Genomic DNA, 244,872 nt, shown 5'->3' with positions numbered 1-244,872 from the left:
TATATATATATATATATATATATATATATATATATTTTTTTTTTTTTTTTTTTTTTTTATTATTATTATTATTATTTTTTTTTATATATATATTTTTACTATTTATACTATTTAGGCTATGACACATAAATTCAGCCATTTTTCTCCAAAAAATACTTAAAATGTAATTTCCTCAACAGAATGCCCTTAAACAAATCAAATGAGATGTGGTGACAAATGTTTGTGATTTTCAGAAAAGCTGACAAAATCCAGAATTCTTGTGTGATGCCTCTATGTGCTGGTTTTATACCAGTAAAATATTGATTATAATATCAAGAACACTAAGCAATTACATTACATTACACTACATATCAATTTTCTTTCAGTTCCATTTAGTCAAGTAGGCTTTTTTGAAACTCAGGCCACATGATTATGTGATGATGTCTTAATTTTTTCCTCATGACTAAGTGAAAAGAGACAGTGCCGTGCGTGATTTAGAGGCTTCAAGAGACAAAAAGCTCAACAAATGTGTCACTCTACCTGTAACTGATACAGCATGCATCTTTAATAGAGGTCTTGTCTATGTAACAGAGAACAAATCCTGTATTCACACCTCATGCTTCTGTTCAATGACAACAGTGTCCCATCCTAAATGATACAGTGACACAAAATACTACTATTAATATTACACTATTGCAGCACGAATGGAATTTATATTATTCAGTGGACCATTTAGGTCCTCGAGTGCCATTAGGCCCACACAAAGGCCTATATCCTATTAAATATATGCTACTCTATTAATTATTATCTTAATTAAGATAGCCTAGTATTATATCTGATAAACAAGTCAAAGATTTCAGGCCTACATGTAGACAAACATTTTCATACTGGCCTACAAGAATAATCAGATTTTGTGTGATTAATAAGCAGCAAATTTTTTTTTTAAAAATGCAGCAATTCACATTTTTCATAGCATATAGGTCTAAGTAATCGATTTTTGCCTGTAAACTGTGCAGGAGAGGACTCAAATATTTTATGTTTTATTGCTAACTTTTGGCCAGTATGTTGGTCTGAAATAAGAAATGATAATTATTGAGAAATAAATAATTATAATCGATTAGTTTAATTTTTTTTCTTTTCGACAAACCTCCTGTCGAGAAGAATCTGCTGTTACCAATTGCACACTAGCTGATCAGCTGACAGCTAGCCGAGTAACAAGCGGAGGTAAGCCGGAAGTGTCTTTCAAGCAAATAATATTGAACAATTTACTGAAAAATGCACGAATAATAGCCGTGTATTTCAACCACACTTGATTTTCAAACATACTTGAGTTTGTATGTGTTTTTTTAGTCTTCTGGGACGAGCTTGTTTCCGACCACTGAATTTATTCGTGTGATGTAAAACAATGTGCTTAGTTATGAACAGATATTTTGCATCCATATTTTCTGTATTTATCTAACGAGAATTTCTGGGTACATCACGACGGCAGAGTTATTTGACGTGCTTATCCATATATTACAGTCTCAGTCCATCTCTGCAGAACCTATGGCTGTGTCTCAAAACCTAGGGAGCTGCCCTACTAGACAGCATTCATAATAGTTATGTCTGTATCTGTCGTCTATGCTGTAAATCCATTATTTGTTTGTCTGTCTGTCTTCTGAATACAGGCTAAGATGAGGAAAAACAAAGGGAAAACCAATACAATTGAAAAGGAGTTTGTGTTTGAGTTTAAGGCAGGAAAACATCACTGTGTCCTCAAAGTGCCACTTCAGTTCCCACTCAGAGAAAATGTCAGTGATCTTCATGGGCGGATCATGCTGCTTCATAAAATCCCCTGTTTTGTAGAAAATGGTAATGTATTAACATTTATTTGAGCATGTATCAGATTCAATCCTCAGTTTATCAACACATTATTTTCAAATCGTGAATATGAATTACTGTGTAAACCCTCTAACGCTTCTGCTTTGATTTTAGACTTGAAAAACAGACTCGTTAGTTTCATAGAGAGGGAAATGTTAGCGGATTACGACCGTGAAGCAGAGGCAGCCTTGCAGAGACTCACTACTGGAGAGGTTGACGTCAACAAACTTACAAATATATGGGCCAAGGCCTATTCTGAGGTAAGAGCACAGTCTCAATCTAATAATTAAATTATTTCGGTATTATTTCATTCCTTCTACATCTACACCAGCACCACTTTAGCTTTTAATTCTAAATCAATTTCCCTTTATTAAGTATATGTCAAGTCACTTTTATTTACATTATGCTTTACACAATACAGGTTGTTTCAAAGCAGCTTCACATTAGTAAATCAGGTCAATTTTGAATCGAATTCAATTTAATCTGTTTAACAGCTCTACAGATGTTAATAGTGGCATTATATTTCAGCTTTAATTTAGTATGATGATTCAATTTCAAATCATTGTTTCAATGTTGCAAAGTTCATTAATTATTAATCAAGTTATGATAAGCAGCTCAACAGAAGGCAATAGTGCCATTACTCAATTCAATTCTGTTAAATGTTTATTCAGTTAAGTTTAATAACAGTGTGTATGTTGCAAAGTTAGTGTCATAGATAGAGATGCACCAGCAGAAAATTCAGGTTGTGCTTGCCGAAAACCGAAGCCGATAAATAAATAATAACCAATTAACTAATCTAATTAATGTAATAATCAACACTCAACTAGCTAAAACTGAGTTGTACAAACATTTAAATTACAGTTTTTTATTAACAGAATTTTTCTAGTTAAGTTTGTTGGTGAAATAAACCTTTAAACGACAATAAACTGTAATAACTTGTTTTCATGACAGATTTATTAAAACATACAATAAATAGGCTAATGAAGTCTTCACTAACAGGTTAAGTAAAAACTGAACACAGTCAAAACATGCAATCAGAGAAGTGATATGGAACTGTAATGCGGTCAAGACCTGCCTGGAACTACTTTAGCCGCGCGTTTCCCTGAAAATAATTGCATAGCTTAGAGCGTTCATCAACCAATCAGATTCAAGCATTCAACTGCCCTCTAGTATAAATGTCTATTTCGGTCACTGATTTCGATCCTCCAAATCCATTTCGGACTGAAACCGAAAATAGCTACTGAAAGTTGTTGTTTTTTCCGGAAAGACATTTTGCCAGCTGAACAATTGTTATGTTTTTTACACAACAGTACAATGCATTAAACGCACTGTAATTCTATCCCTTACAATCTCATTTCCATTCCAGTCAAAAATTAATTATGGCGCTATGCTGATTAAGGTCCATTACTCAGCTCAATTATTTCATCCGATAGCATCAATGCAGTTAAATCAATTGAATTACTCAATATCAGTCGTCTTTTAATTTGCTAATTTGTCTTTTAAACCAATAAATCACACTGGCTCTGCCCACACAAATAATTCCTTTGAAACAGAATATCTGTCCTATTTCCACATTTAAGAAGGTCAGCCCGACCATCTGCATTAGCACTTCAAAGTATTGCAGTTTAAATTCTGCTTCCACTTGCTCCAGCAAACTTATAAAAAGAAAGCAGAATCCGCCCCCTCCCTTTTCTATGAAGCGCTGATGGCTCACAGCTATGCACACAGGATAACCATTAACATTTTACAGCAGCCATACACAAATACACATGGATGCTCTCCAATCTATTTCAAGCCCATCAAATGGCCTTTTAACGACCACCTGGTTGTTTGTGTAAAAAGATTCTTATGGTTTTATTTATAGCGGTTAATTAAGCTTCCAGGTCTTTCTCCATATACAAAATATGTAGGAAAAAGTTCATCTAATGTATAAAAATAGGTTACACAACCTATTCTTTTATTTAGAAAAAAATATGAACTATAAATATTAATAAAAACATCAAGATTTAAAGACCCCCGTGGTAAAAAAAAATTGAGTTTTTAATGTTGTTTGTATGTCTATGGGGTGTTTTTACTATGCTTTAAGACAAACCATGTGCAAATTCATAAGTCAACTCCATTGCAGCTGAGTATTTTCTCCTTAAAACTGCAATATAGACAATATAGCAATATAGCGGTTGAATTATGTATATGATGTATATTACGATGTTATGATGAACTATATGTCTTTCTCCACTGACGTTCTATGGTGTTCAAAGCGTTTCTGACTCAAAGCTGTCTGACTCTGCGAACGGGAACATGGTTTATGTAACATATTAGCAACACATTATTAGCTCTTTGAGAACGTAGTCAAGCCAAAGGCTAATCATATCAATTACCGTTGTAGAGAGCGATACATAACACGCATTACCATTCTGATACATCGACTTTTGTTGACGAGCCTGTATAGTTCACTCTTCTGAATCAGTTTTTGGTATAAACATTGATGGCTAAATTAAACCAATATTTCCACTCGCCACTGTGTAGCATTTATTACAGTTGATCGAGTGGATCAGGAAGTCCGAGCTGGTGTGATTGAGTGGAGACAGGGACAAATTTTCATGGCTCAGCATATACGTAATGAATCATGGGTGTAGAGTTACATTCAAGCTATTTTAAGGCATGACAATATTATTTTCACAAATTTTGATTATCTAAGATCAGTTTTAATGGATACAATTATTGACTGCAGGGGGACTTTAAAACAACAACAATCAAAAGCATTTAGGGAAATCAATTTATGTAGTTCCAGTAGGTGACTAGTTGGTACAGAACAAGTAGTCAGCAAGTCGATTACTCTTGTGCCACCCTGGTAAGTGTGTCTGTTCTGTATCATTTCTGTGTGTAGACTACACTGGAACATGCCCGTCCTGAAGAACCCAGCTGGGACGAGGATTTTGCGAGTGTCTATCATGAACTGATCCACTCTCCAGCCTCAGAGACCCTTCTCAACCTGGAACACAATTACTTTGTCAGTGTCTCTGAGCTCATCAGCGAGAGAGACATGGAGCTCAAGAAACTTCAGGAGAGGTTTGTGTGGGAGTTTGCAGCGAGATGGAATTCTGTTTTATGAGGCAAAATGCCAGGGAGTGCAATTTGGATAATGAGCTCTGAACGTAAATGCAGAATGTCTCCATATTCAGTCAAAAATAAGTAGTTTTGTTTAATTGCATAATAGGGCAGATGGAGTACTTTATTTGTGTACTTTTTTTTTTTAAAGATAATGATTATATTAATTGTTTGAACAGAAAACCTGTGACTGAAATGCAAGTCAACATTTGGACACAACTTTATTCTTTATTATGACTTTTTTTTTACATACATATGAAACTATTATTTCTTTTTAATATATGCACTACCATTTAAAGTTGTGGTGTTAGATTTGTTTGTTTTTAAAAATAAATCTCTTATGCTTGCCATGGCTATATTTATTTGTTTAAAAATTTATAAAAAATATTTATTTATTCCTGTGATGCAAAGCTGAATTCTCAGTTCTCAGTACAATTGTATATAAATATAATAATACATATACACACACACATATATATATATATATATATATATATATATATATATATATATATATATATATAACACTTACTTTTATGTTGATGTGATTAATCGTGATTAATCGATTTGTCAGCTATATATATATCTTCATAAGAAACATGTCCAAAAGTCCAAAACTCCTACTATGAAATAGATGAAATATTACAATTTGTCTTTACAGACAGGCTGTTGAGATGAATAAAGTCATGCAGGAGCTGGGAAAGAGTTTGTGTGACCAGGATGTGAATACCGTGGCTGCCCAACACTTTGATGCACAGCAAGTAAGACCAAACTGTCAGTCAGATTGAAACAAACTATAATAATGCAAAACATATGAATGACTCCAGATTCTTCTGTTTGGTGTTTTTGTGATGGGAAGGTGCTAGAGAACAAGTGGGCCAGTGAACTGAAGCATGTCACAGGCATCCAGAAACACGAGTACCAGGAATGGGTGATGAAGCTTCACCGGGACCTACAGAACCCCAACAACAGCACAATAAAGTGAGTGAAAGAGAAAGATGTAACGATAATGATGGCATTAAGATTATGAATCCTTGCCGAGGTGATCAATGATTGTGTCAGGTGGTGAAGTGAATAGTAGTAGAAATCAGACACAGAGAAACTGAAAGCTGCCCATGTGCGAGTAACATCCTCAAAGAGATTCTTCTGGTTCTGATTTAGGAAATTCTGCCTTAGACATTTCATTCACTTGACTGTGAATGTTTTTAACACCACATTAGATGCGGTTTCAGTTCGAACTGATTCTTACTGCATCCCCGCTTTGACACATTGACACCGTCTAGCACATGAGTGAATAGTGTTACACTTGAGCCAACGGCAAAACAACTGTATTTATCATTGTGATTGATGGACGGCGAGGAACTTTAGAAGTTGAGCTTGTTATTTGTGTTTCAGCGAGGAGATCAAGGTGCAGCCCGGTCAGCTGGGGGAGGCAGGGGAAGCGGGGGCTCGGCTCTTCGAGGAGCAGCGACAGCTGGAGGAGAGCTTCACCATCCACTTAGGTATGGCGTTTCCTTGGAAACATTGGGCGCTACAAAACTGCACATAAAAATACCCACATACAACAAACCAGCGCGGGGATTTACGCCCACTTCCAATGTGTTTTCAGTCTGCCTCTCAAGGTCATTATTAACAACGTTTTGATCATATGTAGTGGACATGTTCAATTAATGTTTGACCAGAAAGGGTCCAAATGCATTTTGTCTCGATTTAAAACTTCTTTTTGTGAAATGTTTTGCTTGCAATATTCTTTGCCTTTATGTTTGATAATTTAGTATCTAAATATAATGACATTGATGCACATTCATGCATTTTTAGTTGTGATTTAACCAAATATTTTTCGGGCCATTCTACATAAGGATGCACCCATTTTAAAATTCTGGGCAAGAACGTAATCTAATAATTGAAATGTAAATTCATGGCATTCAAATGAAAAGTAATTTTAAATAAGTGTTTTATAGAGTTATAAAGTCAAATTGTGTTGTGAGATATAGCTAACTTTCTCGCCATTGAGTTTATATCTCAGAATTCTGTGTATATAACTCGCAATTGCGAGAAAAAAGTCCTTTATATCTTGCAATTCGAACTTTATAACTCGCAATTGTGAATTTATATCTCACAATTCTGACTTTATAACTCGCAGTTCCAAGAAAAAACATCAGATTTGTGATCATATTTGAGATAAAAAGTCGCAATTACCTTTTTTAATTTTTTATTCTGGGGTGGAAACAAGCTTCCATAGACTTTAGATGCCACAACACTATAAAGTACAGTATAAAAATGGACATACATTTTGAGATTAGCTACAGATTACATGTAACAGTGTTATTAAAATATTAGTGTTAATAAATATTAACTAAAATGTTAACTAAGTGAGCATTAGAAGACATATCATATATCATAAATATTTGATATCGAACCAGTATACACTTCTGTTCAAAAGTTTGGATTCAGTAATTTATTTTTTAAAGAAATATAAATACTTTTATTTAGCAAGGATGCATTAAATTGATCAAAAGCGACAATAGAGACATTTATGATGTTTATTTCAAATAAATGCTGTTCTATTGCACTTTCTATTCATCAAAGAATCCTGAAAAAGGTTGTTGAAAACTGTTTTCAACATTGATACTAATAAGAAATGTTTCTTGAGCAGCAAATCAGCATATTAGAATGATTTCTGAAGGACCATGTGCCACTGACTAATGAAAATTCAGCTTTGCATCAGAAATAAATCGAATAAAAAGCAGTTATTTTCAATTGTAATAATATTTCACAGTATTACGTTTTTACTGTATTTTTTATCTAATAAATGCAGCCTTGGTGAGCATAAGAAATTTCTTTCAAAAACATAAAAAATCTTACCGACCCAAAACTTTTGAACAGTAGAGTATATCCAATATTAACCGCACATCAAAATATTTATTTTTAAATAAACAGATACAAAAATATTTTGCGTATATTTCTGTCTTTCAGGGGCTCAGCTGAAGACCATGCACAATCTCCGTCTGCTGCGATCTGATGTTCTGGACTTTTGTAAGCACCGTCGGCACAGCAGCAGTGGGGTGAAGTTACGGCGACTGCAAACTGCCCTCTCGCTCTACTCCACATCGCTCTGCGGCCTGGTGCTGCTGGTCGACAACAGAGTCAACTCGTACAGTGGCATCAAGAGAGGTATCATATCTAATTTGTAGCATTTCGTTGCAAAGATAAACAAAAGTCAAAATAAAAGACAACTAACATAATAACATCTTCAATTGTTCCTATGACCTCAGACTTTGCAACAGTGTCTAAGGAGTGCACAGACTTCCACTTCCCCAGATTGGATGAGCAGCTGGACATCATCCAGCAGGTGGTGCTGTACGCACGAGCTCAGCGCAGCAGCAAGCAGAGAGAGCAGCCCGGTGAGTGACACAACAACTGTGTGTGTGTGTGTTTGTGTCCGTCCAAAACCAGCACCTCTGCATTGCACCATCGCATATCCAACTTCATTCCCACCACGAGGAAGAGTTCAGTTTCATTCGACAGGGACTATGACAGGCTACAATGAAACTTGATACACATTTTTTTTCAAGATGCACAAATGTTTTGGCAGAAAGTGGAGTGCACTGGTACAGTTTAACTGTTTGTAATAACTGTTGCATATTTAATTACCACAGTGAAAGAGAACTCTTATTACCATGATAATATCTTTTTTTTGTTTTTTGCTTTTCGACTTTTGTTAAGTAATTTGCAGTGAATTTAAACCACTGAGATTCAAATTCTATTGTGTGGTAATTGGTACAATAAGAGACTTATTTTAAAAACATTAAAACATCTAAATTATTCCAAACTTTTGACCGGAATTTTATATACATACAGGGGTTGAAATTTTTATACATATACATTGTATACATATATACATTTCATCCCAAAATCAAAAGGAAATTACATTAAACATAAATGTATTTATTTATTTAAATTAAGCACATCATCCCAACCCAATTCACAGCAGCCTGCTTTTTTTTATTATTGAAATAAATATTTACTTTTTTGGTGCCTTTAGTGCGTTTTTTTATAGACATTTTTCTGCCTTATTTTTTTTTGTATATGAAAACTAAGCACATTTTCTCCCAAATTCAATTACTATCATGCAAATAAAAATTGTATATTATTTAAATTGTAAATTGTGTTTATACATTATTTTTATGTGTGATGATTAGAATGGAAAAAAATTGTTTAAATTTATGATAGTTACAAACTCAAAAGTGAAGCACAACATATTTGGATGCATTACACTAATACACATCTGATTTTGTTTTATAGAGATGACAAGAAATGGAGGAAGTGAAGACAAAAATAAGATCATAGATAGGAATTCCTCCAATATCCTCCCAGGTAATTTGAACATTTCCGTATGCTTTTAGCGCTTGGTTTGATTAGTCCTAACATGCTGTGGTTTTTCATAAGGTGAATTCTACATCTCTCGCCATTCCAACCTGTCTGAGGTTCATATTGTCTTCCACCTCTGTGTGGATGATAACGTGCGTTCGGGGAACATCACAGCGCGGGACCCGGCCATCATGGGCCTGAGGAACATCTTGAAGGTCTGCTGCACCCATGACATCACCACCATCACCATCCCACTGCTGCTGGTGCATGACATGTCTGAGGTAAGAGTAGATAGATGACATTTCACTTCATTAAAGAAAACATTTTTATTGCTGTACTATTTTGTAAACATTTACAAACAATGAGTTATGTTTACATTGTTACAATTCATGTCTGAATTCCTAAAAGTGTCCAAAGCCTGAACTTTTGAGCCGCTAGACACAATTTTGATTGGAACGTCTGTAAAAATTGTAGTTGAGGACTTAAATATCGTAGGGTGTTCAAAAACCCAACTGAGCCTCAACTTTTCTATTACTGGAATCTATAACAATCTACATTCTAAGTGTGTTCCAGAGCATTCTGCTGCCAACTACCATCATTAAGATGTTTTTGTGGGAATGTTGGAGGCTTTGGCCCTTTACATTGGCATCTAGTTCTAGAACATGCAAACAAGCAGCCAAACAAAACAAAACATTCCATTTTAACCACCTGCGTCACGCTACATATATCTGATATATTTGCTCTCAAGAAGCAAAAAGCATTTCTGTTCACTTGTGATTGGTGTTCCTATAATTCAGCATGCATTTGTTTTCCTTGAAAATGTTGCTTCATTGTGCACGCTTAATTACTGTAATTTATTAACAAGCCAAAGCATGTGATCTGGCTTGCATTGATGTGTGGAAAATGAAAAGGGCCATGTCCTATTATGCAAAAAATTATATTCTACTTAAAATATGAACACATAAATAAATAAAGAAATCATCATTTTGAATCCTAGAGTAAATTTAGGTTGTGATGGGAAATGCTTTGCAAAGTTTTCGAAGCAGTTTGAAACTGGTGGTGCCTGCTGGTAAAAACGGTGTAAATGCAATGAAAACCCATCCAAAACGTGCATAAACACACGTTTTACAATCCATTTGCAAATGTATCTATTAAATGCAATAAATCATTTAAAACCATTAAATATGAAGTGTCTGTATAATATAATATTTAATAAATTGTAGGGCTTGTTTTATGGAGAGCTTGGTTAATCAGGCCAATAAGAGACTTTTAACTTCAACTCTTCCTTATTATACAAATGTGTCATTAAAAATGTCTACAAATTCATAAAACTATGGTTCATGTGTTCACAGAGATCATTGCCCCCTAGCAGCGAACCATTGAAATTTCTAAATGTTTCGAAACAGTTATGACATAACGAAGCCTCGTTAACTAAAATCACGTGACTTTGAACGTTTGAAACATGTTGCGAATCACTGGTTCAAAACGAATGATTTGCAAGGGTTTTGAAGCTTCACAAAGCGCCAATCACTAAATTTAGGCATCACAACATTAAAAATGGATTTTTTTTTTGAGATGTAACTTAACTGTGAGTGAGCATAAGGTGACAGCAAAGGTAATTGACAATGTAAAAAAGAGGAATATGCATAAAATATTCAATATTAGGCAGTATATAACCAATGTTGACATATAATTTAAATAATGAACGATAACCAATGTGGTGCCGAGATTTTGTCCTGATTAAATTGAACTCTTTAACTTTAGGTTAAATTTTAACTTGGATGCTCAACCTCAAAACTTGTCATCTAATTTAGAAATAGTCTGTTTTGGATCAGGCCGTCTGGACTGACCAGAGGAGTTCTGGGTAAACGAAAGCCTCAATCACAACAGCCTCTCTGACCACAGGCCGATGTTGAGGAATGTTCAGTGTTCAGGAAATGTTTTTCATCTGAACAGGAACTGTGTGTTCTCCCAGCCAAAGGCCAAGGATGCTTATAAGGCTGAGGTCTTAAGCCCTTTTGGGACAGGATTCGTTTTTAGGACGTACATGTCTGTAATGTAATTGTTACTTTGGACTTCTATAATGTTTATCGTCGAATGTCTGTAGAAATCGACAAGATAAGTGCGACTATTGCATTCATATTGCTGTTACACAGAAATGTCTCATCACAAAATGATCTATAGTAAAATATTAAACGTGTGACATGAAAATGAAAGTGAAATTAATTTGAGATCTGAATAGTCCTTATGAGAAGTTGTTGTAGTTCTTCACTTTGTGGAAGTTTTTCTCTACAAAGAGTTGTTTGGTACTTTTGCATCCCGGTTAAATATTATCTCAGTCACTGATTTGATCCCTCTCTTCCTCCTCTTCTGTACAGGAGATGACCATTCCTTGGTGTCTGAAACGAGCTGAGCTGGTCTTCAAGTGTGTGAAAGGTGGGCATGCAAAGAGCACAAATGTAGAATGTGCAGAAACTGCCATTGATTATCATATTCTATCAATATCCTTTGTAAAATACTTTAGTTGAAAATATAACCATCCCGTTTAGTTGGTTGTGTAAGACCAGCCTTAATGTGGATATTTTTCCCTACTAGTAACAAATATCTCTATTATGTTTTTTTACATTTTCAACTTTCTTTAGTGTGTAATGTTGCTGTTTGAGCATGAAAAAGGTCTGCAAAGTTACAAAGCACAAAGTCCACTCCAAAGGGAGTTATTCTCTATATCAGTAAGCACTTGATTGTAGTCTTCAGTTTTCTTCTGGGAATGTACACGTCACAACATTCCTCATTTAAATAACTCCCGTAGAAGGCATATGAGTTGTGTTAGTAATGTGTTGAATGTTTTGGTTATGGTAAGGGGTGTGATATTTCTGAAACCCATTTGAAGTGGTTGACTAATCAAACACACTGGTCCAGCTGACCAATCAGAGCACATTGCGCTATTCGGAAGGATTGGCTTCATAGAGACAGGAACTAATCAGAGCGTTACTGACAGACTGGGAAGAGAGGTGCTGCAACAATATCAAATATCTGAAAAATAGTGTTTTTTGATCATTCAAGCTTGAAAAACTATTCCTGTAGACCCTTAAAAACAAAATAAACACTTTGTAAAAGAGCATAATATGGACTCTTTAATATACTATTTTTTAATAATATTTTGCAAGACATTACATTATTCTTTACATATTATTTGGGAAGAACATTTTCAAGTAATTTCCAAGGTCAACCCTTTAGAGGATAAAGCATATAACAAAACAAACAAATAAAAAAAATTAATTGTTTACTTTTGAGGGTCAATAAGAGTAGTATAATCAATCAATTTAGTAGAGTATTGTTGTTCATATTTACTTATCTTCTGTGTCAAATAAGAAGTCATTTTCTCCATTATCTCTACTTAAAACAATATGATAATGGTAAGAATGCAAATTGAGTCTTCTTTGCTTTTTTTATTTAGGTTTTATGATGGAAATGGCCTCCTGGGATGGAGGAATCTCACGGACTGTTCAGTTCCTTGTTCCACAGGTTAGTTTTAGCCTCATTGACAGTACAACAGTGTCTTTTTTTATCTAATAAGTGACTATTCAGGAAATTTACTGCCAGTAGAATAAATAAAGCATAATATACTAACTGTAATCTCAAACAATAGTGTCCATCGGTTGACAAATGCTTACAGGCTTAGTGGACTCTTCACATTCACAGCTGCCTGTTTTACTCTTTAACACCTTTTAAAATAACTCCTCTAAACTAAACCCTGTTGTCTAGATGCCGAACACACTGTATACTTACACTGTATATATGTGTACACTATCATTCAAAAATATGGGGTCTGTAAGATTTGTATGTTTTTGAAATTTATCAAAATACAGTAAAAACAGTAATATTGTGGAAAAATTAATATGTAAAATATGTTTTCTTTTTGAAAATATTGTAAAATGATCCGTCAGAAATCATTCTAATGATTTGCTGCTCAAGAAACATTGTGAAAGTCTAACTTTTGGTCAATTTAATGCAAAAAACATACTGACCCTAAGCCTTTTACTAAAGTCATTTACTAACAGTTACATTGTTTAGCAATTTATTAAAGAATGTGGCATCAATCTGTCTTTCTGATTGTCTTTTACCATCAGAGTATCTCAGAGGAGATGTTCTACCAGCTGAGCAACATGCTGCCTCAGATCTTCAGAGTCTCCTCGACGCTTACGCTAACGTCAAAACGCTAAACACACACAGCACACCTCAGCTGGTGTCTTGTCACTTTTAGGTTCTTAACTTTTAGAGACGTACAAACCGTAAGCTGTTTTGATACGCACTGTCATGTGATCAACACAATCCTGTCACAGGAGGCTTAGCTCCATGGCCTGATTATTTCAGTCATGAATTTTCCCTGGAATTCATAGATCTGTGCATTCCACATATCAGAGGGAAGAGGGCTGTGATTGCCGTTCACCTAATGCTGCATGGGGAAACGCCATGGGTAATGCCAAGACAAGCTGTGTGTTTGTGCTGCATTGCAGTCAACCACCTTTGGCCTCTTGTGTCATCATTCCTCTCCACAAACACAAGATGGCGCTTTATTCGGTAGCATTTACATGTAGTTTGAGGTAACCAAAGCTGCTGATTCCAAATGTCAAATGAAACCAACCTTCCAAGCAATCTAAGTGATTTACCATGTGTTTGTATATTAGGTGCCAGTTGTAAGCCCTGGCATGTGTGCAGTTATATTTGAACTGTGTAATCTTTGGAAAGTGGGGCATTTGAAAACAGTATCATCTGTTTTTTATTGTAAATCTTAACAGGACTCTAAAAAATATATACATACATAATATTAATCAGGTGAGCAGGAAAGATTTTTAGAGCCACAAAGAAAATCTACATATTAACTGTTTTCTGTTAAGTCTTTTGTTGAATTTCCCCTAATGAGGATATTACCATATGAAGTAGCAAAGTAGGGCTAATCTGAGGGTTAAAGCATTTGCATCCATATTAGCCTTTTGTCTGATACTACTGACGTGCTAATTATACGTTCATTGCTAAATGTAAATGCTTTGTAATTAAAGTACACTTCAATTAAACTCTGAAATTGACTATTTGATAATGCCAAAGTTGTATTAAAAATGTGTTGGTTTAGTTCAACTGCAGGTCTGCTTCCTTATTATTGTAATTAAATGGATCATTTACCCACCCTCATGTTGTTCCAAACCTGCGTGAGTTTCTTTCTTCTGTTGGACACAAAAGAAGATATTTTAATGAATGTTGCTAACCAGACAGTTGATGGTAGCCAATGATTTGTATAGTAGGAAAAAAGACTGGAAGTCAATGGCTACCATCAACTGTCTGGATACCAACATTCATTATAATATCTTCTTTTGTGTCCTACAGAAGAAAGAAACTCATGCAGGTTTGGAACAACATGAGGGTGAGTAAATGATGACAGAATTTAAATTTTTGGGTGAATTATCACTTAATATACTGGTATATACTTTTGTATACTTTCACATATGTGTATGTATGTATATGTGTGAAGTGTAGAAGTGTATATATTTATGTTCGTGTATATGTTTTTGGTCAACAGGGTTTCTTTCATTCTTGGCAAAAACAGTACAAATATGTTATCTTTTAATTTGATGTATGAATCAAACAGGTCACGGAAGGCCAACAAAAGTTCTAGACTGTTCTGCTGTCCCTGCCAAAGTGAACTCAATCAGTCTCTAATGGCCCAGCAGTCTCGCTGTCATTGGTGCTCAACTCAGAGAGCTTGTGCTAAGGAAATGTGTCACCAAACGTCTCACATTCTTAGTATCAGTTAGTGTCAGAATCTGGTCTCTGGTTACCCCTGTTTTGGGTAGGGGACAGAGGTGCATGCTCAGCAGCGGCCCCTCCAGCACAACCACCTCCCCCCTCTCGGCTTGCTGTTTTAACGGCCAGCTCTTTAGCCATCTGAGCCCTTATCATCCAACAACTGTGCCTGACAGAGCACTGTTTATTCAGCCAGGGTGAAACATTGAACGGCCTCCCCTGATGAACTGGCCTATCTATCCTGTTTGTGTGATGAGTGTGGGATGTGTTCATAGAGCTCATCATCTGCGCAGTGCACACTGTTTACATGTGTCGTCGATACATAAAAGTGTAGAAACTATAATTGGAAAGTTGATTCTCCTGGTGATTAAGATTTAAAAAGAAGCTGACGCTTAATTTAATAACAGTTTTCTGCAATGTATCATTTGAACACCATAAGCCAGGCCCAGACATTCCTCATGGGATCAGATAGTGGCACGGACTGTTCTGTTAAAGTTGGCATGGAAGTTGTGATATTCTTTCTTTCCTATTGTGACGTATATCCGAGTGACACGGCTTCTCGAACAAGACAGGACTTGATATTGTCCATCTGGAATTGATTGGATGATTGTGGTTAGCTCTTGCTGTGATCTCATGTGAATGACAGGTTGTTCGACCAGTAAACATTTTGATTTTAATTATTTTGATTAAAGATTACAAGAGCACATAAATTTGTATAAAATAATGATATGCACGGATAAATCATTTAGCCTATAATATATACTGCAATATTCCATAAAAAAATTCCATTTTGATGGTAACCCAAGTATGCCGGATGGATGGATGGATGGATAGATAGATATCAACTGTAATAGAAATTTTACTAAATTCATTTATAATAGAGACGTCGTTTTGTTTTAAAAGGTCACATTAAAAACTTGTTTTTCAGATGCAAATTCAGGCACTTCCATCTATATTAAGCCAAATAAGAAAATCAAGAACTTTTCCTTTAAAAAATAAAACGGTCCTTAAAAACCTAAAGAAAATCACTGATCAGACTAAAAATGAAGAAGAAACGGAAATTCCATGCACTTTTTTCTCTTCTTTGGTGGTTGACCTAAACTCAATAGGAGGATTTAACCCATCCTCTACACCTCCCGGGTCCGTGCATTGATTCAAGCCTTTCCCCGGATAATTTCAGCACGTCACTGAGTCCTTCCCACAAAGTTGGGAAACAGCGGAGCGTCCGTGAATGCGAGCGGACACACGAGAGCCGCGTCTGGAAGGTAAGACCAGCATATTCTGTTCTCTGTATAAGTGATTATATGCTATATTAAAGCTTTACTTTGTGTCATTGATGTGGTCGAGCTGAGAGAGGTTTCTAAATGAGTGATAAACGCAAGAAACTTGTTCATTGAATTAAAATGACTTCCGCTTCCTGCATGATAAGCTCGCGCCGCATAAAATCACTAGAGGAGAACAGCAAACATGTTTGTACCGTTATACAAACACGTGAGACGTAACTGTTAAGACTAGCGTTGTTCGCATGAGGTTGATATTTACTTCATTTTTTTCCGGTAATGTCCACAACATAAACAGTGGGTTTCTTCTTTAGAAGTTTAACGTATAAACCCTGACTCTTTAAACTCTCAAACTTCTTGTACTCTGCCTTTCCAATATTTTTGTATGGGGTCCCAAGTGCCATGGTGTTAAACGATTAAACGACTGTTAAACGATTAGAGTCGATTATCTTTTCCCCCCCAAATGAAGCATTTGGTGAGACCCCCGCTGTTTTGACACATGTCTGTGGGGGAGGCAAATACTTAAGTATTTTGAGACTTTGTTTAGTCTACCTCATGTTTTTGCTGTGTCTCAAAACATAGCTGACTGCCTGCATAGACAGCATTTTTGGCGTCATTTGGAATATACTGCATCTTATGCGCGTTCGGAGTCCCGCTTCATAAACGAATCTCCTGTGTGGCGTCTACCTTTTTCCTGAATTATAACTTACCGACTCTTTGAACCATGAACTGTCTCTTTCAACCACGTTCGACTCGCAGCCATCCTCGTTTACAACTCGCCGACTCACCGAACCGAAAACCGTCAATCCGACTCAAAATGATCCAGATTAGCCTACCAACCCTTTATTGCAATTGAAATAGACTTGGGAACGTTTTAAAGCATGTAATAAACTAAACAAACATGTAATTTAAAAGTCGATTATGTTATATTTTCAGATTCAGTTGTTCATTTTTTTTAACCGAATGAACTGAGGCTGCAAATTTGGTCACATTTCCATCCACCAGCACAGTTATTATGAGTCACTGCTGACAGCTAGACAATATTTATGGGGAGTCTAGACAAGTATTTATTTATAGCAGTCTCTCTTGACATTGTTCGCCTGAAATTTAATAAACAGAAAATGGCACATCTAAAAGCACATTGCTCAGTGGGAGGGTGGAGTGTGTCTCCACCGTTTCTTTTATACCAGACAGACAAACATAATACATTTAAGAAAGAGTTTCCCCCCACATTAAGTTTAGCTAAGCATGAAGATGCTTTAGGGCTTGAGATCCAGCACTCCACACCACATCTGCTACTTCCTTGAGAAATGTTCTTCACCCGAAATTCCCTTGCTAGACCAGCTGTACTACTCAGCGCGCCTAATACTACACAAGATCATGCAACCTGCAGAGCCTCTTAAGCTAGGCAAGGTGTTTTGCTTTCTTAATTACACATGCTCCTCTTTCAGCCGTCCAGACTGTATAAGCACCTTTACCACTTGGCATGTTATAGTAGATTTATAGTCGACACGTTTTGGTTGAAAATGCAATGGTGATCATCTGATTTATTTTAGTAATTTTTGGATAAAAAGAATCATTTGATAACTTTGCATAATAATAATAGTAATAATAATAATTATTATTATCATTTTATATTATTATTAATATTATTATTTATGCAGGTAATGACTGGAAGACTGAAAACTAGGCTAATTTTAATGAAATACTTTTTTTTTCAATGAAATTCTTCTTCTATATTTTTATTTAGATAATATTTTTTTATTTCATATTTTGAATTTTTAGGGGATTTTGTGATACTAAATTAGCCTATATGTATGTAGTAGTTATAATACATTTATTCACTTTTTGAGCATGGACCTGAAAATGAAATTCCCAACTTAAAATCTTGAATGCTTTGATGCAACAGACTGATTTTTTTTTTAAGACGACACTTGGCAGATTATTTCTCAAGTGAAAACGGTTTAAAGAAGTGAACTTGAAAAAGTTAAACAATTTTACTTTTATTGTTGTAAAAATACCATTTTCAAATTTTATTTTCCAAAACGAAATTGATGATATTTTCCTTTCCGAAAATCAAAGCCATAAATCTAAACAAGCAGTGCGCAATTTGAGGTTGATATCTCAAAAGATGAGATTTCAGTAAGATTTTCTTTGGGAGCAGTACCAAACGTTTCCAATAGATGAAATTAGTCTCCCATTCATTTCCAATGCAGTCATTTTTGACTGCAAACAATTCAAGTGTAACTATTTTTTTCAGGATCATTTAACCTTTTCGAATCATATCCATGATTTTTTTTGGTGTGTGTTCACACAGTATTCATTTATTTTTTTGCTCAAAAATTATCAAACAGCACCAGAGGGTTATTATTATGCATAGTTATTAATATAATGGCAGAGAGAGAGAGAGAGAGAGAGAGAGAGAGAGAGAATATGTATTCTATTTGGCCAGCCATGAGTTAAAAAAAAATTATATATATATAATAAAAATATATGTTTTTTTTTTTTTTTATAATATTTTTTTTAATTCATGGCTGGCCAAATAGACTGCTTTAGAAACAAGATTATTTGTTGAGCCTTTTGCATATTTGTCTGTCCTCAGTATACTTAGCCAGTATTAGTTACCCTGTTCCAGTTACCCATTATTGTCTCATTAGACAAGAAACGGTTGACATCTGGAATTTAAGTTGCTGTAACTCACCTATAGTAACTTGGTGGTACTCAAATTGTCGTTAAAAGACACAAAAAGCCTCCCTTTGCCTCAAGGTCAGTGTTTACACCGCTAACCTGTAATACTGAGCTATTGCCAGCTGGCTTAAGGTGAATGATGTCTCCACGTCTACACCAAAGGGCCAAGTTCGAAAGATTCGGATGGCTGCCAACCAGCTTTGGAAAGTCACCTTCCATCCTCTTGGCTTGGTCTATTCCTTTCAAGTTGTTCATTCCTTTAATGTTTGCTGGACTGGATTTCAGTAAATAATTGGAGGTGCCAACTAAGACCAGACTGAGCAAGTGATGTCTGCTTGAGTTGGAAAATGAAATATATACTCTGATTGATGTGGTGTATTCTTAGGACTACAAGACAATGGTGGTGAATGCAGATTTTGTGATGAAAACACATTGTATTGCTTGCCTGAGGCAGTGCGGTTCAAATGGTTTTATTTGCTCATAATCCTAAAATTGCCGACAAACCCATATGACCCATCTTGTGTAAAGAATCAAGAATGATTGAAAGGCCATTCATTCAGATTCATTCATATTTAGCTTTTTTTCAGTCATGGCACCCTCACACTTGTAGAATAAGATGACAAAAGTGATAGAGTATGTGAGAACACTGTGTTTCACTGCCGCAACTGGGGAGTTGCAGCCTTGTAGATGGGATATTTTTGGCATCCTTTAAAAAGATGCTGTTTGGTGTAGTCGCAACAACTGACAAGAAAGTATGACTACTTTTTTGTATGTCCTTGAACAAATTGCCTTAAAGATGATAGTAATGCTTGACATTGTTTTTCAGCAAAAGTGTGTGAATTTATATATAAATTCTGTTATTTGTGGCTTTTGTTTTGACTCTGCCAAAAATCCTCATTTATTAAGGCAATGCAATCTAGGTCTTTCCATTGTCTCAACTGTTTATGTCTTTGGTTATGAAGAAAAATTAGTCAAGGTTTGCAAACCTATCATCCTGAATGCTTTCCTAGGGCTTTTAAAAGCTGCATTTAAGGATTTGTCTGTAAGTTAGAACTGTTTAATGTGCCTCTGCCGCTCATCAGCAACGTGGCTGCTAGACATTCTGCATCTTAAACGTCCATTTTGTGTATAATTCAATTTAGAACCCTCTCAGAGTGTTTTCATGGAGACCTCATTACGGGTAGCAAAAAAAGCAACCACAAATTTGATGTCTGCAGTGGAGGCTCCAAAGCTAAGCTTTTTTTCTAATAGCAAGAAATACTTTCATGCAGAGTATCAGGTCAAAATCACAATGGTGTACATGGGGCCCTGAGGACAGGATAAATGAGACTTGTCTTGAAGCATTTTCCCAGAGTGATAATGCCAGATGTTGGTAGAGAAAAGCCACATTGACTGAAGTGTGGGAGAACAGCCTCGTATATAAACACGGATGCTTCGGTTGAATAAACAGATTCTGTATTTGCCAGGAAACCCCAAGTTACGAAAAAAGCAAGGGGATGAAATGAATGTTTATGATTTACTGTCCCTTCAAGTAAGTCAATGTCTGGGCGACAGTGAGAAATATGGGTTGGGGGAGAAGGTCTCTTTCATGTAGTGAAAAGGATAGAAGAAGACCTTTGATATTTGAGATGCACTGAACTCTTTGAAAGGATAAACTGTGATTTAAGTCAGTTTGGCCATGCGCTTTGATGATCATTTCAGCTTGGCTATTGTTGCGTCATAAATGTTTTTTTGGTGGAGCGTCTCTGGGTTTTGTTGATTCAGTGAATGTTTGAGAGCCTTATGTGTGTCTTTTTGAATGTACACATCCACACCCAAAGTTATATTCCAGTGCCTTTTCATCTGGAAATTCTACATGAAAAGAACTTTGCACTGTAAGTTCAGCTGTTTCCAAAACAATGACATTATCGTCTACAAGAATAGACCAGGTGAGTTTTAAGAGGTGTAGGCAGTAAAAAGTCAATCCCTGGTTATGGATGGGCACGTAAACATAGAAAGAGCTCCTGAATGATTGTAATTTCCCTGTGTTTCCAAATTACGTCTCCTGCATGACGGAATTTTCCACTTGGGAATGGCTGCAAGGCTGCGCCTGCTACTGTGGCACCATTTGTTCCATTCCCTGTTGAAACTTCATCTAATTTTGGGATTTTATGATTATACAAATTCTTTTTGAAATAGGAGGAGCAACAAACTTTGGTTAGGCTACTGTCTACAGCATCTTGAAAGGCTTAGGGTCTACTCAGTAGTACCTGTTTTACTGTGACTCATTTGGTGAATGTCTATATCCTTACATGACTCACATGGAACTTCAAATTATAGAGGTACTGACTATTGACCATGGTTACGTGGCTTTCTGGAATATTTCATTTTGATTGGCCAATCATTCTGTAGTCAGACTGATGGACAAATTACCAGTGACAAACAAGCGCAACCAGTGTAATTCTTAAATGATTATAGTGGGCCGGTTCAGCGCAATCATTGTAGCCTGAAGGATGAATCCCAAACAAATGACTCTAATGAGTCTGTTCTTTTTATCCAGTGTAGTCTGATTCCTGAACAAACGACTCTAGTGAGCTGGTTCTTTTTACTGAATCAAATACATACAACGATTTGTGTAGTCGGATATACAAACTAATTAATATAATGAGTCAGTTCTTTTTTATCAATGAAACGCATACAGCTTACAACTTAGAGAATTGAATTAGTGTAGTAGTTACTGATATGTATCCTTTAAATGTGCTAAAAGAATTGTTAATGAATCTGTTGAAGAAAGGGAACCAGACTTGTTCATTTCTTTGCTATTCCCATTCCTACTCTGTTTCTTTCTTTCCACATAATAAAATCATTTTAACTAAAATATTTTTTAGTTAGTTTTAGTTAGAAAGCATCCATATAATAACCAGGATAATGCAAGATAATCTCCTTCAGAGTGATTAAGGTGATACTGTTTTTTTTCCTGTATTTATCTGTATTTATCTGACTGTATTTATCCCTTACTTCTTTTACTCATACTTAATACCCAACAGATCGAATGATTCATAGTCATAAACAGTCCTGAGGGCTGTTTTCTCAAGAACAGGGAGTGCGTGTTGTCTTCCTAGAAAATTTCATCATTCCTTCTGCTAACATAATCACTATTTAATGAACCAAAGATAGATGTCAATAAACGTAGTCATTGCAATAAGGAGTGATCCATAGGGAGGAGTGTTGGCACTCAGCCAAAGATGTACAACAGACAATCCCAGTCACAGGTTTGCTTTAAGGTAACACTGATGACATTTTACATTTGTTTCATATACCATACCACAATAAGCTGTTCGTTGTAGCTACATTGATTGAACAAGACAGTATAATGTCGTTCTAAACTTGTATGACTTTCTTCTGTGAAAAATGTCTCAGTGTGTGTTTGTCTGTACAATGAATGTAAATGGGGTCCAAATTTGTTTTGGACTCAATTGACTTTCACTGTACATACAAAAGCAGTTAACATTCAAAGTGCGTTAGGGTACGGATTAGCATAAGGGTACGTTTTGGTGTTGAGGTAATGTTGGGGAGGGTTGTAGAAGATTTTGGCCTCGGGGTTGGGAGGTAGAGGTGTGAGAAAGGTCTGTCCTTATGTGCAGTTTAACCTGATCTGGGCCATTATTGCAGGGTTTTTTGGCTGGGAAATGAGATGAATAAGGGGGTAGGTGGGTGGGCTGGACAAGAGGAGGGTATAGAGAGAATAAAGTCCTGAGGTGGAACTGATATGAATCTGTTCTTTGTTTCATATCAGTGTTGGGCTGCTGTGCTGGGGGCCATGTTTAGTGTTGTTTGGGGCCTGAGATGACAGGATTTTGGTGTCTAAGAAGAGGATTTCTGCCCCTTGCAGGGGATTTTCCATCACACACAGGTCGGGGCAAAGAAGGGAGAATATAATTGGAGAATAAGGGTGAGAATTAGTTTAAAGGTTGCAGAAAGAATTGTGTACTGTTTGGTAAGGTTTCTGAATTTTTGTATGTCCAAAACACTTTCGTTATTCATATTGCCTTAGAGCAAATTGTGCATGCTGTGAGAGAAATGTGTGTAATCTGGCTGCTTTGAAAGTACAATGGCGATGAAGTCATGCTTTAGCTATACCTATGGAAGAATTCCAATGTTTGGTATTTGCTAAGGCCATGAATGTTGATGACACCTGCAATCAACTTCACATCTACATCAATACACAATTTAGCTAGTCTGACTAGTCTTCAGCTAGCGAATTTGAAGTCCTTCCTTTCCAGAACTTTCCGGTAATTTCATAGCACTCCATTAGAGAGGATCAGCGCTTGCATTTTTGTGTCTCTCAGGTCATCGGCAGCCCACATTCCTCTCTCTTTTGACCTGATAAGTGTCTTTCTGTATCAGATAGCTGAGCGCTCCTCTCCCGGGAGCTGCATAAAGCCTGAGTGTGAACAGCCTCTACAGATTGTGTGTCTGCACCTGAACCTGATACCATTGGGTGAGAAAGTGTGGGATCTTACAGTTCAGAGAAGACAACTTCTCGCTTTTGCAATGCATTGATAGCTGGGCGAAGTAGCAGTAAAATTATATCCCAATATTATCAACCATTTGATGATATTGAGTATATCTCTCTTATTATGTAGGCCTATTGATTTGTTCTAAAATGAATTGATTTAATTTTTTTCAGAAGAACCATTATTTCAGTGGATTCAAAGCGTTTTATTTAGAAAGTAAAAGTACAGTAAAAATCTATTTAAAAATAATCATGTGTGTTTTCTGCACTGTTTTCACTAAATGAACAAAAACAATTATACTTATTTTTTCTTTTATATGCATACATTTAATAATGAATAGAAATAAACAGTAATATTTACTTTTTTATTACATGAAAAATGCTTCCTGGGGACTGAACACTTTTGAGTTGACCAACATTGAATCAGATTTCAGAATTGATTATTTGAAATGGACTATTTGAAAGGAATCACGGAAGTGAATCATTGTGATATTCACATTGATACTTAATTTCATATCACCAGCAAATAGCTATACCATCACAATCATTTCTGTAATGTCTGTAAAACAAACAAATTTTTGAGTAATTAATTTACTGTTTTCTATTTCTTTTAGGGGTCAGGGTGTAACAGTTTTTGGTAAAAAATCAAACCAAACTGTTCCACACCCAAAGTTCGGCATGCACTTGCACCGCGGTTAATCTCAAATCTGACAAGGCGTCTATAATGAAAACAGAGAGTTCTGCAAATTAATGTTTCTGTCGATGGATGCGCTGTCCAATCAACTGTTAATATGTAAATCTATTTCTGACATAAAGGCCCAAGTATACTTAATTTTCCTCATTCTGCTCCATCTCATGCAAAGTTGAGCACGCAAGCTTTTCAAAGTATACTCTTTTGGCCATGAGCGCTGAAAGATGCTTTCTAGTGGACTTTGTTTTCAAGCGCTCAAGTTACTCGCATGTGGGCTGTTGTATGTGCACCCTCCTAATTACATAAATTGCATATTAAGTATTAATATTACTAAAGTTATGCTAGTTATAATTAAGTAACTAAACCTTGAGTATTTCGAACCGTTACACCCCTACCTTCTCATTTTAACAAATAACTACATTGCTGTAATATTTGATGTTTAATCTAGATGTTTTTCATAAAACAACTTGAGAAAAAACTGTCAAACTGCTCTGTGTCTTTGAGTGAAGGTTTATCATATGATCGGGCCGAGTGCCGAGGTCAGGGGTCGCTCTAACGGATGCTAGGAAAAGATTAATGCCTTCAGGTCATGCCATTGTCGTGTGATCTCAGTTAAGAGAAGAATTACGCCAAGACCGTCCCTACAATCGAGACCAGGATTCATCAAGGTGGAGTCCCAGACAATGTCCGAGACTTTAAGTCGACTGCTAAATAGCTTGTCTACGTGGAATGTTAATTGTGGGATTAGAGCTCCAGCGTCGCCTCGGTCTCATCTCACTTTCAGCCAAACCACTGTTGAACATCATCTGAGGTTTTTGGTTGGACGTCCACTGTTGCTTGTGGTTCTGATGTCACTCTGGAGAAATGTTCTCCTCAGCTTTAAGTTCAGACATTCGCGCTGTTGTTAAGAGTGTTTCTAAGACTCTTAAGAATTGATAAAAGCTTAACTGAAAGGGCTTGATTCTTCAGTATATCAAGTTACTAACATTGGCTCAATGTTCACAAAGCCTGTTTTGTATGGTAATAATGCCCTTCAGAGCCATTAAAGCTTATCTGCGGGGGCAGAGGGGGTTGCGGTATTGAATAGGTCTGGGATTGTGGTGTACGAGAGGAGCAATGGTGGTGTCAAAAGATCCTTAACCTGGTATGCAGTGCTCAAACCATTTCAGATCAGGTGGTTAGACCATGTTTACAAGAAACGTGCATTACGATGATCAGTAGACATGATGAAATGGTTTTGGAGATGTAAAAATGGGGCCATTATTCTGGCTGAATGACCCAGTGCCTTTGCTTAGCGTGATTCATGTCATGGTAAAGGCATGCCAGGTTTAAAGCAAACACATGTGGCTTTCATTTGACATATAATTTAAGGCACGTCAAACATGCTGCTAAATTCTATACGGTAGCTCCGCTTATAACTCCCAGCTTCCCCTGTGTCTCTGAACCATGATACCACTGGAACGATAACACTTTTAAAGCCCTTTGAGTGACACATCTCCTTGAATTGTCACTTTTCATTATGTCAAATTCTCCCCTTGGTAACAAGGGTCTGAAATTAACTCGAGTAACACAATCGTTCATGCTGTCCTTAGTTTGCATTGCTTAAAAGGAATGTTCCATGGCGAAGCCTAATGTTAATCACTAAAGCAAATAAACAGAGCTACAGGACTTTCCTGTAGTTCAAACAGTAAAGCGTTGGCGCTTGCAATGCCAAGGTCATCATGGGACCGATTCCCAGGGAAAGCAAGAACTGATAAGAAAGTAAATGTGTACCTTGAAATGCAATGTAAGTATCCAAAGGGATAAAAGCTTCTGCCAAATGCATAAATGTAAATGTAAATAACTTGGACCCGTTCCATTAAAATTTAAAGAAAATTCATTATTTTAAAGAACAATTGGTAAGACTTTACAATAAGGTTTCGTTTGTTAACATTGGCTAACTACATTACATAAATTGACAGTGTAAATTACATCTAAAGCATTTCTTCATCTTAGTAAATGTTAATTTCAACATTTTATTCAATGGACCTGAGCTAACATGAACTAACAATGTACACTTGTATTTTTTATTAACTAACATTACCAAAGATTAACAGATACCACAACAAATGTATTGCTTATTGCCAGTTTATATAACTTAAAGCATTAACTAATGTTAACTAATGGAACCTTATTGTCAAGTGTTACCGAAAATGTTTAAGTTAAAAATAGAAATGTGAAGCTCATATTTATGTTTTGGCTCTTGAATTAATTATTCAGTTAAAATAGTTAGTTTTGGATTTATATGTTGTCTAGATCATTCTTTTGAGCTGAAAAATACTTTTAAAGTAAATGTATCGCTATGCATTACCGACATAATTAGCCTACTGTGAAGTATGTGTCAGTAATTTGTTGGATAGTTACATCACGTGTCATATAAACGTGACCTGGTTTAACAGCTTTACATGGTCGTCGAAGTAGAATAATTGGATTTAGATGTACTCATACAAGGTCAGTAATAATGGTACACTGGCTTTTTTTAACAATATTGAATGACAAGTGACTGTCTTTTTCAGAGAGTCATTGAGTGATTTATTCAAAAACATTGATTAATTTACACGTGATGTATTTTTGAGGGAGTCATTGAATCAACTCAGCTAATTCATTCAAGATACCAATTCATTCAGGAAAACAATACCACTACTGTGCGGAACAAACAAGAACTATGTGCAGAACAATAGCGGAACAAACAAAATAACACAAATATTGTGCCTAAAATTCATGTTACTCAATTTCACCTTCCTTTTTAAATTTTTTATGAAACAATCTGACATTTTACTGTTTGTATCATTCCCCTTGTCTATGTTTACATGTTAGATTAGCAGTCTGCGTATTATTTGTAGGGATTTTTTTACCGACTTTCTGCAGGTTACATCGTTTTCCCTGCCATTCAACAAGTGTCTTTGAATCATTTGATAAACCTATTTGTTCAAAAGCACCGATCCATTCAGAACCAAAGTAAATGATGTCTTTGTGAGTGAGTCATTGAATCAAGCTGATTTATTCAAAACTGATTCAATTGGGAAAGAAACGCCGCTACTGTCGGCTACAACAATGCAAAGGATAACAAAATAACCTGCAAAATTGTATCAAAAATGTTTGTTGAATACAGAAACAGACTTAATTAAATAATGCTTAATGATGTCACAAATGCTGTTGGAGTTTAACTAGTTAAAAACAGACTATATCAGAGCTATAGGAGATGGTGGGATAATTCAACCCATCTACATCAGAAAAGTCAATTAACTACGACTACGGCAATAATGTGCCTCTCTTTTGTAATAAGTCCTCAATAAGGATGACCTTGAGGGCTAGAGGAGGGGGAAGTTGTAATGGGGTGGGTGAAAAGCAGGGGGTTGTCTAGTCATTGGGACAGCAGGGTGGAGGTCCTACAGAGATGGACTGGGATAGACCCCTGATGGGCTTCTTTCAGGACTGAAGGAATGGGTGTGAAATGGTTGCATCTGTGGAGCCCCATTTTGGCATATGCTTTGTGCTGAAGTATTGTGGTTGTTTTTTCTTTGACCATCCATTAATGGACCATATGATGAAATCGTTATAAGATATTTCACAAATTCACACAATCTTGAGCCATTAATGCAGAAATGGGCAGTTTTTGGTGGTGCAAGACATTTAGACTTCACTATATTTAGATTAAACATACTCTAATTAATCCTTGTTTATTTGAATGCTTAAAATAAGTCCACTATGAGGCATAATACAATAATGAAATACAGAATGCAAATTAAGTCTTTGTTATATATTTGGTTTGTTTTGGTCTCTTGACTATAGTCCTATTTAAAAACCTGTTTAATGAAGCTGTTTAATGCTAAAGGAACTTGTATATTTGAATCATTTCAGCAAACTTTCTTATAGATTCTTTAAATGGAGATGATATGCTTTCTGTTTGCCAATGTTGAGCAGATGGCTCACATGGATGGAGGAATGTAACACCAAATATGAATTTAGCACCTGGTTGTTTTTCATCCTCCTGAAAGGTGGCGGCTGCTCTGAGTGTTCTCACACATGTCTCATAATCAGATGGCAGGGTGACAGTCATCTTTCAGAACCAGAGACGGAAAACTCGCCGCCGCTCATGGTTTAATATCTGAGCTCAGGAAGAGCTTGATGCAATCTAGAGAGAGTCTCAGCACTTTAACCATTATCGAGAGCAATTTGGAAGCAAATCAAGTTACATGAAGTGCTTAGAGAGAAGTAAGTGATAGAATATTATCTGTTCTTGTTGAAATAATGTTTTTAGTCTTTTTTTCTAGTGCGCTTTGCCTCTTACTCAAGTTCTAACAACGTTCATTTGCATTTGAAAAGCAAATAGCTTCTTTCTACATGGTCAGAATGTGAAAAGCCTTGTTTGTTGGAAGTTTCTTGTCATTTTGAGAGAAGACGTCCTTCACCTGATTGACATGTCATGCCCAGGAGAGTTGTGGGAGGAAATTATATTCGGAGAGGGAGTGCGCTGGTGTTGTATTTCGTATAGGAGATGCTTTGTTTGTACATGTATGGAGAAGAACGCCGGGTTGTGGATGAAGTAGTTAATGTGTGGATGTAAATATTGTAGCTAGCTGATTTTATTATATAAATGAACAGCTTGGCATAAAAGAAAGGGTTGCAACTAATGATTATTTTGATAATCAACTAATCTAATTAGAAGGATTTATTGACTATTCAGATGATTAATGAAACAATGAATCAACAGCTTTTAATGTACTATTCAGTGTATGCCTTTTCTTCAGAGGTTGTGTGTTAAGTCAAGATTACAAGATGACGTATCCATCTTTTGAAAATACTTTTAATAAACCTATTAATAATTATGGCCAACCTACTTCAACAAAAAAAGTAACTTTTTCAAATATTATTTAAATATAATAAATATATATATACTTTTATATGTACTTATACTTTTATTTAAAATAGTGCTATCTTTATTATTGATGTAACTGTTTGATGGAAGCCCATTTCTGCCTAATCATGTTTTGGGAAATCATGTAAAAGCCATATAATTATGAAAGTCAAAAGTATGGCATACTAAGTTATAATTATGACGTAAAAGGTCAAATTTATGACACAAGTCAACATTGACAAAAAGTCAAAATATGACATAAAAAGTCAACATTGACAAATTCATAAGTCAAAATTATACAAAGTAATGACAAAAAGTCATAATTATGACTTTTTATATATCACTTAGTATTTCATAATTATGATTTACCATGACTGAACAGAAGTACAGTAACTTTCCAATAACGTATTGTCTATTATTACGTATTTTCACATAAATTGCTTATAGTATTTGACATTTTGAATGTAAATACATTTTGCCACTCCTATGTTTGGAAATCTCTATAGATTAGTTTTCTGAGTATTTAAATGAGTTTTCTGAGTATTTATATTTGTTTGCTGAGTATTTAGTTGAATAGATTTTTACCTGAATCCACGTGTCACGGCATGGACACCACTGTGAATTTGTTTTCTGTTACTACAAATTTAGTTTCATTACTTGTAAACTTCAGTTCAGACTCCTAGACTTGAATATTCAAGTCAACAACCATCACAGTGTGTCTCACTGGAATGTTCCAGAATAAGCATGAGTGACCTGCTGAAGAAAACAAACCCTGATATTAGTCATAAAAAATTCATAATTGCACACTCTCCCCCGGTGAACAAAAAGCAGCCACAGAGTAACGCTGTCAATGCTCGGTTCTCCACTGGAAGCAGTAAAAATCTGACTCATTAATGTTGCTTTTCATGAACAAAGGCTGCTAATTAGAGGTGGCAACTGCATTGAGGAGGCCCGGTCGAATCAGCCCTGAGTGAACGAGCTAATGACAGAGAGCGTAGGGAAGGCGGGCCTCAGACAGGGTGACCTTAGTGTGGCCTGAGGGTGAAGAATGGGGAGAAAAACCTCCGCAGGAATGTGTTTCATACTGTCCATCACACAAAGGGATCATGCACACCTTTTATTTAGTTTAAAAGATGCTTAAAATTCAGTAATATTGTCGATTTGATGACACTGGATGAGAACAAAAAGTGAACTGAATTGAGCTTAATGATGACACTATTGTCTTCTGTAGAGATGCTTATAGCTGAATCAAGTTTGTTTCATAATTGATGAATTTTGCAACATCAACACTGTTATTGAACTGAATTAAATCAACGCTGAACTGAAATATGACACTATTGTCTTCTGTAGAGCTGCTTATCTGAAATTTAACTTGTTTCATAATTGATGATATTTACACAGTTAATGAATGAACTGAATCAACAATGAACTGACTTGCGCTGAATAACGACAATAGAGCTGCTTATAGCAGAATTGAACTTGTTCCATAATTGAACTTTACTTTACACAGTTATTGAACTGAACTGAACTGAATCAACAATGAACTGACTTGTGCTGAATAACGACACTATTGTCTTCTGTAGAGCTGCATATAGCAGAATTTAAATTCTTTCATATTTGAACTTCACACAGTTATTGAACTGAACTGAATCAACATTGAAATGACTTTCGCCGAATAAGGACACTATTGTCTTCTGTAGAGTTGCTTATTGCAGAATTTTGCTTCATTTATTCTGTTTATTATTGTGACGCTGCTTTAAAACAATCTGTATTTTATGAAGTGATATATAAGTAAAGGTGACTTCACTCTTCCTTTCAGATCAAGAATGCTGAAGACACGATGGATCCCCAAGTTCATCTGAGCCCGTTGAGAGTCCGCATCTCTGCCCTCCCGCACCCCACGTGCCCATCTCGTCCCTGGGCACCCAACCCTGCGCCATTCTCCTTCTCCAGCAAGCTTCAGTAGACTTTTCACACCAACACACGGGAGAAAGGTAAACCCTTCCTGTGTAAATATGACTGGATGGAGGTCTCAGTGGCGTCTGGTCCTACTGAACTCGCTGACATGTGGCCTGGAGATCTGCGTGGCAGCTGGGATCACCTACGTGCCGCCTCTGCTGCTGGAAGCTGGCGTGGAGGAACAGTATATGACGATGGTTTTAGGTAAGGCTTCATCTTAACTGTGGAATGTCAATCCAATGTTTAAACCAAGGGCTACGCTGTAAACAGCAAGTCAAGGTTGTTTCCCATTAAGGAGTTGATCCTATAATGGGGGGTCATTATCATAATTACTGGCTAAATCACTCGCTGCCCCATCCAGGTGGTAATCAGGTGCTAATTGGAAGGCACCGGGCTGCAGGAAGAGGCCCAGAGGCTCCAGGGGTCAGCAGCTGTATGGAAGCTTGTATAGTTTTACTGCATCCTGTTAAAATTCTGTTGGACTTTCAGCAGATAATATAGTCATCATGGGCTGCCTCAGAGTCAGTCGAATGAGTTATTTAAATGCGCATATTTTCCATTTCTCCTAATTTGTTTTAGGGGTCTTGAGATGCATTTTCAAAAATGTCACTTTGGTAATCGATTGGAACCTTTAAAAAACAGGTAGATGAAGATCTACTCTTCAGTGGTCTTTATATATATATATATATATATATAAAAATATATATATATATATATATATATAAATAATAATTATTAGTTTAAATCTTTATACACTACCGTTCAAAAGTTTGGGTCAGAAAATATTTTTTTAAGAAACTGATACTTTTATTCAGCAAGGATGCATTAAATAGATCAAATGTGACTAAATACTTTATTCTGTGTATATACAGATTTTTTTTCTCTTTCTGAAAGAAATTAATACTTTTATTATCAAGGACGCATCAATTGGTCAAAAGTGAAAGTAAAGACATTTATAATGTTATACATTTCAAATAAATGCTGTTCTTTTGAACCAAAAAAATATTGGTTTCCAAAAATATTTAGAAAATCAGCATATTAGAATGATTTCTGAAGGATCATGTGACACTGAAGACTGCACCTGCCACCAAAGGATTACATTACATTTCTAAATAAATTAAACTAGATAACTGTTATCTTAACTTTTAATTAAATTAGATAACTGTCATATTAATTTGTAATAATATTTCACAATATTACAGATTTTACTGTATTTTTGATCAAATAAATGCATGTAATATATTAATTACACATATTTTGTATACATTTTTTTTATATATAATTTTTTTAGATGGCTTTTATGTACTACTAGGCCACGTCCCAGAACAATTTAATTTGTGTCAAGAGAATCATGTGTTTTTGTCCACTAGAGACAGTGTCCAGGATAAATCTGTTTTAATACAGCGAGGTGCGTGATTGTTTTTGTTCTTTTTGTCCTAGAACAACCAGACCTACAACTCTAAATATTTGGCCTCTGTGTTTGAGATTTTTCAGCGTGCCATATGCATTACAGATGCATTATTTTGTGCCCACAAATGGCTTCCACATGGCTTTTGCTGTAAATGAATCTCTCTCCAAGACTATTAGACTTGCAACCAAAACAGAAGGAAAGCAGTTCACAAACGTGCATGTGGTCACTTCACACCAGACGGACTGAAGATATTTGGTGTGTTAATACATACTCCACACCGCTCTCTTTGTCAACAGCTGCAGTGGAAAGCAAAGAAAGATCCTTTGTGCTCATTTCCATTCACAAGCTTTATAAACTCATAATGTCGTTGCCATTAAGTGCTTTCAAAACCACCAAAAGGCCATTGCTGCTCATTTGGAGAGATTTCAAGTGTGGTTGTATGTGATTCCAGAGGTTTTGCTGAACTGTTTGTTAACGAAATGGGTTTTGGAGGCATTTTATTAATTTTCCTGTTATGATGACCTGAGAAATACATGCCTTAGTCTGAGCTTTTTGGACCAGTTTGATGGTCATGTGTTCAGTTGTGTTGAGACCTCTTTTTGAACTAACAGTGCATTGAAGGTGTACATTTTTCTCTTGAAATTAAACCCATGACCTTGCTGCTGTGCTTTTCCATTTGAGCTATAATGACTACCGGTATAATGAATTGCACTGTGTAGTAGGCTATATAAAAGAGTAACATGATTAATTGTCTCAAACTGTCGCGAACAGCACAAAGGCACCTTTAAAAGGAAGCCCACTCGCCCTTCACTTTGGGAAAAACAGCATGTGTTGACTTACATGCGCTGTTGACCGACATTGTTAAATAAATCTTTTTATAGGCACTTTCCTTGGCTGTTCACTTCCATGGTTTCTCTTCGACAGTATTCCTCACATGGTTTGTCAATATCTGCTCAGTGCCTTAAAAAGTGGTTGCCTTAATAGTTTTAGGTGTAATAGTCCCCTCCTGCTTCCACTTTCCGGTTTAAATGGAAAAGTTCTCTTGCGGAAATGTGACGTATGTGAATTTCACTTATTTGCAAACGTTATAATTACTCACCATGACTCACCATAAAATTACACTGCCGTTCAAAAGTTTGAGGTTTTTTGAGGTGCAATTATGAAAAGATTATTATTATTTTTTTATTATTAACACTTTTTTCCACAAGAACACATCGTTAAATTGATCAAATGTGAAAGTAAATACATTTATAATGTTACAAAAGATTTCAATTTCAAATAAATGTTCTATTCATCAGAGAATCCTGAAAAAATGTATCATTGTTTCCACTAAAATATTAAGCTGCACAATGCTTTTCAACATTGAAAATAATAAGAAATGTTTCATGAGCAGAAAATCAGCATATTAGAATGATATGTTGACAAATTCAGCTTTGCATCAAATGAATAAATGACATTTATATTTAAAATAGAAACTAGGTCAATTAAGTTGTGATAACATTTCACAATATTACTGTTTTTAATAACTTTTAATATATATCAAATAAATGCAGCCTTGGTGAGTATAAGAGACTTCTTTCAAAAATCTTAAGAACTTTTGAACACTAGTGTATATAAGAATTTTAAAGTAGACTGTAAAAAAAGTCCATTTGGTGGCATTTTGGTGTCTGTACATTTTACACGTAACATACACATCATAAAATATACAAAACACCATACAGATTATAACAATAACAAAAATAGTAAGAAACAACTATTTAGGTATAAATAAGGGATAACCAAATGCAAACCCTCATGCGAAGACTTCTGGGAATGTCCTTTTAGTTTTTTCATGCATTATTCAAGTATGTGTTTTGTAAATTATAAGGTAATTTGAACTTAATTAAAACTGAATTTTAATTTACAGTAATAATTTTATTTAATGCATTGTCCTGTTAAATGTAATATAATTTGTCAATTAGTTCATTGGTTTTTACAGCATTTTTTAATTGCATTTTGAGCATGTTCAGGACATCTTTCCACTACGCACTTGAATAAAAATAGCTCCTGAAGATCTAGACATGAATCAAAATGGGAATCTGTGCCAAACCAGTGGACTGAGTCATCTTCTTTAATTAGAAAAGCTGTGGAGATGAGGGAGCTGGGCCAGAGATTGGTCACCTTAAACTACAGGCAGCTTTACAGCAGGCTTAAGACCAAGCCAAGAGATGAAGGAATGGAGGCCACAGCTGTGATTCTCCCGTGACTATTTCTCTTTTAGTTGAAGGCGAGAATATACAGGCAAATCAAAAAAAAAAAATTCAATGATTCCATAGAAGAACCTTTTTTTTTTAGTGTGAAGAACTTTTTAAAAATCTAAAGAAACTTTTTCCACTATAAAGAACCTTTTATGCATTGAAAAGGTTCCATGGATGTTAAATGTTCTTAATGGAACAATCAATGCCAATTAAGAACCTTTATTTTTAAGAGTGTAATGGAAAGAAAAGGCACAAATTGACTTTAAAGTTTTTTTTTATTCTACTTCATCTATTTTGCATCTGTAGATTTCAATTACAGTACATATCTTTCTCAAAAATGAGAGATTTTTCTCATGTACAGAGCCAGAAATCTCCAATTCAGTAGCACTTATACCAAACTTTTACAGTTGTATTCCTATGTACATTCTGAAGGTTTTTTTATTCCTAAAAACATGGTGAAAATGTATTTGGTTTTGAACCTGGTTTTATCCAATGTTCTGATTTCTGTTCTGGAAATGTTTGCAAATGAGTGCATATTTAATTAGATAATGCCTAGGTTGCATATTTAAACAACATTTCATGAACTTGTATAGCCATTATAAATATATATATAATCAATCAACTGGGGAAGTATGGTGATATCTGTTAGTTAATGTTTTACACTATTCTCCTGGGGTGTCTTGCCTTAATATTCATATGACATTTTTCTTAGGTATTGGACCTGTTCTGGGACTTCTCTTCATCCCCCTGATTGGCTCAGCCAGCGATCACTGCAACAGTAGCTACGGCCGGCGTCGACCCTTCATATGGCTGCTGTCGTTGGGTGTTCTCATTGCCCTTTTGATCATACCACATGCTGACGTGTTGGCCGCCAACCTGAGCTGGGGCAGCACCCGCCGCAACCAGGCTCTCCAGGTGGGCCTGCTCATCCTAGGCGTGGGCCTTTTAGACTTCTGCGGGCAGGTGTGCTTTACACCACTGGAGGCGTTACTCTCGGACCTCTACCGCGAACAGGACGACTGTGGACAGGCTTTCGCCATGTTCTCCTTTATGGTTAGCCTTGGAGGTTGCGTGGGTTACCTGCTACCCGCCCTGGACTGGAGCGGTGGGCTCCTGTCCTTCTACCTGGGAGGTCAGGCTGAGTGCTTGTTCTCCCTCCTCATCCTCATCTTCGTGGTCAGCGTATTAGTCACCATGAAAGTATCAGAGGAACCCTCGTCCACCATAGAACCGGCACCGTCGGAGCCTGGGCGGTGTTTTCCACGCTCGTGCTGCTATCTGTTTCAGTGTAAGCTACGGGTTCTAAAATCTGGCCCGCTCATGTGCCTGCTGAGGACTTGCTGGTCCATGACACCGGTCATTTATCGCAGCTACTGCCACGTGCCGCGCGTCATGCGACAGCTGTGTTTGGCGCAACTCTGCAGCTGGATGGGTGTCATGTCCTTCATGCTCTTCTACACAGATTTCGTCGGCGAGGGACTGTACGAAGGAGTTCCCAGCGCTGCTCCGGGAACCGCTCTCCGGCAGCGCTATGATGAAGGTGAGTAAGACTTAACCAACATAAAATCAAAATCGAACCTATTCTGCACATTTCTGGTCTTTACAGTGATTCATATTTTTCCACTAATGTCATTTAGCCAGGCTATTGTTCTAGTTTTTCAAAATTGCATTGTTGAGAGAAAATTACATTAAAAAATAATGTATAGCCTACCGTTAAATAAAATGAAACATTTACAAACATTATAAACACTATAAACATGTTTAAGATGGTAAAAAATAACTTTTTGTTTTGTCATAATGTTGCATTTTAAGCAGTTCATTACTTGATTCCCCAAGAGGTTGATTGATGATATTTATTTCAGATTGCTCTGTGACTCATGCGTCATACATTCCTACTCAAGAGGCGTTTCTGTTAATGTTAAGGGACATTAAATAATAATGCATAATAATGAACAGATCTTCAACTCATTTGACTGTCTGTCTATGGCCAAAAGGCTTTTTTTTTTTTAAGGAATCATTTTCACTGTCCATGAACTTGTTTTCCTGGTATTGGTGGTCTTTAATTTCCGTCTTCTAGTCAGATCGTCTGTCTCTAGACTGTGAACTTGTGTTCACCTCCACATGTGGCCTCCGTCAGCTTTGTGCTTAAGTTTCCAGCAATGTTCATAAACACGAATGCATGTCCTTAGCTAGTCAACAACGGGCTTACAAAATCTACACCCATCTGGATGGCTCCCACTGAGCTTTGACACCAGCAGAACGCTCCTTTAGCAAAACATTTTGACAGATGTGGTCAAGATCAGTATGCAAACAAATGAAGTCTGTCAGTGCAGTCGACCGCAAACTGTGTAACTGCACCATGCAACGAAAAATGTTTGAGATACTTGTTCAGTGAACATCTCGGCACCTCTGCAATTGTGTTTAAATGATGAATTCCTACTGTGAGGAAAGTTCCTGGCTTGTTTGAAGTACAACGCCAAAGCCTGCAAACACATGCCTTAGTCAACATCACTCGCAGGATGTATTCAAAGGAAGCATTCTCCATTATGCTCAAATGGTCAAAGCAAACCAAACCGTTTGAAATGACCTCATCTGTCAAATCCGCAAGGGCTGGGGAATGTTGTTTACCTGGACATGCATTTGTTCATCAAATTATGGTACACACACTGAATTTAAAGTATAATAAAGGTCAGTTAACAATATATGTAAGGAGTAATGATACACACTAACATTATTTTATAATTTATAATGATTACACACACACACACACACACACACACACACACACACACACACACACACCAGACATTCTACAGACAGTCACTGACTATAAGTAACTTATTCTACAAACTCTAACCTAACAGTCTACTAATACTCTGAGACATGTAGTTGCAAAGTTACTTCTAGTTGTACTTGTAGATTAGAATGTCTAAAGTGGACTATCGAAATATAGTACTACCAAAAACTGTAATTTTATTTTTTTTATTTTTTTGCACGCACACACTACACTTGTTTGGGGTCATTACATTTTTTCTTTAATGTTTTTGAAAGTAGTCTCTTAAGCTCACCAAGGCTGCATTTATTTTCATAAAAAAACGCAGTAAGAACACAGTAATATTGTGAAATATTATTACAATTTAAAATAATATATTTCTGTGATGGCAAAGCTGAAGTTTCAGCATCATTAATCCAGTCTTCAGTGTTACATGATCCTTCAGAAATCATTCTATAATATGCTGATTTGTTGAACAAATAACAGTTCAAGCATATTTATGCAGCATTATAAACAATTATTTGATTTTTGTACAATACTGCGATTCACCAGTTAGAATCAAGTGCTGATTCTGAATCAATACTATATTGAATCTAAATCAGAATTAAGTAGTTTCTATTGTGAAATTCTCTAATGTCACCTCTACAGGTATCCGTATGGGCAGCCTGGGCCTGTTCCTGCAGTGCGCTACCTCAACCTTCTTCTCGCTGGCCATGAGCAGGCTGGTGCGCCTCTTCGGGTCCAGGACGGTCTATCTGAGCAGCATGGTGTGTTTCACCCTCTCTGCTCTGGTCATCTGCTTGTCCAAGAGTGTGCTGTTGGTCACAGCTATGTCGGCCCTCACTGGCTTTGCCTATGCAACGCTGCAGACACTGCCTTACACGCTCACCTGCCACTACCACAAAGAGAAAGAGGTAGGCATTAAATGCTTTAATATATATATATATATATATATATATTCTCTCTTAGCTTGTATAGAAAATACATATTCTGTATATAGAGTCAAAATATTTTTGTATTTTTTTATATTATTAGAAAGGTCAGTTAGAATCCAGCTTGCAACATTTACTGATATAAAATTTTAACATCCATGTCAATTATAAAAACAGTACAAATATATTGTAAAATTTCTTACAAAAACACTGTGAGCACATATATACACTCACCTAAAGGATTATTAGGAACACCTGTTCAATTTCTCATTAATGCAATTATCTAATCAACCAATCACATGGCAGTTGCTTCAATGCATTTAGGGGTGTGGTCCTGGTCAAGACAATCTCCTGAACTCCAAACTGAATGTCAGAATGGGAAAGAAAGGTGATTTAAGCAATTTTGAGCGTGGCATGGTTGTTGGTCCCAGACGGGCCGGTCTGAGTTTTTCACAATCTGCTCAGTTACTGGGATTTTCACGCACAACCATTTCTAGGGTTTACAAAGAATGGTGTGAAAAGGGAAAAACATCCAGTATGCGGCAGTCCTGTGGGCGAAAATGCCTTGTTGATGCTAGAGGTCAGAGGAGAATGGGCCGACTGATTCAAGCTGATAGAAGAGCAACTTTGACTGAAATAACCACTCGTTACAACCGAGGTATGCAGCAAAGTATTTGTGAAGCCACAACACGCACAACCTTGAGGCGGATGGGCTACAACAGCAGAAGACCCCACCGGGTACCACTCATCTCCACTACAAATAGGAAAAAGAGGCTACAATTTGCACGAGCTCACCAAAATTGGACAGTTGAAGACTGGAAAAATGTTGCCTGGTCTGATGAGTCTCGATTTCTGTTGAGACATTCAGATGGTAGAGTCAGAATTTGGCGTAAACAGAATGAGAACATGGATCCATCATGCCTTGTTACCACTGTGCAGGCTGGTGGTGGTGGTGTAATGGTGTGGGGGGATGTTTTCTTGGCACACTTTAGGCCCCTTAGTGCCAATTGGGCATCGTTTAAATGCCACGGCCTACCTGGGCATTGTTTCTGACCATGTCCATCCCTTTATGACCACCATGTACCCATCCTCTGATGGCTACTTCCAGCAGGATAATGCACCATGTCACAAAGCTCGAATCATTTCAAATTGGTTTCTTGAACATGACAATGAGTTCACTGTACTAAAATGGCCCCCACAGTCACCAGATCTCAACCCAATAGAGCATCTTTGGAATGTGGTGGAACGGGAGCTTCGTGCCCTGGATGTGCATCCCACAAATCTCCATCAACTGCAAGATGCTATCCTATCAATATGGGCCAACATTTCTAAAGAATGCTTTCAGCACCTTGTTGAATCAATGCCACGTAGAATTAAGGCAGTTCTGAAGGCGAAAGGGGGTCAAACACAGTATTAGTATGGTGTTCCTAATAATCCTTTAGGTGAGTGTGTATATACACAGTACATAATAGGTCTTTAATATGAATATTAATACAAACAAAAATACACTGTAAAACTAAGACATTTTCCTTATCATTTATTGTCATCCTTGTATGGTGCCTATAAAATTACAAGAAGCCCTAAAATAAAAGCTAGATATATTTGTCACATATGTGATGTCTCTCTTGCTTCTCATCGCAGGTGTACATGCAAAACAGCAAAACCAAAAAAACGCACACAAATGGATTTACCATCACAAGGGACTCTGTTTGTCTGACACTAGACAATGGCCCTGGAGATCTCAACCACAAGAGTGGCATTTCCAACGGGCATGCTCCTTACAATAGAGATAAACCAGAGTATTACCCACCTCTGCACAATCAGAATGGTCTGGAATCAGAGGATTTTGAGAAACGTGGAGTGGGACTAGACTTTGCCATTCTGGACAGCACCTTCCTTCTGTCTCAGGTCTTCCCTACCCTCTTCATGGGCATGATCGTCCAGTTCACAGAGTCCGTCACCGCGTATATCGCCTCCTCTGCCATATTTGGTGCAATTGGCATCTATTTTGCCACCCACATCATCTTTGACCAAAATGACCTCAGAAGCTGAAGAAGCAGTAATCATGTGAGTCATTTCACAGTCGACCTTGTACCAAGCATCATCTTAAATGTTACTGACTAATCTACGGAGCCCCTAAAGGGACAGGGTGATTGGAGCAATGCTTAGCATTCTCACAAACGCACATTTGCATTTGTGTTTGTTCTCTAAATATTTTCGTTCGCTTACAAAACATTTGCGTTTTCTTGCAAAAGTATTGCATTCCCCCGAGAAACTTTGAGTTCAGTCGCAAATGGATTGTGTTCCCCTGAGAAACTTTGCATTATCTCGCAAAACATTTGTTTGCTTACAAAACATTTGCGTTCTCTCTCAAAATGACTGCATTCCCTCGAGAAACTTTGTGTTCTCTTGCAAAAGTATTGCGTTCTCCTGAGAAACTTTTCATTATCTCGCAAAACATTTGTGTTTGCTCAAAATATTTGCGTTCTCTCGCAAAACATTTGTGTTCGCTTGCTAAACATTTTCGTTCACTTGCAGAGGTTTGTGTTTGCTCACAAAATGATTTTGTTCGCCTGAGAAGCTTTGCGTTCGCTCGCAAAAGTTTGTTTGCTCACAAAATGGTTTCGTTCGCCCAAGAAGCTTTGCGTTCGCTCGCAAAACATTTTCGTTCACTCGCAGAAGTTTGTTTGCGCACAAAATGATTTTGTTCGCCTGAGAAGCTTTGCGTTCGCTCGGAAAACATTTGTTTGCTTGCTAAACATTTTCGTTCAGTTACAAAACATTTGCGTTTTCTTGCAAAAGTATTGTGTTTCCCTTTGGATTCGCTCTCAAAAAACACAAAGTTTCTCATGGGAACGCAATTCCTTTGTGTGAGAACAAGATAATGCAAAGTTTCTCAGAGGAACACCATACTTTTGCAAGAGAAATACAAAGTGTCTCTGGGGGAACGCAATACTTTCGTGAAAGGGACTTGTGGGAATGCAGTATTTTTGCGAGATAACTAAAAAACATTTCATGTCCTCTTAGGGCCTCCGTACCAGACCAACCTTAGATATGTTTTTGCTTTTTCTAATGCAAGTCCTTTGTATGTACTGACTGATCGTTATTTTTTTCATAGGTCATATTTGCTATGAGGATAAATTGTGCTTTTTCAGATCTCTATGGGACCAATGGACACATGGACTTGATGTAATTCCTGTTGTGTTTTAAAGACTTTTTGTAAAGAACTATTTTATTGTATATATATTTTTATATTGATAATATATACATATATTTATATCCCTATGGGAATTTTTATGCAACCTGTTTTGCCGAGGTCTGTATTTATGTAGTATTCTAACCTTGTTTGACTTGTTTGTCGAACAAATGTGGCTTATTTTTTTTTAACCTGAAATTTTGGTCAGTAACCAAGACTTACAATATATTCATGTATAAAATCTCAGTCTGGTGTTCAAAATGATAATCTGGGATACCTTTCTACAGGTGACTTTACACAGACCTAAGCTATTATGTGTTGCAAAGCATCATCAACTATATTAAAATGACATTTCTATGGTGTGACTGAGTTACGTAGGTTGCTTTTACAAAACTGTAACAGTTTCCTGTACTATTTAAGTTATTCATCATCTGTAGGTACACTCGCCGTTGGCCAGAGAGTGTGTATGTGGAGTCTTATTTGTGTGAGTGTAATGGGGTGTGACATTGTAAAAAGTGGTAAGATTCTCAGGATGGACGTGTCGTCCAGTTGAAAAATCATCTGTTCAAATACAGCACAATTAAATAATAAAAGAGGTACTGATATTTTAATTGCTGAGAATATGAGATTTTTTTTTTTTAATTCTGTATTATTTCATTTTGGGTGAACTATTTCTGTGGTGAATTCTCACATCTAATGCAGTAGGTCTTCATCATGATGATCTTCATCAAACTAATTCCATGAACAATTTTGTTTACTGGTAGGTTTCAGATGAGCATCAGCAGAAATCATATAAAAAAAAACAAAAAAAAAAACTACATCATAAATCTTTAGTTGCAAGTGTCTAGAAAGCCACCAAATTAAATATTTGTCATTTTAGAGAAAAAATAACGCACGCTCAAATTTTTTTCTGTCTGTTCCTGAATGGGTAAATGGTGTTTGGTTAATCTTATATGTAAACAGAGGATAAAACCTTCCAATTAAAAATATGGTAAACACATTTTGAGGCTGTAAATTAGTGCAGTGTCATGTTATAAAGTGGATGCGGTTTCAGCACTCAAGTGACATGATGCTGCCTCGTGCAACTACTTAACATTCTCTTTTGTTCCTTAAATTAGACTTCTGAAGTGTTTTGACAATTAATGCTGTAGATAAATGGGTCAGGATTTTGCATTGAAAAAACAAACTGCATTGAGCTTTATCATGGCATCCTTAGGGATTATTTCTGACTCAGTTTTAATTATGGTTTATTCATTACTTTATAGGCCAAGGCCCTAAATTCATAGAAATAATTATTTGTCTCTATTTAGAGATGATAAGCTTAACATCTTTAAAAAACAAATATAAAGAAGCAGGGATTTAGCAATGATACCATATACTCGTATGGTCTTCTTATCACTGTATTCTCCTTTTATTACATGATATTTCTAAATTAATGTTGATATTTCTGAAACTTTTTTTCCCTGTAAGGTTGATTTAAATTATAAACTAATATTAACATAACTTAATATAACTTAACATTTTGACTGATTTAGGTTAATTAAATTTGAGAAGTGTTGTGAGTCTTAAATATCATTAATCCCCGAGGAAATTAAAACAAATTGCCAATTACTTTCTTTAAAATAATCTTAAAGGTTATTAACAAATAGCATTTGTACCATGTGATATTGGTGCCTCATACTCTACAAAATGATTATGTGCTATACAGAATTATGCATAAATGATCAAAATGATAGTAATAAATAGCCTAATATAAAAAAAGTAAAAAAAAAAAAAAAAAAAAAAGACGACACTCACAGGGTGTAATTTCTTAAATAGGTTATTTGATTGCAACATTATTATACAGCGCCACCTGGTGGACACATACTGTCTTTTATTTTTGTCTACCTGCCAGGTGTAAAAATATCTATCTATCTATCTATCTATCTATCTATCTATCTATCTATCTATCTATCTATCTATCTATCTATCTATCTATCTATCTATCTATCTATCTATCAAGTGCTTAATTGGTCTACGTCAGCGATCAAAGGAGTTCAGCTCGCGCTCGGACGTGCGTTGCGTCCAACAACTAGCCTATGTGTTTTTACCCAGATTAATAAATCACGCGGGGGCATATTCAAAATATATCTTAGTGAAAGCTTCCTGAGCAAACAGCGCAGGAAGTGTTTTGCGAGATTGACATGGCCCCGCGGTGACAACTGGCCTGTTTTTACACCTTCCTTCTAAATAAGGAAGCGGCCCGTCGGGCATATCACCACAGGTCCAATTTGGGAGCTGCCAACGAAGCCCATCACGCACGCCCCATGTTCTCCCGCGAGCTCTCGCGCTCACTGTCCCCCCGGGGCCGCTCGCGTGGATCGACAGCGATTGGGTTCTCGCGTTCGAACTGACCCCCCGGTCGCGGTGAGGTCAGCGTGATGTCATCCTGAAGGTGAGTGATGTCATTCCGAAGATCTCCCAGGCAAGGTGAGCTTGCATTTTGGTGAGTGTGTGGTGCTCCCCATCCAGAGAGGTGAAACATGGTAATCATCATCTCCACCACCACCGCCACCAGCTCAAGCTCTGCCGCCCTGCTCTTCTCATCTACCGAGGGGCTTATTGTGTTACACGCGCGCAGCCCCGACCTGCCTTCCAAAAATAAGCCCCTGCCACCATGCCGAAAGAAGAAAAACAAGAGTGGTATTTTTAGGGGCATTAATTTTGACCACGTGCCCCGAGGGTAAACCGGATGGCCACTGCGCAAAGGTTCCTCATCAGTATGTGCGAGAGCAGCGGGCGCTGGACGTGGACTGCGGTTGTTCTGCTGGGCTTTCTGCTTGGGATCGTGTCCTCTTACCCCACCTCGAACAGGACTAATGCAACTCCACTGGAGAAAAGGTGGGAGACGCTCTTCTCCCGCTCCGTTTTGGGGATCTCGGTGGAGAAATCGGACCTGAACTGGGAGAGTGACTATTTGCTGGGCATTAAGAGAGTGCGGAGGCTGTACTGCAACGTGGGCATCGGGTTTCACCTGCAGGTCCTGCCAGGCGGAAAGATAAACGGTGTCCATAATGAGAACCCGTACAGTGAGTTGCATCCAGAAATGTCATGCATGACTCGTTATAGCAGGGATGCAGATGGATTGAATGAACAGCTCAATTATTCTTTTAGTTTCAGAATATAGACCTATATATGGGCTATAATAATATAAAATATATACAAAAATGTTATAATTATTATTATAAATTATATTATTTACTATATAAATGTATTATTTTAAATTATTATTATTATTATTTTTGCATGTGTCCTAAAGCAATGACATATCTGTTAAAATAAACCCCAGTGTCAATCACTGCCGAGTTTCCCGAGGCTCAAACATGACACGAATGCTTGGACGAATTTAGACGGCAACTAATTTTACACAGCGTCCATCTGCTTGTCGTAGCCTACATGCCAGAACTGCAGGGCTTTTTTTTCTTTTTTCTTTTCATGTCACTGTATAAAAAAATGAGCCAGCATGGGAGAAAATGCAGAACAAAGGCTTGTGCAGAACGCATCCCGCAGAATGAGTAAATGAGCTGCCGTGTGCCACATTGTCATGTATGTAGCCTAACACTGATGTCCTGTTCAATCAGGTCTCATTGAAATCTCAGCGGTAGAGAGAGGAGTGGTTACTCTATACGGGGTGAAAAGCGAGATGTTTGTCGCAATGAACAGCCGCGGAAGGTTATATGGAACGGTAGGTATGCCTGTCGTTTGATTTCATTGTATTTGTGCAGAGAACGCCACTTCAGTTTTACTGCGGTTTTAAATGGGTCAATGGCAAATAAGGATTCTGGTTTGTGGTGATAAAATTGCTGATCTTTTCACATTAGTGCCAAGTTCTTAGAATTAGTCGTTGTAGGCCTATGTCATATTCTGACACATTCTGATTCTTAAAAACAACAACAACAAAAAAAAAAACATTTATTTGTTTGTTCTGAAATGTCAAGTGGTTTAACCATTTAGTAAAAAGTAGCCTACCTAAATATTTTCCTGGCACCTTGGATACATGAAAACCATTTTGAAAATAATGATTGTGTTAGCAATCAGATAGGCCATAGAACAGCAAATAGGCCATCATAAATATCAGGACTATAGCATACTTCATTTGAGCTGAACAAAATTTGCCTTTCATTAAAGGTCAAAACACCACCCGAAATGTTTGACTCACAAAATATCAAATTATCGCCATCGGGTTGAATGGTTCTCGTTGCGAAACCGTGCCTATCCAGGTCAGTTGGCACGGTTACGGACGGTTTCTTTTTTAACCGTGCACTGTAAAAAAATGATATGATCAAAAAGTTATTACAACATATGTTTTACATTGCTTTAACTAATCAAAATAGCCTACGTTACGCTATTTTCAAGTTATAGGCTACAAGATTCAACTTGTTTTATAAGTCAGTTTAATTTAATTTAAATTGAAATGACTTAATCATTCAAATTGATTGTACTTAAAAATTGAAGGCAGCAACATTGGCGTTATGAAATCAGGATTAGAAGAATGTAGCTTATGTAACCTCTGTTACGCAAGAGCTGGAGACTGCGTGAAACGCGAGATGCTGTAGGTAAACTTTGGAGCCAGCGAGCGTGCCGCGGAGGACGACCACCTTGTAGAAAAGTAAAAGTTACCAGACATTTACTGACATTAAGTTACATTAATAATAGGCTACATACAGTAAATTGATATATTATAGGATTCGCTGACGAGAAAAGCGTGTAGAAATAGTTTTTTTAGGTCAATATTCTAGAAAAACATAATCCAACCATCAAACTGAAGGTTTTGTAATCTCACCGTGCCAAAACGTGTAACAAATGTAACAGTTCCTTACCGCGCTCAGAACGGTTTGGCCTAATGATTCAGAAGAGTGAAATAAAAAGCATTTTATTGTAGGCTATATTTGAAAAACTTGGATTTTCACGGAATTCAGATGGATTCAGACGAAAAAAAAGATCGTCACCTCATTGACCCAAATGCATGAATTTCCTCTCTGTTTTTGCCGTGTTTGATTCATTTGAAGTGTGCTCAAATATGAGCATCATTGCCTGGATGGAAATGGAATGTCATTTTTTTGTTTTGTTTTTTTGATTCCTCAGCTGTAGGCCTAGTTGATGATGCATTGAATACATTGGTTTGTCATTAATTTTTAATAACTGTTAGCTCATATGAGCCGTGGAGTGGACTCTGATGTTGTGCATGGCTTGAATGTAATTTTGACCTACTTTCAACTTGCATTACTTGGATGCCAGATCTCACCATGAGTAACACATTATATTTTGATGACAGAATCATCTAGAATCATTCATGGTCTTCTATTGTCAAAGTCAATGTTCACACACATTGCGTAAAAAAAAAAAAAAGAGAGAGAGAAAGAAAACAGAATAAGGATGGAACAAAGCTGTATTGTTGTAAGGCAGAAGTTATGTTTATTATTATTATTATTTTATATATGTATATAATTTATTTATATTTTTAACATTTTTATTTAATAGAACTCATGTCCTAGTGAAAATGGTTAATTAGCTTCAGTCTTTTTTTAACAAAAAATTGTGAACTTAAAGCTTTGTTTAGCATATACAGACTATGTTAAAGTCACTTAAAAGATTTAATCTGTTGGCACTTTCAGAGATCAGTTCAACAAACTGAAAACGTTTGCTTTCCTGATGTTCAGCTGACTGGCATCTCCATTAGAAAGCGCATGGGCCTTGAAAAATCAATCTAACCTTGAATTCACGTGTATGTTATGTGATGACTGTGAAAGTTTAAAAATTAATTCACATTGAGAAGTTTTGAAGCTTCTAAGAAAACTGGAAATGAGTTGCCTGGATTTTTAAAGCAAAGCTTTTGTCAGTTAGATCATTATTTATTTAAGATGAACCAGTGTTGCTCTGCACCTTACCCTAGTTAAATGTATATTGAGAGTATGTGATGGAGAAGTGGTGGGTGGGGCCTAGAAGGAGGATACCAAACTAACTATCTAATCCATACCATTTTTAGAGGGCCTTCCATGACGAGTGCAAGTTCAAGGAGACGCTGCTGCCCAACAATTACAACGCTTACGAGTCTTCCATTTACAAGGGATTTTATATTGCCCTCAGCAAACATGGCCGCTTGAAGCGAGGCTACAAGGCTTCCCCAGCAATGACTGTCACACATTTCCTCCCACGTTTATGAGCAAAACTGGCAATAACACAATAATTTGCACATGTTGGATGTTCTCGTAGGTAACCCAAACATGCTAAGAGGTGAACTGCAAAGAACTAAAATAACACTTACGGTATTTATTCTCATTGAAATAATAATAATATATGTATATTTCGGTAGCTTACTTTGTGTCTGAACTTTGTGTACATGCCATTCTTTGCTGCTTATGATTTCTATGAATATATGAGAGTCGAGGAGCTTTTTTTGCCCTCTCACTTTTTATGGGTGCTTGCCATAACTGGTGTAAACCATACCTGGCGTTGGACTAACATCCTCAGCTTTTAGAAGTGAAATGGATACTTTTTATTACCTCAAAGAGCCACGTCCGCATTGGAAAAATAAGGGAGGGAAAAATAAATATCAGTTTACTCTGATCTTCATCTGTTGCGCCATTTTACAAGAAAGATGAAAGCACTTATTTTTCTGTAGTTTACTCCTTTTTCATGATTAGGTGGTGCCTTAGCCTCTGCTATTTTGCCTCCTTTTGTGCATGCAAGAAAGAGGTTTTTGTTCCTTTTTTAGATCAATAACTAAAAACTGATTGCATATTGGGAGTTAAACTCAGAGAAGGCCATTTTACGCCTCATGTAAGGTCAGAATTTGACTGAAAGCCTGTGGACGGCTAGACCTGTACGGTTTGGTAATGCATAGAATTGCATTCATCTTGAATTATGTGGCACGATTATATGAAAGCATAGCTGTTGCTTAGTGATGAGAAAACCTCTCATTTTACTTATCAGATTAAATATGTGTTGATACTAGTCAGTGGTGTCTCTGTTTTACCTCTACAGTCAGTGATCTCCAGTGAGGGCTCATTCACCAACATGTTGACTGCATACTTGAACTCCTCCTTAAAAAAGTCTTTAGAATGTAAAAACCAATACAACCGTCTTAATCTGTTCGAGATAACATAATTTGCTCGTTACTTCATGTTTGAATACCAGGCATAGACCCAAACACCTGTGCACACTCTTAAATTCCCAAGTCAGTTGACTTTGTCTAGAGAATTTGGTCGCACTTGAAATTGAATTGAATGCCCCTGCCCTCACTTACAATGTCACCCCACTTCTTCTTTTTTTTTAGCTCTAGAATTAAATGAATAGCAAACTCCTTTAAATTCAAATAATGTTAAATTATTATTACACTGTTAAAAAAAATTATATGATCAATAAGTTATGACAACATGTTTTTACATTGCTTTAACTCATCAAAATAAGTTAAGCAATGTTCAACTTTTTTTTATAAGTAATACAAGATTCAACTATTTTTTAAGTTAGTTTAATATGACTTAAGTTGAAATATCCAAGTTGATTGTACTTAAAAAATTTAAGGCCGCAACTTTTTTTTTTTTTTTTTTTACAGTGTAGATTAAGAGAATCTTTTCATTTTCCATCTAGCTCCGACTCAGACTGCAATAATCAAGATCTGTTTATATCTTTACTACAATACCCTTTTATCTTTTCTGTCGCAGCTGCAATGTGCAGGAGAGAATAAAAGGTTTGGTAATCACTGCAGTACTACACATAAACCTTGCTTTCTCTCGCATTAATGCTTCTACTTGACATTTTGAGACATGTTAATGCTACAAAGGAGAAGGATGTTATTTTGAGCCAGGTACACTGATATTTACATTGTATGGAGTGTGTGTGAGACTTTTTCCTTAAAGTTATAGTTCACCCAAAAATGAAGATTTCTGACCCTTATGTCATTCCAAACCTGTGTGACATTCTTTCTTCTGTGGAACGTGAAAGAATATACTTTGAAGAATGTTTTTGTTCATACAATGAAAGTCAATGGGGTCCAAAATATTGTTTTGGACCCCATTGACTTTCAATGTAAAATTATGTTTCACAGGTTTGGAACAATATGAGGGTGAGTATAATCTTTCGGGGTGAACTAATCAAAACTGAAACAATATGGGTATGGTCATTTTTTTTGTGTGTGTGTGTTCTGGGTATAACGAGAGATTTTCAGCTGTGTTATGTTGATAATATGATCCATCTATATTAGTAATGGCAACTACAGATTTAAAATTCTTTGTACCCCAAAAATGGCATGCAATGTTATTGCTTTAATGAAACTGTCAAAATGACTGCTTTTTTATGTATGTGATGACTGATGTTAATTTATTGATATGTATCTTCACTGTACCCTGTCCTCTGTCACATTTCTGATCTCTTTATATTAGGTGAATAGAATTTTGCATGGTTTTTAATGCAAAATGTGGGACGGAAATGTTGTATCTAGAAGTTAGGCCCTCTAAACTAAGTGCTTATACAGAAACAGCTATTTCTCATGTAAGTTCCACCAGTTTCTTTGTACTGTACTTTGTCTCCAGCTTTGAAATGGCCCCATTTGCAGCTTGCGAGATGATTGTAAGGGGTAGTGCATGTGTGCGTGTCCTTGTACGTATGCAGCCTTTGTTTTTCCTCAGTTTTGTATTCCTGCACTGAGGGGCAGACCCCCTCCAAATTCCCCTCCTATTTTCTAACATATACCTCACCTTCTGCCTTAGTTCCAATTTGTTGAAATGATTGTACGATTTGTTGGAGACAACAAACTTTTTGCCAATCATTTTGTTCTCTGAAAAGAAAAATGTAAAAAAAAAGAAAAAAAAAGAGTAAGAATTCTAATATATTAAGAAAATGTTTCCTTTTATTTTTATACGTATGTGCTGTGCACAGCAGCCAACTGTATTACTGAAATGAAAATAAAAGGTTGTTTTTTAGCCTCTGTTTTTGCAGTATACTTTAATTGTGATTTAATAATTTGGCTTTATTTAGTCAGGTAAGCCTACAAGTTAGATTTAGTTTGAGTTATCAATAAAAAAGTGGATGGTATTTGTTGGGTTAGAGCCTCCTCATGTGGTCAAAATCCGAAATGCATGAGATTCTCAATTAATTGTGCTTTATTTTTACGTAAAATTACCATCCTGTGTATTTACAATTTTATTGCATATGCCTGTTTATGCACAGAATGAGCAAACAAATAAATAGTAAATAAATCAAATAACAAGGGTGAAGTCATCAAAATTGGGACACTTTTTGGTAAACTGTGTATTAAAAACATATCAATTTAATGGTGTGTGTGTGTGTGTGTGTGTGTGTGTGTGTGTGTGTGTGTGTGTGTGTGTGTGTGTGTGTGTGTGTTTAAAAATGATAAGAAACCATTTTTATTCTACAGCCGTTTTCAGGTAAATCGGGACAGTGCAATTGGTAAAGTGGGACACATTTTCATCTAGTAGTTTGTGCTTGGAAAATACAATTACTTATAAAAAAAAAAAAAAAAACGTACAATATCCTGTTGTATGTAAAAGAATAACTACCAAAATCAGACACATTAGCGGATTGTGTCAATGATGATGATGATGAAGTTTCATTCTCAGCTCTGGGTTCCTTTTTTTAAAAATAAAAGTTTTGGAACCAGTTGTTTTTGGTCTCAGAAAACAATTTAATTCCACTAGCTTTTGCATATTCAAAAGCTATTTTTGCACATCTCTGCGAAAGAAGCTTTAACATGTTTGCCAGTTCCATGGTTTTCTGACAGAGGCATGACTACATCCACTCACAACTCTTCACTCTTTTTTTAAAGGTGGATTTTGGAACACATCATGCCCTGGCCAAATACAAAGTCTTCCTGGCCTTCCTCAACTCTTACCCTGTACATATTGATTGCCCTTTTCATTCTTACTTCACCACTGATTATACCTCTCTTCTGTTTGGCTGACATGTTTTCCCATTTTTTTCCTTTCTGCCTAGCTTTAAGCCATTTTCTGAAAACAATTTCTCACATTAAGCAATGTATTATCTTTTTTTTTAATAGGATATCCCACTTTAGCTGAATGCTACTGTCCCATTTTATCTAACACGTCCAGGTAAATTGGGACAGTAACAAAACCTAATTAAAAAAATAGAACGAAGAAACTTGCACATCATTGCATAAAGTTTAATTATCACTTGAACATATAAAATAAAATGTATATTGTAGATTGAAATACTGTTTGTATTAGAATTTAAATTTAATGCATTTTTTTTTTAAAAAGTACCACACCAAAAAGCTTGTTTGTCCCATTTTAGCTGATGTCCCACTTTTGCTGGCTTCACCCAATAAGTAAAATATATTTAAAGGTCTCATTTGTTAACATTAACTAACATGAGCAATGCTTTTCAAGTATTTAGCCTTTTAACCTTTGTTAATGTTATCTAATAAAAATGTTTGTGTTAGTTCGCATTAACTAATGTTAACAGATACAACTTTTTATCTTAAAAAATGTATTAGTAAATGCTGAGATTTACATCAACTAAGATTAATAGGCTATTGCTGTAGAAGTATTGTTCATTGTTAATTAATGTTAACTAATGTAGCCATACGGAGTCCCTAAAGGGACATGGTGATGAAAAAACATGGTCCCTCTCGAAAACGTTTCGTTTACTCGTAAAACCTTTGCGTTCCCTCGCAAATGTTTTGCATTCCCCCCGAGAAACTTTGCATTCGCTCGCAAAGCTTTTGAGGCGAGCGCAAACATTTTGTGGTTTTTGGTTTTGTGAGCGATATAATGTTTTTCGGGGAAATGCAAATTGTTTGCGAGAAAACAAAAAAAAGCATTGAAATATTTTTTCCTCCCATCTCATATTATTTTCCCTCATATTCTTTACCTGGTGAAGAGAAAAAAATATGAGATGGAGGAAAAAAATATTTGTCAATGCTTTTACATTATCTCGCTAATGTTTGGCATTTCCCACGAGAAACTTTGCATTCCCTCGCAAAGAGCTCAAAAGGTTTTACGAGCGAACGCAATGTTTCCAGGGGGAACACAAGACATTTGCCAAAGAATGCAAAAGGATGGACCACCTTAGGGGCTCAGTAATATGGGCTATACTATGCAAATGTTTACTAATGAAGCCTTATTTGCAGTATAGCTATTTCAGACTTTTATAACTTAAAAGATGTTGTAAACATATGTAAAATTCCCAAATCAAACAACTTAATTTGGATACCCAGGGTCACTTGACAGTAAAATAATCCGGTTACAACTGCCAGTTGCATGTGCTCAACAGTAGCCTAAAGTTCTTAGTTGGCAAACATGACCTTTAAACTAATGTTCCCCCAGTTATATAAACCAGAAGTGAGATGCCTCACTGTATCCTGAGCTCTTGCCTGATCCAGACTGATCATGCACATGATTCATCTTCTCTGTCTGGCAGCTCTAAGCATCTGCACACTAATAACTTGTCATCCTATACAAAAGGAAACAATCCAAACAGATTTAAAATGTGAAAATATGAGAGATATGGAGGCCAAGATCAGCAGAAATTTCCTGATGATTAAATTTAGAAACAGGATGAGGAACGCTATTCATCAACAGTCAAAAGGTAAGTTTATTTTTTAAAATATTTTTTATACATATTTTTAATTTTAATAATATTATTGACACTCTTTTATTTTATAAAGGAGACATTTTACTGAAGAAAAGAAGCAAGGACTGCTTTTCAGTACTTGATATTAAAAATAATAATATAATGTGTTTGGATACAACCAAAAAGCCACATATTTCAGTAAGTATGAGTTTTTTAAAAATTTGTTTTTATCAATATTAATAAATACCTAATTTTACAGCTATTGATATTAGACATTTGCTATCATAATTACTATGTTATGGATTAATAAACATATATTTATTATGGCTAAAAACCCTAAATAACAAATAATAATAACAATAAATTCCAATACCAAATACTTTTAATTACAGTATTTCTTTTAATTAATAAGAATTGGTTAGAAATTAACACTTTTATTCAGCAAGGATGCATTAAATTGATCAAAAGTGACAGCGAAGATAATTTTTTCAAATAAATGCTATTCTTTTGAACTTTCTGTTCATCAAAGAATCCTGAAAAAAAAATTTTTTTAACCAATTACGTGTGTTATCCTCAGGTTGATGTCATTAATAAGGACTTCTTTAAAACAATTCAAAGAAAGCATTCCTATCAATCTAGACGGAGGAGTGATGCAATGATCAAGCTTTTTGGAGCTATAAGCCACACTGAGGCTGATAGGGCAGAATTACCTCTTTCTCTGCAATCAAACAACCATAAAACACATCTCAGGCAGAGGAGAAGCCAAAATATTGACCCATCTGATCCTTTGGGATTCGAGAATCCCAAGTCAAAAACCACCAATTATCGAAGACTTGATCGAGAGCACGAGCGCAGCAGTAATGTTTCTAAAGAGACCATCACTTCCTATGATGACCCTTTACACGTACTGCTTTCCAAGAGTCCAGTCAGTCCAAATTTACAAAAAGAAAAGAAAAATAAGCAAGTTGTACCATCTGATCCATTCTGAACAAATTAGGTTCCCTAACGGTTTTACAGCCTCATGCCAAATAACTACATGGGATGGTTCCCTTTTTGGATGATAGCCTACCTAAAATCAAACAATACACCGATCTGGAGAACTTCTGCAAATGGTTCCATGGAAACAAATAACCAGCAACTGATGCAATCCAGGGCCTCTTTTTCAGCTCAGTGAGTGAGGCTAGTTTAGGTCACTGCTTGTCAGTCCTTTCACCTTTTTAAGTCAGTTAAAATTTAAACTACTCTGCAATGCTGTGGCAATGATGTTGTTTTCATCAGAACTGTGCAAGAACCTTTTTCATTGATTGATGTAGGTAATATCATGAAATACTAAGAATCACGTGCAGTTGGCAACTATTTTCTATTATTCAACTATTGCAATTTGTTATATTTCATGTCGACAGTAGGGCTAAATATCATAGTTTCAAACATAAATGAGATGGTGCTGGCCACCTCTACTGAATTATTTATTGAAGAAGTATTGATATGTTTTTATTTATTACATTTTATATTGATGTTTTTAATCTAAATCGAAAAATGATCAAATTTCAGTTTATCAAATGTGAAAGAAATGTTTAAATTGTATGGTTTAGTTCAATAATACCCTTAAATTAAATCATCTTTGCAGGAAGTCTTAAGAAAGTTCTTACCAGGATTCATATTGATTAATTCATTTAGCAAAAATGTAAAAAATAAAATAAAATAAAAAGCATTCAAACAATAAAATTATTGGGTTACATTTTTTTGGTTCCTGTTCTTGTTAAAGTTTTATGTTATGACATGAGTGTCACAGATTTTCCCATTAAATTTAGTTTCTCACAAGTTTCCCAGCACATTATATAAAAACAATCATAGGTGTATGATACGTTTAAATTGTTTTTGTGAGGTACTGATACTTTTATATGTTTGAAACAAGATTTTCTAGATCTCAAGATTAATGGTGGATGATGATGATAATCGAGTACAATGACAATAAATATCAATATAAAGATTGTAACAGATGTTTAGTTTCATTGTGTCTGAGGGGCTGTTCACACACTAACTAAAAACTGAAAACTTTTTTTGTGTTTTGGCTGTTCATTTACACGACAACAGTGTTTTGGGGGCCTGAAAACACAGACTTTTGAAAACGGGTTTCAAAATGCAAGTTTTTGAAAACGACACTGTTATTCTCTCCGTGTAAACTTCAAAAAAAGAGGCAAAATTGTGAAAAATGACACATATTATGTGTTCATGTCTATTGGTGCATAGTTTTTCTTTACAGAGTGGCATAGCCAACTACTGTGGCCTGGCAGCATAATACAGCGTTTTTAGTCATTTTCGAGGATTCGTGTGAACGAATTCGTTGTTTTGACAACATTGTCGTCTGTACGTGAAAAGATTTTCTGTTTTTAGTATATCATTGTCATGTAAACCTGCTCTTAGTTTGGTTTTCCCTGTTCTTGTTTGCCTGATTTCTAGTTCCTTGTTTGTTTCCATTGTTTTTTAATTGAATACCTGTTCCATGCTCTGTTGATTATCTTTGTGTATTTAAGCCCTTGGTGTTCCTCAGTTCCTTGTCCTATGTCCATAAAACCTTATGGTTCTTGTTGTATATTAAAAGTTATTTGCTTGTTTGTTTTGTGTCACGCATCTCTCTTGGATTATCTACACACGCACCCCTTAACAGTTATGGGCCATTCTACAGAATTGGTTCAAAGTCAGAGTTGTAAACGTCTTGAAAAAAAGGTCTCTTTTTCCACAAATTTTGTATGTATGCAAATTGTATAATATCCAAGGTACACATTTCAAGTAATTGTAGTTAATTATCATATTGTAATTTCAGAAAGTTTTGGAATATTTTTCCTCTCCCCAAATTTGTCACTACCGAAACACAATAATACATAATTTAATAAGAAGGCTTATATTGACCTATTAATATTTTGTTTACATCAACCTTGTAAATATAATTTTTTGCTATTTTAAAAAAAAAGTTTTCACTGGTAAATCAATAACAATTACAATTTTAAAGTGTAATTTATGAGATTTGTTGTATTTTGAACCCAATCTTTCTTTGTAAAAGGCATTAATCAAAGTTAATCATACTGATTTCAAAGTTAAGGATTCATTAGTTTGAATATACATTGAACCAAACACTATAATAACATCTTAGTTGATAATTCAGTATACTTTATTTTAGACAAAACATGCATGTTTCGGTCGTGACAACACATTTTCGGTAGTGACAGTAATGTTTTGGTAGCGACCACATCACATTACAGAATTTTAACTCGCTTACTAAAACACTACTAAAACATACTAAGATACTAATGATTTGCATAACTGTAGTAAAATTTTGTTTATTTCCCCGAAATAAATGATTATGTGTTCCCTTTTGTCACTACCAAAATAATGATGGCGTGTTTCGGTCATTACTGTTTCGGTAGTGACAATTTAAGATACTTTTGAGCCTAGCTCAAAGATGATAACCAGCACAGTTCTGAACAGTTGTACACAAATATAAAAACTAAATTTCAAGGAATTACACCCAAAAAAGTTTGCTTAATTGAAGAAACAAGGTGTTTGGTAGTGACGTCCCTTAAAGTTACACACAGATTTTCAGACTTTTGAACACATTTCCCTCAAAATGATGGTACCCATCTACAATGAAAGAGAGGCTATGAGAGGGAGGGACACAGGAATATTTCCTGATCAAAAATGTAGGGGTGTGGTTAAAATCAATCTCTGCCAATGGACTAAAACACACACTGTTTCGGTAGTGACATGAAAATGCGGGACATATTTTTTTTACATAAAGTTTCATGATTTAGAAAAAATCTATATATATATATATTTTTTTTTTTTACTTTTTAAAAGAAACCAAAAAGATATTTAAAAAAAATAAATAAAAATAATATAGATATATTTAAATATCATTTTTACAAGTTGAAATTTAGGGGTTAGGGTTCGGGACAGCCACCTCCCAGTTGAAAGTACCCAATAAATGATGATTATATATATATTAAGCTTACTTATATTTTAAATATTATTGTGGGATTCAATAGATAATAGAAGGATCTTAGTAAACATTTAAAATTTAAATACTTAAATGCTTTTTAAATGTGTTTTTTGGTTGTCGGACAGCAGTTTCCACCAATTCTGTAGAATGGCCCATTTACTGACGATCTGTTATTAGACTGGTATCAGCTGGACTTGTTGATGTTTGTTTTTAGTGATTATGTAATTTTAAGAGGCAAGCAGTGCATATAACCAACAATTTATCTTTTCTTTTGTCAACAGATTTGGGTGCATGAGTTAATTCAAACCTTCACTCAACAAACACCTTAAAACAAGGTCAGAGTAGCTGAATATCTTCAATATTGACTGTTCTGTGCTGCTGAACATGTCAGGACACTCCGCAACTCTTATGCAAATATGAGGCACAGAATGCATATATAAAAATCTTGTGTTCTTGCATATCATTTTAAAAGTCTTTACACAAGAATAAATACACAAGCAATGCATGGTTTTGGGTTCAGTAATAACAGGTCACGACAGTCATCCTTCAAAGATGAAAACAGAAGTTCAATAACTTTGGTAGGAAGAAAATATTAGTAAGAAAATATTGCAGAATATTATAGCAACTACAGTGATTTCAATGAGAATTTAATATGCGTGCAGTTCGAATAAAAGAATATATTATGTCATTGAAGATTTCTTAAAAATGGTTAAAATAATCTCGCCCCATTCCCATGAACCAAATATTGTTTATCGTCTCGTCTGCCAAGTGTTTCATCATACCTCTAATAAAATATAATTTCCCAACAGCAAAATTGTGGCTATATATAAACACAACAACATAGATGTATGACATATTTATTTAGTTACATACACTTACATACACAAAAACACTCCCTTGCAGAAAAGTAATAATCTTCAAAAAACAATATTTAATACTGCCAGTGTCTGAATGGTATACAATATATGATTCATAAGTTATATTGTAAAATCAAATCAGATATTTGTAAAGGTTGTCTTTCTAAAAGTTGATATATCGCAAAATCCTGTATGATGAATCAGAGTAAAGTGCTTGAACTTTGACATGCAAACATTTTATTGCCTTTTCTATTCATATATTGTTGTTCTTAATCAGTCTTGATGTGATCTCTTCTGTTGATGAACACACATTTCATGTCTGAAAGTGCAAAACCCGCATTACTACTTTTCAAAGTGATAATAAAACGGCACATTCCGGTGTTCGGGCAGATGGAAAACCGTTGAGCTGGGTCTAAACAACGGCCCACGGGGCACTTTAGGTCCTCAAAAAAATGCCGCATCATTATGCTCATATAAGCCCCGTGGCCAACAACCAAGGCATGGACGGAAACATTCAAGACTCCGTCATCTGGGAGTCCTGCAGGAGCCCGATTGGTTTCATCTGATATGGATGTCTCATCTTGTACTTTGTCTTGATGGTCATTAGCTATTCGCTTGATCATAGCCTTGAGAAAATCCTTGATTCGCACCTTCACCTGAAAGGAATACAAGCATATAGTAAAGATAACTAAATACAATTTGCCTCATTTAACTCATTTAAAGACAGTAAACAGAAGTTTACGATGATAATCAGATTTGTTGTTTTTTCTTGAAAATGTGAAGAACTGGACACTAAATTTTTATTTATTTATTGATAATAATTCAAAATTCATTTTAAAATATGATATTAAATACATGGGACATAGGACATGGACTGTTATATTATATTAAATTAAAATATAAACTCCTGTTTTGTACAGAGTTGCCATTTAGAGTGGCTGTTTTCTTTCATCACAAACCAGCTATACTGAATATTATTTATTTTTTGACATGAGTGCCATTAATTTTACCTGCTCCATGGTTTCTCCCTCGGGTGGAGTGAACTCTGGTAAAGGCTGCCCGGCTGCTTTAGCCATGTTTTTCATTTCTATGACTCGACCTCCCTCAGCTATACCAAAACTCTGGAGAAAAAAGTGTTCTGAGATGCATATGAAAAGTTCCTCTGAAAAGACATACTCTGATCAGACATTTTACTTATATTATCAAGCAGTACTCTGTACTTACTCTCTCTTTAAGTGATAGATTTGCTACTAGTTCTATATCATTGCAGGTTCTGTTGTTCCTCACAATGATCTCTGCAGTCTGTAATTTTACACACAAAAAAAGTGATTATTCATCCTAACAAACGAATACACACAAGGAAAGTGATATTTGTAACCAGAAACCAATAGGACACACTAGTTAGACATGATTATAACTTCAGTGGGCATGTGCAATAACATTTGCAACAGTTGCATATTGCAAATTAACATATCTTGTCTGTTAACATATGGTTTGACTATTATTGATGGTTTCTTTATCATGTTCAAAATAGACTCTTATCCAGGGAAACAAGCATTTCCAGCTCAACTGACCCACATGAGCACTGAACAGAATAACCTAAAAAGAGTTTCTTTTATTTTGGGGAGAAGCATTTCCCTTTACCTGTGGCAAACGTGTATGTTCCTACTAGACTTGAACTATTATGTTTCTACTTACTTGCTTGGCACGTTTCATGTCACTGACAAACACATTTGTGAATTTCACATCCCTGAGGTACTGGCCAGCAGCCTCAGATTGCCGTATCCCAATTTCAGAAAGCGGTGAGTCTATTTTCTGACCTAAAAGCAAAGAAATTATAGATTTAGTTTGTGGAGCATGTGTTGAGATAAAAAAAATAAAAGTAATACTTAATGCCTGAAATAAATGCAGGGGTACTGATATGTATAACAGGTTTTCCCCCGTAAAAAAATACCTTGTAAAAGGCCATCTTTGTTGCACTGCGTCTCACCACTGGTAAACCAAAACAGTAATAGTGATCAATAAAAACTTTATTACTAACCAGCGCATGTCCATTTGTAACCAATCATTTTAATTCAAGAAAACTCTTAGTTGTAATTGTGACTAGAGGTGTTCCTAACTTCACACGTTTAGGCTGTAATGAAAAAGAAAGGGATTCTACAAAACCTCTTGCAATGAAGACAACAGACTATATAACTTAAATGTCTATTTAACATGGACAGTGAGGGTAGGACATTTTTTTGGTGTTTTTTAAAGAGTTACATCAAGTTTGCCTCTGACCTTTCACTGGAAGAGGTATTCTTATTGCCCTTTAAACATAAGTTACAACAGACAGGAGTAATATGATATGAGGAGCCCAGTAAAGTTTAAACTAAATTCCCACTAGCATAATTAAACTCTACTAAATGTCAGACAGCCCTCATGTATTAATACCGTTCTATAACGCCATGACGTTCAGATACAGAGCTATATTTAGAAATACTTCAGCAAAGTATAATTAAAATATCAGGTCACTTTAATTTACAGTTACTGAATCAATAATGCAGTAATTATCAGTTGGCAATGTAGAATGAATAGGTATAATGAGCAAATTTGTTTTCATTGAGCAAACAAGACAGAAAAGACAACTTACTGTCGGACTATCGTTAAACCAAAAGCGAGCATTGTTGCAGCTATTACGATACAGTTAACAGCGTCGTGAGGTTATAGATCTTCATCCATTGATCCCGGAGTCTGTTACGACCCTTGCGTTTTCAAAATATGCGCTGCTTTTGTGGGGAAAGCACCATAGACAGTAAAATAAAGGAAAGCACTGCCACTGACAGCGATTATCACCGTACTGAATTTAGCCGGAAGTTCGTACGCATGGCTGGTAGGTCCGACTCTATTTCCAAAATGTAGCCTAAGCATGCTATCCTTTTAAATTTTGTTTATAAGGGTGGTTATTGGAATTTAATTCATCCCAGTTAATTTTGATGTAGCTGAAACATTATTAAAATGTATTTATATTTCTTGGCTGAAATAATCGTTGCTTGTTTTAATAAAATGCTATTTGTTAAAACCAACTCTGTTGCGTAAGTTTGTTGATAAAGCTGTCATAGCTGTTTAAGTCATATACATATTTCCAGTGTCTTTCAGATTTGTTTAGCAGTTTAGTATGTACCAGCTCAACCGAATCCTTGAAAAGATCCGACTCAAAAGAACGATTCTTTAACGAATCGGACATCGCTCACCCCTGACTGAAGCTTGCAGTGACTCATTGGCGCCAGTAGCGCGTGGCGGGCTTTGAAATTTGATAACGTCTGTCTGTCACGGTTTTCTTTTGGACTGTATCTCATTTGGCATTACATTGACTCGACTTAGGTATTTTATTTTAATTATGATGTTTTTAAGCACTCACCAGCTGTTCCTCAGTAGTAAAATATAAACGTTTATAAACATTTTCACCACAGTACAGTAACGTTACTGAAATAAGAAGAGGAGGCGGAATACTTCTTTCATGGTAAGTTTATTGACCTTAGCATACAGCATGTCCTCTCCTTTAACTTCATTCATGCTCTCAATGACAAATTATTTGAGTTCAACAGAAATCCAAAGAATATCCACAGAGTTGCCAAGCCCTAATGACTTTACCCTATAATTCATCTCTTATAAATCAGCTGTAACAATTTCCAACGTATTTAAGTTATAATTATTTAGCAGATAATTATGTAAGGAAACATGGTTGAATATAAAAATTCAACCTGTTCAAATGTGTAATTTTCACCCAGTCTGTCTGATTATCCACACTCAACCTTTACAGTCATTCTCTACCAGGTTTTAACATGCTGGATAGATTCCCATTGTTATTTTCACCATTAACATTGCCAATAAAAGGTTAAGAATAACATAGGACCAACATAGCACCACACTCTTTAAAGCAGATATTTATTGAACAGAGGTTGTGCAACAGACATAACTGAGGTACATGATATGGTTATAGTGGAGGGAGGAGGCCTTTACTCGTTGTTGCTTATTTTATATTTACAGGTTTATATTCACTGAAATGGGCAGGGTACACAAGACATTGGCAGTCGTTTGTCACCTCCTCCATCCACTATTTCTGACGTCCAGGTGGGAGCCTTGTAAGCTTTCTATTCATCTACATTGAAATTCAACTGTATTTACTACATCAAACATATCATAACCTCTTCTATGTGCTGTCCTTTCCAGGTTCCCGAAAAAACTGTTGTGAGTTGTGTGAGGTAATGGAAAAAGTATTTATGTCCAGTAAACCTGAGGTATAGAGATACCATACTTACAGAATGTGACAGAGAAAGAAGAGGAGGAAAAGACTAAAAGGTAAAGACACATGCCTTTATAAGAGCACACTGTACAAAGAGCATTTCCAGTCGAATACTCATTTCATGTTCTTCTTTTACCCTCTACTTCTGTATTCTCAAAGTATTCTGTAAGCAGTAAAATAATTATAATACAATTGTTTATAAAATAGCAGCACACTGATGTGACATCACAACTATGTAATGTTATTTTTGTGTATAAGATGAAACAAACAAACAAAAAAATCATAGCTTTTTAGCAGCGGAAAAAACAATAATAACTCAATAACAATATTGACACTTGATTGATGTCTTCACACCCTTTCCATCTCATCACTTTGGAATACAGTATCATACCCCTTAATGAACGTAACTTAAGTCCATATTCAAAGTCAAACGACATAGCCACCCATACAATCTGTTAACAGTACTGTAATTCATTTTCAGAGCAGAGCTGGGAAAATATTAAGACAGACTAATTTAATACAATGAGATTGACAGGGGTTTTGGTGTGAGGATGGAGGAAACGTGACTTGTGAAACTTAAGCATCACTAAGAACTGTTTCTCGGCAAAGGAAACGTGCGAGTACACGCAGGCATCTCCTTTACACACAGAAAGACATGCACACAAACACACACGCATATGTAGACGGACACAAACCTAAGCTAGACTGCCCCTTTTCAAGGTAAGCTATGAAAATTCAGCATTGAAAGCCGTTTTGTGCTGATGATGCACCCTGTTTTTGGACACTGTGTAATGACTTTTGGAAGTTTTTTTTAAATCCCATGCCAGTTCAACCTTTGGAAGCAGCATATTTTGGATGGCTTGGTAGTGGATCTTATGCTTAAGCTCTGCAAAACAGGGTGAAAGTCTACATCAAACTCAAGGCACTATATAAAAAACATTTCTGCAATGGTGCAGTTGCACAAGTTAATCTTTTCAAATTTCAAGAAAACTGCCCTTGGAGCGTGCAAACCAACAAACAATTTATTTTCTTCCATTTTGATCTGTTTCCTGTCTTTTTGTTGTCTGGTTTTTGGTCTTTTTTTATTTTGTTAAATTAATTTGCCTTATTATTTTGTTGCTGTTGTCATACATTGGTTTCCAATGCTTTAACGCTATAATGAACCGAACATGCCATGATCAAAACATGGGAAACCAGCCCAAAAAAAAAAAAAAAAAAAAAAAGAAAGAAAGAAAAAAAGACCCCTTACTCATAACCATTTGTTATTCATGGCAAATACGCTCTCTAAACTGACACCGATGGAGTAACCTTCCCCAGTTATGAGCTGGCAGTATCAATGAAACTGGTTTAGATACTGGTCTGTAATTCAAACACGAGACAAAAAAAAAAAAAAAAACCTAAAGGACAAACAAATAAACTGACAAATAGATTAAAGATCTTAAATATTAGGTGATTTATGGAAACCATAATAGCTGTTGTTTCTCCTTTGGCCTCCTTTCCTGCTTCTCCTAACTTCATATCATCATCCTCATCTCAGCAGCATGCTTCGCACCTCAAACTAACCAAGCTTCATCATCATCATCATCATCATCCTCAATCATTCTTGCCTACACATTCCTTTACTGCTAATCAAATTTGCATGCACTTGTTTGCAAACAACTCCATGACTCATCTCTCAGTCCCTGGTTGGACCAAACACAAATCAGCCAAAGGCTCCTTCAACACACTCACAACAAAATACGTAATAACATAATAAACTGTATACAATACAACTGTAATATTTAGTGGGAGGTTGCCCCAAAGGACAACCTTACCCACAAATTTTAAAAACAACTCTTCTTGCCTTTAGAAGAAATGAGGGAGCGTAGCCGTCTCTGTCCGCTCCCTTTTCTTGCCTCCTCTTGTTCTGTGCACTGGGTTGGGCTCAGCCCTCAAGCAGTTTCCAGGCCAGTAAATAAAAGCATTTAATATAAGGCACTGATACAGGAGGCCCTCAAAGCATCGTGGAATCATTTGCTATCCCTGTCCAGACCATGTGCCTACAACTGAATCTGTCTCTATGACCAAACACTTGCAGATAGATGATTAAACAAAGCCCACATGACTCACACAAGAGTGCCTGATATAGGGTAACTTGTACACGCTTGCACATGAGCCAACATACACCACACGTAAATGCATGCACACAAGCAGCTTGACAAAAGCTTATTTGAAGTGTCTGTAACTTTAGCATCAAGAGACAATAACTTGCTTGTTTAACAGGAATAATAATAATAATCATATTAAAATTATATTAATAGTCTATTGTCGTGATATAAGCCCCTGTTGCCCTAGCAAAAGAGCCCTGCGTTCTTAGCATAAGACTTGTGTCTCACCGCTCCTTTTTAATCCCCCTTTTCTGGTCCTAATGCACTCTTAGTACACAGCCAAGTGAATGGGTGCGTTCATTCAGACTCATGGCACCTCAATGTGTGTTCAAGTTCAGGCATTCCAAAATGAACCAAAAAAAAAAAAAAAAAAAAAAAAAAAATCACAACAAAACAGGGAAAAAAAAAAACATAGCCCCACTTTTTGTACCCTTTCAAGCCAGTCTGATACAGTAGACTCTCTATTTTGAAAAGCCCTTTACGCTATCACTTTTGCATTAAATATCATATTATTATGTTTACACAATCAAAAGAGTTTGCAAAATACTACACGCTTCCCTTCTAAGAGTCTGAGGCACCGTAGAGCTTTTTGCATCATTATCAAATCATTTTAAAAATATCTATTTTTTGTATCTAAAATAGCTTAGATTTTATTTTTTAGTTTTTTTTGTCATTTACGGGAGTATTTTTTTTTTTTATTGGAAAATGAAGATAAAACTCTACAAAGACTAGCAAGCACTTTTTGTTGGGGTTGTTTGTTTTTTTGTCATTTTTGTTTTTTGTTGTTTTTTTCTTTTCTTGAAGACTGATCACAGCATTCCCGCAGCAAGCTCACAAGTTGATGTCTCGTACATCGGTTGGGGTGCTGGACTGGTCCTGGTCATCAAGTGCTTTGCTGCGCGGGCCACCCTGTTCCTGCTGCTGCTGTTTCTGCTGCTGCCGGCGACCCTCCCTTAGGTTATTCATCAACACTCTCTCAATCTGCTCCTGGCATTCCTTTAACACATCCTGCAATGCATCAGACACATAACGTTAGAAAAACAGGTCACTTAAATCGCTGCAATGTCTTTACTTATCCAGAATCTCTTCATTAGTAGTAGTGTTAAAGCAAATTCATACTCAGTTAATGGTTTAGGTCAAACAACAAGATTTAACCAAAATTCTATCCCAGATTTTTCTGTCTACACCAAATATGCATCTAAAACAATAGAAGTTGCCCTGCAAGCAGAGAAAAAAAGCTCTACCACAGTCTCCTATGTTAATTACATCTATATCCCATGGATAAAACAAGGTAGTGTTTCACTTGTTTTTTTTAATACCCTTTCATTTTCACAACAGCATGTAATGACCTAAGGGAATCTCACTTGAGTCCACCAGAGTCTTCTTCCTGCTCTGTATAACTAAGAACAAACTAATTTAAAAAAAAAATTTGTATAGATAAAATATGAGAAATGCTTAATGCAACCCTGTGGGTGGCTCCAAAGAGCATATGACATATTTAAAATGGCTTTCACACAGTGTCACCAAAATGAGCAATGATGCCCTCTAGTGCAACTAAATGGATACGGTGATCAAAGCTCTCCCTCCTATTTAGTGGGTATGTCTGAGACACAACAGGCATCTGTGGGAAGTTTGCTGTGAATGGCCCATGGGAAGGGCCTGTGGAGAATGTGTTGCTTGTGGAGAGGCTGCATTCCTTTGACATTTACTGCTAATTAAAAGCTGATGGGCCAAAGTCTGAAATTATGTTATGCATGGCTCCTGGGCCAGGCGAGTGTTTCTTGCCTGTAGAAGCAGTCTATCGTTTATCTTTTATTTATTTTTTATTATTGTTGAGGAATAGCTTAGTGTCTCTAGGTTGTTTTCTTTCATGTTGGATGACAATGCCACCATCCTTCTAGAGATCTCTCATTTCCCACCACGATGAGCCATTATTAGTCATGAAAAATAAATTCCTTCTAGTAAATTAACTAAAGCATAAAACATGTAAAGGAACTGCCTGTGTCTTACCACAAGAATGCCAGGCCCGACTTCTTAAAAGACCTTTCCCTGTGTGCTGGTCTTTATAGCTGCACAACCAAATTCATGCCAAGCCCCAAAGGCTTAATTCAGGCAACTCTAATAGCTTCAATGTGCGACTACTGATAAAACCAGGACTTGCTCTAGAAGAGCTTCTCAATGATTAGATCCAGAGGAGGGTGGCACTTGGTGAGCTGTAGGATGGATTGGGTGGTCCCTGCTTAATCCAACCTTGCCCTGATCAAGAACACCCTCTATCCCACCAGAGCATGGCTACGTTTGTCAAAGTCAAACAAATGAATAAAAATCGGTCGAAACCTCAAGAAAGATGGTCTACTGAAGAAACAGCAGTTATTGTGATGCCACTCAGTGTGTGCCATCTTAGACAGAAAAAGCCTAGAAGCATAAAGGGAAGACTTAAGTAGCCCAAAAAAAAAAAATTGGTGTCTGTTTTTTAATGGGAAGTGAAAGCAAGGATTGCCGGGTTCAGAGCAAGGCCATCACAGCATTGAGAAATGAAAGGGATTAAGATGTCCCAGAGGCCTAATGCAAGAGGCCAGGGGGCCTAACACATGATCTTATGTACCAAAAAAGCCTTGAAGTTCTTCTCTAAATAATTTGCAACTCTTCAGCTCCAAATAACATTTCGGTTGCAAATAACAAAGTCCTTATGACATTATGACTTTAGGCAAAGGAGCATTCTCAGCATACCAGACCCAAAGTTTCTAACATTTCACCTACTTTTAGAAACTGCGGTATCTCAAAAGAGTTTTTACTGTGCACTTTCTCTTCCTGATTAGTTTTTATAACTGCAGATCTTTAGCTTGTATAAAGCTATATTATAAGTATTCTAGAGGAGCACAAGGACACAAATTAATGCCTCAACATAAACAAATCAGTCAAGGCCTCATTTAAAAGAACTGATAACTCTGAGACCCTGGATGCCTACAACATCCCAAAGAGCATCATTTACTGTAGCTACACTAACAAACTACTAGTAACACCCAGTATCAGACAAATATTTAGTGTATTTGCTTCTTTCTTAGAGAGACCTTAGGGTGTTTGTGGAAACTTCAAGCCAATTTATCAGCCCTCTTGGTTTGGCATGCATGTGTGTACCTTACTGCTGCACAGAGTATGCTTCACCAGGTGTGTCTTCAGCTACACACACATTCCAAGGACGACTGGAAGAGGCTGGCTGCCCCTATCATATGTCTACTGGAAACTACAGGCACTGGACACCACAAATGTCAGCATGGTTCCTGGTTCCAGGCTGGCAGCATCGTTTGGCATTAGGTTGACTTTCCTTCATACTCTGTCTGACCGCTCACCTCCCAACCTCTGCCTCAATATGGAAGGTCCTCATACACTAAGGAAAGGTTTAGTACACAAAAATCTTGTTTATTGAAGACTAAGTTTTTCTACTTTACTTCTGCTATAGATATCTAGATAGGACCTCTAAGATTTTCTCAAAACAATAATGCAAAAACAATTCTAATGGGTAAAAAAGAAAAAGTTATTCGTCCCAAACAAATTCACTGCAGCTGTTTACCCCTTGTTGCAAGGTAACGGCAATGCAAGAGAAGGCAGCAAAATGCATTACGTTGCCCGTCTCACTTTTATACTTTTATATTTTGTTTCTAAAGAACGGGGGAGTCTATGTTTGCAGTGCGGCAGTCCCGCTTGTCAGGAAAGTGTGTTAGAACATATACAGACAGACAGTTTTACCGAATGATATGTCATTAATAGCCTTTCACTTCCATGATTGACTACAATTACATTCATATCAGCAACATACCGTACGGGAGTTCACATGAACCATACCCCACTAAAGTGGACTCAGGTTCAGTTTGTGGGTGCAAAACCAGAAGTGCTAGTATAAAAGCACTTTAAGATATAGCAGACATACCTGTAGCACTGCTAGCAATAACCCTTACACACATGATTCCATAATGTCACAATAAAGATACTGTTGCAGTAGCATATAAAAAAGTCAATTTGCATCCTTGGCAAGACAAACTGTTTAATTGCCTTCCTTTAAGGGACAATTCACCCAAACATTTTAATTCTGTCATCATTTGCTCACCTTCATGTCATTCCAAGCCTATATGTCTTTCTTCTGAGGAACACAAAAGAAGATATTTTGAAGAATGTTGGTAACCAAATTGTTTAGTAATTTTTTTGCAAATAATTTACCATTTACTTCCACTGGATAGATAAAAACACTGAGACGTTTCTCAAAATATCTTTTTTTATGTTCCACAGCAGAAAAAAATCATACAAGTTTGAGGGTCAGTAAATGATGAAAGAATGTTCATGTTTGGTGAACTATACCTTTAATTTTTCTTTAGGCTTTATAGCTCAGTGCGAGCAGGGTAGCGTGCATACACCCTACCTGCATGTTTTCAAAGGTATGGCTTGTTGGCATCCAGCAATGTGACGAGTTGTTCATGGAGCAGGCAGTTCATTCCTTCTGCCCTGGACCTCACACTCCTCAGACACTGAGCACCTTTACTGCTGTGGAGGACTATTTGTTTTTCCTCTGCTATGGTGCACGACTTCACACACCACATGCCGGGGCAGCAGTCATTCTACCAGCAGCAGTGCACTCTAGGGTATCTTGGGGAGTTGACCTCTTCAGGTCAGGACAGTAATTCAATGTGTTTCCTGGGTTATTCTCTTAATCCTAATTTTCTATTCTCTTTGGCTTTTACTTTCCCCCCTAAAGAGATAATAAAGGACCTAAAAGAAACTAAATGACCAGGAGGTGGTCCCTCGTGCGACAGTATGTGTGAATTTGTATGCAAGTCATTTGCATAAAGCCATAGTATCCCTGACACATTCCCCTAGCCCTGCGGATTCTCTCCTTACAGTCTCTCAGTCAGGGTCAATCCCATTTCATTTCCAGTAATTCAGTGGCTGAATGTGAAATTGAATTGGAGCTGGACCCAAGCCCATTGAGTAAATAGGGGAAATGCACAGCCTCCTCTTACAGTCCTACAGGCACAGCAACACTTATCCCACAGATTACCAATAGCGTTGCTATTGGTAAAAAACAAGGAATCTTCTTTCATGGTCGCTGTTGCTATTGGTAAAAAACAAGGAATCTTCTTATCATGGTCGCTGTTTTAAATTAGAAAGCATCCCTATATGATCACTCCACTTTAGAATATAAACAAACTGTGAGGTAATCTGTGTAGCACACTGGCCCGCATGTAAGTGCCATGTATCATGACTCATTAAAAGATGCATTAGTAAAATATATATGTCAAAGCAACAATACTCACAACTTCTGTGTTTGTGATCTTGGCGAGCAACTCTGTAAGGTTGTCTCCCCACAGTGAGCGGTTAGTGCTGTTGAGCTGCAGGCCACAGATAGCCGCTGCCACGCTGCCCGTTGCAATCATGGATGGAGGGGACATGGCAAAGTTGAAATCTGAGGGAAGAGCAGACCAGGCAAGATCGGTCAAACTTCATAAAAATGTACTTTATCACACTTATACAGTATTTTGAATAGTAATATCAGATATTATTAAATTGATACAAAAATAACCAAAATCATAAATACAGATAAACGAAGACCCTTTCCATTAGGTCTGTGCACAGTCCTTTGCTAATGACTGCAGCCCAGGATAATGAGGGTTCACTTGGCTTGAAAAGAATCTGAAAAGCACCCCACCCCCATCCCTCTCCTCCAGTCACCCTTTGCAGATCGGCCCCTTTTCTTCCAGCTCCTAAGTAAATCGTGTGCTCCCTGAAAAAAAAAAGCCCTATAGCCTTTGGAAAGGATGGAATAAAGAGCCACAGTCCCCCTGCCAATGCTCACTGCTGTAGGTCCTTTTTCCACGTGTGGTCACAGGCGTACATCTCAAAGACCAATAACCTTGTTAGCTTTCTCACTGTCATTCATAATGCAAATAAGACAGCTTGTGAACGGGCCTGAAACCCCAAAAGACGACTGACTGCAAGAAGGGGGAGAAAGAAAGAGGAAAAGAAAGAACCAAACAACTTAGGCTGTCTGCCCCCTGCCTCATTGATTTCCATCTTTCTTCTTTTTCTACGGCTCCCCCTCTCCCTATTTTCAGACTGTTTTTCAACACTTTTTTATTTCAGACACATACCCCTAAAGTTGAATAGCATACATGTCATTGTTGTTACAACAGCTCGAGATTTGTGTCAGCGTTGCTGCTATCTTTTGGCATATTGAGTGTGGCCACTGGTGGACGTGGGTCTAGTGAGCAAGAGAGTGTGGCCTCTTTGTCCGAAATCATCACCTCATCTCATCCAACTGAGAGATGCAACATCAAGTCCTCTCTGTGGATTCCAATTCAACCTGACAGCCGCACAAAAGATGGGTGTTGGGGGAGGGTGTTGTTGGGTTTTAGACAGCAGGGGCGGCTGAGGGGGGCACTAAGCATCATTCTTTAATCAGTGTCCAGACCTTCGTAAGGTTTTGGCAGAAGAAAAGACCCTCCTACCCACCTCATTCCCCCCATGCCATTCCTCTGATGCAGGGCCACCTCTGGGCTCACGGTCCCACACTCCCTGGCAGTCTTTGCATTACCATATTGCCATATTCAATTGCAAAGCAAACTGTGTGTGATGGCTCTGAGGGTGATTTTTCTTCCCCTTTCTTTTTAGGAAAAAAAATCAAAGCCCTGGGCCCTTTGATAACTGACGAGCATGCCTTCTTTGCCTTTTTAACATTCAAAGCAAGCCATTTTCTCATTTTGCGGCTCAGTGTTGACAAATAAATGAACTTATTATACACTCTTCCCTTTGTAGTTTTTGCTGGGCCAGACAAAAATGTATTAAAAGACAAGTTCTGGTCAAGCATAAGAAGACAAAAACCGCATTGCAACTCTTAGGTCTTTTGGGGCAGGGAGAAAAAACAATGGAAAATAGATGCCCACACACAGCCTGCGTGTGCTGAGTGGGTTGCAATCTGATTTTTCACACTCTAGACAAGACAAGTTTGTCGGGGTAACAAGAGTATGCGCGTGCTAGTGGCAGAGCTGGACGCTCTGGTTTGTGAGAGTGGTAAGGGAAGAATGGATGTATTCTGCACGCCTTCATTGATATTCATGCTGAGTATAAACAGTGTATGTAGCTGAGTGGTGACGCCTGTGATGGAAGGCTCCTAGTAAGCGGCGGCTGGCTGGCCTGGTATACCAGCCTCTCACCCCCTTCAATGGACCATTCTCCTGCCCTCGCCACACTGCATCCCCAGAACTGTGCCAACACAGCAAGCTCCTTGGTGGGTGCAATGTGCTGTGTACGCATTTAACTTGTAAATTAATTAAACGTCCGGAAAGTTGAGGAACGGCCAAAGAGACCGATGATTTGAGGGGCAATAAATCAAGTGCCAGGCTTTCATGCAGATGCAGAGGTTTGCCTTTACAGAAAGTCTCGTTTTAAGTCTCGTCATGTTCGACCTGCCTGATAAAGATCAAACGTAAATATGAATTGGGCATCACAGTGTAACGCTTAGATAAATGGTAAAGCATGTAAGTGAAGAACTTAAAGACAGAGTTACTAAAAGAGTAGACATGTACAGTAACAAATATTCAAATAAGCGTTAACTCATTGGCACTTTTTTGTAGCAGTTTTTAAACCTACAAAACAGAATTTAAAATGTTTTTTTTTTACTCTTAGCTATGTTGTGTCTCATTATGAGGCTTAAAGTAATTAGATATCTGCAGGTCATGTCTGGGACATTCGTGTATAACATTACTTCATAGAAATGTATTACATTATCTGTCTATTGGCTTTTTTTTTTTTTTAAATCTGTCACAAATCTTCAACAAAGTAAATTCATAATCAAAAGTGGCGTGTCGGTCTGCCCTGTCAAACCATAGTAAAACAGATTAATTAAAAACAGGAACACTCTTTGACTGTTAAAATCCTGTAACAACTTGTTTCAGTCTTGCTCCAGTGCTGAGTCTTTAGCAACAGCAGTCAGGCCGGTGTGGGAGGAAACAGAGCCTCTTGAATGAGAAATGACATGAATATGACGTTAAATAGAATTAATTAATCGTAGAATGAATTTTCAGCCCTACTGAACTCTCCACCATTCACTAGTTATTTATTTTTCCAAAGGGATTTCTCTGATAAGTAACCATCTGAAGAGTGGCAAGATGATCTCTACCTACAAAACATATCTGCTGCTAATATCATAGCATATGATAGTCTGTTATTATACATCTACAGACAATCTACGATGGAAAAATAAAGGGGGTGCTGGGTGTTTAACAGTAAAATGGGGTATAATCACGTTTAATGAGCTTGTTCCTGTGTAGGCCTTCGACAGACTGCCCTCCGGAGAAACGCTTTATCGTATGCTCCTTCTGCACTGACCCTTACATGCCTCTGCATATGAAATGGAGGGTTGTTCCTTTTGTCTCCTTTCTTGCGGTCTCTAGCCAAGCCTTCCAGCTATTTGCATATCTCTGAAAGGCCCCTCCATGTTATTAATTAATACTGAACTGGTCTACTCTGCCTGACCAAATCTCACAGAGTGCTCTAAACGGAACTGTTTTATCAAAAGCAAAGCACCATTAAAAATTAGCTGTCGTCTTTCCACACTCTTCTCTCCTTTCTCATTCAGATACAGGGGCCTTGATTTATGCATGTCTCAGAAAAGAGGGGGACGCTGAATTCTCTGCAAAGAAAGCAAACTGTACAGAGAAAAGAAAAGCAGCAGTCAGGGCATCTGCCCGGCAATTAAAATCTTTTGGACACCCCTCGAATCTCTGTTGTTAAACTAGTAACTAATTTGTGTATTGCTTAAAACAAGAGATTTAACAAAAGAGGTATGTTGCACTGCATCTGCAATTTTTCAGCATCTAAAAACCAAGTTATTTTGTTAAACCATTCATATTATCCCAGCTATCATCAATGCTCAACCTGCCAATTCAAACCAGTTTCTATGGATTCTGTTTATGCCAGAGCAGTTTCACAACAGATCTATATCTATTGCAAAAACCAACAGCAGAATCAAAAGCTCCATGTTTAAAAGACCAGCCAGATCCTCCTCCTATTCCCTCTCCCATCGTATGCCACTTTCCCAAAGTCAGAGTCACTCCTGAGGTTCATGGGGAGCTGAGCAACCCCAGGGAGGAAGAGAGAAGCCTGAGGGAACAAGGGTGGTGCACTGGATCCCATTACCGCCTATGGTGATGTTCAGTACAGGCTTGGCTGGGAGAACCAGCCCCACAAAGGCTCCTGATTATGGGAAAGTCGTCATGCCCTGGAGCATCTGGGAGGCGTGAGAAGAGGGGATAAGATATGAAAACATGACATGCTTCACTGTTTGGCTCGGCTGGAACAATACACTCCTCACGTTTTCTCACCCTCCTCTCATCTCTATGTTTGATCTCCTAAAGGTGGTCCACCTCTAAGAGCAGGAACAGCATAACCAATGGCTCAACAGCACACAGGAATGTCCTTAACTATACAACTGCCTTTTGAAGTGTCACTGCATTCAGGGTTAGCCACTGATATGCCCACCAAACATACCAGGCAAACACATAAGGCTTCCAGTGAAATTCTCTCCATTACACGTCGCTATTTCAGTCCACATAGTTTCTCATGAATGTAATGAGATGGCATCTGATAATTTGCCTGCAACAAGAACCTGAATAAAGTTGCCATAGATACTAAACCCACAGAAGTCGGCTTTAATTTCAAGTTTTGCGAGGAACAAACATGGATCTTGCAACACATCACTTATTGAAGTGATGATGCAAGGTATCAACACCAACTTGACTAGGCAGTGGATCTTTTGTCACTCATACTTAACACCCATGGAAGACACATACAAGTTGACACTCTACTAAGTTAATGTACAAATGCACGTTGAGAAGATTTAATTTGAAACGAGTGGGATGAGTTATATTGAGCACTGTACAAATTAGGAGTTAAAGATGCTTTGCGGCATTATTTATTTCTTAACATCCAACATCTACATTGAATACACTACCTGTTGCACAAAGGGCGATGAAAGTCTGCACATGTTTACGGATCAGGTCCAGCTTATCCTCAGGCAGTGGAAGTTTCCTCATAATGTGTTCAATAAAGTCATTGGGAGTGACAGCAGCCAGGTTCCACTTCAATTTGCCCAGGACAACCAGCTCCCATTCCTGTAAAAAGGTTTGAGGAAAGAAGCAAAATCACTATGGATCCAAACCTCAAGAATTGTGTGATCTGAATCCATTTGCAGTATTTGAGGTGTTAAGATATCAGTGTTTTTGCACATTCAACTGGAGTGACAAATTGCATCCTCAGTAGCTTCCTGTCAATATTTGTTTTCTTTTGATACACTAGACGTTGACAAGATCTAAATATCATTTTGTGAAGACACTGGATGTTGGGGTAACATTCTATATCAACCATTCAGACAAAAGGTGTAAAAAAAATGATTTACTAGAGATGAGGTACTTAATAGGTTTGTACTATAGACCTTATGCGCCAGAGAAACGTGCTCGCAGCCATCATTAGAATTTTGTCTTTGAACTTCAGTTTTTGCGGTAGCTTTATATATTTCCAAGGCATTGGTGAAGTGGATTTACTTATTGTAGAGTTAACTAAAGTTATCATGAGCATTGTAATGTTTTAAGTGGATGTCATAACATATGTCAGTAGACCAGGAAGATTTAAAAAATGAGCGGTTCATTCATAAATCTGTAAGATCTTACCTTCATGCTGTGGAAGTACAAACCGGAAGACAGAATACAACGAGCGCAACACTGAAAAGGGGCGGGGCTACATAAGGTCTATATGTTTATACATGAACTCCGCTGTTATACATTCAAATGTTGTTGCTATACATTTAAACCAGATCACACAAAATCTAGCCTCAGTACAGCTCTGGGACCTCCAGGACATGGTTTGGCCCTGGCTATGCAAAGCTACAAGTGGAAATCCTGAAAGCTAAAAGGCTGAATGCAGGCACACTTGAGTAGAAAAATGGGTCACTCAGATTGCCTAGTCACTTCACAGAGACTGTCCAGCATCAGGTACTTTCCTCCTTAGCATATAAACATTATTCTGAGTTTGTTTTATAGTGATCTGTCCAGTCAGAAGAGGCCGAAGTAGACATAGTTAAATATTGGACCTGTCATTAGTCCATTTGCAACCACAAACACACTCATAAAAACATTAATTTGTAGCCTAGTTGTATTTAAAAGGCTTGTAATTAGATTTAGCTGTAACCTCAATGGAAAAAACAAGGCTCAATTATGACCTTGAATGTGACTGTTCAACACTGCTGATGATACTATTTCGTCTTTTGGGGGCACTCTTGATGCATAACATGAACTTGCTTTGACCTAACTCACAATGACGAATGTAAACGTAAGATGCTCAGTCATTTGGTTTCAGTCAAGAAGATAGCATCCTTCAAATAACCACTCCCCCTTCCTATTTGAGCTGGGGTGAGTAACAGGGGACCAGATGACTAATTGGGGAAAACTTGCATTTGCTGGGACAGTCCTTATGACTGAGCACTCGCTCAAATGGAGGTGGTTTTCTCCACAAAAGAACCACATACACTTTATTCATGAGAAAGCCAAATATCATTGTCATTACATTCTGAGACATACAGTATAGCCTTTACAATTGCTATAAAGCACAGACAAAAGATTACGCTGAACTTATACCCCTGCAACAGCTTTCTTAGTGAGCAAGAACACAATGGCAACCATCCGCTGATGCATGATTTCTCCACTTCCTCTCTTTGCTGGATTTCACTGGTAAGTGACTCACCCAAAAGTACAAACATGTTCCTGTCTGTTCTCTCTTCAGGGGAGGTGCCTGATGTGAACATGAAGCCATGATGACATGTTGGAGCCACAGTCGCTCAAACCATTGACTCCTGGTACACCAAGAGGGGTATGATGGAATGTAAACTTTGAGCAGAGGCGTTCTCCAAAAGAAAACCAATTACACGCTAATATGAAAATGAGCCTCTGCGTTCTGTCACTTTGGATCTGTAAAGTTTGGGCAGCAAAAATATGCATGTTCATTTTGGTGTGTTGCTTTGTTCTTAAAGGGAAAGTTTACCTCAAAATGAAAATTATGTCATCAACACAATAAAAAGGTATTTGGAAGAAAGTCTGTAATTTTCATACAATGAATGTACATGGGGTCAAATCAATGTTTTGGAACCCATTCACTTCAACTGGACAAAAACAGCTGAAACATTCTTCAAAATATCTTATTTTGTGTTCTGTAGAAGAAAGAAAGTCATACAGGTTTGAAACGAAATGAGAGTGAGTAAATGATGACAGAATTTTCATTTTTTTGGTTACTGTACTAATTAAGTGCAGGGACAGTTCTGGCAACTATAGAAGGCTCAAAACTACATAATTATGTATTAGCAAACAATTGAGTACTGTATGTGTACATCTCCATCTTTGGTCATATTCTGAGCACACTATTGAACCTTTATGAGGCCATAAATGACCACAAACACCATATTTAACTTTAGGACAACATATTGTCTTCTGTGGCGATCAACTCAACAGTCCAGAGCCACCTCACCAGTGCACTGATGCCAGCCCTAAACTTCATGTGACACTCTTGCAACACAGCCTTGATGCAGGAACCCACTTCCTCCTTTTGGGCCCTCCAGTCGTACCTCCAGGCTGTCACTGCGGTTTTCATTTACAAGAACTTCTTGCTAGCTAACGAGGACAAAAATGTAAATGTGACTGTGACAGCTGATATTCAGTTTCCTGCATCTGTTGGACTTTGCAGACCAGCAGAAGCTCCACAACAACAACAAAATAACACTAGGCCAGGCTGAAGAGCAGCAATTTGCTGACAATTTATGAATAAATTAATTTTCTACCTTTGGCCTGAGCTACTAAAACACTGCCCATTTCCATCAGAAATACAATGCTGAATCAGTAAGAGCTGAGGAAAAACTCACAAAGTGCAGGTGTAACATCAAATGTTTTTTAATGCCACATTGTAGCCTACTGTTTTTTCCCCCTTGACACTGAGTAATGAGTGATTTAACAGCATATTTAGCTTTCATGTCTACAGTTTTTCCTCTAAATCAATAATTTACTCATATAGTTAACCTATGCAAATTGAAATGAGAAGAAGCTGAATGACGATATTCCAAAGATGAAAAGTTAGTCAATAGACTGTATCTCTTTGACAATTAAGGTGATGATACATGGGGCAACTTTTTGAGCAATGTTGCCGTCAACTGGCAACCAGGTGAGACACAGGGCCCATGACCGATCTAAAGTATTCAGATCGAAATTTGTAGCCCATTCTCAATGGGAAATTTCCCAAGCAACATCGCTCGGCAACATTGTTCAAAAAGTTGCCCCATGTATCATCACCTTAAGACTATATTCAAACAACTTATACCTAGCACAACAGTACCTCAGCCCTGATGTTGCTGTGGGTTGCATATTTGCCACTAGATGGCGTAATAGCCCTGTGATGCATGGAAACGGAATCAAATACCCTTTAGTTGATATTTGAATGTGGAGAACATCCATCAGACAGCAGAATATTCTGTCAAACATAACCTAGTCTTTGCTTTAGACTACTTTTAATTCTTATGTGGCTGATTTTTAAACATACACAATATGAAAAATAATTCCATCAAATATTACAGTGGGCTACATTCATTTTTAAATGAAAATTAAATAAGTGGGATGAATTAAAAAGATTTAGTGTAGGCTATAACAGCAGTATGCAATTCATATTTGGGGAAAATTGTGGAGAAAGTATGTAAACAATTATCTAGTAGATACAGATAGGTTAGTAGGTTTTTGGTATGCAAAGAGTTTATTTGGTGCTTACCAGCAGTTCCTGCGGTCTGATTGAGTTATCAGTATAGATGCACAGCTTCTCTGCAGTTAATGGACGCGTCTCTTTCAATTTAGACGCAAGAAACATGCACACTGCTCCGAGCAACTGCAAGTTACATTTTCTTGTTGGTACCACCGCTAAAAATCGGTCCAAGTAGTTCATAGCCAGTGGAAAAACTTCTTCCTCGCATTTCTGTTCCTCGCAGACCTGGAAAGGGCAGGGCATAACTTAATCAGTTCAGAGGAAAAGATGCACGTGGCGCAACAAAATTAGTCTAATTTATGACTCACATTGTCTATATATATATGTAAAATAATTATCAAGAAAAAACGAAATATGTCGTACTGTCCATCAGTGGCATAGATATGAGGTTGTAAATCGTTACGGTAACATTAGAGATTGATTCCAAAAAAACATGCAATTCCTGTCTTGTCGTGGTTATACATGTATAGGATGAAAAGGAGACTCAAACATCTTTGTCAATAGGCACACATTCCTTTGGTTCATTCAGTAAGAAATGAATTCAAATCACAATCACCCGAGCCAAAAAACACCCATGCTACACAGTACGGGATCTGTTTTTTTAATTCGTCATATTTTCATAAAATATTTAAAAATATAAATAAATTGTCTACGTCCACTATTCATACCTCTAAATATTCACCAACCCCTTTTACATCATTCCCGACAATTGACAAGATATTAAATCGATGTTTTATATGATAAAAACGAGATATTTGAAACGAAGCATGCGGTCTTAGATGAGTGCGTCACCATCGGACCGAAATATGTTTTTCAAAAATTTATATAAATTCTCCTGCTCAATTCACCTGAAAATTTAAGACATGAAAATAAAGCTAAGGTCCTCATCTAACGTTTCCAACACTCAAAGATAAGAAATATGAAAGATTCCGACAAAAAACGAACTTAATTCCAAGGCTATAGACTTCCATCAGCATGGGTTAAGAAGCAGCACGGCCCTCGCCCCTTCCGCAACCATATATTTCAAAAAATTGTACAAAATTATAGAAAAGTAATTCTCAATATATTCAACCATACTTATAAACCTTAGACGCTCATTTATCAAGTAATGCACATGTAAAGAGCTGTTATGATCATTTTGTTGCGATAAAGTTGTTGTGAAAGAAAAACCAACATGGCGATGGTTAAATGTAGCTCAGCGGCAAGCATTGAAGTGCATACGTGTGCATGGAAATATTTATCCTAAAAATAAATAAATAACATTAAGCACGATTCTGTCCACTGTGTTGACGGAACCAAAAACTTTAAGAAATATGCGCTTATGATCAGTGACATATGTCGATAAACCTCCATCCCCCTGCAAATCTTATCGTGAACTTGGTCCAAAATCAGCGCTTATGACTGCAATAAAATAAATAACCCGACAAAATCGGATCTCTCCTTTCGGAAATATTAAAGTAGCTCCTTTAGTTGCATTCCACAATGCTTAGGCTACATGACAGAATACAGGAGAAAACACTTTGCAAGACGTTTTGAAGATACGGCGTAAGCACGGAAATGATCGGATATATAGGCTACCAACCTCCAACATCCAAGTTGCCACCATCCTGCGCATGAAGGGCTGAATGTCTTTCTGAATGCATTTAAAATATGAACACTGGGGAAGAAACCTCTCTTCGATGGTCAACAAGCTCTGTAGTACCCTGTCATCATATAGAAGATTCGGGTCAGGACGGGCTCTTACAATGGTGTCCATTTCGAGACAAAGCAGTTCCATGATTGTTAAAGTCCTTTTCGATCGCGAATATGCCTACCAACAGTAAATTATAATGGTTGCGAAAGATCAAAAAGTGCAGAAAGGACTTTTCGGACACATAAAATCAGTTTACAAGGCTGTCCAGGTTAGTCCTGATCCCTTTGCAAACTTTTCCCCACTAGCCTCTTTCTCTACTCTGCTCTCTCGCTGCAACATTTGAGATCTGCAGATGTAAGTCTGTGACGCAAGCTTCGCAAGCTTCACAGCAGATCTTATTATTGGCCAGAGGCAGCATGCTCGGTCTTCCTCTTCTTTTCCTCCCCTCTTGCTCTTGTTATCATATAATCAATAGACTCCACAAGATGGACAGAAAGACAATATTGGCTGGTATTATGATTCATACAAGACGTTCATCCTTAGTTAACTCACTCATTCATACATACGCGACTATTTTAATGACGTTGGATAAACATTAACATAAACACACTGCACCCAAGGAAATAGACTACTCAACTTTAAACGGTATCTCGAAGTGTTCTAAAACGTCATTGATTTATTTCTTTTTTGCATGCTATCACATGATATGCATATCCTTGATCAATGATGTCAGGCAGAAATTTGCGCAAATTAAACCAATTAATGGTCAAAAACTTTTCTTTTTGACTTGAAGGACACCAAAACGTCACCTCGTCATCACAAAGTAGAAATAGAACTATCTTACATGAAGCAGCAACGCCTGTGGTCAAAGAGATAGCTTTCTAGGAAATGCAGCGAAAGCATGAAGCAACGCTCTCTGGTTAGAGATAGCAGCTGCAATGATAGTCTATTCTCTTGAGCTGCCAGTGTATTATATAAAGCATTAGCTATAGTCTCTATTTAGGACCGAAAAGCCAAGCCTCAAATGGAGATGTGAGCATTCCAAAATTGTGTTCTGCTATAACCTAGCCTACCTAACATGCAGGTGACGGATTTCAACAGCCCATAACGCACTCATTTAGAAAGTCATTTAAGTTGCAAATGAGACATAGCAGTTTAACGTTTCGTATAATAGGGGAATTACAATTAAATGGCGCTAATGTGTTTTCAAATACCTTAAAGAGAACATCTATAGTAAGTGAGTTATTGATCGAGGTGCATCTCGAGGTTCTCAAGCCTGTTAGTGATTCTGAAGAACTCAACAGACCGCAGCTATGTAGGCTACTTTTGCAACAGTTGCTTCGTTTCAACACATTTTAAATATGATAGGAAATGTCTCTTTAAAATCTTTTTTTCTCTCTCTCTCTCTCTCTCGCTGTAGATTGTTTCCCTCCCCTGTTAATTTGCATAGCCAATAGTTCTTCTGCGCGCTTTCGGATTGTTACTGGGCAGACTTTGTTTGAGAAGTTCACCTTCTAAAGCCCAGAAAGAACCTAATCTATTTTACCGATCACCTGATGAATGTTGCTGCTTCACAGAGTCTGCCGCACGCAGATGCCATGAATACATTTATACAAATCTACAGCATTTACAGCAATACAATCCGAGTGATGCTTTGAGATCTACCCATAGATCTATCAGATCTATATTCCATCAGATAAACTGATTCTGATAACAATTCATGCAGGGCAAATAAAGCAATACAATTTAAATAATATATAGGTCATAATTTTCAAAAGTTAGTCAGTCCATAAGTTTCTATTTTTTTATAACAGTAGACTTTAGCTTATTACCTGATCAAACGCAATAGGTAGGCTATTATAAATCTAAATGAACAGAGCAAGCAAACATGATGCATATCAGCAACAACATCAAATGTAGGTATAATTAAGCAATTTCAGTGACTTGAATGCTGAAACATGTAGTCATTTCATTTCCTTCTTAAAACATCCGCGTTCCTGATGTAAACTGCAGGGTTGCCCACAAGCACCCGACACGTGAAATTTCAGTAATGCAGGACATCATGAGTGGGTCTCATCGTTCCAAATGCCGCATTAATTGATTCAAACAATGAGGGCTACGAGACATTATAACATCAAAGATGCATCCTTTTTTATTGAAACAATATATAGCTTTCTTTTTCTATCGCACTGAGTGGTTATCATTCAAATGTTCTTTAATAAAACAATTAGACGTTACTCAAATTATCCGCATTAGAAAGCTTTAGATAAAAAAACGTTTTGTTTAAAACACATGAAATATTTTTCTTATTACCATGAAATATACATACATGTAGCCTACATTTAGATATTGTAAGTGTGCAACGTTTTGACTCATTAAGTGGTGTCTAATTCAAACCTTCATCTATAAATCAACGCTTATAGTTTGCTTTGAACTCATTTAAGACATTCAAACAGGCATTTATATTCAAATACGATATTTGATTCAAACATGCCTGTCTCTGTTGTTCACGCCTCTATATTCTAACCTGACCATGCTGTTTTTTCGCGGAATAATGACGTCACTCAAATGCTTCTCTACTGGGCTAAGCAGTTCATGCTATTTCCCGGATGCCTGCAATTAACGCGATATCCGTGAAGACACACCCAAAGAAAGTTTGCTAAACCATCCAAATATCATAGCTGATTAAACATTTAAGTTTTTCACACATTAACTTGAGTGTTTTCTTCCATGGAAACTCAAAGAGCTTAATGTTTGAGTCTCCATAAATCAAGGAAGCATGTATGTGTGGATAATAAGAAATTAATTTTAGGACAGAAATATTTGCTTATTTACAGTGGTCTTTTCATTTAAACTTATAAGATAACTCATGCATTTCAGCAATAATCTACTGCACTGTACAAACACTTCCTTGATGTGAAACTATTGTTGAAAAAAAAAAAGCCACAAATACTAAGAAATTATTCTAGTTTACTAAACATATATTTTTCTAGAAGAATATGTTAGCAAAACTGAATAATTAAAAAAAGCTATTTAAATGTATATTTCAGAAGAGAGATCTTCCAGTAAACATGTTTAAAACATGTTTGTTTTTTATTATCAGACACAAAATATTAAAACATAATCATGCTTACTAATGTTACAAATATAATTTTGGACTTTTGTATTGCATTACATTATTTACCAAATCATCCACAATCAGTTTTATTTCATTGCATTTTAAATTACAAACATTACTTTATTTAGAATATTGTTTAATTCACAATGAATTATATTTAATTGAGCAATTCAACTAGAGAGAGAACAATAATCAATAATCACAATTTTTAAGACTACAGATATTATCAAATTCCTGTAACATTCTCTGAACAAAATACATTTATTTCCAGTAGAATCAAGTTTTTGAATAAACAGGTGGCCGCACCCATCAGGCTTCAAACTGAAGTACATGCATTTAAAAAAATCACTAAGCAGAAAATGTCTTTACAATAATAGCAAATTACAATTGAATTCTTAGTCAAAAGGCAAGAGAGGAGATTAACAAAATAACAATTTTCTCACAGTTATAATGTCATGCTTGAGCAACAGCAGATGTCCTTACTGAATGAAAACATAAGCACTTAGCCATCCATCACAAAAAAAAATATTTGATATGCTTCATTAATTGACATAGTTTACAATTATTGTAAATGGCAACTGGTTGAAACTGTCATAGACAAATAACAAACAAAAACAAAAGGAGTGAATATCTTCATCTTTGGAGACAAAAAAGTACACAATTTACACAGAACCGAATTAAATTATCTTTTTTTTTTTTAAACAAACTATATGAGGACAAATATATCTATTTAATTGTCTGCACTAATCATTAATTTATCTTAATTCAAAATGCACAAGCACATGAAACTTGCATTCAGATACATTCAAATATTAATTCATTTTAAAAAAGTATTACTTATGGTTTTAAATGTTCTGAGGGGGGGAAATGAAAAGAGAGATATAATTATTATAGATTAGTTCTTTTTAATCACCAATTAATTTACATATAGTTTTAGACTTAAATGAACTGTATTGACCTGTAAAACATGAAATGTTTTATATTACACATTTATTGAGATGAGACAAATTCTTTAAAACCCACTTTAATCTCATTAAAAAGACAGGTCAGACAAACAAAGTCTTATTGTTGGACACCTGGAAATGTCTTTGTTTAGCCATGCAAATAAAGGTAAAAAGTGTCCAAAGGTGAAAGAGATGCAGAGGAATTAAGCATTTTTGACATGCTGGTGGGGACGTTGTAACACTGCTTCTCAATATTATCTTATTTACTAGCACGAACCCACAACAGGTGCATCAGATCTGAGGAAATAACTGTACTGAGCATAATCAAGTATAGCAGAAGTCACAAAATAGCATCAGGCTTATCTCCTAATTGAAAAAAAAAGAGACTTTCTTTGCTTTACTTAAAAAATGACTGGAGGAATCTATGTTATTTTTACCCCATCATCATTACAGACATCAAACGCCAACCTGGACAATGTGTTGACAGACATTTTCTTCAGACATAGTCTGTCTAGTCCAAAATGACAATGCAGATCCCTGCCAGCAGCATTCGTACACCCCGACCCCAGAATCCTCATATAAACACGATAGACATCTGTCAAAATGGGGGCTCAGCGTGCATTAAAACGCTGCATCTCACAAGTAAATATTACTGTGTCCAATATACCTCTAACAGGTAATGTCTTTTCCTTGTAACACACCAGCACATTTAATATTGGACAGCAGAGCCACTGCTGTCTTCCTCTCCTCTGTGCCTCTCATATCACAAGCCCTTGAGTTTGTCACTCACGCAACAGCTGCTGGCTGATACTTTACCATTCCAGTGCCCATTTTTTCTTTCTCCCTTCAAGCAAAGAACCCACAAAGAGAAACAAAAGCCTTGTTGGAGAATGCAAGGACATTTCGGGGGCAGGTTATGTCCCTCAAGTATTTGTCAGCACAAAAAAGGCCATTCCGACTTTGCATGGCTGACTCTTCCATTACTGGGAAAACATCCTGAGAAGTTCCACCTGGGAGCAAAGCATACTTCAGCTTTGTCAACAATGTAGCAGTCGAGATCAAACACCCTTTGAGCAGAAACACTCTATCTTGAAACCAACTTGAAACTAAATTTTCGAAATTTTGTGTTGTGCACAGACCTTTTCTATCAGCTAAAAACCACCTGCAAGCAAACTAGATTTCCTAATCCAAATGCAAGCCAAACACTTTCACTTTGCAGTTCTGTTAAGGTTCCTGTCATGTTCTCCTGTGATCCCACACTCACACCTGCACTGTACGCACAAGGTATGGCATCTTGAGGTGGGTTTGCACCTCGGTTGCTCTAGTCACCTATTTGTGTTCTTGGATAAGGACCTGTGGGTCCCCAGCAAAATCAGGTGGGGTTAAAGCATAGATGTGAGAGAGATCGTCTGCAAATTCTCACGTTCAACATGCTTCAGGTGTCACCTCATTTAGGGTGTTCTCAGTAATAGTACCAACCATATATAACTTAAAAAAAAAAAAACACTTCAGAACAATAAGTTAATACTTTAAATTAAAAACAAGTTAGCGTACCTAAAAATGTAAAAATAAATAAATAAATAACGGTTCTGTCATTATTTACTCACCCTAATATCATTACAAACCCGTTTGAAGGAAATTCACAAAAGAAGATATTCCGAAGACTGTGCTGATCGCTCTTTTCCATGCAATTACAATGAATGGGGGACTGAACATTTTAAGCTTCAAAAAGAACACAAAACCTAAGCACCATATAAAAGTGGTCCAAGTGTTCTGGAGTTTTATAAATATACGATATTATACATTTATCATTTTAATGGTGTTAATGAGAGAGGTAGCGATGTTCGATTGATGAATAAATGATTCTTTTAAATGCAATCTTTGCAATGAATCATTTGATTTGTTTCATAAACTCACTGACCCACTGATTCGGTTGCAACAGTTAACAGTTTACTTGAGGGGAAGATTATCAGTGAATAATTGCTTAAATTTTTATCTGTTGATCACATAAATCTGTTGTACAACTTTAAAAGATTTGTAATGTCATGCACAAATCATATGGACCGCTTTTTGGAGCCTTCAAGTGACTGTTTTAGTTCAACGGAGGTAAAAAAATAACAATACAGGTGAATAAATGATGGCATCATTTTCATTTTTGCGTGAACTACTCCTTTATTACCACTGAAGGATCTTAAAGGTTCAATGATAGGCCCCCATTCAGGGCTCCCCATCAGCAAGGGGCATTACAAATCAAATAGCCCTCCATCACGATTACCCTACCACACATGAATTCAGAGCATAGCACTTAAGTCAGGCTGCAATAATCTGATCCTTTTGGGAAATTCTAGTGTCAGGTGTAATTTACGATCCGTATCTTTCAAGTTCCCCCTGTCCTGCTGCTGGCGTCAAACCCCGGGAGCCACCGTGTATGCGTTTGAAACATGTGTCGCTTACTATCTCGCTCGCTGAAGCACACAAAGGTAAAGGGAAGCTTAACATCCTGGGAAAATCTCAAACTGAGTGAAATTACCTTGATCCAAAGATTCCTGCCGCATACCAGCTCGATGAACCCATAACACCACCACAGTAAAACAGCTGAGAGAGATAAAGGGCTGTACAGAGAACGATAGAGTAAAGTAAAAGAGAAAAGAAAAGAATGAAATACTGAAATAAAAATGCAAAGCTGACTACAAACTTTTCAAGCTTAACAAATCTTTTCAAGTATTGTGAACCACATTCTAGACCGGGTCCCCCAATACAGGAGCCATGAAGTGAAATGGTGATCCAGCAGCACCTCCCCACAGGACAGGCCCATGATTCTGTTTGGGTTTATTTAAGGAGTGTGGAGGTTGTTTTGGCTGGGATGCAATTGTGTGAACAATACTAGAGGGAACAATTCAGGGATTTGTGGAATTGCAGATTTAAATATCAGACACAACAGACACAGTACTGTCGGATGTTGCATTCTTTTAAGTTGGGGGAGTCTGAATATTCTGCGTTTCAATTATGCATTCTGGGCTTTATGATACTGGTTCACTGTACTATACTGTACAATACTGTTCACGCCTTGTTAACCTACAATGAACCAGAGTTCTGGACACACTTCTGAGGTGAACAGAAGACTTTATGAGAGGTTCTATGCCTCCATTTCCTAAAACTAAAGATAAATCTGGTCTGCTGAAGGTGTAATCAGTCCTAGAAATGATCTGCATGTAAAAGAGAGGAGAAAATTGAAATAATTAGAGAACATGTTTAGAATAACATAAACTTATGAAAAGAAAGAGTATATGCATATGCGGAGGGTGAACCAACTCCAGGAGATGCGCTTCCTCTTTAAAAACACATTTAAATAGAATGTAATGAAACCGTTTCAAAGCCGGCTCTGGTTTCAAGTTACGTGTCGCATAGCAACAACCTACACATCCCAGGATAAACGTTCCTGCAAAATCATGTTATTAAAGTGGCTATGTTCACAAACCGCTATAATTTGAACATAAAAGACATTTAAATAGAATGTAATGAAACCGTTTCAAAGCCGGCTCTGGTTTCAAGTTACGTGTCGCATCACTTTTAGAAAAAAGTTTTATTCAAATTCTGAACTGATTATATATCACCAAACTCCCAGCTGAAATTCAACCAGATTCGGGCCAAAACCAATTTGCTATCTGGGTAGAAAGCGCACAAAGATTGCTCCCTTTATAATCACTAAAAAGTTGTCACTCACCTCAATTCATTGCAATCACACAAAGTTCCGCTATAATCAATGAATCTGACTGCACATTGAATCTCTTATTTAACACAAGGTCTACACTTTGTTTGGTATGAGTTAACTGGTTACACTTTGTTTTTATAGTCCACTTTAGACATTCTACTAACTATAAGTAACTTTTCAACTACATCATTAGAGTGATCTAACTCTCATTAGAGTATTAGTAGGCTGTAGTAGACTGTTAGGTTAGGGTTAGGAGAATAAGTTGACTTGTAGTTGCCAAGTTACTTATAGTCAGTAGAATGTCTGTTGGGAGACCAACAAAATAAAGTGTTAGCAGATAATAAGCAGACAGTCTACTAATACTCTAATGACAGTTCGTTGACGTAGCTGCAAAGTTACTTATAGTTAGTAGAATGTCTAAAGTGGACTATAGAAATAAAGTGTTAACAGTCAACTTATAACGAGAGGATTTGCTAATCTGGCCTTTGTGCATTCTGACTTAGACACGTCTGATTGGCCATACGTTCAAGAAATCAACAGATATGTTTGTGATTGGCTACATTGCTCAATGCTGCAAAACACTTTTTTTTTTAAACCTTTGATGCTCTCAAGAGAGCAAACACCAAATCTGTTTCACCAATATGCTATAATTACAAAGAAAACTGATCCTAGACCAGCAGTTATGGGCAGCTTTTCCTTCTAAAGACCATCTTAGAGGGTAAAAACTTTGAACCTGCACAGTCCTGCACATGTACCCATTAACACATTTTTCTAAAAATGCATCCATAGTGTCCAAGTCTTATGATATTGGTACAGAATGTATTATATGGCAAGCACTAAGGCTTCCAAGATTTATTTTTATTTAAAATGCACACTAATAAAAGATAATGATCATGCATTGATAACATTAAATCTATTTAGTCAGACTATGGTAGACATTCATTAGGCAACCTCCAGCATATTATTTAAAATTGACAGCACACATGTGCCCATCTGCTAGATTTCAAAAATGTGTCATGGATAATTTTCCACTGAACAGAATGAAAATGATAAAAAAAAAAAAAAAAAAAAAAAAACAACTGAGAGCGAGTCAAACTGGGTTTTCAAGTCATTTAGAGAAATGCAAGTTTCTCTAGCAGAATGCACCTGTTCGCCGAGTGCCACTTATCTGAATTTATCTGCTCTATCATGACCTCAACATCTTGCTCCTGCAAGACAAAATGTGTGACTGCGAGTTTGTTAGCGAGAAATATTTTCTTATATATTCTCCCATTGTGGCGACCGGTGAGAATCTTGTGCTTAAAATAAGCACAACACACACAGACATAAACACACAATGTCTGAAAGCAGGACCGCAGGGCATAACTTTATCAGATCTGAGTGGTTCTATTCTGGCCTTAAACTGTTTGTTGTGTTTGGAGTGATTCCAAGTCATTTTAGATATTTATCAAATGATACCTCTATTCAAAGGGATTCGGCTCTTAATTTCCCCTTTCCGTTTCCTGAAAACATTCCCTACGTGTTGCTGAAAGCAGACGCCGATGTAGAGTGTGCTCACACCTGCTTACATTTCATAAAACTGGCTCTTCATAACTGAAATATTTATCAAATATAACATTCACCTTAACCTTCAGGCTCCACAATAGAAAATCAATAAAATGTACATAAAATAATACAATTAAAGAGAATGTCAAAAAATACATATGAAGAGTTCAGATGCAAAAGCCTCTAAGTGCCATCTGAAATTTTCTTCTAGAATGATCATTTTTATCAAGCTCGTATATTTAAGTTCAGTAATTTCACTTAAATGACAAATAATAGGTAATTTTCATTGCCAATTAAGTGAAATTACTGAACTTAAATATATGAGCTTGATAAAAATGATCATTCTAGAAGAAAATTTCAGATGGCACTTAGAGGCTTTTGCATCTGAACTCTTCATATATTTACTGTTTATTGTATTATTATATTCCATAAAGAAGAACATTCACAGTTTCAGAATTTATTTTAGGAAATCCTAAGGGTTTCCCTATGGGAAACTCAATAAAACCCTGATTTGTTACAAAAACATACGTGTATTTTTCCATTGAGAGCTACCTGCATGGTGGCATTATTATACACATAATGACCTTTTAATTTAATTTACTAGAGTAAATATAGGGATATACAGAGTGTATACAATCACGCCTCACTGCATGGTCATGCAACAAAAGAAGAACTTTCATTCACTATGTTTTTTTGTATATTTTGAGCATCTAGAGAACCCTGACCCACAAAATATAGTAAGAAATTACTAGTAAATTTCACAAAGAAATGGCAAGTAACACATTGAATTAAACATGAAATTTTGAAGAAAAACTGAATTTGTATTTTCTTGTAAAACCTACTCTAATAATCTCTTTTTCAACAACTTTTAAAAGTAATTTTTACAGTGAAATGCCTACGAGCAACCAACAATACAGCAACTTGGCGACCTCTTTTCTTCTCATACATGTTTTATATCAGTTTGGAACGTTTTTACTATATATTTACAATCATGTGTCAGGGCATGGTCATGTAACAAAACACCTGAATATTTCATGTCTTATTTTATATACTGTGTGTTAATAGAATCATCCCAAACTTTGTCACAGCAACAGAATCCGCATTATGCTGGTTTTAAAGTTAAACTTGAGAATGCAAAATCATGTTAAATTTAATACTTAAACTCCGACTGATAAAAATACACTGAAAACATCTTGATCCCTGTTTTTTCCCCATTTCTCTGCACATGGCCATGCTTACAGACATGCTTGCATAAAGCAGCAGAGGTAGACTCATTCTTAACTTTCTGCCCTGCTCCTGTCTACATTTAGGGTAGAGAAAGCCATTCATGATCCATTACCTCAGGAATTCCTCCACATAGTTGAAGAGCCAGTCCACATCACAGGCCGGCACTCACCTTTCAATCACTCCTCTGCCCTAATCACGTTAGCTCGTTCATAATCGCATTGCAATTACTGACAGGAGTGTGACCCTTGCTTTCTGCACTCCCAATCTAATACATGTGTTTCGCCAAAGACAGAGGGATGCTTTGTGTCAGAGAAACAGGGGGAAATGAGGGGGAAAAGGAAAGAAAACAACACTGACATGCTGTGTCATGCAAAGGCTATAAAAAGGGATGCAGCCTTTTTCCTGAATCATTCCGGAGTCGAGAGCACTATTTTTAGCGAGGCAGGGGAGTGTAAACAGCGCCCGTGGCTGGAACCAGACCTGAAATCTTCTCCCTAACAAGGGCTTCAGGAGTCCGAAGCCCCCATTTCTTACATCTTCCCCCTTCCTTTCTCTCATTCTCTCTCTTTCTTCCTTTCACCCCCACCCCCTTCATCTCTCTGCCTGTCTCTCCAGGAAGGTAATCTCCATTACCCTCCCTCCATGCTGATTCAGGATTCAGAACTGTCCACTTCAATCTAGGGCTGTGAATGCTAAGAGGCCATTCAATGTGAGAAGAGAAACTCTGCTGGGGACGTGGGATGGAAATGCCTCGCTCCCCCCGTTAATTTCTCTAGGGCTCGACTTCCACTCTCCAGAGCTTCCCAGCGTGTCAAGGGTCAGCCCCCCCCCCCCCCCAGACCTCCTGACTGATGGGTCAACCCCCCCTGACTTCCACAGAGCTCTCCATGAGAATGCCAGAAAAAGAGAATGGACAACAAGCTTCTAATGAACTGGGGAGGGACCAATCTGGACCCCAGTGCTTGGCCATAAAAGATGCCTTGGAGAGACCAAAAGACCTTTAAAGCGATGTCCCCATCCACACTGCTTAGCTTGAGCAGTTCAGGAAGTTTGCCGACAGTGAATAGAAGCAGTTATGAACAGACGAGCCATGGAGAAAGGCAGTGAGGTGACAGCAGTAAAGCTACCTCTGAATTCCTACGCAGGGCCTGGGAGCATGGGAACGCATTACGGGCTACGGCGGTCATGCCACCAGAGCTTGAATCGGTCGCCCTTAGACAAGCCTTCATCTGCACAATAGTAGAATTGAGTCTGGGGTCCATAAATGAGGTCAAATGGCGTGGTTCTTTAAACTCCTGTCACATGCTCCATCAAAACCATCATCTAGGTAATGTTGTTACATGTATCCAATTAGTGAAATGGAAACAGGGATAGTTACATCCCTGAGCTGACCCTGGGAGAAGCACGTAGACAAACAAGCACACAATGTTTTGGTAAGCTTCAAAGGGTGCCTAAATTCTTAATTGCATTAATAGGCATTTAACCCTCGTCACCAGTAGCATTTTTGATCATTTTCACAAAAGTTTCATGGCCCCCCAGAATATTTTGTTGTATGAATATCTGAACATATAAAATGAAAGAACAGACCTTCTGCTTTAAAACGATGATTTTCAGAACGATGATTAAAATATAGTTGGAGTAGATCGAGTCGATCAACACCCCAAAGCTTCACAGTCCTATACCTCGTCCTTGGTCAACATTTCATTCAGTAACATTAGGCTGTTTTGATTTATAATTTATATGCTGTTAAATGTAGATGATCGCGTTATTTTACATATGCTTAAATATGATATCACTGGTTTCTACTTCTTCTTCGCCTGTGTTTTGATCAGGATATTCAGTACTCTTTCAGAAGATGCCTAATAGCGCCCCCTACCGTATAACAGTGAAAACAAGGAAAGCCAGAAATTTCCGTGAATGGCGGGGAAAGAGTTAAAGAATGTTTTCAGTATTTTTTTGTCCACACAATGCAATTCAGTGGGGTCCAATGTAGTTTTTATTTGTGTTTCACAGAGAGAGAAAAAATCAGACACATTTGGAGCGATATGAGGGTGAATAAATGATGACAGGATTTTAATTTTTGGTTGAACTATCCTTTTAAGGACTCAAACAAATTGTGTATAAACCACATCCTAGGATGGTATCAGAAGGGCAATGTTGGTGGTAGCCGCAAGCATGTAGACCATCTTCATTGCCAAGCCGTAATTATACCCAATAACACCTTTAACACAAGCAGGCTGTTGTTGCCGTCTCTCAGGGTGTGAGGTCAAGCATTTCCTATGTCTATGAATGGTCGCCATCATTGGAATTGTCCTGCTGTGGCTGATGCCCTCCCCTCCACCATTCATTGAAGAGTCATATAAAGTTCGGCATCTCTTTTCCCCTCCCTTCTTCTCGCTTTAATAGACCCACGCTTGCGTATACAGTACATGCCATTCATTGAACTTTGAGTGGAGCTCCAAAACAGAAATAAAAGTGCAGGCACATGAGTGTTTCTCAGCTTGACCTTGAAACACAAAAATTAAAAAATTCACCTCAAATGCATTTCTGTTGTCGAGGAACCTAAACCTAAAAACCGTCAAATCAAGTCAAGTCAAGTCAAGTCAAGTTTATTTATATAGCGCTTTTCACAATACAGATTGTATCAAAGCAGCTTCACAGTATTAAATTAAAATAATACATCAATGTTTGTTTCTAGTGGAAAACGTCCACGTTTGGTAATGCTGATCAATAGTATTGTTGATTGATTAATTCAATTAAATATCCCCAAATATCCCCAACTGAGCAAGCCAAAGGCAAAAGTGGCAAGGAACCGAAAAACTCTATCAGGTGACCTAATGGAGAAAAAAAAACCTTGGGAGAACCCAGGCTCAGTCGGGGGCCAGTTCTCCTCTGGCGTTTATGAACTAGAGGTCGGATTTAACAGTAAGATTAAAAGTATTATATGAATGCCTGGCTGAAGAGATGCGTCTTTAATCTAGTTTTAAACTGGGAGAGCGAGTCTGAGCAACGAACAGTATCTGGAAGACTATTCCAGAGTTTTGGAGCTAAATACGAAAATGCTCTCCCTCCTTTGGTGGACCTACCTGTAGATATCCTAGGTATGACCAAAAGCCTCGAATTTAGTGATCTTAAAGAGCGCGATGGATTATAGGGCGATAGAAGATCCGTTAAATAGACTGGAGCTAAGCCGTTTAGGGCTTTATAAGTCAGTAGCAATACCTTGTAATTAATACGGAACTTTATAGGTAACCAATGTAGTGATGACAAAACTGGTGCTATATGATCATACTTTCCTGATCTAGTAAGAACTCTAGCGGCGGCATTTTGGACTAACTGTAGCTTGTTTATTAAGGATGCAGGACAACAGGCTAATAAAGCATTACAGTAATCTAGTCTCGAGGTCATGAATGCATGAACTAACTTTTCTGCATCAGAAACTCACAATAGGTCTGCTTAAAGGGACAGTTCACCCCAAAATTAAATAATTTACTCACCCTCATGACACTCCAAACCTGTATGACTTTCTTTATTCTGTGGAGCACAATAGAATATATTTTTTAAAATATTAAAATATTTTTGACCATACAGTGAAAGTCAATGGAGTCCAATGTTGTGTCATTGATGCACTACTTTCATCATATGGACAAAAAACTGCTCTTCAAAATATCTTTGAGGGTGAGTAAATGATGAGAGAATTTCCATTTTTGGGTGAACTTTCCCTTTAATCCTTGATGTCGTCAAACTCCCACCCCCCTTTTCCCACTTCAAGAACATGAGTGACTAGTTGAAACTGTGGTGTCAGGCATGGTGGGCTGGGGGAGTGTGAATCAGTAGTGTACCAACAGGTTTGGCTCCCACACCCTGTAGGAAAATAAATACTCCATAATGACTGCTTATTAAAACATGAAACGTGGGTATGACCGAAAGTGTGCATTCCATAGGAAATCCATAACAAGCAAATACATGTTCTCTCATCAGCCGTGACATTTCAAACACACGGGGGAGAGATTAACTACATATTTACAGTAGGTCAGTGGCCGCAATGAAAGATGGCAGAGTAAAAATGTCACTCCGAGCAAATTACCAGATTGTCATCTTCCTCGCAGGTCTGCGCGTAAACTATAACCTGGATCTGATTAATTGAAAAGCATAATATTAATAATAAGAAAGAATTGCAGACGGACGACAACAAGGACCAACAAGGACCAATAAAGAGACCATAAATATCACAATGACAAACATATCTTGTTCTAAGATGCATTTTTTAAATAAGCCTGATAAAAACGAATATGTAATTTAAAAGCATTCCACCAATGGTATACTCTAAGACAGCAGTGTTCATCTTTCTTTTAGGAAAGAAGAAAAGGCTTGTTAGCCCCCCTTGATAACCCCCTACACACACACACACACACACACACACACACTCGCCCACCCACTCACTGCTCAGACTCTGTCCAGGGCCCTGCAGTCTGCTGCGATATAGATTAGGTTTCAGCTCTGAACTTGCATTAGTGTTGCCAGAATGACAGGGGTGGAAATTTCGAAGAAAAGAAAGGACAAGAGGTAAAAAAAAAAAAACAGGAAGAAAGGGGTGTTTTAAATGCTGAGTAGAGGAGTTCGGTTATTATTGGAAAAAATCTAAGAGGTCATTCATGAGCCTGAGCCAAGCTATGAGGAAACTGCTCTCGTGTCTCAAACAGTTGGGGGACCTGGCCAAGTCCTACTTCAGCTGTTGTTCCAGGCCTTGCATTTATCACAGAGGCATTTCCCCCAGAAATCGAGAGACTCTCAGAGGCCAGGCAATTTGTCCCATGTCCTCTAAACCTCCAAAATTGCATGGAAAAGGACATTGTGTTAGAATTCCACAGTTTAAAACACCTAACAACAACAACCATAAAGCAAGACAAACAATGTGACAACACCTTTGTACCAAATCAACATCCTGAAGCAGATCATATGAAAACTTTACCTTTGGTGGAGTGAACCCTCAAGCTATTTCACATACTTTTTCCTGCCCCGCCCCCCTAATTCCTCACCTTTAAAAAAAATAAAAAAAGAACTTTGAGAGTGGGGGAGCTCTGTATTTGACATTTGAGGGGTTAATGATTATGAGAACAAAAAAAAAATGTCTTTCCAGGTTTCTGCCATCTGTCAGTTTTATGGACAGCCAAGAAGGAAATTGGGTCTTTGGGTTGTTTGGCCCTAGAATAATGAGCCACTGAAAATGATTGTTATAGATGACCCCTTAGCGCCGTCCTTATATGGATCAAATCCAGCTGCAATCGGCAAGCTTCAAACAATCAAGGATAAATCAATTGGATGTTATGAGGAGAGGGAGTGAGCTGGGAGCAAGGTAATGACATCCGCTGTGCTACGGAATGGAGGTGCTGGGAACGCTTTCCCGAGCCTTGTGTCGGCAACAAGGTTTTAAGCTACCTCGGCTGCCTGCACACGATTACCAGGGGAGGTGCTCGGCCCCCTTTCAGCACATGAGACTTGAGGAGCATGTATGTTTTGTGCCGTATGAGGATGTTCCTCAGACAAAGCAGTAGATAACATGGTGGGAAGCAAGTCTTGTAAGACACATTCCATGAGGAGTTATAATGTATAGGATGCACGGCGCCAAAGTTGCATTTATGTATGATGGAAAGTTACAAATAAAATACTCCTTGTCCTTGTCGTGTGTGGCATGGTTCAACTATAATTGCTGTAAAATAATAAAAGATACGATTATGACACACATCACACAGTTTAGGTTAGATTCTATTGGAATTTAATCAGTTTGGCCTGAAGCGCTGTTGCAAATCAATCCCCTGAGGTGTTCAGATATAGATTTCAATACATTCTCATGAAATCATTTGCAATAAGATTGGCATGTGCATTCATTCCAAAGCCATATGACACATCTCCTGTGAATCTTCTGATTGAATGAGCATGCCAAATACCACAGTCATGCTTTGGGAATTCTAGCAACCACCCTAAAAATATTTAGCTTCATTTAGACACTTGTTTTACTTCATGCTAGCTGTACATACATGCCCTGCAAGTACTGTCCGAAACTATTTATAGCCGCTGTGATGTTCTGCTGTATGTCAACACTTGTGACAACAGATGTTGCTGAGTGAAAGTGAAAGCTCATGGCCAGAGTTTTAAGTGACATCTGTGAGCCCTCCTGCTACATCATGCTAACACAGAGGCCCTTTGCCCTCGGACAGGAAGTGCGGGCTGCAGCCGCTGCATAGCGGGCGCTTCTCACAGCAGCCTGAGTTATGATGTGCCACCATCATCTGCCGTGTCCCAACAGCTGCCGGGACAGTTGTTGAGCAGTGGTGTTGTTGGCTATAACACAATTAAAATGGCCGGTAGGGCTCACTTTTCTGAAAGTTTGTGTGCAGGATTTAGCAAACCAGTTTTGGAGGTTTTGATGTTTATGACGTGATTTTTTTACACACACAATAGCATTAATGACAGCAGAAATAATGTGAAGATTACGCAGTAGGAAAGCTCTGCATCTGCCAAAGTCTTTTAGAGTATAGTCGAAAAGACCTTCACCCATTCCCGCCTCATTTCTCCTATCCAGCAGGAACTGGGGACAGAAGGAAAAGGGAGAAAGGGAGGTGGGCTGTGGAGGGGGCTGCTTAGCACAAAGAAGAAGCCTGGATTAAGTCATGAGCAGCAAACGACATAGGTTGGATTTTTAACGGGTGAGATCACATCCTCTTCCCTCAGTGGCTGAGAGACTCATCCTCAGTCGGACAGCCGAGTGTTCGGCATGCCAAACGGGACATCCATTACTGGGACAGCAGCATGCGCTAGCGCACATACATTAGAACGTGCATTCACACGTTAAAGTTAGCTACAGATTCAAATGCAAATGATCATGCAAAACATATAGAGTAGACTTCACACGCCACAAAGTTGCAATATATAGGAAATGCAGACATACTGTACAGCCATCAGTCAAATCTACAACACAAGCGCACGCCGGAACAGTCGGCACAAAGGGACAAGCAAGCAGAGTGTGTCTGAGCATGTGTGCGGGTAAGTAGCATGGGAGGGCCGCAAGGTTACATAACTGTGCTACAGCGGGGCCCCCTTGTTCTCTCCCATATGGGGGCACCAAAGGTTTTGCGAGACCCTAGTGTGGAGGGAGCTAGCACAAGCATTTGTTACAGCACTAGGAGAGACTATACATTTGATGTAAAACCAGATGGCAGATTTGTAGTCACAGTTCAGACCTTTGAAAGGCACAAAGCTCACGCCGCGCTTCCAAAACCAGTTTGGAAGTAGATCAGTTCAGCGCTCAAATTGACAAATGGAGGTGCTCGTTAACACCACACGAAGCTCCAGGTTAAAATGCTCCCTCCCTGCTGCAGTCGGAACTAACCTTGACCCTCCGACAGAGGAAAGAGGAGTAGAGAGGATACGACGCTTGAGATGGTGCACAGATGGAGATATTCTCTGCTTATGGTCTCGACACTATAAGGAAATCTAAGACAAGGGGAGAGGAAGAGAGAGAGAGAAGTAGAAAAAACGACCTCGGAGTGTTGTGGGAATTTTCCTCCCTTCCTAAAATATTTCCTGTATGTCTTCGGCCGGGTTGCCTGTTTTTTATCCCCCCCCCTCCAATTCTTTCTCTCCGCAGACTGCCTTTCACTTTGGGGGGCCCTCAGACCCCCTCAGCCGAGCGGGGAGCTTTCAGGGTACCCTGATGGATGCTAATGGGGGACTCTTTCAGATCATTTTACAGGGCTGGGCTTTGATCTGCCGACTGGCTTGCTCTCCACAGGCTGGATATCCAGAGAACATGCAAATCCCCCCCTTACACACACACACAAAAACACCTGTGAAAAAACTCCAAGAGCATGAGGGAAGAAAAGAAGAGCTGGCAGAAGAAAGACGAAAGTTCACGGACACGAAAGAAAAGAATGAGAATGAGACTCAGAAAAGACAAAGGAAAGAGCGGAGGGAGAGTATGTCAAAAAGGCAGGGACTGAGAAAGAAAAAGAGAGTGAGTGAGAGAGAGAGAGAGAGAGAGAGAGAGAGAGAGACGCTTTAGGGGGGAGGGTGGTGGTCAGAGCCTGAGGCGGATGTATCTGTGCTGTTGAGAATTAGGAAGGAAGAACTGGAAAAGAAAGTCCGGTGAGGGAACCTTGTCAGTAGCACGCAGCAGCCACACTTTGAATGGTGGTTAAGTGTGGGGACAGCTGGAGGCAGTTGATTGGCTAAGAGGCTATGGAACTCGTGCTTCCTGTGGCCAGCTGCTATACCCATGGCCCCAAGTGACAAGGGTTATAATTGATTACTATCTGGCAGTTCAGCAGAGTGTATAGAGTGCATAGAGCCGCTGAAGTACAGTACAGCTGGCTACACAGTAAAATGAAAGAAAAGTGTTTTTATCCTCGCTCTCTCTCAATCTTTCTCCTTTAGACCACTGTAGGCATGGCACAGCACGTGGTCTGACACCATCTAGCTTTCTAAACCTGTCTTCTGTCTTGTCCTTTTTCTGCAGTCGAAGCTTCAGAAACCCATTCTGTATCCGTCTTGAGAAGGAAATGGGCCCGCACGTGAAAGCAGACCCCTCAAAATACCTGACTTCAAAGCTATACATTTAGGTGTGCGGATTGCTTGCAGACATTGCACGCCAAACTAGAGCTGTTCCCCCACGTTGCTGGAGACCTTCCTGTGAGCCATGAGCTCAACCCTGTGAGCTCCATATTGGGAGGAAAGACATAAAGGGCTCTTGTGCGCCGGTGCCCGGCTCAGGTCCTAATTCACTTTATTAGTTTCATTGCTTTATTAGATTCCATGCAAAGGGAAAGAGGGAGAAGAAATTATGTACGTTTCTGAAATAAGAAGGATATTTTTGTAGCCTTTTGGAAACAGAAAGCTGAGCCTGATCAAAGCCTCCTGGAAGTCTGGGGTCAGATTGAGCTGCCATGCTTCAAAAAGGGAAGATAAGTATTTTCTATGGCTCTCAACCTTTTCTTTCTCCTCCTCCTCCTCCTCCTCCTCTCCACCCCTTTTAGGTTTAAGTCTATGATGTAATGTTTTGGGGTTCTTTAAAGGAAGGAAGGATGAAGGCTTCTCTCTTCAGCACCTCTTTGTACTAATGGAAAGCCCTCCTCAGGACACATCCGCCCCTATGGCCTCGTAGCATCCAGGGGGCAGGAAACGGCTCCAGCCAGATGAAAAAGAGGAAGTGTGAGAGGAGAATCCTTGTTGGACACGATCCACTCCGACGGAGCCTTCTCACTGTAACAGAGCCTGAATGGAGATGGGAAGAACTCTGGAGTCTGTCCATTAAACGCAGCAGACAGTGTTACCCGTTGTGTCACAGACATACTTGTTTCTTGTGCACTGAGCTTAGGTAATTTCTTTGGTTCTAGCCTCTTTACCAGAAAGAATGAGCAATTCAACAATGCATACAGCTAAAAGGTGCATGTGGTGTCACTCTCTGTGTTTCTTTATGACTACGGGTGACAGGATGGAGAATGTTCACCTCAGTGGAAACAAATTCTGAGTCACCTCTTTGAAACTGCGCTATGAGTATCAGTTTCACACCCCTAAATCAAACTTCTCACTGGCCCAAACTTACAAAAAAATTTTTTTCTAAAAATACTTTTAGAAATTTCAAGGTTCGTCTTTCTAGAAAACAAAAATTATATTTGAAAAAAATTGTTTTGTTTGACAAGAGTACGAAAAACAATACAGACAATCTTTATGCAAAAACTGAAAAATGTATTGTTTTATAATTGTGACCCCCACACTTTTGAGATCATATAGCATTGCCTAACTTTTCAAGTGCCACATTCATGAATATTAAAGAGTGAACAGTGAAAGAAAGGGAAAATTCATCCTTGTGATTTGTTCCTAAATCCCATGCTCCATTTCCATACAGTCTAATGACTGTACAGTGTGAATGGGCTGGAAAAAGGCCTTTCCTGGAAGAAAGCAGGGAGACGTAGCGAAGAGAGACTCATGATGACTACAGCATAAGCAGAAGCATCAAGACAGAGCCTCCACCTCGGCTTTGGGCCCAGACTCCCAGATGTGTGTCATCTTCTGGCTCCGACTGCAGCTGAAGGTAATTTTGCTGGAGAGGAACCAGGGAGGGAACACCCCGTTAAAGCTGAGCCCCACAGACACAGCAGACAGAGCAAAACTTCCTCCTTTCCTCAAAGACATTGTTGACACTGACTGGGACACTTCGTACCAGCAGAGGGAGAGGCATATGGATGGAGAGTTAGCGATGGATGATGTGATGACAACTGTGATCTCTCTTCAGACACCAACTCCTGTTCCCACACTACAATGGAATGCAAGACCATTACTAACTTCTCAAAACGCTTTCAAATGTGACGTAAAAATGAGGGAAGGAATAAGGACTAAGTTGACTTCTTTACATGTAGTTTTGCAGTCCACTGTCACATGCTTCACTGCACTGCTTTACTGTAGTCGGTGCATTGTTGTTTTGGTTTGTCTACGATTTTTCTTGTGAGTTATGGGCTTCTCTTGTGTCTGCTCTTAAGAGGCACCTAAAAATACCCAGTGAGGTAATGAGAAAGCCTCTGCACTATTTACATTTTGACGAGTTGGGCTTTCAGAACAGAGTCTGCTGAGAGAGGCGAATCTTTGAGATGACTGAGGGGGGAAATTGTGAAACGTTCTACATAGAATGGTACAGATGGCTGAGGCTGAGATAAAAGGGGCAGACATTAAGAAATGGAGAGAGGCCAAGGCAGAGCAGTCATTCGGTGAAACAGTCAAAAGGAAAGAAAAGAGAGAGCGAGAGAGGAAGGTGCGCAAGACAGGAAGACAGAGACAAACATGAGAGACAGAAGTCAAAAGAGACAGAGAGGATGAGAAAGACCATGGCTCTATATCTGAAAACTGAAAATATCCCCTCCTTTTCTGCTCTCGCTCATGAGTGCTGATGTGCATGAGAACTGGAAAGCAGAAAGAAAGATGGTGGCTGCGCAGTCTATACCAGTGCTTTCATCAACACCAAACTAGAGATGTGTTCCTATTAACTCATATTAGTTAATTTAGCATCCATATTGTTTTTTATGAACTGGTGCAGTTTGAGAAATACAGAATCTGAGATAAAAAAGCAAGAACGCTGAACAGTTGTGAAGTGCTGCATAAATCTACCTCTGTACAGAGTCTTTATATATATATATATGCACATGTTCCGCTACAACTCTCACTCACACAAATTGCAAAAACCTGAAACCCATTTTATTTTCTCTCCTTAAAAATGAATTGTTATGAATTTTATAGCAAAATCAAGTGCTGGTCGGGAATCACTGGTCTTCTTTCATCTGTTTGAGAATCAACAGAAAAGAAAGCGGAAAAACATGTAAAGTGGTAATGTCACCATCATTTTTTATAGCCTTTTATACAATGCAGATTGTTTGAAAGCGGCTTCACAATAATAAACAGGAAAATATCAATCAATGATGTAAACTTTACCAAATATGAGACAAATTTAAATTCTGCTGTAAAGCAGCTATACAGAAAACTATAGTGTCAATATTTAGCTCAGTTCGGTGTTGATTCAGTTCTGTTCAATATCTGTGTACAGTTCATCAACTATGAAATGAGTTCAGTTCAGCCTGTACTGTACTGTTTATAGGCATTCCAATTCAACAACAGTATCAAAATCTATGAAGTGGACTGTGAATCGATGCCAGTGTACAATAAGTGCTCCATAAGAGTGTTGACATGGAAGGCCATAAACTGAGAAAAGAGAGTGAGGCCAGATGAAAGCGGGCAGGGAGTGATGAACTGAGACAGAGCCAGTGGAAAAGAGAACTGTTAGGGCTTTCAGGTCTCCATCCCTCCGGACCATGACGCTATCTGGAGATGAGCCTGTGTGATGGTCTCTCATTCCAGCCTAATGGCCAGAGGCCTCCAGATAATGAACAGGATGGACAGACTTCCAAGCCTCCCTGGGTGTGCAAATTTATGAATGATTGGGATCACGGCAGAGGCACGTGGAAGGAAGTACCATGTTTGTCCTCGTATGCCTGTCCTCCTTTCCCTTGTGACAGCGTCAGTCAGTTCAGATTCAGATGAGCTCCTAATGTTTCACATTCATTGACACAACACACTTTCCTTTAAATTCCAACTGTGGGAATGCCAACAGCCAGGAACATGCTACTGAGGTCAAACAAAGTTAGATAAGGCAAAAATCGGAGTCATGGACTGGACTCTCTAGTCTAAACACAAAACCAAAAGAGAGAGAACAAGGACCAAATACGCTAAATTAAAATCGGCTTCCTATCAGGGCCTGCAAACGATCTTAACTGATTTTACTCAAAGCTGGAAACAATTTGCAGGGTCTTGGGTGAGTAAAGTAATAGTGTAATACGGGCCTGATTAAGCTATTAAAGAGCTAGAGAGTGGAGTTACGTTATGTTTGAATGGAAAGGGGCTGAACACAATGAAACATAGATAAGCGGCTATTCATAAAGCATGTACTTGTACACACACATTGGCAGATGAGCCTTAACTTGACACGTTGCAATACCTCTAGCTACAGATGATTCACATTCGAAATCATGTCAATCACTCCTGCTCCCTCCCACCCTAAAAATAAGAAAAGAGGAGAAATGTTTGGGTCTTATCTGCAGGAAATAGCGTTTGATGAAATTACACTCCTGGGCCAGAGCTTGAAAGTGATGGCCGGGCCCCTGCACTCATTATCGTGTCCCCTGACGCGCGGCCTGCCCTTGATCCTCGGCCGGACCCCACCAGGAACGCGGAAGGTAGACTGCGGAGGGCCAACTGAGCTGGGTGGGCTCGCTGCTTGGCCCTCGCTCTGGGACATGTTCAACTATCACTGTGGTATGTTGGTATGTACGCTGGTCCTTCTGTGCCCGTTGAGGGACCACAGGCCTGTCCTCAATGCTGAACAATCGCCACCCTGCCCAGAGGAGCTCATCTCAGGGAGATGATAGCTAGATCCTGGCCGTATTTCTAACTAATTTCTAGCTAAGAACTCATTTCTATACCCCATCCTTGACTTTACACAAAAAGACAAGTATTTGTGTTCTGTCATGTCACTTCAAATTCTTTTCTGATCTAACTATAGTTAAAACACTGGCGTTAGGGATGGGTGATACCATTATTTTCTTTTCAATCTGACACCAAGAACTATCAACTCTACTATCACTGCAATTAAAGCTACAATATGTAAGATTTTTGTAATAAAATCTCCAAAAATCACTTGCACAGTGTGATATATTTCCTAACAATATCCCAAAAGTTCCCAAAGATTTTTAATTTCAGAGAAATTCCAATTTTAAATAATGGCTTGTCCCTGTCCCACGCCCGTCAATGACGTAATATCCACGTTATCCCTGGTTTCCGCTCGTACTTCCATAGTAACCATGGCGACAGATGTGGACAACCGCGTTACGACTCGCACACGCTGTTGTTGTTTCATTCAAACATTATGGACTATGGCAAGCAGACTTTGGGACAAAAGGAGAACTAAAACAAGGATCAATATCAGCGTGGCGTTTTCGAGATGCCGAGAGCTCCACGTCCATGACAAACTTCAACTTGACAGAGTCGTAGATATGCACTCCTGTATGCACGCTCCTGCATGCACTTTATTAGACAGGTGAGCAAATGTACATAGAACAAATCAATGTTCCGTATTTTCCGGACTATAAGTCGCTCCGGAGTATAAGTCGCATCAGTCAAAAAATGCGTCATGAAGAGGAAAAAAACATATATAAGTCGCACTGGACTATAAGTCGCATTTATTCAGAAATTTATTTCACAAAATCCAAGACCAAGAACAGACATTTAATCTGGAAAGGCAAGTTATTCAACTACACAGTAGCACACAGAACAACAGGCTAAGTAGGTGTCCGGTATGTTAACGCACCCCACATTAACAGTTATTCAGCTACACAGTAGCATAAAGAACATATACCTGGGAGGCTGAATAGTCTAAATTAACATAAGCCAGCGAGTCCAACAAGCAAGTTACCAGTAAACAAGTTCACCAAGCTCCCGCGATCTCATTCCACAACACTGAATCCATTGAATTTTCTTCATCCTTGGTGTCGCTTCTGAACAACTCCGCCATAGAGCGCCCTCTCGCGGCTGTAGACGGTAATGTTTTCATCTCAGTCTGAATTAATTTTAATATATAAGTCGCACCTGACTATAAGTCGCAGGACCAGCCAAACTAAGGAAAATAGTGCGACTTATAGTCCGGAAAATACGTTTATATAGCTCAACATGATGAAATGTTAGAATATGATCAGTATGTTATTCTAATGTTGATCTAGCTTACTGCTAGTCTCATACAGATAAACTAACACATAGAAAAACATTATAACTTTCAACACACTCAAATGCAGTTTAGTGTGATAATGTAGACCAAGTGAAACAGCGCTGCATTACCTCACAAGTTTAATTCGTCAAATAAACTGACCTGTGTGAATAGGATTTCAGCACTTGCGGGTAGTTCGGTAGAATGAAATGTCCTTATTCCTTTATATCCGCGGGTCTCGTGTGTGGTGCTGATATCTGTCTCTTATTAGCAATCGCGACCTGCTTCATTCCACAGTCATGTTAAAAACATCAATGTATTCACTCATCCATAAACATTATTAGATCCTTCGGCATGACGGCAAGTTCCATAATTCTGCTTATGCGTCATCAACGTACGCCTTTGATATTGTAAGAGGTTAACGACCCCTAGCGGCGAAGAAAATTACATATTGTAGCTTTAATTAATTTGTTTGTTTGTTTATTTATTTATTTCAATAAAATGGTGATTACAGTATAGCCATTAACCATTAGATTTGAAAGTTATAAAACCTTTACTATTAGCTACGAGGTTGTTAAACGATCGTATTTGGTTCTGTTGAAGTTGTCAGCCAGCATCATTTCAACTTAGTTTTAAAATAATTGTGTTTAACAGCAGAATTCGTTGTGAAAACTACATTACCCATGATGCTGTGCAGAAAATTACACCAATCAGACAGTTGAAAAAGCAACAGTGTCAAAATAACCCTTTAGCTCCCCCCACTACCATGAAGCACTGTGAATGACGTAATCGAGTCGGTCTCCCTAAACTCTCAAATATTTCAATATATATATATATATATATATATATATATATATATATATATATATATATATATATATATATATATTGCAATAAACTTAAAATAATATACAGTATATATAAATTAGCAGTTTTAAATTTCTCCATAGTATTTAATTCGATTTTTCTTTTCAAAATGCATCAGGGGATTGTAGGTTTTTCCCTCACTAAAGCTGCTTCAAATCGAAGTTTGTAATGTTATGATTTACCTCATAGCTGGTTGGCTTGGTTTATGCTTACCCTAGTGAACAAAACAAATGCTAAGTATACTTGCAGCCAGACTAATTTAGTATACTTCAAGTGAATGTTAATGATTAGTTAACTTGAAGTGTGCTATTTTGAAACAAATTAATCTTGTACTAAGTTTATTTTAATTGTTAATTAAATTGTCGTAAAGCATAACTTTAAGTGTACTTAGTGTACGTACTTTTGTGTACTAAATTGGAACAACTTCAAGTAAACTTAGTATACTTTAAGTATATGTCTGTGTAGGGACTAATTACAAGCTTGATTAGTGATATTAAAGTGTACTTTATTTGTGTTACAAGTATATTACAAATTCATTACAAGTGTCTTCGAAACATACAAGCAATATACCATAAGTGTATATATATATATATATATATATATATATATATTTAAGATTTTTATTTTATTTTTATTTTTTGCCTTTTATTAGGATAGGACAGTAGACAGGAAGTGAGGTGGGAGAGAGAGAGAGGACGGGATCAGGAAAGGTCGGGTCTCCTAGAGCACAATGGCGATACATGTCGGCCGCACCATAAGTATATACTACAAATTGCACACTTTGTCTTCAATAAAAAAATGCACATTAATAGACAAATAATACTTAGCTATACTTTGTACAAAATACTATTGTATACTATAATGTATTTTGAAAGTATACTTTCAATGCATTGCTACAATGATCATTTCCAGCACACAGTTAAAATATACCTAAAATATATTTTTAATAAAGTGCAAATAAATACACTTTTGAAAAATAAACTAAAATAATTGTACTTTAGTATATTTTCTAAAAATATATTTTAGAAAAATATACTTGAAGTGAAAATTCAAAGTGTGTTAAAAGTTGTAATGTGAAAATAGGTAAAATAGGATTTTTGTTAGTATATTTGCAATGTACTATTGAAAAAGGGAATATATTTCAAATACAATAAAGTATACTTTTTTCACTAGGGATTGTTGCACTCTATAATAACTGTCAGATTAAGCTTGGTTGCCATTTAGTGTTAAATAAGTTCAGATTATGTTTCTCTGCCTATCTCTCATGATTTTATTCATGTTAAAAAAGCAGAAGGTGAAATAAAGTACACAATAAAGTAAGAGTTTCCTAATAAGGTAGTTTATATATATACTATATATATATATATATATATATATATATATATATATATATATATATATATATATATATATATATACACTACATAAATAGTAAAATCATAATTAAAAACAAAAATATATATTTTTAATGAAATACATTTTTTAAAATAAAAATATACATATATTTTTAAAGGGGTCATGAACTGAGAAATCACATTTTCCTTCAGCTTTTGACATATTACATCATACTATAAGAATATTCTGTAAGTTTCAGAACTGAAAACGTCCTTGTTAAAAAAAAGCTTTTACTTTAATCCAGCCCAGAGAACGACGCGATGTGGAATGTGCCTATTTATGACGTCATAGATAGGTGAAAGACCACCTCTGCAGAAGAAAATAAAAGCCTGCTTCATCATTGCAACTTTGGCCCCGCCCACTGGAGTGTTAGTGAGATAACGAGGAGAGAAGAGCGATACAGGATCACTGGACTAAAAATAACATTAGGCTACCTTCCAAAGGATCCTAATGCTAGGAATATGGTTATTTATTTTAATAACCATATGACTGTCTCAGTTGAGCATTATTTATATGTATTCAGTACATTTCTCAGTGGCTTCTTTGGTAAACCAGTCACAATTTGCAGAAATCGAGTTGCAATGACGAGATCACTGCATTCATGCGCTCAACATGTCTGTGCTACAATGCTCATCGCTGCGACCTTTCATGCCACAATATAAATGTAATGCTATAATCAACACTTTTCATGATTAGTTAACCTTGAGAGATGTAATAGTAAAAATGTGCTAAAAGTTTTCGAGAGAGTTCCACATGTAATACTAGCTATTTCATATGCAAACATGTCAGCCTATCACAGCAGAGTGTGTTTACACTGAAGTCTCACAGCAGACACGCCCCTTCAAACAGAGCGTTCAAATCAGATGCTAAAATCAGGGTAGGAAAAATGCCTTTTAATTCCAAATTATGACAATTTTTGATGTAAAAATCATACTAACATTTTAAGTGCACCCCAGGAAACATTATAAAACAATAAAACAATGCAGTTTGTGATCCCTTTAAAAAGGCATATCAGAAGTATCAGTCCTCTCAATACAATATAACACTGGTATTGAACACATTAATATTCAAGATCAGTCTTCCCATTTCTAATTGCCATTTATTTGTTCCCCAACATGCTCAACTGTTTCACACAGATGAAGAATGTCAGTCTCGACATGTGATCCTTAATTGACATTCGCATGAATAGAGTCACGCATGCATACGCTGGGGCTTTCCCCATTAGTAGAGACCTGATGTCAGCAGCCCAGCACAGGCCATAGGGCAAAGCCACCGATCTATTTCCGATACTCGAGCACTTCTCATACTCATGTATGGGATACCGATTTGCGGTGGCACACAAAGCCCAGGAACACTTCACCTGAGAAAAAGTCCCCCACTCCCTCGCTCAGGGCGCTGCACCTCGGGACAGACTTGTGGTTAATGCCTGACAATTCCAGAGCAATAGAAACCTGGATTGACTCTTCAAAAGCTCAATCTCAGGTTGCTGTCTTCAACGCATTCACGTCACACACCTTCACCTGCTCAGCCATTGTGTGGAAGATACAAGATACTGCACGCTTGTGGTTGGGAGATGCACTTTCCACATGATCCCTTGTTTCCCTTGTTTGATTCATTGATGAGAAGTTCTCACAAGTTCTGCAAGCTTATCGAGAGGACTATAAATATGATAGACACCCCCGGGACCTGCGCTGTATCCTTAATCCTCAGAGACTCGGAAAAGGAAATCATCGATTCTTCCCACCACTCGCTCTGGGAATGAGAGTGCTTGTGCTTTCCCCTTTTGCTAAACGGGATATTATTATTTTAACGTCCGATCGTGCCCTACCCACGCTAAGCTATTTGTGTGGTTGGGAGAGAGGACAGAAAGGGCCGGTGGAAGTCTGCACTTATGGAGTCACTGTGGTAGCCATCTCTTCTCAGACAAAGAGCCTCCTCTCTGGGGAACCTGATATTGACTTAGCTTCCTAACCTCCAGAAGGACTACACACAGCAGAGAAATATCACAATGACCTTTCCCAATATTACAGTATATGTGGAAGTGGAAGTTGCAGGTGAAAAGTACCATGACATCGCACACATCAAGGTTATTTACCAAACCTGTGGTGAAAATGTAACACTATTGTATATCAGTTAAATTTACAAGAGCTCCTCTGAAATTTGAGTATGTATCAAATGTATTTATAGAGCTTTACTAAAAATGGAAATAGCATTAAAGTATCATAACTGGTCTCCTATCACATGTTATAGCAATCACATGTATTTTTGGTCCGCAGTAAATGCATCGATTCATTGTTTCACATGACTCTGCTTCCTGTGAAAAATAAAATCATGGAATGCACATTTTCATGGTATATATGCTGCTTTCATTTCTGCATGTGGAGAAAAATGGTTTATCCATCATTAATGATAAATGACGGATAAACCATGGATTCAAATTGGGACCACTAATGCTTTATTGCATTATAACTCTTAACTAATTAGAGAAAGTTGTTACTTATGGATCGTGACATGTTACGTTTTCCTTATTGTTTCTCACTTTCAGTATGAAGTTCTTGGTTTTCTACAACAGTAACACAAATGCTTGACTGGCAGATTTTTTACTCAGTGGGGACATTTTAAGATGACATTGTTACAGTGTAATTTCATAAATAGGTACCAAGTAATATTATTCAACTACATGCACTTACTATAGGATTAAGGTTAGGGCTTTCTTTAGGGTTAGTTACTTATAATTATGCATCATTTACCATTATTACCTTTAGTATTAAAGGTTACCTTTAATTCTTTCAAAAAGTAATCAGTTTGTGATGCATATTACATGTACCATATTGCCACCAACGTTTGAACATTTTGTGCCTTTAGAAAACTACATTTAAATGAGCAGATACACTGGTTTTATCTCTAAAACCACATCAGGTTAATAGATCCTAGTGGAGCTTCATTGACGCATGTCGTTTCTGTATCAGCTTTCTAACTTCTTGTTAGATCAGTTTGAATATGGGTGAAAGTGAGCCTTGATGAAAAGCCTGTGGCTCTGCACTGATCTAAGATCTGCTTAGTGTAACCCACTGCATCTAAACAGGGTTACCACACAGGAACTGTGAGCGTGTGCACGTCCACACACTCCACATGAATACGGAACAGAGCTGATGGCCAGCGGTGAAGACCATGTTCCCAACTGGTGGATGAAAAGAGAAAGTTCATGTGTTGACACACATACACAAACAGACACATGCACACAGCTGCTGTGGAGGATGCTGGTGGTATGCTGAAGCAGAACTTCACTTTTAGTGTGTGTGTGTGTGTGTGTGTGTGTGTGTGTGTATGTGTGAGAGAGCAGCAGCAGCAGAAGCAGTTGCTCTGGCGATGTGGATGTGCCGTGCATCAGTTCTCCCTCAGCTAGCCGGCTGTGGTGATCTGGTGCAGATGGTGCAAAACGCAGGCAGATGTTTCCTTCATTGAGTCGTTGTGCACCACCAAACAATGCGCTGAATTACAATACTTTGCGTATACATGAGGTTGTGTGTGTTTTCTATATGTTTGTCTTGCATCGAGTTGTCAAGCTAGCAGTAAAGGACCAAACAGACAGTTAATAAAGGCCTTCTGAAGCGAAGTGATGCGTTTTTGTAAGAATAATATCCATATTTACAACTTTATAAACTAGAATCACTGGCTTCAATACACGAGTCGAGTTCCGACGGAACACTGACCCGACGCATGACGCATCGACGAACCTGAAAGCGCAGAGGATAGAGCAAAATAAAACACAGGTCACAAATTAGAAGTCTAAAACGAGTATTTATGAAGAGAAATGTTGGAGGAGCTTGAGTTTGTTGCCCAGCCCTATTTGTTTGAACCGCAAGAGCCGTCTACTCTCACCTAAGCTTACGCTACTCCTACGTCCTATAGACCTTATGTAGCCCCGCCCCTTTTCAGCGCTGCGCTCGTTGTCTTTTGACTTCCGGTTTTATTTTCACAGCGATATTGCGTATTTATGAATAAGCGGCTCGTTTTAAAATCTTCCCGGTCTACTGACATTTGTTAAGACATCTGGTTTAAACATTACAATCCTCATGATAACTTTCGTTAACTTTTGTTAACTTTATATTAAGTAAATCCACTTCAAATGCTAATTACTCCTGGACAGCAATGCCATAGGAATATACAGAGCGACTGGAAAAACGGAAGTTCAAAGACAATATTCTAAAGATGGCGGCGTCCTTGTTTCTCTGGTGCATAAGGTCAATACCGGTGTGGTGAATAATATGGTTACTCGGTGTATTGGGTCCGGCCGTAGGACCCAAGCAATCCGATTGGCTTAAAGCCCGTTATATGGGTAATCGCTTTAGTGCCTGGTTACAAATCATACAAAATCATTTTATTATAGAAGACGTTTGTACTACGTTATAACGAGTCATTAATGTATTTTAAATTATACGTTTCATATACTAGTATTTAACCGAAGCTATAGATTGTAAAATTAAACATTTCTCGTTGTTCGTGTGTTTTTTAGTTAACTTAGATAATAGCATAGCATACAGCTAACGTTATCCGATGATCGTGCTATGAGCTTATACTGCACTGATACTGCCTTACCGTATTCACAGCCTACTGGCATACTAATGGGGTCCTACGGCCGGACCCAATACACCGAGTAACCATATTATTCGCCACACCGGAACTCGACTCTCTCGTGAACGCGCAGACAGACGTTATCGGAAGCTAGTGAAGAGCTAGTTATGATTATGGATATTTTTGTTACAAAAACGCATTGCATTTTTTTGGGGCTTCGAAATCTCAGGCACCATTCACTCCCATTATAAAGCTTGGAAGAGCCCGGATATTTTGCAATATAATTGTGTTTGGCTGAAAGAGTCATATTCAACTAGGATGGCTTGAGGGTGAGTAAATTATGGGATAATTTTCATTTTTGGGTGAACTAACCCTTTAATCAATGATAATGTATAGACGAGATGGAAAATTACCATCATGGCAGTAGTTAAAGGACATGCTGTCGATGAAAATATGAGAAGAAACAATGGCTCAGTATTAACAATTCACTAACAATGTTTTAAAGAAGAGAACTCTAGAAAGAAAATGATTGACCTTCTTTTGGCATTAAAAAGCTACAGTCAGGATTTACTAAAGACATGACAAAGGCTGACCTTCTTGTAGGAGTTTTCCTTTCGTACGCAAAATTTATGGGAGGAGAGTATTTCAATAAATCACACAACGTGATTTACTAAGGTTTTGCGGTAGTTTACTGTATTTTGCGCTGTTATTAACGCCAAAAAAAAGATGTCTTAACCATTTTGCACTTGACATGGCTGCGTCGGTGTTCTTTAATTTGTGCAACGACATTAGATCTTAGAACTTTACACTCCCATTGGCACATTTGGGATTGCGGTCTCATGCTAGTTTGCCCTGTTTAGCAAATCTAGCCCTTGGACCCTTGCGATTGCCATTGCATATGCACGTCCTTGAGTTTATTACCTGGGCTAATCCTTGTGGAACACTTTATTTATAAAGTAAAGGTGAAAGGAAAATTTCAACCGAGAAAAAATGCAGTTGGATCACGAAATATACCATATACCATCTAAAACTCTTAAACCCTGTAGGGAAATAATACCAACCCTATTAAGAACCTGGCGTTTTCTCTAGCGTCTTTAATGGAAGAGGAAGTGATACAGGCTGGTCTCCAAATCTGACATTTAAAACAGTACCAGCAATGACACACAATCTAATGAGACAGATGGGTCCAATAAGCGGGAGATTGGGTGGCATGTCTGAACCGCAGGGAGAACAGACCGCAAGGAAAGACGTACTAAAGCGTTCCAGGAGAAAATACAGTAAAGTCGGGGTGCAGAAGGGTTTTAGAAAACTCAAACAGCCCAAAACTTAACTGGAGCTCAGCTGCAAGCAGGCAGCTGCACAGATCTGATCCCAGGAACTGAAAAGTGCAAATGTTCATGTCAAAAGTGTCAAGTCATTCTCACCAGAGGTTTTTCTTATAAATGACACACATGCACCAGTAGCACGTACATGCACACTGTTCTACTAGAAAATTCGATTTATAAATATTAATAGAACATACATTTATTCTCCAAATTCACCTTACCCCTGGATAATGTGTTTATTTCCTATGATTCTGTATAAATCGCTGTTTTGCATTAGGAAAGCTACTTTAAATCATGAGTAGCCTGCAGCTTAGCAGATTAAAGTGGCACCATCTTTACTACAATTCAAACAAGTCACTCTGGCCCAAGCAAAACTTTATACTGTTTCTTACTGGCATCCAGACAGAGGAACTGGCAAGCCGCTTTAAGCCATATGTTCCACTGTCCATAATTACCTCTGTGTCAATACTGAATTTATTTCATAAACTTACAGACAACCTCCATTTCAGGATTTACAGAGAATTATTGTATAAGTGAAGAGGCAAGAGTAAATTAAATGAGGTTTAGTAATGAATGGGATTTATAAATAGCATGGAAACCCCTCATGAGAGCATTTACAGGAATTTGACTGTAATTCAGGTTTCAGTGGTTCAAGTATCAGATCATTTGTGATACCGAAAATCTTTGCCGCTGTTTCTAATGGTACGATGCTTGGCCAGTGTCTAGGTCAGAGTCTAAAGGTCAAAGAGTTGAAAAAGGAAATAGTTTCCCCATGTTGTTAGATAAATTGCAAAAAATGTAAAAATAAGTAAAAAAAAAAAAAGATCATAATGTTTTAAATATAAAAATAAATGAGTAAATAATTTCAGTATGCCTTAACTAAGAAAAATATTTAAAAAAACAACAGTAAAAAATAAACAAGAAAATAAATTTAAATCAAAATTATCTAAAATATAAAGACATAAGGGAGTACATTCAGTACGCCTTAACTCAGACAAATACCAAAAAAAGGTTAAATAATAATAATAATAATAATAATATTTAATAAATATAATAATAAAATCAAATGTTAAATAAATGAATACAGTATGCCTTAACTGTAAATGTTTGAAAGCACTGACCAGTAAACATCTAGCATTGTCTGAATGTGTAATACTTCTATTGTTGGAGGTATTAAACAATGTTTATTAAACAACAATGAGGTATTAAACAACATGTCTGCAACATATCTAGAAGTATGCAACATCTGAATCAAAATCACCACAACAAACAGAATATGTGCAGACCTGAGGTTCACAGCATGTGCAGTGGAACAACTGAAAGCCATTGTCAGCAACACCCGCTCCTGGTAAGACGTGTCCCTATACACACACATTATCACTTTACTGAAATAATGAGCCCTTAAAACAACACCCACCTCCGTGCTGTTACATGAAACTATGTGTATTTAGATACTTGTGGGAAATGTAGAAAAACTCCAAATGAAGCCAGCGTGATAGGATATGGCGAAATTGTCTGATGTCAGACACTGACAGAAGGAAACAACAAGAAAGTCAACACGACAGACAAACAAAACTAGAATGAAGCACAGCCAAATCTCAAATGTTAGCAAAGAGCCTACCATTCTCCATGTTTATTCTTTGTTATAATAAATAATTCATCATTTCACTTCATCATTTTTAGGAGCACTGACATTACAAGAGTTAAAGCTCTGGTTACCACATAAACACATTTACTTTAAAGTCAACATCCTATAGGTATTATTGGGCATGTTGGGTTTTTTTGCCACAAAACTTGATCACGTTAGCAGCAGGTATTTCCTGGTTCCTAGCAGAGAGCTTCCTATATGCCCTTAAACAAACCTAAAACTTTCAACCCTTGATGGATGCCAAAAAATAGCCAAATTCTAAGACAATTATCATAGTAGGACTTTTTTATAAAGAGTAGTTTGAAAAATCAGAAACAGAAGCTATGGAAGCTGCAGTGTAAAACCTTCAACCAGCACTTACTTTAACGTCTGCACAAGCTTTGGCTTATGTGAAATCCATGGCCACCTGCAAACCAAACAAAACAGAGAAACAAACGGTGATTAGGTTGTTCTATATGACTTATTTCACAATCTAAACATGCTTCTGATGTTCTCGGCTGGTGCATGGGGAGTCACGGTTTTGCCTATGGCACTGAACTGTACAGCCCAATGGAGCGTAGTAAACATATCTTCTTTTTTGTGGAAAATCCATGTCCTCCTTGTACTGAAATTGGTGGAATTCCCCTAATGGTGGCCAGTTTTAGAGGAGAGAAACCCCACACTTTCAGACCATACGGGTTTTGTTACTATTAAGACTTTGGAAAGTGGAAAAACTGAAAAAGTTTCAGCACAGTTGAGAAACGTATTTCTGTATGAATTAAACACTGAATAAATAAGGACATGGAAAGAGTGTAGGTTGTTAAGACTACAAGAAGAATGACTCAAAAATCGAAGTGTGACAAACCGTCTCCAAGAACTTAAAGACTTCATGCTGCCACATACTTGAGAGATGCACAATTTTGCTTTTTTATTTTAAAAAAGAAATAGCAAAGATTCATAATATGCATTTGAACCCTAAGCCATCGAAGGATCCACACTATAAAGACAGTTGCGACACTTTAGCATTATAGGCCCTGTTCACTGCAGGTATTAAAATCAATCTTTGGTGATTCAATCACAAGTTGACAGGTGAGATACAATGTTATTTATGACAGAGCATTTGTTTTACATTCTCTCTCATTCACTCTGTTATCAGCCCCACAGTAGAAAATTAAACCATATCCATTTCGATTGGAACAGTTAGGCAACAAGAATGGTTCTGCCCGATGGTAGAAAAGTGGCTAAATGGACATTTTCCATTGCACAAAAATGTATTTAGAGTGGAAAAAGGTTCTTTAGATAATTAAATTGGTCTTTACTAAGAAATTATTGTTTTTTTTTTTTAAAGAACTGTTCACTAAGGTTCAATGGTCACACTTCTTTTGGTCTGAACAACAACAACAAAAATAATAATACTTTAGTCCTGGTTCGCTTAGCGTTCACACTGTCAATTTTAACACCAAGCCTAAAGATACAAAACAAAACAAAAATGGCTTTTATGACGTATATTTTGCGAACTTAATGAACAATGCGCTTGGCTGTATGTGCCGTACATATGATGGTATAGGATTACAAACAAAGATCTTCTGTGAGGAGACACGGTTCTGATGCTCATACCGAACTGTGATGGAAAACACAGCGACTATAGGTATGCTTGAACATTCAGTCCTATTTAGGGTCACATCTTGTGACACCATGTCTTTGGGCCACGTTGCGTTTCATCTGAAACGCACCAGAGTTTGTTTGGAAGCGTTCACACTTATCCAAATGGACTGCACAGAGCAATCGCACCAGGGTTCGTTTTAATCGAACCAAAGGTTTTTCTTTGGGGAACCAATAATGGCTCTTCTATAGCAACACTGCAAGCAAAAAAATTTTTTTTTCTTTTATTTAAAACCTCTCTTCAGTGCAGTGGCTGATTGACAGGCGAGTAGGCGGCCAATCAGCGCGTCAGAGACGCATCAAGACTGATTAGTCTGGCTCACCTGGCAAGAATGGAAAGAAAGTAGACAAGAAAGAGCAAATGTGACAATCCCAGCGCTTGAGGAAGAAATAAGGGGCGAGGGGGAAGCAGTTGTATCCCTAAAGCTACTGAGATGTGAAGTTGTCAAAACACATATTTCAATGTGAACAAAGTGAGCAAGGAGTATGCACACAAAAGTGTGTGAATGGGCAGATGTCTGGAGCAGATCCCGGCCTTCAGACTCTCAGGAAACTAGGAGATAAATGATGTGAGACTAAAGTTCTTCCATTGTTCCTCTTGCATTTAGAAGCAGCGCTATTATCGCCCAAAAAATGTCTTTGAAACTTGAGCACTTAGTGTGTATGTGCCATTGAATTACGCTTCTAGGGTGCTTTCAATGAAACCACCTGATTTGATAGTGAAAGGACAGATGAAGACAATTTCCTTTTTCATTTATACTTAACACAGGTGGTCAACAGTGAAAAGAGACTTGTGTTATTGATTCAGTAGTTACTGAATCAAGTTCAGGTGCTAATGCGGTTTAAACTGCATAATAGTGTTTTGGATGCTGGTGTCCCTATAGTCTTCTTAAAAGAATATTCCAGGTTCAAGACGAGTTAAGCATTTTGTAGCATAATCGTTTGGACGTATCTCTCGTTTACTTTAAGGCAAGAAACAGGCAAACATGCTCTTTTTTTCATGTACTGGTCAATTTGGAGATTTTGCGCTATTTGTGTTTTAAAGAAAACATAAAAAATACACTTATTTTATTGCACTTTATCTATTTGTGTCGTTAAATTTAAATATATTTGATGGCCGTTTTCTCAAAATGAGTTGTTTTTCTCATGCACTGAGTCAGAAATCACCAAACGTTACAATTTTATTCCTTTCTATATTCTGAAGTTTGTTGGTTTTTTACAGAGGGGTTTGTTCATATATAATTTGCCTGATTTTATAAAGCATTTTATGATGTAGTGATAAAAAGAGATATCAAAAATCCCCTCGGTAAAAACCTTTGACTCTAATGTGTCAACATGAATTTACATTAATTCTACTGTTAAAATGTGAGCTGTAAAGCTCTTTAAATAATCATTTTACAGTCATTTTAGAGTTTATGGTTTTGTCGGGGCAACAAAGTTGTTCAGTTGGAAATAGCTTTAAAGGTTAATAAGCAATTTTTTCACACTTACTTCATGCTAACACACATATTGATTATGTCTTGAGGCTATACTATTGAAACAATGAGTTTTTTTAGCGCTATTCACTTTCATTGTAAGTGCTTCACTGTAACAGAGACTGTTTTTTTAAAGAAGAGGGAAATCAACATTATGCAACCAATCGATTGAGCTTAACTAGTACTGAACTCCGGAATATTCCTTTAACTAGCTGAACCAGCAAGCCACCCATAGGTCGACCAAATTCGAGCATGTTAGACACAAATGGTACTGTCCCTCCCTGTTAAAAACTGTCACTGTCAACCGACCGTATAGAAGCGTATGTGTGGTTTGTGCTTGTTTTAGCACTGCCGTAGGTGTGGCGTAAGTGCGTGTTTCTGCCTGAGTGCTGACTTAGCGCCGGAATATCCGCACCCTCCCAGCAGATTACATGACATATGGGGTTCCCACAGTTTCCATCACAAGAGATGTCTTCGACCCTCTGAAAGATGAAACATATGAGGTGTTCTTACTGGAGCTTATGAGACAACACATGATGTGGTTTCTTACTCCTTGTTACCCTACTGTGGTGTGATGTGCATAAGTGTGTGTGTGTGTGTGTGTGCGTGTGTGTGTGTGACTGCTGACTCATCCGCTTTGCTTGAGAAAAGCAGCATAAAGTCACAGTAGCAGAGGATGTGACTGTGGAGGTTCCTCCACAGCAAAGCTGGTCAACAAACTGTGTTTTGGATAACAACGGGAATCAGTTCTTGTTGTGATTCCGATTGCACTTAATGATTCTGGTCCATCATCAATTTCTTTAGTGGTGTTCACTGTAAACCCTGATGCTCAAAATAATTAATTGGTTTGAGTGGGGTGAACTCATATTAAACAAATTAGGTTAAATCAAATGAACTTTTATGAGCATTTAGAACTTTTTTCTTTTGAGTTCACAAAAAATACACATTGTAAGTAATCTGAATTGTTTAATTTTTTTTCTTTTTTTTTTTCCTTTTATAAACTTGTTTCTTTTAATTTAGACAAACTTAAATTGAAGTGAAATTGGACTGGAATTTCTATGTCCCAGCATGCTTTGCCATGACACTCGAAAGGGAGAGTACATTCTAAAATTAAGTGTTATACACTGCATATGTTTTTTGTGCAAGATTAATGTTAAGTGGGAGATTTAGTAGTGTTTCATGTTTTGATATGCTAATTTAGAAGTTTCTGTTATATGTTTGTTTTTTTTGTTTTTTTTTGGAATTAGCTTCCTCAAATATTTCTACAAAAGGACATGTAGTACAAAATAAAAATCTGCCAGTTCTGAATTTCTAAACTTAAAATTGTTGATATAGCCTAACTGATTACCTAAATTTTGGGGGTTTTTGCCAACTTATTTGTTCTTCAATAATGTAAACTAACTGAAATGGTCTCTTACCGGTAAAAACCCAGAACGCTGTTGCTTGTGTGAACAGCATATTTGTGTATTTACCGGTAAAGTCATTCTAGCAACTTTACGGTAATTTACCAGGATTGCTGTGTGAAAGGGGATAGTGATGTTGTCTACACTGGATGCGGCACGGCGCGACTAATCCCAGACAGTAAACTGATGCCTTGTTCTATTCATGACAATACTCCAAGCACTCTCGATACTTCTCATAGGAACGACAAATGGATTTGCAACAGTTGCTTTGTCGCATTCACTGTAGACAACTTCTAGCTGTTGCGGTACAATGCGTCATATCAACGGTCGTGTCCGGTGTAGACACGATTTGAAGTAAAATTCGCATTAATTCAGATTTAACTTTTCAGATTGAGGTTGCATTGCAAAACATCAGACCTGTATCGGATTTAGGATCACATATGGAAGTAGCCCAAATCAGAATAAAAAAGATCAGATTCCATGTGGTCTGTGCTGTTCACACTGTCATGACAAAAACAGATCTGAATCACATATGAGCAAAAAAAAAAAAAAAAAAAAAAAAAGGTGTCTGAACGTAGCTATAGTTTTGGATGCTGGTGTACAGGATGAGATACTGGTGTACCCAAGAAGGTTCTTAACTAGCTTAACCAGCTCCATAACTATAATCCAGTCTGGAACAGCATGGAAATTCATGCTGGTCTAACCTGGTCTTTTTAACATGGTCATCAGTCATGGAGGAGAAACTAGTAAAAGTGAAGACAAAAAGTCATTGCTCCTTTATCGTGTTCTTCTCTGAAGCTTTCATCTTAATACTGTCTTTTCTTTCCATCTGAAAAGAAAAAAGAGCTTTTACATAATGATTGGAATGCTGCTCTTTGTTTTGCGGGTGTGGTTAGAACAGTTCACAAGTGTCATCCAGGTGGGCGTCAAAGGCGAGAGCTGGCATCAAGTCCAAACGCACCTCTTCAATGCCTCCAATCTCCCTTTTTAAACAAACTGCTTTGATATATGTGTGGACAAAAAAAAAGCTGAGTAAACAAGTATGCAATACTGGAAGGACGGACAAGGTCTGTTCCCACTCTGCCAGCGGGACGGTTTACCTTCCCATTTAGTGAGTACATGGAGGATTAAGCCAGAATCACTTCCTCTCAGTGTCTTTGTCCGTGTCTCTGTTTGTATCCTGGGAGGACTTCAGAGCCATGTTTGTTCACAGCTGACAGTGTCACGCAGATGTTTCTTTGGCGGCGGCACATGCTGGGATTGCATTGATGGAACTGTTTCACCTTGTCATGGGGATGAAAAAGAGGGAGAGACAGCGAAAAGAAAGAGAGATGCAGACAGAGACTGAATAGTCCATGAAAAGACATTCCTCTGCAGTTTTGTGGGGTTTCTTAAGAACTGAAAAACACTGGAAACAGAGGGGCGTCATGCACCTTTTTTTTGAGTTTGGTGGCCAGGCGAGATAAGACATGGTCAAAGAAAATAAAATCACTTTAAGTCTAAGTTTATAAAGTGTAAGGCAGGTTAGTCTAGCTGGGAAGCAAATTTTGAGCAAATTCATCAGAAGAACATAGATCAAGTAGATCGAGTCCATCAACAAAGCTTGCACAGTCGTTACCTTTTAGTGGGTTGGACATGACATTTTTCTCTGTAATGTTTTGATTGATATGCCTTTGAATGTTTGAAGATCATGTTAAGCTAGTTGTGCAAAAACAACTTCTATCCGCTCCTGGTTTACACAGATTTTTTTTCTTTGCTTGTTTTCGTATCTGGAGAAGCTGTTTCAGAAGATCAGAGAAAACATGGATTGCTGGAAAAAAATCATCAATGGCGGGAAAGCGCTGTGTCATAAATGACGGACAATCTCTTTAATGATGAGGAAAGAGTAAAAAAAAAAAAGCTGATCTGTCGAAGGTTCGACTCGATTGGAAAGTAAATAGATGATTTCTGTCATTTCTGTTTTAGACAAAGAGTTTTTTAAACTACAATAATATGAAACTTAATTCACAAAGATAATTTTCTTTTGGAAGTCACATTCAAAATCTACATGGCTGGGACACACACACACACACCTTTGTAGGATCCATGGTGATTATCCAAATAAGGTAAAAGGATGTGCGTGTAGAATCCATATCAGTTATTTGTCCTTGAGAGCACATGAAGGCATGAATACTTTCTGTTTCTATTTCTACTGAAGTCCCAACCTGTAACGCCTGTAACCACCAGGTGTAAATCACTAGAAAAAATGTGTCAAATTTCCAAGTTCTTTGATTCATACAGGCTTAAAGCTTTCACCCATCCACCCACACACACACAAACTGCAAAAACCAGGGGAGCAGCCCAATCAGAGGGGGACTGCATTCCTGCCGTCTCCTCACTCAGAGCTCACACAACATGTGGCTTTTTACCCCCCCTCATCACCAGTTCTGATGACTTAATGGGACATAGACCATGCACTTTTGTGTTACACTTCCTTCGATATACCGGCACTGACAGCCAGGTTGAGGCTGGAAGAATGACCAGACAAGTCCGGGCAGGTCAGTGGAATCTGGACCCGGCACGTGAAAGTGTAGTTAGACAACAAAACTGGGACGGAGAGAAAAGGTTGCATAGATATATGAGGTGTAGATAAATTAGCAACTTTTGCTTGCTTTAGGACAGTGGTTCTCAACTGGTTTGGCCCACATTTTCCAATGGTCATTAAGCCGTGACCCAAATTTTTAGGAATTTTAACCAAGCAAACACACACAAGCACTTTCCTTAACATAGGCCTACACATAAATTGTAACAATATCACTAACACTGATGAATAAACTGTATAAGGCAAGGCTGTTAAATAGCAGTCCTAAACTAGTTTTTGTTAATACAATAAAGTTAGTAAGTTGGTATGAGCCACCACAGTCATCAAAAATATAGAAAATAACACAAAGTGAAAATAAAGTGGTATTTTGGTAGCCTGGCAAGCCAGACCTACATCAAGATGTTTGGTCTGGCAACTCACCATAGACACGGCTCAATCCGAGGGGCGGGATAAACGGCTGTCTTTCAAATTCCCTCTGCACGCAATAGGACAGCGCTTCAACCAACCAGAGCGTTTTCCCAACAGTGGAGCTTACGTTAGTTGATAGATTCAACTTTTGAATCTGGCCGGCAAAACTATGAACACATCTTCCTTTTTTTAAGAATGACTTAAGTGTCGTCATTATGTTAAGCCCGCCCCGCCTACTCTATACGCGATGTGATTGGCCTGACCCAATTTAGGTTTTTACAGCTCCGAAAGTCAACGGAGAGTTGTTAGACTACTCTGGCTGCAAAATACATTTTGCTGCCGCTAGGGTGCGTCTAGATTTCTAGGCTAGTATTTTGGATAAGGGTTACAAAAACTACAGTTACCATATTAAATAAAACTAGTGAACTGTTAATACGCCTAAAATATATAGACACCGATCCTGATGAATAAAATACAGATACTTCACAGCTAACACACAACGAACCAGTTCCTGGTAATAATTGCACGTCTTTGCATGCTCGTAATTTCATTCGCTCTTTCAATATGAAGTGATATTCAGTGCATCATTTTGTGATTTTGCTTAATATTTTTGTGGAAACCGTTTTTTTTAGGATTCTTTGATGAATTTCAAAAGACCAGCATTTATTTGAAAGAGAAATCTTTTGTAAAATGATATATATATATATATATATATATATATATATATATATATATATATATATATATATGTGTACTGTTATACTGACTTTTGATTAATTTAATGCATCTATGCTGAAGAAAAGTATGAATGTAAAAAATATTACTGAATGAAAATATTACTGAATAATGCTGAACTTATCAGATCTCTTTTAAATGCACAAACTATATTATATGAACCCAAATGTTTTAAACTTTCCAAGTTGCAGGTGCTTTTGACGAATTCAGATCAGCTAAATGTGGAATCTAGATATTCATATCTAAGGTTTGAGAGATATGAGCAGAAATGCATTGTGGGACAATTGATTGATTTCCTGATTAGCAGGAAGTGTCACGTGACTACAACTTTTAAGTATTGGACACGAGCACTCTCACTACAAAACAACTCTTTAAATAGGCTACTTTGCATAATTTGCATGAAGTCAGATCATCAATAAAGTATCTCCTCTCTATTAACAAAACCACAAACTGTGACACGAACGAACACACACATAGATGTACACGGAGCGCAGCGAATGAAGCTGCTGTCAGTGTTGAACAGCTGCATGGACTTCTCTGGACCGAGCCCAGCCACCTCTGTCCCACAAAGAGCTGCTTGTGCCCGCTCAGTTCGGCTTGAGTCGACATGAAACACACACTCACAGGGCCAGGGTCAGACCCTGTTCTTTGTAAAGGGAGCTGTTGTCAGACCACATTGGCAGACGGAAGAGTGGAGGTCAAATGTCAGCGGGACGGGGGGTAGGGTGAGGGCTGAGGTGAGTCTGTCCTGGGTTGCTGCACCTCAGAGCAGTTGACATGCTAATGCTATCCCTCCTTACAGTGTGCAAATTAGACAATGGGTGCGTCTCAATTAGCTCCCTAGCTTCCTAGGTCATGAATCAGTATATACACAAATTCGGGCACTGACAAGGACGGTATGGACCCAGGGCTCATTAAACATTGGGACACTGATGACTCCTGCGACATGACAACATCCTCATTGTACAACATAGTCTTCTGGTATTTATGAACCTAATGAACCATAATCTTTCTGACATTATAAGTTGTTTAAAGTTGTTTCATACACGTGCAACCTTTCAGCCATAAATATATTATAAATGTTAGCTAGATTGTTTATTACCTGTTTAGCGATGTATGTTTATGCTAAAATAATGGTTTATATTTTTTTTAAACATCTATAGCGTGTCGTTATTTGTAGTGAGTTGGCTTAAGTGATTATGTTTCACGCTTCAGAACTTCCGTTAAGGGAACATGGTGAGCATCGATGCTCCCTGGTTTTCATGGTGCATTGTGGGACTTTTTAGGGAGCGAACGTTTCAGTGCACTGGAAGGAAGGTCTGTGTACGAAAATCCAAAAGGTGTCGTATGTGACTCAAGAAAAGTTTATATATCACTTTCTAACAACTGTTTCTTAACATTTCGGCTTGTGTTAAACACAACACAGCGAGAGACGTACATTGCGAAATGCTAAGTATACAGTGCACGGTTTCAGTTTGACACTGTCCTTCAGCAGCGTTAGGGACAGTGGTTTGACATTTCTAGGTCACAGAGCCACTCGCTAAACAAGCAGCTCAGAGATGCTAGGTGTTTCCCAGCACAGTGGCCATACAGCCTGAAACACACGGCGATCCAGGTCTGTGTAGAGTGGAACTTGTTGACAATGGTAAGGCAAACATTCCCTTTAACCTTTCCCACGGAGTCCAAGTAACCTGAAGATCATATAAAACACTCCAGTGTTTGCGAGTATGCTAACTAGCACATCCTTAGCTGCTGACTCACGATTGGCGAGTATCAAAGCGTGTTCTCTTTTCTCTCACTGTACGAGTTTTTCTCACACTTTTGGATGGCGTGAATCAACTCTGCAACCTTTCTGCCGGTTTAAATATTTATGTCCGTTACGTCAACGGGGTGCGCGTCTCTCGGCCAGATGTGTTAGCTGCAGTGGTGGAGTGCTGCTCTCAGAACGAGGCCGCACACATCACACGCAGTTTATTTTAGTCATTTCCTCTCCATCCTTCAGCTGTCTGTTAAGCTGACCACTCGCCCCTGCAGCTGTGGCCAATCCATAACCCCCCGCCGCCCACTACTATTCTTCTTATCAGCACACTCCTGCCGACCCACAACTGTCCTCGGTGGGACGCCTCTTCCCAGGCCACCAGTACAGAGCTGGCGGGCTGCCAGATTTGTCACCTGTGGAAACCTAGCATCTTCGCCGATTCGATCTGCTCGGGTGGCAGCGGTTTGCAAGGATGCACTGGCACAAGGATTAGGCAGTTGCTGGGCACTTTATATTGTCAGCAATAGATCAGGATAAAAAAAAAAAGGGGGTAACACTTTATTTTACAGTTTCCTTGTTACATATGTTACATGTACTTACCATAGTAATAATTACATGCAACTAACCCACAACCAACCCTAACCCTATAGTAAGTACTAGTTGCTTAACATTACTCAGTACTTAAATATATAATTACACCGTAATACTGACACCTTAAAATAAAGTGTAACCAAAAATGGATGTCAGACTACACTGTCCAAAGTTTGGGGTCAGTATTTTATACAGTTCTTTTGAACCATCAAAGAATCCTGAGCAAATTTATTTTTGGTTTCCATTAAAATATTAAGCTGCACAACTGTTGTCGACACTGACAATAATAAGAAATGTTTTTTTGAGCTGCAAATCAGCCTATTAGAATGATTTCTGAAGGATCATGTGACACTGAAGACTGGATGAATAATGCTGAAAATTCAACTATGACTATCAACTATATCAACTTTTTTTATTTGAGTTTAAAAGATGTAATTACTTCCACCTCAGAGTAAAAGATAAATGAAAACAAAAGGGTAATTGCAACTTTATTCCTCCCAAATGAGACTTAATTGACTCACATTTCTTTCTTTGTAAAAATTTCAAAATTGCATCCTCATTTCTCATATTTATGAATTTGTAACTCACCATGTGACAATTTCTTATTTTTTTCTCACAAAAACCTTTTTTATCTTTTACTTTGAAGCAGAAAGCAAAAAGCTTCCATATAGCCTATTATTTCAGAAGACAATAACATACGAATATGAAAACAAGAACGTTGGATACCTCAAACATCTGTTTATGCAAATGAGCAGATGTCGCCGCTGAAGAATCTGCCATGCAATTCGTGACGCAAGCTGTGCTGTTATGCAGCGCTGTACACGCAAGAACTGAGCAAAGCATGTACACTCTTACATGCATACAATTACTGCCTCATTCAGACAGTCTGCCTGACAGTCAGAAGCATTGAAGCCCAGAGCTGCAGAGGAAGTGGCTGGAATTTAAGCAGACATGCCAACCAGAACTGGTCCTGTCGTCCGTCCCGTCCGGCTCATCCGTCAGTCCTTTATTTTCTGCCCTTATAATCAGCATGCCATTTCAGTATGCTGACTTCATTATATCTCAGCCTGATTTGCATGAAAAGCTCCTTTATGCTTCTTGGCTGTTGGTGTCATGTTACTGCTGAGATCATCAGCACAACTGTATTCCAGTCGGCATGGAAAGATTACGTTGTGTGTTTTATTAAAGCCTTATTGCTTTAATAAAACAGTAGATTGCAATCCACTCAAACTAGGATACCTATGAATGCATTGCAGCAATATATACAGTATCTAGGCGTGCACCTCTATGTTGTATATTTTAGCACAACCAGAATGCTGTATTGACCAATAAGCATCCAAGAACTATCTGTTTTATAATGTGCTATAAAAAGGCAATCTGACATCAAACAGCAACCGACGGTTTACAAACGCACAGCAAAACTGTTCCCCTGTTAATGAAGTAAATCGCTGGCATTCAGTTGCTCTTTAGTCAAACCTAATTTCCAGTGTCTTGGAATTCATTGCTACAATACTATTTCTGCTGTGGAATTTGCTTGATTTCCACATGTTTAGACTCAAAATAGCCAAATCCATCTGATCTGACAAAACCATGCCAGTTAAAGGTCAGCTATGCCTCACAAGCCCTATGACCCACAAAAAAAAAGAGAAGATCGTTCACATGACAGGAGAATTCCCTGGTGTATGATGGGTGGGAATTGGATGTTTGAGAAGGGGGAATAACTGCTAATAGCCCAGGGTGAACTTTGATTTGCATATGAAAACATGCAATATGATGACATCACACATGCCGTTTCACTCAGGTGAGGCAGATGAACTGCAGGTCACTTACATTGGGGTAATCTTTGGACCCATCTATGCTGTTGGGTCATATGCTAAATAAGATGTATCCTGAGTCTAATTCCCCTTCATACACTGAAATATCTGACCACACGATTTATTAATTACAGAATACTACTAATACTTGTGTATAATATGCACAGAATGTGAATTTTCTTTATTCACAGAATATGAACAACAGCATTTAAAGAAAAGAGTAGTACAAAAAAAATTACACTGTATATTGCAATCCACACAACATAATGGTAGACATATCAGAGTTCAAAAGAGGACAAATTGTTGGAGCGTGTCTCGCTGGCTCATCTGTGACCAGGACAGCAGTATTTGTGATGTATGGAGAGCTATGGCATCCAGGGTAATGTCGGCATACCACCACGTAGGATGAACCACATCCAACAGGAGTAACTGTGGACTTAAGATGGACGCTGTCTGAAAGAGATGTACAGGTACTAACCCAGATTGTATCCAAAAAACATAAAACCACAGCTGCTCAACTTACTTCACAAATAAACGCGCACCTCGACTCTCCTGTTTCCACCAAACCTGTTCGTCGGGAGCTCCACACCACAGTCAATATTCATGGTCAGGCTGCTATAGCCAAAACTTTGGTCACAGGTAATGTCAAATGTTTAGAAGCCCCAAAAAGGCTCAACACCAGGACTGTTGCTGGCCAGAGTGAAGCACGGGTGGATGAACCATTCTGGAGGAACATCTAATGGTTCAAACATCGTACCCTGAATCAGCATGATAATGCATCAACACACACAGCAAGACTTGTGACAGAATGGTTTGATGAACAAGAATGTGAAGTTGAACATCTCACATGGCCTGTACAGTGACCAGATCTAAATATTTTTGAGCCACTTTGGGGCGTTTTGGAGGAGCAAACGTTTTCCTCCACCAGCATCACATAGTCACCTGGCCACTGTTCTGGAAGAGGAGAGGTTCAAAATCCATCTGGCCACTGTGAAGGACTTGTATCTGTCATTCTCAAGATGAATTGATGCTGTATTGACCACAAAAGGAGTCCCTACACCATACTAATAAATTATTGTGGTCTAAAACCAGCTGTTTCAGTTTCATTGTCCAACAATACACACATATACAGTGTGTGTGTGTGTGTGTGTGTGTGTGTGTGTGTGTGTGTGTGTGTGTGTGTGTGTGTGTGTGTGTCAAACACAGAAAGAGAAAAGGAGTGACAAATGAAGAATAATCATTGGAAGATGAAATATAAGTGTAAATGTTTGTACATGAAGAGTTGAAGAAGAAATTTGTGTAAACTACGGGTAAGTTCCCTTATTAGGTAATCACTGTGCTGATCATCATCATCATCCTCTTGTTATAAAATACAGTTAAAATGCCTATATTGCCTATAAATAATTTATATATCGTTACAAGTACAATTACATTTATTTATTTATTTATTTATTTATATACAGTACCTTTCAAAAGTTTGAAGATTTTTTATGTTTTTGAAAGAAGTCTCTTATGCTCACCAAGGCTGCAATTATTTGATTAAAGTTACAGCAAGAAATATTATTACCAATTTAAAATAACTGTTTTCTTTTTTAATAATTTTTCTTTTAATTCCTTTGGAATTTTCAGCATCATTACTCCAGTCTTTAGTGTCACGTTATCCTCCAGAAATCATTCTAATATGCTGATTTGCTGCTTAAGAAACATTTATTATTATTATCATCATTATTATTATTATTAATGTTAAAAACAGTTGTGCTGCTTAGTATTTTTGTGGAAACCAATATACAGGATTTTTTTCCCTCAGGATTATTTGATGAATAGAAAGTTTAAAAGAACATTTATTTGAAAAATAATATTATGTAACATTATAAATGTCTTTACTGACTTAACTTCTGAACATCTAAAAATTATTTAATGTGTCTGTTTTAAAAATATTAACTTTTACAAGTTCAATGCACAATGTACCATACAATTAATAGATGCATTTTAAACATAGCAGGCAGTATTAGGTATATACTGTGGAGCTTTCAGTATATAGTCAGATAAATGCATAAATAGTAAGATTACTGTGCAATTTTGTTATTTTAAATTCAGCCTCTGTCTATTGCTCTCAGCAGTGTAAGCACAGGAAAGACACAGACTCTGATTTGTTTGGTTTGCATCCTCTATGGGCAACATGAGGTATTGCACCTTCCATCATATGTTGTCTGTTATCAGTTAGAAGTTACTGTTTTATTGAATAAGATGTATTAACATTTTTATTCAAGAGAAACAGGAAAAAGTGATTTAACGAGAAGGTGATAATTTCACTATGACATGAGAGGTGCACAAATGATTATCACTGGGTGTGTATGTGTGACTGAAAGGAGGAAGGGGTGAGAGATCGGAAGGGAGTGTGTGTGTGTGTGTGTGTGTGTGTGTGTGTGTGTGTGTGTGTGTGTCAAACACAGAAAGAGAAAAGGAGTGACAAATGAAGAATAATCACTGGAAGATGAAACATAACCGTAAATGTTTGTGCATGAAGAGTTGAAGAAGATTTTTTTTTTTAACTATACGGGTAAATTCCCTTATTAGGTAATCACTGTGCTGATCATCATGCTCATCATCTTGTTATAAAATACAGTTAATATTCCTATATATAATGTACATATCTTGTTACAAGTACAATTAGATCAATTAAAAGTATTTTAGGTGAACACATTTACAATTTATAATTTTATGGTGGGATAAAAAAATAAAAAAATAAAAACATTTTGAAACTGTATGATTCAACCATGTACACCAAGAACAGCAGAATAACCAAGGGAAATTTTTGAGACCGTGAAATCTGATTCCCACAGCTTCTGATACATAATCACATGCATAAAGATCCAGTAAACACAAAAACAACACACTGTAAAAATGTATAGTTGGTTTAACTTAAAAAATGCAAGTTACCTGGTTGCCTTAAAATTTTGAGTTCATTAAAATGAAAAATTTGAGTTAATATAATTAAGGAGATTGGTTTAATCAATAGAAACTCAAAAATGTTATGTTATCTGAACCACATTAATTAGTTAATTTGACAAAAGATAAAAAAAGTTTTGATAAATCATGATAATAATGTTTTACAGTGTAGACTGATGATGCATCATCCTCCATTTCCCCAAATAAAATTTCGATACCATCCATGCTCAAATGACCCATAATTCCCATAGCTATCTGTCATCTCTCACAGTAGCGAGGGGTTTGTCTTCCCACAGCACACGGCTTCATGAACAGACGCTGCTGAGATCGCACTCATCGACCCCCCAGCGCTTTTCCCAGGCCTGTCTGATAAAGGTGAGGGTCATGTAATCTTATCGGCTGGACCGCTCGTGTTATTTCCGCTGGCACCCTTTCACACCGCTGTTTGTGCACAAACCACCCCTCCAGAGCCCGAGCCGCCTGCGGTAAGTCTTATCAGCATGAATAGAGAGCCGGGGACAGGGAACGTGACCACCTCAACAAGGAAATGCAACACTGCAAAACACTACAAACACATTCCCTCTCCTGAGACACTGTCGGATCCAAAACATCCCACATGCTGCATGTAGAGCCACTGTAAGCCAATGGAACAGGTGGGAAAAGATGGCCCCTATAGGCTAAGTCTACTGTAAACTATCAGTGAAATTCAAATAAGGTGAATCATCGATTATTTCTGCGGAACTGAAAAGCAAGCCAGACAGCTGTGGGATCTGAACACAGCTTATTTGAATTGACCTAATTGGATTTGTTTGGCAGGAACTCAAATGAGATTTGCACTTAATTTGGCAGCCTAACTTTATTTTAGTAGTACATACACGCACATATCACTACCGTTCAAAAGTTTTAGTTTGGTAAGATTTTTAAATGTTTTAAAAAGTCTCTTATGCTCACCAAAGCAACAAAATACAGCAATATTGTGAAATATTATTACCAATTAACTGTTTTCTATTTTAATTAGGGCTGTCAAACGATTAATCGCGATTAATCGCATCCAAAATAAAAGTTTGTTTTTAGATAATATATGTGTGTGTACGATGTATAATTATTTTCTATATATAAATACACACACATGCATGTATATATTTAAGAAATATTTGCATGTATATACTGTGTATATTTATATTATATATAATTTATATTATATATAAATATTTTATATATAAATAACACATTTTTCTTAAATATATATGCATGTGTGTGTATTTATATATAGAAAATAATTATACTCCATACACACACATATATTATGTAAACACAAACTTTTATTTTGGATGCGATTAATCGCGATTAATCGTTTGACAGCCCTAATTTTAATATATTGTAAAATGCAATTTATTCATGTGATGCAAAGCTGAATTTTCAGCATCATTACTCCAGTCTTCAGTGTCACATGATCCTTCAGAAATCATTCTAATGTGCTGATTTGCTGCTCAGTAAACATTTCTTATTAATATTAATGTTGAAAACAGTTGGTGCATAATATTTTTGTGGAAACATGACAATTTTCTCAGAACTCTTTTTATCTTTTTTTAAATGAATCACTTTTGATTACTTTAATGTGCCCTTGCTAAATAAGTATTGTCTTTCAAAGAAAAATCATACTTATTATAAATTACTCAACAGTAAATGTGATTCATTGACAGATTAAATGAATATGGGGGAACTTTGATACTCTTTAAACTTCCCACTAAACACTGTTTTTCTAATGGACCTGAATCATAAAAATGCCCTATGTCATATCAGAAAGACTCCAGGTGCAGATGAAATTTCACATCAAGCTTCAAGATTTACGGCAATGATTATTGTAGCAATAAGTATAACAAACTTTAATAAAGCCAAGCCAAATCAAGTATAGAAATTACATCATATTACTTTTACAACTTTTGTGCATTACTCTTCTATATATTAACTAATAATTATAATTTATTATAAATATTTTTAGAATATATATATATATATATATATATATATATATATATATATATATATATATATATATATATATATATATATATATATATATATATATATATATATATATATTTTAATATTAATATTAATGTTGAAAACAGTTGCTGCATAATATTTTTGTGGAAGCATGAACATTTTTGAATATAAAATAAAATGTTTGTATATATATATATATATATAATGTAATATTTTTAAATATAAAATATACATAATAGTTATTATTATATACTTAATTAAAAAAAATATCACCCACAACAATCATAATACTCCTATGTTGTGCGTTTGATCTATGCAAACGGATGGTGTGACATGGGACAACAAAACTCAATAATAATAGAGCTGGTAAGTCCCGCCCATCCGTAAAACCCCAAGTGGACCTCTAGGTTGAAAAATCGTCAATGCAAGTGAATGGGAGAAAATAATTATTTTCTGATCCCGTTTGAATTGTGCCATGAATGTGAACATATGTTGTCTGTGAATTTTTTATATAATTTTTCATGTTACGAGTTTGACAGTATATTGTATGATTCTTTGGCTAGCAGTTGTGGAAACGACATAACGAGAAAGACTACATGTCGCCTATGTGACGTCATCCCATAACACATTTCCCTCCACTTGTCAAATCACGGTGCTAATGCTGCGATAATATATGGAGACAGATCGAGATGCCTGTGTGTTTTGTACCCAAATGTCAACATTCAAACCAAATCGGCTGTTCTTTCTTCAGATTCGCGTCGAAAGCAGCGAAGAGTTGTAGTCCACAAAGTGCTCTCACACAAAGTCTAACCATATCAAACTTCTACCCGCTAAATTGTAGCATTCTTTACACGAAAAATTATATTAAAAATTCACAGACAACATATGTTCACATTCATGGCAAAACTCAAACGGGACCAGAAAATAATTATTTTCTCCCATTCACTTGCATTGACGATTTTTCAACCTAGAGGTCCAGTGGGGTTAGCGGAAGGGGCGGGACTTACCAGCTCTATAATGCAAGATGCCAGGGGAAAAAAAAAAGGAAAAGTAACTAATAAGTATTTTTTAGGAGAAAACACTAATAAGTAGCTTGTTACTTTAAAGTTCAGTTCACATTGTGAAGCTGGTGAAATGTACAATGGCAGTAGTAAGATATAAATTTGCTTGTGACACAAATAACATTGTGACTAAAAACGAATATCTTTCATAATTCAGCTTTCATTCCCCCACATCCTGTCATCTGATAAAAGACCCCATCCTCTCTAACAGCCGATCTCGCTACATTCAGCTAATGCATGTCTGATCCGTGCTCCCCCTTTACCACCGGCGGGGTTCGAACTCAAACAAAGGAAAACAAGTGAGGTTTGTGCTGGTAACAGGTACCATCTGCGTCTGGTTACCTAGCCGGCAGTGGTGCATGGGAAAAAAGAGGCAGTGCTCCCCTAAAATGAGCTGGCCGGAAGTGGCCCCTGAGCTCCTCAAAGCTACACCAGAACACAATGTCTGGAGGTGTTACTGTCTCCCGTTTTGTGGTGTAAAAGCATGAAACAGGAGCTTTATTTTACACACGTCCTGTAAAACGCAGCTCTTTTAATCTAGCTATATTAAGACCAATGATCTCCAAATGGTTGTGAGTTTAGTTTAGGATTGTAAAAAAAGTTTACATATGGAGACATCGATGGACTGGAATCTTTGTTAAGTATACACAACTAAAACCATAAAAAAATAACAATTGTTAACTGAAAAAATATATACTATATTAAAAAAACAACCGTATGGTAACACTTTTCTTAAAGCCTTTATGTATAAAGTAGTGCTGTCATTTAACATAAAAAGATTGTAAATGTGTGTATATATATATTATATATATAAAATCATAATGTACATTATAATGCATTTTATCTTTTCATTAATAACTTTAACCAAAGTTAAAATGCGTTATAATATTTGCAGAATCCTTGTTACATCTGAAATTGGTTGTTCGTTTTAATGCAATAGGCGTAACAATAAATAGATAAGTATTATAATATATTATAACTGTGGTTACAAATATTATACAGACCATTATAAAGGTCTGTTCACGCTATGTCGTAATTACCGTACCGATTCTACTTTCACATCGTTCACCTCCTCGTAGAGCTCGTAATTACAACTTGCAAGCTGGGAATTTTCGGAGAGCTCCTAATTGTACCATGTGACCGTTAATGAATGCATTAAAAATACTTTTATACAGTATTATATATAAAGGCTTTGAGTAAAGTGTTACCAAACTTATTTTATATTTTATTAAATCTTGGTGCCAAAGCAACATTTTATTTTAATTTCATTAAGTTTATGTACTAAAATAACTAAAACTGAAATAAATATGAATTAAAAACATAATATGAAAATGAAAATGGAAAACATACAAATTAATTTCATCTCAATGGCACTGAAACGACACTGATCTTATAGGAGGAAGTATAATACAGTTTCTTAAAATGCTCACTCTAGGTTTGGAACAGAGCAATACTGTACTTTGCCAAACCACTGTTATAACTTTCAATCAGCTTTAACTCTGCCAAAAGACACATACCGTCTTTCAATCAAATAGAAAAAATAAATTTTCTTGGAGCCACTTATTCCTTATTTAGGGAGTAATATCCCAACGCAATGCAATTGGGTAGAAAATAGCACTTCCTAGAGCACGTCTCCATTAAAAGCCATGACCAAAACCATGACTTCCTCCGCTCTAAATTAGTTCCATTCCACTTTTTCCTTAGGATGCTCTTTTTGGAACGCGTCTAGGAATTGGCCAGAGTCTGTGTTTTGGTTTTTGTTGTGCAATGCACTGGAGCTTGAAGGAAGTGTTGAAAATCACTTGATGACTGTAAGAGCTCCGCTTCAGAGCCATTGCCAGCTCTTCCATCATGATTTGGGGAGGAACCTCAGGGATACGGATGCTTAAAGGAGCCCATTACGTATTAAAAAGCCAAGACTACCTCTAAACACTCACCCAATCATTATTTATTCCATTCTTGGTTAAATCTCAGTAGGATATTTTCAAGCACTGATGAAATGAATTAGAGATAATGATGAATTCTTTTGATTCAGTGGGGGTCCATGTGAGCGGGGGATGTTTTGAAATCTCAACCACAAAACTCTTTTCGCACAATTCTCGAATGGAATGAATTCATAAAAGTGACAAATTGCATGTGAAGTCACTGAAGAGAAACAGAGGTTGCCATATATAGAGTCGCCTGCATGTAAGCTATCAAGAAAAGGGAACAAATTAGCAAAACAAAATAGCAAACTGCTATTATGCTCTTTTGAATTCAGCCATATGTGTTGCCAGCTATAGTTGTAATCAAAATGATTCAACCCCCATTGCAAATCAGATTTATTGGCAAAATGTACAGACTTTTAACTGTTTGCCATGATAAAATCAAACAAAAGTAATTGAAATAGCTCAACGCAATGTTTCAAGTGGTTGAAAATGCAACTTTTAATAACCTTTGCCGTCTCAAAATTATTCCACCCCCCGAATAAAATCCCTCACAACAGTACAAATCTGCAAAACAGGTGTTGTCTCAAGCACACCTGATGCAAATAATCAAGGGCGTCATTAGTTGCAACAGGTGTGCTTGAGCTAGAACACATGAAATACCTGAACTGACTAGGTTTGTTGAGTGTTGCGTTAGAAATATGGCAAATTTAAGTTAAAAGAATGGTCCAAAAGATTAAGAGAAGATATCATCACCCTTCACAAACAAGGAACATGATACAAAAAGATAGCGAAGGCACTACATTTTTAATTTAGATTCAATAAAGTTGAATTTGGGGAAACCACTTGAAACATTTGTTGTGTTGAGCTTTTGTTTGATTTGTTCATTGCAAACAGCTGAAAGTCTGTACATTTTGCCAATAAACCTGATTTGCAATGGGGGTTGAATAATTTTGATTACAACTGTACATTAGGAAATGTGTGTTGTGATGTTTTGCTGTGGTCAGTTCTATAAGGAATGTCACATGGGGTAAAAATGAGATAATACAATGTTTCAATGCTCAAGTCATTTCCTTAAACAAATCACATGAGCTGTGAATGAATGAACCCTGGTAACACAACTTCCTGACAACTAGATAAAGAATTCCAGAGGCTAGAGAAAGAAAACTGTGGCATATTTTCAGAAACCATCAAATGAAACCATAAACCTGATGGCAGAGAGTGTGGAAACTCTTGCAAAGGTGGCAAAAACTGACCTTTAGAAGTCAACAGGTCGATCTGTGTGTGTTTCAATCCACAGATGTTTTCGACCAAATAAATAATCGGTCAAAAACAGGTATTTTTTCCCCATTGGTTGTGCTTGTGGATTTATACACTAACGCTCAAACGTTTAGGGGTGGGTAAAAAAATTTGTCTGAAAGAAATGAATGCTTTAATTTAGAAACTAAGTAACACATTATTTTTAGAAGTAATATTCCCCAAAACTGTTATTCAATATGGAATTAGTATAATATAATATGACATTTTCATTGAAAGTATAGGCTAAGTGACAAAAGAGGTTTCTGCTCTATATTTGGTCAGAACCAATCCCTTTTATCTTTAAAGTTTCCTCTTCAAGATAACGCCATGAATCTGAAACAGTTTTTAAATACTTTTAAAGCTTTGATGTAATTCAGGTAAGATCTGGGACTGACCCGGTGCATAATCTGAACACCTGTAGTTTGTAAAATGGTAAAATGTGAAGGTGACAGGTTAATTAAATACATTTTTGTGTGATAAGTATAAAGATTACCGCTCTGAATCAAACAAGAGGCGTCAATCCTTGAAATGCCTAAAAATAACCATTCAAGTTTGGAAAACAAACACAGTAATCATCTACAGTTAAAATCATACAGTCAGGGTGAAAGGTGCTGGACAGATATGAGGCCAAAAATAGGATTTTCATATTAATGGCAATGAGCGCCAAGCCCTAAAACGCAGAATCTTCCGCATGTCATTTTCCCCCATCAGTTTAAGAGCTGTCATATTTGCCTTTTGCCCTGGGGTTACTGATTTGTAGTTTGCTGCTGGCAAGCACTACAAACAGCAAACCAGCTCCATGACCTCTGATCCCAGAAGGGGTGGGTCCCACATGTGGGTCAATTTCTTTTTATATTAAAACAGAAAATGAGGGAGAAATGCTGCTTTGCATAGGTCATGTACTGCAAACACACCGAACCCCTCAACACTGCTTTCTGTCACGCACATCAACAGGTTTATGTTGCATCAGAGCTGCAACAATGACATCAATGTGTTTGACTACCCAGAGGAAAATGTTATTGCTCAGAGTTCACATTTTCAGGAGACTTAAAGGGATAGTTCACAGAAAAATTAAAAACCATTTTCATTTACTCACCATAATCTCATTCCAAACTCGAATGACTTTCTTTCTTTTGTGGAACATAAATGAAGATATTTTGAAAATATAGATTTTTTATAATTGTTTTCTCCATACAATGAAAGTCATTGGGTCCAATCAATGTTGTTTTGGCTCTCACTGATATTCATTACAAGGACAAAAACATTCAAAATATCTTTTTTTATTATTATTATTCCACAGAATAGTAAATCATGAAAAGTAATCATGAAAGTTTTTGGTGAACTACCCCTTTTATGGAGTTTTCAGTCATGTATAATGATTTACATGTCAATTTTGTCTTAGATTCTCTTTTAAAATTACTTGACACAAAAGAAACAATTGTTGACATACGATAATATTATACAGCTATATAACACATAGATGGCTCATCTAAATCTTTATATGGCTCATCGTTCTTTATAGAATGATAAAACGATTGATAGAACGAACGATAGAACGATAGATAGATAGAACGATAGATAGATAGATAGAACGATAGAACGATAGATAGATAGATAGATAGATAGATAGATAGAACGATAGAACGATAGATAGATAGATAGAACGATAGAACGATAGAACGATAGATAGAACGATAGAACGATAGATAGAACGATAGAACGATAGAACGATAGATAGAACGATAGAACGATAGATAGAACGATAGAACGATAGATAGATAGATAGATAGATAGATAGATAGATAGATAGATAGATAGATAGATAGATAGATAGATAGATAGATAGAACGATAGATAGAACGATAGAACGATAGAACGATAGATAGATAGATAGATAGATAGATAGATAGATAGATAGAACGATAGATAGAACGATAGAACGATAGATAGATAGATAGAAGGATAGATAGATAGATAGAACGATAGATAGAACGATAGATAGATAGATAGATAGATAGATAGAACGATAGATAGAACGATAGAACGATAGAACGATAGAACGATAGATAGATAGATAGAAGGATAGATAGATAGATAGAACGATAGATAGAACGATAGATAGATAGATAGATAGATAGATAGATAGATAGAACGATAGAACGATAGAACGATAGATAGATAGATAGATAGATAGATAGATAAAACGATAGATAGAACGATAGAACGATAGAACGATAGATAGATAGATAGATAGATAGATGATAGATAGATAGATAGATAGAACGATAGAACGATAGAACGATAGATAGATAGATAGAACGATAGATAGAACGATAGATAGAACGATAGATAGATAGATAGATAGATAGAACGATAGAACGATAGATAGATAGATAGATGATCGATAGATAGATAGATAGAACGATAGATAGAACGATAGATAGAACGATAGATAGAACGATAGAACGATAGAACGATAGAACGATAGATAGATAGATAGATAGATAGATAGATAGATAGATAGATAGAACGATAGAACGATAGATAGATAGATAGATAGATAGATAGATAGATAGATAGATAGATAGATAGATAGATAGATAGATAGATAGAACGATAGATAGATCGATAGATCGATAGATCGATAGATCGATAGATAGATAGATAGATAGATAGATAGATAGATAGATAGATAGATGAGACACCATTTACACCTTTTTCTATGAATGGCTTTTCTCTGCATATTAAGGTAGGATAAGAGAATGTAATTTATCAAAAAAAATGTAACTAAAAAGTTGAAAGCACTACAGTACAAACACTTAACCTCAGTGATATACTGTATATGGGAAAGTCTCTTGGTCAGTGATATACTGTATATGGGAAAGTCTCTTGGTCATTATCAGTGTGTTGACTTGGATGAGTACATTAGACTTTAGTCTGGACAAACCATATGACAATCTGACCATAACTGTGGGTGGTATTCTGATGCAGATGTTGTCTGTAACTGGGTTTCCACCCGGCAACTGGATAAATCATGAACACCCAGGACTATCATCAAGAAAATCAGCCAGCTGATTTGAGGAGCGATTTAATGGCAGTATGGCACAGTGCACAGCTTGACACTGCAGGGTTCATCAAGTCCATTTCTGAAATGGATAAAACCCTCAAATCAAAAAAGAAATCCAGACCTCACAGACAACTCCCCTTTTGTTGAGAAGCAGACGTGTAATCAGTTTTCTTTGGCGTACGTTAAATAAAGTCATAAAGTGGTACTAATGTTTTAATTTAGCACCATGTGTCTGCTGTGTGATGCTCATCCCTGCGTCCCGCTGACCCTCATCTTCAGAGACCAACAGTTGCTATATGGCTGGACCGGAGAGACCAAATAAAATGGAAGAGATGGTAGAAGAGATGGAAAAAATGAGAGGAAGGAGGGGTGGGAGACAGGGCAGGTGGCAGAAGCAAAGATGTGGACAAGAAAAGCTGACAATACTCTTCCTTTAAGAATTGCTAACAACATTTTTCTCTTTTAAACTCGCCACACTGTTCAACAGAGTACCCTAAATAACAAAAATGAAGTATAGGAGTGAGAGTGAAAGATAAAACGAGAGAATCAGCTCATCTGAGGTTGTGCTGGACTCAACAAGTTAGCGATTACTGATTAGCCAGTTCAGGCCAGCGGGGAGGCTTGTCTGTCCTTGGCTTGGGAAAACAACATGAAAGGATGCCGGCTGTTTTGTGCGGGTGACTTGAAAGCGCAGTGGCTATCAGAGACATTAGCCTTATCAATGGCTGGTGCTTTAGAGCTGAGCTATATGAAGCAACAAGGGCACGTCTCCAGCGAGGAGATAACTAGCACATACCTCCGGCCCTATTTGCATGCACCCGGGTAACAGGAGGGATGGGACAGGGAGGGAAGTGGTTTAAAATAATTATTTAATGAGACTTTGAATTTGAAAAATCAGCCAGAACTAGGCACTGGTGCCAGACGTACCCCAAATGCCCATTTTGGTGGCATGGCCAGGGAGGTTGGCAGAACTTGGCACGCAACTGGCAAAGCTATGGCTTCCAGATCCATAACATCTGCTGGGCCGAGCTGTCCTTGCTTGGGTGGGACGGATCAAGAGAATTGCAACTTTTGAGGTCAATAAGTGTGAAATAAACTTGGGTGAGGCAGGCTATTAAAATAAGAGTTTGACTAGGCTTTATGAGCAAGAGAAGTCAATGTCTTTTTTATTAACAGTCACTTTAAAAAAAAAAAAAAATATATATATATATATATATATATATATATATATATATATATGATGGCTGATTATGTAAAGTGTTAAAAGGTTAGTTCGTTCAAAAATGAAAATTCGGTCATCATTTACGCAATGATTAACCTGAATTTAACCAAAACCAAAAGGGAAATGTAATTTAAATACTGAAGGTTTTTTGAAAAAAATTGCAAAAAAGGTCCATTGTCAATAGCGTAGAGATATATGAAGCACTGCTGCAAACCAGGCAACATTTTGTTGGTCAGCATGGTGAATTCACATTAACAACTTCGAACTTGAGAAGCAAAATCTGCATGGCAAACTTTTTCAACCTCACAAGAAACATGGGTTCCCATTGGAATGACTAGATTTACCTTTGCTAAAGTTTGCTGAGCAATGGTAAATGTGTTGAGTCTGAAGAGGAGGGAGCGGGAGCGGTAGAAACAACGATCTGCAGGCTGCAGTACCGATTTCGACCACTAGATTGAAACTACAAACTGTATTCTTACAGACTATCTTCTTACCTTTAAGGCGTTCAAGCTTCAAAAAGGAAACAAAGGCAACATTAAAATACCATAAAAGTGGTACATATGACTTGTGTGCTTTATAACAAGTCTTCTGAAGTCCTATAACCGTAATTTAAAGTGAAAATTAAAATCTGCCTCTCTGAGACTAGATCACTGAGTTAAACTTGATTCATAAACTAATCATTCAGGATGGGTTTGAGATCTGGATTGACTAATTCAATGAAAACATCTGACTGAAAAGAAAGATTGGTTCTAGATGGTGCTTTTGTGTCATTTTTGAAGTTGAAATCCCTTGACTAGTTTCATGGAAAATAGCAACCAGCACAGTCACTAAAATGCCTGTATTTGTGCTATACTAAAAAAATAAGTCATACAGGTTTGGAATGACATGAGGGTAAGTAAAGAATTCATTAGAGTATTAGTAGACTGTTAGTTTAGGGTTAGGACAAGGGTTCGGGTTAGTAGAATACGTTACATGTTACAAGTTACTTATAGTCAGTAGAGTTGTACAAAAAATACAGACTTCGGTACCAGGTCGATACTGAAATTTTAAAATTGTGGCGCTTTGAGCGGAATCGTTAAGACCTCTGATTGGCCATTGTGTTCATTGTACTCATCCATGTCTGTGATTGGCTACAATGATCAACGCACGGAAGCGTTTGAGAGCACACGGAAGTGTTGGAATGTGTTTTAAAAAAACGGGAGCAGGAGCGGTTTGCTGATAGACGCCTGCTTTCAAACGCTCCCGTCTGTATCTGTGTAAGCGTTCGGTGAAGAGCATCATTGATGTATATTTACAACATATTTTTGAAGCGCTGATCATTGCAGCCAATCACAGTCATATCCGATGAGCGCGTGAGTTACGTACAATGGGCAATCAGAGGTGTTTACGATTCCGCTCAACAGTGCTCAAAGAGTAATATTTTTTACATTTCAGTACCGACTTGGTACCGAAGTCGGTACTTTTTGACAACTCTAATAGTAGAATGCCTGTTGGGGGACCATCAAAATAAAGTAGCAGATATTAAGCAGACAGTCTACTCTCTAATGACTGGCCATTGACATGTAGTTGCAAAGTTACTTATAATTAGTAAAATGTCTAAAGTGGACTATCAAAATAAAATGTTACCTTAAACAGCAGTGAGTTATCAGAGGATTTTGGTCACCAACACCTTAACTCACCTGTGCACACTGACACACAAGAAGCTTTCTTAAAACATTAGGCTGACTCCCAGTGGATGACTGCAGTTTGTACAAACATCTAGGGCAAAGTGCATCCTCTCTGTGTCGTACTACTCTTGGCCCTTTCGTACTTTTCCACAGGCTCAGCTGAAAGTCTGGCGCACCTTCAGAAGGACAAAGGTTTCCCACAAGAAAAACACACCAGGCCTTACAGTGTCACCCTCTCTTTCATTGTGCCTGGTTACATAACGCTAAACTAATCAATCTTAGGACTGACTCCCGAAAAGCAAATACCCTGGGCTGGACTGACATAATTTTTGCCTATGGCAAAACAAAAACACTACTTAGAAATAAAATAAAACACTCTTGTGAGAACTTCAATCCTTCTTGTGTGAACTTTCACCTCCACTAGTCCAATTAATGCTCTGGAATATACTCGCTTGGAGCAATTTCGTTACTCATCCTGAGGTTAAACACAGTTCACAAACTTTACATCGCGCTCTGAAGTGGAGCATCTGAATTGCGTTGTGGGATATGCTTCTGTGTGGTGGTACGGTAAGAATTACCAGTCTCTGAAAACATATAATAGTCATAGCAGGAAATTGTATTAGTTCAAAGTCCTCAGCCACAGCGAGGAAAAACCTCATCCCTGCATTTGTCCCTGTCATCGACACAAAGGGAACCACATTTTCACTGGTGATAGTGAGAATGCAAGCGTTCTGTCAGGTCTCATTCGTTCAAGCTTCGTGTGCTTTGCGAGCATTGGCCGCACGTTAAATGGTTGCAAATGGAGCCCATATCAACTGCCATAGTCACATATGACTCCCATGCATCCTGATCAACAGGCTACAGAGGGTCCGGTCAATTAGTAACTAGCAAGGAAAATAAATTGTGGTTTGTGAAGGCTTCCTCGCAGGACAACTTTAACAGATTGACTTAGTAAATGGATCCACACTCAACAAAAACAGCCATTCTCTAACTGCAGATAATAATCTGGCTTTATTTAAACTAGTAAGTGGTGGACTATGTGTGTATATGTGCAGGAGTGTGTGGAAGTAATAGAGATAGTATTTTAAGGCAGACCAGGTCTTGACTCAATCATACAGGTCTGATAATTCATGCAATTCTTTCAGACATGCAATCATGTGCAATCTATCAATCATGACCATATTCTACATTCCTTATTCATACAATACCTAAATCAGAATCAGAAAGATGTTTCTGATTCTTAACTTGGCAACTACCTTACTAACTATTAAAAAGCAATCAGGAGTTTGAGTCAAAAGTCGTAGTTATAGTTAGTTAATAGTGAGAATTGGACCCTAATCTAAAGTGTGACCTAAATAATCAATATAATAATAAAGTATTTTATAAATAATACATGAATCGGACTACGTTATTAGCGCTGCATGTTTTTGATTCACGAAAAAGAACCTAAATAATGAACGAAATTAAAATACTAATGTCCGCACCTAACCGTGATTGACCTTTCCGATTTTTCTGGGGACTATTATCTGAATTCACAGGCTTCACTAGTCCCGTTTCTGACAGGCTGTAATGTGATACAGAGGTATTTCAGCCACGGGAGAAGCCTTCAAAGGTGGTTCGCTCTGGCATCAACAACTCATTTGGCTGCCTTTGTCACTTTATGAACAGAAACAGCAAATTTTATTTGGCACGTGAAAACTGTTAATAAGTTGCAGAGAAATTTGTTTTAAGATTTTCTCCTTAATGCAAAACAGACACTCCGCTGCAGTGTCTATTTTTCATTTTCTTATACGGCATTCCTGCAAAATAACAAGTTTGCATTTTATTATTGAACATTTTAAGACACCATATCAATATTAAATCTAGCATCACATGCATTTCTATTCTGTTCAAGTACAAAGTATAGGCTATGCGTCACATAGCCTTTCAAAGTATACAATGCTGATGATGAAATATTGTGTTGTACATGTAGGCTACCCTAGTGTACGAAACTGAAGTATACTTTGGGCTTAACAAGGATATACACTGTACATTTATTTTTCAAAGATATAAATAAAACCAAAGATTATTGGAATATGTTTTACAAGAAAATACTTTTTCTTACTTGTTTTTCAATTTTATTTAGCCATTTCTGAGTGAAAATTGTTTCTACACCAATTTTTTTTTCAGCATTGTTTTTTACATTTTTATACATACATTGTGCTGAAATTGTGTTTTTTTATATTGTTTTTTTTTTTTTTTCATAATTAACACTAAATTAACTTTTTAAATGGAAAGGCCTATAAATAATCCAACTATTAAGGACTAACTTGACAAGAGTTTTACCTCATTTGAAACTTGAGGTGTCAACAAAAAGCGCAGCAGGCCCAACGTGTGCATCAAATATTTGCGTCTTTTTAATATCATATTTTGGTTTAAAATTCCCTCATGCTTCTATATCTGCACTGTGCATGTTTTTAGCTCATCCTATTTCCCATAGACCTGTAATTTGAATGTATTTAAAATGCAGCCGCCACAAAGCAGATCGGCACTGTGGTTCACTGAGGCTTCAGATCCACTAGAGCCGAAGCAGCATGGGAAGACAACAAGAGCCATAAGCTCCAAATTATTGTAATTATCATATGCTTCGGGAATTTCCTGTACCAGATAATGGGGTATTCGAATGTCATATGTAAAGCGTTATAAATGTGGAATTGTTTCATATAGTCTCTGATGGGCCCAAGACAGACAAACTCTGTGCTCCAGAACTCTGAGCTGCAGTTAAATTCACACATGTCCTTGTGTGCTAACTATAGGAGTGGTGGTCATCGAAGGATTACAGAGCTGAGACTTCAAACGCTCTTTAAAAGGAAGAAAACTAACATGACTGCTACCATTAAAGGGCAGATGCTGAAGCTACTGTACAACTTTCCAAAACCAAACTCTAAAAAATGTTTAACTAATGTATATTTATACATACATATACATACATACATATACATATATATATACATACATACATACATACATATATATATATATATATATATATATATATATATATATATATATATATATATATATATATATATATATATATATACATATATATATATATATATATATATATATATATATATATATATATATACATATACATATATATATATATATATATATATATATATATATATATATATATTTCTATTTTCTAGCATTTCTAAGATTTTTACCATGGTAATGTATTTGACAATGTTAATGTATTTGGTCTTGGCGGAATAGATGTGCTACACTGCTACTGCTGCTGAATTGCTGCTGCTGTTGATTATTGCTTCTGCTGCAGAGCAAGTACAGGGACTTGCTAATGCCAATACATACACCAATACGCTGCAGTGAGTATTTAAGACATACTGCTGCTGCACAAATATCATATATCAATTACCCATAGCAGATGTATATAGGTGGAGCTGGGGAAGGTGGAGGGTAATGAAAGCGTGCTGCAAACTGCTATACTGAATGGTAACCAGCCATCTGAATGGTGAGCAGCAAGCTCATTGGCTGCAGACGCAACATGAACCAATCAGCTTGCGTTATGGACACATCAGCCTGCGCCATCTAGTGTTTCATGACAGAACTAGGCATATGTGTATATATACACACATTACTCTTGCTAGGGTATTGTTGGGAGTGAGATGATGATGATGGCATGGCTAGATTGTTAAAGGGATAGTTCGCCCAAAAAAGAACATTCTGTCATAATTTTCTCACCTTCATGTTGTTACAAACCCGTAAGACTTTCATTCATATTCTGAACACAAATGAAGATATTTTTAATGAAATCTGAGCGATTTCAGTCCCTCCATTGACAGCTACGCAACTACCACTTTGATGCTAACAAAAAGTTCATAAAGAGATCGTAAAAAAACTAATCCATATGAATTAAGAGGCACGGAATTTGAATTCCAAATTTTCTAAAGAGACACAATCATTTTATATGATGAACAGACTGAATTTAGGGTTTTCACATGAGAAGTCTTGTGCACAAACCGATAAGCTAATAAGCTACTCTAAGCAAAGATCAATGCTAAAATAAAAATCTTGTTGCGTAGGGTCATTTTCTTAGCGTATGAGAAACTATATGGTTCTATACTGTCCGTTTGAAGATGTATATGGATCTTTGTACAGCAAAGGCTATGAACTATGCAAACATTCAAGATGCCTAGATTGGCCGATGAGGAATGAAGCGAAGGCAGTGTTTTACATTACAGGAGTCCTTGGAGGTAACTAAATATGTCTGCATTTATGCAGGAAGCATGAAAAGAAAACAGCAGCAATGCTCGCATACAATCCACAATTTTCAAAATGTCAACCCACACATGAAAATACTTTTCAACACACATGACGTCAGATTATAAACGCTGACTTTTTGGCCTATAAGCAGCACCAGTCCCCCCTCCACGGCTCTGACAAGCACCCTGAAGTAGGTGAAGATCAAACACCCCAGCCTGGGGTAAATTATATCAGATTCCACTTTGTTACGAAGGCCTGCGTTCGCTTTCCGACATTTACAGTCGGGCCGAACCTCGCGGAGGCCCCTCGGATCTTTTTCTCTCTAAATCCCGACAGCCGCTTACGCTTGAGTCAGGAGGGGGGGAAAGGAAGAAAGAAAACGCAGACCATCTGACTTCCATTGCTCAGCTCGGCGTGTGTGTTCCGTTCAGCCACTGGTATTTGGATGAGGCGTACAGCGCAGTTACCAGAGCCCTGCTCTGAAACGTGTATGATGTCATTGAGGTTCAATCATTACAGGCTGCAGATGAGGCTGTTCTGGATGGGCCGGGTCAGTTCCCACGCTTGTTTGGCAGAGATCAGCTCCTGCAGCCATATTTGTGAAGAAGCTTCTGGACAAGATTAAAAATGGAAGCGAAAGACAAAAAAAAACAGAGAGTGAGGATCTCCCTCGTAAGACTTCCTTTTTTGTGTGTTCACTCGTTCTGAATGGCTCTTATGTTGCATTCCATATCAGTGAGTCTGCCCAAGAGGCCCCACTTGCGGGAGTCTCTTGTTCGATAAAGTCAAAGAAGTACAATAAAATGCACTAATGCCAGAAAGCAAGGTCTCTGCTAATTCTTCATTTTAAAGTATTAATGTTGAAGGCATGCGTCTTCGTGTGTGGTGATGCGCCATGAAGAAACCTCAATATCAAACCAGCAATTCCTGTAGTTCCTATATATAAAGCATCGCCCTAACAACATCAAAATCTTTCCTTGCATCCAAATACGTTTATTTACATAGTATAGAGTATGGGAAAAGCAATTTGTCAAATAATCAGCCGGAATATGAAGTATTCATAAAACAGTAGCCAAAAAAGGCAGGGAACAGCAACATTTCCAATGCCAACATGGTGGATTTATAATACTGTAGGCTACTTAAAGATTTTGAATTCAGAATTGAACACGCCTTTTTTAATGTATTCATTTAGCAGATGTTTTGATCCATAAAGTCATAAAAGGGTAATTTTAACTAGAAAAGCAAAGTTTGTAAAAAAAGAAAAGAAAAAGAAAATAGTTATACAGTTTAAAAAGCCTAGAAGGTAGAATGACAGAATGATAGAATATGATAGATAGAACGATAGATGGATAGATGGAACAATGGATAGAAGGAACGATGGATAGATGGAACGATAGACGGATAGATAGATAGAACGACAGACAGACAGACATCTACACTGACAGGCACATCAGTTTCAGGGCATCAGGGTCACCAAGCTGGCATCTCAGCTCTGGCACAAGCAGATACCCATGAGGGTGAAGCACTAGCACTGGTAGCGTAGGGGGTGGCAGACAGACAGGGGCCTACCAAACAGCTTGCGACCATAACTCACAGTGGCTGGAGAACAATGAATATAATTATTGAAAAGAACACTGTCCAATTCTGAGAGTCCCTCCCCATCAAGTCTGTTTACTCGCGAGGGGGTTCGTGGCAGGGCACTGACCTCCCTAACGCCAGCGGTCCTTTAGAAGCGGCCGGTTGTCATGGTTTTCCTCCATCATGGATGACAAGTGTCCAGCTGGAAGGGCTTTCTGGGCCATTGATTACTCGACTGTATTCTGCAGATCTGCCCAAGCAAGTCAGAACAGCGGGACGAGGGGGGCGCGACGTGAAAATAAACCCTAGAGTGTGACGGATAGGTTTTCTGAAGGTTACAATACTGAGGTAATATGGAAAGATTCTCCAGGGCTTGAACAATAATAAGTGGTGAATCACTGCTTTCATGGACCATTAGGAAGGAATTCCTTTTTTACTGCTTTTTTGGCTGCTGAGAACCCCAGACAACTGTTTGGGAGGGTTTTAGCGGGCCGCCTTTCAGCAGGTAGGCGGGGCTAGCGGCGCATTACCTGTGTAGCCAAAACTCTTGAGGCTTCTTGCAGGTGCCGTGACGCTCCTGAGGGAAAGAAACTGCTATGGATTCCAGCTGAAGAAACAGCTCCAGTTCAGTGCTATATCTCGCATGGTAGTCATATTCAAAGGGCAAAGGGGGGACCGTTTCCGCTGTGCTGATACCCAGTACAGTACTCTTATTCTGCAGATGAATAGACCTTGAAGTGTGTTGAAGAGTCTCACTACTAACAACAAATAATAGGCAGCTTATGTGAGAGTGGCTGCGTCAAGTGCCACACAGAGTCGAGTCGGCAACCGAGGGGCGCCTGCTGCACTTTTTCACCAGTTTTTGAATCGGGTTTATTCGAGAGACTCGCTTGCTGTGTGTGCAGCAGGGTATGGTGTGGGTGTACAGAAGCACAGAGCTCCTCTGTATTGTGTTGCGCAGAAGAAGGTGGAGCGGGAGGAGGCGGGGTGCGTGGTTCGGGCTTGATGTAGGGGGTGTGAGCGGTGCCAGAGAGCTCAGAAACTGCAGGGAACTCCCTCCAGATCCCAGCTGCCCAGGTCTGGCTGCAAGCTGCAAGCAAGTGCCAGGCTTCTTTCGGCCTTCCTGGAGGAGTTCCAGTCTGCATGGGAGGAGGAGAAGGAGGAGACCGAGAAAATGCCAAAAATAATGTCTGGGCCTATATAAAGTTAATCCCATGGGTCAGACAATGCTGAGTCATAAAGAAAGGAAACACTCAGGGAAGTTTTTATAGAGGACCTGATTTCATTTGCCTTCAAGAGAAACAAAGATCATATTACAATGCATAATCTGCTATACCTGCTATTTTTCCAAATTAAGTCAGAATGGAAGGAAACTCCTACAGGTCTAGAGCATCAGCACTACATGTTCTCAAAATTAACTAGTCGGTGGGCTTCCTGAAGGTTTTCATAGGGGAGGTTTTACGTCAAACACTATTCGTCAATGAATCCCGAAAAAAATGCATCATGGTTTTCACAAATATATTAAGCAGCACAACTGTTTTCAACATTGATGATATTAAGAAATGTTTCATGAGCACCAAATCAGCCCATTAGAATGATTTCTGAAGGATCATGTGAGACTGAAGACTGGCTTAATGATTTACAACTAATCGACTACTCAACCATCATGACTCATCCCTATACTGGTCCATATTATAATGGTACGACTGAATCAGAAGATTCTGGCTTTTCTACAACAGAGTAAAGTTTATCTAGAACAATTTAATGCATTGTTTGTCTAACAATCATGGGATTGAGTTTATTTTGCAGATAATTATGGCTTTTGTTGAGCTGATGGTCAGGATAAGCACGTGTTACGAGCCATTAACTTGTGCGCTTGTTCTGGCAGCGGCTGTACTTGTTTGGTGGAGCATACGTCAAAAACGGTGATAGTGCACAGTAAACTATAACACAAGGGGATTCCACACATTGGGGGAAGGTACACAGAATGTTTTACAGATATTAAATATAAATAAATTGTAACAATTTACAATAAAGATAAAGGAAATGAAAATTCTGTCATCTTTTACTCACCTTAAATGTCGTTGCAAACCTGTATAAACTTTCATTTTTCTGTGGAACACAAAGAAAGACATCTTTCATTTTTTTGTCCATACAATGAAAAGTCAGTGGGGTCCAATTTTGATTAATGGACAAAAACATACTTATTTTATATTCCACAGAGGAAAAAAATAACATCATACAGTTTTGGAATAACATGAGGGTGAGTAAATGATGTTATTTTTAGTTGAACTATCTCTTTAAAATTGTTAACATTTGTTAACATGCAATAATTTCTTGACTTCCTTTATGTCGGGTACAGTACATTGATCGTTCATGTGAGGTGATAACGGTGCATCATTTTAACAAGAAAAAAATCCAGTCTCGCACGAGAACTCCTATCTCACACGTGATCTTACGTTATCTCCTGTATCAATTCTCACGTGTTTGGTTATGAAACCTTCTTATTGAAATGTGTAATGGGTGACCCCCTTTTGTTGATCCGTCAATAATGTGCAACTAAATGCTGTGTGAAAAGTGAGAAGAACAGCAATCCGATGACTTTGACAATCGTGCAGTGTGTACCATTAGTGAATTGAGTGCAAAAACAATGCAAAAAACATCAAACACACTATTAGCAGAAGCAATTAATTCTAAGTGACTCTCCTCAGAAACTAATCCAAACCAGAATCCAGAATCAAAGTATTTATTTCCCTTTCCTGAAGAGTTGCTATTTCTGAGGGACAAGTTTCTTTCTTGGGCACATGCAAAGATATTGTTATTAACATACCACCCTTTCCTTTTGTGTCTGAAATATATCTGATAAGAATAGCCCAGGCTGATGCCGCTGGAATCCCCCCATGACTCCGGAACGACCTGGGCGGTGATCGTGCCACTTGGCAGAATGTATCACTTTCCCAGAGCTCCACAGAGGATGCCTTTCCTTTGGAAACCAGGTAATTCTCGCCTGGAATGAAACAATTGACCCGTGTGTCATCCAGGCGTGACCACACTTTAGCATTGTTCCTGAAATAAGATATATTTGTCCCTTTAGAATGCGCACGATCAGACGCAATCCTATTCGGCCTCGTGCGCTCTTGTTATTCTACATGCCACACACTTCCCCTCTATTGATGAACATGTTTCCACAATGTCTTCCTGACTCGTCTGTGGCGTTCAGGGACATCTAATGTACACCGTCAAACACCTGGATTACATTAATCATGTTCCAAATAGACCAAATGACAGATAGAAATGCTGATGTAGCTCACTTAATAACAAACAGTGCTAAATATCTGTGGAAATGACTTTTTCATTTGTCTCAATCCCTGACCCAATTGAGTATATCCAAATGTGATTTTTTTTTAACCCAGGCTCACTCAAAAAAATGTGCCAGTGGCATCATTCCTGCAAAATGTTTCACTTTCAAAGTGCACTAAAAGCGTGTTCAGTTTTATCAGAAACAGATGTATGTGAATCTGGCCGTTTTATTACATTGTTTGTTGTACGTATCACTGCAGTTGAGTAGCGCTAAAAGATTTAAGCTCTAACACATTCTAAACCAAACCGATAGTGTTAAAGGTATAGTGGAGGATTTTTTACTTCCGGGTGGATCACCTATTCTATTGGTCCTCTTAATTGTCAATCATTCTGGTGAATCAATCAAACTTGTTCAAAAAGTGGAGAGGGCGGGTCTTATCTAAAATTCAGAAAGATCCTCCAGTATACCTTTAACATTAGCAAACGTGAGATAAAAAACATTTGCTGATGCAACCAAGCCATTTTAGCTTGCATTTTTTTCTCTCTCTACATATGATGCAGATCTGTATTTTGGATGAGAAACATTTTCATTTGCAGCATGGCCTATGGGCAGACTTTGGTCCAAGTGAAATGGTATGTTAAACTCTTTGCTAGTTCACACAGTTAAACAGAAGGTTACGATTTGACTCGTGATCAGAGGAGAGACTGAATACTTGTGTACTTATATATCAAGGTTCTGGTCACACATCCTACACCAAGACCATTTTTCCTGTGCTGCAGTTCCTGGTGATGGTGGTGATAAATGTTCCGACACACAGGAGCATGGAAAAACTCATTTCCTCCTTGGCTCAAAAGCGCCAAGCCCCCAGAGACCCATCAAGGCAGACCAGTGTGAACACAGGGGCACGAGAGGGAGAAAGAAAAGATAACCTAATCTTTTTGCTCTTCCAGATGAAGCCATCGTGAAACCATTCAATCACGTGCAAACGCCACCATATTGAAGACATCAAAAACTTCTACAAGACACTATAAACTCTAAAATTACCGCCTTCGGCGAACTGGAGCATATTCCCAAGCTTTGTAGTCCTTGCTAGCAATTAGCAGAGCTGTGCTGTTAATGGCCTCTGAGGTGTACGCTCCCTTCAGACCCTGCTTTGTTTTCCCATTCACCACATTGTTCAAGAACGTTAACTCGCTACACCGGCCCCTTTGAGCAGGACTCACCAGAGAGAGCCCACTCTAATGCTGGCACTGATGCAGGAACGCTGACAAATAGCATTTACCTCAAGCTCTCCTGCTAACATGCTGAGAGCTGCTGTTTGTCTAGATAACATGACAGAGGAGGAAGGAGAAACGGTAAGCATGCGAGCCAACTGGACACGAAGAAATATTCTAGTATTACTTTGGTAAAGTATTTCGCATATGGTGGTCGAGAAGAGGACTTCTCTGCGTCTTATATAATATGTAATAGTTTTACAGTTTATCTGATGTGAAGAATGTTTAATTCGTCTGACTTATACATCTGTCACGTGCGTATTCTGATAATAAAAAGTTGTTTTTGTCATATTAAATTGAATTTAATACGATAAAATAAAAAAGAGTGCCATTATGATGTAAATAAAACAGAAATATGAACTGAAAATCAATGAAATAAAATAAGGTATTATGGTATTCAAATATATATTATGTTATATTATAATGTAAATAAAACTGATTTTAAAATAAAAATGAAATAAAATAAAACGAACAAAATGTTGAATTACAATTTTCCATTATCCATAAACCATTATAGTAAAGAATAGCCTACATTAGTACTGCCATGGTAAATGTGAAAACGAAACATTGTGGTATCATGATGGAAATAAATATGTGCAAAAAACTGATATAAATAAAAAATTATATTTAATAAAAAATAAAACAAATATTTATATTATGATATAAATAAAACATATAAGTGCATCAAAAATAAATAAATAAATTCAATTCAGTTCAATTTAGTATTACTGTGGTACCATAAAAAATAAAGCAATACCATGATTAGTGGTAATTTCCCTCTTTATTTAAAGGTTAATCTAAGGTTAATCTAAAACATCACACGAACAGCTTGAACACGATCAAGGAATCTGAAAACCCAGAGAACTCCATTCACATTATTGGATAAACATTATGCTTCCAGAGGCGGTGAGTCACAGCAGCGTCCCCTTGTGATGTGGTCTCCTTTCCTGTCCGCTCGTATCCCAGTGCCGACTGCTGTGCCGTCCCTGGTGGCGTTTCTCGTAGGAGCTCAGCGTGCCGCACGTTTGTGACTCATCACAAATTGTTGGTGTGGCGGGGCACAACAGAGCCCTGCGGGGTGTCATAAGTGGCCCGTGCGTATAACAAGCTTCAGATAATGATAGAGTTCACTGCAGTCTGTAGCACACATGGCCTCTTAACCTCTCCCGGTTATTTTGGATAAAGATCATGTTTAGCATTTTCTTCCTAAACCACAAGCTCAATGGAGCTTTTAATACATGATATGATAGGATGTTGACGAGTTGTTAGTAACTCACGAGGAAGTGATTGTGAGGTTTCGTTTGAAGTACGTACAGCACTTCACTTTGAATATTCACACCGTCTTAAAACTGATCCCTGGTTGTGAAAACTCAGTGACGGCATCTACAAACCAACAAGAGGGGGGAACAACATCCACTGCGTTCATTACAGGACTTCCCAGAGAGATTTCAGGGGGATACGGTTACAGACTGGGACGTAAACAGAGGAATGTTGCTCAGAAACAGCTGGAAAAGAGCATGAGAATAATGAAGGATCAGGGTCCAGTGCACTGCGTAGGATGAGGACGCAACAAGTGCGCCATTAGAAGCCTTCCAAAAATAAGCTGAGCTCTTTGACACGCCGTATAAGCTCGAGATGGGCCAAAGTCTAGCGAGCCTTTCCAATAAGTGTTCTTTTCTTAATAATATCATGTGGCATTTGTAAAGCATTAATACACATTAATAAAATAAACCCTGTTTGTTTTGAGCCAAAGAAGATTTTTTTGATTCTTAAGTTTCCAGATTGGAGCAAGTAAAAAGTGTTGGTGTAAAATGCTGAGGCAGGAATCACTCATTCACATGTCTACATTTGAGTCGCACCTCATTCAGATCATGCAAATTCAATGGAAAATTCTATTATTGAACCTCCCTTGTGATGCTCAAAACTTTTTACCAGTGGAACACGGAGTTATCATCGAAATATCAAAAGCTGATATTTTCCATACTGCTAAATATGCATGGTGATATCTGAGTACAATTTATTAAAAAAAATAAAATTGTTTGAAAAATGTGTCATTTCAGGATGATCTCAGGTCTACACAAATGAAAAACTAGTTTTAAAACCTAGACTGGACCGCCATTCAGAGCATGATGTCCTTGTTCTGATTTATATATACATTTAAAAAAAAAAAAAAAAAAAAAAAAAAAAAGTGTTTTATTATTATTTTTTATTTTTTTTTTAATCTATATATATAGTATTTTTTTTTATCAACATCAAGATTTTAGGCTTAAATGTAGATTAATGTTTTAGGGAAAGTTTGTGGGCACAACACGGTTTTCAACTAATAACAGGAAACTTTGTTTGTGTTTTGGCCGTTCATTTACACGACAACTGCATTTAGTGGACCTGAAAACTCAAACTTTTGAAAACTAGTTTTTAAAACCGATACCATTATCATCTCCATGTAAACTACAAAAACATGAATTCGTGAAAAAGGTGAGGTCATGCGCATGCCTATTACGTGTTCAGTCTATAGACGCTACAAGTTCAGTTCTGTTTTGATTGACTGACACTTCAGTAGGTGATGATAAATGTCATCGTAACCAAGTGAGCTTCTTGTAATACTGTCTCTCCCCAGAGACACGTCTGTCTGAAGTCATGGGGTTCAGCGGCACCAGACACCCTCCAGTCCAGAATGGGACCCTCAAACGGAGACCATGCCTAATCTGAAGCTGCCATTCTCCCTGCGCCGCAGACTTTTACAGTAAGCTGTTTGCCTCTGAGCTCTCGGCTATTCCACTCCATGACTGATGCACTTAAAACAAGAACAAAGCTAAATTTCTGTCCCGCTCTCCCTTGCTCTCTTTGCTACCTTCCATCTTTTTCCCCCCTCTTTGGAATTGCTGAATGCCCTGAATATTCATAACTGTGTTTTTTTTTCTGATAAGCATGCAAAATGGATATCAGAGCGCCTTGGCTGCCTGACAACACCAGGCTCTCTGACAAAGAGAGACTGGAGAGGAAAATGAATGAAAAAGAGAAAAGGACAGCGAGAGTCAAGACGATGCCCCAGCCAGTTCAAAGGGTGCATTCCTAGCATTTGACAGAGGGTAAATGATGCATTTCAAACTCAAATCTATTTCCTCTGTTTTAACCAAGTCCACTGTGAATAATACCGACTCGCTAGAGATGTTTCTGGTCCCAAGACACTAAGACGGAAAAGTTGTAAAAACAAGTTGAAAACATGCAAGTAAAATCTTCCAAGCTAGTTTTGAAATCAAAATGATTTTGCAGTTCAAACAATGAACAATTATCCAACACAGCATTCAACATTCACAAAACTGTACATTCTACTTCTGTAGGATAACCCAATGACTCAATGGAGTGAGACCTTACAGACTTCCAGGCCATACTGGAGCCTGTACCTGCTGGAAACCAAGCGGGTGACTGGGACATGGAAGATGAAAATTATCTCAGTTTACACCAATGGTAACACTTCTTTTTCAAATCTATTTGCTACTGTTGCTATAAGTATTATTATGTAGGTAAACTTGTGTTTAATTACTGTGCTTAATTACTGTTGGAAAAGCTGCATTACCTAAAACAGTAGTCCGAAACGAAGCACATTTGGAAACCGAAGGATCAAGTTTTTATTTAAGAGCATTTAAAGCTACATGAATAGACAGGAAGAACAGCTGAAATATTGTTATTCATTGATATATCTTTAGAAACAGTTATTCAAAAATCTTTAGAAGCAGATGTGTTGCCTTAAAAAAAAACAATCCTGTTGTATTTCCTGTGCTTAAACCTATTTTTTTACAGTCTATGGCTTAAACGCATGCAGGTGCACACACAAATACACATATTTGAGTTAAAAAAATCATTTAAGTAAGCAAAACAGATATAGTTGCCAGATAGCGTTTAATAAATACAATTTATTATTATTATTATTATTAATATTATTAAAAATCTAAATAAAAACAACAACATAATAATAACATAATATTAAATTAATAATAATAATTATTAATATGATTATTATTATAAAAATAATAAATAAAGTTTAATGTTGGTTACAGATATTAATAATAATAATAATAATCTTTATTTAACATTTTAAAAAGTGACAAAACTTTTTTTTGCAACTTATTTCAATATTGTGATAATACAATATACCGTGATAAAAGCTTAAGCAATTATCACAACATGAAAATGTTATACCGTCACATGCTTAGACCCTGACAAACAGACTGTACTTGTGTCAAAACTGCTACAGCATCTGATGTATTTACAGGTTCCAAAATGTTTTGCCACACCTGATGGGAGAATACAGAATTTTAAATAAATATTTCTAACAAACCATGAAACTTTTAGTATTAATTAATATTAATTGCTGAAACAGCTTTTATCACGGTATATGATATTGAGTTGCAAAAGTTGCAAAAAAAAAAAAAAAAAAAAAAGTGTCGTCACTATAACAGGTTTAATAACTTTTTTCTTATAATAAAAGGAACTCTGAACATATAAATACAATAAAGCAATAAACAAAAATATATAAAGTAAACAAATGTTAAAAACAGATTGAAGTGCAAAAGCCTCTAATGCAAAAGCATTATAAAGATCAATGGCTAAACCTTTACAATAAGGTCCCATTTGCTTATGTTAGTTAATGCATTAATTAATATTAACAATGAGCAAAATCTACAATTGTTACAGAAGTTTTTATTCTTTGGTAACATTAGTTTAAAAAAAAAATGATAATTGTTTTTTCATATTAGCACAGGTTATTTTGGTATAATGCCCTTTTCACAAGATATAAAAAAAGTCTCTGATGTCCCCAGAGTGTGTAGTTGTAGCTCAAAATACTCCACAGATATTTTTATATAGCATGTTAAAGTTGTCACTTTTTGAGGGTGAGCAAAAACGCACCGCGCACCGTTTTTGTGTCTGTCCCTTTAACCCTTTCATGCATAGTGGTCAAAAAAAAGTAATCTGATTATGTAATGCATGTTACTTGTAATACATTACTTTACTTGTAACAAAAAAAATCTGATTATGTAATGCATGTTACTTGTAATGCGTTTCTTTACTCGTAACATCAAAAAGTAATCTGATTACGTAATGCACATTACTTGTAATTAATTACTTGTTAGATCAAAAAGTAATCTGATTAGGTAATGCATGTTACTTGTAATACATTACTCGTAACATTAAAAAAAAATCTGATTACGTAATGCATGTTACTTGTAACACATTACTTTAATTGTAACATCAAAAAAGTAATCTGAATGCGTTATGCATGTTACTTGTAATGCGTTACCCCCAAAACTGCTCATTTCAGATGAGATTGAAAAAAACGTATCGCTAGGTTTTCTCAGAGGAGGGCTATGTTAGAAATGTGTGCATCTTGAACATAATCAGAATTATCAGCTAATAAGGGTAAACTGATATTCTCTGGTACACTGGAGGGAGCATCTGAGTGGTTTCCACAGTTGTACCTTGACAGGCTAGAAAATTCTGATGGAATCACGTCCTCATGTTTTGATATCAAAGATACGCGAAGTGCAACTTGTATGAAGTTCAATTGCCTTTGCAATATTTCGCATTTATATTTTTTGTACCTATTTGATAGTTTTCAGATGATTTGATATCATTTTATTGATTAGTTTGTTAAATACATATACTTTATCTGTTTGATTATTGTATTATGTTTAATACAGTATCTCTTCAGTTTAAACAATAAACGCATGCTGTCCACTCAAGTAGACAAGTAGACTCTTTCAAAAATGTGCAAAAAAAAAAAAAAAATAAATAAACCTTGGAAAAAAATCCTGACTGAGGTTATCATAATTCATGCATGAAATGGTTAAATGCAAATGAGCTGCTGCTCCCAGTACAGGGGGCGGAGCTTCAAGAGCTTGAGTCCTTTTACCTCACAGACACGCACTGAAAATTTCAAAAACTTTTAGCCTTTTATGTTCAAACCAGAGTCAGACAAAGATGGAGAGACTCGAGAAGAAGTGACAACATATAGAATGCCTCTTTGACGAAGCATACAGCAGTGTTGTACATTTTAAACGGTTGATGGGAAAAGTATTCTTAAAATGCGTTCAAAAAACTGGAATAACTCGTAATAAAAAATTACTCACTGTATTTTGAAGTGCCCACGATAACAATATAGAGCATTTTCATTATCGTGATATATCGTATTACGTTATACCGGCACATGTCTAGTCAAAACTGAAAGCACAACAAAACAGACACCTTGAGTCCTGCACAAAGCAACGCGCCCACTAACTATCCCAGAATTCCTTTTCCACTCCTCAAAGCTAAGGAAATAATAGAAAGTTGCAGAAAGCAGGAACCTGCTCTAAATCTATCTGGGCCACATTTATCTGTCTTTTGTTGCCAGTGCTGAGACTGCTGAATGGTGTTGGGTCACAAGGGTAAGACGTCTATTCCTGCTCAGGCTCAGGGGGGTAAAGAAAGCGCGGCGGGCTCACCGGACTGATATTTTTGGAGGAGCGAGGACCCCCCTCCACCCTCCTTTTTCCTTTTCCTCTTTTCTAAAACCCAAATAAAGTATGTGATGGATGAGCGAACAGAGGCGACACCTCCCCCATCAATCAGACTGAGGTGAACCCCCTCAAGTCCTCTGGAGGACCGATCCGTGCGCCCCCACCCACATCACACACATCCAGCGCTCCGGCGTATCCCGAAACAAAATTATGTACAATTGCCATAACCCAGACAGGAAGGGGAGCGGGTGAAATCAGGCAGGAAGAAAGAAAGAAAACGAGAAAGGAGGAGACACGGGGCAAGAAAAAACACGGCAGCAAATGGTCCTGGTTAGCAGCGGCAGAACAGAGGGGTCTTCTGAGTCCCTGGGTTGTGGGGGGGCCGAACACCCCTTTATGTACGGGGGTGTGTGTTCACATTGGTGCATGTGCACACACACCAACTACAAGGAGGCAAATTCCTACAGGGTGGCGTCATCAGGAGAAAAGCAACTGGTGCAGGAACAACATACCTCGCACCAAGGAACCAAGACACTCGGACATGAAAAAACAGCACAGAATTCGCACACACACTTATTTTGAAGGGAAAAATGTAATCATTTCAGGCCTGCATGGCGCATGGGGTTTTCCCCGAACTGGCTAATACAATAACGACAAGGTTCTTGCCTGCCACATTGTTCATTTTTTTACACAAGTGTCCGTGAGCAAACCTCTAACTACCAGCATGTGCAAAGATGAAACAGCATTAGTTCCACAACAACAATAACCACGAAACATGACAGCGAAGAACAACAAACAAACCCCCAGCAGATCCAAAAGCCTGGTCTTTATTCGTGCAAGGCCCCTCGGAGCAGGCAAAGGCGGAGGTGCCCGCTGGAAAACTATTTCCAATAACTGTTTCCACACCTTGCTGTCATCCAAACTGTGGGGCTATTATAAACCACAGAGAACAGAGGAGGCATTGAACGATGAAAATAGATGGACTTGAGGTGAACTTCAGAATAAGTGGCTGGAGTACAATGACATTATGGTCGTGCCAAGTTCGCCCAGCCAAGCTCCAAGGTTGGCATGTCAGTGAAAGCAGGTAGCATCTTCGTCAGGAATCCGTACCTAGAGCTTGCCAGAGGTCAAGCCAGGTGCTGTTGGGCCAACTAGAAGGCCAACATACTCAAAAAGAAGATGACTTAAGGTACATCACATTAGCAAAATTTCGTGGCCAAAAAGGGTCATTGTGACTAGACCTTTAATTGATCATGCTAGTCACCGTCATCATTTACACACCCTCAGGTGGTTCCAAACCTGTGTGACATCCTTTGTTCTGTGCAATACAAAAAAAAAAGATATTTTGAAGAAAATGTTCTGAAGAAAAGTTGTCCATACAATGAAAGTCAATTGGTGTCTAAAACAACAATGATTGGACCATGCGTCATGTGTGCTTTTTATTCAATATTCTGTTATATATTCTATTGTAGGCTACTTTGTGCATGCAAATTAGCTAGTTTTATTGTAAATGAAAAAAAGGAGCTCATGATTTACCATTAACTACAGATCATATTTTCACACTGACACACCCAAATTGGAAACTTGTGATGGCTCAACTTGTGATGGCTTGACTCAAAATTACAATCTTTCTAACTACCAGAGGCATTACCAATATATCTGCCAGTAAAATGACTTGCCTTGAAGTGTCCTGTAAAGACCCTGATACACTTCAAGGGAAATAGAAGAATGAACTTGTTTGATGGAATTTTGAAGGTTAGGGTTCATTTGGAGTTTGTTTTGGTAGTTAGAAACAACTTGCCAAACTGAACTTTCCAGAACAGTTCACTCCGAATGGTAAACACATGCCAAACTACCTTGGAGTTTATGTAATAGGTGGGTGTGGCTCTGGGGCTCCACCTTCTTCGACATGGAAATCTTCGGGTCATTTCTTCTGTTCATCGAGGTCAGATACGGGTAAAACATGATGCTTTATAGTAGAAGTTGTACTATATCGCTATGATCAGATGCTTTCTTAACTGCTGTTTTCTCACCTCTGTCATTTTTATTATGTGTTTATTTTGTTACTGAGAGGAAAGCATGCAGCACCTATTTACATTTTCGGGCTATTCGCTAACAGTATACCGCTGCTCAAGTATTTCGAATTTTTCACCTCTAAGTGAAGAATGAAAAAGAACTTCACCATCAGTATATCAGGGTCTTAAGTGTACCTCTAGATAACAGTATCTAATGTTTTTCATATTCTTCATAAAGACCCAAACCATGATGTCCTAAGAAGTCCAGGTGTCAACAGAACAGTCTGTTTGTTCAGAATCAGAGGGGATACCATATATACACAACATTAAACGATGGCGAACAGCTGCAAACATTTTCCATTTGAAGTGAAACATTCCTCCAGAAGGCCCACTCTACTTCTGCAGGCTTCCTCTCGTTTCCATGTGGTATTTGTCCCCAGCTGAGCTCCAGATACTGCAAGAGCTGCAAACTTTCCCAAGAATACCATCCAACCGCATGGCGCTCCTTCATGTTTTCTCTCACTCTTTCTCTGTTCACCTCTATCTCTCTCCTTCTCTCGTTCACCCTCTCCTCCGACAGGACCAAGCCCAGCTCTCCTGGAACGCCGTTTCAGCACCAACACTTAGCATTTGTTTCGAAATGTCAAGCGACTGTTTGCATTTCCCATTGGAACTGCCCAATCCATTTTTGCTCCTCATGCTTGTCCAAACCAGGAAACATATATCACTCTCTCACAGTCAGCATTCACTTTATCTTTTTTTTTTTCCGGATGGCAAAATATGATCCGTGTTCAACAAAACCACTAATCATGTGAGAAGGGATTAATTTCTCAACAATTTGAGTACAGTTTTAGGAAGAATGTACGGTGGCCGAGAGAGCTCAACGCGCTGCAACTGAAGAAAACACATGCAAATAGAAAAACACCCGCAAATTAAAAAAACATCTTCATCAGTTTCACAACACATGTGTGGTCCAAATACTCACAACACAACCAAATACAGAAACACGCTGCAAATGGCACAGACCACAACAGAAATGTTTCCAGGGGACCCCAATAAGTGACGAACTCGGCTGGGACGTGCTTATTGCTCGTGAGCATCCCTATGCCCTACTCCCTTCGAAATGCAGACAGCAGAGCCCTTGAAGTGGGGACTTTGGAGTGAGCAGGGCACGTTTGGAACGCACTTGATGAAGGGAGCAACGAAAGACAATGTAATTTCCTCATTATTTTCACCTGGGATGTTCCCATGACAACGCAACACGGTGTCCATTAGCTGAATAGCTGTTATTACCAGAAATATCTTATTATTGTTGTTAACATAACTGTTGCAAATAAATATAAATTTTATACAAAAAAGTTTTTAAAATAAGCGTTATATATCTGTGTGTAAGTGTCTCAACTTTAAAACTTGCCATCTCATCTTTGGACCCTGCATAAACTTATTTAAACATAACATGACAACATTTGTACAATGTAATTGATGTATAGATTAACATCTTTCCCTCATGTTCTTTGTCTCTATCTTTTTTATTTATTTTTTTATTTTAGTTTTCAGGTCATTGTTCTTTTCTCGTTAGTATTGTGATGCCATTGAACATATTGTTAATACATTTTGTATATTGTATACAAATTTGTATGTCATAAACATGTCATCTCTGTATGTTTTGCAAAATAATAATAATAATAAAAGTAGACTTTGAGCTGTAAGCGCGTCGCAGTCAGATTCGTCACTTATTGTCATCACTTTTTGCAGCGTGTATTTGGTTGTTTTGTGAGTATTTGGAGCACACATGTGTTGTGAAACTGATGAAGATGTTTTCTTAATTTGCAGGTGATTTTCTATTTGCATGTGTTTTCTTCAGTTGCAGCGCATTGAGCTCTCTCGGCCACCGTAAGAATGTCATTGTTAGTTGTAAAATTGTCATCGGAAAGGTGGCCTACTCATACAAAGCATCATGAAGTCCTCCCGCCACTAGAGGGCGATGAACATAATCCCCAAGATGGGGGTGAACACACCTTAAACAGTGCTGTCATCTCACTCAGAACCATTCATGTTCCTCTGGCTTGATGAGCCTTAAAATTAGTTAGGGAAATAAAATTAGGGGAATAAAAAAAAAAATCTATATCTAATCAAATAACAGAAATGAACAGAAAAGGGTTTTAATTGCCCAGCCAATATTTTTACTGGCCTCACCACAATTTTTACAGTTTTAATATTTATTGATATTGCTGTACTAAACATAATATTTTAAAATAATAAAATAATTAATAATCTATTATTTCAAAGTATTATATTTTTATTTTTTACATTATTGTACTTGACATATTTTCTAAAATAATAATAATAATTATTATTGTTTATTTGTTTTATTTAAAACAAAGCTGTCTTTACATAACAAAATATTTTATAATAATACTCATTATTATTATTTAAATATTATAAAATAATAATAATAATAATTATAATATCTGTCATAAATAAATAAAGAAAAGAAAAAAAATATTCCATATGATGCAAAGGTTCCAAACTCTCTCAGATTGGCCAAGCGATCAGGATCCATATTATTGAGACCTACTATATATATATATATATATATATATATATATATATATATATATATATATATATATATATATATATATATATATATATATATATATATATATAATACTTTACAAAAGCAGATGTTTTGGTCAACAGAATATCTCTAGAAGACATAAGCATAAATACTGAAGTGCAGTGCATACAGGAAGTCCCTTTATCTGTACGATGCACTGTAGAATGTGTGGGCGTGCATGAAGCCAAAACGAGGTTGTATAGACCTATATGCTTTAAGCGTATTTATAGCCTCTCCTACTTAAGACTATTTGAAAATGTGGGTGTTGTGGTGAGATGTTTATTTTTTCACATCTATCTAATGTCATATGGCATTACAGGAACCCATGTGGGAACACCTGGCAAAACTAGCCCTGAAAAAGCCATTTTTGATTAGGTTGTCGTCCTTTTTTGATCCTTAGATGATGCATAGTCCCAACATAAGACTATGCATCATCTAAGGATCAAAAAACTGACAGTCATATAAAAACAAGAACTAAAGTTTCTCATAACAGCATGAAATCCCCTCATATCTTTGCAAGGCCTTGCGGTATGAGAGAGACAGTGCATTGCGACTTGGTTGAGACATTTATCTCACCACCTTTAGAAAGTGAAAGGGAAAAGCAAGTGAAGTTGTTTTCTTGCGTCAGGGGGCTAATGAATGTGTCTGTGGCCATAAATAACCTTTGTGAGCTAATAAAAATAATGGCAGGGATGCTAACAGAAGGCATCCATCTATTGTAGACACGGAATCCACCTGCTTACTCAATGAAGCCACAAGATATCCAGTGAAACCTTCTCATTGTGGAGATCCTCATGAATGTTCTTTGTTTATTGTCAGTATGGTGTGACATCACAATGCTAGTAGTTCTAATCTATTTTGATGTGCAGCTCCCAAAATGCCAGCCAACAATGAAGCAAATATCACTGCTGAATACTAAATTTTGTGTCCGCTGAGTTCTCATTGACAAATAATACAGCTCTTTGAGCTTTATTTTCTTAAATCGACACTCCAATACATCATGGTGATTCGATATTATATATTTTGGGGGGCACATTTATGAAACAGGACATTTAGTTGCTGCTTCAGAGAACATATTGTCCAGGGGACAGAAGGACCTTCAGAAAGTGTCAATCTCTCTGCCCCACTTTCCATGACATTCTTCATCTATAGGCTATTGTACTCTTCACCACAAAAAAAAAGAAGCCTTCCATCCCATAAGATTGCAGTGCACACCATGGGATCATCAAATATAGATATAGGCTTTACATTGTGTATATATAACTAGCTATCTAGATTGAGACTCTAACACAATGCATCACCAGTTGTCTGGATCTTGATTAGATCACTCATGAAATAACCATATATCTAGATAAGCTATCTAGGTCTTGGCTTTAGATTATATCTAACATAACTAGCTATCTAGATTGAGACTCTAACACAATGCATCACCAGAGACCTGTTGCATGAAGCTAGTTGAACAAACTCTAAGTTTCAGAGTATAGGTTTAGAGTTGACAAAACCATACAAATCCAACCTGGTTTAGATCAGGTTCAGCAGGAAAATAAATGTGAAAAATGAACAGTGAAAAAGAATTATTCTAAATGTATTTGAAATATGGTATACTAAATTGGAACAGGAAAAGTAATTTTGTACGTAATTATCTGGAAATAGTGCTATAGGTCCAACTAAAGATATTTATATATACAGCTATATTTTATTGTACTAAAATGGAACTATTGCAAGTATACTTTTATAGGTACACTTTAAATATCTTAAATTTAAAGACTGACAGTGATCATACTGTCCTTTAATAGTGATTATTAAAACACATTTTAGGCTTAATATTAAGAAATGTGCATTGTGCAATAAAGAAGTAGGCCTACTCCAATACTCATTATAATATACTAATAGAAAATACTACTAAACTCCTTATAATATTTTTATCAGTAAATCTCAAGCGATATGTCAGTAAATATGTTAATGGATTTTATACTTAGTATGAAATAAATGTATTTTAAATCCATTTTGGTATAGGTTTTTTGTCACTAGGGAAGTCTCACCATGTATTTCAAATTTATCTTAAGATGATGCTATGTAATTTTTTTAGATGACTTTCTTTTTGAGCAAACCAAAGATAATGTGAGGTATATGAACTGAAACAGTTTGTCATTTCATTTTAAGGGCAGAATTTCAAAAATTTTGCCTACAGCGCAAATGTAACAACGAGCAATTTGCAAAGAAAACTATTTCATTTGTTAAATATTTAAGTACTACTTGAGTACTTCTATTCGATGTTGGATGTTGACGTCAATCTGACGTTGGGTTCTGACATCAACCCGACTTTCATTTCCAACCAAAATCCAACATCTGTCCGAATTTGGGGTCCAGATTGGGGTCAATCTGACGTTATACTGACGTCCAGTGCCTGCTGGGCTCAGTTTGTTATCAGTATGATATGTGTTCAACACTCTTACAGTGTGAGTGAATTGTAATTGTAATTTCATTTGAAGTTTATGCTGAGTGAATTCTGCATTTCAAAACTTAAATACAAGAGTAGATATTTAAAGTGCACTTAAGTATACTTGGAATAGTTCCACTTTAGCACAAACAAGTATATTTAATACAACTTTAGTTGAACTTCAGCACTGCTTTTGGACAACTAAAATGCATTTAGTACAAAATTAGTTGTTCCAATTTAACAGACTTTAAGTATACCAATTTAAAGCATGCCACAAATACATTTAGTTTTTACTGAAGTACATATGCATAAATTGTGCTTAAGTATACTTTTTCAGTAGAGTAGGTATAAACATTCCTGTCAACTCATGTTTGATCCAGAGTTTGTGATTAACAAGCATGTGACAGCCAATCACACGGAACACAGAGAGTGACAATTTGATTCAATTCTCAGAATTTGCTTACAGGTGAGTCTTGAAATGTTTTGTTCATTCTGCAGATTAACTTTAATACATACTAGTGCAAAAAAATGCCCGTGCAAAATCAGTTTTTGTGTGTGTTTTTAGTAATTGTTGGTTTGGTGTGTGCTCATTGTTACAATTACACAGCAAAAGTTCAGTGACATCTTTATTTGTGCATGGTAAAAAGCACTCAGTGAACTCCGAGAAAACGCTATGCTTGAGCAAACAGTTTGTGAATAGGCAACTACAAATGATGCCCGTGAAAGAGACTGTGAACGCATTGAATAGGATATGTTTAGTTGGTGAATAGCATAGGCTACTATTACACAGTAGCGATAGCGTTAAGCGCACCAGAATGAAATATAATATTCAGAAGTAAACAGCATAGCTGACTTACAGATTCAGTTAACATCCACAAATGAATAAGCACCTCGATTCAGGGAGCAGTGCAAAGTGCCCGTGCAAAATCAGTTTTTGTGAGCTGATCGCCGTCAAAAAAGTTCAGGAGATATTTCTTGCGATGGCAATATGATCAAAAATAACTTTATATTGATTCAATGGATTAATTGCATTTTGAAAAAAAAAAAAAAAGTCATGAATTTATTGCATTTTTGGGAAAAAATAATCCGTTTTTATAATAAATCTTAAAAAATTCAAATCCAGATTTTGATTTTCAATGTTGTTATAACCTAAAGATGCTATGTGAAAGTTTGAAACAGAAAATAGTGGTTTTCACACATTTAGTGGTTATCTCACATTCGAGAGATATGCGAATAACACACAGACAGACAGACGGACGTTTCTGTAATTTATAGATAGATGGATTTATCAGGTTCGGGAACCAAACTATAATATTCAGAAGTAAACAGTGTAGCTGACTGAGTGTTTATGTCAGAATGTTTATTTTTAAACCACAACCTTCTTGGGGCTTCTTTGACCGATACAACTCTCTAATGTCAGAATGTTTATTTTTAAACCACAACCTTTTAAAAATGATATATTTAACGATATCTTTTGCATTTCTCATCCAAACAATGTCAAACTTGGCACTGCACTTACTCGTGCCCGTGGCGAGACACCTGTCGAGTTTGAAATCAATCGGACTAACGGTTCGAGAGATATGCGAGGAACAGACACACACACAGACAGACAGACAGACAGACAGACAGACAGACAGACGTTTCTGTAATTTATAGATAGATATGTATGAACTGTATGAATGAAAAGCTAAAGTCACAACCATTTTCTAGCTCAGATAATCATAGCGACAGTATCAAAGATGGCGATGTCCATAACAACGGAAAGTTTTATCACAACCGACAGTGTGTTATTAAAAATAAATGGGTCCAATAGACATGCGAGTTCATCTATCAGATATTTTAAATAACCAACAATGGCTTTCAATGTTTTTTAACCGAGTACAGTATGTTTGAGTGATTACGTTGATGTGTCGTTTCGGCCTAGAAAGTACAACAGTACCACTAAAGCAGTAACACCCTACCTGAAATAGAGTGCTCAATATACAGTATAGAAAGCCCACAATACCCTTCTGTTGGAGTTCCCATCCAACCAATGGCGACTGATGGTAAAAGCACCATAAAAAGCCAACAGATGGACAAACTGACTGAAGCTCAGCCAGTTCCAGACATACAGCAGCTGTGTGGCCGGTTTAAGATGTGGTTAGGCAAGAGGGCAGGTGACATGACAACATAACAACAGAACAGACACACATGAGTGGTAAACTGACACACAGTCAGGCATAAAAAGGAAGGCACTTTTTAAATAGGCTTTCAATTCAGAATTCCCCTAAAATTTCAGCCCCCAGGCAAATAAACACAGAAAAGGAAGTTAAAACTAAATTCAAAAGGACACAAAATAATCATTTGCATTCACTCACACGCCTGTTGAGCAGTGAACTGTTGAAGAAGAAAAAAAAGAGCAGCATTGCCGGTCTCTAACAACATGATCCAGAATTATTTGCGTTATGTAATTTGACAAATGGGTCAAAATAATGAAATTCTTAAAATTGTGCAGCTGTTCGTTTTGGAATATTGGTACCAAATTATGTTAAAATTGAGTTAAATCCTGATGGATGTGAATGAAATGCACTGAAATGACCTTAATGATAAACTGTTTCATTGATGCACTGATAATATGATGATGCAGTTATGACTGAGTCATGCAAGTCAAGCAAGTTTTGAGATATAGTCGATTTAGAAAGCATATTCCTCCAGTCGTTGGATCCGTCAACCTACACTTAAACAGTACCGGCTTGTATCTCCGAGGTCCATCTATGTATGAACTCATTTTAAATTGAAATTCATTCAAATGCATCCAACCTGTTGGCTGGAACTGTGCTATCTGGTTGAGCAATCAACAAGACTTCTTTATTTGCCTTTTTGATAATTGCAGGAATGTCTGGAATCGTTATCGTTAAAGCAACATGGTTTCCTCGACTACCCGGTAGGCTAATTGTCCGTGGCTCATGCTTTTGTGGGTTATTGAGCCAAAAAGTGTAACGCAAACTTGATACTTGATATGGAAACTCTACTTGATATGGACCGTTTCATTTGCACAAAGTGCTCAATTTTAATTTTACTTTGGATGATTATAAATCAATCAAAAAAATTATTTTATAGACATTTACATTTTTTAAATATTTAATTTAATTTACACACTAACAATTTTAATAAAAAAATATTGAACAAATATACAAATATAAACAATTTTATAGAGAGAGAGAGAGAGCGAGAGAGAGAGAGATCTCATACATACACATACAGCTAATTCATATTCATGTACAACCAAGATAATTGTTTTTCAATATAATGAACATTATAGTTATATACACTCACCAGCCATTTTATAAGGTGCACCTGTTCAACTGCTCGGTAACGCAAATATCTAATCAGCCAATCACATGGCAGCAACTCAATGCATTTGGGCATGTATGGTCAAGACGATCTGATCAGCTGAAGTTCAAACTGAGCATCAGAATGGGGAAGAAAGGTGATTTAAGTTACTTTGAACATGGCGTGCTTGTTGATTATTTCAGAAACTGCTGATCTACTGGGATTTTCACGTGAAACCTACGGTTTACAGAAATTGGGTCGAGAACAAGAACAGGAAACTGAGGCTATGATTCTCACAGGCTCACCAAAAATTGGTCAATAGAAGTTGGAAAAACTTTGCCTGGTCTGATGAGTCTCGATTTCTGCTGCGACATTTAGATGGTAGGGTCAGAAATTGGGTGTAAACAACATGAAAGCATGGATCCATCCTGCCTTGTATCAACAGTTCAGGCAACTGGTGGTTTTGTAATGGTGTAGGGTATTTTCTTGGCACAATTTGTGTCCCTTAGTAACAATTGAGCATTGTTTAAACACCACAGCCTACCTGAGTATTATAAAGCATCGCTTTATGACCACAGTGTGCACATCTTCTGATGGATATACTTCCAGCAGGATAACTCGCCATGTCACAAAGCTCAAATCATCTCAAACTGGTTTCTTGAACATGACAATGAGTTCACTAAACTCTAATGATCTCCACAGTCACCAGATCTCATTCCAATAGAGCACCTTTGGCATGTGGTGGAACGGGAGATTTGCATCATGGATGTGCAGCCGACAAATCTGCAGCAACTGCGTGATGCTATCATGTTAATATGGACTAAAATCTCTGAGGAATGTTTCCAGCACCTTGTTGAATAAGCCACAAAGAATTAAGGCAGTCCCAAAGGTAAAAGGAGGTCCAACCCAGTACTAGCAAGGTGTACTTAATAAAGTGGTCGGTGAGTTTATTTATTGGATACTATATATAGTATTATATTTATTATTATGAATTATTTGTACTTGATATGTTACATCAACAGTCCTATTTTAAAACTGATGAGGGCAGAACATTTTGATTGACAGGTAAGGGGTTAAAATGCAAACGTTCCATACTGTTTTTTTGAACCAATGACGAGAACCACCAAACCACATGAAGACGTGCCTGGTTTCAATAATTCTGAGAAAATGCCTTTGCTCATTCTCCATGCAATCAAATAAAAAAAAGACTGTACAATGGTAGAGTGAAAGGGATTCTTTTCTTGTTTGGAGCAGTCAGTAGTGCATACTCTTGGCTGGGGTCTGACAGCAGGGCTGCCTGACTGCAGTTCTCATTAGACTGTAAATATGATGTGGTTTGGAAGAGAGAGCCAGTACATATGGAGCTGTATGTGTGCCGCTGTCTGATGTGCGTTCAAAAACCAGCAATACACACAGAGCTTCATTATATAGTGGAGAGAGGAGGAGAGGAACACGCAGACATGGAATGGGGCTGTTTTGGAAGGTCCAGGTTGAGTTTGGAATAATTTAACGACGGAGAATCCTGGACCCAAAAGAACTGCAACAACGTACACTCGCCATACTAGGAATGGGTCACAATGGTCAAACTGACTATAAGAATTTAAATGAATAAGAATCTGTGTTTATATTATATTTATATTATTATAAAATAAATATTATATATACTGCCATTCAAAAGCTTGGGATCTGTAAGATTTTTTTTATGTTTTTAAAAAAGTCTCTTATGCTCACCAAGCCTGCATTTATTTAATTTAAAAAATAAATAAAAACTATAATATTGTTAAATATTATTACAATTTAAAATGTGTGTGTGTATATAATTTGACAATATTTTAAATGTAATTTATTCCTGTGATGGCAAATCTGAATTTTTTGTACATTGATAAACAATAATAAATGTTTGCAAAGCATATTAGAATGATATCTGAAGGATCATGTGACACTGAAGACTGGAGTAATAAATTACATTTTAAAATATATTCCAATAGAAAACAGTTCTTTTAAATTGTAATAATATTTTTCCTTTTTATCAAATAAATGCAGCCTTGGTAAGCGTAAGAAAAATTAAAATTTTTAAAATTATTTACAATTTTACCGATCCCAAACTTTTGAATGGCAGAGTATCTAATAAAACTTTGATATTATTTTATATAAAAATAAAACCAGCCTAATAATGAATGATAAATTATTCATATATTACTATAAATTATAAAGGTACTCACCGACAAATATATATCACCAATCAGTTGCTTTTGAAAATATATTGTGTTGCTATAATGTAATTTGAGCTCTGTTCATTTCCTGTCCCCAAGCATTACTTGTGAGTTGATTGTGGAGATGATACATAAACGATTTGAATTACAATTACTAGCAAGCTGATTTTACAAAAGCACAATGGCAGAAAGTGAACCACCCACTTCACGTTTCCTTTACCTTTGGGCCTGTAACCAGGTGACTGTGCATATTTGACACAGTCGTGGCATCAGAGCCTTGAGCGGACAACGCGCGTTCAAATTACACAGCGTCTCATTCGCTGAACAGCTCAGCAATCGCGACCCGAGTTCCGAAAATAATGTGACAGGTACAAGACTATATGTCTGCAAAGAAAAGGAATCGATTGCGAACGTGAGTGTACGTTTCCCTTTTATCAACAAAACGTAACGCGTATCCTCCGCACTTGGGCATAATAAGGACTCTGCAACCACAACAATTGTTTTGCTCCCTTAAGGTTTCTCACACAAAGGTACCTCTCGTATCAATATTGGTCAGGGGACCCTCCTGCGCCTCCAGAGGCTCAGTATTAAATTTGGGCTCTTTGTGCAGCCGGGGGATTTCCAGCCTGTGAAACGGTGAGATGGATGGGAATGGGCATTGCTCCTCTGGGCAGAGTTACTGTCGCTGTGTGGGAAAAGGTCTCTTATTCGCTCTCTCACACGAGTCGGGAATGACTGTCTCAGTCTTTCCTTTACCTTTAACTCAATCTGTCTCTCTGTGCCTGTCTTGTCTTCCTCTTTGGGAATAGGTAGTGTAGATACAGTTGGCCGATCAAGTGAAGAGGCGATTGTTCTATAGTGACATCGGAAGTAGACGTCTCTCCTCTCGTCAACTTGGTTCCGTTTATGGATCAAACTGGGCAATGGACCCAAGACTTGTGTTGTGCGCCAACGTTACATCATCTTTCTGTTGCTTCATTAGCTTAAAGACACACGCCGCTGGACAATTTTTTGAAAAACATCGAATTTGAGCAAACATTAAGCAAAGCAAAAGAGCTCCACATATATAAGTGAACTACATGGATTGATTATGCTGATTATTAAAAAATGACTTATTCAAGTATGTTTTACAAGAAAATACAATTTCAGTCTTTCTACTTAGAAATGAACACGATGAATTCAACTTGACATTTAACAAGCAATGTAGGAGAAAAAATGGTTTCAAAAACTGTATGTCAAGATACTGGGTCAATAACATGTTTCAAATCGGCAATACAATCTGACAACAATGGTATATTTTTTTCCTTCTTATTCTCTCTCCGGTATCATCTACAAACGCCTTTGCACACTCAACTTTTTCCAGACAATGAAAGTAAGTGAGGACGTACGCTATTGAGTTGCAAAAATGAGAAGAAAAAAAATACAATACCATACAATAGCTTTGACACAAAGGATATTTGGATGAACTAACCATTTAAGTGAAAGGAAATGGCAACTTTCTCATTTAGACAGGCTATGATTCATTCAAACTACAGTGCGTTATTCAACCCTATAGTCTGTCTGTTAAATGGAATTTTACAACAAGAGCGCATGTTTATTCAGCATTCATGTGCACCCAGACAAGGAGATAATTAGATATCCTCTCTCTTTCTCTCTCTCTCTCAAAAAAAAAAAGGCCATTCTACTGACTGGATTCTGACTGATGTGGAAGGAATGTACAGTAACTGGTAAATCCAATGTCTCCGGTGCCAAATCAAGCCTGAATGATGCCTGTCTTGTCACTGTCACTGTATGTGTTAAAGGCACTGACAAAGCAACATTACTTTGGGTGTACCAAATGTAATTGTTTAAGAAAAGTCCCACGTTGATCAACCACTAATTTCAATACTGGAAGTCTAGGGTGTAGGCTAACTGTTTAAAAGTTTGGGGTCGGTAAGATTTTTAATGTTTTTGAAAGAAGTCTCTTATGCTCACCAAAGCAAAAATACAGTAAATACATTAATACCGTGAAATATTTTTGCTTTTTTATATAAGTGTTTTCCATGTTAATATATTTCAAAATGTAATTTATACCTGTGATGGCAAAACTCCATTACTCCAGTCTTCAGTGTGGAGCCACATGATCCTTCAGAAATCATTCTAATATGCTGATATGCTATAATATGCTCAGGAAACATTTATTATTATTGTTATCAATGTTGAAAACAGTGATTCTTTGAAAGTTCAATTGAACAGCATCCATTTTGGGATATTGCATTAAAAAACACACTGGATGGAAATGCCAAGATTCACATCAATTCTATGCACTTAATTGAGGAAGATAATTTTTTTATCCAATCATGCACAGGTCATGCACATAAACTACGTTGGAAAAACATTTGACTTATAAATCCCCTCGATGAGCAAAAAAAAAAAATCTCTCGTGACTTTGCCTCAACACTGGATGTGATTGGATAACTGGACTAACCAGCAGATCGATCTCATCGCACAGCATCTCAAATGTTGGTTTGATCATTCTGAAATGCCTGAGACAAAGTCTGTCGTGATGTGGTTTAATTCCCTCCCAGAAGCATCTCACATGATTGCATTCCCAAACACCAGAATTCGAATGCAGAACAACAGCCACAGTGGCTTCCCAGATTGCAGCAACTTCCATTTTTATAACAGATATTTTGCTCCAATTTCACAGGAAGTGACGCTTTGTTGCTTTAACAGGAAATGTTGCTTTATTCACAAATGTCTTATGCAATATTTCAATTTTGCGCATAAGTTAAATTTGCAACTTTGAGAGTTTATAGACCCCTGGACTAAGTTGAAGGAAAGCGTTCTCTAAATGATAGCTAATAAAGTAACATCCTCCTGTCTATAGTGTCTCTATAATGTTGACTGCAGCTCCACCTGACATCACTGGCATGCACAGAACGCTCGTCCTGTTCCCATGACTTTCTCTGTTCCCACTCCTTTGCTCCACAGCTCCCCAGACCTTAGTATAAACGAAAGCTGCATTCCTGTGCAGCTCAGTTCAGATTACCTGCTTTCTCTAAAAAGTATACCGATGTGCCCTTGTGATGCAGGCATAAAAAATAAAAAAAATCCTCCAAAATGAGTTGTTGTTGCATGTTTGGCTCAGTTTGAGGCATTTATGTGACATGTTTTGTAGAAACAGATTCTCTTCTTTGTGAAAGGAACGACAGTAAACTGAGCCTATAAGTGGGTAGCGGCTTTGATCTCATTGTCACAGCTCCATGGGAAGCCTTTAAACGTTTCCGACATATAGGCTTTATTCTGTTATGCATTTTTTTGATCCGCTCCCTTAATTTTGAGGAACAAAGCATGTATAGGATACTGTCATCACTATCCATTTCAAACTAGTTTAACGGCTGGTAGTCTCATCTTTCTCATTAAAGACAATATCCAAAATTAAAATTTTTATTTTAATAAATATAACCGCTTTGATCTCATTCTTTCACGGGGAGCCCTGTAATGTTTCTGAAATACTTTATTTTGTAATGCAGAATATTTTTGATCTGTTCCTTTTATTTTGAGGAACAAAGCACTTAGGATAATTGTCATTGCTACCCATTTCAAACTAGTTTAACAGTTTGCGGTCTCATGTTTCAATTGGAAGTGACAACTGTGTTATTTACTGTACAGTCAGGTGACGGGTGAGTGGAAACCCGATCCTATCAGATAGACAGCGGTTGGGAAGAACATGTCAGAGCATCGCTCCGCGACGACACTTTGAACATCAACCTCGTCTCTTTGGTCAGAAGTTTATCCATTCCGCATTCTTGACTAAGGGATAAAGCTGCCCTAATCCCTTTTACCAGGTAGCCAAAGTTGGCAAGCGCTGCCTAAGAATTCCAGCAGCATTCCAGGTCAGGGAAGTTGCTAGGGGCCTGGCTGCACGGTCCCGCACAACAAAGGAGAAACTCCCATTCAAAGAAAAATAGGGTTTTAAAGTTCTGTGAGAAAGTCGGCTGCCACTGAGACGGGTATCATGTGGAATGTGACACATTTGAGGAGGGCTTTGGGAGCCGTCGGCGCTCAGAGAGGCATGGGGCCGCATGGAGCCGGCCCTCGAGGCCAGACCGGCCAGGAATCATGATGTGACTGGACTGGGCTGTGCTTAATCCCATAATGAGCCAGGCTGCGGAGTGACACGAGTGCAGTGGCTTTGAGGTGAATGTCAGCTCACCTGCCGTAGAGAGCCGATGGTGCCGGCGCACGGCCCGACAGCCATCGCCTGACCTTATTAACACAGACAATAATGCCATGCCATTAAGCAAAAGTTCATTTTAATGCAATACAATCGGGGAAACCTGGTGTCAGTCACCCCATCCGTCCATCCATCCATCATTCATTCAATTTTTATTTGATTTGATCAATTTATTAGTAACAATAATATATTATAATAAGGGCGAAAACTATGGTTTTGATGGTAAAACAAAACAAAAAATAATTGTGTGATTTTATATCCTCAGATTGAAGAGAAATGCTTTTGCTTTAAAGTTTTAATTTTAATATGAATTATAATATGAAATTATGGTGTAAAATTGACAAATGTGTGTGAAATTTATAGTTTTATTGGCAATTAAACCATGAATAGTTGTTTGTGGTATATTGTTGATTTTTCTTTCAGCAAGGATGCATTATTAAGTGTATTTAATTGATCAAAATTAAAAATTAGATGTAGCTTTAGACTGTCTTAAAAAACTAAATAAAATAGTACTCAAAACTCATTAATAATAATAATAATAATCTTTATTTTTCTGCAAATGTTTCTTTTTTTACTGATATAAATATAAGAGAAGTTTTAATCAGTTTAAATTCAATAAACTCAAATTCAGTTTAAGTTTAAATAAACTTAATATCATTGGCACAGCACCATTTAACCAATAAGCCAGCAAAAAGATGATAGGAAAATGTATAATTTATGATTATACTTTTTACTCTTTTTGTTCCACCTTCAAAACCATGTTAAATTGGGTTTTCTATTATTTGACATTTCCAACCCAAACCATATATTAAACACGAAAAAATGTAGGCCATAAAGAAAAAAATAGGGTTGGTTGTGAAATCACCCATAAGTAAAAATAAACTAAATTACCACTATTTCATATAAGGGCACTGATGCAACCAAAAGGTCATAAATTCAGTGGCACTGCAGGTCTAGAAGAGCAAACGGCTGAGGCCTTTGGTACAAGATGCTTTGCTAGAAGCTTGTTGCCAAACTGGCCTTTCGCAGCAAACTCAGAAGAGAAGCAGCTCTGCACCTCGAGCGAATGCAAACCACTTTCTTTGATTCTGCTTTATAAGGCAGAGGAAATATGAAAAGGTGGATTTCTCAGAAATTCTTGTGGGGCATAAAAGAGGAGGGAAAACAACAACACCACACCAAGCGCAGAGCAAGCGTCAATGTTGGTTGGGTGATAGGGGCTTTTTCCACCCTGCCAACCTGGGCTCTGGGCCCATACCACATGAGAGAAGGGTGGAGCAACACGCATGCTAAAACCCCTCATCTGCACTATCAGAGTACTCAAGCGTTCAAGCTTCAAAAAGGATGCAAAGCTATCAAAAAAGTGGTCCATATGACTTGTGCACTATCTTCCAAGTCTTCTGAAGTCTGACAGCTTGAAGTGAGAATCAGACCCAAATTAAAATGGACTGTTTCCACTCCAGAAGGCGATACGACTGAATCATTCAATCAATGAGCTGAAGTTCAGAAGCAGATCAATTTGGCATGTGAATCATTCATTCAGATTAATAAACTGCATCAATTAGTTCATTTGAAAAGATCCATATCAAAAGATACGCACACAACTATCAAATGAGTTAAATGAAATATAGCTCATACTGCTGCACTTGTGAACCATGTAGTAAGAAACATCATGGCCATATTCCAGGATGACAATGTCAAGATTCATCAGGCTCACACTGTGAAAGAATGGTAGGGAGGAAGCATGAAGAATCATTTTCACATATGAATTGGCACCTCTGAGCCCAGACCTTAAATTCATTGAAAGTCTTTGGGATGTGCTGGAGGAGACTTCACAGAGTGCTGGACTCTTGCATTGCCAATACAAGATCTTGACCAAAAATTGATGCACCTCTTGATGGAAATATCATCACAACATTTATTTCCATCAAGAAATGCATACATTTAGTCAAGATCTTGTATTGCTGATAAATACTGTTCTTTTGAATGTTTTTATTAATCAAAGAATCCTGATAAAAAAAAGTATCACAGTTCCCGCAAAAATGTTTCCAACATTGATAATAACATGAACTATTTCTAGCTCTATCTGAGCACCAAAAATAGCTGATCATCAAATTAGCATATTAAAATGATTTGTAAAGGATCACGTGACACTGAAGACTGGAGTAATGATGCTCAAAATTCACCTTTGGGAATCAGCAATATATTAATTTCTTATTCCAGGTTTTATTTTTTTAAGTTTGTGAAGAAAATGTGAGTGGTGCTTGTGCAAGGCGAAAGTGATGGTGTCCTTCACTGGGGACGTAGAGCACCTGTGGGTGGGATGCTGGGATTAGCCTTGCTCTCTGCCCTCCCTCCCAGCTGATGCGTCTCACAAGGCAAGAAGCCCAAGGTTAACATCAGTAATACATGCCAGAAGAGCGCCACCTTAACCTTTACACGCATACTTCCTGAGGAATCCAAAAGATGACCTCCACGGTGCATATCAAAGGCAACCTTCAGGAATCCGACAAATTAAAGAAACAATTCACCCTAAAATGAATGGCATGTTCATGGACAAATCATCATTCTGTTCAATTAATCAGTTGATTCAGTTCACGAAACTGGTCTAAATGATTTATTTAAGATTATCAGTGAGATTATCAGTGAATAGCAATTTAAATTCAGTTTAAGGCATCAAATCATTCATATAGATCACTTTTATATTGATACTTTTATGTTGCTTATGACTAAGACGTTCAAGTCTCGCCCTTTTGTGTTCTGTAGAAGAAAGTCATACAGGTTTGAAACGACATGGGGGTGCATAATGACAAAATATTTTTTTGGGGGGGGGGACTATCCCTTTAAGTCTGTTTTTTGTTTTTTTAAAGCCTTATTCTGAGCAGCTCCCAAAAGTGCTTGTGTTGTAAATATCTCTCTTCTTACAGTACATAAACTTCCAACTCTCCTTCCATTCCATCTCCTCTCCCTGCGTGTCCCTCTGGCAATGTTTGTGCATATCCATGTCAGCATTGTCTGGAGGGAAAAACCCAGATGTTCCCTCGGCTGACAGCATTGTGCTCGGCTGATGTACAGCCTTGAGTATCCGCACCACCCCTCGGCTCTCTCTGTCCCTTCTCTTTCTGATCTAGACAAGGCAGTCTTTGCACCAGGCATCGGCTGTTCCTAGAAACCCTGAATGTAGGCTGGAAGCTAAGCTACGCTAGCTCCAGAATGCAAAAACTTCTGGCTCTGAGGACCTCCGACAGATTCCTGAGGTCAGCCTGAACCCTGACATCACAACCTCCCAGATTCCAGACAAGCTCCTCTGGGAAAATTGTTGCAAGGAACCAACAAAAACTCCAGTATTACATAGCAAATTGTTTATCATGAATTACAGCTATAAGAGCAGAGAATAGGAATTCTAAACAAGATACTCAAACATCTGTGTCAATGACGTATAAGAGAGTCGATGATAAAAAAAAAATGAAAACAAAAAAACCTTTTAGAAAATAGTTTAAAACACGTATAGAGTTCTTACAAATGTACTTTGTTTTCATGTTTTGGCACGGAAAAACTTTTATAACATTTTCATGACAAGTTTACATTTAATTATCAAGTGGTGCAACCATCAAGTAAAACATAAAAGTATAACATATTTTCCCTTCAGGTCGGCCCAAATTGTTTTCATGGTGGTTTCATATGGTTTTGAAAAACTTTAAGTTTAAGTTTACAATTTTCAATAATACAGTAAAAACAGTAATATTGTGAAGTATTATTTCAATTTACAGTTTCCAACACTGATAATGCATCAAAACATAATTTTAGAATGATTTGTGAAGGATCATGTGACACTGAAAACTGGAGTAATGATGTTAAAAATTCATCTGTTGGAATCAGCAATTTATTATTTTATTTTTTTATTATTCTAAAAAGTAAAAAACAAATAACATTAATAAAAATAGTTTTCTTACATCTTCTTACATCTTTATTTTCCAAAATTAGCAAGCTTTTTTTGTTACATTACAAATTATTAATTCACAAACATCAAAGTTTTTGGGGAGTCACACCACAATACATTTCACAACATTGCCATAAAATTATTAATTCATAAATATTTTAATATTTAATCAATACTATATTTCATATTGTTTTTTTGGGGGGTCATACCACTTGACTGTTGTGAAACAACATGAACTAACCTTGCCTTGTCATAAAAAGGTCAAATTATCTGATATTTAATATCATGAAGTTTTAATTTATAGTACTGTAAATATCATAGTTCATATACATTTTGGGAGAGTCGCACCACATGACATTTTAAAGGTCAAATGATCTGCTATTTTAAGACTTATTGACCTTGACACACAGTCATGAGGGTCTGCAGGGGTCTTCTCTATATGATATCCTTTCCTGTTATATGTTTTTCTCCTGCACGCTGGTCGCACCACATGACTGCAGCATCTTTCACAACCTAGCACTCAAAACAACATGCAACACACCAAAACAACACTGTCATTTCTTTCTAGCCAAATTTTTCCCAGTGTACTAAAGTAGGGGAAAGGTAAAAAGTGCCAACAGTGATTCCCTGCATGGGAAGCTTGGTATTCCCTCCCTGGGTGGTGGGAAGGGAGGCTAGGGCAGACCTGTCCAGATGGACCCAGGCTTGGCGAGGACAGAGCAGGGTCAAAACAGAAACTGAAGTATCAAAGCTAAGTGGTCTCCTTCCCGAAACTTGGCACTTTGCAGCAGCACTAAGGGGGGATATCAGATAAACTCAACCCTGCTGTCGGAATGGCTGCGTGTAAGGAAATGAGGTGAAGGTCACGACCTGGAAAGTACAGGTCAAATGTGGCGGCCCACCATTGGAAAGTAACCCATGCGATCAGTGCTGCTAACCAGCAGATGGCCATAAAATCTGAGTCGAAGGTTGATGGAGAAGCAGGAGGGTCTCTGAAGGCCAATGTCCGGCCTTTCTGAATGCAATGGATACATAAGTAACGGGGCAACTGTCACATCAGGACCACCCACCGCCCGGGCCGGCATTCCCCCCTTCATCTCTCGGCTAAAACCAAAGCCTCATAAATGTCAAGATTAGGAAAGGAGAGAAAAAAAAAAAAAGCAAAAGTGTTTGGTTAACAGAGACATCTGTGCATGCTTTCCAACAGCCGAGAAAGATTTCGAGAGCTTTCCCGCAATTTTCTCTACTTTAAGTATTACTTTTTTAAGTTAAAACGTGAGCATGTGTGAAATGTTTCGAGTCCAATCTCGTTTCAACCTGGCTGGAGATAGGAAAAGGAAAGCCTTCTTCCTTTGCTAATCCACAACTGATCCAGTCGTTCCACAAGGATAAACCTGGCAAACTGCTAGACAAGACCCTTCAGGTCGGCCCGGATTGTTTTCAGGCTGCTTAGACGCTCAGATGCCTCGCACCTGATTAAAGCTCCGGCAAACCCAGAGCAGACAGATACAAGGTGGTCTTTCAGGATTGAGACTAATCACTGACAAATGTATGACAGGGTCATCCGAGAGCTTAAATGCCATGTTTTGTACAAGTTACCTAGTTTGCAGCGCACTTGAACCACTAAAAAATGCAAGGTTTGATGTTTCAAACAATCAGGGAAATTATACAGCCACTTCCTCTTTGGATCAAGGACCAAACATATTGAGATGGTACATTAAGTTTACGTCATGTCGGAATTAGTTTCCAATTCATAAAATCTCAGCTTTGTCGAACTAAATCTCTGACTTGACAACATCTATGTGATCACATTGTAAACATAAGTAAACATTTTATGGGGCTGGAGCAACAAGCTGTTTATGTTCATACCAAGCAGATGCTAATGGCTAGTTTGGCATCTTAATACAAGCCTGCACATTTTCAGGACTCACAACCGCATTCAGGGGCCGTATCAAAAATGGCGATGTCCATAACATTGGGAAATTTGATCACAATTGACAGTGACAACTGACAATTAAACCAATTGTTTCCAATCAAGTGTGAGCTCATCCATCAGATATTTTAATCAGCCAAAAAGGACTTTAAATGCTTAGTAACCAAGTGCAGAGAGTTTGAGCTGCGCAAATCATTTGTCCGTCTCCATGAGCATACTATCTCTTCTCACATTATATGACATGGCAGAGAACTAGTTGTCCTGGGGTGCGTTTCCCAAACAACGGCGTAACTCGCTGCTTAACTACCGTAGTGCGATGCATCGTTGAAGAAATCAACTAGCTAGTCTGTTCAGCTAACCACAGGTGGAGAGCTGTCGTTCCAACCACACAACTTTGCGATGCTGTTTGCGATTGTTCGTTGGAATAATGGTTTCGGGAAACACGGACTCGTTGAACTATGCTGATAACGACGGAACTTGCGAACATACTTGGCCAACGATGCTTTTGGGAAACGCACCCCAGAGCGGTTTGTTGAGAATGCGGTTGTGTGTACTGAAAATGTGCAGGTGTCAGTTCGATTAGAGAATGGGGTTGTCACGCTGTATGAAAGCAACCGTATTAAGCAGCGCTGCCATACTAGCCATTACCATCTGCTGTCATTTTTTTGTTTTGTGTCAAACACAACAGGGGATTAAGAACGAAAACAGTGCGTAATCGATGCAATCGATTAAAACAATCGATTACATCGACGCGTCATTCCAGCCCTAATACATACAACCGGCACATCCGGGAACTTAACTGTCAATTTCGTAACCGCCCCTTTTTAGGGGAAAACAAGCCAGACTTCCCATAGACTTCAATACAAAATAGCGGCACAAAACAACGTCCGTACACAGCCGGCAGACGTGTATAACTTCAGAAATCACTTAGATGAAATATGTCGAGTAATTATATGTCCACCCTGCTTTCCATAGAGCGTGAACGATACATTTATAAACTTAATTTGGGCAACTTAAAAACATGTCCCTTTCATTCTACCAGCGTCAAATTGGTCTAACAACCCCACCCATTGGCCAGAAGTGTATTACCCGGACATTTACTCGTACCTCATCGAGTCACCAGGTAGCCAGTGAATGATTTTACTTCGGTTTTAAGAAGTAAACATCTTTAAATGTATAATATTATGTCTTTATATTTAGAGTAGCTACTGAGTGCATTTTTCTGTCCAGCCATACAACTAGTCTGATTTAACTTTCGATAGCATCATCCGTAATTCATGATATTTCCATAACAGCAAGATATTGATGATGATGGCAGGCAGAGATGGGCATAAATACATGGAAATTGTATTTAAATTAAAATAAAAATACAAAATACTGTGTGGAAAAATTTAATTAAATGCAAATACATAATAGGGGTAGCCTACTGTGTGAAAAAAAATGTTTAAATACAAATTACATGTTTGTAAGGGTTAGTACACGTCCTCAATCTGATACTGTGTATGGCGCTCGCCGGATTGTTTTCCCCTAAAAGTGGGCGTGAACCTTTTCAGAGACGTTCTATGACGCTACGCCGGTTGTGTGTATATTTTATATTTTATACACACATCTCACATAGTGTTGGGGAGCACACTGTAAAAAATTATATGATCAATAAGTTACATGTTTTTACACTGCTTTAACAAATAAGATAAGCAATTTTAAACTTTTTTTAAATAAGTTCATTTTTTAAGTCAATTTAACGTAATTTAAGTTGAAATTACTCAATCATACAAGTTGTAAAGTTCAAGCAGCAACTTTTATTTACAATGCATGCTTGAGATAAACAAGACATAATCCCATCACTTGTGGACAGAATATTTTTTATCATTTGAAATCAAGATGTAATTTTGGCAGATTAAGCAAAAAGTGAATAATTGTTAGTTCAATATAATATTAATTAATAAAATAAATGCTATAAAATTAGCCTTAAGACAAACGTGTCAGTAATTTTATTACAAAAATTTAATTTCAACCACAAAATTAAAGATTTTAGATATTTTTTGTTAATATAATATAATATAATATAATATAATATAATATAATATAATATAATATAATATAATATAATATAATAATTTGATCATTTGAGATTCAGTGGAATTTGTTCATGGTTCAGGGGGGAAAAAAGCTAATATTTTAAAAAATAACTAATAATTATAATAATAATAGTGGATACTAATCATTCACTCAGTGTTAGTTATTGATTAGCACTGAATATTAAAAACTGTAGTTGTGGTACAAGATGCTGCATTGAATCACATAAAATCTCCTCAAGGCAGGAGTCATTACCAACCCAATCGGCTGACAACCTCATTTCCGTCTCTGTACATGATCCCATGACTTAAGGTGCCTGTGGGTGGAAGACTAATCTAAGAAAGGCAGTCTAACCCTCCATTCAATTCATATTCTCATAGTGACGTGTCCACAGTTACTGCCTACAGTGTTTTAAAGCAATCATGAGGATATCTTTTGTTTCTAATAAAACTGTGCCATTAAGGAGATTACAAATAATTAATTTAAACAAATTATTTCATATATTACATTAATAACTGTATTAACAAAGAAAAAATTACAATGAAAAAATATATATTTTAAATACAATAATTTTAAAATATATTAATTCTTTCATATAATATATGTAAAGTCTTGAGTATGAGTTTAATTATTCTTGCATAGGGGTCTATTTTCCAATAATGAAGGCTACTTATTAACCAAATATAAACATATTTGCTTATGTGAGAAGAAAGTGGCGGCAGAGCTAGAACAAATGAAAGTAGCACATCTATATAGGAAATCGGTTGCCGTGACAATGATCAAATACACAAATATACACAGCATCATCTGATAACAGAATGGCCAATCAGAATCAAGGCCGAGAGTGGATTCCTAACATATTCTTTTTCCTATCACCTAAACGTGATTACTTGAAAAATAAAGCGTTTATTTTATAAAACATTTAAAGAATTAGGTTTCTTTAATCATTATCCTTTTAATCATTATTCATTGAAGCACTCGATAATAATTCGACAAAATTGTGTAACATAAAAGGTAATTGAAGTCACATGACTAAATTCTGACCGTTTTAATGATGAAATGTTAGACTAAAATGTCAAACAGGAACAACACTGGCAATCTTGTTGTTTCTAAACCATTTCCTGTGTAACGTTTCTCTATCTTTTTTATTACAAATCTCAAATAAAGCACAAGAAAATACTTTTTGTTTACATTCAAATCTAATTCCCACAGATATGCGCCGTCGACTCTACAGTTACACAAAGTGCTCGGTCACCAGATGGCCATTTGGCTCCGACAGACACCTGGTATCAATGAACGGTAATTATTATATAATCAAACTAGCGTACCACCATGTTACTTTTCCCAACAGATGAGAAAGCTCAAAATACATCCTTGCTTGTTCGTTGCCAGTCTCTTACAATGATCATCAGTTGAACATACAGCTAATGTTTACAGTGCCACAAGCCACGGGCAGGGGCCAGGTGAGGATAACTAACTGCTTATTCACGAGCGTTGTGAGTCTGGAGGTACCATGGGGATGACATCGCCGCTGACATGTCAGCTGTTGTCTATTGTGCCGTATTTGGTTCACCACCCATATCAATATTGAAGCAACAGTGGAGGAAACAAACGTGTGATATAATCGTAGCTTCAACTGCCTCGAATTCTGAGAAGCCTGTTTAAGAAATACTATGATACTAAGAACCGGACGCGTGCTATGCTTTTGGTTTGAACCCCGTTTAAAATGAAACGCAAACAGGAAGACATGCAAACCTTGTTTTAATACAATATTCTGCTTTTATTTTAGTGCTTCAAGAAAGCATGAGATTTGTACACATCCTCAGATGCCCAATGCCCACCCTGCCAGTTAGTTTCAAACATGATAATCCTCACCCATGATAAATGTTAAGCAGGAACACCTAGCGAAACTGGTTGACCGGGATCAGCTATTGCATTTGACTATATCCAAACCCTTTGTAAGATAAAGCAAAGGCATTTTTAGATGCGGTCGGGCCAAATCCGGGTTCCTGCTGACCATCATGATGGTCTATTTTAGAGTTACTATGGTAATCTTCCAAGTATTCACATGTTCATCACTTGAAACAGCAGAACAAATGAGGTTAGAAGTTGACCATGAGTGTTCTAGTGAAATGTGTGGTTATTGGTAGGAAGCATCTACGCATGTCATCGAGCTGAGGCATGCGAAGCAACATTTACAACAGGCGTGTTTAATACGTCAGCTGCAGAAACTAAAACAGAGAGAGCTCACGTAGAAGAGCTAGTTGTCACTTTTTCTTTACTGCATTCAAATGTTTATTGTCCAGGAAAAAAGGATACAGATTTGTGCAATAGCAGGGCATGTTGTCACACTATGGGGCAAGTTGTCACAGTTGAATCTGCCATTAAACAGGATTTAATGGACAATTTAAACAGAAAAATGATTATAAAACACAATATAAATATTTAAAGGGCTAACATTTTAATGAATAATTTGTAAACATTAAGAAACATCTTAATCATGTGACTATTTTAGTTTTGAGAACAGAATTTACAAGAATGATTCTAATTTTAGGACCATTTTGAACTTGATTTTTGAAACCAACACACAAAACCACTGCTAGTGAAAACACACTTGTGCAATTAGAATTCTGACTCGAAATCTTACTAAAATGTAGCCCTATTTGACGCATACAAATTTCCTTGCGTCTGACCTCATGTGAATCCCGTTTATACACGAAAGCGAGACGAGAGAAAACAGGAGAGAGAGGCCGAGAAAGAGCAGTCGAGACGGCAGCAGAGCTCAGTGAGCACAGGGGCCCCTTCGCCTGGGAAGTTGGTTCAACGGTTGGGGCCCAGATGGCTCCACACCTGCGAGAGACCCAGCTAAAAAGACATCCAAATTTCCCTCACAATATTATGTTCCTGAACAATAACCCAGCTTTCATGGCTTAAAAAGACAACAATAATCCAAAAGAAAATTAGCAATTAGTGTATTCAGTGAGTAAATTCATTCCAGTGCCGACTCTACACAATGTGAACTGATGACGCGTATAAAAATGACAAAGACGTGTCAAAAATTAGGCGATGGGGCAGATGTTAATGATACGACATATGGCTACTCAAAACAGGCTTGTCCACGAAGATTAATGTAAATACTCCAGTTATTAACAATTACGCTTTTAGATTAACTTTCCGGGTCACAGTGACTGTTACTGGAGTATAGGGCTTTTTAATATCAGTATCTTTGGAAACCAAACACTTTCTCAATTCTTGGCTAACGGTATTACACTTTAGAACCAAAACATAGTGCTTTCTTTTTATAAAAATGTTTATGGGCACTGTAGGAAATACTGTTTTATAAGCAATGTTTTTTGTTGAAATATGGTTAGCCTAATTCAACTCAGAAACATCTAATTGACTAGCAAGTTTAAAAATATAAAAAAAATGGTAACACTTTACAATAAGGTTCATTAGTTAACATTAGTTAATGTATTAACTAACATGAACTAACCATGAGCAATACATTTGTTTCTGTATTTGTTAAAATATAGCTGTTCATGTTAGTTCACAGTGCATTAACTAATGTTAACAAGATTTTAATAAAGTATTAGTAAATGTTGAAATGAACTTGAACAAAGATTAAGAAATGCTGTATAAGTGCAGTTCATTATTAGTTCATGCTAGCTAATGTAGTTAACTAATGTTAACTAATGAACCTTATTGTAAAGTGTTACTAAAAATATATAAACATACTCTATGTTGATGCAACTTCTCACATTAGTATATTCATTTAAAAATGTTATCATAACTCATTACTATTTACAGAGATAAGATACATTTACTGAACATTACAAATGACAAAAGTATCAAATATATAAAGCATATATAAAATATAACCTGTATTACTAACACAGACATAATTTAATAATTACAATTTAAATGAAATTATCATTTAAAATATGATGTTTTTGAAAGGAGTCTCTTATGCTCAGCAAGGCTGCATTTATAGGAGTACAAATCTGTTTTCTATTTTAATATGTGTATGTAATTTATTCCTGTGATGCAAAGCTGAATTTTCAGCATCATTAAACCAGTCTTCAGTATCACATGATTTTAAGTGATATTATATTTGATATATTTTAAGAGATAATTTTAACTATACAGATGTGCTGCATTAATCCCTATTATGATAATAAATCTGATAAATATATGTTAAATGGCTAAAGTCTTTTGATGTGATTAAAGGCAGAAATCATTCTAATATGCTGATTTGCTTTTCATAAAACATTTATTTGTATTATCAGTGCTGAAACAATTTTTGCTGCTTAATATTTTGTCTTGTGAGCACATGAAATTTCTTCCAAAAAATCTTAAGTACGTTCAAAGAAAATATGAGTGCTGATTATTTTTTTTTAAATGTTCAGTTATATAAAAATAAAATGCCTTTAGCTATTTAACACATCTTTATCAGACTTATTATTATAATAGGGATTGTTCCAGCACATCTGTATGGTAATATAGTTAAAATGATCTCATATATAAAATATAATATTGCTTAAAAATATCTCTATTAAATGGAAATGGGACTTTCAGAACAAATGGGTTTGTAAAGATACTGTAAAAAGAAATTCCAGGACTTTCAAGGACTTTTCAAGCACTACTTTTTTGGTTTTCAAGGACTACAATCAGAGATTGCAATTATTAAACAATATCTTTAGTATTTTTTAAAGATTTTTTAAACTCAAATTACAGATATAAGGTATCAAAAATACAACTTACAACGCATTTAATAGTATATATTAATACAAAGTTTATAATGGCAATTATTATATTCAATAAATAATATTTTATTTTATAATGTTGGTGTACTTTGTATCGAGAAAAGTTCTGATGGGGGTTTAACAGCGTTAATTTTGCGTGAAACAATTGTATTTGTGTTTTTTCAAAAAATGTAATTACATATATACTGTATTTAAATAAGTCAAGCACTTTTCAAGTACCTCTTCGTAAATATGGCTGTTTTCAAGGGTTTTCCAGGACTTAAATTTCAAAAAGTCAAAGTTATTCAAGTACTTTAAGCACCTTGTACAAACCATGTGATATTGTGAATATGCCCAATAAGAGCTTTTCACCACTTCTGCGGTGCATCATATCATATTGACTTTCACAAGTCACGTTACATGAATGGGGAGGCATATAGCATCACCTTAAACATCACCTGTAGGAGGGCATCAGCAGGCATCAGGATGAATACGGCAAAGTATTCGCCCCATTCAACCCGATATTACGAATGCAGCAGTTCCATCTAAAGGATGAAGCCAGTACTGCATTTCACATTCAGATGCTTGTCTAACTGTACATTTCCTAACCATTATAATGAATTCCCTTTATTAAATCTACTTGTGACACTGAGTCAACTGGAATGAGAGTATAAAGCATGTCTAACATGCAGGGAAGCCCCTAGTCAATGACTGTGGGTATTCAGAGCGCTGTCCTCAAAGGAATTCGGGTATGACTGCATGTAATTGACCAGAGGTCCTGTGAATCCCGTGTGTTTGTTGTCAATGGAATTTTTCCGGCTAAGAAACATGCATTGTCTCAGATTGAAATAAAACACATTTGTCGCCTCACGTACACATAAACGCATATGGGCACGTATTTACGCCTACACTCGGGCTCTTTACATCAACCCGGGCAGATGTTCAAAGGGTTTGGTACGTAATCAGTGTCTTTTTATCGTGAAAAACAAAAAACAGGGCTGATTACAGTCGATAAAGTGACTCAATAGTGGTGAGCTCTGCGTAAAGAAAGTAAAACATTACAACAGAGGATTGTAATGCTTTAACCCCTGATTAACTCTAACGATTACACCTAAAACAGTCCTGCATGGTATGCCATTAAAAAAAAAATAGGATGGTTTAATGTACAAGTTTGGCCAAAGTCCTAGTGATCAGCAAGTCAGGACAGCGCCGCATGGGAAAGTGCAGCCTTGCTATGCATGGCCTTCAACCGTAAAAAGAGTCAGGAGGCAATCTTTAAGAGTGGGCGCCACAGACGTGCACGGACTCATTCATGTCCACAGGAAGTATACTGAGGATGAGGTTTGACAAGGCAAGTTAGGCCATTCAGGGACTCTTCCCATTTTTAAAGGGACAGTTCACCTAAAAATGATAATTATGTCATTATTTACTTAGCCTCATGAAGTTCTAGACCCATTTACCCTGGCCAACCTATAGCAAAAATGATCCAGATGAGTCTTATGAAGTCATACAATAGCTTTGTGCGTAAAAAGTTAAAAGGAGCATAATTTAAGTCGCTATTCACTGAAAATCCTGACATCTGCTCTGGAATGCTCATGAGAGAAGAAGCTATGTCTGATTTGTGAATGGATGAATCAAAATGATTCATTCACAAATCTGACTGAACTGGTTCTTGTGTTCTCTCACTGATTAAATTATCCAGTCTTAGAGGTTAACAGCTCACTGGAGGGTATTAGTAGTAAATAACGACTTGGAATACAATACACAATTCACTTGTATGATACTTTTATGCTGCCATTTTTAAAGCTTGAAAACTTGGAATAGAGTGAGCACATTATTTAAACTTTTTATTGTCCACAAAAGAAAAAAGTTGGAACGTCATGAGGGTGAGTAAATGATAACAGAATGTTAATTTTTAAGTGAATTATCCCATTAAATTGTACACTGACATAGATCAACAAATAGTTATCCCAACGGAGAGGTATCCTTTGTGCATCCAGTATTTAATTAATTAAGAGGTACTTATCATAACGGATGTCTGATTAACACTCTGAAATACCACTAGATTAAGTCACCAACGGGGTTTTTGCAACACACGAGTCAAAGAGCCACCAGACTGCCCTCTTGTGCATTGTTCTGTAAATGCATAATAGACACTTTTGGATCCAAGAAACCCACTCCAGTGCGCATGCAGCATGCATCTCCTCAGTAAAGCACGGATTTTGAGTTCCATTTACTGGAAAAGCAGCGACTGGAATAAGAACAATCTGGAACTTGAGAGACATTCACCTCAGTATATCCCACCATTCCAGCAGCTGACAGCTTTATGGTTCACAACGAAGAGCAAGTAGAACAGAGCAGCTCTCCAAAACAGCTCAAAGTATGTTTTACATGCCACAGCTAGCATACAAAAACCTTCCGTAGCTCACTGACATTGAGACAAGCATGTGTTTTAGACCTGCTTCCAAGAAAGAAAGAAAGAAAGGACTTTGTCCTGTTTTTTCATCCTAGATAGAGTTTAGGAAGTTCAACTGGCCTGTTCTGAGGAGAGAATGTATCAAGACAACAGCTGGCCCACTGATGGGGCCTTCTGTTCCCCGTTTCTGAGAAAGCTAGTAAGGACAAGATAGCTATGTCTGGCCAGAGGGAAATGACTGGAAGGAGAAATGAGACAAGGAGAAGGCAGGGGAGGGAAGGAAGCAGCTGGGAAGCTGATCACGTCTGCTTTGACAACATACTGTAGTGGCCATGGTCTCTAAGCCTCTGGATGGAGAGTAGGCCTTGCACAAGAACAGAACGGGGAAATGTGCAGGAGCCTGTGTGCGCACACAGGAAACCCCAAATGAAGTCAAAATTTATAATAGTGGGATTATGTAACAGGAAGCCATATCTCCATCTGCTCAAGAGCCAAGCCCTGGGAGAAAGGGGGAAATTACAGAATAATGCACTTCAGACGTTAATTCAACGCATTTGGTTCTACGGTTCAGTGACGCCCAATTAGACGGCAGTGAATGGACCACAGATAGCAGTCGAGCCTTGTGTAGACTGCGGCAACTGTATCACCTCAAACAATCTATCTGTACTACTTTTCCTTTTTCCATATCGAAAAACATTGCCCCTTTCCCTAAGGCTTATACTTGATTTATGGCAATGTCCAACTTTAATAACTGGACTTTTACAAATACTAAAGAAAAAACTATGGAGTGATGGAAAATGCCGAAGTTCACCTAAGAACTTTCCCACTATTTGCAAATACGCTACAAAGAAGCTTTATGGCCATTTTTAAGGTGTTCCTTCCAAATAGGTGGTAACTAGATGATTGCTTACCAGTCCAAGTCAAAAGAGCACACTCTCAAGACTCTATGATATTCTACTCTCTATATGGTTTAGTTCACCAAAACTTATTTTTTTCCCACCCTCGTTTTATCATGCGGCAGGCAAAAAATAATCCTGTTGTTTAGAAAAGCACCAGTCCTCAACAAACCTTACCAATTGAAATTATCATTAACAACGTTAACATGCTACCAAAGTATCCATTAGCAATCAGATTAATGGCTCTATCGGACCAAAAGCAATCGCAATCGAACCGACTGAGCTCAATCTGAATTCAATTTTGATCGGATTGAAAGGGGAAGTGTAGACATAAAATAATTTGATCACTAAGAAAAAAAATGTAGCATGTAAACAAACACTTGAATCAGACTATTTTCTCAATCTGATTCGAAAATACCTTGCGCGCGTTCAGTGCCATTAAGCGTATGTTTAAATGTTTTACGCCTTACAAGCGTATTTTATTTACCTCTCACATCTTACAAACTGTTCAGTGGAGGAGAATGAAAACTTTGCTCTTTTGATCGATATGTCTGCTTCTTTTTAGATTATCAAGGCAATAACATTAATTATACTCACAGAAGCTCTGGTGACGTTAGCGAAGTGATTTTCACTGCGTTCCGGAATGTGCGAGACCGCAATTTATAATGGTTGCATTCTGAGCATTATCACAGGGGCGCTCTAGTGCATTAGCATAAACTGTCTTCATTCCACTCTTTCAGGTGAACTACTATCAACACTTTGAAGAAAATTCGCCGAAGTTAATGTTCACAGCAACGTTATTGACAAATAACACTTAATAGCGTAATAGCTCTGCATTACCTTAGGGTTAGCAAAGCCAAAACAAAGTCAAGTTTCCAGGCAAGTTTATTTGCGCAATGGCTAGCCAGTTTGCAACTGTAAACAAACTGTAACAATGGTTGATACATTTAGTAAGAGAGAATAAAACTTCTGAGTGATATTCTCATGAGATGACAAACAAAAGAATGGTTCAAATTCATCGGGAACCGTAGCCAAGCACATGATTGAAGCAAGCTTCGTTTCTCATAACTTGTAGGAGCACTGGCACAATATAGGAAATAGGACAAAATTAAGCAGCTACATATGCACTCTTGGATGTAGAGAAACCCAAAATTGCTGGCTGTAATGGAAATATAGCTTAATTCAAAGAGTAAAATCAAGGAAAGCATTCAATCAAAACCACCGTAGAGTTAATGTAACCAAATGACGTAGGCCGCCGTGAAAACCTTTGTTGTTCATTTGGAGCCAAACAGTGTTAAGAGAGGGAGAGAGAAAAAGAATCATTACAGTTTTATTGGTGTTTGTTTTTTCTTGCTTTCTTCTGTGCTTTAGGGGTGTTGTCAAATGCATTAATTGGACACATATGATGCAAAGAGTTATGACAGATAAACGCATTCCAACTGGGGGTGTGAGCAATCGACCGAGAAGCCTGGAGACTTACACAAAAAAAACTCAACTGAAGTTAAACATTGTTTTTACATTAGCTCCCAAGCCTGTGGCCTTATCTAATAGCGTTTCTCTTCAGATTAACCCCAAAAACACCTTTTAATCATTTAAAGAGCACAGTTTCTGTCCTGTGTTTCTGTATTTCCTATTTACACAGGAAGTTTAACCTGCACATATCAAATACACCTTTTCAAAGTCAGTATGAAAAGACTTCACCTTATCTATTGTCTAAATTCATGTTAATTCATGTGAAAAAATCATCCATGTATGTTTTCTTTATTATTATTATTATTTGACCTTGTAATTTTTCCTCAAATTTTATAACTCGATCCCACAGTAAAAGGACAAACATCTCTCTTGTGACGTATGCCAGACTTTTCCAATAATTAAGTTTGCTTAAATCCCGCCCTTTTATTACAGTCGACCTAAAGTTTGCATTCAGATCTGCCTCCATCCAATCAACAACCGATGTTAAGACCTACCCTACATTTTCTCGATATTTGTTTCACCTGGATGTACGTCACAATACAGAAAAACAGATCTGTCGCCATGAAAACAACATACCCCTCTGATTCATTGATACCTACTTCTGATTCATTGCAACTTTAAATACCTAATCTAGAGAGCTTTTGATTGGACAAAAATCTGTGAAGTGCAGGATGAGTCATCAAAATATTTACTACATCTCCAGGAAGTAAAAAAACTGTACATTTTCACGGTGTGTTTCTGCTAAGACTGCTGCTTTGAATTTAAGAGTACATTTGCATATAGATAGCCTCAAGCTAACTTGTTAGCAAGACATGGGCTGTGTATTGCAAGCTCTCCTAGTAGGTACCTGTTCTGAATTTGTAATTACTTGGTGATCGTTAAAAAAGTATGTTCTATATAGTACGAGTGTGTATGCAATTCTAAAATCCTCTCCCATGTGATAGTAAAGTGGCCATTGTATGTGCACTTCGGAATCTCTCAGGAAGTAGTACACTTATGCATATAGTATAAATAGTATACTTTTTGCCAACTGTTTTATGAATACTGTGAATTCAGACATACTACGCTCTGTTCTTCGCCTACTATATAGTAGAGAATTACGAGACTTTGGATGCAGCCATGGACTCAAAGCCCCAAAAACTCTAACTCTGACTTCACAAGGACTTTAATCTAACGTACTTCAAAGTGAATCTGCTTGCTTAAGCATTTGTTCCGCAAACGTTTTGTTAACATACTATGAGACTCTAGAAGGTCAGCCAAGGAGTCTGTTAGCATTTTTCAACGTGTAAACTCAGGAAAGTAGCAAGATCAGCACCAAGCACCGTACAAAAAAATTTGACCAGCGGCTAAGTGAGAAAGCATTCTAGCTATGCGCTGGATGGGACACAGGTGATGATTCATAGAGTTTCATCCCTCAAACAAAGGTGGGAGATACGCTACGGCTCGGGTTCCTGACGTGTTTCTGCAGCTGCCTGGCCGCAAACTTCATACACACCTCTTTCTGTTTACCATCCAGAAATACAACGTTTACATTAGTGGCTGATGTTCTTATGTAATCAGCGTCAGTATGTGTCGCTAATATGACGGGGACCTGTACAGCGTTCAAACCATGATGCTCTACTAGATTAAGCCCATATCACCTGAATAGGGTCAATGTTTAAAGCATGCACAAACAGATTTTAGCCAAGTAGCTTTTTAATATTGAAGTCTACAAATGCAACCAGTGGCTTATAGGCCTATACGTGGTTAACACAGAGAAGGTTTTTCTTCAAAGATAAACACAGAAGAACCAGACTAAATTTTCTCGTTCTGTGCTGCCATCACCTGTGAACAATACCAGTTTCCTCAAGTTAAATAAGGTATCTGATTTTAAACTTATAGCTGTATATTCAAGTGATCGCTAGGCCAATGTGGCATAAATATAAGTTGTAAAGCGTGGGAGAGTGACCCCCTCAAAACGTGGATTACACCAGTGGTGGGAGATGACTTGAAGACTCTTTGTATACAAACTCTGAGAGCACAGAATTACTTAAAGGGTTAGTTCACCCAAAAATGAAAATTCTGTCAGTATTCTGTCAGTACACCCTCATGTTGTTCCAACCCCGTAAGACTTTCGTTCATCTTCAGAACACAAATTAAGATATTTTTGATGAAATCTGAGAGCTGGATCACTCCTTCATAGTTCTAGACATTCTAATCGATATCTGCCATCCCAGAAAAGTTAGTAAGGACATCGTTAAAATAGTCCAAGTGACTACAGTGGCTCAACTACAGTTTATCAAGCGACAAGAATACTTTTTGTGCGCAAAAAAAACTAAAATAACGACTTTATTCAACTATTCATTTTCTTCTGTGTGGGCCTCTGACGTGAGTTCACATAGTGTAACAGTGCAGCCAGCATCACACACATGACCAGCGTCGGCCAATAGTGAGCCTACGTTCTGACGTAACCCAGAAGCGCTGCGTGAACTCACGTCAGAGGCCCACACAGAAGAAAATGAATAGTTGAATAAAGTCGTTATTTTTGCTTGTTTTTTGCTCACAAAAAGTATTATCGTCACTTGATAAACTTAAGGTTGAGCCACTGTAGTCACATGGATTATTTTAACAATGTCTTTACTAACTTTTCTGGGCTGTCAGATATCGATTACATAGAAGCCTATGAAGGAGTGAGCCAGCTCTCAGATTTCATCAAAAATATCTTAATTTGTGTTTTCCGAAGATGAACGAAAGTCTTACGGGGTTGGAACAACATGAGGGTGAGTATGTACTGACAGAATTTTCATTTTTGGGTGAACTAACCCTTTAATTAAAATCGAATATGGGACGAGTCCTGTCCATCGTCATGTGCACAATGGCCTTATCAGGACATCTGCAACTTTTAAACCGTCCAGGCTGCACTCAGGGATACTCATCCCTGACAGCTGCTGAAACAGGATTGAATCAATGCCTAGTCAGTTCGGCATTATGTTCTACAATGTGTACTTTAACTTTAAACAGAACTAGAATGTCTTATTTAAAGCGCAACACAACAGTAAGCACATTATTACTGTCGTTAATTTTTTTGAACACGAATGACACATTTTCGGCTTTAAGTGTGTGTGTGTGTGTGAGAGTTAAATTCTCTTAATTTCTAGACTGCCATTTTCTTTGGCATTCTTTAATAGTTTCTACCTGTTTGGGTAGAAACAATTTTGTCATATTTGCTAATTTTCTTTTGCTGTATTTGCCATGATTTGATATGTTTTCCAGTTGTATTGTTCTCTTGGCAGGGAAATTGATTCATTTTTATAATTTTATTTTGTCATCATTATTTTTAAGGAGGTAAAGAATACTTATAAACCTTGGTTGTCATGACAATAGAATTTTATCTCATGTTTTAGGCAGTTTTTGGAGAGCTTTTGGGCTGGAAATCGTCAGCCCAATCTGGCAACACTGCTCCTGTCAAAAAATGAGAAAAAGGAAGTGTCTTTTTTTGCCAATGTGAAATATAAGGAGAATGTTAAGTCAGATGAACTGCATCTGTGCCTAATTCACAAGAGTGAAAAGTGTTTCCCCATCGGGACAAGAAGAGGTGTGAAGGCTTGCCTCTTCTGTCACCACCAGGTTAGTGTTTGGGTGGGACACAGCTCTCTAGGTCTGGGCAGGATTTCACTGAAAACCTTCAACACTGTCATATGTGAGCGGTGGAGGAAAAGGCGTCTTGAGAAACGAAGACAGCTGGGCCAGCAGTTACGCAGTCAGAGTTCTCATCACTCTAGGAAGAGTTTGTCTTTGAATTCTGTGGGAAACACAAACCTGTAACACCAGATTGTGCCACTCCTGCAGCCAATAAATACAATGTAATACTTAAAATTTAATAAAATTTCACAAACAATCAGAAACCTGCAACTTCACTGGTTGTGCTATACTGGTTTTAGTGAGGTGGCTTATATTTTTTTGTCTTTAAAGATTATCAATTCAGACTGAAAAAAAAATCTAATGATATTATCGTTCAAAAATGTTTTTAATACTTGTATTCAGCAGACACATTAAATGTATTAATAGTTACTAAGACTTTTACATTGTTACAAAATACTTCTATTTCAAATAAATGCTGTTCTTGAAACTTTCTATTCATCAAAGAATTCTGAAAAAAAAAATGTTTTACGGTTTCCTCAAAAAATATTGTTTTACAGTTTCCTCAAAAAATATTAAGCAGCACAACTGTTTTCAACGTTGATAATAATAAGAAATGTTTCTTGAGTACCAAATCAGCATATTAGAATGATTTCTGAAGTATCATGTGACACTGAATAGTAAAGTAATGATGCTTATTATAACATAAAAAAATATGTATTTGAAAATGTTTCACAAATATTACTGTATTTGATCAAACACATTTAGCAATGAGCATAAAATACAATTTTTTATTTTTTTTATTTTGCCATGACTCTGCAGTTTTAGCACAGCGGTTCGGAATAGTTGCACAGGTATACTCTTAATTGGGCTGAGATTTATCAAATTTGAAAGATTATGTGGCCCACTGTAAATAACATTTCTTTGAGTCCTTATAAACACAATAGGATCTGAAAGAATGGGGTTCTACTCAGAACATTCAGGCATGTGTCTTTTTTTAATTTAGCATCTCCTGACCCATCCAAGAATCATACAGCTTTGCCTAGTGACTGGTACAACACACAAACCCCATCCAAGAAACGTCAAATTTTAAGAAAAACCACCCTCTGGAGAGACAGTAACTGTTCCTCACAGACAAACACATCTGTTAAAAATTAGCCTTTTTTGGATCCTTGACTTTATCTATAACTATGACTTATGACAACCATTGTAAGTGAATGTTTTTAGCATGACTAGCCTAGCTTCAAATTAATAGCCACAATCATGCATGAGCAAAGTTGTTTAAAATAGTTTAGTATCAGTCTGGTTTTTCTTTTTCTTTGGCTTTGCAGACACAAGAGGGTTTTTCTTACAATACATGAGAGTAATGCCAAAACCTAGAGTTTCCAAATGTGTGATGGCTATAGAAACACAAAGGAGACAAATCAATCCTCATGGACACATGTGCGTGCACAGGGGTTAGTTTGATGTCATGCAGTACGACATCTGCACTATTCTTCACTGCATTGTTACTGGGCAGCAGTGGCCCAAAATTAACCACGATGGAAGGAAACTAGACAAATTGAGAAAATTGTGCTTTGTTTGGCCAGTTTCCTTTGTGGTACCCATTTTACATAAGGTAGAACAATAAAACAGCATAACATCTGGGATTCTATTAAGTTTACGTCACCTATGGGCGAAGAACCTTTAGGTTTTATAAAGGAAGATTGTTTGAAAAATGTTCCAAAAAAAATATGAGTGGTGCTTGCCCATGCTAGAATGATTGCCAGGGTGTTGATATGCGGTTGCTAAGTGTTATGAGCGATTTCTACAGCAATTGATATCTCGTTAAAATAATTATGAAAATGTTAACTAATAAGAGTTTATTTCATCAACGATAGCAAAGACGAGACAAAAAAGACAATTTATTTATTGTAATTAAAACATACTGTTGACGAACACATGACAAGATATTAACGCACTAACAGGGTCGGACCTGAAAACCATATGAGGCCTGGGGAATCCAGGAAGGCCTTGAATCCCAACTTTTTCAATCCCACCGGTATGACAATGTCCTTTTCCATTCTCTTGACCTTTCCCCCAGTGTGGTCAGCCTCCGTAGGGACCCTCAGGGTGGCAGAGGTGCTTTTAAATGCGATGGGAGGAATCTTCCTCAATTCACTCTGCCAAATGTCTGCTCTGCTATTCCTTCAAAAGAAGCCACCGGGCGGGGGAGTGTGTGTGTGTGTGTGTGTGTGTGTGTGTGTGTGTGTGTGTGTGTGTGTGTGTGTGTGTGTGTGTGTAAAGGCCTTCTTACGATAAAAGCGTATGGCCTTTAAGTATAAGCAGACTCCTTTGTCTGTCTGCCAGGAGTCATTTATATCTCCCGGATTAGTGGGAGCGAGAGCAAAGCCACGAGGCCCGATGTTTTCCAAACACATTGCAGTTAAAACAAGAGGGTCGTTCTGAAAAGGCTCACTTGGGGCCCTGTACCCTCCAGAAAAGTGCTTAAATAGAGTGCGATGAGCAGAGACTAGAGCTAAATCATGCTCTAGCATCATGCACACGAAGCGAGAGAGCGCTAAATAAGGCCAGGCTGCGCACGTCCCCGGGCCACACGTGAGAAGCGCGTTTGATGTTTCTCAGACATCTCTCGCTGGTGCCGGGCGCATTCGCTTGGCCTAAGCAACTTCACGAGACTCTTGTGCATTCAGGGTTGTTCACACGCTCACCGGAGGCTCATCACATGGCTTGACCTCCTTGCGGTGTACGGTTCCTTGTGAACGCAGGAAATACGCCGATGTCAAGCGCGAGTGTGAATTATTAACCGGTGATGTAAGGAGCCGAAATGTCTGCGCCGATGTTATGACGCTCGCCGAGTAAAGTGAACGCTTTGTGCAGTCAACCCTACTGAACCGGGTCAGAAGCCATCAGCGCAACAAGGCTCCACACTCCACACGGGCATGTGGGATCTCTCTCTAAACCCATCACGAATTCCTCGCTCTTGGCAGCCGCTCAAGTCTTCGCCTTATAGCCTCGATCTCTCTCTCTATCTCAGTGTTTCTCCTGTCCGTTCTCTCTCTCTTTTCATCAGAGCTGGCAGTGGAACTGTAGGCTGCATTCTGCACTAATTAACAGCCTTCAGAAGAAGACCACCAAACTGGTGAACTGGCACACTCTAAGCACACTTTGTTTTGTTTTTCTGCGGCAGTCAAATGCACAGACTCCATGTCAGCGTGTATCAGGCAGCGACGGGGCCTCTGGGGGAGCGCAACACGCTCCTTCTCTGGATACATTGAGAGTGTACCTTTTAAAATGTAAGCTGATATTCTTCCTTTCCTCGTCTTATGTTTCCCATACACTACACGTTATTAATCCTGATTTTCCACTCGCAGACAGTTAAGGGAGAATTCAGAAAAAAATGTCTGAAATAGGAATTCGTTCACATGAGTGACGATTGCTACGTTTGTTTGACTTATCAAAGACCCGATCTGAGAGAAGTGTAGATGTATATTTTGCAGGTTAAATATCTAGAACTGTCTACGATCCAAGTCCTGTAGTGTGAAATGTGTTTTTGACTGGAACTGACATTAGCGATGACAGACAGTTGTGTAGAGTGAAAAGAACAGCGATCCGACAAATTTAAAAAGTCTTTAACTTTAATAGTTCTCCCGCAAAATGTAATTTCTGTTTGTTTTTACAAGTACATTGACTTACATTGTATAGACAAAAACAGCTAAAGCATTCTTCTACTTGTATGATCCACAGAAGAAAGTTAGTTATACAGGTTTGGAATGACATGAGGGTGAGTAAATGATGACAGATTTTGTTTGAGGGGTGAACTTTAAAACCCAAAGTATACTTTACTTTTACATTTTTTATGTGTACGTTTGGGTATGCATACAATGTGCGTGACAAATTTCAGTATGCGTTAATTGAGTCCCACCAGCGCACCATTAAAGAGGCTCCCAATTAGCTGACTAGGTAACCCACCAACGATTTAATTTTGAACATTAAGTTTAACACTGGCAATGGCTAGCTTGGAACTAGTCTAGTACAGCTACGCTGTTCACTACAAAGAAATAAATGCTGGTCAACCAGCGTAATCCTATTAGTGAAGCTGTTTGAGACTATTGCTAGATAAAAGAAATCTGGTGGGGACACCATCAAACCAGCATCCCATCCTGAGGCCAAGCATCCAAAACACAGGTTACCTGCAATTCTGGTGAATTACTTTCTTGCTAGAAAGACCAAGTTCTAAGGCAGATAATTGATAACTGGAGTTTGGAGCTTATTCATTTATCCAAATTAACGTATGCAAGAGTATTCATGGAACTTGACATAGATTCAAGCTATAGGATCAAGACTAAAGACAACGAGTTCATTTGAGCCTCAACAAGGAAGTAGGGCAGCGCAGCGGCATGCTGGAAAAGAGGCGCTCGGCATAACGGCACACAGCTGAACGCAGGCAGGGTGAATGACTCTGTTTCAGTGTGTGTTGGGCAGCAGGCCTCATTAGAGGCACATAGACACGTGGAGCCAGGGCGACAGAAGCCCTGCAGATGCAGCGAAGGCACCCCGGCCCTGCTCTCAAAATCCGAAGCCCAGACAAAACCACATTGTGTGAGGATTTATGGGAAGGCTTATGGACTCCATGAAAACAAGGCGCTCTCTGAAAGACACACACTGAGTCGGTGTGATGACAGTCCCTCAATGGTTTGGGGAGAACAGTAAGCAGTGTGGGTCTGTGAGAGAGAGAGACGGATGAGGACTGTGAATCAAACTGGAGGAAGATGACACTTGAAGGGTTCTGGTGGTGGCAGGAGGGGGGCTCGCAACCAAACAGCTGCGTGACGGGAAAGCGCAAGAGGAAGCAATCTGTGAACATACTGTTTGATATCTGAATGGGAGCGGGGCAGCTAGAGGGGACCAGCTACATGCTAAAGACTCAGTCAAGAGTCATAGGAAATTACAAAGCGATTCACAGACAGGTCAATGATGTGATTCTCATTTTTATATATGTATAAACTAATAAATAAAAAAATTGTATATTTCAAATATACAAAAACTTGAGTGTATACCTCTTCTATGGTTAGAAATTCTAACTTAAAACTAATTTTGAATTTGTGATTAGGGATAAAGTGAAAAAGAGATAATTGTCCTAATTTCATAGAAAAAAAATGTAAAGTAAATCATTTTCTATTATTATTTCTTTAAAGAAATCCTGAATAATTAACAAAACTGCTTATTAATTTTTGAAAAACGTATACAAAATTTAAGTCATGTGGTGCAACCAACATTCAGAATATATATATATATATATATATATAACAGAAAATTATAACACAGAGAGGACCCCTTCAGACCGCATGACTCTCACTTAAGACTCGTAAAATATCAGATAATTTGACCTTTAAAACGTCAAGTGGTGCAACATATTAAATGTAACAATAATGTAGAAATATTAATAAATTAATAAACAAAAAGAATTATTAAGATGTGTATGCTCACATGTATTCAAGGTGTAATGAAAATATGCATTGCTTTTACTTAATGGTTACACCACCTGACATTTTTAAAGTCATTAACTTTTCTTGAAAAAGTTTTTAAAAACCATATATGAAACCAGCATGAATATAATAAGTACATTTAACTTGGCGCATCTTTTACTAGATTTTAAAAGGCTTTTCCTTCTCTTTATCATGGGCACAATACGTCATAGACCCAAATATCGATCCAAAAGAAGACAGAGAGATCTATAAAATGTTATATAATAAACCCCAGTAAGTGCTTCACCAGTAATTCATTTCAGGCAGCCCTCCCAAGTACTACTCCAAACAGATCCATTACCAACACAGATCCATTACCACCACAACAAAGAAGGCACCCGCCCCTGCTCTGCAATCCTGCGACTAGCGTGCAACTGTGCATGCGTATCGCTCTGACGGCGGGAGAAGGGGTGTCGAGGTTAAGGCTGGATCCCTACATGGTCTCAATGGCGTTCTTGTGTTCGGCACCACGGAGGTGACTAGCTATCAGGGCCCCGCTTTGCGCGCACAGCGCCCGCTTTTTCCATTCTGTCAGCACCGAGCAGCACACTGGTTCCTTCCAAACTCAGCGCCACTTCATTAAATGACTTTAGACTCTTGGCAGAGGCAGTGGGAAAAGTCTATATTAACTGTGTGTGAGATCCATGGGGCGGCCAACAAAGGCTGTGGTTGTTCCCCCTGTAAGGGTTCGCTGTGCTGGGGAGGGGATTTGGGACCTTTAGGGGTACCTTCGGGTCTTGCAGTGCACCGTGACTTTCTTTAACAAGCTAAGGAATATCCAAGTAAGTACACAAAACTGTGTGATGACATCATACAGAATGATGCATCTGATTGGCCTGTAGACATTGCTGAGTAGTAACTGATTTTATGCAATCTGGATTACATAATCAGATTCTAAAAAATGTATTATTACATTTTAAAATACTTGTAATCAGACTACAATTAGTTTTTGATTAATTACACAGTTACTTAAAGGGATACTCCACCGTTTTTTTCCTATGTTATTTTTTCATATTTTCATATGTTATTCCCTTAACTAAGACGAGTTGATACATACCTCTCTCGTCTCAGTGCGTGCACTCAATCACTCTGGCGCGCGGCGACACTTTGATAGCACTTAGCTTAGCCTAGTTCATTCATTAGGAACCAAGACAGAGATGAAGCTAGAAGCAACCAAACACCTCCACGTTTTCCCTATTTAAATACAGTTACTCCTGAAAAATCCTCTCCATCTCCCTTCTGTCATTAGAATCAACGTGAGATTTTACTGCGCCGAGTCGAAGTGCTCCCAACTTCAAGTGCTATTCCGCCATACATTATAGTTATCCTTTATACCCGCTTAGAAAAGTGCCACGCTTTATTTTGTGTCACCATACTTGGTCATGTAACTGTATTTAAATAGGGAAAACGTGGAGGTGTCGCTTCTAACTTCATCTCTGTTTGGTTCCTAATGAATGAACTAGGCTAAGCTAAGTGCTATCAAAGTGTCGCCGCGCGCCAGAGCGATTGAGTGCACGCACTGAGACGAGAGAGGTATGCATCAACTCGTCTTAGTTAAGGGAATAACAAAAAACGGTGGAGTATCCCTTTAATATTCACAAAATGCCAGTAAACTAGTCAGATTCCATTGTTTATCCCCAATTCTTAATTTTTATCTTCTTTTAGAAATCTTCCTTTCTAAAAGAAGTCTATTGCTTATAAATGTTCAGAAAGTCTTCGAGTTACGTGGAATTGCGCACACAGGCTGGCCACTAGTCACGCAACTATAAACAAATTGTTATAAACAAACTGTTATAAACAAATTAGGTCAAAAGTAGTCTAAAAGTAGTCGGATTATATTACATAAAATGTGTAATGTGATAGATTATGTTACTAACTACAATTTTCAAAATGTAATTTGTATTCAGTAATGGGTTAACATTTGTAAGTAATCTACCCAGCATCGTCTATTTAGAGGACATACGGTAACGCTAAAAAATAAATAAAATAAAAAAACTCCTATTAGCTCTACCTGGCTGATGAATCGCAGCATTTGTGCTTATTCATTACATATCGTGAGGTCATTACTTTACATAGCTGAAGTAAAGCTGACCGATGACGTCGCCAGAACAGGCCTGTCCTTCAGAAATTAAGCTACAGTGATGGTGACGAACAAGCTGGCAGCGCCCTTCAAACAGAAAATCACAGATGGAGATTTTCAAAAACAGCGGTTCAGTTTTGACTGAACAGTCGCTTGCGCTCCCCCTCACATAGGGATCTATTGAGCGCCCTTGCCAGAGCTATTTACACAACTTATTGAGTGTTAAAGGCCTCTCGCCCATTCTCAGCTTCATTGAACTAGCTTTATTCTCAGCTTTATTGAAGCAATAGACACTTTAAAACACTCATTCACACAACTGGCTATAGCGGAAAGTACAATTATTCAGCCGGGTGCACTTTTTGATCCCCAGGCCAGTCCCGAGACCCATTCTCGTTTAGCAGTAAAAAACAGGCAAAAACTATGGCAGCCTATCGCAGAACAATAGCTGCCTTTTAGAGAGCTGTGAATGTCACACGCTGTTTTGAGTCCTGTGGCGGAGACTGGGAGAAGCAGTGATGTCAGGATTTACAGTTTGTTTGTGGGAGAGCTGGAATTAAAGTGAAATAAGGAGTGATGAGAGAGATTGGACAGTCTAGAAACAGCAGGATTGTGGGAGAGGGTCAGACATCCATCACGGCCATTCTCAGTCGGCGTGCCCTGAGGTTCCCACACAAGTGTGCTCACTGCCTCACTCACTGTGTAAGAACACACACATATAGACATTCATCCTGCTATCTAAATGAGGACATAAGTTGCCATACACTTAAACAGTACTACTCATATAAAGCCATGTTACTACACATGCTAATTGCTAATACGAACCAAAGACAGCATGGCCATCCAAACATGCCACTTCAGATTTTTGAGGCAAGTAAGGCTGGCCACACACTTGAAGATTTTAAGCCCGATTTGCACCCCCCAACGATCTTCTATAGATGAAATTTGGCAAACATGCCACGAAAGTGGAGCACTGAGAAAGAAGATCACCTATATTCTTTTTTTTTTCTCCTTTGTTTTTCTTCCCGTTAAACAAAACTCACACCAAGAGAACCAGCTGATGACGTCAATCGTCCTCCATTTGTTTTTCTTCTCAAGTCATGTTTGATCTCGCTTGTCTCACTGTGAAAATGTTACTACAAATCGACAGCTATGCGGTCTTGGGGTCCGGAAGAATCTTCTAGTGTGTGCATTCGGAGGATTATAATACTAAAAATCAGTTGAAACTGCCCTTATGTCTGTGGTCTACAGCAGTTTTAAAATCGGCTAAGATTTGATAATCATCTAGTGTTCCCCAGGCCTAATCCACTGGGCTAAAAAATCTGAAGTGATAAAAATGCACAAAACAAAAGTTATATGGCCACACACGCATGCACATATGTATACATGTAAATACATATCCTTTTTAATCTTTGAGGATGTGCATGGATAGCCCAGACATGCACAATTATGAATTCAATGCTCAAGACTATACTAATATACTTGATTCACAAACACACACTTTATGAATGTGCCACAGATTTCTCTACCTAAGCTGAGAAAACTTAGTTGGCCGACGCACAAGAACTGCCCGACGGCCATCCGTCGGCTTGGGCTTAAAGGCGTCGGTTTGGTGTGTCCCTACCCTCTGAAACCACACACATTCCCTGAGGAAAACAGGCTTTGATTAAAGATGATGATAACCATAACGGGTTAAATAAATGATGAAGAACTTTTAACTTTCTAAAACTGTTAAAACCAAAGGAGGCTTGATAGTTAAGCACATCCAAGGGGAGCAAGAAAGACAGCTCTCCCAAAGAAATCAATTAGGCTTACAATATTTGTGTCCTGTCGACAGGCACTCCTGTGTGATCACCGCGACTCTGGTTCATTTGTTCTAATTAAGAGAGTCTACAGTCGGCCGAGCCTGATTAAGCTGTTGATCCCGGGATAATTAAGAGTTGGCTAGTGCTTAAACAGGAAGGTGAGAAGGTCTACAGCGGAGTTTTCCTGCTGACCGCCCGTTTTTACATACAGTCCTTTCACTCTAGCCACATTTACATCCATAGCTTCTCATTTTCAGACACAAACCTCTCTCTATCTCGCACATGCATCTCTGAGCTGCATCAGTCCCACACTTCGCCCAGATTTTGCGTGCGAGACGCCAGGGTCAGATTTCAAACGTCGAGTCACGCTAGCTCTTTCCCAATGTGCGTGCGTACAGTGTGTCAATGAACTTTGGAAGCTATGTGTCAATAATTACTCTTTATAAATTATTTTTCAGTCGTGGACCACAAACGGCTCAGGTTACTCAGTATAGGTAGTCTAATATCCTGGCTGCTTCGTGTTAACGTGGCATAGAAAAAGCTAGAATCCACAAGCGGTGAATATGACAGTGCCTCATACATTCTGCCAACGGAAGCAGAGGATATCAAGTACTAAAAGTTCACAATATTAGTGATTAGTGAAAGTCCCTCTGAAAAGCATTAACCGTCACCCACAAGTAGGTGTTTGCTGCCACCTACTGGAACACAAGTGATAGGTTACTCAAGTTTTATTATCCTCATATTTCAACACAGATTTAAAATGTAGCTGTCATTGTTACAACGAAAATAAAAGTAAAATATAATTCATATGGGTATAAATATATTATGTAAAAGACATGTATTGTTTTACAGTGTTGTTATCGGGGATTTAATTAAATATTAATATTAGAAGGAGATCGATAAATGTTGCCCTGGCAACTAACTGAAAATAAATAGGCCTACTTTAAATTTGACTTGCTGAAATTACTAAACCAAAAACTAAAAACAGAAATATATATTTTTTTTTAAAAAATACAAATGACGAAAGCACATAACAAAATCCTTAAAACTTAAACTAAAATGAAAACTGAAAACAAAAAATACAAGTAAATATTGATAAATACAGTACTAAAATAATACTGTTGAAGTATCCATTACTTATACTATTCATATACAACACATATGTAAACATTAATATACATATTATTCTTATACATATATAAATAATATAAACCATAATATACATAATAGCAATACATTTTAACAATGATATAATATTTAAACATTTAGAAAAATAATAAAAGAAAAATGAAGCAAATGATGGCCCAATATGGCATTTACAAAAACGCTTTTTGTTTATGTTCAACGTATATTTCCTTTTTAACAGAAAATGTGTTACCAAACGGTCTCTGACCTTAATCTTCCATCCACTAGATGGCAGCATTTTCAAAGAAATGTATCATGTTTCCTTATTCCTTTGTGTTAAGTGAAGCGGTCACGTTCTTTGTTGCGATTTAACACTCTGTTTTGTAGGTAAACATGATTTCATAATTTTGTCATTTTTACTGTAGAAACTGAGTCAACCCAGTTTCAGGGACTTTACAAAAGGGATAAGGTCAAAAAATTCCCATGTACAATTTGAGCCATGGTCTTCCTGTTTATAATGCAAACCATTTACCATAATGAATAAGTCAAACAGAAGTTACTAGAGCTTTTATTGCTACGCCACTTCCCACGAGATATTACTTTTTTTTTCTTCTTACTAAAATAAAAATGATTCACCTCATGGTTCATTATCTAACCATCTTAACTCGCTATTGTCACTTTTGGCCTGCTTACCTGTATGTTGTAAAAATACACTATTGTTTGTGTAAACTGCTTTCTTTTTGTAAATAAGCTCTGTAAAAAATTTAATTTAACTTATATTACATAATATTTATTTTCACCTATAATATTTTCCCTTAAACAGAAGCCATTCTCAACAATAATAATTGTGTAACAACAATAACAATTACAATAGTAACAGTGATTAAGGAAAGAAAATAGTATAGATATAGCTAGTATAGAGACCATATAGATATGTATAAGGCCTATATGACAATAACATTCTTGTTTATGTCTCACAAATTCCGCTATCTTTGTTTCCATTTACATAGATGCCAGGAAACCATGACGTTGAGTCGACCCAGATGAGCCTTTCACTGTCATGCTATCAGTCCCACAAACAGCTGCTCAGAAGACAACTACCGTCATTTCCGCTTCAGAAGCACAACAAACAAAACAAAGAACGCACGGTATGAGTGTAAGGATGCACACGTTGAGCGAGCATTTTCACTACCACGATGAATTATACATTCTCTGTAGGTATAATATATAGGTATATATATTTTGAAATATAGGTAATAAGAGTATAAAAATATAGGTAATGTGAGTGAAATCACAGTGACTTGATGGGATATTGTCAATATTTAGATTTTTTTAGTTTTTAGTCTAGTCAGATATATACTGTATAGATAGATAGATAGATAGATAGATAGATAGATAGATAGATAGATAGATAGATATTACAACATAATATATCAGATGTTTGTTATTTTTGAATATATTTTTATATACTTAAAACATTGAATCATTTGAAAACATAATCATTTTAGGTTTTTTATATATATATATATATATATATATATATATATATATATATACACACACACACAGTGTATAGTCATTCTTCATTCTTCCTAACTGAAACACTGAACTTGAAAGTCAACAATGTCATTTCTCAGAAGCCAAGTCTCTTTAAAACCACAGCAGGTGACAGTATGCGTAGGAGATAAATCAACCATAACGGCCACACAGAGAGATCTGCCATTTTGATTTTAAACTTAGAAGGGTGCTTTAAACACTCTTAATGCAAAGGATTATTGAGATATGCAAGATTTCCAATCAATCAATCAATCAATCTGTCCTGACAAATACACTGCGGTGAGGACCACTGAATGCTCAACCTGCTCTCTGAATGACAAAGATCTGAGAGCCTCTGTCTCAGGAGTCAGAGAAGACACTGCGTTCCCGATCAAGCAACCCCCCCCCCCCCACCCCACCCCGGCAGGAAGTTACAATCCTCCACACCCCTCCTCCTCCTCTTCCTCATCTTCCTCAGGAGAGAGGACTCTGGATGAACGCTGCGCGTGCAGCGCCGAGGCTCTGAGATGAAGGCTGTACCCACATCCTGTGTTCATGTTAAATGTCTTATAAGAGCACCTGCCTTGCTTTGCCCTGCCCCTCGCCTTCTGCCATTACCCAAAAACTGAAACTGCTGAGGCATTTTCTGTTTTGTTTTTTGGGTATTGCATTCTGAAAAGCATCTGCTGGGCAGATTTCTCAAAGGAAGCACTGCATGCATCACTAAAAGCAAACAAACACTGTAAAAACACTGTGTTATTGAATGCCATATAGGCTACCTTCCATCAACAATGTACTTGAAGTGCACTTGAAACATCCATTATGTTAGAACGGCAGCAATGACTCGCTGAGCTGAACATTACACCATCAAACTCTACATTTGATCACTTAGGTTTTTGAACAATTTGCATAATATTTCCTAACAATTTATATATTTTAATGGCTTAATTTAATGACAAGTGTGTGGTGTGACCATAACATAAAAGTACTGAAATATGTATATCTTTTTTTTTTTTTTTTTTTTACTTTTCATAGATGCAAACAACTTCAATATCAATGTCAAAAATAATTTTTCAAAAAAGTTGAACAACTTTTTTTTAAAACCCATTTTAACTGTTTTTAGAAAAGATTAATCATTAATATCAAGAGTAACCAAATGTAACCAAATTTCTTGACCTTAGAAAAACGTAATTTTCATAAAAATGTCAAAATGTTTCAAATGTTTTTTTAATCATGACAAAAAAATGTGTTCTTGTTTTATATGGATTGTGCCACTATGCATTATGCCACACTGACTTTACAAAGTTTTGCAGACATAAATATTTAAAACAAAATTGCTTCACTGCTTTTTTTAAAAATAAAATAATTAATGTAATAAATTACCTTGATATTAACAAAATGTGCTATATTTATTTTTAAAAAAAGTCACATGACAACAAAGTGGGTTATGCCACACTGACTTGAATTTACAAAGTTTTCCAAATATAAATATTTTAAACAAAATTGCTTTACTGCTTACTTATTAATAGAAGAATGAATGTAATTTTAAGAATTTCAATCTATTAATGAGATTTTCTTTTTCTTATAATCTGTGGACAGTTACACCACCTGGACATTTTTGACGTCCAACCTTTAAAAAAAAAAACATCAAAATTTCTTTTAATTCACACATATGAATTAAAATGTGTTAATAAAACAGTGTATTCAAAAACATTCTTGTATGAATTACATTTTAACGCATTTTGAAGAACTTCCGTACAAAACAAGCGTCGCGTCACCGACTCAAATAAAAAAATACAACGAGCGTCCACTTGCATGTACAACTAAGAATATCTTTCACATTTTTTAGTCACCCTCTCCCAAACGAGTATACATACACCTATAAGAGTCATGGAAGTATGGACAAAACACCTTGACCCCTCAATTTCAAAATTTATATAAAAAAAAACACTGAAAATAAGTAAGCCGCCCACCGATGCTCCCCAGGGCTCAATTGCGCAAGAGTTTATCACTTGCGATAAGGATCTCATTACGCTTCATTCTTTTACGTAAGAAACGCGAGACGAAAATGACCACCTTGCTAACAATATTCCTGTAGTTACCCATAAAGCTACTCTTTGTGTCACAACAAACATATTTTGCCAAAAAAATACACCAAAAATCACTTTTTTTTTCACCGACAAACGTCCCGGATGTCTGCCAACATCTTACTTGCGCTCGTTCTTTCAGAGATGAGAAAAGTGCTCGTATCATCGACGCGATAAAACAGTTAAACTCACACAACCAGTAGAAATCTTAAACATGCCCCTTACCGAATTAAGTGATTTTTCTGGCAGTCTTCGGCACGCGACATCCTCTCGTAGTAAAGTTTTCATACAGCGTGCGACTGTGTTGTTTACAAAGTATTGAGCAGAATCCCGATTGGTCCGGGTCGAGTCAAGGCGACGCCCCGAAGCTTAAAGCCCATCTGACGCGACGCGACAAACCTGTAATCAACGCCGCCTCATTTCACCGCGTCGCGGATTCGTTAATTATAATGGAACGGTTTTAGGTTGTCGCTTGCAGTGTGTATATACGGTATTTAGTAAGTTAGAGTTGCGCTTTTACCTCAACTGTAATGATCAGTTGTTTGCATAAGGTGGCGCTATTGTCAACCTTCTCCTCGAAGTTTTAGGACTAGCAAACGGACATCCTTTCTTTTTTCATAGTGACATTATGTTTATGACCAGTAGGCACCACCATACTATTAGCATAATATCATATAACTAAAACGAATAATACAATAATTATATATTATTTAAATAGTAAAAAAACAGGCTTTTTAGTTATGCTCATTTAAATGTTAAAATATGGGGAAGCATAATTGTCATAAAAAATAAATTCACAATAACAAAACATAACAGTGGTCCTAAAAATGTGACCTGTGCAGAGTATAATATGAAGAGTATTAATATGAAGAGTAACAAAATGTAAAAACAAAACAAACTGATATTAACAAAATGGGCCTTTTCAAAAAAAAGGTTGAAATATGTTACTTATTTTTAAAGACACATGACAATAAATTGACTTCATATATAGGTCTATAAGTTCCAAATATAAATAATATTTAAAACAAAATAATTTAACTTATTAATGTGAGTTTTACCAAATAAAGCATATGATTGTATCATTTATACACTGAATCAAGTCTACACTGTAAAAAAAATATATATTGTTGGATGTTGGTTTAACTTAACAAGTTACATGGGGCCAGTTGCATAAACCTCTAAGACTAGTCTTACAAGTTAGACTGTTATAGCTTTTGTAAATCAGTTACTTAAAAACAGATTAGCCTAATTTGACTTTTTATGGCTATTTATGCAACTGGTTGCCTTAAAATTTTGAGTTCATTGAAATTAAAAATTTGAGTTAATGCAATAAAGGAGATTGGTTTTATAAATAGAAACTCAAACGATTATGTTATCTGCACCACATTAGTTAAAAATTGTTGTATTTTCAACTTATTTTGTTATAGGGCCTACAAGATTCAACTCTTTTTCTTTTTTTTTCTTTTTTTTCTTTTCTTTTTTCTTTTTTTTTTGTCAGTTTAATGCAATTTAAGTTGAAATGACTTAAACATCCAAGTTGATTGTACTTAAAAAATTTAAGCAGAACTTTTTTACAGTGTACAATTATTATTATTTCTTCCCATCATGCACAGTGGCATTTAAAGCATATGAGTTAAATTTTGCAGAAATATATAGTCTTTTACCCTTCTTGTTTCTCTAAATATGTTATTTTATTCCTATAATATCATTACTGAAACTAAACGGGAATTCACCTGATAGATCAAAATTAAATTTTAAGTTTAACAATAGTAATCCGATGTACTCAAAGTAAGATTTCAAATTTAAAAAGCTTTCACTTTCATACGTTCATATTTCATATGTAAAACAAAATAGTATTTGTAACTTTGTTATAGCTACAAAAATTTGGAAACGTTAACATTTTTATACCTAAAACACTTGTATATTGTATTCTTCAATACACTGTAAAAAATGTGTAACACTCCCAAATCAAAAATTTCAATTGACCGATAACCTCTAAATTTTTCAATTGGCCCAAGTGAAATTCTGTAAATTCTAAAATTAAATGTACAGATTTTCACTTGGGCCAATTGAAAAATTTAGATGTTATCGGTCAATTGAAATTTTTGATTTGGGAGTGTTACAAATTTTTTACAGTGTAATAATAAAAAAATCTAATGAAAGTAAAATATTATTATGCATGATATAAATTATAAACATTAACTGTTTTTAACATTAAACTATAGTTTATATTAACAAAAATAACAACTATTGGTCTCGGCTAAATGGACTTTGAAATCTTGGACTTGTATCCATAACTCGTTTGCCTAATTTTTTTAATTTGGTTTTAAAGAATTACAACTACAGTCAGGGGGTAAATTGAATAAACAAACAAACAAAACAAAAAAGACAAATAAACCGTGACAAACTTAAAGGTTAAATAAAAATATGAAAATGTTTACAAATAGAGACATTTACATCTTTCTTATTTTTTAAACATGGCATTGTATTAAGGTATTGTTGAACTTCTGATCATAAAATTGAAAACAAAGGCTTATTTCCCCCAAATTTACATTAATGAATACTAAATTTAGCTAAAAGAAGTAGCAGATTAGGTAATATAAGATTTGTCATAGAAAAAACGAAATAAAACTATTTTAAAGCACAGTTGAAAGCTGGGCGTGATGTGAGCCTTAATAAAAGAAGAGAAATTTGACCAAACACAAAATGAACGAGGACAACTCAAAAGACAACAATGTTTTTTATTATCACGTATTACGTAATGATGAAGTGATTTGGCGTGCCTCGCGCTCAGTGTTTATGCGTGACGTCACGGCATGCTCTCGACGCCCCTCCCCTCGCGTCCTCTCTGTGTTGTTTCCGCATAATTAGAGGAATCTCCGCCCAACCCGATTCCAGCTTGGCTGCGTTGTTTGGGGACAGTCCGAAGATGGCGACGGCCCAGCTGTATTGCGTCTGCCGGCAGCCATACGATGTGAGCCGGTTTATGATAGAATGCGATATTTGCAAGGACTGGTTTCACGGCAGGTAAGGAATGCAACCGTTTCTTCGTCATATGTTGTGTCAGAAAGGCAACAAAAACACCCGCGTATGAAATCCAATGGCACTTCGGATGTCAGTAAGCCGCGCGTTGAGCTCGCTCGCTCGCACTGAGACGATTTCACGCTCTGCTTTGTCAATATTTCCAGGCGTTAATCGCACCCGTTGCCATTTTCATAATGTAAACACTCGCGTGGCGCGTCTGTTAATTCTTTCCTAGCTTCGTTGTTGTTTTGCAGTAACATTTGACTGTTTTTCCATGGCTTCAGCGATCAGAGCAGCGAAAATGGGTTCACGTAGGGTTTTCTCAGTAGCTTTGTGGCTAGGATTTCAGAGCATCAGCTGACATATACATCTCATGTAGTTTTTTTGTCACTTAAGGAAATAAATGACAGCATTGGCATGGATGTTGAAGTCACGTGAGATTGTGTGGTGTCAGACCAGACGCCAAGTGAAGGTTATTAATATTGCACATTTAACTGCAGTTGGGTTCTGTGCATGTCAAAAAGTAAACTATTAGAATGTGATATAAGATGAGATGTAACAAATCAGTAAAATAACATGCAGTAATAATGAAAAAAGAAAACGGCTAGAAAAGGAATAGCCTATGAGTTAAAGCATGATCGAGTGGTGCTGAAACTTGTGAAGTGAACTCGTGCATGATATTTTCCTCTTGATTAGGATTTTGTTTGTTATTGTGGGGAAAAAATATTATAAACAGTACAAAACTTAGTTTCTATCATAGAGTATGATAAAACGAGCATTTTAATAGTTTTACATTGTTTGAAATTCACTTTCACCATAATATGATATTTTTGGTGACTTGGGATTGCTTTATGTTTTATGCAGCCTATATTGGGACTTTTATTGCTCTTAGCTCGTAAATTAAATGTATTTGACATCAAGGTTGTTTCTTTGTTGGGGTTTCTGCAGCAGTCAGTCTGTGAAGCGTGAAAAAAACGTGGGGGGTTTCGATGAAAAGTTACACGGGGAATGGGGGGGGGGTATAACTAAACAAAGACGTGTGGTTGAGTTTACGAGATCAGACCCTTGCCTATTTCTCTCGTTAAGTGCCTTAAATATGCATTACAGATTGCTTGGAAAGTAGCTTCCAATTTTGGGGGTGGCTAGGTTTAATGGCAGTATTAAATGTAAAAGGGAAAGACACGCTTGTAAAGGAGCGCAGCCCCATAAGGTTTCTGTGATTGTTTGGTCTTTTTGATTGACAGCAGGGGTCGGGCATTTAAATCCCCCAGTTATACAAATATGGGCATATGGTTCCGCCTCTTAAAGGGACAGGTACCGTTTGACGTGTACAGCGTGGAGATGAAGCTGTGAGAAATGCTCAGGATGAAAACAAAAACGCAAATGCAAGAACGTCGTGGTGCTTGTTTATAAGTGTGATATATGTCCGGCACATTTGTTTTTAGTTTACTTGTAAATCTTTACACTAGCGGTCAAAAGTTTGGAATAAAGTGTTTAAATGTTTGTGAAAGTCTCTTCTGCTTACCAAGACTGTATTTATTTAATCAAAATACAACAAAAACACTAATATTGTGACTACTATTAGAGTTTAAAATAACTGTTTTCTGTGTTGATATATTTGTGATTTATTCATGTGATGCAAATCTGAATTTTCAGCATCATTACTCTTCAGTGTTAGCCTACATGATCCTTCAGAATTTGAATATGCTGATTTTGTGCTCAAGAAACATTTGTTATTATGAGTGTTGAAAATAGTTTTTGCTGCATAATATTTTTGTGGAAAATGTAATAAACTACCATTTAAAAATTTTGGGTAAGAAAAAAAAAATCAGCAAGAATGCATTAAATTGATCAAAATTTTGGATAAAGGTGTGCGTTTTCCGCCCAAATATTAAACAACAAAAAATATTTTCAACATAGATTATTATAGGAACTATTATTAACAATTCAGCACCAATAATAATTGATGATAATTGAACACCAAATCAGCGTATTAATGACTTCTGAAGGATCATGTGACACTAAAGACTGGAGTGATGGTGCTGACAATTCAGCTTTGCTATTGCAGGGATAAAATGCATTATAAAATAATACATATTAAAATAGAAAGCGCTTGAAGTTGGGCTGCATTTGTATTCTTAATGCAGGTTTGAATTCAGTTTCATAATACCAGCATTTCAAAGGCCAATCATAAACCGATCACAACCCAAATTTCCCACCCTTATTATAGAATATAAATATTTACCATGGTTTTCAAGCATACTTGCATTATTAGGCCTCTGCATTTAAATTGCATGAGATGTTTAGTTTTGCCAAGGGGCTTCTGTATCTCTGTATCACAACATTGTGGTGCCCACTGGCACTGTTGATAACACGGGATAATCATATTTGTGGGGTGCGTGGTTGATGTGTTTTGTTCTGATACTCAAAGGTTCAGTGTGTCACCGCTGCCTGCCACCAATGGGATTAAGCTGTCTTGCCGGTTGCCCGGGCCTGGCTGTTATCTGGCTCCGTGCACAGCCTGGTTTGGGAGGCAGGATCCGCTGGGGGCGAAGGCCTTCGATAATTACAAAACTCCTGATATTCGTGCCTGATAGTGACAAGATGTACAGTTTCAATCTTGCAAAAAAAACAGCCCATATGTGCCTTACCTACCAGGTGCAGGCCAGTTTTTCAAGCTTCACAGTGACCTTGGAATGTTACCTAATGACTTGTTTAAATGGTTAGTTTATCCTAAGCAAATCCTCCTAAACCAGTTCGGAGGTCTGAGAATCAGTGCGTCTCTGTCTTTTGAATAATGTGTGTATTTGCATGCTTGATGCACGTGCGTGGGTGTGCTTGTGTGTTTGTAGGAGGAGAAAGATTGATGAAGGCCCCACTGCCCAGAGGCAAGTTCAAAGCCCCATTCATCAACGTCCCTCTGAGGTTGAAAACACTGAGGGGAGATAGATGACTTCTGTCTTGTCAGCCTAGGTTTTTAGTAGGATTGGCCCGGTCGAAAAGTCACCCCTGTTTTTGTACGTGACATTAGGGATTCTTAATGATGACAAGTGCTGCTTCACTAGAATATTAATTGGGATAAAATAAAATCGCATGTGTTTTCTGAAAGAAAATGATTTGTATACAGTTACTAAGTTATAAAATATCTAACATGAATATAAATTAGGGCTGTCAAACGATTAATCGCGATTAATCGCATCCAAAATAAAAGTTTGTTTTTACATAATATATGTGTGTGTACGGTGTATAATTATTTTCTATATATAAATACACACACATGCATGTATATATTTAAGAAATATTTGCATGTATATACTGTGTATATATATTTATATTATATATCATTTATATTATATATACATATTTTATATATAAATAACACATTTTTCTTAAATATATACATGCATGTGTGTGTATTTATATATAGAAAATAATTATACACCGTACACACACATATATTAAGTAAAAACAAACTTTTATTTTGGATGCGATTAATCGTTTGACAGCCCTAATATAAATGCATGATTCTAAACTCCATATCGGTTTTCCATAGTCTTCGGTAACAATATTATTTGAGCCGTTTGTCAGATGGATTTTTCACTGGACGGTTATGATTAACGGCCTTAAGTTGGCAACCTATTGATTTCATGACCATTATCCACTTTATGAATAGACTGGATGATCTCACTGGTCATCTGTCACATTTGCCATAACTAATACGGGCTGTTTCAGTATTTCAATGAATTGAAAAGGGAAAATAGTTAGAGCTGTGGGAATGTCGCCTCAAACCACAGGTCTGGTTTCACTCATCACAAAATACTAGACTCTTTTGAATATCATAAGACATTCCAGTTTGATTATATTCATCTTTATGTGACATCATTGATTCAAAATGTACTATTATTTTACTATTTATTTGTTTTATTGGTGTAGTGAAATGAATAATTAGCAATGAACAACTATAAATCTGTTCTGCATGTTGGATAGTGGAAACTTGAAAGTAATTCATATTAAAAAACAATACAGAACCGTTCAAAAGTTTGTGGTCGATTAATATTTCTTAAAAATGTTTATGCTCACCAAGGCTAGATTTATTTGATCAGAAATACACTGAAAACTATTATATTGTGAAATATTATTATTAGGGCTGTCAAACGATTAATCGCGATTAATCACATCCAAAATAAAAGTTTGTGTTTACATAATATGTGTTTGTATGGAGTATAATTATTTTCTATAGATATATACACACAAATGCATATATATTTAAGAAAAATGTGTTATTTTATATATAAAATATGTATATATAATATAAATATATATACACAGTATATACATGCAAATATTTCTTAAATATATACATGCATGTGTGTGTATTTATATATAGAAAATAATTATACACCGTACACACACATATATTATGTAAAAACAAACTTTTATTAATTGTTTGACAGCCCTAATTATTATATGTCGAATTGTTACAATGTTTTCTATTTTAATATCTTTTCAAATGTAATTTATTCCTGAGATGCTAAAGCTGAATTTTCAGCATCATTACTCCAGTCTTCAGTGTCACATGATCCTTCAGAAATCATTCTAATATGCTGATGTGGTGTTTTGTGTTTCAGAATTTTAGTAAGTTCAACACAACAGAATTTATTTGAAATAGAAATCTTTAGTCTTTACTGTCAATGGTGCACATAAATTTAACGTGTCCTTGCGGAATAAACTATTAAGTTAACTAAGTTAAGTTAACAGTTTAAACTGGAAGGCTCTATGCTATTTTTAATGGCAGTTGCAGTCTTGTTTATGTTTTGATCTCCAAACAAAGGTGAGAGTTTGCAGCACAGTTGCGTCTGGAGGAAGTGCCCTGCTCTTGTTGGGGTTATGGTCTTGGCCAGGCTTGTGGGTTTGAAGCAGTAAAGCCTAGTTTCCTATGCTAAATGCTGCTTCCTGTGCTCATTACTCTCAGGGGCTTGCCTGCGTTTAAAACAGACAGTCAGTTTCTTCACAAAGAGACATAAAGTAAGAGAGGGAAAGGCTTTAGTTTATCTTTCTTTGCCCTCATTTCGTGTTATGTTTCCTGCTGCTTCACTGTCTGTTAGCTGAGCTTTTTTTTTGCACACAGTTTCCTCCCCGACTTCCCTCAGCCTGGCTTAATTTAGCAAATAAGTGCAGCCACACATCAAAACGGTGTTCTTTGCAGTGAAGATCTGCTTTGCTAACACACAGGGTGTAGGTTCACCTCACAATCCTGCTCAGCCACTTTATCTTACTGTTCTATCATTATGCCCTGAAGCAAAGCACTTAACCCTAGTTTATTCCAGGGAGTCTTTGCAATTAGAGTGTTGTAGGTCGCACAGGATGAAAAGTGTCTGCTAAATGACGAGTAACTTAAGATTGGGACTGATGGATGCGGGAGTTCATTGTCAGGTTCTGCTTTGACACCCAACTCGGAAACCCTACACTTCCACATCATAATTAGGGACTCTATCAATTAAAGTCAAGTGAATGAGCTCATTTTGACTTGTTTACCCAGCCGCATGTCGTTCCAAACTTGTACGACCTTTTGTTTCTTCCGTAGAATACAAAAGGAGATGTTTAGCATCTCGCGCTCATAAAGGAGTGGTCAATCCTTTATGATAGCTTTGGTGACGAAAAGACCAAAATGTATGTTGTTCACTTTTATTGTATAGAAAAATCTCAGATATTATGCTTTAAAGGGTTAGTTGACCCAAAAATGAAAATTCTGTCAGTAATTACCCACCCTCATGTTGTTCCAACCCCGTAAGACTTTCGTTTATCTTCGTAACACAAATTAAGATATTTTTGATTAAATCTGAGAGCTGATCACTCCTCCATAGGCTTCTAAGTGATTGAAACTTGCTGGCCCAGAAAAGTTATTAAAGAGATCGTTAATATAGTCCAAGTGACTACAGTGGCTCAATCTTAAGTTTATCAAGCGACGAGAATACTTTTTGTGCGCAAAAACAAACAAAAATAACGACTTTATTCTACTTTTCATTTCCTTCTCTCTGGGCCTCGCATCACACACATGACAAGCGTCGACCAATAGTGAGCCTACGTGGTGACGTGCAACACAGACGCGCTACGCAAAAACACTACGTAAACTAACTCGAGGCTCAGAGAGAAGGAAATGAATAGTAGAATAAAGTCGTTATTTTTGTTTGTTTTTGCGCACAAAAAGTATTCTCGTCGCTTGATAAACTTAAGATTGAGCCACTGGAGTCACTTGGACTATATTAACGATCTCTTTAATAACTTTTCTGGGCCAGCAAGTTTCAATCACTTAGAAGCCTATGGAGGAGTGATCAGCTCTCAGATTTAATCAAAAATATCTTAATTTGTGTTCCGAAGATGAACGAAGGTCTTACGGGGTTGGAACAACATGAGGGTGAGTAATTACTGACAGAATTTTCATTTTTGGGTGAACTAACCCTTTAAGTTGCAGTTGTGATCCAAAGGAGAAAGGAAATCAACAAAAATGAGGGTGTGTGAAAGATCACTGAATGAGAAGGAAATTAGACTAGAAATATCTAGATGGAAATTTAATTTAATTTATTCTAAATTGTATCTATTCTTTCTTCACTCTTGCTTCTGTGGAACACAAAAGAAGATCTTTTTTTCAATGGGCTCCAATGTGGTTTGGTTCCCAATGTCTTTCAAAATAACTTATTTTGTGTTGTTCAGAAGAAAGAAAGTCATTCTGGTTTGGAACAGCATGAGGGTGAGTAAATTATGACAAAATGTTCATTTTTGGGTGGACTATCCCTTTAAGAAGCATTAAGTGGAAAACTCTGAATGGTTAAATTCATTGATTCCCATCCCTAATTCCTTAGTAGCACAAATCAAGAACAGTTGTGATGGACTGAATAGACATATTCCTTGAAATTCTCCACATTTTCATGCATGCTTTAGTAAGCAAGGAGGCCTCAGGCTCAAACCATAGTACAAAGTGGGATTCTGAGAGCGTAATGGGATCTATGGCTTACATACTGTGAATTCTGCCTGTGAACTTGCCATCACCATGGAGACTCTTTTCATCTGCTTGCAGTCTAGGTGAACGATTGGTTAAGCCTTCAGGAGATCTCATTGGTTGTGTTGGGTTTATGCACTTATGATGACTCCTTCAAAGGAGCCTTCAAGTATCTTCCATCGTTCTTCTACTAAATCCCTTGCTAGGATCTACATTAGTCCTGACAAGCCACAAGAAACCAGTCCTCACCCATTATCTCAGGAACCATCAGAAATGTATTGCACTCTCATTGGGGGCCCATGGGTACTTCTCTAAAAACGTGGCATTGAGAAAAATGGCCACATCCTTTTTTTGTTTGCCTAGACTTGTTCCATCTCCTGACTTCCACTGAGTAATGACTATCTCCATTCAGGCTAAATGGCAGGTCAAAAGAGCTCAGTGAGGAACGTCTGTTGTCTGAACGTTCTTCAACCGTGGCTGCTCAGTGAGCTCTCATGTCCAAATCCCGACATCTTTTTAGGGCTTAAAGGCTATTCCTTCCAGACACGGACAACCAGATTTATGATATTGATGGAATGGAGCCCAGAGTCTTGTTTGTGTTGTAATTTCTCCAGTCAATAAGCTTTTAGTCAAAGGATCATCCAGTATGGCCATCTAGAACATTATCCCAATGTTAATGTTGTTTTTGTTGTGACATGCGTCCTATTTAGACAAAAGATTTGGACAGATGCAGTGACATTCTATTTCCCGTGAGGATCTCCCCCCCCCCCCCCCCCCACTCCTCACAAAACAACATGCAATACCAGTGCAACAGCGTAAGCCTTGGCAATGAGTAAATGCAATAGCCTGGTAAGATTTAAATGAATAAAATAGCACTGAAACAAACAAGTCCAATACTGCATCTCTCATACTTTAATGCTATTATCATATTTCACACTAAGCCACCCACCGGAGGATGAAAAGTGCGCGGTTTAGCAAGTCTCACGAGGCTTTGTGGAATTTGTTTGTGGCGATATTATGGTTGTTGGCTTGCTCATCTGTGTTAACAGGGAAACTCTAATAGTGGAACACAAAGCTGAATGATGGATTTATTCTCAGATATTTCCAAACCAGAATTAAAGGAAAGAAAAAACGTATTAGCTTCATGGCAAGCTGCCATCTAGGACATCATATTTGACTGATTTGGCATGCAAATAATGCAATATGCACACAAATATTGGGTAAAATAGTACATTTATTTTTATTGAATGAATTTTAAATATTTAAATATAAACGTTTCTCTTGTCTTGTCTGCCATATTTTTATTTATTTGAGCTTTTTCTGCTGGTCCCCTTTTCAAATATGTTTCTATGTGGGTGAGTGCAATTTAGAAAATTTTTGAAACTACATATATGGTAAACTATATTAATAAATGCCATAAAACTAGTCAATTGTTAGTTCATGATACCTAATTTAATAATTAATGGTAATGAATTTGAACTGTTGTAAAGTGTTACTTTTTGTTTATGCATATGTTGATTCATATTTATATATAAATGAACAACAAGTATTGATTAAAAACATCAAGACTTCAAAAAAACAATAGCACATACTCTGTCATATACTCATTATTTTTTTACTTATTTCAAAATGCTTTTAAGTAATCAATTACTTGTTTTTATGCGAGTATTTGACAGCAACACTCAATTATTTCATCATTTAACTCGCATAGCAGAAACTTGCCAATAATATTGCACTTCATATTTTCTTTGGCTGTTGCATCATGCTCTCTTTCTGCCTGAATCTTCTTGTTACGCTAGCAACCCACCAGTCTCTTGTGATGTAAGCTCTCTTGTGGCCTGAACTCATTCAGATTCAGAACTCAAGCAGTCTTTTTTTTTTCTCTCTCTCTCCCAGTGCTGTTCTTTTCTCCCATCTTGCTTGGCAACAGATGAATGTTTTAGAATCTGTTATCGTGGCTCAAAAACTCCTGAGTCAAATCTGTTTTAGTGACACAGTGTTCTTCACCACATATTATTCAGATAGAGTAGGAGTCAACCTTTCTCACGGATTTGAGGAGAGAGCCAGTGTGTTGTCCAACAGTAGGTCAAGAACTGAGGCGGTGTGATGTAATGATCTCCATGAGTCACTTCCTGCATGTCCTTTTTGGTTGTCTCATCTCAATCACAAGTGTGAGAGTCTGAAGGAAACCGAGGGAAGGAAAGTTGTTGGCTGGCATTTGCAGTGGCAGCTAGCTTTTTGTTTGTCCTGGCTCCTTTGAGGAAAAAACGCATGTAGATGTTGACGTGGTGCACTCGCTTCCGACAGATCCTTCATTTTCATTTTATAAAACGTCCCCTCATGCCACTCCAAACTAAGCTGGTGAGCATCCTGTTCGGTTAATCCAAATGCTATTGGTACTTTCATGTAATCGAACGTGATCCAGACGTGCAAATGGGATTCAGTAGCTTTTTGTGTAATGTAAACATTCTTCCAAATGTCTTTTTCTATTCCGCAGGGAAAAAAAAAAAAGATATTTTATATTATATTTTCTACAGATTTGAAACGACATGAGGGTGACTAGGCTAAATTATGTCAGATTTTTTATTTTGTTTTATTACATTTACTCAAGACCTATTTACTCAAATAAACCTATTTAAAAAAACAGAACACAATCATTAGAATAAATGATGCTTTTTTTATTTTATTGTATGACCAACATATTGCTGCAACAGCCGCCAAACAAAGCTAAAGAAGTGTCACATTTCACTTAAACAGTACACATTTGTTTACATTCCCTAAAATAAGGAACATGTATACAATAAACACTAAGCCAGAAATCATATTGTGCTAGAAGCGTAGAGGATTTCACTAATAAGTTTCTTGAACAACAATCATCTGACCCAATTCCTTCACCACTTTAAATGATACATGAATCATTTGAAACTAAAAAGCACTGAAAACATGTCATGTTTTAATAGGACTGTAACTTTGTTTTGTCTGGCAGCTAATGTTGTTAATAATGTGAGAAAAAAACAATAAAACCCAAATTTTCCCAGTAGGAAGGCTAATTTCAATCTTTTGATGTGGACACCACCATTGCCACTCAAATGCCACTGTTTCCCACACTGGTTTCCAACATAAACATACTCCCCTCCCCCGTTCACCTCATGTCTCGTGCCCTGGAGCCCAACCAAATGTAACCTCAGATCTGGAGCTCTGGTTTAGCCGGGCTTGACTGGGGTTAAACATAATCGACCGTAGATGACCCAGTCTGGTGTTACTCTCCGGTCACTGCAGAATCTGTTAAATCTTTGGGATTCATCGAGGTTGCTAATCAAGGCTACTAGGTTTGTTTTAAAAGCCATGGTGCACCACATGCAGATTGTTTGTTATATTGCAGTGTCAGACTTTTTCAGGTTACTTCCAGCTAGTCTAGCGTTCTCCACGTGAAGCCCTCATTGTTTGGAGCACTTCACTCTGGGTAACGTAACACTCAAACCAAGGAGTTGGCGAAATTGCTTTCTTTGGCAACATCGAGCAAAACCTGAGCCAGAGAAGTGTGCAAGGCCTTATTACCTGCCTGGCTAATGAATCTCCACACGATGCCAAGAGCTAGCTTGTCAAATGACTTCCTGTGAAACAACATGCCTTTAAGCTAATTGGAGTGTGCGGCTGGAAGTGGAAAAATTAAGAAGTGGGGCAAAGGGGTTTTGAGCGATAAGATGCTTGTTGGCAAAGCTACCGAGCACATGTTTAATAAGCTCCATCTGCAAGTGCAAGACAGTTTGCATATTGTTATATAGCAAGAGTGGCATACAAGATCCTGTGCTCCTTCCTCAAAGTAATTCCACTGGCTAAGACTGGGTAATCATTGCGTTATTAGAAATCAATCTAATATGCTTAAAAACAATTTTTATTTTTTACATTTTTTTAAAGCCAAAAATGGTTAAATTATCCATTTCGATTTCTGCATTAGCACTAGCTGGCAAGAACAGCTTTTTTTTATTAGCTAGACAAAATAATGTACTACATGTCTTCATTTGTATTAATTGTATTTACCATTAGAAGCGCGATATACACTGAAAAGTTTGGGGCAGTAAGATTTATTTTTTAAAAGAGATATTATATTCTTATATACTATTATAAATATTTATATTGTTATTTTATATTGTAACAAAATATTTCTATTTCAAATTAATTCTGTTTATTTGAACTTTCTATTTTTCAAAGAATCCTGAGCAAAATGTATCATGGTTTCCATAAAAATATTAAGCAGCACAACTGTATTCAACATTGATAATGAGAAAATTCTTTCTTGGGCACCAAATTAGCCTATTAGAATGATTTCTGAATGATCATGTGACACTGAAGACTGGAGTAATGATGCTGAAAATTCAGCTTTACCATTAACAAATCACAAATATAATAATAAAAATAGAAAACAGTTCTTTTAAATTGTAATAGTATTTCACAATATCAGTGCTTTTGTTGTATGTTGATCAAATTAACACAGCCTTAAAAAAAATCTTACTGACTCCAAACTTTTGAATAGACTATGGCTGCATATTAACTTTGGCTTAACTTGCATCAAGGATTCATTAGTCATTGATTGCACATACAGTATCCCCAGAAAACAATTTTGTGCATTCAAAGAATTAATTTGTTTATGTTTGTTTTCTTGCAGCTGTGTTGAGGTAGAAGAGCACCATGCTGTGGACATTGACGTTTACCACTGTCCCAACTGTGACGTCCACCACGGACACTCCCTGAGTATGTATCCACTTTTTTTGACTGTTAGACCCTATTGGTTCACCCTTACCAGTAAATTGAAATTAAGATCCTCAGATTTTTCATTTTTGTGTTTGGAATATGTTACCAACCTAATTATCTGATGAAGACATAAACTGGTTTAAGAGGATGCTGTTCATGTCTGGTCACTGTGATCAACAAGCATGTTATGGCATTGTGGTAGTATAGTAATGACTGCGATTATTGTTCCGAGGCCAGACGTATTGAGTTCTCTCTGCCTGATTTTACAGTGAAGAAGCGGAGCAACTGGCACAGACACGACTACACTGAGCCAGATGACGGCAGTAAGCCAGTGCAGGCTGGCACCTCTGTGTTTGTGCGGGAGCTGCAGGCCAGGACCTTCCCTAGGTATGTGTGCCAATTGTGGGACGCCAACACAGTCACGACAAAGCACTCCAGCGCTTGGTGCCACCCATGATGCCACACGATTCACATGGGCACAGCCAATGCACTTCTTTGAAGACCTCTCATTGTGGCAGTGGCCTGAAAAGTTTTATTGTAGATTACAAGTCAGTACTTCAGCTAAAGTAATAGTTTTCCCCCCAAAAAAGGATATTTTAAAGACTGTACTGGTCGCCCTTTTCCATATAATTTAATGACAAGCTTCACTAAGGTTGCAAAAGCACTATAAAATCACACTACTGTTCAAAACTCTCTTATGCTCACCATGGCTGCATTTATTTGATTAAAAATACAGTAAAAACAATAATATCGTGAAATAATATTACAATTTTAAATGTCCACTTTAATGTATTTAAAAATGTCATTTTATCCTTCAGTGTCACATGATCCTTCGGAAACCATTTTAATATGCTGATTTGCTGATCAATAAAAATGTATTATTATTATCAATGTTTAAAACAGTTGAAAACCATGATGATTTTTTTTTTATTTTTTTTATGTATAACAAGTTCAAAAGAACAGCTTTTATTTGAAAGGGAAATCTTTTGTAACATTATAAATTCCTTTACTGTCACTTTTGATCAATTTAATGCTTTCTTGCATAATAAAATGATCAATTTCTTTAAAAAACTAAATCTTACTGGCCCCAAACTTTTAACTGTCTATATTCCAAGTCTTTCCACAACTTTTTGTAAGAAACAGACCAGCATTTATTTTTTTCCAGTCATTATTCAGTCACAAGCTTTGCATCTATGGAGTTGTAAACCACTGCAATTGAATAATTGAGTCAGTAACTTAAATCAGTTTTTAGACCTTTTCATATAGACCAAATCGTTTTATTCATGACATTTATTGGACATTCATACTTCTCTCATGAACAGCTTTAGCATATTCAAGATTTTCAGTGAACAACTGTTTCAGTTTTTGTCTGAATAGTTTATACTTCATGTTACTCGCGCTCTTTAATCAGTAATTATCCTGTTTTATTCTGCAGTGGAGATGAGATCTTGCAGCAAATGCAGGGCGGTCAGGTCACCCAGAGGTATCTGGAGAGACATGGCTTCCGCTATCCCATCGTTGTAACCAAAATGGAAGGGCTTGGTCTCCAATTACCTCCGCCGGATTTCTCCGTCAAGGATGTAGAACGCTACGTTGGTAAGGAGGGCGATGAGTTACTATCATCCTCTTCACGCTTTTTCTTCCACATTTAGCCATTGTGCTCCACATCATAGCACTGAGCAGCAGCGCTTCATGGGTTTAAATATTAATTCCATTAAGAGTTGTCTTCATGTAATGGAGTTGCATTACAGTCCATCCACTGCGGGGATCAGATGTTAATCTTAGGTGAGTCAAATGGGTCTAACCTTTTAGCAAACATTAATCAACCCATAATGAAGTAATTGTGTAGATAAAAGTGGTGTACCTTACACCAGCCTAGAAGGCCTCATCTCATTGAGAGTCTGGTCTTTATAGTGTCCGATTACACAGTCGCTATATCTTTCCCACTGAGCTTTGTCCGTAAAGTTTAGGTTACAGCTCACTCCTCTACCTCTCACATTTGTGATAACATATTGTTATCATGATACACACAGCGATCAGCTGCTCCATTTGGGTCCTGGAGGGGTGCCTGTGGCCCACTGGGAATGAAAGTGTGATTATATTGCACTTACTGTAAGGCTACTGCCACACCTTCTGGTGTCTGTCGGGCCACTGCTAATGTTATAGCCCTTTACCAGCCTGCTAAGTTTCTTTTCCACAGATCTTCAGATGTTCGCCTCATTTACTTCCAGTTCACACTGAAGAATATGATTTGTAGTGTGTTGTGACCCAACAAATTTGGTCCAGATGACCGTCGATAGGTGCGACACGTTAACGTTTTCATTTGAAAACTAGAACCAATAATACATTTTGGTAATTAAATTAAGGTAATTTAACTTTTTATGCTGTTCGGGGTGCTGTGTACTCAGGTGATCTATTAAACCGTAGTTTTTTGGTAACCAGCTGGACAAATTTGACATATTGCTACTCTAGCATCATTTTTGGTCATGGCGAAGTGCGTCCACTTTGCTGACTTCTTGGCGGCATTCAAAAGCTAAAAATTGCTGCCTTCGGAGGATGCATTCTAAGGAAGGAAGGCATCAAGGCACATCCGAATCCAATGTTAGCCTCACTTCCTGTCGTTTTTGAAGGCAGCATAGATGTATCCTTTGCTGCCTATGATATCCCTCAATCCTGTGTGACAGTTGAGCTATAAATATAAATATGGCATCTTAAAGTTGTGGTTGGTGGTCAGTTTGTGCGTAAATGTATGTTTTTGACTTTTAATGTTATTTCTAGCCAAAGCCCGCTCTATTCTAGATCATTAAACCGTTCCAATGCCTTAGAAGTCTGTCTAAAATCTGTTTCGTGAGGTGCCTTCATGCGGCGCCTTCGTGCGCAAACGCTGCCTGCAAAATCATTGCCTGATAAGACTGCAAGGCAAGAAGGCAGCAGCCTGAGCTTGGTTGGGCGCACAAAATAACAGTTCACCGGATTAAGTGCTAATTTTAATGTTTCACTCAATGATTTCAGCCCTTCAAAATTATCACTAATATTGCTGTGTATATATATAAAAAGAACACTTCCCATTCTTTTATAGTCTATGTGCAAGAGATTGTGATATGCTTTTTAGCATTCGTAGCATAAAGCTAAAAATGTTCAATTTGAGAAGTGTGAGAAAATCTGTAGACTGATGCTATGCCAGCCAAAAATCTATGTATATAGTTGAATTGCTTGATGAATGTTCAAGTTAACTGCAGTGACGTTATGTCTGGGGCAATGCACTAAAAGCTCTAGCTTTTGTCTTTAATGCACTTTTGACAGGATAGCTGCCCAGATAATTCAGTTACTTCAGTGGGCAGCTTGCTTGCATGGCTTCCTAGCCAGCGAAATCGAACATTGTGGGTTTTTCCCCCTTTGCCATTTGCTTGTAATGAAGAACCGCACTCTACGCCTGCTTTTGTGAAAGCCGCTTTTGTCCCACACTGCTTTGGGTACATTTTATGTCTCCATAACTATAAAAATGTTTGTTGTTACTGGTTAAAAGGAGTAATTAATGGCATAAATGTTTTAAATTATGCACATATAAACACACATTACTGTCTTGTCGCTCGGAGTGCCTGTAATATTGTTTTTAATCTAACCCATATTTGTTGTTAGCACCATTGTGGATTTGGAACCATAAAGGATCCAATAGACATTTTTATTGGCAGTGTTTGCAAGTCATGATCCCAGAACAGCAGTAAAGGATCTCTTCATGGTCTACTTTGTAGGATGAGTTTCCTTCTGGCTTGGTACACTAGGGTGCCGTTTGTGTACACAAGCACCAGCTGTCCTGCTCAGTGTTTGAGGTTTTTCCCAGCAGCTTTCTGGTTGGTTTTGATGTTCTGCCTGCCATTTGTCTTTCTCACAGTTATAAACATCAGCTGATTTCTTGTTAAGAAACATCAAATAAGATCTTTCATTGTAGCTTCGGTGGAGAGATGGCCTTATGTAAGGACAATGGGAAACTTTTTAGTACCAAGAGTCTGGTCATTTGACATGATGGTCATTTGAAATATGATTTATGGCCATTTAATGATGTTGATTATTGCAATTTATCCCTGTTGAGTTTGTTTAGGTAATGATATTTGTTGTAGTAGTCTGTTCCTTTGATGCCCACTCATGCACATCACTCAATTTGCTCCCTTTGCTTATAGGAGGTGACAAAGTGATTGATGTCATCGATGTGGCCAGGCAAGCGGACAGCAAGATGAAACTGAGCGCCTTTGTGAAGTATTACTACAGCCCTCAGCGGCCGAAAGTCCTGAACGTCATCAGTCTGGAGTTTTCAGACACCAAGTTAGTATTGTTTGAAAGCGACTAATTTGCAATTACTGACAGATAACACAAAGGTGCCTTTTTTGAGTGCAGGAAAAAAACACACATTTTGATGACAACTTGAATGTCTTGCACTCAGGATGTCCGAGCTGGTGGTGGTCCCCGATATCGCTCAGAAGATGTCTTGGGTGGAGAACTACTGGCCTGATGATTCTTACTTTCCCAAGCCGTTTGTGCAGAAGTACTGTTTGATGGGTGTGAGGGAAAGCTATACCGACTTCCATATTGATTTTGGAGGCACATCTGTGTGGTACCACGTCCTGTGGGTAAGTTTGCATCACAAACCTTTGATCTTTCAATTCATTAGAGATTCCTGAAAAAATAAATATATCACAGGTTCCACCAAATGAATGTTTCTTGAACAGTAAATCAGCACATTAGAATGATTTCTGAAGGATCATGTAACTGAAGACTAGAGTAATACACAATTACTCTTTTTACTGTATTTTTGATCAAATAAATGCAGCCTTGTTGCACATAAGAGACCTCTTTCAAAAACTAAAAATCTTACTGACCACAAACTTTTTAAAGATTTTTCAAAAACAAATTTGCTGAATTATATGACGACAACTAAAATGAGTGATGATCAATGACTTATTAATTGCCTTACCTGTAGGGGGAGAAGATCTTTTACTTGATAAAGCCGACCCCGGCCAACCTTGCACTATACGAGGAGTGGAGCTCATCCCCGAACCAGAGCGAAGTGTTCTTTGGGGAGAAAGTGGACAAGTGCTACAAGTGTGTGGTGCGGCAGGGAACAACACTTCTTGTTCCAACGGGTTAGCATTATGATTTCTTTTTGGGCACATCAGTTTTATTTATTTATTTATTTTATTTTTATGATGCTATTCAAATAAAATACAATAGCATAATTGAAATTATTATTTTTTTGCTGAGGTTCCACAATAAATTATATTATACTATAGTAACTTTGAAGTGTATGAATTTTTTTATTTTTTATTATTATAATTAGGTCATCCTAAGGTACTTTAAAGGGGACCTATTATGCCCCTTTTTTACAAGATGTAATATAGGTCTCTGCTGTCCCAGAATGTGTCTGTGAAGTTTCAGTTCAAAATACAGAACAGATCATTCATTCTAGCATGTCCAATTTGCCCCTATTTGGGTGTGAGCAAAAGCACGCCGTTTTCATGTGTGTACCTTTAAAGGAGTAGTTCACTTTAAGATGAAAATTACCCTATGATTTACTCACCCTCAAGCCATCCTAGGTGTATATGACTTTCTTCTTTCAGACGAATACAATCGGAGATATATTAATAAACACCCTGACGCTTCTGAGCTTTAGAATTGCAGTGAATTGCAACCAACAGATTGAAGCTCAAAGTGCATCCATCGATCGTAAAGGAACTCCACACTGCTCCGGGGGATTAATAAAGGCCTTCTGAAGCAAAGCGATGAATTTGTGTAAGAAAAATATTCATATTTCTAACTTTATTAAGTAAAATAACTAGTTTCCGGCCAGACGAACATACAGATTTGACTTAAGTGTAAAGCGCAACTTATGTGAGTAATGCGACGTACTGCTGATATTTACTCTACGCCATGACGCACTTCGTTACTTCTGACTTCATAAGTAGTCCGCAAGTAGACTGCATTTGGCCGGAAGCTAGAATTTTACTTTGTAACGTGTTAAATATGAATATTTTTCTTACACAAACTCATCGCTTTGCTTCAGAAGGCCTTTATTAACCCCCCGGAGCCATGTGGAGTTTGTTTATGATGGATGGATGCACTTTTCTGAGCTTCATATTGATGGTTGAAATCCACTGCCATTATAAAGCTTGGAAGAGCCAGGACATTTATTAATATAACTCCGATTGTATTCGTCTGAAAGACGAAAGTCATATACAACTAGGATGGCTTGAGGGTGAGTAAATCATGGGGTAATTTTCATTTTAAAGTGAGCTACTCCTTTAAATCCAAAAAAGCTGATCCTCCCCACCCCTTTTCCAGAAGAGGGCAGAGCCTTTACATATCATGCTTCAGATACTCTGCAACAAACAAAACTGGGGAATCTCACGCAGCTAAATTGTCAGTAGCGGTGTTCAGCCTTATGAACCGGAGTCGGACACAGATGAAGAGACTCTGGAAGAAGTTTCAACGTTTCTGAATGGTTAATTATTTATTTTATGTAGTTGTTGTGGAGTTAGCTTTATTCAACTTATCGATTAGCATCTTCTGACATGATCATCTATAAATTGTTGTACAGGTGCTCATGTGGAAACTGTAGTAGCATGTTGGTATCGTTCCATCTTTGATAATCAACTTTTGTGCAAATCCTGCATTGAACTGACAAAAACTAAACCTTTCACATTGAAGGAGAAAAATGAAGTCTTATGTTTGTCTGAGGGTTTGTTAGGGACACACGAATGTTGGAGCAAGAGGAACTGGTATTCCACTTACTGTTGAGCAGCTGTCTTTTAATGGTGGTTCCACAGGAAGGCCAGGGCTGATTTGTGTTTTTCGTTTTAGGTTCAGATGTAGCAGGAATGAGCAGCCACTCTTACCACCCAGAGAGCCACATGAATCTTAGCGACACATCTTATCCAGTACATTGTTCATTAGTGAAGCTCCACAGCCTTTTTTGAGTTACAATACAAACATCTAGTGTATCGTCATCATGACTTCGTATTATATATGAAGTCAAATGATAGGGTATATATGGGTGGCATCATAAATCTGAACATTTTATGAAACCACACTCAAAATGAGCAGGTCATGAGAATACGTGGTCTTAAATGAATCTGGTTCCCAGCTGTGTTGATGGCACTAGCAGACCGGTTTAAAACTTTCACATCCCCCTGCTGTGAGACAGACTTCAAAAGTCCTTCAAAAGCTGCGATATGAAAGTTGCTCATTGTCGGGGCTATGCCTCTGAATCTGATGTATATTTATGCTTTCCCACACTTCGCATGTGGCCTATATGTTGAAACGTAGACAGGAAGTCGTGGATGTAGTTGACAGACTGGTTGTTTGGTGGGCTCTGCAGTCTGCAGTGGTTTAGAAACACTCTGGGGGTTTGATTCACCTCAGAAGATCTCAGTTAGCCGTATAATCATGGCCCACCCAGCAAATGTATGTGAACTTTTGCTTGCCTTTTAAAGTCCTGTACATTTGCTGCATTTACACTGTTTGTTGAAGGAGCATGTTGGTAAAGTTTGAACTTAGAGGGATATACCAGTGGATTTTGTGAAATTGGTCTCTCGGTCCAGCTTTGCCGCACACCGGATATGAATGGCTTACTGTTGGCTAGAAAGGAACAGCTGCAGTTCAGACCAGATGTCTGAATGTGTCTGCATCTGTCAGTCAGCTGTTGACACACTCTTGACCTCTCTTGCAGGATGGATCCATGCAGTTCTCACCTCTCAGGATTGCATGGCTTTCGGTGGGAACTTCCTCCACAACCTCAACATAGGCATGCAGCTCAGGTGAGCGAGTGCTTTCACTCTTCAGAAATCAGAATTGGAGTGCTGTTGCTTCTGTTTGTCTTGATGGTGTCTCTTAAAAGTTGACCAATACATTTTGCAGATATTACATTGTCTAATATTTTTGTGTTTTTCATATCAGCATATTGGTTTCTGAGTTACCTACTTATACTACTTATGTCCTCATATTAGGTGCTATGAGATGGAGCGCCGTCTGAAGACTCCAGACCTCTTTAAGTTTCCTTATTTTGAGGCCATTTGCTGGTTTGTAGCAAAGAATCTGCTGGAGACTCTCAAAGGTATGTCGTCTCAAATCACTCAGCATGTCAATACAGGGCACTTAAATCATTGGCGTGCTGCCACTCCGTTCCCTGGTGTCCATCCTAATTGTCTGTTTATTGTCTGTCGTCAGAATCACGAGAAGATAACTGCCTGCCTCCAGAATACCTGATCAAGGGAGTGAAAGCTTTGATAACTGCACTGAGGAACTGGCTAAAGAGAGAGGTGAAGGAAATTCTTATCACGCAAGAAACTGCATCGTGATATCAATTCTGTCATGTCGGCAGCAAACCGTACCCCAGACTACCCTTTTTATGCAGACTCTGGGTACGGTTCGCAGGTGCGCACCTGAGTTCGGAAAACAGCGTTTACATATTTTAAACCAACCAAAATCTGATGTCAATTGAACCCGCGTGCGCACCAAAAGTGCTAGTGTGAAATCACCCTTAAAACAACTTAACTCTAAAACCACCTGCAATCATCCCATTGTACATTGTAATCCCTGATTAAATAATGAGGGCAAGGGGCTTCCCAAAAGGGTCGATATCTGGTGTCAGTGGTACTGGGTAAGAACCTGAGTTTGTTCTGTGACACAAACCCCTTATTGTCTACCATGTGTGCCCATTTGCCCAGGTCACAGAGCCAGCCAGCGAGGTCCCTGACCATATCAGACCCAACCATCTCATTAAAATGCTCACTAAGGAAATCCAGTACCTTGAGGTAAGCCAGACGGCTTGAAACCATGGCCATACACAGGCTTTTAGAAATACAGAGGTCTGAAAACTGAGCTTGCTTGGGGGGGTTTGGGTTGGATTTCGATTCTCCTGATCTACATATGTGCATTTTAAGTAAACCTAAAATGTAAAGTGTAAATTGGTCTTATTACGAATCAGTTTGTGCAGTTTGAGTTGTTTGAACTTGAGTTGTTGTATTTGATCTCACAATGCTGTTTTAAACACTCAAGGAGTATCAGAATGGGAATTGTGGAAGCAAGCCAATGAAATTTCAAGGAAGCTCTGTGTGTCCTTCCACGCGGTCGGCACACGAGAGAGGGTCTCACGCGCGCAGGAACGCCAGACGTCTTCGTGACCACCACCACCACCACCATCATCATCATCATCACCACCATCATCATTCTCACAACCCTAAAGTTCCTTCCAACCTTGACATCTTCGAACAGCACACACAAGAAGTTTTAAAGAGACTTGAGAGAGGTCCTTATGAGGAGGTAATTGGGATTTATGAATACCATAAATGCCATTCAGGCTAATCTATCTATAGGGAATAATTTTCCTCAACAATTGTCTTTCAGGATGCCACCTTTAACCAGAAGGTCAACGGCAAGTTCAACAAGGTCTCTACGGCCTCAGCTGCAATGGCAGAGCGGAGTTTGGACACTGACTTGCGACTGGTATTGTGCAATGGACGTATAGTCAGGTAAACCACATTAACCTATGATGATTATCACACATTAGTCAGTAATTGTAGCACTTAAAATCACCACATTGCCAAATACAAATGACTCATGCTGGCCTTCATGATAGTGTTACATTTAGAAGGATTATGTAAGGTAATAGTCATTTTATCGCTCTACTTGCAGTTGCAATGTTTTTCTTGTCCTATTTTGGCTTTTTTTGGTCATAAAATATTGGGAACACCTTCAAGTCTTTTTTCCCCCTCCGATTGTCCACGCAGAGATAACAGGCAGCATGTTGCTGAAAAAAGACCAGGGTTAAAGGAAGAGGAGGACTTCAGAGATGTGAAGAGGGATTCACTCAAGATTAAACTCGTACCTAAAGAGGAGGAACAGGAAGTGGATATTCGAATGAGTGTGGATAAGCATCATCATGTAGCCAGAGAACTGACATCCTTTACAGGTACCCTCAAAAGTGTCAAAATCAACCCTGCACTTTTATTCACAATTCTTGTGAAAAAAGTTTTCAAATATATTTGAGTAAATATTGCGTACATAATTTTTTTTCTTCAAGCAATTTTGTGTGCTCTAATTAGTGTTATTTGAATTAGCTTTTATTTTTTTATATTATTTTATAAATTAATATTAATTTTATAATAATATATTTGTTGTATTATCGTTGTATTAATGTTTTTTATTTAAATTTTAGTAATTTTGTTATGTGCTTTTATTTTTTTTATTTAGGTTTATTCTTTTTTTTATTTGAGTTTTAATGCATCAACTTAAACTTATTTCAGTTTATTGCCACTTTTTCAATTAATATTTATATTGTATTTTATTTCAGCTTTATTTAAATTGACAGAAATGTTTTTAAAAGTGTTAGATTTAGTTAACGATAATAAGCCTAGCTCTAATCACAAGCATCAGCCATGTTAAAACAGCTTGTATTACTTATTCTCTCAGCTAGTGCACGAAATCTCATTGATATTTTTGTCCCTGCCAGTAATAAGGAGCTATGTCTTCCACAGATCTTAGTAAACAAGAGAATTCAGATCTCAGGAACAGAGAAACCGTACATTCAGACATCTCATCAGACTCTGAATCAGAAGCGGAGTTCACTACACGGGTATGTTGCCATTTCCCTTCATGCACAGGAAGAGCATAAAGTCCTAGTTTAGGTTTAATCTGCTCTTCTTATCCATGCAGAAAAAGAACTGCTCCGAGGAGGAATCTGAAAGCTCTTCAGAGGAAGAGGAGGATGAAAAGATTAGGAGTGGAGATGATCAAAATGAGGCCAAAAGTTGCTCCGGCTACTACAAGGAGTCCAGGCAAAGACTTGACCGTTTTGAGAAATGTCTTAAAAGGTGAGAGCTGATAGGGTTTTTAGATGCCTGACATTGTCACAAGACAACAAAATGCTGGGGAAGATTTTAGGGTTGTGCATGTGTTAATCTCAAATCACATTTGCAGTGAGTCTGCTACCTCGCCAAGCAAAGAAGAGGATGCTATCCAGGGAATGCTGTCTATGGCAGGGCTGTTGTATTCTCACCAATCAGAAGATCCCAGCAGTTCACAGGAATCCTGGTGGTCCCGAAGCAACCATCACTCCCCTGACTACAGTAAGACTTCATGAGAGTTTTTTTTTTATCGCTAAACAGCTTATTTTTTTCCTCTATAACGTATTGTTATTTTGATAAATATTGCATGTATTCTTTTTCAATTCTCAGGTAAAAAGGAGATTGCGTCAGGAGAGGAGAACCAGGATTCAGACAGCAATTCTTCACAGGTAACTTCTCAATGAGTTTTATTAAATATTTGCATACGTCTGTAAACCCAATCTTAATCTGGCATACTGTATCAGTCATGTTCCAGAAGTAAAAACTGTAATTAAACCTTTAAAAACAGACCTATTGTGAACTCTGGGGTTGTTAATCAATGGTATATGCCTTTGTTTAAGCCATCTGTTTGCATCATTTAACCTTATTTTTAAAATAATCGTGTTTAAAGCGGAATTCGTGGTAAAAACTACATTACCCATGATGTTGTAAAAAAGTCCACCAATCAGAGAGTTCCACCAATCAATATATATTTTGCAGTTAACTTAAAATAGTGTTTCTATAGGTGTAATCAACAACATAAAATGGATAGTGTAATATTTCACCATAGTTTTATTCCGATTGTCATTCGCAAGGCTCCATGGGATTGTAGTTTTTCCCTCACTAAAGCCGTTAGTTACCCAGTCTTGTACCTTTTGTCTTTTTGTCCAATTTGCAAATACGTTTTTGCTTCAAATCAATGTTTGTAATGTTGTGATTTACCTGGTAGCTAATTGGTTTTGCTTGTGGCTTATAATGCTTTAACAAAGTCTGTATATATTCGAATAAAATTTTAATTTGAGAAATTAACAAACAAAAAAATAATTAATATTTTATTTGATACTAATTTATGCATTTATTCAAAATAGAGGGCACATAAATGTGGCCACCGTTTCAATCTTTTTTTTTTCTTTTTTTTTTTTTTCTTTTTAGGAAGGATTCCGGGAGCGGGAGCATTCAGAAGGAGGATGTCAGGCCGAACTCATGCATAGGATCCAGGAACACAAGAACTTCATGGACAGCCAGGGCAGTGGCAGCAACAGCAGCAGTGAGGCGTGGAGCAGTCGCACACACTCCCCAGCCCATGGGGAAAGCCTTACATTGGGCTACCAATACTGTGAGACATCCCTGTCGCCACCCCTGCACCCTTCCAAGAGGCCTGCCTCAAATCCCCCACCAATCAGCAATCAGGCCACCAAAGGTACGCCATTACCATTTTCTCTGCACATTAAACATATTAGTAAGTCTTTTTACTTCTGGTTTTGTATGCATTTATTTAGTTAGTTAGTAGGGGTGGGGAAAAAATCTATTCACATATGAATCACAATTCTATCTTCTGCCGATTCTCATCGATTCTCAAATTTAAAAAATCGATATTCTAAAGTGTTGCATTTCCTAAACTTTGCTGTACTACAATGTTATTGACTCGTTAGTGTGTTATTAAAGGGGGGGTGAAATGCTCATTTTCACTCAATCTCCTGTTAATCTTGAGTACCTATAGAGTAGTATTGCATCCTTCATATCTCCAAAAAGTCTTTAGTTTTATTATATTTATAAAAGAAAGATAGGCTGTACCGAGTCTTTCCGGAAAAAAAACGAGCGGCTGAAGGCGGGCCGTGTGGGCGGAGCTAAAGCTGTGCTAACGCGCCGAGCTAACAACACACAGAGAAATTTGAAGCAGTTTTACTCACCGCCCGGTTCCAACGCACGACCGCGAACCTTTATCATTGCGACTGCTCGATCCTTAAGCATTAGACGATCTGCAAATCCGTCGATCTGGGCTTTGTTTATAAAACAATCATCGTCGAAATGCAGGGAACAAAAAGTCTTGCACAACCTCCGTTGATGCTCTGGAAAAACAAACTCCATCCACTGGTCCCTTAACGCTGGGTTCTTTGGGAATCTGTGCAGGGTTGTCTTGCCCTGGCAACCAAAAACCCACTTCTTTGGTGACATTGACTTCCCTAAAGCCGAGCATAGCGCTTTGATGGGCGTACTGCTTTCGCTCTCTTGCTCTGGTCTACGGTTGCGCGCGCGCCCGCGTCCTTCCGGAGAAGTGCTCTTAGGACCCGTATAAGGAAATTCCGCTACATCTGACGTCACACATGCCCATTCTTCGAAAAAAACTTTCCGAAACAAATGTACAATTGAATCAATTTATATTTAATTCAGACAGTGAAGACTATACATTGTTTTATTTTTACATTTGATTATTCAATTTCTGTAGTATTTCTTAAGACATGTTAAATAAAACTAGGCTACTGTACCTGAAAAACTTTATTTAATTTGTATATTTTTTTCTGTTTTTTTCTATCTGTCCTATTGTTTGTATATTTGCATTTTATTTACCAGTTTTACATTTGCAAAAGTTTTTATTTTATTTATGCACAAATTTATTTATTTATTTTATTTTTTTCTATCTCAGGGCTGCCTTGCTTTATTACAGAAGACTCACGTGCGCAATGATTGCAGTCAGCTTAAATAACATATATTTAATAATTATTAATAATTATTTTTCTTTTCTCTTTCTTGTAGGTAAACGTCCTAAGAAAGGCATGGCTACAGCTAAGCAGCGACTGGGCAAGATTCTCAAATTGAGCAGACACAACCCCTTCTTTGTATAGTAGTAGTGATGGGATGCTGAGTCTGCATGTTAAAGGTGACAGGGTATAAAGTGTGTTTGGCTCAACACATTTGGTCATAAACATTGTATTGGCTACCAATCAACCCGAAGCTTCAGAATGATCTGAAAAAGTGCTTTGCCCAACATGGTTTCCTAGTTTTGCTAAAATACATCCAAATGATCAATGCGACTGAAAGGAAATAAGACTTTTTAAGGCTTTTGGTTCTCAACGATTGCATCAAAATAAGGTTTTCGAAGCTAAAAGCAAAGACTAGCATGCTGCCAGGCTGCTTCCCACAACTAAAAACACTTCACTTCAATGATGTACGCCTTAAACAAGGCGGCAATTGAGTGATGAACTGATTTCATAAAGGTGCTTGACCTTTTTTTTTTTCATTTTGTGATTGCAACCAACTTTTCCTAGCAAAGAAAATTTGCATTACTGCCTAAAGACAAAATTCCCCAAGGTTGATCGCTTGAACTACCTGACCTGTCAATCAAAATGTTCTCAAGTTTTAAGAGAAATGAAAGAAAAAAAATATATTTTTGTCAGCATTTGTATTCATATTGGCATATTTTGTATTACAAGCTAAGTAGTGGGGGGTAGTTTAACTATATTTGGTCCTCTTTTGCCACCTAGTGGGCATCCGGAGTCTGACTCTTTGAAGATATCAATTAAATGGGGCACGTGACAACACATTTTCCCTTAATTTATTCCTTTTTTTTTATGTTGGTGCTTGATTTTTCTTTTTCTATACTGTTAGTAAATTACATATTTATTACTGATGAAAGAGAACAATTTATTTCACTAAGCATTTAGGGAGATTTGCTGTTCTTTAGGGTCTTAATATGCATCTGTTTTGAAACCTGTTTCGATATTTGTGGCCGTACAGACATTTGTGCACGATTTTTCAAAATTTCAGCTGTATTTGTATTGCATTGTGGGTAAGAACAAAATGTGTTGTGTAATAGGAAGCCAATATTTAATCAAAAAACCTGCCCAATGTAGTCCCATTATGTTAAGTCTTTCATTTTTTTACTGAACGTTTTCTGAATCAGTAATGCCACCTCCTGTTATCTGGCTGTTTTTTACTGTTATTCTAAAGATCTGGTTTCAGAGATGTGTTTTTGTTTCCAGAAGTATAAAGTTCAGCTGCCTCATCAATTTCTAAAGCATTGAAACACTGTTTGAACTGGTGCTGTGTATATTGAGAAAACGAGACGTTTAAGACGGCCATGGAGCGTGGGGGAATGTTTACCTTTTTTACGTTGAGATGTATTTGGCTACACGTCTTTTTACAAAGAAACGAAAAGAGTATTTATTTTTGTAAAATAAGTCTTAACAGAGAGAATTTTTTTGCAATTGTACCAACAACGTCTATCGAGATATGGCGACAGCCTGGCGTTTTGTAAGATATGTGTGTGATTTGGAGGTAGTTTACTCTGGTTCTGTGTGAAAGACCTCAGGTTATTGTTCACGCTCAAGGTTTTGGATTCCCTTTGATGAATGCCAAATAATGTAATTATAAAAGTCAGGTCTTGCTTTCAATTGTGGTTTCCCGACAGCAAAAAGAGCTGTTTTATCTCATCTTAAATGAACATTTCTTAAGTATCCCCATGAAAGAAAATCTCCTCCTTTTGTATTCCCATTTTGTTTAAAACATTCACTGCAACTTCAACATAATCTACAAAGCTCTTCAGGCAATAACACACATTCCAGAAGCTTCCAGGAACTTTTCTGATGGACTTGCTGAGGTACAAGTACAGCAGCTCAGGGCTCACATATGGACTGTTTTTCTGACAAAGGGCTTCAGTCAACCCAAAGCTGGACCGAATTGAACAGGTGATTCCAACCAGCACAGTATTGCTACTGTATGTCATCTTCCAATGTTTTTATGATGGTTTATTGTGGACTACGGCGCTCGAGCATTGTGTTTTGATCCATTAGAAGATAAAACCACAATGCCATTAATGTAGCACCTGTTGTTTTTCCCCTCGATAAGATCCTAGTTTGTTATGGTGCTATTTGTCTGACCAGGATTTGGGCCAAAGTGCAGTTTGGGGGATTGGAGGAGCTTCTGTGTCTATCAAAAAATGCCGCACTGCACTAACCATGTCCTGCATTAGCTATGTTACACTACACTGTTTTGAGTTTTTTTTTTTTATTGTTGCTGTTTTCTTCAACACGATGATTATCTAAATGTGCTTGATAACTTGCTGGCCTGCAGGCAGGGTTTGTACCATGCAGTACTTGTACAGTATTTATTTGGCATTCTCGGTTGTGTTTTCCATTTTCTGGTCTTGCAATCAATTACTTGTTTGTTTATGGTGTGTCCCTTCTCATTTTCAATGCATTCAACTGTTTGAAAATTTTTATATGGTTGTATAATTTTGTTTAATATTTTGTGACACTGTAATCCACAGCTAAGTCTCTTTAAATTGAGATTTTCAGATTTACAATGTGGCCTGTACATATTAAAAAGTTTTACGAATGAATATGATGTTTCTGGGTGTTTTGTTAACATTGATTCATGCTTGCATTGCTAACCAGCTGCATGAAATTATCAAAACCGATATTGATTGCTTTATTTGGGTCCTTAAAATATACCATGAGAATGGATAAGAACTGTAAAGTTTTCTTTTGTAATATTTTTTTTTTTGTTTAATTATTTGTAACATTTACAAATCGCACCATATAATTATACACACATACATATTTAATTTAAAATTAAAGTAAATTTTAAAATTTTAAATTTCCAGGAAGAGTTTGTTAGGATGAACATCAGTGGACATAATAATATAATATAATACACATGTGTATAATACACATGTGTATAATACATATTTAGTATAATATATATTTAGTATAATATATATTTAATATATTTAGTATAATATATATTTAGGTATAATATATATTTAATATAATATGTATATATTTAATATAATATGTATATATTTAATATAATATGTATATATATAATATAATATGTATATAATATAATATAATATGTATATAATATAATATGTATATATGTATGTATATGTGTATGTATATATATATGTGTATATATAATATGTTTATATATATAGTATATGTGTGTATATATAATGTATATGTGTATATATAATGTATATGTGTGTATATATATAATGTATATGTGTGTGTATATATATATGCATATGTGTGTATAATATATATGCATATGTGTGTATAATATATATGCATATAATATATAATATATATGCATATAATATATATATAATATATAATATATATATATATATATATATAATGTATAATATATATATATAAAATAAATAAATATATATATATATATATATATATATATATATTTTTTTTTATTCTAACAGGAGCAGAAGGGCAGTTTTTTTTTAGCATATTTCATAAGTTAAATATATTTTGAAGTACAGTAACAGTATATAAAACTTAAACGAGACAATTAAAAAATAACTGGTCAAAATTAGAGCGCTCATTCAGATACCTCCAAGTTATTGGTGATAATGTGGAACCTGGTGCTAATTTCTTTAATAATCTGGCAAACCCTATTTAACTGGCAGCAAACTTTCCAGTTTTAACTGACTTTGTAAGACGGCAAGCCGCTCTAAGGTGACTGAAACCCTACGACACCAGGTTGTCCAGATGAAGGACAAAGGGATGACCCTTTCAGCTATTGCAACAGAAATTGGTCGTAAATCTGTGATTTCTAGAATATTGAAGCTTTACAAAGACACTCACTCATTCATTCAAGTCCCCCAAAAAGGCTGGTCGTCCACGTAAGACAAACGCACGAGAGGACAGGACGATGCGGAGACTTTCAATGGGGAATCGGTTCAACACTGCTGCTGGAATTGCTCGCCAGTTCAGAGTTCTCGGCATACAGTGTTTCGTCGTTTAAGAGAATTCGGACTGAAAGCTCTCTCTGCAGTGACCAAGCCTTTCATCAGCAGAAAGAATAAAAAGGCTAGACTACCCTTTGCAGAGGAGCATGTTGTGTGGACATGAACTGGTCAAAAATTCACTTTAGTGATGAAAGTAAGTTTCATTTATTTGGGTCCTAAACCTAATTGAAAATCTATGGAAAATCCTTGGCTACAAAGTTATTGCTAAGAAAGCCACTAGTTACCGAACTGTGGAAGAGACTGGAAGAAGAGTGGACCAGAAGATCACACCAGAGCAGTGTGAGAATTTAGTGATGTCCTGATGAGCAGATGTGCTCAGGTCATTCAAAGCAAGGGCCTGTACACTTCCTAATAAATTTTGACTGCTGTAAGCCACAAATTTTAGTTGTAATGTTTTGTTTTGTGCTGCAATGGTTATTGTTCTCTAATTTTGATTTCGAAGTACCTTGGTTATTTTGTAAAACATGCCAGTAGAACAATGGTATACCCACAGCTAATATTCCTTCAAATTTCAAGTAATGAAGATATATATATATATATATAATATAGTATATATGAAGAGTTCAGATGCAAAAGCCTCTAAATGCCATCTGAAATTTTCTTCTAGAATGATCATTTTTATAAAGCTTATTTAAGTTATTTCACTTAAATGAAAATGAATAGGTAATTTGCATTGCCATTTAAGTGAAATTATTGAACTTAAATATACGAGCTTGATAAAAAATGATCATTCTAGAAGAAAATTTCAGTGTGTGTGTGTCAAAAGTTTGGAAACATTACTATTTCTGTGTTTTTGAAGTCTCTTATGCTCATCAAGCCTGCATTTGTTTGATCAAAAAATAATAATAATATTATATAGGCTATATATATATATATATATATACACATATCAAATTAAATAAGATATTTTACAGCTGAACATAATTAGAAAACAGTACTTTCACTTGAAATGTTCATTACTTTTTTGTGATCAATTTTTATTTCGATTCTAAAATAAATGTTATATGCAAAGCAATTCTGTCATTTTAAAACTAATGTCCAGGAATGGAAATCACAGCTTACTCCACAATTGATTAACTCCATCTTAATTTAAGAAGGCATTGTTGAAACAATTGTTGCATATTTTTCATGAACAATCATAAACGGATTTTTCATTTTAAAAAGTGTTTTCAGAGATATTCAATTCTTAT

General features: G+C 37.3%; 6 protein-coding genes and 2 long non-coding RNA genes across 13 annotated transcripts; 6 read left to right on the top strand and 2 right to left on the bottom strand.

Moving 5' to 3' along the window:
• Window positions 1-1,158: 1,158 nt before the first annotated feature.
• Window positions 1,159-14,889, top strand: ferry3 (FERRY endosomal RAB5 effector complex subunit 3). Of its 3 annotated transcripts, XR_013819878.1 has the most exons (15): window positions 1,159-1,203; window positions 1,647-1,830; window positions 1,954-2,099; window positions 4,727-4,908; window positions 5,609-5,708; window positions 5,807-5,928; window positions 6,343-6,449; window positions 7,924-8,121; window positions 8,223-8,351; window positions 9,253-9,324; window positions 9,397-9,599; window positions 11,697-11,754; window positions 12,776-12,843; window positions 13,449-14,478; window positions 14,720-14,888. XR_013819878.1 is itself a non-coding variant. In XM_079859457.1 (14 exons), exons 2-14 carry the CDS (start codon window positions 1,653-1,655, stop codon window positions 13,539-13,541), a joined length of 1,656 nt encoding a protein of 551 aa, XP_079715583.1. In that variant the 5' UTR covers window positions 1,159-1,203; window positions 1,647-1,652; the 3' UTR covers window positions 13,542-14,889. The 3 variants fall into 3 exon arrangements, 2 of the variants coding, with proteins under 2 accessions (XP_079715583.1, XP_079715584.1); XM_079859457.1 differs by having other exon boundaries at window positions 13,449-14,889; XM_079859458.1 differs by lacking the exon at window positions 1,159-1,203 and adding an exon at window positions 1,206-1,313 and having other exon boundaries at window positions 13,449-14,889.
• A 16,175-nt stretch (window positions 14,890-31,064) lies between these two features.
• Window positions 31,065-41,732, top strand: LOC307151437 (solute carrier family 45 member 3). Its single transcript, XM_079859459.1, has 5 exons — window positions 31,065-31,331; window positions 35,488-36,315; window positions 38,197-38,462; window positions 40,122-40,547; window positions 41,599-41,732. Exons 1-4 carry the CDS (start codon window positions 31,184-31,186, stop codon window positions 40,530-40,532), a joined length of 1,653 nt encoding a protein of 550 aa, XP_079715585.1. The 5' UTR covers window positions 31,065-31,183; the 3' UTR covers window positions 40,533-40,547; window positions 41,599-41,732.
• Window positions 41,733-44,283: 2,551 nt separating this feature from the next.
• On the top strand, window positions 44,284-50,636 carry fgf6a (fibroblast growth factor 6a). Its single transcript, XM_079859460.1, has 3 exons — window positions 44,284-44,744; window positions 45,297-45,400; window positions 47,702-50,636. The coding sequence occupies exons 1-3, from the start codon at window positions 44,408-44,410 to the stop codon at window positions 47,876-47,878; spliced, it is 618 nt and encodes a 205-aa protein (XP_079715586.1). The 5' UTR covers window positions 44,284-44,407; the 3' UTR covers window positions 47,879-50,636.
• A 2,431-nt stretch (window positions 50,637-53,067) lies between these two features.
• LOC307151863 lies at window positions 53,068-55,880 on the top strand. Its single transcript, XR_013819938.1, has 3 exons — window positions 53,068-53,280; window positions 53,360-53,463; window positions 53,843-55,880. It is a non-coding gene; the product is annotated as an uncharacterized lncRNA (long non-coding RNA).
• A 2,223-nt stretch (window positions 55,881-58,103) lies between these two features.
• tigara (TP53 induced glycolysis regulatory phosphatase a) lies at window positions 58,104-60,982 on the bottom strand. The gene is made up of 6 exons (XM_079859087.1): window positions 60,752-60,982; window positions 60,074-60,111; window positions 59,818-59,939; window positions 59,344-59,421; window positions 59,130-59,240; window positions 58,104-58,775 (listed from the first exon to the last, which is right to left on the bottom strand). Exons 1-6 carry the CDS (start codon window positions 60,781-60,783, stop codon window positions 58,389-58,391), a joined length of 768 nt encoding a protein of 255 aa, XP_079715213.1. The 5' UTR covers window positions 60,784-60,982; the 3' UTR covers window positions 58,104-58,388.
• Window positions 60,983-61,304: 322 nt separating this feature from the next.
• Window positions 61,305-65,488, top strand: LOC307151212. Its single transcript, XR_013819848.1, has 2 exons — window positions 61,305-62,460; window positions 65,356-65,488. It is a non-coding gene; the product is annotated as an uncharacterized lncRNA (long non-coding RNA).
• Window positions 62,310-211,801, bottom strand: ccnd2a (cyclin D2, a). Of its 4 annotated transcripts, XM_079859083.1 has the most exons (8): window positions 211,495-211,605; window positions 150,200-150,238; window positions 115,037-115,081; window positions 86,613-86,694; window positions 78,397-78,612; window positions 74,552-74,711; window positions 69,858-70,006; window positions 62,310-65,559 (listed from the first exon to the last, which is right to left on the bottom strand). In XM_079859083.1, exons 1-8 carry the CDS (start codon window positions 211,533-211,535, stop codon window positions 65,383-65,385), a joined length of 909 nt encoding a protein of 302 aa, XP_079715209.1. In that variant the 5' UTR covers window positions 211,536-211,605; the 3' UTR covers window positions 62,310-65,382. The 4 variants fall into 4 exon arrangements, with proteins under 4 accessions (XP_079715209.1, XP_079715211.1, XP_079715212.1 ...); XM_079859085.1 differs by lacking the exon at window positions 150,200-150,238; XM_079859086.1 differs by lacking the exons at window positions 86,613-86,694; window positions 115,037-115,081; window positions 150,200-150,238 and having other exon boundaries at window positions 211,495-211,801.
• Window positions 211,802-214,121: 2,320 nt separating this feature from the next.
• Window positions 214,122-239,965, top strand: kdm7ab (lysine (K)-specific demethylase 7Ab). The gene is made up of 20 exons (XM_079859082.1): window positions 214,122-214,296; window positions 225,957-226,042; window positions 226,312-226,429; window positions 227,478-227,638; window positions 230,221-230,362; window positions 230,481-230,667; window positions 231,018-231,180; window positions 233,763-233,850; window positions 234,040-234,146; window positions 234,260-234,351; window positions 234,760-234,846; window positions 235,091-235,354; window positions 235,439-235,563; window positions 235,822-236,003; window positions 236,569-236,666; window positions 236,747-236,904; window positions 237,011-237,159; window positions 237,268-237,326; window positions 238,069-238,336; window positions 239,671-239,965. The coding sequence occupies exons 1-20, from the start codon at window positions 214,199-214,201 to the stop codon at window positions 239,757-239,759; spliced, it is 2,721 nt and encodes a 906-aa protein (XP_079715208.1). The 5' UTR covers window positions 214,122-214,198; the 3' UTR covers window positions 239,760-239,965.
• Window positions 239,966-244,872: the final 4,907 nt, after the last annotated feature.

Source organism: Squalius cephalus (genome assembly GCF_949319135.1).
Source record: "Squalius cephalus genome assembly, chromosome: 23".
In the NCBI taxonomy this organism is placed as follows: domain Eukaryota; kingdom Metazoa; phylum Chordata; class Actinopteri; order Cypriniformes; family Leuciscidae; genus Squalius; species Squalius cephalus.
The sequence above is the reverse complement of the archived record's forward strand: the minus strand, read 5'-3'. Positions and strand labels throughout refer to the sequence as shown.

Bases quoted from the DNA above. Each gene is read 5' to 3' on its own strand.
- ferry3 (XM_079859457.1), top strand. From the start codon at position 1,653: ATGAGGAAAAACAAAGGGAAAACCAATACAATTGAAAAGGAGTTTGTG. The intron at 5,709-5,806 runs GTAAGACCAAAC...TGTGATGGGAAG, and splicing joins AACACTTTGATGCACAGCAA to GTGCTAGAGAACAAGTGGGC. The intron at 9,325-9,396 runs GTAATTTGAACA...GTTTTTCATAAG, and splicing joins TTCCTCCAATATCCTCCCAG to GTGAATTCTACATCTCTCGC.
- ccnd2a (XM_079859083.1), bottom strand. From the start codon at position 211,535: ATGTCGCGTGCCGAAGACTGCCAGAAAAATCACTTAATTCG. The intron at 115,082-150,199 runs GTGAGTAAAAGA...TTTGGTTTGCAG, and splicing joins GGTTTGCAACGACATTTAAG to GTGGCCATGGATTTCACATA. The intron at 70,007-74,551 runs GTAGTGTATTCA...CTCTTCCCTCAG, and splicing joins CATCGCCCTTTGTGCAACAG to ATTTCAACTTTGCCATGTCC.
- kdm7ab (XM_079859082.1), top strand. From the start codon at position 214,199: ATGGCGACGGCCCAGCTGTATTGCGTCTGCCGGCAGCCATACGATGTG. The intron at 234,147-234,259 runs GTATGTCGTCTC...GTCTGTCGTCAG, and splicing joins TCTGCTGGAGACTCTCAAAG to AATCACGAGAAGATAACTGC. The intron at 236,667-236,746 runs GTATGTTGCCAT...TTATCCATGCAG, and splicing joins AAGCGGAGTTCACTACACGG to AAAAAGAACTGCTCCGAGGA.
- fgf6a (XM_079859460.1), top strand. From the start codon at position 44,408: ATGGCCACTGCGCAAAGGTTCCTCATCAGTATGTGCGAGAGCAGCGGG. The intron at 44,745-45,296 runs GTGAGTTGCATC...CTGTTCAATCAG, and splicing joins CCATAATGAGAACCCGTACA to GTCTCATTGAAATCTCAGCG. The intron at 45,401-47,701 runs GTAGGTATGCCT...TACCATTTTTAG, and splicing joins GCGGAAGGTTATATGGAACG to AGGGCCTTCCATGACGAGTG.
- LOC307151437 (XM_079859459.1), top strand. From the start codon at position 31,184: ATGACTGGATGGAGGTCTCAGTGGCGTCTGGTCCTACTGAACTCGCTG. The intron at 31,332-35,487 runs GTAAGGCTTCAT...CATTTTTCTTAG, and splicing joins GTATATGACGATGGTTTTAG to GTATTGGACCTGTTCTGGGA. The intron at 36,316-38,196 runs GTGAGTAAGACT...TCACCTCTACAG, and splicing joins CCGGCAGCGCTATGATGAAG to GTATCCGTATGGGCAGCCTG.
- tigara (XM_079859087.1), bottom strand. From the start codon at position 60,783: ATGCTCGCTTTTGGTTTAACGATAGTCCGACA. The intron at 60,112-60,751 runs GTAAGTTGTCTT...TTGGTTTACCAG, and splicing joins GGTTTAACGATAGTCCGACA to TGGTGAGACGCAGTGCAACA. The intron at 59,241-59,343 runs GTAAGTACAGAG...TTTTTTCTCCAG, and splicing joins ATCTATCACTTAAAGAGAGA to AGTTTTGGTATAGCTGAGGG.